The sequence below is a fragment of the Chiloscyllium punctatum genome, chromosome 7, assembly GCF_047496795.1.
Source record: "Chiloscyllium punctatum isolate Juve2018m chromosome 7, sChiPun1.3, whole genome shotgun sequence".
Lineage (NCBI taxonomy): Eukaryota > Metazoa > Chordata > Chondrichthyes > Orectolobiformes > Hemiscylliidae > Chiloscyllium > Chiloscyllium punctatum.
The window spans coordinates 61,988,185-62,197,971 of record NC_092745.1 but is presented as its reverse complement, the minus strand read 5'-3'; the positions used below and the strand labels follow the sequence as shown (position 1 = coordinate 62,197,971).

At 39.9% G+C, this 209,787-nt stretch overlaps 2 protein-coding genes and 1 non-coding gene across 3 annotated transcripts in view; 2 read left to right on the top strand and 1 right to left on the bottom strand.

Annotated features, from left to right (window-relative positions):
• rtca (RNA 3'-terminal phosphate cyclase) overlaps positions 1-10,307 on the top strand; it is a 22,269-nt gene extending 11,962 nt beyond the window's left edge. Inside the window, exons 4-11 of the mRNA XM_072573775.1 lie at positions 127-250; positions 870-928; positions 1,565-1,706; positions 2,310-2,434; positions 6,023-6,081; positions 6,424-6,518; positions 8,868-8,972; positions 9,953-10,307. Coding sequence (XP_072429876.1) covers positions 127-250; positions 870-928; positions 1,565-1,706; positions 2,310-2,434; positions 6,023-6,081; positions 6,424-6,518; positions 8,868-8,972; positions 9,953-10,051 — 808 coding nt within the window. The 3' untranslated portion in view covers positions 10,052-10,307. The remainder of the gene's footprint in view (positions 1-126; positions 251-869; positions 929-1,564; positions 1,707-2,309; positions 2,435-6,022; positions 6,082-6,423; positions 6,519-8,867; positions 8,973-9,952) is intronic.
• A 9,937-nt stretch (positions 10,308-20,244) lies between these two features.
• On the top strand, positions 20,245-199,405 carry LOC140479722 (dual specificity protein phosphatase CDC14A-like). Its single transcript, XM_072573774.1, has 16 exons — positions 20,245-20,608; positions 20,799-20,889; positions 21,197-21,272; positions 41,601-41,693; positions 92,161-92,240; positions 118,348-118,414; positions 119,527-119,589; positions 120,064-120,151; positions 122,093-122,323; positions 141,515-141,653; positions 152,864-153,026; positions 165,902-166,017; positions 182,441-182,488; positions 187,960-188,085; positions 190,944-191,262; positions 197,450-199,405. Exons 1-16 carry the CDS (start codon positions 20,563-20,565, stop codon positions 197,477-197,479), a joined length of 1,776 nt encoding a protein of 591 aa, XP_072429875.1. The 5' UTR covers positions 20,245-20,562; the 3' UTR covers positions 197,480-199,405.
• Positions 148,409-148,532, bottom strand: LOC140480184 (U6atac minor spliceosomal RNA). Its single transcript, XR_011961208.1, has one exon. It is a non-coding gene; the product is annotated as a U6atac minor spliceosomal RNA (small nuclear RNA).
• Positions 199,406-209,787: the final 10,382 nt, after the last annotated feature.

Here is a 209,787-nt window from a genome sequence, read left to right as displayed (position 1 = left end):
TCTCTAGAACTCTTAATTTTTGCGAACTGTCCAAATGCATTGGTTACTTTTTTCCAGAATTATATTTGCTATGCATGTTTATCGCACTTTGATATGCCATTAAGCAGTGTGTGTTTTGCTTTTTAGGAGCATCTGTCTATTAATGCAGGTTGCTACTCCTTGTGTACTCTTTGCTGCTTCACCATCAGAACTGATTTTACGAGGAGGGACAAATGCTGAGATGGCCCCACAAATTGATTATACCTTACAAGTAAGAGCTGATCGATTTGGTGTAGAATCCTTCCCAAACAAACTGTTCTTGGCTTAATTTAAAATAAATAGTTATGCTGAATTTTGATTGTTTTTCTTATATGTCAACATTTTAAAATAATGTTTTCCATTTCACTTTGTTAACTTTGAACCCTCTTTCACTGTAACCATATTACTTTGACAGACAGGATTGTTAATCAACTCAATAGGACCTTCCAAGCTGCTCATGAGCCTGATATTTTGTAACACTAACAATGTCTCTACTTGCACCCAGCTATATTAAAGAGAAATTGACCTGTATCCTATCACTTTTGTAGAATTATCCACATTCAACAATTTTGTTTCAGTTGGTTACTATGATCTTTTCACTGAACAGTTAGTGCATAAAAGTTTGGCTTTTTTTAATCTCACTCTCTATTAAATAATATTCACTGATTTAAGCAGGTTGACTAGATGATCAGTAGAAACCTTTTTAATGAAAAACACCATGCAAATATTTGAATTTTAGCAGCTAATCTTTAATACTGAAGACACTAGTGAGGTTCATCCATCAGTTTAATATTAGATGTAGATAAAAGAGTGGCCCTTTATGTTGAACTAACCAACTTTCTGTATTTTAGGTATTTAAACCAATAAGTGAAAAATTTGGATTTCAGTTCAACTGTGACTTAAAAATGAGGTGTGTATAAAGGACTTGAAGTTAAAAGTTATCTGTGTCAGTTACTTGTACTTAACGCAAATTATTAAGTCTTTATGATTAAAGGAAAAGTCTTTTGGTTCCACTTCATGACTTTTTTAACCTTTTATTCTTTCACAGCTGAATGATTTGTATTTTTAAATTGTGGTTAACTGTGAAATGTCTTGCTCAACTGAAACATTACATGAATAACAGCTCTTAAAATATTATGTAATGAGAAACAGCTCAGTAATTTTCATGTGGTTAATATTGAAGGTGAAGTCGGTTCATCATTTGGCATAAAGTTGATTCTTGCCAAGCATGGTGTGGGAAGTGGAAGTACTAGATTGGTGTAATAGAAAGTAAAGATTTTGTTTTGGGTCACTTGAAGTCAAGGGTAGTCACTCTCATATCTGAAGATGTGCCCTGTTCTTTCCAATTCCTGTTGAAATACAATACACAGGCACTTTTTCATATCTTATTTGAGTGTCAGTTTTTTGTAGATAAAACTAAAGTGATAAACCTTACAGTATTCAACAATAAATGGGCATCTAGATAAACGGGTGGCTCACGTGTGTGTGCTGGAAACTGCATTTATGAGACTGCTGTGTTTCAGTCAATAGTTTTTTGTTTTTACAGAGGTTACTATCCAAAAGGCGGAGGTGAGGTGAGATTAAGGATCTCTCCAGTAAAACAGCTTACTCCGATAAATATGACCGAGAGAGGAACAGTCACAAAGATTCATGGACGAGCTTTTGTTGCTGGAGTTCTGCCATTAAAGGTTATAATCAAATGTTTGCTGCAACTGGCTTTTTTTTTTCCTATTTACAAGTTTTGTTTTAGTTGTTAAAATGTTTTCAAATTCCATTGTTTTTTGTTTTGTTTAGAGCATTATATTAAATAATTAAATGAAGAACCAAATGTAATTTTGTGGATTGTAAGATTGGGTATATAAGCCCTAAGTCAAAGTGTTGCTGGTCATTTAGTATTGATGGGCATGGTATGTGATGGTTGCATTTGCTGCAGTATACCGACCATTCAGAAATGTTCCAATCAAGGAATAATTCACCTGAAAATTTTAAAATGCAAGTTTAAACTATGATTGCACATGATTTGCAGGGAATTTTAAAGGACTTTTTATAAGTCATTACAGAAACATTTGTAGGTAATATACATAACAGCAATTTAAAACTAATGATTTTGGCTGTCTGTCAATCAAATGGATCTCAAATTGCTTCCACAATTGTATGTAACACAATTTTTAACCAAATGTTGCAGAGATGAGCATTAGAAAACAAATTGCTACAACAATCCATTTACCATAAAAGGAGTGAATCACAGAGATTAAAAAGAACTGAAGGTGGGTTTTCTTTTTCATTATTAGCTTGCAAATGAGATGGCATCTGCAGCTGTTCGGTGCATCAGAAAAGAAATGCGTGACATTTATGTGAACATACAGTCTGTGCAGGAGCCCAAGGACAAGGCTTATGGGACCGGAAATGGAATTATGTAAGAAGTAAAATGTGTTATTGTACACTAATGAAGTTTTTTAAATTCTTGTTTAACTGAGATTTTATAGTTGTCAGCTTGCAGCATGAGCCTTTTTAGTATTTGACTTTTTTTCCGAGTATCAGATGGTTTAAGGAAATGAATGCATGTGTTTTGTTTCACAGTGATTCAATGTCATAAGGCTGCTTAAAGATTCTGAAGCCACATGTGTCTTTAAAGTATGTGTTTTTAATGTTATCTGAAGAGGATGCAACCTTGGTTAAATTGTTCACTGCTGAGCCAATGGAATTGTTATCACAGACTCTCCTTTCTCAGTGATGGAATTAATTTAAGAGAGCTTCTCACTTCTTATCCAGCATATTTAACAACCACTGGGGAAGCAATGGCATAGTGCTGTAAATACTGGATTAGTGGTGCTGGAAGAGCACAGCAGTTCAGGCAGCATCCAACAAGCAGCAAAATCGACATTTCGGGCAAAAGCCCTTCATCAGGAATAATGCTTTATTCCTGATGAAGGGCTTTTGCCCGAAACGTCGATTTTGCTGCTCGTTGGATGCTGCCTGAACTGCTGTGCTCTTCCAGCACCACTAATCCAGTATTTGGTTTTCAGAATCTGCAGTCATTGTTTTTACCATAGTGCTGTAAATACCAATTGTCCCAAATTGTTTATTGTGATCTAGGTTTGAATATCACCATGGTAGATAGAATTTGAATTCAACCAAAACTCTGGAAGACTGAGGACTCTTGAGGTGTAGTTTGTATCTCTGACCCAGGAGGCCTGGGTTCAAGTCCCCCCTGCACCAGAAGCCTGTAATAATATTTCTGAATATCAAGTATCTATTTACTGACCATGCCCTATCAATAATCTTGATACCAACTCATAATTTTGATTTTTAGTTGTTGGGTTTTTTTTAAGGATATTCTGATCATTATTCATATGTGTGGGTGTGAACCAAATTCTTTTGCATCTAGGTGACAGTATTCCAAATAAAAGGACTTATTGGTCATTCAGGATTTAACACTTGGTACCCTGGCATATTATTAATAATATGAAATTTCTTTCATCACTTTCATTTTATTTTTATTCACTCATGGGATGTGGGTTTCAGCGGCTGACTTGCACTTATTGCCTGTCCCTGTCTTCCCTTGAGAAGGTTGTCGTGAGATGCTGCCTTTAGTCACTGCAGTCAATGTGTTGTAGGTAGATCCACAATGCCCTTGGGCAGGGTATTCTAGAATCTTGACACTGAGAGTGAAGGATCAGAGATATATTTCCAGGACAATGAATAGCTTGAAGGGAAACTTGCTAGTGGTGGTGTTCCCATATATCTACTGCCCTTGTGTTTCTAGATGGAAATGGTCATGGGTTTGGAAAGTACTGTCTAAGGATCTTTGGTGAAATTCTGCAGTACTGAACTTTGGTACCACATTCACAAGCCATCAAGTGGGCTACTTTGACCTGGATGGTGTCAAGCTTCTTAAGTGTTGTTCGAGCTGCATCCATCCAGGTAAGTGGGAGTAATCCATCACGCTCCTGACTTGTGCCTCGTTAATGGTGGACAGGCTTTGGCGAGTCGGGATGTGAGTTATTCACCACAGTATTCTTAGCTCTGACCTGCTGATGTAACCACTGTGAGGTTTGTGAGGTTGTGTTTCTGGTCAATGGTGACCCCATGATGTTGGCAATGGGGAGATTCAGTGATAATGCCATTGAATGTCAAGGAGTGGTGGTGGTTAGATTTTCTCTTATTGGAAATGGTCATTGCCTGGCATTTGTGTGGCATGAATGTTACTTGCCACTGGTCAGCCCAAGCCTGGATATTGCCCAGATGTTGCTGCATTTGAACATGGATTGCTCCAGTATCTGAGGAGTTACAAATAGTGCTGAATGTTGTGCTATCATTTGCAAACTTCCCCACTTCTGACCTTATGACAGAGGGAAGGTCATTGATGAAGCAGCTGAATATGATTGGGCCTAGGACAATCTCCTGAGGAACACCAGCAGAGATATCCTGGGCCTGAGATGACTGATCTCCAACAACCATCACCATTTTATATGCCAGGTATGACTGCAACCAGCAGAAATTTGCTCCCTGATACCCATTGATTCCAGTTTTGGTAGGGCTCCTTGATACCATACTCGATCGAATGTGCCCTTGATGTCCATGGCTGTCACGTTCACCTCACCTCTGGAATTCAGCTCTTTTGACTATGTTTGAACCAAAGCTGTGATGAGTACAACAGCTGTATAGCCCTGGTGGAACCCAAGCTAGGTGTCGCTGAGCAGATCAGATGCTGCTGATAGCACTTTTGATGACACCTTCGATCACTTTACTGATGAATGAGAGGTGTTTGTGTACAGGATGTACCTGAGCAATTTTCCACATTGTGTTGTAACCGTATTAGAAGAGCGAGGCAAGGAGACTGTTGAGCTCTACCATTCAAGAGGAATTTATTTCTGTATGGTATTTTAGGGAAGGGATAGAATTAGAAAACCAGGGAGGAATTTATTTCTGTATGGTATTTTAGGGAAGGGATAGAACTAGAAAACCAGGAACAGGAATTTAGGAATTTCAGAACTTTCTCAGTCACTTTATGCCCTCCTTCTGAAAATTGTGGGCTTGCAAACTTGGCAATATTTACAACTATACAATGGAAAATCAGAATCTTGGTAAAGCAGAACTAGAGTTTGCTTTCAATTCATGATCTATTTCAAAGAATACTCTTATATTTATGATAGTCGATCATTAATAGAAAGCTATGAAATTAATCTGCATTACTGAAATTGAAGTATTTGCATCTCTTTATAGGAACAAATGTGATGCACACCAACCTTTCCTTTGATCAAAATTCAGAATGCTCATTGAGGAGAAATTTGAATTAAGATCAGCTTTGCCAAATAAATAATTTGTGATATACATTTCCGTTTCCACATGGTAAATTCTTATACCAGCTAGACTGTTCGACACCTCCCTGTTTTTGAAGTAGGTGGGCATTGCCAAGCTCAATTATACCTCTACTTCTGAAGTGGTTTCTGTGTATTGTCATAAGTGCTTTTTCATAAATAACTGATGTTCAGCTGCATTATTTAATGCATTTCAATTCGATAATGAATATTTGTGAGACTTTTACCTGTGATTTTCTGCAGCAAGCTGGGTGCTCAGTGATGTAAGTTTGCTGCTGTAAAATGTTTCTGATTCGAGTCACGCTACTAGCATCAACGAGAAGAGCTCTTTCTAAGAGATAGAATGAATTTCCACGATTAGGAGTTTGATTCATTTGCTATCATTTCTTGGATCCATCACACAATCAGAATATTCTGAGCTGATTACGTGTTCTCCAGTTCTGTAACGTGTGGTACATCAAAATACTTGGGAGATTTTTAAAAAAGCATTAAAGTGGAATCAAGCAGCTTCAGGTGTCTTGTCAAAGTTCTTTCATGATGCTTTTCATACAGATTGTGCTTCATCCAGATTGGGAAGTGTTACAGTAGTTCATGCCACTATTTATAGCAGCAAATTAAGAATAACTTCAATAAGCAGTTTTTTAAAAATCAGTTCTTAGTTTTAATTCTTTCTCCTTTCATAGTATTTTTGCTGAAACATCTACAGGATGTATCATCGCAGGATCTGCTCTTGGTAAAAGAGGTAAGATTGTTTTCAGTGTTAAATATGCAATAGCAGGGAATAAGTAGCAAATGGCTGCACCCATTACTGTTTTCATTAATATAATAAAACGTCCAAAGGCACTTTGCAAGCATTTCCTCAGACCAAGTTTGACATCCAGCTTCTCTGAGGCAATTTCAGCATTAGGATAACGCAAAAGAATAGAGAATAGCAGGAAAATAATTATAATAGTGTTACAGAACCAAGGGTGAAACCATTAAGTGTTAATTGATGCGTGTTGGATTTGTGATCGACATGATTTAATGCTGCTTTTAAAGACTTTGTGAAGAAAAAAACCCATGTCAGACTGTTTGTGCAATGCAGGAGTTGCTGCAGATAAAGTTGGAATCGAAGCTGCAGAGATGCTGCTGAAGAATCTTCGACACGGTGGTTGTGTGGACCAGTACTTGCAGGATCAGGTATTTGGCAGATTATTATGATTAACACCTACATAAGGTTTTTGGTTGATTAATTTTCCTTGCTCAAAACTCACTATTTCTACTGAGTGAACTTTATTGCTTACTACCACAATGGACAGTCCAATATACAATGCTTCCTCTCAACGTTTCATAGATGCTACTGTAATAATTCAATGCAGAATTTCTGAAGTAACTGCCATGTGGAATTTTATATACTTAAAATCCAATTCTTCCATTTTTCACCACAACCAAGTTGCACTGGTTTCCAAAGAGATTATGGTACTGAAGAATTGTGATCCAGAACTGCATCCACAAAACAGAACAAATCCAATCTGACCATTTACCGCCCTTTGTCTATTCTCAATCATCAACAAAATTACAGAAGGGATTGTTGACTATGCTATCAAGTGGCATTTGCAACAGAATAACCTGCTCACTAATACTCAGTTTTAGTTTCCCCATGGTTATTCTGCTCCAGACTCTTAACATCCTTCATCCATGCATGGACAAAACATGGACTCTCTCCACAGGCTGGGTTCATGCCCAGCATAAAAGATTGATGTGCTTGTTGAAGATCGATCATCTTCACTCAGGGCAGCACTGCAAGTGTTCCTCAGGCTAGTATCCCAGACCCAACAACCTTCAGCCTGTTCATTAACTACCATTCTTTTATTAAAAGGCTGAAGTTGGGATGTTCGCTGCTGATTGCAACATGTTCAGTACCTTTTGCCATATCTCCACACTTAGCAGTTGATGTCCATATGACAATATCCAAGCTTGGGCTTATAGGCTAGCAATCATGCTACACATGGCCATATAATGACCATCTCAAACAAGAGACAATCTAACCATTAGCCCGTCACATTCAATGCCATTACCATTGCTGACTTCTCCCCACTATCAACATCCTCGGGGTTACCATTGACCAGAAATTAAACTGGACAAGACATATAAATACTACAAGAGCAGGGCAGAGGCTAATGATTACCTTCCTGTTTCCCCAGTACCTGTTCACTCCATCCAAGGCAGAAATTAAGTGGGCTGGAATACTCTCCACTTGCCTGGATGAGTACAGCTTCAACACTCGTTGAAGTTGACACAATCCAAATCAAGCAGCCCAGTTGATTGTGATCACATCCACCACTTTCAACACTCAATCCATCCATCATTAATCCACAGTAGCAGCAGTGTGTACCATCTACAAAATGCATTCAGGAAAACTAAGGTACTTCTGACAGCACTTCCTTTACCAGTTTACAGGGTAGCAGATACTGGTAAACACAATAGCTGCAGGTACCCTCAAAACCACACACCATGCTTTCTCAGAACTATATTCCCATTCCTTCAACTGTTTGGATTAAAATCATGGAACTCCATTCCTAATAGCACTGTGGGTGTCCCTACACCACCCAGGACTTCACTGGTTTACGAAGGCAGCTCACCACCACCCCCTTCAGGGCAGTTAGGAATTAGCAATAAATGTTGGCCTAATGACTAAATGAATCCTATGAACAAATATTTTTATTAAAAAGACTGGCTTAAATCAATCTGTTTCAGAAAATAGCATTAACTCACATACATGATTGTGTTCATAACTAATTTTCTTTCATCCTTGCTTTTGAAAGCTTTATCTTCTATTAAACCACTGCCTTAATCTGGGTAAGTGTTAGTAGGACACTTTCCCTCTGTTAGTGGGAGCACAAAACCCAGCATCTGGTGGTGCAGCTAAGAAAACAATGCCTTTTTGAGTGACTGTATCTGCAGATGGTTTTCAAATGAATGGGAGAGCGGGAATGTAACTATTTTTAGTCCATTTCACAATGTAAAATGACAATCACGTCAAATGTAACACTTGCTTTAACTAATGTTGAAATCAACGAACAGTCACCTTGCCTTGTGAACACTCAATTGTAAATAAAAGTACTCGATGACACAAGTTTGCTTTAGTTCAGAACTTTGATAGTTTTAGTCATGCATACAAGAGGTTTGATATCAATATACTATCTGAAACTATAAAACAGCAATAAAACTTTCCCTCTACATTACACCTGCTTCATTGTATTGTTTATCTGTATTCCATATATAAATGATAAGGAAATACAGGTGGCATGTAGTTTTGTGTCCATCTTTATTCAATGGAAAATATTGTCACTGTTCTTTTAAATTGGAAAATTTTATTTTAAAAGTAACTGCAGACTGTTGTTCAACAGTATTACCTCAGTTCCTTGCTCCAGAAGAAAATTTCTTTCTTTAGGGCCCAGGTAAAATACAAAGAATGATTTCTGTGATTGTTGATGTGTTATGTCACAAGGCAATTAAACTTTTCAACTGTATTTCTGTTTGGCTCAGATCATTATATTCATGGCCCTAGCAAATGGTATCTCCAGAGTAAGAAGTGGGCCCTTGACACTTCACACCCAGACAGCTATACACTTTGCAGAAATGCTAACTAAGGTCAGTATTCAAGTGTGCAAATAAAATATTAGCCGATGTTACATTAACTCAATTTTCTTTGATATATACATTTATTTTGGTTTTGTTTTGTGCTGTCATTGTTGGTGAATGGGACATTTTGTCACATTTAGACACATTGTTACTGTTAACTATTTCCAGGGTAAAATATGAAGGATTATATGCAGGTTAAATGGGCAGGTTGCCCTCATCATAAATCGCCTCCAAGTCAAATACAGCACATTTACTGTTGCTGTACTCTAACCAGCCCCTCCAAAGAACACCACTGTAAAGTTTGTTTTTTTTTTGAGATTTTCCTAAGGTGGCATAAAATAGATTGTTTTCGGGTTTTGGTGCCTGTCTTGGATATTTTGATACAAAACATCAGATGCATAACTTTGTTGCTGAACAAAACAATTTATTAAAAGACAGAGGAAAAAGCTGACCAATAATAATCACTTAGTTTGATAAATATTATTTTTAGATTGTTTACCTTGGACATGTACAGTAGTCCATGTAAACTAGCAGATGATAACATATAAGGATATTTAGAACTTGTAGCTGTTGTCCTACAGGTATCACATTTCATTATTATCATTAAATGCCGCATGTTTGAGCTGCACCTTAAAACTGGCAAGTACTTCTAATATCCAGAGCTCCTTAAGTTAATAATAAGGATAGTTTAACCAAACAACTCTAGTTTGACTTGGACCTTCTGCCACCTCATGTTGTGCAATTCATTGTAATACTTAATTCCTGAACAAATAACAATTGCTTATGATCAACGGTCAATCCACTGTGTGGCTGTGTAAGTGTGAAATAAAATTCTGTGTGTGAATGATATGCCTTGAATATAACATATAATAATAATAATATAACATAGCATGACAAGTAACTTTGATTCTACATGTAAGTTAATTAATGAAAAAGAAGATTGCATTTACTTTATATTATTGCTCAATTTGTATATTTTTTTCTTTCAGGCTAAGTTTACAGTGAACAAAATAGATGATCAAGAGTCTGGAATAGAAACTAATGTCATAGAGTGTGCAGGAATTGGAATGACGAATCCCCACTTATGAAGCTGGAAACTTCAAAGATGTTAATGGAAACAAAAATGTGCATAATCTTGGCTTTAGTTGAGAATGTTTAACATTAAAAATAGATTCCTAAAATGAATACAGATTAAAAAAAATGTGCATTATGTCTGACTTTGCCGTGTATATTGAAATATTATGGTAGGGAAGCATTAACTGGACAACAGTGAAATGCTAAGTTTAGCAGATGTAGGTACTATAACAGACTAAATAAATCCTGAATGAAGTTGGATAAAAAACATTCTCTGGAATATTTATTCCATAGCTCCTAGAAATGTACTTTGGATCTTTCTTCAGTAATAGTGCAGCAACAAAAAAGTGTAAAGAGAAAAATGCTATCACTTCAATTCCTAACAACAATTAATTGCATTTATATAGGACATGGATTGTAATAAACATCCTAAAGTGCTTTATAAATATTGTCAGACAAAATTTTGACACTCTTCTACATAAGGGAATATTAGGCCACATGACCAAAAACTTCACCATAGAGGTAGTTCTAAAGGATATCTTAAGAGGCAGAGATGTGGTGAAGGACTTCTACAGCATAGGGCATTGATGTCTGAATGTGCAGCTGCCAATGATGGAGTGACTGAAATTGTAAATATTTGTGGCTAGAATTGATACAGCACAAATGCCCAGAAATGTTGTAGGGCTGGAGGAGATCAATGATGGCAAGAGCGGTGTCATAAGGGGGTTTGTAAGCAAGAAAAACTATTTTAAAACACGATATGGGATCCATTGTAACATGGCGAATTCAGAGAGATGGCTGAGTGGTACTGAGTAAGCTCAAACATAGGCAACAGAGTGGATCTAGGACAGCTGTCCAGTTATCTGTTGGAACAGGAGAAAGTGAGGACTGCAGATGCTGGAGATCAGAGCTGAAAATGTGTTGATGGAAAAGCGCAGCAGGTCAGGCAGCATCCAAGGAACAGGAGAATCGACGTTTCGGGCATAAGCCCTTCTTCAGGAATGAGGAAAGTGTGTCCAGCACGCTAAGATAAAAGGTAGGGAGGAGGGACTTGGAGGGGCATTGGAAATGCGATAGGTTGAAGGAGGTAAAGGTGAGGGTGATAGGCCGGAGTGGGGTGGGGGCGGAGAGGTCAGGAAGAAGATTGCAGGTTAGAAAGGCGGTGCTGAGTTCGAGGGATTTGACTGAGACAAGGTAGGGGTAGGGGAAATTCGGAAACTGGAGAAATCTGAGTTCATCCCTTGTGGTTGGAGGGTTCCTAGGCGGAAGATGAGGCGCTCTTCCTCCAACCGTCGTGTTGCTAAGGTCTGGCGATGGAGGAGTCCAAGGACCTGCATGTCCTTGGCGGAGTGGGAGGGGGAGTTGAAGTGTTGAGCCACTGGGTGGTTGGGTTGGTTGGTCCGGGTGTCCCAGAGGTGTTCTCTGAAACGTTCCGCAAGTAGGCGGCCTGTCTCCCCAATATAGAGGAGGCCACATCGGGTGCAGCGGATGCAATAAATGATGTGTGTGGAGGTGGGCCAAATGGACCCCACCACCAGGGATATATTTCCCTCCCCTCCCCTATCAGCGTTCCGAAAAGACCACTCCCTCGTCAGGTCCACACCCCCCACCAACCCAACCTCCACTCCTGGCACCTTCCCCTGCAACCGCAAGAAATGCAAAACTTGTGCCCACACCTCCCCCCTTACTTCCTTCCAAGGCCCCAAGGGATACTTCCATATCCACCACAAATTCACCTGCACCTTCTTTGTTGTCCACTTAACCATCAATCTTGGAGTCATCTGCAAACTTACTAGTGCCTCCTATATTCTCATCAAAATTGCTTGCATAAATGACAAACAAAAGTGGACCCTGTACCAATCCCTATAGAACACTGTTGGTCATCAGTCTCTAATCTGAAAAACAACCCTTCACCACCACCTATCATATGATAGGTCTCCTCCCATAAACCCAATTTTGTCTCCAATTGGCAAGCTTGCCCTGAATCCAATGTGATTTAACTTTACTAATTTGTCTAACATATCTTAATGTCACACTTGTCATCATTGTTTGCAAGGATATTTTGAAGTCAACAAACCTTAACTTCCCTTTTAATCTGGTATCAAATGTATGGCAGACCTAGGAAAGCTGGCAAATGTCCTATCCAAAAGGAAAATAATCAGACAGATTTTAGTTTACAACAATCTAAGAGTTTCATAGTCATCATTACTGATAGAAACTCTTGATTGCATTTAATTAACTGAATTTAAATTCCTAGTTGCAGTGGATTTTTGCATTTGAATCATTAGTCAGTCCTTTCTATTCCTCCAACAGTAACAAATTGTAATTGCAATGCTACAATTGACAACTCGATTGCGCTGCTTTTCAAACTCTACCTTTCAGATGCCTACTTATATAGGATTGCTCTTCGTTGTTATTTGTGTCTCTTGCACAAAGTGTAGTACAGGAGAAATTATTGATGATCCGGTCTATTTCTAAGGAAATGTCATGCTGTGCCTCTTCCTTGTGATTGGTGAGATGCAACATTAGATACTCTACTGACGTTCAGATGAGTGTAATTTACAGCGAGTTTCGATTTCACGAATTGGACCTATACAGTTCTGTTTGTTACGAAGTCACACTTTATTGTGACTGATTCAGCTTTTTACCTGTATCTTTAACAGAGATATTGGAATGCTATTCTGTGACAGGGAATGGTCTTGCCCGATATATTCACAGCTCCGGGGAGGGGCAGGTCAGTCACTACTCATTTGTTAGTTTGAAGGTACGTGGTTGGAGGCGTGGAGACGTCACAAAGCCCCAGCTAATGCTGAAATTCATGTCAACTGCAAGCTGCCAGCTACCCAAACCTGTCCCCTCTTCTACCGGAATCCAAAGCAGCATGTTCACTTGACTTCACCCATACCGAAGCCCGAAAGCCTGCGAAGGGATGTCAAACCCTTCCAATTGGAAGAACCGTCCTGATATGTGGAGTCCCGACCAGTGCAATCGATCTGCATCAGACCGTGTTTGGTTTGTTGATATTGGGGGTAGGTTACTGATGCTGGGAGGCTTTCCCTACCTGGAGGTTTGATGGAAGTTTGAAATCCATTCAATGGGAACATGTACATTTGTGCAAGTTTTAACAGTAAAACCAGCATCTTTGGGAAGTCTAAATTCGAATTTCACAATGCCATGGTTTCTAGGGGTCCACAAAATGTGAGCCCAAATACGTGTCAATACTTGTTTAACACATATCAATCAGAAAAGCACAGGAGTCGAGTATGTCCTTGCAGATAGCCATCACTGTCCCCTTCCAACATGCAGCATCCAGAGTGAAAGACAAGTCTTTCGAGCGTTAGTTCGCAGAGTATAAATGGTGGGCAAACGACATAATTACGGGTACGTTAATGTCCAACATTTCTTGCACGCTAACTGCACAGACTCTTAACATCTGTTTCCTCACACTGTGCAATGGGATTTATGAACCTTCCCCCTTCAAACTGGCGGGGGTTTGGAGGGGGGTGGGGGGGGTGGCGAGAGGAGCTAGCAAGAAGGGGAGAAATACGGGAATTAAACTGAATGACGACAGTTCTAACGTCAATAACATCCATTGATGATTCAAACGTTCTGAATGTAGAATCTATTGTCATGGTAGCACAGAGGTAATTGCAGCATCATAAGCTGATTATTGATGTGTGTGTGAATGGGTCATTCAAATAAGATGGCACCTTATTTATAGTATCTCCTTCCAAGTGGAATTCTTCCTCCCAAGTTAAAAGTAATGTTTATCAAGTAACGTTGAGATAGCATTTAAAGCTAACATTTTAAATCAATCATCCTCCAAAAATCAAGAAATAGGTTCTTTTTAAAAATAACGGAATTGATCTTGCGTTGGGAGCTGGTGATGTTGTGGATGGTGTTTGTTTCTGAATCATCCTGGTCCTGTTGTAAAACACTTTTTCATGTCTTTAACTGTGTATACTTATGGCACGTTCTCAAATTTGGGTATATGGTTTTACTTGGTTTATTAATATTGGGGGCAGGTTGGGAGGCTTTCTCTACTTGTAGGTTTGATGGAAATTTGAAATCCATTCAATGGGAACATGTACATTTTGTGCAATTTAACAGCAATACCAGCATCTTTGGGAAGGCTAAATTAGAATTTCACAATGCTATGGTTTCCAGGGATCCACAAAACTTGAGCCAAAATACATGTCAATACTTGCTTTACATGTTTTGCTATCCACCCATGTAAAACAAATCTCACCAAGATATCTTCAGGGAGGAGATCTTGTGTGTTGTCATTAGTCCTAAGCATTTGATCTCGAAGCTCTGGGTTCAGTCCCACTCCTGGACTTGATATTCATAAATGTGTCCAAGCAGGTTGATTATCAAACTACAAATCCTTCCAATATGCCAGTGATCAGAGCAAGAGAATGTTCTGGTCAATGATGCTTGGTGGAGCATAACACCCCTTAGATTATAGCCTCTGACAAAGACTGGTTCCAGGAAAAAAATTCGATGTAAACAAATATAATGCTATTAGAGTCAAAAAAGCCTCTATAGTCTAAGTTTATCTTCACGGCTTTCCTAGTCAGTCTGAACATTTTCAACTTGCTTTTCAATTCATCATGCTCACGTTCTCATATCCTACCCTCATCTCACCTTCCTATTTTAATTCTCCAACCCATATTCATAACTACTCATTTGACCTTGCCATCTCACATGATGGCACTACTACCATTGCATCAATCACGGTTTGAACCATATCTAACCAATTTCTTGCATTACTCTCCACATCCCAAACTAACTTCATATGTTTATCTTTTAACTCTCATGGGAACATCTCTATAGTTTCTGAATTGCCCTACTGCAACCTCACCAGTACATTACATTCCCTAGACCCCAATGAAATCATGACTTTCCCTCAGCCTTGTTGTTCCCGAATACAGCACTAATTTCTGCTCCCTTAAGTCCAAGGAACACAAACTTAAATGGACAACCAATTTATCCTTTCTCCACCAGATTTGACTGGACTTCATTAAGCACACTTGAATTATACCCTCATATTTGCCCTCTAAAATCACTTTGTCCTCATTCCTTTACCCTCATCTCCAATAATAAGGGGAAGCTGATTACAGTCATAGAGATGTACAGCATGGAAACAGACCTTTCGGTCCAACCCATCCACGCTGACCAGATATCCCAACCCAATTTACACATCCACGCTGACCAGATATCCCAACCCAATTTAGTCCCATCTGCCAGCGCCTGGCCCATATCCCTCTAAACCCTTCCTATTCATATCCAAATGCCTTTAAAATGTTGCAATTGTACCAACCCCCACTACTTCCTCTGGCAGCTCATTCCATACACATACCACCCTCTGTGTGAAAAAGTTGTCCCTTAGGTCTCTTTTATATCTTTCCCCTCTCACTCTAAACCTATGCCCTCTAGTTCTGGACTCTCCAATCCCCAACCCCACAGAAAAGACTTTGTCTATTTACCCTATCCATGCCCCTCATAATTTTGTAAATTTCTATAAGGTCACCCCTCAACCTCCAACGCTCCAGGGAAAACAGCCGCAGCCTGTTCAGCCTCTCCCTATAGCTCAAATCCTCCAATCCTGGCAACATCTTTGTAAATCTTTTCTGAACCCTTTCAAGTTTCACAACATCTTTCCAATAGGAAGGAGAACAGAATTCCATATAATATTCCAACAGTGGCCTCACCAATGTTCTTTACAGCCGCAATATGACCTCCAAACTCCTGTACTTAATACTCTGACTAATAAAAGAAAGCATACTAAACACCTTCTTCATATCCTATCTACCTGCAATTCCACTTTCAAGGAGCTATGAATCTGCACTTCAAGGTCTCTTTGTTCAGCAACACTCCCTAGGACCTTACCATTAAGTGCTAAGATTTGCTTTCCCAAAATGCAGCACCTCTAATTTATCTGAATTAAACTCCAAATGCCACTTCTCAGCCCATTGGCCCATCTGGTCAAGATCCTGTTGTAATCTGAGGTAACCTTCTTCGCTGTCCACTACACCTCCAATTTTGGTGTCATCTGCAAACTTACTAACTATACCTCTTATGCTCACATCCAAATCATATATTTGAATGACAAAAAGCAGAGGACCCAGCACTGATCCTATTAATTCTGTGTCATGAAGATTGAGACTATTTTATCAATTGTTTCTGCCAATTTTCTCCCTCCCTCAGCCTACCGAACCAAAATTTCTCCGTATTTTGCTCTGCTCTGCCCGATTCAAATCTGCATTTGGAATCCCACTATCTCTTCTAAATCCTCCCATGCCTCTCCAAGTTCATCTTGTCCGTGAGACCCATTTCCTACTCCCTTAACCAAAATTATTGACTATCCAATCTTATTTCTCAGACGCCAAGTTAACAATATCAGCCAACTATTATCTCTCTCTTCAGGCATTGTGCTTGTTTACTTTAAATCTGCTGTCATCTCCACTCTTCTAAAAAAAACCTCTCAATTTCAAGGTTTGTTGAAAACCATCACCCACCTCCAAACTTCCTCGCCCATTTAAGCCTTGAACATCATGTTGCATTCCAAACCTGTGCCTATATTTCATGGAATTTCACATCTGAATCCCTTTAATCAGTATTCTGCCCCATCTTACATTAAAACCGTTCTTATCAAAGTCACAAATAACATTTATGTGATTGTGACAGGTGAACATTTCTTCCCATCCTTCTCAATCTATATGCACCCTTTGGCATGGTTAACCATATAATATTCTCCTTCATTGCCATGTAGCCAGGATATGGCTGTACCCATCTGTTTCCACACTTAGCTATCTAGATATAGTCAAAATATTGTTCTCAGTGGCTTTTTTTCTGCATTCAGACCATTACTTCCCGTGACCTTTTGGTTTACTTCTATTTCTCACCAACATGCAGCCCCTCAGCAACATCATCTGATGACAACATTAATTTTCACATGTAGGTTAATGGCATCCAGCTCTATGCTACAAACTATAGTTGCAACTACATTCTTCGACCTAACAGTCTGAGGTGCAGGCACACTTCAGATTGATGTTATGCTTGATCCAAGGTGAGCTTCCAAAGTTATAAAAATTTTTGAAATTCCTGCTTTTTGCCAACAAAATAAATCATATTTTTTACTTCACAGTGTGCTCACCTGACCAGTGTGAATAACCGGAATAAATCTGGGAGAAAATTTATGCAAAACTCACGTTTGTAACAGTAACATACCCTGAAAATTAAAATTAGATATTAAAACAAAATAAACGTACAATAATGTTCATAAACTGAGTGAAATTTTCAAGTAGAGGGAATTAGTGTTCCAGAGTATGTACATGTGATCTGAACTGAAAAATAAGACATCAGTTAAAGGTTGTTAAAATTAGTGCCACGTTGCTGAATAGTTTTCTGCCAAAACTTTTAGAAGGTTGCTGGCTGATCTTTTTGCTGTGTGGACAGAAATGAAGTGATAATTGGCCAGATTGGATTTGTCCTTTTTTTGTGGATATACATACCTGGGCAAATTACCAAATGTTGGGAAGATGCTACTATTTTGTCTGTACTTGAATTACTGGTTCTGGAGAATAAGTCTTCAGGGCAATAGCTAGGATGATATCAGGGGCCATATTCATTGCTATGAGTAGTGTAATCATGTGGAATGAATCATTCCACCTGCAACATTAGGGTTCTTGGGCTGAAGCTGAAATGAATTGTCTATTTGGTACTGTCTGAACCTTGCTGACAATGCTTCAGTTTAAACTTTTGCAGTGATATGCTATGTTCACTCATCATTGAGGAGGGAGATGTTGGTGGAGACCCCTCATGTTAATTGTTTAATTATCTACTAGCATTTATGACTGAACATGGTAACAGTACAGATCTTTGATCTGATCTGTTGGTAGTGGGATGGTCTATCTCTGTCTGCTGTTGCTGTGTTGTAGACATATAGTCTTGTATTATAGGTCCACTAGGTTGGCATCTTAATTTTAGCTATGGCTGAAGTTACTCTTACATGCTGTCTTACACTTCACATGACGAAGCAGCAGCGCACCAAAAGCTTCTGATTTCAAATAAACCTGTTGGACTACAACCTGATGTCATGTGACTTCTGACCTTGTCCATCCAGTCCAACACTTTTACCTCCAAATCATACACCTGCATTATTGCCTTAGTTTAACGTTACTGCTAGATTGAAAATATGCAGGCCATGAGGTTACAGATTGTGGTTGAATATAATTCTGTGACTGTTGATGGTTCACAATGCCTCATGGATGTTCCGTTTTGAGGTACAAGATTTATTCTTGTTTTAACATGATTGTGGTCCCATATAACATAATGGATAGCATACTTTGTGAGAATAAGGCTGAATGGCTACAGTATAATCGACAGGAAGATTGGTGAGACCCAGGTCAAGTAGCTTTTCCACTCTTGTTGGTTCTCCCAGTTCTTGCTGCAGGCCAATATCTCCTTCAGGATCAGACACTAAGGCTCATTCACAGGGTGAGGGTGTCACCGGCTATACCAGCATTTATTGCTCATCCTCAACTGACTGAGGGCAATTAAGAGTCAACCACATTGCTGTGGGTGTGGAGTTGCATGTAGGCCAGATAAGGATGGCAATTTACTTCCCTAAAGGGACATTATGATGCAGATGGGTTTTCCCTGACAATCAACAATATTTTCATGGTCATCATTGGACTCTCAATTCCAGATTTGTATTGAATTCAAATTTCTTCATCTGCAATGGCAGGATTCAAACCACTGTCCCTAGAACATTACTTGGAACATTAACAGTCCAAAGGTAATACCACTTGGCCATCAATTCCCTGACCTGGAATCAATGTTGTGAACTTCCAGAGTCACTACCACCTCATTGTTTATCACTGTCTCACCATCTGGGCAGGGCATACCTGGGAATGGTGATGGAGGACATTGGCTCTAAGATATAAGACAATTAATTCCATAGATTCACCACTCTCTGGATGAAGAAGTTTCTCTTTATCTCCGTTCTAAAAGGTCTTCCCTTTAGGGTGGCACAGTGGTTAGCACTGCTGCTTCACAGCACCAGGGTCCCAGATTCAATTCCAGCCTTGGGCGACTGTCTGTGTGGAGTTTGCACATGTTAGGTACATTTGTCAGAGGGAAACGTATCTGGATCCGTTACTCTTCGGAGGGTCGGTGTGGACTGAAGGGCCTGTTTCCACACTGTGGGAAATCTAATCTTTATTCTATGATTTGTTAAATATGAATTTATCCAATTGTTGCTTAACTTGCCAGATCTTCCACTTTTGCTGAGTCCCCAGATGTTAGTGAAGAATATTTTTTGTGATTAACAAGGCAGGGTGTGCTTTTGTTGTTTCTGATGCTTTTGTCAATATTATTCTTATTCAACTTTTTAATAGCACTTTTATTGAACTGAGTAACTTGCTCGCCCACTTTAGAGAGATCTTAAAAATCAATCACACTATTGTGGGTCTGGACGCACGTGTAGACCACACCGCGGAAAGACAGCAAAATTCTTCCTCTGAAGGACATTAGAGAAGTCTGAGGGGTATATAAGAGGAAATTGTTACCTTTGGTAGATGGGTCAATAACTAGAGTCCACAGTTTTAAGGCAAGGAGATCTGAGGAAATTGTTTTCACTCAGAGTGTTGGGTATCTGAAATGGAGGTAGTGTTGGGAACCGACTAGACATTTTTGAGCTATTTAGAACAAGCACTTGAAACGCTACAAAGCTCGGGCCCAATTCCTGCAAAAGAGATACAGATGTTTTAGAACGGACGCTGATACGATGCGCTTCTTTTCAGGCTGTAGAAGCCCCATTTACAGACCCCAAACACCAACTGAAATCCCTGGTGAATGTATTATCTCCCTCGGCCTCTCGATCTCTTAGCAATGATGAACTGGATAAGCAACTAATCCTGAGAAATTCCTTTATGTTGAGGAGTTAGGTATGACGGGTTTGGGAGCTAGTTTGAGGCTGGTGTGTAACCTTGTCTGTAATCAAAGTGGACTCGCTGTAAACTGCGAGCTGAAGAAAGCCTGCTGCTCTCGCGGCGCTCCCTGCCGGGGTACAGTAGCGCCAGCTCTCGGCGTTGCCGTGCCCATTCTGGGAAGTTCTCCGATGCGACGATTGGCCGAGTGACTGCCATGGTAACGACAGGCAGCTGGCATGTGACTTTGCTGTTGACTTGTGTTTGCGGGCACCGCGATGCGCGGAGTGGCCTGAGCTGACGGCAAGGAGTCGCGGAGGGGTGGCGGCGGGCAGGGTGCCAAGCGTCGGCCACACTGGACAAGCGCAAGGGACTACTTTCTCCTCTGGCTCGCAGGAAGCCTCGGACCACGGGGCAGCACTCCCCTGCCTGAGGTCCGTGGTTCTCGCTCCCGAAAATTTGAATTTGGAACCGTCCCGAGCGCGCGCCCACTGACTCCCCCTTGCATTGCCAAGGCGCGCGCCTTATTGACTTGACCCTCCTCATCCAGTGCACTCGCAGCGCCTCCGTACCACCCCCCCTCCAATAAAATGGCCGAGGAGCAGGAGCTGATCAGCGCCTCTGAGTTTAGTAAAGGTGAGTGTTGGAGTTAAGGTCCTCTCGGGTTGAGGATATATCTATCTATGTATGTTGACCCGTCTGCTCACAGCGCGGAATGCTGTTGACATTGATTTTAATCCTTTTTCTTTCGCCTTCCTCCTCCTTCCTTCCGCCCCCCCCCCCCCCCCCCCCATTCCCGGCTTCAAAATTCGTATTTTCACTCTAGATCGTTTGTACTTCGCAACTCTGAGAAACAAGCCGAAAAGTACAGTCAATACGCATTACTTCTGCATTGACGAGGAGCTGGTTTACGAAAAGTAAGTTTCTGGTTCTACGGTCGGGGGAGCGATAAAGTTTCTGCAAGGAGCTACACTGTACGGTGTGGAGCCGCGGATTTGTTCATGTGCTCATGGTGACACAAGGGAAATCAAGAACACAATTCAAGCTAATCTTACTTTTTATCTTGTTCTTGATTATTCAAAAACGTCAATGGATGTGATTGATTTTTACTGGTTGGCTATAGTAGGCGATAGCCTTCGAAACAGTATTGGACCAGAAACTATCTGGAATTTTTTGCTGTACCGTAACCACACGCCAGTGAATTAATTGCTGATATTTTTTCAGCTTCTATGCAGATTTTGGACCACTCAACTTGGCCCAACTGTATCGATATTGCTGCAAACTCAACAAGAAACTGAAAGTAGGTACCGTGGCAAACGGTTAGTTGTTATATGAAATTAAAATGCTTATCAAATATGGGAAAAAACTGCGGTGAAGTCATAATGCTGCGAGTATTCCAGTGTAAATTTGTCTTGATGTTTTGTGGGAATCTTCAACGATCACCCCCGGGAATTGGGGAAAAAAGTTGCATTTTTTTAAAAGACTTTTAAAATTTTGAGTGAAGGAAGAGGACTACGCCAAATAATTTGCGATGCAGGGAAAAAAGTGAAACCATGATTGGCAATAAACAGTGTAGGTGTGACGTAATGTTAAGTTTTTAGTTTTTTTTGGATACGATATTCTGAAGGAGAACGGTATATTTGAAAGATGTGACTTCTGTTATCAAGTTGAAGTTAGGCACGTGTGCACTTGGAGGAATGATAATTGTGACTGGGATGTAATTCAAGAATATAATCCAAATAAGTTAGTCAAAGATGCTGCAACTGTACAAAACATTGGTGCGGCCGCACTTTGAATAGTGTGTACAGTTCTGGTCGCCATTTTTCAGGAAGGATGTGGAAGCATTGGAAAAGGTGGAAGCATTGGAAAAGGTGCAGAGGAGATTTACCAGGATGATGCCTGGTCTGGAGGGAAGGCTTATGAGGAAAGGCTGAGAGACTTGAACCTGTTCTCATTGGCAAGGAGGCTAAGAGGGGATTTGATAGAGACATACAAGATGGTAAGATTAGATAGGGTCGACGGTGAAAGTCTTTTTCCTCGGATGATGATGTCAGCTTGTACAAGGAGGTATAACTACAAATTGCAGGGTGATAGATTGAAGACAGAGGTCAGAGGCAGGTTCTTTACGTAGAGAGTGGTAAGGGTGTGGAATGCCCTACCTGCTAATGTAGTTAACTCAGCCGCATTAGGGAGACTTAAACAATCCTTAGATAAGCACATGGATGATGATGGGATAGTGTAGGGGACGAGCTGAGAATAGTTCACAGGTCGGCGCAACATTGAGGGCCGAAGGGCCTGTTCTGTGCTGTATTGTTCTATGTTCTATGAGGTTTCAAAGATATGAGGGCTTGGAATGTGTTTTGGGATTTGTCAGATTTTAGATACTATTCTCCTTCCAACCAGTTGCCTTGCTGAACTAATTTGACATCATTTTCAGTAACACTAATTCTATAATAACAGTGACACAATAAATTGTAGCACTTTCTGTCATCTCGCTTGCATGATTGTTCCTCTCCCATCCTACTATATACCAAAAATAGTTTTCAAATGGTGATCATAAAATGTTAATCCCAATCAAATTGGGAGGTCATGTTGATGTTATACAGAACATTGGTGAAGCCTCTTCTGGAGTAGTGTGTGCAGGCAATTCACCCTGTCTTTGAAGAATACTTTTAAATTGAGAGGATTCAAGGAAGATGTACCAGGCTATTGCTGGGAATGAAGGGTTTCAGATATAAAAATAGACTGGAAAAGTTGGGACTCTTCACTGGACTGTAAGAGGTTGAGGGGTGTCCTTATTGAGGTTTATAACATCATGAGGGACATATATAAGGTGAACGACAAGGGTGGGTGAATTGAAATCTGTGGGTCAGGCTTTTTAAGCTGACAGGAGAAAGATTTAAAACAAGGACTTGAGGGTCAACATTTTTGCATAGAGTGTGGCTCTTGTGTAGAATGAACTGCCAGAGAAAGTAGTGGATGCAGGTACAATGTTTTAAAAGACATTTGGATAAGTTCTTGAATAGGAAAGGTCAACCTTAGGCAGATGGGACTACTATAGTTTGTGACCATGTTTATATTGGACTATTAGGACTGAATAGGTCTGTTTCCTTCTTATATGTCCCTAAGTCAACTACTCTATCCTCATCAAAACTCTTTGGAAATATTTCCGTCTCTGCACATTGCAGTTCATCTTTGCAAGACTCTTCGATCAAACTCTCATACTTCTGGGCTATGTAACAATGAAGAATGTCACTAATTGTTGCTGTTAGTTTCTGAGCCAACTGCAAAATCTCACGACCGTTACAACACAGAAGGAGGCCAGTTGACATGTCACGATTGAAGCAGCATTTTGAACGTATGAATTGAGTGCAGGAGCTTGCTATTCAATCCCTTGTGCTTGCTTTGCCATTTAGTAATATTATGGCTGATCTGAATGAGCATTGAATCTTGTTGCTCCCTTACCTACTTTCCATCAGCCTCAATATTGTTTCTTTGCTGAAATAAATGTGGAACCGCATGATTGAGAGACTGAGGTAATACTAGATGACTTTTTTGCGGTCTTCAGTATTGCCCAAATAAAGTCAAGGAAATGTACATTTATTTCAGAAATTCAGTAACTTGGCTATTTTTTAAAAATGATTTGTTTATGGGATATAGGTCTTGCTGGTTAGGTCAGGTATTATTTCCCTTTCGTCTTATGGAGAAGATGGTGAGTGTTTCTTTTTGTTTAGAACTTTTGCAATACTTGGGACTTAGGTGAGTTGAGCACACTGTTAAGATGTGCTGTCTGTGATTTTTGATCCTTCGACAGAAGAGGAATGGAAATATAGTTCCAATCTACTTTGTAGATTGGAGTGACACTAGGGAGGTGGAGTTCAGTTACTTGCACATAGCTCCGTGCCTCTGATCTGCTCTTGTAGAAACCATATTTATATGGCTTGTCCAGTTTCTGGTCAATGATGTTAAACAAAGAACAAAGAAAATTTACAGCCCAGGAACAGGCCCTTGTCCCTCCAAGCCTGAGATGATCCAAATGTACTGTCTAAACCTGTTGGTCAATTCCTAAGCATCTGTATCCCTCTGCTCTCCACCTACTCATGCATCTGTCCAGCTGCATCTTAAATGAATCTACCGTGCCTGCCTCTACCACCTCTGCTGGCAACGTGTTCCAAACGCCCACCACCCTCTGTGTGAAGTACTTACCGCATGTATCCCCCTTAAACTTTCCACCTCTCACTTTGAAAGCATGACCTCTCGTTATTGAAATCTTCACCCTGGAAAAAAGATTGTCTGTATCTACCTTGTCTATACCCTTCATGATTTTGCAAACCTCAATCAGGTCCCTCCTCAATCTCCTTTTTTTTCTAGTGAAAATAAACCTAACCTACTCGACCTCTCTTCATAGCTAGTAATTTCCATACCAGGAAACATCCTCGTAAACCTTCTCTGCACCCTCTCCAAAGTGTCCACATCCTTTTGGTAATGTGGCGCCCAGAACTGTACACAGTATTCTAAATGCAGCCGAACCAATGTCTTGTGCAATTTCAACATGACTTGCCAGCTCTTATGCTCAATACCGTCTGGTGAAGGCAAGCATACTATATGCCTTCTTGACCACTCTATCCACCTGTGCAGCAACCTTCAGGGTACAATGGAACTGCACTCCCAGATCTCTCTGCCCATCAACTTTTCCCAAGGCTCTTCCATTCCCATTGTATAATTCGCTCTAGAATTAGACTTGCCTAAATGCATCACCTCACATTTGTGAGGGATTCAGCAGTGGTGATGCCATTGAATGTCAAGGAATTGGATGTATATTTCCGCCATATCTGCTCCCAGGAGGACCAGTTCCACCATAGAACACACCAGATGGCCTCCTTCTTTAGAGACTGCAATTTCCCTTCCCACGTGGTTAAAGATGCCCTCCAACGCATCTCGTCCACATCCCGCACCTCCGCCCTCAGACCCCACCCCTCCAACCGTAACAAGGACAGAACGCCCCTGGTTCTCACCTTCCACCCTACAAACCTTCGCATAAACCAAATCATCCGCCGACATTTCCGCCACCTCCAAAAAGACCCCACCACCAGGGATATATTTCCCTCCCCACCCCTTTCCGCCTTCCGCAAAGACCGTTCCCTCCGTGACTACCTGGTCAGGTCCACACCCCCCTACGACCCACCCTCCCATTCTGGCACTTTCCCCTGCCACCGCAGGAACTGTAAAACCTGTGCCCACACCTCCTCCCTCACCTCTATCCAAGGCCCTAAAGGAGCTTTCCACATCCATTAAAGTTTTACCTGCACATCCACTAATATCATTTATTGTATCCGTTGCTTCCGATGTGGTCTCCTCTACATTGGGGAGACTGGGCGCCTCCTAGCAGAGCGCTTTAGGGAACATCTCCGAGACACCCGCACCAATCAACCAAACCGCCCCGTGGCCCAACATTTCAACTCCCCCTCCCAATCTGCCGAGGACATGGAGGTCCTGGGCCTCCTTCACCGCCGCTCCCTCACCACCAGACGCCTGGAGGAAGAACGCCTCATCTTCCGCCTCGGAACACTTCAACCCCAGGGCATCAATGTGGACTTCAACACCTTCTTCATTTCCCCTTCCCCCACCTCATCCTAGTTTCAAACTTCCAGCTCAGCACTGTCTCCTTGACTTGCCTGGACTTGTCCGACCTGCCTATCTCCTTTTCCACCTATCCACTCCACCCTCTCCTCCTTGACCTATCACCTTCATCTCCTCCCCCACTCACCCATTGTACTCTATGCTACTCTCTCCCCACCCCCACCCTCCTCTAGCTTATCTCTCCACGCTTCAGGCTCACTGCCTTTATTCCTGATGAAGGGCTTTTGCCCGAAACGTCGATTTCACTACTCGTTGGATGCTGCTTGAATTGCTGTGCTCTTCCAGCACCACTAATCCAGTGGGCTGACAAGTGACAACTAACAATTGTGTTACACAAATGCCACACAGTGATCATGTCCAACAAGACCGGGATCTAACCATTGCCCTTTGACATTTAATGACATTCCTGTGGCTGTATCCCCACTATCAATATCTTGGGAGTTACTATTGACAAGAAACTGATTAGAAATTGATAAGATAAATATATTAGAAATAGTACTTAAGTAGTATTGAACTTGTGTTGCTGAAAAAGTCAAGACTTTATCAAAGCTTTTCATCTAGCACTTGTTAGAACTCTTGTTGATTTTTAAAAAATTTTATTCTTTTATCAATTTTGGTTTGAATCTGAAGGTGACTGTGAAACAGCTTGGGGTAAAGGAAAAGAACAGACTAAATTCACTTCTTTTGAGAGTCAGGCTGGAGGCTACGTGCAGGTTGATTCTTGATTAAAGCATTATAACAGACATACCAATCCTATAGAAGAGCGTTGTATTTAAACAGCTAGCAGAAGTAGGCTATTAGTGAAGTTAGTATCTGGGAATTGGTTTCAGCCAGTCTGGAAATGACTGTGTTCAAGTAGATGGTGTGATGAAGTTGAAGGTGTGCACTGTACCTTTTGAGAGAGTGATTACTGTTTTACCGTGAGAGCTTACAAGCATCTGTTATATGACTAGCAGTCTCAGTGTACTAAAAAATTGAAAACATGTAACTTGAAATGAAAATTGGCTGTGAAATTGATACCTGAGTTGATTGGTTAGATTAGAATTGTTGTCAAAACAGCAATCAGTTTGAATGATGATACAGGATAATAAAACCCAATCAAGTTTGATTTATTGGTTTGAGTTTGGCAAAAACAATGAGACGATCTGATGTTTAGCATATTAAAAAGCAGGCATTCTGAAAGTCAGGAGGAAAGTAATGGTCATTGAGAAAGGCAGAGACTGTCATTCAAAAACACACTCGTGTGAAAAAGGTACCTTTTGATAGAAACATCTTTGCAGTAAAAGACAGAAGACAACCCAAGCACATCTTCAACTGAAAGAAGAACGACACTAGAGATGACAGCCGCTGTGTGGCTTTGAAATAAAGTTTATGTAATTTTTAATACAGGTTTTTATTGGAATAGATTAGATTAGATAAGTGTGGAAACAGGCCCTTCGACCCAACCAGTCCACACCAACCCTCCAAAGAGTAACCCACCTAGACCCATTTCCCTCTGTGTAATGCACCTAGCAATTTAGCATGGCCAATTCACCTAACCTGCACATCTTTAGACTGTGGGAGGAAACCAGAGCACGCAGAATGTGCAAACTCCACACAGACAGTCACCCAAGGCTGGAACCCTGGTGCTGTGAGGCAGCAGTGCTAACCACTGAACCACCGTGCCACCCTAGTTTATTGTTATAGAGTTGGAGGCAGATAGAAAGGGGTGCTTTGAGTTGTGAATAGATATTGCTTAATATTCACTTTTAAGGAATAAATTGACATTATATTCTTTAAATTGTGGAAAATAGGAGTTATTTATATAGGAGTTAATCTATTTTAATAGATTACGAGGTGAGATGAACTTTTCTGGGCATTTGGTTTAATTAACAGAAGGGCTCAGTGCCATGTCATAACAGTTTGGGGACTCAGATCTGTGATTTGGGCAGGTTTAGACCGATCCAGTCTGTGGTAACTTGTGGTTGGTTAAATTTAAAAGTGAGAAAAATCGCTCTTTAAAAGAGGTTCTGGAGTTTGAAGATTATTCCCAAATTTGCCAAGATAGTTTAGAAAGACAGAAAAATGCCGTACTTTTAGAATTAGCAAATAGATTAGAATTGGGTTTAACCAGAGACAAAAGTGAAGATGGAATTATGAGGGAGTTAGTCAAGCATTTAGATGTGTCAGAGAAACAGGCAAGTGCAGTAGAGTTAGAAAAACCTTAATTACAATTGAGGAAAATGGAGTTAGCAGATAAAGAAAGGGAAAGAAAAGCCATGAGAGAGCAAAGAAATAGCAAGAAGGTTCGTAGCTGAGCAAAGAAAGATGAGAAAGGGAAAGAGAATTGAACTTCAGAAGTTGTGAAAAGTCAAGTTAACGGTATGGAGATGAGAAGACGAGATACTGATTATATACAAATATGTTAAAACATTGCCACACTTTGATGAGAAAGATATTGAAGCCGTCTTTATTTCATTTGAAAAATTGGCTAGGCAGATGGAGTAGTCGGAGAACTTGCGAGTAATGCTAGTTCAGACTAAACTGGTAGGCAGAGCTGGTGAGTTATTTGCAACATGGTCAGATGAGGGGTCAGGAGATAACGCTGATGTCAAACAGGCTATTTTGAGTGCTTGTGAATTGGCACCGGAAGTGTAAAGACAGCGGATCGGAAACTTAAAGAAGGAACCAGGTCAGATTTATGTTGAATTTGAAAGAATTAAACATAGTAATTTTGATGGATGGGTGTGGGCCTTAAAAATAGATAAGACCTAAGAGGCTATAAGAGAGATTATTCTGCTGGAGGACTTTAAAAACTCACTTCCAGAGATGATAAGAATTCATGTGAATGAACAGAAAGTTAAATAAGTGAGAAGAGCAGCAGAGATGGCAGATGAATATGCATTGGTGTATAAGGCAAAGTTTAGCTTTTGCAAGAATTTCATCCTGTGAGGGATAAAAATTGGGAGATGAGGAGATCTTACGCTACAAAACAAGGAGTAGAGCACACTGGTAATTGTTTACCATGGGTTAAAAAAGAAGCCCATGAGGGTGGAAAGGAGGTGAAAGGCCTCAGGTGGTTTCACTGTAATGGAGTGGGACACAGAACATTATAGTGCCGACAGTTTAAGAAAGGTACTGGTAAGAGGTGTTTTCACTGCCAGAAGGAGGTGGGACATGTAAAGTCACAGTGCTGGTTGTTAAAGCAAGACACTGTAGGGAAAAATGTGGTAAAAGAGGCTAAGCCAGTGGCATTAATAAAAGTAGTAAAGGAGACCCCAAGAAAAGTTGAGAAGCCGCAGAAGATGCAAAGCCTAGGCAGGGGCTGGGCATGGAGTTAGTGTTTGATCTCTATAAAGACTTTGCCTCTGTGGATAAAGTTTACTCAGAATATGGGGAGAAGGGAAATAAGTTATATTTTTGAGAGGTACAGGATCTAATCAGTCTCTGATAGTAAGAGATGAATGCATTTGCACATTTTCTGACCTGTTACCCGAGAGAATGGTAATTTGTGGGATAGATGGACAGAAATTTAGCGTTCCCTTATATAAGATCAGGTTAGAGAGCCAAATCAAGACTGGAGAGGTAACAGTGGGAGTGATTGACAGAATGTCAGTTCCAGAAATACAGTTTGTTCTTGGGAACGATTTAGCAGGATCCGAGATGGGAGTGACACCCCTTGTTGTGGAGAAACCAAAGGAGAACTAGGAACTGAGGAGTTAAAAGAAAAATACCCTGCAATTTTTCCAGACTGTGTAGTAACAATATCTCACTATCATAAGTTACAGCACGAAACAAAATCTAGAGAGAAAGACAAATGAGTTGAGGTTCAGTTAGCGGACACCCTATTTGACGTAGTTGTGCAGGAAAATCCTGAACAGGCAGAGGGTCAAGCAGAAGTGTTAGTCCTGAAAGGCTAATGAACTTGGAACAGAAAGACGAGACAATAAAAGATGTATAATGATGCATACTCGGTAAAGGAATCAGAATGTATTCCTGAGGGTTATTATCTTAAAAGTAGAATCCTAAGACAAAAATGGAGACCACGACAGGTTAGTGCAGATGAAAAATGGGCAGAGGTGCACCAGATTGTGTTGTTGGTAGCATACAAATAGGAAGTGTTACGAGTAGCACATGAATTACCAGTAGGAAGTCACCTAGGTGTAAGGAAGATTCAGGATAAGGTACATTGGCCAGGCTATTGGCCTGGAATGCACAAGGATGTGGTTAACTTTTGTCGAACATATCATACGTGCCAATTGGTAGGTAAGCCACAAGTTGTAGTAAAACCAGCACCTTTTGTTGCCAATTCCCACATTCGAAGAATCTTGAATTATGATTTTTGATTTGATTGTGTAGGTCCCCTCCCAAAAACTAAAAGTTGGAACCAGTACTTGCTTACCATAATAGATGTGTCAACCAGATTTCTGGAGGCATTTCCATTACAAAGTATTAAGGCAAAAAGTGTGGTAGAAGAGTTAGTAGCTTTTTTCACGGTATGGGTTAACCAGAGAGATTCAGTCAGACCAAGGGTCTAACGTTACTGCTGGGCTGTTTAAGGAAGTCATGGATAGCTCAGGCATACAACACTTTAATTCAAGTGCGTATCATCCTGAATCCCAGGGAGCTTTAGAAAGGTAGTCTTCAGGGTCTGATGCCATGTTAAGAGCGTACTGTCAGGATTACCCAAGTGTTTGGGATAAAGGTGTTCCATTTGTATTGTTTGCCGGTAGAGATGCCCCAAATTAATCTAATCAGTTTACTCCCTTTTTGAGCTAATATTCAGACATGAAGTGAGAGGGCCTTTGAAATTAATTAAAGGAAACATTGACAGGACTGAAGTTGGTGATCTCACACTTGGATTATGTATCTGAGGTGAGGGAGAGATTAAATCAGGTAAGTGAGTTAGCTAAACAACACCTGAAGAGGGTACAGCATAGAATGAAGCAGGTAGCAGATTAGAAACTCTGAAATTTGGACGTTTTCCCAAGGGGATGACTTAATAGTATTGTTACCAGTGGTAGGACATTCCTTCAAAACCAGGTTTAGTGGTCCCTATCAAATTGAGAAAATGTTGAGTCAGGTACACTATCTCGTACAGATGCCAGTTAGAAAAAAAAACTATATTGGGTATGTCATGTGAATTTGTTGAAACCTTATTATAATAGAGAGAGGGAACTGAGAAATAGGTGTTAGTTACTGCTCCACAGAGTGAGGAATCGAATCCAGATGTAGTGGAGTTTGATGTGCCTCAAAATATGTTAAACAATGAGAAAGTCCTTGAGGAATAGGATAGATTAGTGAACTATCTGTCTCAGGAGCAAAGAATCCGTTGAAAGGTTTGTTCCAGCATGAGGACATATGCAGGAATAAGATGGGCAGGACTAATACTATTGTGTATGAGGTGGAGGTAAGGAATGCTGTTTCGCTAAAGCAACACACCTAATCCTTTCAAAGCCACACAAGTCCAGAAGGAAGTGGATGCGATGCTCAACGGAGATATCACTGAACCAAGTCAGAGTGAGTGGAGTTTGCCAATTGTATTAGTTCCCAAACCTGACAGGACTCAACGATTTTGTGTAGACTGTTGGAAGGTCAATGCTATAACAAAATCAGACTCATACCCAATACCAAGATAGGAGGACTGTATTGAGAAAGTTGGACAAGCCAGTTACATAACAAAGTTGGACTTACTGCATGGTTATTGACAGATATCTTTATCTGAGAAAGTGAAAGAAGTTTGTGTTTGTAATTCCAAATGGGCTATATCAGTTCAAAGTGATACCTTTTGGAGTGAAGAACACACCAGCCACATTCTAAATACTCATGAACAGAGTTGGTGCTGGGTTAACAACCTGTGCAGTCTATCTGGATGATGTAGTGATCTTTAGTGGGTCATGGAAAGATCACATGGTACAGTTGGCAGAGCTCTTCAAACAATTAAGAGAAGCAAAACTGGTAATAAACTTAAAGAAAACAGAATTCACGAAGGCAGAGGTGACGTTCTTGGGACGTAACATCGGTCATGGAAGGTTGATCCTGAGGAAAGCGTAGACGATGGCCATCAAGGAATTTCCACAGCCATCCTCACAGAAAGAGGTATTTTGTTTTTAGTGACTAAGTGGATACTATTGGAAGTTTGTTTCAAACTTCAGCAGCATAGTGGCACCGCTAACAAATTTACTGACTATGAACAAAAAAGTTCGATGGACAGAACAATGCCAGGAGGCATTTGACAATTTAAAATCAATATTAACCATCACGCCAGTTTTAGCTACACCAAATGTTTTGAAGCCTTTCAAAATTGCAATTGATGCGAGCGATATAGGAGTTGGAGCTATACTGCTACAGGAAGATGATGATGGAATTGAACAGCCAATTGGCTACTTTCCAAAGATGCTCAACACCCACCAGAGAACATACTCCATTGTCGAAAAGGAATTATTGAGTTTGGTGCTGGTCTTCGAATGTTTATGCGATGAACAATGTGTCAGAGACAGTTGTGCACATCGATCACAGTCCTCTTGCGTTTTTGCAACAGTTTAAAGACCAGACTATTTCGTTGGAGTCTTGCGTTACAGACTTTTAAATTAGAAATTGCACATGTTGCGGGTCATAAAAATGAGATAGCAGATGCGTTATCATGGATGTAAAGGATAAAGTTTAGATAAGATTAAACAGATACCAGTGTTATGTGTGCAAAAATTTAATATGAACTTACAATGAAATACGTAGGACATTAAGCTAATGGCTTCTTTTTTTCTAATTCTTAAACCCATCTTTTCATTATGATGGTTCCTTTTTTTTCTTAAGGAATGAGGTGTTATAAAGTTGAAGGCACATGACCCTCCAGAGAGCATCCCACCCAGAAACTCCTATCCCTGTAACCCTGCATTTCCCATGGCCAATGCACATAACCTATACATCCCTGGACACTATGGGTAGTTTAGCATAGCCAATCCACCTAACCCTCGCATCTTTGGACTGTAGGAGGAATCCCACGCAGAATCCCACGCAGCCCAAGGGTGGAGTCGAACCTGGGTCTGTTTAGCCTTTGTTCATAAGACTTTCCCTTCATACTGGAGATCATCCTAGTGTATCTTCTCTGAATTACCTGCAATGAAATGATATCTTAAATAAGGGAACAGAAATGCTCACGGTACTCCACATGTGGTCTCACCAGCATTTTGTGCAGTTGCAATTAAACGTCTCTACTTTTCCCCTTCATCCTCCATGAACTAAGGGTCAACATTCCATTGGCCTTCCTGATTATCTTATAACAACCTTGTACTCTGCAATCTGATGCAAAGGAATTGACTATGAGCATTTCTATTGTAATTTATTTTGCCAGTCTTGAGGAAGGGAATTGTGAAAATGATGTTTTGAGCTATTATTTCATTTTCCTTCCCATTCTGTTTATTCATTGCAACTTGTCTTGCCTATTGTTTGTTATATCCCAGAATTAATATTGTTTCTGTTTACATCCATGTTTTGTCTCACACTGGGTCAAAAGCCTATTTAATATTCTCTCTTTCTTTGACTTTTTTCAGTGAACTATTCTTTCCTTCCAAACTCTTCCTCCTGTCACCCAATCAAGCATTATTCACTTTTTTTCAAATATTTTTCACCTACCTCACCGCTCAATATCTACCAAATTTATCATTTATACCAATATCTTCCTTCTTTCCAGTCACCATCCAAAACTTCAATCACGTGGAGCAAGTCCTGCTGCTCAATATGCTCCAGTGGATGGGTCATTGATTTTGCTACTGTTTCCTTATAAACAGTAATGATTAGAGACTTATTCTTATGTTTCTCCATCATCCTTTAACCCCTGATACCTGGACAGCACTAACCTCTCTGTTCAATTCACCTCAGTTGTTACTGCCCTTCCCATGCACAGTTGGCTGAAGAACACGTTATTACATTACATATTTTTGGCTGAAGTGTCCACTCACGTACCCAATGTTCTTTTTGTCCATGGTGTATTGTGAATGATTGAAGTGATCTCCTCAAATTCCAGGAGCAGCAATTACTGTTTTCTAGGCTGTTGTGTTGTTTTGGAACTTTGGAGAGAAAAGATCAAAACAATGGAACTTCTAAAAGGAGAAAGATAGATAAAAGGTAGTGAGCACTTAGTCAGTGAAGGAGAGGGAGAAAGAAACCTCCACTGCTAACTGACACAGCAGTGAATCTGTACAGTTACTTCATTTGCTGTTTTAGTTCATATTTCTCTGGACATCGGAGTGCGTCTTGGAAAAATTAACAAACAGTGAAATTTACAGCTGACCTTGGAGGAGCCTGTGTGGGCGATCTCACAGCATAGGAAAAGATAAGTGCATCGTTTTTAACATGTAGCGTTGCTGCAAGTCTACAGTAGTGAGTAGAGTAGGTTCCTTCATGATTATATGTTTTATTGAGATCTGTCTCTTGATTAAATTTTAAAATATAAACCATAAGCACTAAATTAGCCTGGAGCACTTTTTTAGAGCTAAAAGATGGTGCTATTTTCTGGGTCTTTAGATTGTAAAGGAGCAAAGAGCGCCTTTAATAGAGTGATATGCTCTTCCAGTTGGATGTGGGAGTTTAGGGAGAGTTTCCATGTAACTGATGATTATGTCTGCAGGACGTGTCTTTGGTTGTGAATCCTATCCGATCGTGTGGATTGGTTGGAGTGACAGTTAGAGGCATGAGGAATTTCCAAGAGCTAGGGGGTGTGATGGATGGAAGTTACAGGAAGGAGAAAAGCCACAGATACAGTCAGGTAGATGGATTAACTCCAGGAAAGATAGGAGGGGGACGCAGGTAGTGCAGGCGTCTTCTGTGGCTATCCCCATTTCAAACAGGTATGCTGTTTTGGAAAATGTGGTGGATAATGGATTCACGGGAATGTAGCAAGAGCAGCCAGGTTTCTGGTATCGAGACTGGCTCTAATGTAATGATGGGTACGTGGGGGTTCCAAGCAATTGATTATGATAGGGGGCTCTCTAGTTAGAGGCACAGACTGGCGTTTCTGCGGCCAGCAGCAAAAAATCAGAATGGTGTGTTGCCTCCCTGGTGACAGGGTCAAGGATGTCTCAGAGAGGGTGCAGAATATTCTCCAAGGGGAGAGGGACCAGAGTCATAGGAAGGGAAAAGAATGAGATTCTGAAGGAAAAATATAGTAAGTTAGGCAGGAATTTAAAAAGGAGGTCCTTGAGGGTAGTACTATCTGTATTACTAGTACTACGAGCTAGTGAGGATAGGACTAGGATGATAGAGCAGATGAATGTGTGGCTGAGGAGCTGGTGCAGGGGAGAAGTGTTCACATTTTTGGATCATTGGAATGTCTTCTGGGGTAGAAGTGACCTGAGCAAGAAGGATGGATTGCACCTGAATTGGAAGGGGACTAATATACTGGCAGAGAGATTAGCTAGAGCTGCTTGGAAAATTTAAACGAGTAATGTTTGGTGGGGGGAGGACCTAGAGAAATAGTGAGGAAAGAGATCAATCTGAGACTGGTACAGTTGGGAAAGCAAGCGAGTCAAACAGTCAGGGGAGGCAGGAATAAGGTGGGACTGATAAATTACTGCATTTACTTCAATGCAAGAGGCCTAACAGGGAAGGCAGATGAAGTCAGGGCATTGTTAGGAACATGGGACTGGGCTATCATAGCAATTTCAGAGGCGTGGCTTGGGTGTGGACACGACTGGCAGCTAATGTTCCAGGATGCAAATGCTATAGGAAGGATAGAAAGAGAGGGAGTGGTGTTTTTGATAAGGGTTAGCATTACTGCTGTACTTAGGGAGGATATTCCTGGGAATACATCCAGAGACATTATTTGGGTGGAACTGAGAAATAAGAAAGGGATGATCACCTTTTTGGGATTGTATTATAGACCCCCAGTAGTCACTGGGAAATTGAGAAACAAATTTGTAAGGAGATTTCAGTTATCTGTTAGAATAATAAGGTGCTTATGTTAGGGGATTTTAACTTTCCAACCATGCATTGGCAATGCCATAGTGTTAAGGGTTTAGATGGAGAATAATTTGTTAAGTGTATACAAGAATATTTTCTGATTCAGTATGTGGATGTACCTAGTAGAGAAGGTGCAAAACCTCCTCTTGGGAAATAAGCCAGGGCAGATGACTGAGGTGTCAGTAGGGGCGCAGTTTGGTGCGAGCGACCACGATTCTAATCGTTTTATAGTAGTGATGGAAAAGGTTAGATCGGATCTAAACGTTCTAAATTGGAGGGAGGTTAATTTCGACAGCATTGAGCAAGAACTTTCAGAAGCTGATTGGGAGCAGATGTTTGCAGGTAAAGGGATGACCGGAAAATGGGAATCCTTCAATAATGAGAGTCCAGAGACAGTATATTCCTGTTAGGGTGAAAGGCAAGGCTAGTAGGTGTAGGGAATGATGGATGACTAGAGGAATTGAGGTTTTAGTTAAGAAACAGAAGGAAGCATATGTCAGGTATAGACAGGATAGATCGTGAAACCTTAGAGTATAAAGGCAGTAGCAGTATACTTAAGAGGGAAATCAGGAGGGCAAAAAGGGGACATGAGGACCTCGAAGACATGGAATGTGGGGAAATAGATGGTGGCATCTTGAAAAATGTCCGTATTAGAGGCGGTGGTGCTGGATGTCTTGAAACGTATAAAAATGGACCTGATCAGGTGTACCCTAGAAATCTGTGGGAAGCTAGTGAAGCAATTTCTGGGTCCCTTGCTGAGATATTTGTATCATCGATAGTCATAGGTGAGGTGCTGGAAGACTCTAGGTTGGCTAACGTGATGCCACTATTTAAGAAAGATGGTAAGGACAAGCCAGGGAACTATAGACCGGTGAGCCTGGCATCAGTGATGGACAAATTGTTGGAGGGAATCCTGAGGGACAGGATTTATATGCATTTGGAAAGGCAAGGACTGATTTGGGATATTCAACATGGCTCTGTGCGTGGTAAATCATGTCTCACAAACTTGATTGAGTTTTTTGTAGAAGTAACAAAGAAGATTGAGGGAAGAGCGGTAGATGTGATCTTTGTGGTCTTCAGTAAGGCGTTCAAGGAGGTTCCTCATGGGAGACTTGTTAGTAAGGTTAGGTCTCCTGGAATACAGGGAGAACTAACTATTTTGGATACAGAACAGGCTCGAAGTTAGAAGACAGAGGGTGGTGGTGGAGGGTTGCTTTTCAGACTGGAGGCCTGTGACCAGTGGAGTACCACAAAGATCACTACTGGGTCCACTACTTTTTGTCATTTATATAAATTATTTGAATGTGAACATAGAAGGTATAGTTAGTAAGTTTGCAGATGACACCAAAATTGGAGGTGTAGTGGACAGCGAAGAAGGTTACCTCAAAGTACAACGGGATCTTGATCAGATGTACAAATGGTCTGAGGAGTGGCAAATGGAGTTTAATTTAGACATATACGAGGTGCTGCATTTTGGAAAAGCAAATCAAAGCAGGACTTGTACACTTAATGGTAAGGTCCTGGGGAGTGTTACTGAACAGAGACATCTTGGAGTGCAGGTTCATAATTCCTTGAAAGTAGAGTAGCAGTTAGATAGGATGGTGAAGAAGGCATTTGGTATGTTTTCCTTTATTGGTCAGTGCATTGATTATAGCGGTTTGGACGTCATGTTCTGGCTGTACAGGACATTGGTTAGGCCACTGTTGGAATATTGCATGTAATTCTGGTTTTCTTCCTGTCGGAAGGATGTTGTGAAACTTGGAAGGGTTCAGAAAAGTTTACAAGGATGTTGCCAGGCTTGGAGGACTTGAGCAAAAGGGAGAGGTGGAATAGGCTGGGGCGGGTTTCCCTGGAGCATCAGAGGGGTGACCTTATAGAGATTTATAAAATTATGAGGGGCAAGGATAGGATAAATAGACAAGGTCTTTTCCCTGGAGTGGGGGAGTCCGGAACTAGAGGGTGTAGGTTTAGGGTGAGAGGGGAAAGATATAAAAAAGACCTATGGGGCAACTTTTTCACACAGAGGGTGGTACGTGTATGGAATGAGCTGCCAGAGAATGTGGTGGAGGCTGGTACAATTGCAACATTTAAGAGGCATTTGGATGGGTATATGAATAGGAAGGGTTTGGAGGGATATGGGCCGGGTGCTGGCAAGTGGGACTAGATTGGGTTGGGATATCTGGTCGGCATGGACGGGTTGGACCAAAGGGTCTGTTTCCATGCTGTACATTTCTATGATTGTATAAGGCGTGCACTGTACCTTGAAGCGAGGGTGCATGCTGCTTTGCACTGAGAGCTTACAAACACCTGTCATGTGACTAACTAGCAGTCTCAGAGTGTAGTGGAAAATTGAATATATTTTGGCCGTGAAATAGATACCTGAGTTGGTTGCTGTTTTCACAAGTTGGATCTAACCAATCAGTTTAAACAATGCCCCAGGATATTAAAACTCAATTGACTTTGAATTTTTTATTTTTTGCCAACTTCAAACCAATGAGACGATCTGATGTTTAGGTTATTTAAAAAAGCAGGCATTTTGAAAGTCAGATAGAGAGTAACTGCCATCGAGGAAAGATTGCCATTCAAAAACGTTCTCGTGTGAAAGAGGTACCTTTTGATAGAAACATCCTTGCAGTAAAAGACAGAGGACGACCCAGAGAGATCTTCAGCCAAAAGAAGAAGGACATCAGAGATGACTGACGTTGTGTGCTTTTGAAATTAAGTTAATGTAATTTTAAAATGGGTTTTTATTGGAACAGTACATTATAGAGCCATAGTCATAGAGATGTACAGCATGGAAACAGACCCTCGGTCCAACCTGTCCATGCCGACCAGATATCCCAACCCAATCTAGTCCCACCTGCCAGCACCCGGCGCATTTCCCTCCAAACCCTCCCTATTCATATACCTATCCAAATGTCTCTTAAATGTTGCAATTGTACTAGCCTCCACCACATCCTCTGGCAGCTCATTCCATAAATGTACCACCGTCTGCGAGAAAAAGTTGCCCCTTAGGTCTCTTTTATATCTTTCCCCTCTCACCCTAAACCTATGTTCTCTAGTTCTGGATTCCCTGACCCCAGGTAAAAGACTTTGTCTATTTATCCTATCCATGCCCCTCATAATTTTGTAAACCTCTATAAGGTCACCCCTCAGCCTCTGACGCTTCAAAGTTGGAGGCAGATGACAAGCAGTTAAGAGAAAGGGGGACATGGAGTTGTGAATAGTTGTTTTTAATATTCACTTTTAGAGTTAAGGAATAAGTTGATTATTATATTCTTTAAATAGTGGAATATGGGAGTTGTCTATCACTCCTATTTTAACAGATTACGAGGCGAGGTGAGCCTTTCTGGGCATTTGGTTTAATTAACAGAAGGGTTCACCGCCATGTTGTAACAATGGCAGTAATTTAACAGACATTAAAGCTGTTATGACATGGAAGGTTGAACCCCTCTTAATTAAACCAAACACCCAGAAAAGCTCGTCTCGCCTCGTAATCTGTTAAAGCGTGAGTGACAGAGAACTCCCAAATTCCATTATTTGAAGAAAAAAATCAATTTATTTTTGTAACTCTAATGAACATTTAAATAAAAACTATTTACAAATCTAAGCCCTGCTTTCTCTTAACTACTTACAATCTGACTCAAACTCTGTAAAAATATGCTGTTCCAATAAGACTCTTATTAAAATTACATTACAGTCTCTGTCTTCTTCAGTATCTTCACTCTTCCAGCTGCTGATCTCCTTGAGTAGTTGTTTTTTCCTTTACTGCAAGTATGTTTCACATGAAAAGGTACCTTTTTTGATAGAGTGTTTTCTAATTTCTTTTGAGAGCAAGATGTTAGATTGGCAGTTAGCTTTCTGGCTCTACGGCAGTTGCTCTGACCAATTTTCAAAATGTCCACATTCTTATACCCCAACATCGGATCACCTCATTGGTTTGATGTTGACAAAACAATAAATGCAAACTCGATATGGTTTAATATCCTGGGGTATAATTTAAACTGGTTAAATTTGACTGGTTAAATTTGAAATGTTGTCAGAAGAGCAACCAAAACCCATGTAACGTTTGGCTGTGAAATGGATACCTATTTTCAATTTTCCAGTACACTCTGGAACTGCCATCTAGTCATATACACAAGTGCTTGTAATCTCACCGTTCAGAACAACATTCCCTCTCTCTCTTAAAGACACAGTACATGCCTTAAACTTCATAATAAGCCTTGGGAAGAGATGATTAGTCTCTTAGGGTGGAACCAGAATTAAAGCTTTTTTTTCAATCTGTGCTTTCTGAGGCAATGAGCTTGGTTCAGAATGACAGAGTATGAAGCTTTGAAAGCTCTCTACCTAATCTCCCATACCAGCTTCTGAAAACCTGAACAATAGAATGCTGAGTTAGATTTATTACTGCCAATCGCTGAGAAAACCTGAGAAATGACCCTATTTTCAGAAAGGCAACAGAAGAGTTCACATTTATGCCTGTGAAACAATGCATCATGAAAAGCATTTAATAATCTGGCCAATTTTGTTATTTTCTTTTATTAAAACCTTTAACTTTCTGTCTGTCTTTGTCTTTTGTGTGAAATGGTGGCCAAGCACACACATTTGGGGTTGCAAGCATAGAAATTAACTATTACCTTGTTTAATTGTTCCTCTGCTAAAGTTAGTGAATTGAATAATTATGTCTCTTGATTGCGATACAAAACCACTGTCTGGAATTAATCATCGTAAAAGACTGGGATTGGTTCTTCAAAAGTCTGGTTCGGCAACATTGGTGTAATTATTGGGTGTTTTCTGTTTAGTTTTACTGCAGATGCAGAGGTAACAAGGCTGATTTTGGTTAGGCTGTATGTCTTCTTGTCGTTATCCATTCCTCAGGGCAATTTGCTAAAAAAAAACAAAGTAATGGGAAATCAGGAAGCAAACATTTGCAACAGTCAAGGTACTGACTATACCCAGCCAGTCACTATTGCAATGCCTGACGAAGGGCTTTTGCCTGAAATGTCGATTTTTGCTGCTCCTCGGATGCAGCCTGAACTGCTGGGCTTTTCCAGCACCACTCTACTCTAAACACTATTGCAATGCTGTCAACACAATGTCCTGACATTAGGTATGATTCTCCAGTTGGACAACATTTTGCTACATTATCCTGAGTGTATGAGAAATTATACTGACAACCAATTTGGGATTGTAAGTCAGAGTCATCATGGTGTACTTTCATGTACTGGAAACGCTGTATGTTAATATTCACAGGGCCCAGTAGAACATGTACACGTTCCAAGGCAATAGTACAACTGGCAGCCATTCTCTAGTTCACTCCTCTGGGTGATGCCTTGACCAATCAGCCAAACTGCTTGTTTTTAAAATTTATACCAGGTTTGGCAGTTAATGATGACTGACATTGGTGAATTTTCTGTAGCAATGTCTGTACCAATCCAAGTCAATTTGTAAATTAGTCAGACTCTATTCCATACAGTATAAATGTTCCTTTCCTTCGGATATTCCTTGCATATTATCCTGTTGAGTGCAAAACAAAAGTCTTCAACGTGTCTTTTTTTTTCAGCAATACATAATTTAGTGTTACAGGCAAGTCACTAATTCTTTACAACTAAGCCAGGCAAACATGAATTACATGTTGAAATTGTCCAGTTTTGAAAAGTACTAAAGTCAGAGTTTTTTCTAATAGTCATGCATGGAGATTTCTGGGATTAGAACCCCTTGCAAATTTTATCAGTTAACAGAAGCTTTCAAATGTGGGAGAGTTAACTTTGATTCTGCAGAAACCATATCTGTGCAGGCCTCAGTTCTGAGACTTCAATGAATCTCACCATCAGATATAAAATGGGAATTTTCACAAGTTTGTTTTCTAATGCTAATGGATAGCCTATTCAGAGACACAGCAGTGTAATGTATTTGGAACTGTCCGTGGAATGATGAAAAATACAATGGCCAAATTCAAGGCTTGTAATAAAATATTATGAAAATTGTATTCTTGGATGTTTTTGAAAAATTAACTGGATGTTACTTAACATGAAACTGTTTTCCCTTTTAGTCATTTACTTTGTCAAGAAAGAAGATTGTCCACTACACCAGCTTTGATCAACGAAAACGAGCTAATGCAGCATTTCTAATTGGTGCCTATTCAGTAAGTAATGCTTTTATTTATACTTGCAGTTTTATTTATCTCTGTTTTGAAAGAATTGACTATTTAACTATGAAAGCTTTGTCAGTGGGGGAAAAAAAACTCTGTAGATATGGTCTTTAACACGTTCCTAATCTAAACTATTGAAAGCTCCAAAACTTTAGGTTTTTTTATTATTAATAGAAGTTTGCAGAGTGTTAGTCACCTGAGGTCAAGTAAAAATTGGCTCACATGATAAAAAATTTAGCAAAAGATTTAAGCACTACTTTAAATGAGAAGAAGGGGAGGAGGAAATTCCATAACCTAAAACATTATACATTGTTCTCCTGCTATACCTAGTGCCTCATGAGGTAGTCAATTTCTTTCACTGCTGTTTTGATTAGAACAAGATTGATGATTATCTTAAGTGTCACCAGGGCCCTTGTCTGTGCTATGCTTGATTTATTATTGTTTCAGACACAATGTTTCATTCATTACTCTGTCTCTATAAAAATGCGATACAGCTCAACACAACGAGGCTGTGGTGTTAGCTTGTTAGCAAGTAACTAGGCATCAATTGGACTATTGTTCAGAGGTTGTAGTAGCAATTTGCATTTCACTTTCAGCTTTTTAATATTCAACTTTTCTACTTGCTATGAAAAGCAGTTTAAAATGGAATACTGAAATTGTAAATCTAATATTTATTAGTCCTGTTGCTCCTAAAAGTGGAAGCTTACACATGTTTTGTCTTGATGCTTGTATAGCAGTTAATTTACATACTTCTTGAACATCTATGTTCATGGAGTTGACCGTCCTAGAATCAAAATCTACAATATTAATTAAACTTACAGAATATACTATGTTCTTTACTAATGCTCTTTGCTGATGCAGGTAGCAACAGATATTTGGATCATTGATAGTCACAGGTGAGGCGCTGGAAGACTGGAAGTTGACTAATATGGTGCCACTATTTAAGAAAGGTGGTAAGGAAAAACTAGGGTACTATAAACTGATGAACCTGACATTGGTGTAGGCAAGTTGTTGGAGGAAATCCTGAGGGACAGGATTTTGATGTATTTGGATAGGCAAGGACTGATTCGGGTTACTCCACATGGCTTTGTACATGCTATGTACATTGGTTCATAGTTCCTTGAAAGTAGAGTTGCGGGTGGATAGGATAGTGAAGAAGGCCTTCTGGTATGCTTTCCTTTATTGGTCTGTGCATTGAGTGTAAGAGTTGGGACGTCATGTTGCGGCTGTACAAAACATGGGTTAGGACACTTTTGGAATATTGTGTGCAATTCTGGTCTCCCCCTAGTGGAAGGATGATGTGAAACTTGAAAGGGTTCAGCAAAGATTTACAAGGATGTTGCCAGGGTTGGAGGGTTTGAGCTATAGGGACTGGCTGAATAGGCTAGGGCTGTTTTCCCTGGAGCATCAGGGGCCGAGAGATGACCTTGTAGAGATTTATAAAGTCATGAGGGGCATGGATAGATAAATAGACAAGGTATTTTCCCCAGAGTGGCAGAGTCCAGAACTAGAGGGGATAGGTTTAGGTGAGAGGGAAAAATTTAAAAGGGACCTAAGGGCAACTTTTCCACACAGAGGACCGTGTGTTTATGGAATGAGCTGCTAGAGGAATAGGTGGAGGCTGGCAGAATTATGACATTTAAAAGCTTATTGATGAGTATATGAGATGGAAGGGTTTAGAGGGATATGGACCAAATGCTGGCAAATGGGACTAGATTGACTTAGGATATCTGGTTGGCATGGATGATTTGTACTGAAAGGTCTGTTTCTGTGCTATACATCTTTATGACTCCGAGTCTATTTGATTTGCATTTATTAACAACGATTTCTTTGATATGGTCTTGCACGTTGCTGTCTTTCTTTACAAAGTTTTTTCCTGAAATTTGTGCATATTTCAATGTTATTTGTCAGTGCGTGCACTTCAGTATCTGAGTTGCAGATAATACAAACAATGATGTGCAATTAGCCATGAACATCACACTCCTGACCTTTAAAATGGAACAAAAGTAATTCAAAAATGTTTTGAGGTAATTCTGTCTAGGGCACCTATCTAAGGAACTTACTGGAACTGAGCTGATTTGCCTCCAGTGTTCACAACCATCTTTTTTGCCAGTCCATAAGAGTCCAACTAATGGGGATTTTGCATGCTTCTCATTGACTTCAATATTGCTGAAATTCTTTTGATGCCATATTTCATCAAACACTTGGTTTCAAGAGTAGTCACTCTCCTCCTCTCCTGAAATTGAGCTCTTTGGACAAAAGCTGGATGCTCCTGATGGAGCAAGCCCAAATTGGGCATCTGTGAGCAGGTTATCACTGTGTAAATGCCACTTAGAGCTGTTGGTGACATCGTCCATTATTCTGCTGATTTTTGATCATTGTCTGGGATGAAGTTAGCCAGCTGGGAATTGTCCTGCTTTTTGTGAAGACTCCTCGGCAGTTTTCAAGATTTATTCACATAATTTTTTGTAGTTCTTAATTAGGTAGTCCAGGATATTTGTTGCTTTTGAGTGCAGCAATTACCTTCCTCACCTCATTTTCAGCGAATATTTTTACACTTTTTTATTCAATGCTTAATTGAGAACCCGATCAACTTTGGGCTATGTTGACCCAGAGAGAATCTATTGCGGGCTTCCTGGAAGTGTTCTGCCCACTATGATAACTTGACTTCACCCTCCTCTTTTGTGTTTAGTATAGTATCTCTTGCAGTGATTGGTCCCATACTTGCTTAGATGCTGTCTGTAATCATCTTTATGATTTTAAACAGTGATTTAATTGTGGGAAGCTGCATCTTCTGTACTTCCTTGCTGATCACGTTTTTTCATTTTGTCTTTTTTTCTGTTTGAATACTTCTTTTCAACTCTGCATCTTTATTTCAAAAGGGTTTGGTGGAAGACAAAACAAGAAACACTGTTTTTCTGCTGAAGTACTTTTGTTCTTACACTGGAAGATTCTAAGAACAGTTGCTAATTCATACTTCCTTCAAACAAGTTTATGTAATGGTTTCTCTTCCCTTGCACCAATCAAATGTTCCATGCACTATGAACACCTTGGGTCCCCTTACCTAAGGAAAGGTATTGGAGGCAGCCCAGAGTAAGATCAGTTGTCTGATCTCAGACATGGAAGGGCTGTGTTTTATGAGTTGAGTAGGTTGTGCCCCCACTCATTGGAATTTAGAAGAAGCTTTTTATTGAAACATACAAGATTCTTATTAGATTTAGAGTCATACAGTCATAGAGATGTACAGCATGGAAACAGACCCTTCAGTTCAACTCATCTATGCCGACCAGATATCCCAACCCAATCTAGTCCCACCTTCCAGCACTCAGCCCATATCCCTCCAAACCCTTCCTATTCACGTACCCATCCAGATGCCTTTTTAAATGTTGCAGTTGTACCAGCCTCCACCACTTCTTCTGGCAGCTCATTCTGTACACGCACCACCCTCTGTGTGAAAAAGTTGCCCCCAGGTCTCTTTTACATCTTTCCCTTCTCATCCTAAACCCTCTTGTTCTGGACTCTCCCACCCCAGGTAAAAGACTTTGTCTATTTAACCTATCCATGCCCCTCATGGGAGATTTGACAGGGTAGATGCGGAATTGTTGCTTTCCTCTAAAGAGAGTCTAGGACCAGAGGGCACAATTTCAGAATAAGGGGTTACCCATTTAAAACAGATGAGGTGGAATTTCTTCTTTCCTAAGGATAGTGAAACTATGGAATTCATTACCACCGAGAATGTTGAGGCTAGATTGTTAAACTGAGATAGGCGTATTTTTAATCAGTAAGGGAATGAAGGGTTATGGGGAAAGGCAGGAAAGGGGAGTTGAAGATTATCAGATCAGCCATGATCTCATTGAATGGTGGAGCAGATTCAAGGATGAATGGCCTAATTGTGCTCTTGCATCCTGTGGTACATTATTTTGTGTCCTTAAGAGAGAGAAAATGAGAAATGACTGTTGAGTAGCAAATCCTGTTGAATGACTTTTTGACTGTGGAATTTCCCTTTTTTTGGTTCTGGCTTCCACCTGGTCTAGGGAGCCACAGCTCAGCTCCTCCATATTTCACCTGCCACCAAGCTAACTTGCACTTTGAAGATGAAGAGATCAACTTCCAGTTGGTGGCCCTGCTCCCACTTACAGCCTGTAGAGCACCATCCAGTGGTGGGTTGGGTTTTTGGGGTGATGCTGCATTGCTGAAGCAGTGGGGTTAGGGGGAAGGTAGGGCCAGCAGAGGGAAGAATTGTGCCTGGGATGTTGAATAGGAGAGAAGGGAGCAAAAGTGGATAAAGTGGATGAGGCCTGCTGCTAGTGTTCAAAGCCTATGGAGGAGTAGGAGTAAAAATATTCTGACTGAGGCCTGCAGTCTGGGCTCCAGAAATGGATCGGAGTCCAGGGTGGTGGAAAATGGTGCCATTTCTTCACTATATTTGTCAATTTTTTTTTCTCTAGAGAATTGAGTCTCATCCAGGTAGAGTGGTGCTTGGAGAAGACATTTGACGGTTGGGTGGGGAGGTAGTTAAAGAATGTAAGTAGGATCTGATTTCTGATTGGGTGGGGGGGGGTCCCTGGCTTGGGAAGAGGGTGCTTGTGGTTAGGGTTGGAGAGAATTCGGTTATACTGTGGATTGGCAAGGGGGTGTTTGTAGAGAATCCGGTTTCACTGAAATGTCTGTCTCTGTTGAATATGGAGAATTTAGCACAAATCTGTACAAGAACATTTGATGCTGTTTACAAATTGGTATTTTTAAAATACTAATCCTGAATTGAAATCTTATGTTCTATAATAATATGCCATAGACTCATAGGCATTTATAGCGCAGCCAGAGACTATTCAGCTCATTGTGCCCATGCCAGTCAACAAAGATCTGGCGACACTAGTCCCATTTTCCAGCTCTTGGCTCATAGCCCTAGACGCAATGGCAGCACAAATGAAGATCTGCATGCTGTTTAGCTGTTAAGATTTTCTGGCTCGCCCACCTTTTTTACGCAGTAAGTTTCAGGCTTTCTGTTTAATGGTGAGAAAGGTGGGTCAGAAGACCTCTCCTCTTGGTCTCTTATCACTTATCTATGCCCTCTGGTTATTGATTGCTGTACTACTATAAAAAGTGCTAGTCCTCTCCTATTTATGCTCCTCAATTTCTTGAACAAGTCTTTCTTCTATAATGCGCATTTCATCAATGCGATTTAGCTGTAATGCGATTGGTGAATTGGGGAATGGATTTTTTTAAATCGCGAACTCCCAGTGGCTGTTATATGATTCCATCTCCATCAGAACATGAAGAACTGGTCTCCGTGTCGACATCACGTTGTCAGTTGACTCACGCCCTTTCTTATGAAAAGCTTCATGAAAGGCACAGTGCTTAACTCAGTGATATTTAGGTCCTGTTTTTGCAAATTTTGCTGTGTTTTCCATGAATGTGGAAGGACAAAATTGCAAGAATGTTGACAGGAAGCATCCAGATGAAAAAAACCGTGGGTGGTGACCGTAGAACGGCTATAACACATGAACAGAAGCTAGATGTTATAAAGCGTTTTTGAGAGTAATGCAAGAATATGTGATGCTGTTCGTACAACAGGAATAAAGGAGTCTGCGCTAAGCACCATTAGAGACAATGTGAAAAGGATTAAAGCAAGCTGCATTGCTGGAACAAGTCTGAGTGCTCGCAAATCTGAGATCGTAAACAAAGGAACTTGGGGAGTTGGAGAGACTTCTAAGTGTATGGATAGAAGATGAATCGAAAAAGCAATCTGGGACCACCTTTCTCACCATTAAACAGAAAGCCTTGTCAATTTGAGGTCCTAAGGGGGAAAAAAGCTGAAAATCCTGCAGATGTGCCTGCCTTCAGTGCTCTTAGTAGCTGGTTTGCTGGGTTTAAGAACTGTTATGTTTTTCATAATGTAAAGTTACGTAGCAAAGCTGCCGTTGCAGATGAGGAACCTGCGCTATGTTTCTTTCCGAGCTCGAAAAAGAAGGCTGCGCTTTAGATCAAATCTTCAATTTGGACGAGACAGGCTTAGGCTTATACTGGAAGTGATTGGCATCAGAGCCTACATTTCTAAGAGTGAAGCACATGCTACAGATTTTAAGGATAGTATGACTGTGTTGTTGAGAGACTTAAAGCTTAAGCTTGTTCTGGTGTACTACTCTGCCAACTTGTGACCTTGAAAGGTTACCTTAAGTCCACTCTAGGCCTTTACTTCAGGTCAAATGAAAAAGGTTGGATGATCGGGCAGATTCTTTCTACCTTTGTTGTTGATGTTTTCGAGGATGTTTTTAGAAACTATTGAGGATTTCAAGATTCTCCTCATTTTGGACAATGCACCAAGCCATCCTCCCATTATTGATGCTTTCAGAAAGCTCGTCAAAGTGCTATTTCCACTTCTGAACACAACCTCTCTCATTCAACCCATGGACATAGGTACAACAGGAGCTTTTAAAGCTTATTATTTAAGGCGCACATTCAAGAAGCTGGTTGCAGCCACTGAGGAGGATAATGAAGACCATGTTCTTCACTTTTAGAAGAGCTTTAACATTACAATTGCTATTGACATCATTGTGGAGGCCTGGGGTGATGTCAGTATGGACTGTTTGCATACAGTTTGGTGAAAGCTGCTTCCAGATTTTCATGGTTTTAAAGGCATTGAACCATCAGGAGCCACCAGCAATCAAAGAACATTGTGTCGCTCTTGCAAAGCAAGTTGGACTTGAAGAAGTATAAACTGAGGATGTTGGAGCTGCTTGAGCCCCGTTGTAAAAACCTCTCCACAGCGGATCTGTAACAATTTGTTTTTGTGGGGGAAATTGAAGCTCTAGATGAAGGTGAAGTCCAGGATACAGCACCATGAGAATTTTCCACTTCTTTTGTTTTCTATCTTGAGGGAAGTTGAAAAGCAGAGAAAGTGAGGACTGCAGATGCTGGAGATCAGAGCTTAAAAATGTGTTGCTGGAAAAGTGCAGCAGGTCAGGCAGAAGAAGGGTTTATGCCCGAAACGTCGATTCTCCTGCTCCTTTGCTGCCTGACCTGCTGCGCTTTTCCAGCAACACATTTTTAAGCTAAAAAGGTAAGTATCTTATGGCTTCTTAACCGTCTTTATCTACCTTCGCTGTTACCTTCAGGGATGTGTGGATATGCACAGCAAAAATCTTTGATCTTCAGTACTTTCCAAGATTCTACCATTTACAGAGGAAACTCGATTATCCGAATACCAATTATCCAAAAATCAGATTATCCGAAGGAGATCTTGAGATCTCCTATGGAAACATTACATCAAAGACGTGTTTCGAACAGCGATCGTGTCTTTTGTTTACAATGATTGATTAATCAGGCACCGTCTGCAAATGACTGTCTTCTTCTCTCTTCTCTTCTCTTCTCTCTCTTCTCTCTCTTCTCTCCTCTTTTCTCTCTTCTCTCTTCTCTCTCTTCTCCTCCCCCCTACTTTCCCTGGAGTTCGACACAGGGGTATACCCTAACCCCACCCCGCTTCCCCAGATAATCTCTCCAACATGGTCCTGTACAGGGCAGAGGTGGAACCTGTCAAAAAGCTGCAGTAAAAGGTTGTGTGTGTGCGCGCGCGCGTGCTATTTGGAGACTTATCCCACAAAGACTACTGCAGCAGCAGTCTTGTTGGTGTCCAGTCCAGCTGTCCCGGAGAGGGAGCACGTGTCTACAGGGTTGGGGTAGGGGGAGGGTGTTGGTTGGGGGCGGGGGCAATGTTTCACAGGGTCAGGAGCGGGGGGGGGCGGTGTGGCATGAGGTTGGGGGCAAGTTTGCATGGGGTCAGTAGCAGGGGGAGGCAGGGGTGGTGTTGGATGGGGTTGTGGTTGTGGGGGTTGTTGGGGGCATGTTGCACAGGGTCGATGGGGCGGTGTTGGATGGGCTTGGGGCAGGTTGCACGGGAGCAGGGTGGCGGGGTTGGCGTTGGGGGAGGGGCAGTGTTGGACAGGTTTGGGGGTGGGTAGTGTTGGTTGCGGTGGGGTGTTGCTGGGGGCAGGGGCTGGGTGCTGTGCTGCTGTTGCTGCTGCTAGTCTCCTGAATGGGAGACTTCCAAAAACTCCGAGCCCCAGAGGAAAGGCATTTGATCGATTAACCGAATAATCGATTATCCAAACGAAATAGTGCCCGCCCATTAAGTTCGGATAATTGAGGTTCCTCCTGTTTCCTCCCACAATCCAAAGATATGCAGGTCAGGTGAATTGGCCATGCTAAATTGCCCATAGTGTTAGGTGCATTAATCAGGGATAAATATAGGGTAGGGGAATGTGTCTGAGCGGGTTACTCTTCGGAGGGTCGGTGTGGACTTGTTGGGTCGAAGGGCCTGTTTCCATACTGTAGGGAATCTATTCTTTGCTCCCAGCCTCTCAACCAATTTTGGTCTCAAAACTGCACTCTTACTTTCTTGATCAGTCTGCCATGAGGACTTTAGCAAAAGCATTGCTGCATCTTTGTAGACTACATTAATGCGCACTATTTGGTTACCATCTCAAAATTATTAATTTGTCAAACATGAACTTCTCTTAACAAATGCATGCCGAAGTGCGGAAATATCCTGTCGTCAATAATTCTTTCTCATAACTTTCCCACCATCAAGGTTAGACTGACTGTCCTATAATTTCCTCATCCTTTCCTTCCTTTTTATTTAAAGGAATAAATGGATATTGTTATAGGATATAGCTGACTAGTGCATGGCTGGAGATTTGTGCCGACCATGAGCAATCTTCCAGTTCTCTGAACATCTCACCTGTGGCTGGAGAGGATCCAAAAATTGCTGTTGAGCCCACGATATTGCCATTAGCTGTTCTATTTTGTTAATCCTAACCTTTATACCCCTTGATCGCCGGAGTTTTCTAATCTTGACCCCATCCTTTTGTCTTTATGGAAATACCATGAGCACAGGATAAATATATTTCTTCCTTGAATGCTTCCCAGTGCCCTGGAAACTTTTATCTGGAAACAAATGCTGTTAGCCCTCTTGGGTCAAATGGTATCTTATTTTAGTCAAATTAGCCTTTACCCAATCTATTGCTATTCATCCTTTTATCTATAACTGTCCTAAATCTAACAGTTATGGTTACCATCGCCAAAATGCTTTCCAACTGCAATGCCTTCCGCCTGCCTGGCCTCATTTTCCAGTACTAAGTCCAGAACTGTCCCTTTCTTTGGGTGTTCTACAAACTGTCTCAAAAGCCTGTCTTGGAACCAGTTTAAGAATTTTGCTCCATCCTTCTATTACACGCTAAAACCATCCCATTTGATACTCTGGTAGTTTAAATCCCCAACTGTTCCTGCCTTATTATTCTCTCACTTTTCTGAAATGTGATAACATATTTGATCCTCTATCCCTCCATGACTCTTTTTGGGGGATAATTGTATACACCCAACAGTGTATTCCCCTTTTTTTTTGTGTTGTTTATTTCTATGTAAAATGGTCTCCTTTTGGTGATCAATCTAAGATGTTATCAATTCTTTGATCAATATTGTGACTCCACCCCCCCCCAAAATCTATCTTTCTTTCTCATCTTTATTGAATATCCTGTAAGTAGGATTGCTCATCTGTCAATCCTGCCAATTTAATTTTCTGTCATTTCAGCTCATCTCTTTATTCTTCAGGCTCCTTGCATTAAAGTACATTCAATTTAACCTTGCTGAACTCACTTATTTATTATTTGATGTGTTTCCAGCACCCTCCAGGATCTTTGTTACTAGTTTTTACACTCCTAGTTCCATCTGAGCCTCTCTTCCCTCTGAGCTGTTCATCAGGATACCATCCTCCTGTTAATCTACTTTACATGAGTCCCAGCAGAATTTTGGTCCCGTTCCTCTTCAGATGTAACCCATCCAGCTGCATAGGACCAACTTCATGTAGAAACAATCCCAGTGCCTTTGGAATCTAAAGCTTTCACTCTGCACATCTCCAGCCATGCAGTCATCCGCTATGTACAATATGCACAATTGCGTGGCACTGGGAAGAATCCAGAGATTGCTACCTTTTTTTGAGGTGCTGTCTCACTTGTGCTTGCTCATGCTCTCGCTCAGTGTCTTATGCACACTCGCACGCGCACCACACGCGTGTGCACACAGCAGGCACCTGGCTCACAGCTACAGGTCATTCCGAAAGCAGTTCCGCGACCTCTTGACTCTGATATCCTGCAGCCATGGCTGTAAAAGCCTCTCTCCTCCATTCACTTATGAATCTCCTTCTTCCCCCACTGAGTGAGTAGCTGGACCACCACAGTGCCAAGCCCTTGGCCATTTCTAGCCTCCATAAGAGGAACTTCTTACTCTGACTGACTGCTTTCCATGGTTGGTAAACAGTTTGCAGGCAGGACAGACTTTGGGGATTTCCTTACTTCCTACCTATCCGTGGATCTCTTCACCTAACAAATGCACCATAGTGAACCTAATTTCCACCCGGTTTCCAAAATAGCCAGAGTTTGAGTTTCTGCCGTCAAAGGCATCTCCTGCACACAGTTGTCCAGTACACCAGGGATGCCTTGGACTTCCCACATAATGTAGGGCCTGAGTTCCCTTGACATATCTTGGCTAAATAGGATATGGATCCTTGTTTTTATTTGCTTGAACCTAGGTTCATTTTAATTTTCAAATTTTTAGGTATGCTTAATATGTAGGTGTTATTGGGAAAGCTAGTCTTTTACCCTTTCTTAATTTCCCCTCTGAAAGTGATAATGAGTTAAAATGGAGTGAGATTAGAAAATAGTTTGCAAAGCCACTGCCATAGTAATCCTGAAAAGTCGTATTCCTTTTGTAATGTGAGCTTAATTTGTATTGCTTGCACTAACTGCATTGCATGCTGAAAAGCTGAGGTCACTTTGGTGGCTAAATATGAATACATTGATTTATAGTTTTAACGTTAGCAGAACACAAACTAACATTTGTATCCGCTTGAAGTCCTAACAATTCCATCCATATGAAACAGACTAGATGCATTTCCATTTCAGTACAGATCGCAAGTGTTATTGGTATAGTAATTTCTTGTGACAAAATATTTACAAAATATAAGTCTTTGCTTACTCTTGCCCTGGAAGGAGAACCAAGGTTGATCTTGGAGTGAAATGAATCAATGACAGACCACTTAACAAAGTCGGACTTTGCTGATTTTTCTCCTTAACAAAAGTGTTACAGCATTGCAATAGCTCGTCAACAATTTGGACTGAGAGAATGGGACTAGCCATAAATGACAAGTAAAGGGAAATAAAATGTGACCAGACACTACCAACATGTGCAGATGTTCTCTATAAAAACAAAGTTTATGCCATGGACTGTCCACCTATCTGAGTAATTCTTTAATATCCAGAGAACCATAGACAAATAAATCAATACAAGAATAGCTCAAGTATTATCAGCTTTCAGTCAACTGTTTTTAAAAAAATGGAACATTAGAAACCCTTCTATGAAAACAAAACTTGGGTTTGAAGAGTGTAAATTCATGGTTCATTTCCTTTATGTTTATGAAAATTGGAATTGTTTTTTAAAAAATCGGGGAAGGAAACAGGATGTCTTTCATATTGGATGGCATCTGATAGATTTTGAGATTACACCAATGAAATTTGGCATCCCAACACTGAAGTAAGAAAATGCTCAGAACAACCTTCAGATTCAAGCATCATCTATAAAAGAACGCTTAGCTGGCTTGGTTGTGTCTTCTGACTTCGTCATGGCCTGTCTGTTGAGTCATTCAATAGGCTTTTGCTAGAAGTAGTTGATCAATGATTGAAGCTGAATGGCTGCCAGACTGTCTGTAGTGATCAGCAACTGGTCAATGGACAGTGGATGATATGGACTAGAAAGAATAAAATGCTTTGCTTCATGAGTCTCTACTTTAGGAAACTGCTGTGTCCACTCATGTTTAATAAGTCATCACTGGAACTTGTTACTTGTGAATCTCATCAGGTCAGTTTACCTGTAAATCTGAAATTAAAAATTAATGCATAGTATCTTATTCTGAGATTTAAATAATTTGAACTGATTTAGCATTTCAACTATTTTTATTCTTCAATACCAATACTAAAAAGTTTAAGTATTGTTATCTGAAACCTAGCTGTGGCTCAGGTTTTTCAATATTTACATTTGAATGACCATTTTTTGTGCATTAAATGTTTTCAAGTAGTCATAAGACTGTACTTTTTATAACTTGTGGGCCCTTCAGATCCTTAGATAAGAATGAACCCATGCATCCAATAACCTTACAAAGTTTTGATTGTTTTGGGTGACAGTGTTAGTATTTTGGGTTGGGGGAAGAGAGTGAATTAACCTTTTAACCTTTTAGTTTTCCCAAAGTGCTTCAAAGTGATGCTGTTATTGTTCAGTGATTGTATTTTATTTAGGAGAAGCCAAAGTTGACAATTGCCAGTGCTTAAACATTAATCTCAAAATGCAACCAAAACAATGTTACTCCCTGGATAGAAGTGCAATCTCTACGTGACTACATCCAGTCATTGTGTCTAAGACATTGTCATTACATTGACATTTCCATGTAAGTGCCTGACCAAAGCTATGAAAACATAGTGCCTGTGGCATCTAGCTTACCCTTTTTTAAATATAGCACCTTCTAGCGTAATTAAACATTCCAAGGTGTTTCATGAGCCAATGTATATCAAAATATGACATTAAGCTATGATTTGGGATAGGTGAGCATAAGTTTGGTCAAAGAGAGAAAAGGGATTGAAGGATTGTCTTTAAAGAAGGAAAATACAATAGAGATGCAGAGAATTTGAGCAGGGAATTCAATAAATTGAGATCTAGGCAGCTAAAAGCCTGACCAATAATAATGGAATAATTTTAAAATCTCGATGCTCCATGACTGAATTTAGAATACAGTTTTTTTAAAAATTAGATTACCTACAGTGTAGAAACAGGCCACTTGGCCCAACAAGTCCACACCCACCTTCCAAAGAGTAACCCACCCAAACCCATTTCCCTCTGACTAATGCACCTAACACTATAGGCAATTTAGAATGGCCGATTCACCTAACCTTCACATCTTTGTGACTGTGGGAGGAAACTCTCTCAGGCACAAAGGGAATGTGCAAACTCCACACAGTCACCCCCAAGATGGGAATTGAACCTGGCTCCCTGGGGCAGCAGTGCTAATCACTGAGCCACTTTGCCAGCCCAAAGTGTTTGGTGGAGAATGGAGATGGGAAAGGCAAGATTACAGAGGAAACTGAAAAATGGAAGAAAGTCAGGAAACGAGTTAAGTAGTCAATTCATGCCTCCCTTCATCAGTGGCTAGAAAGTGTTTTTATTTTTGTTCTCTTACAAGGCAACCCTAGACAACACAAGTTGTTCACCATTACAATGTAATGTTTAACTATACTATTCCAACAGAGTTGAGTTTGCTTTTAAGTCAGACTTCAAAAGCAAATTGTGAGAAAAGCTAGACAAAAATGAAGATCAGTGTGATGCAGGAAGTGAAGTACTAGTCAAGAAATTATGGTGGTAAACCAAAGTATACATAATCTAGTGAGGACATGATCTGTTAGCATGGACTTCATCCTTTTTATATACATTTACTGTATTGATATATTGAGGTAATTTTGATGAATTAATATATTCACAGAAAAGATTCACATTCTTGATATTAATAGAGGTATTTTTTAAAAGAAAAGGAAAACCAATGTTTCTACTCACTTGAAATCTGTTCAATTCCACCATCTGAGCTGGCCTAGAATCCTTTGCATTTTGGTACAAATAAGTGCTATAACTGCGTAATTTCTTGTCTCAAATTTTGATCATTTTAGTTTTGGCCTTTCTTATTACCTACCTTCTAATTAATACAGTAATAAGTATAGTTCAGAAAAGGAAAACATTTTAAAAAAAGTTAAAGGGACACAAAGTGTACTCTGAGTACATTCACAGATTCTACCAGAAGTATGAACATATGAATTAGGAACAGAAGGAGGACCTGTGGAAGCTTGAGTAAGCTCTGCCTTCAATAAGATCTGTTTGTTTCAAGTTTCCATCTACCCCAGTTCAGCTTTTTGAATCTTTTGTTTATAAAGCATCTATCTACCTCCATCTTTTAAAAAAGGATCAGTGACCCTGCTTCCATCGTCACCCTTCTTAAGCAGAATTCCAAAGCCACACAGCCCTGAGAGAACAATATTTTTTCCTCATCCTTATCCTAAAAGGGCAACCCGTAATTTTTAAGTGATGTCCCCCTGTTCTGGGCTAACTCACAAGGATTTTTTATTCACATTTTTAAAGTATACAAGATCCTGAACAGTATTAACAATCGAGTCACTCTTTGCCTTTCTAAACTCCAGAGGATAGGTCCAGTCTGTCTAACCTTTCCTCATAAGACATTATACATTCCAGGTATAATGTACAGTGTCTGAACTGCCTCTAATGCATTTACATCCTTTTTCAATAAGGAAACATTGTATTCATATAAATGTGGTCTCATCAATGCCTTTCTTTACTTTTATGTTCAATTTCCGCCTTTATTGAAGGATAGCATCCTGCTAACCTTCCTTAATTACTTGATTTACCTGCAAGAATTCTTTGCCACACGACAATGACCATCCAACACAATATTGATGACAGAGCAGACTGTAAGGAAAACGCAACATGCGCATTGAGAGGTAGACAGGACATCAAATAGGCAAAAGTGAGAGCAAAGATTTGCAAGTGAAAAGGAATTTTGACAGCATATGGTGAGACAGCTAGGAGAAGTGAAGTTACAACAGAAATGAGGAACACTGATAAAACTTGTTGGTAGACCTGGTTGGTAACACAATGATGTGTGCGAGATCACTAGAGGCAGTAAGGCTGAAGAAAACAGCTCAGATGAAAACTCAGACCATTAAAGTAAAGGAACTGTCAATTGGCTAATATAAAATAATTGTACAGAAAGGCAAAATGTAATGGAGAGAAAGTGGTTTGCTATAGAAAGATTTCTGGTTGTAGGAGTATTGTATGAAAGTTTGGATATCAATGAGGGACAGAAAAATGGCTGCTAGAAATAAATTAACAAAACATAGTGAAAATACATTTTCATTAAAGATACATGTGTTGTTTAAAGGGAATGCAATCAAAGGTAGATGGGGCCCAGTACTTATGAAATGAAGAAACTCCAAGAGCAGAATGAAGAGGTCTCTGTAAATAGAGGAATGATGACTATATCAGTCTGGAGGCTTATCAATATATCAAGAAATGGAGAGAAAAAACACAAAGCTATAGAACTAGTTGACCTACAGACAGAAGTATGGACTTATTAATGAGGTATTGGGTCCAGAATAAACTACTCAATCTTGTTAACATCCAAAAGAAAATCTTACTGGGCGGCACGGTGGCACAGTGGTTAGCACTGCTGCCTCACAGCGCCAGAGACCCGGGTTCAATTCCCGCCTCAGGCGACTGACTGTGTGCAGTTTGCACGTTCTCCCCGTGTCTGCGTGGGTTTCCTCCGGGTGCTCCGGTTTCCTCCCACAGTCCAAAGATGTGCAGGTCAGGTGAATTGGCCATGCTAAATTGCCCGTAGTGTTAGGTAAGGGGTAGATGTAGATGTAGATGTAGGGGTATGGGTGGGTTACGCTTCGGCGGGGCGGTGTGGACTTGTTGGGCCGAAGGGCCTGTTTCCACACTGTAAGTAATCTAATCTAATCTTATGGGCTTGGAGATGAAGTGTTTTGATACCAGTATTCAAAGAAAAAGAGGTATTCAAGATTGCAAAAATACCAAGGAATTTGAAGGAAAACTGAACTCAGATGTAGGGTATGGCACTAAGCTCCTTTCTTCTTTGATTGTAATGGATGTTAGATTGATTTCTGTACAGTGTGGAAACAGGCCCTTCGGCCCAACAAGTCCACACCGCCCCTCTGAAGAGAAACCCACCCAAACCCATTCCCCTATATGTACTCCTGACTCTCACACATAACACTGTGGGCAATTTAGCATGGCCTTTTCACCTGACCTGCACATCTTTGGATTGTGGGAGGAATCCGGAACAAACCCACGCAGACACAGGGAGAATGTACAAGCTCCACACAGACAGGCAGGAATCAAACCCAGGACCCTGGTGCTGTGAGGCAGCAGCGCTAACCACTAAGCCACTGTGCTGTGTTCTGACGAAGTGAGACAGGAAGTACCATATGTTTAATGATGTTTGTGGACATCCACTGCAGCAACAAGTTCAGTGTTAGGTCTTAGGAAGAGAACTAGAGAGAGGGTAGAAAGCTTACAGGTAGAGACTTGGAGAAAATTAGTTATTTTTGTTATGCGGAGGTCCGTGGTAATCAAAGATGGGAATTAAGAATAGAACACTTCTTTTAAAAAAAAGTAGGCCATTCAACCTTTAATGTCCCATCATTCAGGGCGATCATGACTGATCTTCTACTTCAGTTTTTTCCTGCACTTGCCCCATCTCCCTCAATATTTTCAATACATAAACTATTGACCCTAATCCTGAACATGCTGAATGACTGAGCTGTCACTTTGTAGGGAAGAGAATTGCAAAGATTTGCCCACATGCAAATGAAGAGATTCCTCCCTCTCAAAATAAAGGGCAATTTAAAGCTGTCTCCTGGTTGTAGACTCCCCAACCAGATGGAATATTCTTCCTGAGCCTACATCTTGACCTCTAAGCAGTTTTGAATAAGATTATCCCTCATTCTTCTAAATGAGAGAAATTATGGGTTCAGTCTATTTAATCTTTCCTGATAGAACAGTTCTTTCATTCCAAGAATTACTTTATTGAACTTCTTTGCACACTTTCTATAGCAAGTATACCTCTTGTTTGAGAAGGAGACCAAAACTACACACCATACTACCAAGTGTGATCTTGCCAACACTTCATATATAATTGCAGTAAGACATATTTACTGTGATACTGGAATCTTTTGGAATAAAGACCAACTTACCATTTGCCTTAATTGCTCGCTGTACCTGCATGCTACAAGTGTTGGGTGTTGATTTAGCTCAGTTAGCTGGATGGCTGGTTTGTGATGCAGAATGATGCAAACAGCATGGATTCATTTCCTGCACCAGCTGAGGTTACCATGAGGTTATCTTCTCATCTACTTCCTCCCTTGAGATGTGATGACCCTCTGGTTAAACCAACACCAATCATCTCTCTCTAAGAGCAGCTAAGAGTTCAGTAGTTGGCCCGGGTGTCCTTGGAGAAGGAGCACGTGGGTGTCCACTGACACCCTGGAGTTGTGACTGGCCACTTGAGTGTTTCCTTCCCTTCTGGAAAAAAAAAAAAAAAAAAAAATGAACAGGGGATTCTGGCCCGGGTGTCCTTGGAGAAGGAGCACGTGGGTGTCCACTGACACCCTGGAGTTGTGACTGGCCACTTGAGAAAAAAAAAGAGTTCAGTAGTAGGCCCTGTATAGACTGCTGCTGCACACCGTCCACCTCTTCTCCCTCATCCACCGCCCGGACACACCTTAGCGTGCCAATTTGCCACCGGGCGGTGGAGATCCCCAGTGGAGGGCTCTCTACGCGGGAGTCCTCCCCCTTTCTCTCGGGGATCTGGGGTGGAGGGTGCTGCACGCAGCAGTCCCCTGCAACCGCAGATTGCGGTGGTTCACAGACTCCCAGCCCAACTGCTTGTTCTGTGGCGCTGTGGAGTCCGTGGACCATGTATATATTGGGTGTGGGCGTTTGCACTCCCTTTTTGATTTTCTCAAAAACCTTCTCCTCTGTTTCTGGCTGCACTTCAGTCCCACGCTCCTGATCTTCGGGCACCCGGTACGGAGGAGGGAGGGCAGGTCCGAGGACCTCCTCGTGGGTCTGCTCCTGGGCCTGGCCAAACTGGCCATCAACAGGTCCAGGCAGCGGGCCGTGGAGGGGGTTGTTAGGGCCGACTGCCTGCCCCTCTTCCGGGGTTACGTTAGAGCCCGGGTGTCCTTGGAGAAGGAGCACGCGGTGTCCACCAACACCCTGGAGTCGTTCAGGGAGAGGTGGGCGCCACAGGGAGTGGAGTGCATCATTTCTCCCTCCAACTCTATTTTGATTTAGTCCCTACCCTCCCCTTCACTGTTTTGATCACACAGCATTGCCCTTTTGATGTGAAGGGCAGTGCTTGTCACTGGCCACGCGGGTATTTTTCATATCTTCCTGGTGGTGGAAATTGAATAAAGATTCATGCACTTTGTGTCTTTCACTGTGTCTCACACCTGCACACACACACCATGGGTGCTGGGGAAAAAAATAAGCACTACCGCAGTTAGGCAGTAGTGTGGGGGTTAAATAAAAAAAAGAGTTCAGTAGTAGGCCCTGTATAGACTGCTGCTGCACACCGTCCACCTCTTCTCCCTCATCCACCGCCCGGACACACCTTAGCGTGCCAATTTGCCACCAGGCGGTGGAGATCCCCAGTGGAGGGCTCTCTACGCGGGAATCCTCCCCCTCTCTCTCGGGGATCTGGGGTGGAGGGTGCTGCACGCAGCAGTCCCCTGCAACCGCAGGTTGCGGTGGTTCACGGACTCCCAGCCCAACTGCTTGTTCTGTGGCGCTGTGGAGTCCGTGGACCATGTATATATTGGGTGTGGGCGTTTGCACTCCCTTTTGCACTCCACTCCCGTGGGCGGCACGGTGGTACAGTGGTTAGCACTGCTGCCTCACAGCGCCGGAGACCCGGGTTCAATTCCCGCCTCAGGCGACTGACTGTGTGGAGTTTGCACATTCTCCCCGTGTCTGCGTGGGTTTCCTCCGGGTGCTCCGGTTTCCTCCCACAGTCCAAAGATGTGCAGGTCAGGTGAATTGGCCATGCTAAATTTCCCGTAGTGTTAGGCAAGGGGTAGATGTAGATGTAGATGTAGATGTAGGGGTATGGGTGGGTTACGCTTCGGCGGGGCGGAGTGGTTCACGGACTCCCAGCCCAACTGCTTGTTCAGTGGCGCTGTGGAGTCCGTGGACCACGTGTATATTGGGCGTGGGCGTTTGCACTCCCTTTTTGATTTTCTTAAAAACCTCCTCCTCTGCTTTTGGTTGCACTTCAGTCCCACGCTCCTGATCTTTGGGCACCCAGTACGGAGGAGGGAGGGCAGGTCTGAAGACCTCCTTGTGGGTCTGCTCCTGGGTCTGGCCAAACTGGCTATAAACAGGTCCAGACAGCAGGCCGTGGAGGGGGTCGTTAGGGTTGACTGCCTGCCCCTCTTCCACGGTTACATTAGAGTCTGGGTGTCCTTGGAGAAGGAGCACGCGGTCTCCACTGACACCCTAGAGTTGTTCAGGGAGAGGTGGGCGCCGCAGGGAGTGGAGTGCATTATTTCCCCCTCCAACTCTATTTTGATTTAATCCCTGCCCTCCCTTCACTGTTTGATCATACAGCATTGCCCTTTGTGAAGGGCACTGCTTGTCACTGGCCACTCGGGTGTTTCCTTTCTTCCTGCTGGCGGAAACCGAATAAAGATTTGTGCACCTTGTGTCTTTCACTGTGTCCCACACCTGCACACACACAATTTGGGTGCTATAGAAGAAAAAAAGAAAGAGTTCAGTAGTACTGTGGTGAGTTTACCTTTTACTTTTAGTGACTCAGAACAAGGACAGTCATCCTATTTTGAAGTTTAATGCTTCTTGATTTCTCACCGTTTAAGAAATAAACTGTATTTCTATTTTTCATACAAAGTGGATAATCTCCCATTATTTCACCTCCTATTCCATCTCCCAGTTTTTTGCTCACTCAGTCCCTCCAAAATCCTTCAATGTTTTTGCATTCCCCTCAAACCTTTGTCTCTGTCAGAGAAATTACCCAATTGAATAGAGACCACACAAGCGCGGATGGGATGAAATTGACGAACTGTTTATTGCTGGAAGAGAAATTGACTAGGCTAACACAGAACTGACAGTCTGTACAGGTAGACCACGGGTTCTCTTCCCTGAGCAGAGAGTGTGGGCAGTTGTTTATAGGCAGTACAATGGTGTGAATTACAGACTTATCAAGAGAAGAATGGAATCGATGGGAGAACAATCAGCCATCTGAGAGTAGCCACCAGTCTGTAATCAAAACAGGAGATTTTGGTCCTTTGTGAGAGTAGGTGTGAGTATCTCTCATCCTGGCATCAGTGGGTTTCCATTGTGGCTTGGTCGCGGGTGAGTTACCTTGGTGCCTCTCAGTCTGGGCACCCTTTGTGGAGTTCCAGTATGTGTGAGGAGCGAGGCAGCCTTTAGAGCTTTAGGTGCGGTTGTGCTTATTGAGGGCGAGGAAGCCTATTGTTAGGCTGTCTCGGGAAGTGTATTCCCCAGTCTGGAAGTGGATGAGTCATCTCCTGTTTGCTGCCGAACGTCTTAGTTAGCCTGTTTGGTCAAAGCTGAGGCATTCTGGGTAGTTTCAGTTGTGGCTGAGGCAGACATGGTTCCATAAGTTCTTTTTGGCCATGCTATGGGTGGCAATGTAGCTGGAGCTGGGTGTGGGGTTATCAGATAGGGAGTCTCGGAATTGGAGGGATAGCCATCGGAGTATGACTCTGAAGCAATAGAGTTCGCCCCGGGGCAAGGATATTCTGCCAGCAGACCTGTTGAGTGGTAGGAGGGGGGAGGTGGCAGCAGCATCGAACACAAGCGCAAACAGCACATTCGAATGGCCATGGTCAGCGCTGCAATCATGGCAGTGAAGGCTATCAGTCCCTTCAACAGGGATGTGCCCCATGAACCCAGCCAGGAAGTTGCCCAGCTTCACATTTCCCAGCGTGATCCCTGTCCATGTGGGACGGCTGCAGCCTATCGGATATACTGGGCCAGGCCAGTGATGTTGTCACTGGGGTCAGGAATGTATGTGCAGCAATCAGCACCGATGAGGGTGCAGGTGCCCCCTTTCTATGCCACCAGGTGATCAAAGGCCATTCTGTTGGTGCAGATGGCAACAGCCTGCACATTTAGCTGGGCGAGAGCCTTGGCTGTGGCATTGGTTACCTCCTCTAAAGTGGTGGCAAGCTGCTGGTCTTTATGTCTAACCGCAGGGCTGCATAGGGAGGTGCAAAGATGGAAAGGATTTTATCGAGGGCAGTGAGGGCTCGTTTACTGCAGGTTGTGGGCTTTAGGAAGGGGGAGGACTGGGAGTGATAGAAGAATGGCATCACATACCCAACATAGCAGCTTCCAGTCCGGGTCAACGGCAGCCAAGGCTAGGCCTTGTGGCCACAGGTGAAATATGTGCCATCATAGGTCCACAGATGGCGGATCTGGACTCCCGCCTAGAAGGTAGCATATGTGGTATTAGAGGTGGTCCTGTTGAGGTTTAGTATGCTGCCCTCTGCTGCGGATTGGCGTGCCATGTAAGTGAGGAGTAAGGTGTCGGGTGCACTGACTCCAGCCAGCCTCCCATCTTTATGGCTGGCTGTGTCTGAGGCCCCTGTCTGGTAGTGTCAGTAAGGAGCAGGGCCAGGGGTTTGTAGGACAGGTTGTAAGCCAGGTAGAACTACCCTTTAAATCTATCTAGCTGGTACCCCGCCAACCTCCAGGGGGTGGGCTATTACCCCCATAGCTGGTCATTTGCTGAGTGTGGTGACTTCAGGGGACCTGTCCCATTCCAGCCACCATTCAGCCATGTCTGAGGTGTTAAAGGGAACGGGTTCCAAGGGAATGCCTCCATGGGAGTGGATGAGGTCACGAGTGCAGACTTAGCAGTGGGTCTTGTTGACTCTGTAGGCCTAGACATAGGCCATGTTTAGGAATGTGTTGATCTGCAACCCACGACCAGATAGATGCCTTGCTGCATATATCCTCTCCCCAGTGATCCATGGTGTGATGGTGAACATGAGGGAGATGGTGATGATGGTTGTGGCGAGCAGCTGGATCCTTCCTCGACTGTGAAAGCTGTCATCTGTCGTACTTCTGGGTTGCTGTCCTGTGGGGGTGGAGCTCTCTTGCAGTGTGTTGCATGGGTCCACACGGATCTTCGTTCCAGTTTGACAGCTGTCTGGGTTTTCAAGAGTATCAGGAACAAGCTGTTCCAGCTATAAGAGAGAGAGTCTTTTTCCAGTGATTTTATCATAACATAGGGCCCAGGTTGGAATAGATGAAGTGGCTTTTGCTGTGGTGTGGGGAGCCTCCTGTGTCAGGAGCAGTGCTGTGTCTGTAGACAGTTTCAGGGACTTGGTAGCAGTGGGCATGAGTCACCCCATAATCACCTCAAAAGGGGTGAGCCCCGTGGTGCGGTGCACCTAGCCACTTATGGTGTAGAGAGCCAGTGGCAAGGCATCCATGTCTTGGGTGATTTTGGTGAGGGTAGTTTTGAGCTTGCCATTCATCAGTTCCACCATGCTGGCAACTGGGGCTGGTTGGGATATGGTGCCTCCATGGCATTTCCAGCGCTTCGCCAATGTCAATAGTCAGTTTTTCCATAAAGTGGGTCCACCCTGTCTGTTTCGATGTCACCCGGGACCCTGAATCTGTGAATGCCATCTGATAGGAGATATTTAACCACTGTTCATGCGACATCCTTCTTAGTGGGGAATACTTCCACCCATTTTGAAAACATGTCAGTTTAACCAGGATGTATTTGAACTCTTGTTTTGGGTGCATGTGGGTGAAATCGATCTGCAAGTGGGTGAAAGACCCCTCAAGTGCAGGTGAGTGGTCATACCTAGTCACAAGTTTCCCTGCGTTGTTTTGCAGGTAAATGAGGCACCATGATAGAAGGGCTTGGGCAGCGGCAGCAACTCCTGGCGTGTGCCAAGATTGCTTGACCGCATGTATCATGCCTGTCTTGCCCATGTAGTTGATGCAGTACGCTGCGAGGCCCAGTGCATGCAGGTGGGCTCACGGACAGATAATGCGGCTATCGGGGTGGACAAACAGCCATAACGAAGATGCCTCTTCAGCTCCAAGAAAGGTCCAGCTGTCCTTCTCCTCTCGTGGAGCAGCACCTTGAGCAGCTCGCACTGCTGCCATGGGGTCAGGAGATTCTGGACCTTTTGCCATTTTGGTGGCCTGCAGGACGTATATGGTGGGGTGCAACGCAACTTCCCAGGCTGCTGTGTCAGCGAATGCATTTCTGCGGGTGACAGGGTCACTGGCCACAGTATGGGCAGCGCATTTTATGACAGTTACAGCAGATGGTAGTAGGATTGCCTCCAGGAGGTTGGCAATCAGCACAGCGTGTTGCAGTGGCTTCCCTGCTGGAGAGATTAACCCTTTTTCTGGCCAGATCATTCCAAAGTCGTGAATGACTCCAAAAGCATATCTGGAGTCTGTATAAACGTTGGCTGTGCTGCCCTATGCAATGACACAGGCTCTGGTGAGGGCGAATAGCTCTGCGGCATATGCAGATATCCCATCTAGTAACGCTTCTGATTTGAGGGTTGTGAAGGGGGTGCAGATGGCATAGCCTGCTAGTATGCGTTGGTCCATGAGTCTGAAGGAGGGCCCATCCGTAAAATGTATAAGGTCACAGTTTCTAGTTGTGTCTTGCAAAGGTCAGGGCGCAGGGTGACAACCTGCTGTACGAGGTCTAAACAGTCATGGTTGTCTGCAGGGGCGTTCTGGGTGAGGGGAAGGAGGGTGGCAGTATTCAAAGCAGGGGTGCGCTGTCAGAAAAGATTGCCCTTGGATACAAATGCAACCTTGTATCCAATTGTCTGGGTGGCAGTAAAATGTTGTGTTGCTGCTGAATTAAGCAGCGGGAACATCCAATGGGGGACCAAAATGGTGCATGGGTAATCCAAAACAATGGGGGTGGCCTTTTCCACTAGTAATGCAACGGCCGCCACAGTCCTCAAACATGCCGCCATTCCCCTTACAACTGGTGGCAACTGTACAGAGTAAAAAAGCAGTCAGGTGCCGGAGATCCCCATGAAGTTGAGTCAGTGAACCTTGTTGCATCTCAGATGGCCAGTGCACCTTCATTGCATGCTTAGGTGAGGGTGCCTCACGTAGGGGTGCATCAATAGCATGGTGGTCAGGAATCCAGTGCCTGCAATTGTTAACCATTCCCAGGAAAGCTTGCAGCTGAGTCTTTGTGGCAGGCAGAGGGAGCTGGGTAATGGTTGCCACCCGCTCCTTAGACAATGCTCTAAGGCCATGCAAAAGATCGTACTCTAAGTATTGAACTTTGTCTTGGCAGAGCTGCATTTTCTTAACCGAGATCCTATGTCCATCTTGTTTCAGACAGCAGATTAAGGCAACAATGTCCTGCATACACAAATCAGTGGAGGTGGAAGCCAGTAAAAAATCGTCAATGTATTGGAGGAGGCTGCTGTGGCAGACCTTGGGGAGTCAAGGCCTCTTTACGATGAGGGAGACATTCAGAATCGTTGCTTGGTCACAGCCTGCATTGCACTGGGTTGAACTTCTGCTGCAACCCCCTGAGGTCCTATAAAATAAAGTCCAATGAGTGCCAGCGGGGAGGTGAGGGCGAGGTGAAAGTCTGCAAGTATAGTGTGATTTCAGTTCCTGTGGGCGAGAGGCTGCACAATGAAATTGCTAGACAAAGCAGTCTGCAAAATCACCCAGCGAAGGAAAGATAAAGTGGGGGATGATGGAGCCATCGCCAAGAAAGAAAGGAGGGGTTCAAGAAGGGCTCAGGTAGGTCTGTTCAAGCACGATCAGGCGTAGCTGAAGGTGGCCTGGTTGGAGGTTTCAGGGCTGCGGGAAGTCACTGCCCACAGCATGGAATAGTTTGCGTTCAGAATCTCCAGCATGAGACCCTGAGGGGAGCAGTGGATGCTGAAATTCAGTTTGCACAATGTCTGCCGACCCAGGAGGGCTACTGGGCAGGAGGCAGAAATTATCGCAGCATCAAGGACAGTGGTGAGTCCCACACTGAAATTGACAGGGTTTAGTGCCTCATTTGTGGGTACTCCCGACACACCCATGGTACAGATAGTTTTCAAGCTCAGGGAGAATTCCACAGAAGAAGGTGCAGACGAATGGGTTGCCCTGGGAGTCCAACAAGAATGAAATGAGCCGCCCTCCCACCTCTACTTCCATCATTGGATTTTCAGATGGGGAGTGGGAGAGGCGTATCAAGTCAGCCTGCAGATCCTCCGTCCCACAGCAGCCCGAGTTAGACTCTGAGGCATGGAGGAAGGGGTCAGCCATAATGTGGGTGGTCTGTCAAGGCTGCATCCTTGGAGCAGTTCACTGCTGTTGTGCTTGGGAGGATTGGGGAACGGTGGAAGCACCCAAGTGACATTGGCCAGGGACGGTCCTGCAATCCCTAATCCAATATCCTGTTCTACCACAGGTCCAGCACTGTCCCCTCGGTTGTTCCCGAGCGCGCTGTGCCAGCGTGTTGTTGCCCCAACAGTGATCTGGTTTTGCACACTGAACAACTCGGTCCTGTCCAAGTTATTCAATGTGGTCAGCATATCCCCCTTAGTTTGCCGTCTGTCAAGTCAAATTATGCGCCTTGTGTACCTGAGCATATGCAGGCAGCACACAATTGACCAGGGTTTGCCTGGAGCTTTTTGTTGTCCTGTAACAAAGTGCCCGCTGAGGAGTTCCAGACCTCCTTAAATCAGGTGATAAAATCAGGCAGAGGCTTGTCCGCGCTCTGCAGGCAACGAGAAACATCACCAAAGTCAGTATGTTGTCTCACGCTGGCTTTGATTGCCTCCCTTACGGTGCTGACCAGCAACCTCTCACAATCCCCAGCTGAGTCCTAGGACTGTGTGGGTAAGCCCCCAGTGGGCCCCGTAAGCGAGCGGTAGCAGGGTCTGCATGTCCTGGAGCAGACAATTATAAATGGAGCAGATTTGAAGGAGTTAATTGTAGAATGGGAGTGGTTGCCTTAATGGGTCTGGGGCATCTTGTAACAGTGCCCAAGCCTCCGCATGGATCCAGGGCTTGTCAAGGGGGGGGGTTGAAGCTGATCATGATGCGGGGGCACTGATGTTCAGGCTCCTGGGTCTTCAGGACAGCAGCTCTGCTGTGCATGGGCCGGTGGGTACTAGTGGGGTCGGGCGGCGGGGTCAGATCAGGGCACTGTGCGGCCACAGAGTCCCACCACGACGACTCCTGGGACTGAGTGGTGACAAATGCAGCCACCTCACTCAGTAGGGGTTCTGGCTTATTGAGGGCTAGGAAGCCTATTGTCAGGCGTCTTGAGAAGTGTATTCCCCAGTCTGGAAGTGGCTTAAGTCAAATCCTGTTTGCTGCCTAGTGTCTTGGTTAGCCTGTTTGGTTAATGCTGAGGCACTCTGGGTAGTTTCTGTTGTGGCTTATGCAGACATGGTTCATTATGCTCTTTTTGGCTATGCTGTGCGTGGACAAGGTAGCGGATTTTCTTCCACACTCTCACCTAGTTTTGTGTTATCTTCAAACTTGGATGTGGAGATGAAATGTAATGTTTCTGAATTGTTGTTATAGATTTGTGAATAGCAGGGGTCCAAGCACTAACCCTTTCACTACCATACTAATCACAGCCTGACAACCTGAAAACGACCTGTTTATTTCTAGTCTGTTTTCTGTACAGTAAATAGTTCTTAATCAATGCCAACGTATTACCCCAATCCCGTGTGTTCTATTTTTGTTTACTAATATTTTGTATTAGACCTTTATGAAAACTTGCTGAAAATTTAAGTACACCGTATCTGTTGGCTCTCCCATATCTATTCTGCCAATTGCATTCTCATAGAAACTTAAACAGGTTAGTCAAATGCGATTTACTTTTTGTATGAATGTTGATTCTACTCAGTTTTTGCATTTCTTACTTGGTGTTTTGTTATCACATTCTTTGTTATAGAGTCTAGCATTTCCCTACAACTAACGTTAGGCTAATAGGTTTATAGTTCCCAATTGTCTCACCCTCCTTTCTTGGTGCAGTTACATTTACCACCTTCCAATCTACAAGGATCATTCCAGGTTTTAGAATTTTGGAAGATGACTGCCAATGTAACTGCAACCACATCTTTAAGGACTCTGGGCTGCATTTCACCCAGTCTAGGGGAATTATCTACTGGACGCCCATTATTTTCTCTAGTAACACTAATATCTTGTCTCTTTATTTACAACAACTCCTAGATTTCCTGATAATTTTTGGAAACTTAATAGTATTTTCATCCTCAAGACACATGCAAAAATATTTTTTTCTGGGTTTTTCCTTATTACCAGATATCAAGTTTCCTGATTACTTGTAGTGGCCATGCATTTATTTTTGGTAATCTCCTTGAGATATACCTATGAAAGTCATTTAATTCTTTTGTTTCTTGGTAGTTTACTTTACTCTCATTTTTCCCTTTCCTAACCTTTTTCTTCATTCTCCTGTGCAGAATTCTAAAATGCTCCCAACTCTTAAACTTACAAGTTTTGACAACTTCATAAGCTACTTCCTTTTGATCTAGTACAAACCTTGGCTTCTTTTGAGTGCCACTGTTGATAACACCTTTTTTTCCTGGGTTTTTGTGAATTAAAGAAATTGTTTTTGTAAACTATATATTTCAGTCTATAGAGGGTTCATTGAGAGTCCTCTGAGTTGCTGCATCCCTGCATGGTTCGGGAATTGCACCATCTTGGATCGTAGGACCCTACAACGGACAGTGAGGACAACTGAGAGGATTATTGAGGTCTCTTTTTCCTCCATTACAGACATTTACACCACATACTGCATCTGAAAGGCTGAGAGCATTGTGGAAGACCCCACACATCCCTCACTGCCACCTGGCAGAAGATACCGGAGCATTCGGTCTCTCACGGCCAGATTGTGCAACAGTCTCTTCCCCCAGGCCATCAGGCTCCTTAACACTGTCTGCTTAGACCCTATTCTATCTGAAACTCTTTGCACAACTTCGAATTGCTGCTAGAACAATGTTTTATTAATTATCATTTTTTACACTGTATTTTGTACACCACTGTGCCTATTGTCTTGACGTGTCAGAAATTACTGCTAGCTTGCGTGTTTTGCACTTCTTATGCACTTCATGCTGCTCTGCGTATGATGGTGTAGTTTGTGCTGTCCATGTAGCACCTTGGTCCTGTAGAAATGCTGTCTCATTTTTACTCTATCAGTTGTATATGGTAGAAATTACAAATAAAGCTACTCTTGACTCTTGACAAGTGGAGACAGCGAATAATGATGAGCCAGCATATTGGTGACCTAAGTAAAATGGAGAAGCAGGACGAAAAGGAGTTGGGATTAGGATTTGTGATTCCTGTGAAAGATGACCCAGAGCACTGACTGTCTGGGCTCTGATTCATGTGTCCATGTTGTTTTGAAGTTGCATCTAATTAAATATTGCCCTTCAATAGCTGCAGGTCTGTTGAATATATCTACATAGCCACCCCTGCATGCACACATCCATTTCAGTCTGGAACCTCAATGTTGTACGTGAAATGAGAATGTTCTCAAGACAATATTATATATTTATTCTTGGTTTGTGATGCAAAGGCTGCCAAATCTCTTGATCTTGTATCTATCCAACACCTTTTCTGTTCTTTGGAATTCTTTTTGTTTTTGATTTTTTTTTGCCTGGAATTGTCCAGACATTGCATAATCCTTGTCATCGTTCTTGATCTTTTATCTATTAATACTTCTGAACATTTATGGTCTTCAGCTAAACTAATTTCATCTATATTGATGTAACCTGCTTTCTAAAATCTCTAATTTACCCTCTTTTTATTGACTAACTTTTTCAACTCTATGTTTAAGCTCATTTGAATTTGATAATGTCATTTTCTGATGAACCAGAAGGCAATTAATTCATTTTTAATCGAGGCTGAGCACATAATCCATGCTGACCCTTCATTGCATTACTGAGAGATACAGTTTGCTAAATTGAAGTCTGCATTGTCTGCTTGTAAAGATTCTTGTGCTACAATTAGAAGAGAAGTATTTCTGTTCTGATGGTCAACATTTCTTCCTCAGTCACAACCACTCAAATTTGACTAAATAAGTGATCATTTCAAAGAGGTTAATTGTAGTGCAAGTATTTGTGTCCTTGAAGCTATATAAATGCAAACCCACCTTGTGCCTCAAAAGCAAACCAGCTTGGTAATATATTAAGTTGCAAATTTGTATTTTTCTTGTAAAACTTGTCTTTATTGAACCACTTTTTATGTCAAATAAATTATTGTTTTTACACAATACACTTGCTACCTGAATTCTAACATCTTCTACAAGGCAAGAAAATACATTAAATTTGCTGGATGAATCCAGAACTACAGGACATAAGTTTAAGGGGAAAGATTTAAAAGGGACCTTTTTCACAAAGGGTGGTACATATATGGAATGAGCTGCCAGAGGAAGTGGCGGAGGCTGGTACAAATACAACATTTAAAAGGCATCTGGATGGGTAAATGAATAGAAAGATTTTGAGGGATATGGGCCAAGTACTGGCAAATGGGACTAGCTTCATTTAGGATATCTGGTTGGTATGGACAATTTGGACCGAAGGGTCTATTTCTGTGCTGTACGTTTCTATGACTAACAAGTGCAATTTTTTTAACCTGCTCTGAATATGATATTTGGCTGAAAAAAAAACATTATTTTTAACTGATGTTGACATTGACAAGCTGCCAAATAATTTTCAGGAGCAGTATAATTAACATTACATTATTAGCTATAGAAAACAATTCTAACTTCTAGCCTCTGGTTTGAATGCAACAAATACGTTGGGGCCAAACTTTAATATTTTTCTTTTCTCTTTACCATATTTACTTGCACTATTTGAATAGCCTGCGAGAAGAGCGCTTCTTTAGTTTTCTCATTGCTCGTCAATGCTTCAAAAATCTTGTTATTCATCTATGTAACACTAGCTCATTTACAATGGTACTTGTTTGTTTCTTGTTGCTGTTGATTGCAAATATGGCACTTTACTGTCTGCCTTGAATGTTGCAGGATATTTTGTTCACTGGCTAGGAGCATACATAGCACAAAGCAAATTGGTTGAGTTTGCTGGAAATGAATTACTTCAGTTCCAGGACATTGGCACAGGGGTTTCTTGGTGTAATATATAAGATCCAGCAATTTTCAACAGCTTTCCCTCCATCATAAGATCAGAAGTCGTAGCCCAAGGGTTATCATTTTCAACCCCTTGGATACAGAAGCCGTCAGTACCCATCTGAAACAAGACCTGAACAAATTCGGAGCGTGTAGATAGTTGAGTAACATTTGCACTACATAAGTACCTCACAATGACCAACTCCAACATGAGACAGTTGATCAATAATCTCTTGACATTCAATGGCTTTACTATTGCTGTATCTCACACGCTATCAAAAGTCTGTGGTTGCCATTGACCAGAACTCAACTGGAATGGGCTGCCAAAGGAAATGGTGGAGGCCAGTACAATTGCAGCATTTAAAAGGCATCTGGATGGGTGTATGAATAGGAAGGGTTTGGAGGGATATGGGCCGGTTGTTGGCAGGTGGGACTAGATTGGGTTGAGATAGCTGGTTGGCGTAGACAAGTTGGACTAAAGGGTCTGTTTCCATGCTGTACATCTCTATAACTAATTTGTAAAGGTTCCACAGTATAGGCTGTGGACCTGAAATTGCCTCTGAGGCGCTATTGTTTTTACTCAGCAAATTGAGAATCAGTGGAATCCATATCTGGACTTTTGACTGGGTTGAGACAGCTGGCAGAGGCATGGGACATTGGTTTAACTCTTAATGAGATGTCGAGAGACTGCTTGGTATGTGGGATTAATGATGTAACCATGCAAAAGCTGAAGTCCAGTTGAGCTTCAAACAGGCACTATAACTGGTTTAATCAGTGGAGCATGTGAGTTGCTGGATATTCCAATGGAAGCAGACATCGCCAGTCCAACTGAGCTTGGGGAACACCACTAGAGTGACTGTTACATCGCATTGCCTCACTTGGGATGTATCCTGATCATAAGTCTCTAGGTCAACCCACAGAAAAGCTCCAAAACAAAGCCAAGCCTCAGCCAAATGGTTGAAAGTTTTCTTCAGGATCTGGAAAGGCAAACCATTATAGATGCTGTCGATATGTGGACTCAACACAGCAGAACAATCCCACTTGACCTAAATTGAGTAAGAGAACTCATAGGCCAGTATCCAGGAGAATGCACACTCTGGGAAGTGCACTTCCATCTAGTTTGGAAGTGTTAATTTGCTTAGCAACATCCAAATCAGAACAAATCAAAATAAACATCTGTTTAAATTGTCACCCATTTCTAATGGAGACCAATACTGGGTGCGGCCATTTCAGTGATTGCAGAACAAGTCTTTAACAAAATTCACTCGGGACTCTTAGATTTGCGCAAGACCTCAGCTAGACTGAGAGCCTATATTGTGGAACCTTTACAAATTAGAGTAATAGAGATGTACAGCATGAAAACAGACCCTTCGGTCCAACTTGTCCACGCCGACCAGATATTTCAACCCAATCTAGTCCCATCCTGTCAACAACCGGCCCATATCCCTCCAAACCCTTCCTATTCATATACTCATCCATATGCCTTTTAAATGTTGCAATTGTACTAGCATCCACCACTTCCTTTGGCAGCCCATTCCACATTAAGGGTATAACTTTGGTTCTGGTCTCTTATAAGAAGCATCTGATTCAGTTAGCACTGATTGTGGTAAAAGGCTCAGGGCCAAATTTGATGGGGCGAAATTTGTTGAGAAAGAATCACCAAGAATGGCTTGACATTTTAAATTAGAAGATGGCTGCTTGAGTGAAGTTCTCATTAAATACCTGGAGTTTTTTTAGGAGGGTCTAGGGACTAACAGAGGAGCCAAGACCACCTTGCATGCTGACCAGGAAGCAATTCCACAATCTTGCAAGACGTGTGCTATTTGCCTTATGAGCAGAAATAGAGGCAGAAATCAAAAGACTAGAAAGCTAAGGAATCATCAAACCAGTCCAGTTTGCAAAATGGGCTGCACTGGTATTATTGATTGTGAAGTTCATCAAGTCAGTTTGTTTTTGTAGGTTTCTTAAACAAACGATAAACTGCTTTTCACAGCTGGATAAATACCAATTTCTCGTGTACCTGATTTATATGCAAAGCTGGAGGGGGTCTGTCCTTCACGAAGCTGGACATGAGCCATGCAAACTTAAAATTACAGTTAAAGATTCCAAGAAGTATGCTACAATTAATATCCATAAGGGTTTGTGCCAATATAAGAGACTGCCACTTGGGTATCATCAGCCTGTGGAATTTTTCAGCAGACCACGGAGAACATTTTACAAGGTCTACCACAGGTCCCTATTTATTAGATGATATGCTAATAACAGGGAAGACCAATGAGGACCACTTCGAGAACTTGGACATAGTCCTTAGACCTTCTCCCAGACACGCATACACCTTAGAAGGGAAAAATAAGTGTTCCAGGCACCTGAAGTGACCTATTTGGGCTACAGAGTCAACCAGACTGGATTACACCCATTGTAAAATAAAGTGAGGGTAATCAAAAGTGCCCTGGTTCCCACATCTGTACATGAGCTTAGGTCTTTCCATCGTCTGGTGAACTATTATGGAACGTTTATACATAACTTGTAATATTATGAGAAGTGACGGTGTTGGTTTAACCTGAGGGTTACCAAGCCTTCGGAGTGGGATGATGTTGAAAAAGTGTTACCTTCATGGTAATCTCAGCCGGTGTGGGAATGGAATAAACTCTGTTGGTGACGCTGTTCATCATAAATCAGCCATCCAACTAACTGAGCCTGCTCTGCCATCCATTATGATCATAGCTGATCACCCAGCATAATAACCTGTTCCCATTTTGCCCCATGTCCTTTGATCCCTTTAGCCCCAAGTGTTATATCTAACAACTCCTAGAAAATCATACAATTTATGCCCTCGACTGCTTTCTGTGGTAGGGAATTCTAAAATCTCATCTGTCTCTGGGTGAAGAAATCCTCATCGCAGTCCTAAATGGTTCATTCCATATCCTTAAACTGTGACCTCTGGTTATGGACTCCTTCTTCATCAACCCTGTTTAATCCCATGAGAATTTTATAGATTTCTATGTGATTCTTTCTTCAGCTCCCCCGATCTCACTCTTCCCCACCCCCACCCCCAAGAAGAAAAGCCAATGCTTAATCTGAAAATAGGACTCCTCAGCTGCATGGAATGCCATATGGTTCATTGTGGATGCTTAAGTGGCCAAGACTACCATCCATGGGAAATGTCTTCAGCTGCAAAACCTAGAACTCCAGAACTCTAGTATTGGCTGGAGTCACTGTGGTGCATCCTTTATTTTGGGGAATAAAACAGGGCACAGACTGTTTTGGATGCAGTATTATGCAATGATCAACAGTTAATTCATATTTCTGTAAAAGAACCTTTAGGGAATAGTGACCATAATATGACAGAATTTATCATTACGTTTACAAAACGTAGTTTAATTTGAAACTAGATTCCTGATTCTAGTACATTAATTCCCCCTTATGTGCAAGCAGTCTGATTCTGAGAATCTCGAAGAATGTTGAAATTCATGAGTGTGGAGCTCGTGAAAAATATGGGATTTTGCTCATGGAGGCTGAATTACGTTACTATGAGTTCGCCGGTAGGTGGATCTTGAGGGTACAGATTATTTACTATATGTGAGGAGGTTAGCAATGGTGGGTTAGAAATATATTGAAATGTTTGACAAGTGGATAGGCAATGGCCACTATTAAAGAATTAGTGCTTGCTTTTCAGGAAACGGACCGTCCTTTTTAAGACAAAAATATCCCACAAGAGAAAAGCAATAAATACATGATTAACAAGGGAAGTTAAGGATTGTGTGAAATTAAAGGAGCATGCTTGAAATGTTACCAAAAGGAGGACCAAGAAAGTGATGAAAGAAGGAATAGAATATGAATGTAAAGTAGCACAAAACATAAAAATGACTTCTAAAAGCTTGAGTATGTATATTTATCTAAAACAAAAGTTAGTCCTTTGTGGGTAGAGACAAGGGAATTTCTAATTATGAGTAGAGCAATTGCAAAGAAGCCACACAAGTGCTGTCTATACAGAGAAAGACATGTAGACTCCTTTGACATAATTAGGATTTAAGGCTCTAGTGATCAGATTGGGAACTGAAATAAATGAAAAAGAATATTGAAGAAATTCCTGGACCTTCACCGTCGAGAGTTGAAGAGATGGCCGCAGAGATAATTGTCATTCTCAGGTTGGTAGACTGTAATCAGTGGAGTTCTGCAAGGATCAGTGCTTGGTTCCCCGTTGTTGACTATTTGTATCAGTGATCTTGATGAGAAGGCCTATTTACGCATTTACGGATGACACAAAACTTGATGGGAATGTAAATTGTGAGGAGGATACAAAAATGCTTGAAAGGGATTTAGACAGGTTGAGTGAGAGGGCAAGAACGTGGCAGATGGAATATGGTAAGTGTGAGGTTATCCATTTTGACAGGGAGAATAATGGTGCAGAGTATTTCTGAAATGATCAGAGATTGGAAAATATTGATATTTAATCTGACCTTGATGTCCTTGTTTTTACAACACTGAAAGCAAGCATGCAGGTGTAACAAGAAGTTTGGAAGGGAAGTGTCATGATGGCCTTTATCACAAGAGGATTTGAATACAAAAACAAGTTTTACTTCATTTGTATTGAACTGAGACTGCACGTAATGTGCAGTATAGGTGCCCCTTGCCCAAGAAAGGATACAGTGCCTTCCTATTGAGGGAGTGTAGTAGAGATTCATTATACTGATTGATACCTGAGATGGTGGCACTGCCCAGTGAGGATAATTGAAGAGGCTGGGCATGTATTCTCTGGAGTTGAAGTGAATGAGAAGCGATCTCACAGAAATTTTCAAAATTGTTAAAGGGGTTGGTACAGTAGATGCAGAAAGAATGTTTCTTGTCTCGATTTAGGATAATGGGGTCTCATAATAAAGGGCAAGATTATTTAGTACAGACCTGAGAAGGAATTTCTTTATTCAGAGCGGGTGATGAATCTTTGAAATTCTCTATCTCAGAGTACTGTAGAATCTCTGTCATTAAGTTCAAGACAGAAATTCATAGATTTCTAGTTACTAATGACATCAGGGATGCAGAGTTAATATGGGAATAGGTGTAGAAGTAGATCAGCAATGATCTAAATTGGTGGAGCATGCGTGAGGGGCACAATGCTCCTGCTCTTATGTTAGAACATAGAACAATACAGTGCAGAACAGGCCCCTTGGCCCTCGATGTTGCGCCGACCTGTGAACTATTCTAAGCTCATCCCCCTACACTATCCCATCATCATCCATGTGCTTATCCAAGGATTGTTTAAATCTCCCTAATGTGGCTGCCTGCCAATGTAACTACATTGGCAGGCAGGGCATTCCATGCCCTTAGCACTCTCTGAGTGAAGAACCTGCCTCTGACATCTGTCTTAAATCTATCACCCCTCAATTTGCAGTTATGCCCCCTAGTACAAGCTGACATCACCATCCTAGGAAAAAGACTTTCACTGTCTATCTTATCTAATCCTCTGATCATCTTGTATGTCTCTATCAAATCCCCTATTAGCCTTCTTCTTTCCAATGAGAACAGACCCAAGTCTCTCAGCCTTTCCTCATAAGAACTTCCCTCCAGACCAGGTAAATCTCCTCTGCACCTTTTCCACATCCTTCCTGTAATGGGGCGACCAGAACTGTACACAATATTCCAATATGCGGCCATACTAGCATTTTGTATAGTTGCAGCATGACATTGCGGCTCCGGAACTCAATCCCTCTACTAATGAAACCTAACACATCGTATGCCTTTTTAACAGCACTCAACCTGGATGGCAACTTGCAGGGATCTATGTACATGGACTCCAAGATCCCTCTGCTCATCCACACTACCAAGAATCTTTCCATTGACTCAGTACTCTGCCTTCCTGTTATTCTTGCCAAAGTGAATCACCTCACATATAGCTGCATTGAAGTCCATTTGCCTCCTCGCAGCCCAATTCTGCAGTTTATTCAAGATCCCCTGCAACCTGCAACATTCCTCCACACTGTCCACTACTCCATCGACTTTAGTGTCATCTGCAAACTTACTAACCCATCCACCTATGCCTGTGGATAGGTTATTTATAAAAATTACAAATAGCAGTGGTCCCAAAACAGATCCTTGTGGCGCACCATTAGTAATAGGACTCCATGCTGAATATTTTCCATCAACCATCACTAGCTGCCTTCTTTCGGAAAGCCAGTTTATAATCCAAACTGCTAAATCACCCTCAATCCCATGTCTCTGCATTTTCTCCAACAGCCTACCATGTGGAACCTTATCAAAGGTTTTGCTGAAGTTCATGTATACCACGTCAACTGCCCTACCCTCATCTACATGCTTGGTCACCTTCTCAAAACATTCAATGAGGTTTGTGAGACATGACCTGCCCTTGATGAAACCATGTTGACTATCTGAAATCAAATTGTTGCTTGCTAGATGATTATACATCCTATCTCTTATAATCTTTTCCAAAACCTTTCCTACAACAGAAGTAAGGCTTGCTGAGCTATAATTACCTGGGTCATCTCTGCTGCCCTTCTTGAACAAGGGCACAACATTTGCAATCCTCCAGTCCTGCAGTACTAAACCTGCAGACAATGACAACTCGAATATCAAAGCCAAAGGCTCCGCTATCTTCTTTCTAGCTTCCCAGAGAATCCTCGGATAAATCCCATCCGGCCCAGGGGACTTGTCTACTTTCACTCCTTCTAGAATTGATAGCACCTCTTTGTAACTAACCTCGTCCTTTCTAGTCTAATATCTCAAATCTCAATCTTCTCCTCTACAATATTCTCCTTTTCCTGAGTGAAAACCAATGAGAAATGTTCTTTTAGCACCTCTCCAATCTCCACAGGGTCCACACTCAACTTCCCACTTCTGTCTTTGACTGGCCCTATTCCTACCCTAGTCATCCTTTTATTCCTCACATACCTATAGAAAGCTTTATGATTCTCCTTTATTCTATCTGTTAAAAACTGCTTATGTCCTCTCTTTGCTCTTCTTAACTCTCTCTTTAAATCCTTCCTAGCTAATCTGTAACTCTCCATTGCTTCATCTGAACCATCTTGTCTCATCAACATGTAAGCCTCCTTCTTCTGCTTAACAAAAGATGCAATTTCTGTCGTAAACCACGGTTCCCTTACCTTATCACTTCCTCCCTGCCTGACAGGGACACGCCTATCAAGAACATGCAATGTCTGTTCCTTAAACCAGCTTCACATTTCCATTGTCCGCATCCCCTGCATTTTGATAACCCATTCTCTGCATCCTAATTCTTTCCTAATCGCGTTATAATTGCCCTTGCCCCATCGATAACTCTTGACCTGTGACAGGTACCTATCCCTTTCCATCATTAAACTAAACGTAACTGAATTATGATCACTCTGTCCAAAATGCTCACCTACAACTAAATCAAACACCTGGCCTGGTTCATTACCAAGCACCAAATCCAGTGTGGCCTCCCCTCTTGTCAGCCCTCGACATATTGTGTCAGGAAACCCTCCTGTACACGTTGGACAAAAACTGATCCATCCGATGTACTCGAGTTATAACATTTCCAGTCAATGTTGGGGAAGTTAAAGTCCCCATAGTGACTATCACCCCACCCAGAATCATTTTGCCAATCCTCCACTCCACCCTGGAACTCTGCGGAGGCCTATAAAAAACTCCAAGCAGTGTGACATCTCCTCTCCTGTTTCTAACCTCAGCCCATACTACCTCAGTAGACAAGTCCTCATCAAAAGTTCTTTCATCCACCGTGATTCTATCCTTGACTAACAAGGCCACACCTCCCCCTCTTTTACCACTGCGCCTGTTCTTAATGAATGATCTGAACCCTGGAACCTGCAACATCCATTCTCACCCTGCTCTATCCATGCCTCCGAAATGGCCGCAACATCGAAGTCCCAGGTACCTATCCATGCTGCAAACTCACCTACCTTATTTCGGATACTTCTGGCGTTGAAGTAGACACACTTCAAACCAACTTACTGTCTGCCAGCACGTTCTTGTGACGGTGAAATCCTGTCCCTGTCCTCGCTACTGTCATCCTCCTGTGCACTGCAACTACATCTCAGGTTCCCATCACCCTGCTGAGCTAGTTTAAACCCACCAGAATTGCACCAGCAAATTTCCAACCCAGAATATTAGTACCCCTTTGGTTCAAGTGAAGACCGCCCTGTTTGTACAGGTCCCACCTTCCCCTATTGCACAAAACAAATTTGGGGTGGGCTGGAGACCGTAAAGAAGGGGATGTTTAAATCCTACTAAGAAAATATCCATTGATGTACAATTCAAAATAGAGAATTAGCTAGCTCCCAGAGGATTTTTTTAGAGCTGTAATTATTGTTGGATTAGGAAGCACATTAAAGCCTTGCCTGTTTAAACCTATCTCTTAGCTGTGGTTTGCTAGCACCTAAAGTGGATTCGGATTTCACGTCTTTCTGTGGCTTTTTTTTCCTGTGGGGTAATGAATCCACAGGAAAAAAAGAATTTATTGAGAAGTCCTAATATTCAATGTTTCAGGAATACTCTGCACTCAGTTAGATTAAGCTGATGTACACGTTATAGCAAAGGCTAATATTTTGAGTTACAGTCTTTTAATACAGATGACTAACATTAATCCATCTCTTGGCTTGAAAGCCAATTTTGTTGCTATTGATTAAAAAATGTTTCCTGGATTTGCCCTTGAATGGCCACATTCTAATTGCAATATTTTGTCCACCAGAAAAATGCTTCTCCGTATGTACCCTATAAAATCTTTTTCAGGCTTTATATTCAAAAGGGTCTAAGCTAAATTTATGTCACTTATCTTAATATAATCCCCCTAAAATCAGCATAGTTTTGGCCGTTTTACCTCAGTAATATCATAATGGTCTTGGAGGAGAAACAGAGTGCTCTAGAATCAGTCTGACCAATGTTCTATTGAAGTAAAAAACTGCTTTATTTCTAAAAATAAATTGTAGTCCTCACTTCCTTACATTTAGTTTTTTTTTAATTTTCCCAGCTGTCAGCTTTTAAATTGTGTGTTCAGAAGATAAATCATTTACATCAGAAACATTAAGACCTTGGTTCCAAAAATGTACAGACCTTGGTCTTGAATATTACATCAGTTGATTGTCATCTTGGATAGGGAATTCTAAAGATTGGTTGCTCTGTCTGAGTGAAAATTCTTCTCATTTGTTTGGCTGACCCCTTGTTCAGAGACTGATGCCTAGTGCAATCTTCTCCAGCCAGAGCAAACAGACTTTCAGCACCTACCCTAAGGTTTTCATGTTTCTATGACACTAAATCTGCCTAAAATCCACAGTGTATCTATCTTCAGGATTGTCCTCTCATTCCAGAATAAGTAGAATAAACAATTGAGGTTCACAAACTAAGGGAAGCATATCTTCCAATTATCTGCAAGCTTGAATGAAGGATTGAAACTGTATATTGTATTCAAGTCACTAATGTAATGAAAAGTTGAAGCCCCAGACCAATCCTTGTGGACAGATCAATGTTTTGTCGTTCTGCCAATTGGCACGTGCATCCTTCATCCTCACCCTCTTAGTCCCAACTGTATTCACTGTAACTGAAACCATGAATATTTTTGTGAAAGAATTAATTTATAATGTAAATGCAGTGCATTATCTTTTATGTTTGCACTGTCCTATTTTAATCACATAGACACCTTAGCAAAATTAAAGCCTATTTATGGTACTTTATCCATTCCTGTTGAACTTCCATACATGCATCAAACTTGTGGTCCACAGCAAACATCTTTCTTAATTTATCCAGGAATTTGAATTTAAATCGTGATTTTCCATGTTGGCTTTCCTGTATTCTCCCAAATATTTTTCAACTATGATTTCTAATTTGACTATTTATGATTTTAAATTAACTTGGTGTTCTTGAAACAACAGTGCATTTGAAAGATTGCATAATGGAGATGACTGAAAATTGCTTCCAAATATCAAAAGTGGTTTAATTGGATGACATAAGTATTGCACAATAAAGCCCAACCTAGCAGCATTATTGAGAATTAAGGCTGATCAAGTGTTTGATTTTCAGTTTCTGGTCATAAATCTCACCTGAAAAGACAAGTTTATTCTCAAAGGGGAAGATTTAAAGATTAGATGCAAGATTGTATCTATATAGTACGTAATAGAGTACATTTGTTTATGATTTGGGAGTTCTCCACAATTTCAAAAATGGGAGTTTGTTTGACATGTAAGAAAAGAGGACAGTGCTTCATATTTCACATTCCCATATATGATTGTTTAGTAAATTTGATGAACATACTTTTGTAAAAGGTTTAGGAATATGATCCATGAACCTACTCAATACAGAAAAAGCTTGAGGGACTGAGTGGCCCACTTCTCTTAATTTGAATGAGAACATTCTGAAAACTAATGTATGACTTTGGTTATATAACTCTTCTAAGTGTAAAGTTTAAACTGGATAATATATAGTAATCTCAAAGTCAAATTTGAATGATTAGAAAAGTGTCTGATAATTCATGGAGGAATTTGTTTTATTCTCATTTTGAAATGCTATTATAATGTTTGGACAAAATTATCTTTTTCCACATTTAATTTCATATATGTTGCTGTATTGAAACAAGTAGTATTGCTTCAGAGCTTTGACCATTGTAAGTTTTTTTTTAGCATAAAGATTCCTCTGAAGGAAATCTTTACAGTACACTTTTTTCAGAGCTTTACTTATGTTCAGTAGCTGCAATTGACATTCTTCTGATTGGATTACACTTATGCAAGTACTGGAATCTCATTGATAGCCTGTAATACAAGCTATGCTGCAAGGCCTTTTATAATTTAGTAGCTATAAATAATGTATTTGCAGAATATTAAAAAAACTAACAGCTGTCAAAGATACACTGTCCAGCTATTTTTGTTACATTTCAATTGCCATTAATGTTTCCCTGTAAGTGTGGAGGAGACATTAGTTTTTTATTGAATGAAGTTTGTAGATGATTTGTTTGAACAACAGTTTGTGATTAGCTTTGTATTGAACTGTTTGAGTGTCCTTACTGTTGACTCCAGCTGTTAGTGCAGGCTGATTATATGTAACTCTGCTGTGCATTTGGAAAAAGGCAGAAGGAAACCATTAACGGATGGTGGGGGCTGCAATTTTCTTTCATTGCATTGTTGACTAGGAATCTCTGGTACACCTGCCATTGATATTGGAAGGATTGACAAGTGTTATCAACCAGACCAAATCCCTCAAGATGTAATAAGATGACAGTTTAATCCCTAACTTTTTGTTCTTGTTTTAAAAATAAGTGTAAGGTGTTGTATTCCAGGTGCAATTGGATTGGTCAAACTACTCATCATTAAGCACTTTTTTTAACACTATAGTTAAAATACAGACAAAATAAAAATGAAACAAAAGAAAATAATCAGCTTACCTGTAGTATTATTATTATTATTATTATTATTATTATTATTCTTTGAAAATGCTTAACTAAATAACAGATACATTAACTGCTAATAATTAACTGGTCCAACGTAGTAACATCCTATAAGTGTACCCTTGGCAAAGTCACATTCAGTAAACAGATTGTTTCACATGCAATTCTAGCAACAGGAAAAGAACCGCAGATTTTAGCTGGTAACAGAGAGGAATAAGAGTTTATACATCCTGATTCAAGACTCCAGCAATTACAGAAAGCTAAAGCTAAAAATCTTGATTGTGTGGGAGCTTGACCCCACCCATTCAGGCTGCTTCCCTTGTTCCAACTTTTTTTTAAAACCCAAGGCTTCACATTACTTTAATGGCTTTGAGCAGATTGCTTGGCAGCTCTGTCTCAATCCTTCATTTAAAAAAAAGACAAAATACACCTCTTAAAGCCATGGTATCATCATACAGGTTGACTTTCAACAGGTTTGGCTACATTACGAATGCATGATCCTTGACCATCAAGTCCTAGGGCATGACTTGTCCCCAGAACTTCTAGCTCACAGGTAGGGATTCTACCTCTGCTGCACAAGACCTCTTGAATTTAACAAAGAATGATTGCTCAGTGTGCTATGGCAGTCAGAAATTAACATCTTGTACTAAAGAAGAGAATGTTGAAGGGTAATGTGATTACTTTTTCCCTTTAGAATTCTCTAAAAGAAAATGTAGGAGTAATATAGAAAAAGCTAGTTTGCCATTAAGGTAAGTAGCTTGCATTATGTTGAAGCTATGGAATATAAAACGTGCTGGCAAAATCTAGACTGGGAGCTTCATTTTTTTTTATTATCCCCAGGGGCTGTATATTGTTTTCATGTTTTTGTTTTGTCAGAGCTGACTTTGGTTTTATTAGCACCTTACTTGTTCCTTCTTCACAACCATTACTACTGTCTTTGCCTTTTATTCAATAATACCTTTAATCTCCCTCACCTTTTAACCTTTGTCTGACCTTATCTTCTATTCCACGTGCCCCTCTTTGTTTCAGCAGCATAAAGCCCATCACATTTCCACCTCACTTCAGTTTTGAAGAAAAGTAATTTTGACTAGAAACTTATATCTGTTTTTCTTGCTCGACCTGTTGAGTTTCACCAGCACACTTTTTATTACAAGGTATTTCATTGTTGTTTGAAAATAAATTGGCAGGTGTGTAGGAACAGAAGGCGCTATTAGAGAGGAACAACAAAATGTACAGAAGGTGGGAAGTGACAGTATATAAGAATCAGTAAAGAATTGATTAGATTAGATTGGATTCCATACAGTGTGGAAACAGGTCCTTCGGCCCAACAAGTCCACACCGACCCTCCAAAGAGCAACCAACCCCACCCAGAACCATTCCCCTACATATACCCCTGACTAATGCACCTAACACTACAATTGGCAATTTGGCATGGCCAATTCACCTAACCTGCACATCTTTGGACTATGGGAGGAAATGAGCACCCTGAGGAAACCCACGTAGACACGGGAAGAATGTGCAAACTCCCCACAGACAGTTGCCCAATGCGGGAATTTAACCCAGGTCCCTGGTGCTATGAGGCAGCAGTGCTAACTGAGTTAAAGTAAGAATACAGAATAAGGGTCGTCGGACTTGGAAGGTTTATTCTGTTTTTACTCCACAGATACTCTTAAGACCTACTGAGTTTCTTCAGAAATTTGTTTTTTTGCTTTTGAGTAAGAGTGGCTGTGTAAATCAAAGTTAGCTTCATTGTGCATATATATGGATGATTGGAGTATTATGGATAAGGTTGCTGAACTGCAGGGATCGGGAAATCTGATGTTATATTAACTGAAACTTGGCTTAAAGAAGGACAGGACTGGGTACTAAATATATCTGAGGACAATGTGTCCAGGAAAGAAAAGAGGTGGGTTAGCAGTGTAGATTTAAGGAGAATGTTGTATTGCTGGAGAGAGATGCTCCAGATGGGTTAAGGACACACATCGATTTTGGCTAGGGCATGAAAGAATAGAAGTTCGATTTCATTGTTTGAAATATTCTATAGGCCACCAATTAGTGGATCAATGTAGATAAACAAATTTACAAGGAAATGATAAAATATTCAAACCTAAATGTTTAGATACATATGTGCATCATGGTGAGGGGCAAGAGTTTATTCAGAATAATCTTTTACATTTAGCCTTTTCCCAGTCTAACAAGGAAGGTTCCACACTGTAAGTAATCTAATCTAAAAGTAACATTGCTGAATCTTTGGTAATGTTGTTGATATGGTGTGTACCAACTTAATAGAAGCATTTAATGAAGTATTGCATAACAGACTTGTAAGCAAAGTTAAGACTACTTGAACAAAAGGACAGAACAGCATGAGTATGAATTAGATTGAATCACAGCAGTTATGTAGGATTGTTTTTCACATTGTAGGAAGGTTTATAAGGGATCCCGTGGGATTGTTCTAAGCGCTGCTGCTGTTGTGACACAAAGCTGGGTAGGAGGGTGAGCTTTGAAGAGAATGCAGAAATGACTCACTGTGATTTGCACAATTTAAATGAATGGACAGATGCTTGACAGATGCAGTATAATGTGGATTGATGTGAGGTTATCTACTTTGGGAGCAAAAACAGGGAGGCAGGTAATTATCTGAAATGGCTATAAATTGAGAGAGGGTAATTGCAACGAGACTCAGGTGTTGGTGCAGCAGGCGATCAAGAAGTCAAAAGGTGTGTAAGTCTTCATGGTGGAAGGATTTAAGTACAGGAGCAGCGATGTTGAACTGTTATTAATACAGGGCCTTGATGAGACCATACTTAGAATATTGTGTATGTAGTTTTGGTTATCTTATCTGAAGAAGGATGTTCTTGCTATAGAGGGAATGTAGTGAAGATTTACCAGACTGATTGCATGGATGACAGGACTGATGTATAAGGAGCGATTGAATTGGTTAGGATTGTATTTGCTGGAGTTCAGAAGAATAAGGAAACATCTCATAGAACCTATAGTATACTAACAGGACTTGTCCAGTGTTCCAGATGGCAGGGCAGTCCAGAATCAGGAATCACAGTTTCTGGATATCAGTTAAGTCATTTAGGACTAAGATGAGAATGATTTTCTTGACCTAGAGAGTGGTGAGCCTGTGGAATTTGCTATCACAGAAAATAGTCCAAGCCAAAGATTTTGTGATTTCAAGAAAGAGTTGAATATAGTACTTGAAGCTGAGGGATGAAAGGATTTGGTGGGGTGACAATAGACAATAGACAATAGACAATAGATGCAGGAGTAGGCCATTCTGCCCTTCGAGCCTGCACCGCCATTCAATATGATCATGGCTGATCATTCCTAATTAGTATCCTGTTCCAGCCTTATCTCCATACCCCTTGACTCCACTATCTTTAAGAGCTCTATCCAATTCTTTCTTAAAAGAATCCAGAGACTGGGCCTCCACTGCCCTCTGGGGCAGAGCATTCCACACAGCCACCACTCTCTGTGTGAAGTAGTTTCTCCTCATCTCTGTCCTAAATGGTCTACCCCGTATTTTTAAGTTGTGTCCTCTGGTTCGGCACTCCCCCATCAACGGAAATATGTTCCCTCCTGCCAGAGTGTCCAATCCTTTCATAAGCCTATACGTTTCAATCAGATCCCCTCTCAGTCTTCTAAACTCAAGGGTATACAAGCCCAGTCGCTTCAGTCTTTCCGTGTAAGGCAATCCTGCCATTCCAGGAATTGACCTCGTGAACCTACGCTGCACTCCCTCAATAGCCAGAATGTCTTTCCTCAAATTTGGAGACCAGAACTGTACACAGTACTCCAGGTGTGGTCTCACCAGGGCCCTGTACAGCTGCAGAAGCACCTCTTTGCTTCTATACTCAATCCCTCTTGTTACGAAGGCCAGCATGCTATTAGCCTTCTTCACGACCTGCTGTACCTGCATGCTTGCCTTCATTGACTGGTGTACAAGAACACCCAGATCTCTCTGAACAGCCCCTTTACCTAATTTGATACCATTGAGGTAGTAATCTGCCTTCCTGTTCTTGCCACCAAAGTGGATAACCAGACATTTATCCACATTAAACTGCATCTGCCATGCATCTGCCCACTCACCTAACTTGTCCAGGTCACCCTGTAATCCCCTAACATCCTCATCACATTTCACCCTACCACCTAGCTTTGTGTCATCAGCAAATTTGCTAATGTTATTGCTGATACCATCTTCTATATCATTTACATATATTGTAAAAAGCTGCGGTCCCAGCACGGATCCCTGCGGTACCCCACTGGTCACTGCCTGCCATTTCGAAATGGAGCCGTTAATCACTACCCTTTGTTTCCTATTAGCCAACCAATTCTCTATCCAATCTAGTACTTTGCCCCCAATCCCGTGCGCCCTAATTTTACTCACTAACCTCTTGTGTGGGACTTTATCAAAAGCTTTCTGAAAGGTGAGAGTGAGAATAAGCTATTAAATCAGATGATCCATCATGATTAATGTTGGAGCAGGCTCAAAAGGTGAAAATGGCCTATTCTTATTTTCTACGTTCTGTTTCTTCATGATTTCATTAATAACCTAAACTTTGGTGTGTAAGGTTCAATATCAAATTTGTTGGCAACATGGAGCTCGAAGTCGTGAACTTTGTAGAGGAGAATGTTGAAATTTGAAAGGCATCATCAGCTAGTTGGTGAAATGGGTGGATGGACAAAGAGCAGATTCAATTTATTTCAGAGGAGTATAAATTGATTCATTATATTAGGAAGAACGAGAAGAAACAATATAACATGAGTGTATTAGTGCGTCTCATGGTACAGGGTTAGTGCTCCTACTTGTGATCCAGAAACCCAGGTTTTAAATCCCATCTGCTCCAGAGGTGTATGTATAACATCTTTGAACAGGTAGGTTAGAGTACAAAAAAACAAGATTAAAGGCTGGTTTGGCCTCCTCTGGAGTATTGCATCCAGTTCTGGGTACCACACTTGAAAGATACTAAGGTTTAAATAACTACATTTAAATTCGACCAGCAAGCCATTTTCTGTCATGTTTTAAAACTTTTCTTAACAATTAGTTATAAAACCAAAATTGCAGGAGAAGCTCAGCAGGTTTCGCAGCATCTTTGGAGAGGAAGCAGTTAATGCTTTGGGTCCAATGACCCTTCTGTTCCAAAACTCTGCTTTCTCTCCACAGATGCTACCATACCTGCTGAGTTTCTCCAACAACTTTTGTTTTTGTTTTGAGTTGCAGCTGCTGATCTCCCTTGGTACTTTGGTGCAAAATTATGTTTTTACTTTATGGCTGTGAAATTTACTTATTCAAGAGTCCATTGGGTATTCATTTACAACCATTAAAATTTTTTAGCCTACAGTACAAATAGTGTGAAAATTCTCCTTAAGGTTTTGTTTTGTGGGTAGTGTTTCATTTTATTCTTCAGTTGCCGTGGTTCTGTAACTGAAACCTGCTTTTCCTTACAACAATAATTAGTTCTTGCCCAACCTTTTTTTTTTAGTGCTTTTTCAGCTTGCTTCAAAAGTTCAGTTCAAATTTTTGATTTAAGTCTCTGACAATGTGCTTTCATGATGTAGGGAGTGGCATGCCCCATGTACTGAACTTCCAACTATTGCCTAGTAACTTGAGTATTGTATTGTTTCATTTGTTATTCTGGATATATTTATGAATGCTGTCAAGTAATTGGCATTTTGTGTGATTTGTCCCTAACTGAGAGTTAACCATTCATCTTGAAAGAGTCCTGGCTCTAAGTTATATTACATACCATTGTTACCATTTGCTGTCTTGCCTCATATGTTCTTTTTACATAAAATCATTTTATTGCTCTGGTCATTTTGAAAAGTATCCCTTCTCTGTTTATCAGCCTTTGGATTCGGTTCTCCGTACCACATGTATTTATAATCACATTTATACCCAAACATTTCCAGTCCAAATGAGCCACTATTCAGTGTTACATGTTAATTCACCAATTTTTAGATTAGATTAGATTCCCTTCAGTATGGAAACAAGCCCTTTGCCCCAACAATTCCATACCGACCCTCCGAAGGGAGGCCCACCCAGACCCATTCCCCTACATTTGCCCCTGACTAATGTACTATGGCCAATTTAGCATGGCCAATTAACCTGACCTGCACATCTTTGGATTGTGGGAGGAAACTAGAGCACCTGGAGGAAACCCATACAGACACAGGGATAATGTGTAAACTCCACACAGATAGTCACCCAAGGCAGGAATTGAACCCGGATCCCTGGTATTGTATGGCAGCAGTGCTTGTAGGTGGAAACTTTTGACCTAATTTGAATTTATGACTACTTCTCTTGATCTTTCGATGTAATCTATTTATCAGAAATTTATGTTTCTTTATTCTTTTATTCTTCATTCTTTTCTTTTTTATCAAGTTTTTATAGTGTCATTTCGTGTCTCCCATTGCACCTACGCTGCCCCTTCTCTCTTATGTATGCTTCCCCTTCCTTTTGTTGCACATGCAAACAGTATTTTGCCATGCTCTGTCGTGTGCACATGTTCTTTCCCATATGCCACTCTCTCTTGTGTACACTGCAATAGAAAAATGCAATGCATCAATAATTTTAAAAACTTCTTTATTCAGAGAAAGTATTTTACATTTGTAAATGTGCAGCACGTACAAAAGGTAGAGTGAAAATAATTTATGATTTCCAAAACTACTAGTCTGCATGATACTTTATGGATAAGGTTTGGATTGTTACTGAATATGATGCAGGAAACTTTATCCAAAGGATGTGTGAAAGTTCCTATGTTTCACAAAAGAATATGGTTGTGTTGATTAGATGTACACATTAAGAAATGCCTTAACTCTAATTTCATTTAACTATGTTTGTTCATCTTCAATGTGTTAAACATATGCAAGTATTACTTGTGGCTTTAAACATCTCATATATTAATTGTCTGTTCACAAGTGGAAAAAAAATGCTAAATATTCCTGCATAGTGACCCCCTTAAACTGTGTAGCATGTCTCATCTTCAGTTGATCTGGAAAGAGTTGTTTGGGCCTTTTATGAATTTGTCTGTTATGCATTTTTAATATTTTATTCTGTTCACTTGGAGCATAAACACCTAACATTGCCCAGTTGGATAATATGTTGTAGAATCTGCAATTTCCAAATTGTTGTAAGCTTATTTACAGTTTATAGGAAATAGAATATACTTTTCCCTTTAATTTCAAGGATCATCAATACATAAAGACCTCTCTTTGCACATTAATCTTTTTTTATTCATTTTAAATTTGTATTCTATGATCAAGTTTCATGTTATCATCTGGGGATTTAGATTTTAAAGTAAAGGTAAATTGTTCTTTTCATTTTAGTTTAGAAAATTGCTTTTTAAGAGATCATATATCACTTTCAAGAAAGCATGAGACCTTAGGCTAAATGACTAGATGAAGTACTGGGGGAGTCAATTGATGAAATGTTAACAATGTTGAACTTTTCTGACATTCAGAGGTAGACAGGGCCTACAGTTGGTTTTCATTTGAGAAGAAGAGCTTCATTACAGTAGAACGTATTTTTTAGAGATGGAAAATGTATTGAAACTGTTTTATCAATTGAAGTAGACAGGACTTTTCTTAATGCTAAGCTAGACAAAGTCAAATGTAGTCTGTCTCTGCAAATCTTGGGGAGAGACCATAACAAGGAGAATAACATTTGGTGAATGTGTAGAAACTTGTCGCTGAAAGAAATGCTTGCAACCCAGGCAGTTAAGTATGAAATATAGAGTTCAGATAAGAATAATACTTTACTGAGGTTGAGTATCTGTACAGGATATTGCTGTAAACAGATTATTTTTTTCTTTTGGCTGTTTATCTTAAGATCTTTCTAAATTCTCATATTTTTGTTTTGTGTAATAAATTTGTATGCTTTTTTTAAAAGAACATTGGTACTGAAATGCATTTATTCAGTGACTGATGACCATGGTAATCAAGCCAGATTTTACTGAGACCTGAATTTTTGAGCATTACCATCAACTGGGTTCACAACAATTCAGATATCTAAGTAGTCTTCTGTAAGTTTTATGAATGTTTTGAAAGTAATTCACTTTTAATTTTTTTCATTTAACATTTAAGAAAGAGCTGGATAGAGCTCTCAAGGATAGTGGAATCAAGGGTTATGGAGATAAGGCAGGAACAGGATACTGATTAAGGATGATCAGCCATGATCATATTGAATGGTGCAGGCTCAAAGGGCAGAATGGCCTACTCCTGCACCTATTGTCTATTGTCTATTGTGATCAGTGTTAACTTGTGTAATTATGTGTTCAATTTATTTTAGGTAGTGAACATTAACTGGGAATTTATTTTAGGTAGTGAACATTAACTGGGAATTTATTTTGATTCAAATATATTGAGGCTGACTGAAAATGTGCTTGAATTGCAAGGTGCATATTTTGAATATGCTTTCCTCTGTGAACAAAAGCTGTTTAAGTACATGAACATGTAATCTCTAGTTCTATTCTTTACTGATTAGCTTCCTGGAATAGAACAGTTGGCACTCACTCCTGATCCCAAAGAAAGCTGCTACAAAGACTTGGTGGACTCCATGGTGCATATTTCTCCCTTATGATGTTGATTTAATTCTGGTGTCCAGGAACAGTAAACTCATCAAGCAGGCTGAGAAGAAAATCCTGAAGTATTCTCATAAACAGCAAACTAGGAAGCGAAGTTTGCAGGTCATCATTTTAACTTGCTCTCTGTGGAATGATTAAAGACTGGAATATATAAGTGAAATTAAGGTTGAAGATGAGATATCAAACTTCGGAGAAATAGCTTTTTTTTATCATTCAGTAGAGGGAATGACACTTGACTAAAGTATTTTTCAAAGCCAGCTATAATGAGCAATAGTTTTTGATTTAATACACAATTTGAAAATTCAACAACATCTCATCAACAAGACTTGACCTTTTTCAGTGTTTTTTTGCATGGAAAGATTTTGCATTAAAAAGATAAAGCTCCCAACAGATTTGAATTTGCAAAGACAGCCAGAGGAGCAAAGTATTTCTGACAGTATTTTTGCAGTTCTAACTAGATTTATATGGTCAACAAGTGTTCTGACTGGCTGTGGCTCTACAACGTAGATTTATTTTTATATTTTAATGTTGACACTTCACCTATGCAAAAAATCAAGCTAGGCAAATTTGAAAATATAGCTGCAGTCTGTGCAATAATTTTGAGGACTAGTAGACAAATGTAAATCAGACTTACTGTGTTCTTTCTTCAACAAGGTCATTTATCTTCAAAAAACACCAGAAGAAGCTTACAGATCTCTCGTAGCAGGGAAGAACCCTCCTTATCTGCCATTCAGGTATGATTGCAATGTTGGACACGTAGTTTTCTTGGTCTTTCATTTCTTTGATTGCAACATTTAAAAAGATTGACAGTGCTATTTATTTCCCCCTCCTTCCACCCCCATTCCAAAGTCATCTCAAGATAATAGCTTGGCAAGGAAGGGAGGGTGAAAAGTTCCTACAGTACTGGTTTGTTTTAATTTAAAGCATTGGGAAGGTTCAAATTGATTTTCTTTCCAACATGGAGAGGCTCCTTATACTGAATGTTGACATGACTTTGTATTTATATAGCGCCTTTTAATATTCATAAACATTCTAAAGGACTTTCCATGAGTGTAATCAAGCAAAATTTAACACACAGCCACTTTATTGATTAAAGCTTGGTCAAAAAGTTAAGAACACCTCAAAGAGGGGTATGAGGATTAGAAAGAAAGGACAACCATAGAGGTTCAGGGATGGAATTTTACACCTTGGGGCTTTGTCAATTGAAGGCACATACTTCAATGGTGGTAAGGTTAAATGTGGAGATGTTCAAGAGACCAGAATTAGTGGAGTCACATATTTCAAACAGTCTCAGGATGTACAATGGGTAGAGATTAAAGAAATGGGAAAGATGAGAATTTTAAAATTGAATGCTGATTAACCTGGGAGTCAATGTAACATAATGGAGGACTATTAATGGATAAGTGGGACTTTGTGTGAGTTAAACTGGGGTAGCAGAATTTTAGGTGACCTTAAGTTTATCAAAGATTTAACATAGGAGTCTAACCAGGCATGCGGTTGATAGTGGTACAAAGATAGGACTTGGCAGTCTTAGTGCAGATATGTGGCTGAAGCTCAATAATGTTAAAATGTGGCATCGAAGATTGCTGACAGTTTGTTTAGCCTCAGTTTATTGCAAACAAATGTAATGGAACCAGTGGCTAGAGTTTGTGGACGTAAACCATTTTCTTTAAAACAGAAGTTCTTGCAGATGTGGATGTCGCTGGCTAGACCAGCTTTTGTTTTGCATACCACATTATCCTTGAACTGAGTGGCTTATCAAACCATTTCTGAGATCAGTTGGGTGTCACTTTCATTGTTGTGGATCTAAAATCATATGAAGGCTAGACCGGGTAAAGACAGAGGTTTCCTTCCATAAAGGACAATCGTGGTAATTGATAATTTTATAGTCACTATAACCAAGGGTAACTTTGAATTTCAATTTAATTAATAATTGAATCAGCTACCTTGCTGGGATTGAGCAATTAGCCTGGGACTCTGGATCACTAGTCTGGTGACAATTATCACTATGTCACCTTTCTCCCTCAAGGTTGAAAACAATGACTTCAGATTTTCCAAAATTTAGTTGGAGGAAATTTCTGTGCATCTGATGTTGGACAGGTAGTAAAACAATTTAAAATTTTTAGATGACTCAAGTGTGATGTCACTGAAGTATGTGTGTGAAAATTGATACTGTGTTATTTTGCTCTGGTTAAAAATCAAATCCTCAAGACTGGTAAAATATCATAGATTCAAAACTAAATGCCAGCTTTGTAGCTTATGCTTCAATATGTTGTTCATTTGTCTTTGAAGATTCAATACTGTAAAGTTTGTATTCTTTACTAGTCATGTTGTTGAGTATTGTTTATCCATTTGTATTTTGGAATTAAATTAAATTTTTGCTGAAATTCTGTTTGTCAGTATGCGATGTTGTTCATTATTAAGTGCATGGAAGTAAGTGGATGCTGGAGTATCACTGAAAGCTGCAGCAAATGGATTCTATCCGGCATAATTTCATAATGTGTTGGCAACAACCCATTACTGAAAGCGCTGTTGTAAAATAGTCAGTTAATAATATCACTCTAAAAGAGAATAAAGAAGGAACTTGAATTTACATAAGTGTTTGTTCTCAAGGCATTGTAAAGTAAGTTGCAACCAAATATGTCTGTGTACACAAAAAATTAAAATATAATGTGTTTTTGACAAATTTATTAAATTTCTCATGCACAGTTGTTTTGAAGTGTGAATTGATTTATGAATTAAGCTAAATATTTTAGATTTTAACAGGTGTTTTTCCAAAGCTTTTGGAGTGAGCAAGACATGCAGCCAGTTTTTGTAAACAGTTTGGCGCAAGTGTTTATACAGTTCCACAATGACATTAACATCAAAATCCTCAGTGTATTCTTGTAATGTAAACTTCCAGAGGGGGGAGAAAAGAAATTGGATGCATAGTGGAAATAAACTTGGAAGCAAAAAATTACCTTGAGGTAGTCTCAAGATTTATTTCATAGCTATGCAATAAGAACTTTTGAGCTTCCTGTGCTTGTGAACTGAATGTGCAAAGTTCTCTTCACATGTTACCATGCTTCCACGTATTTTAAATTTATGTTCTTAACATTGTTGTTTAGTCTGACCAGGAAGAGGTTTATAAGTAATAAATGAATGGACATGTTGGAACTTGAGTTTCATAACTGCTTGATGAAAGAAAGGTATTTTGCGTTCTTTGTCTGTGAAGTTTCTAGTATTCCTTTTTCACATTTCACAAACATCTAGTTAAAGGTTTCCCTTGTTAAATCCTTCTTAAGTATCCTTTGTATAAGCAAGAAAGGATCACTGACCAACAAAAGTTACTAGGTGTTGGGGTGTATTTATAAAAACAGACATTCACCTTGATCAAGTCAATGTTATAGAAGTCAACAACTTTATGCTATTGCAATATTTAATTCTTCTAGCGAAATTAGAAAATTATAAGTAATTAGTTATAATTCAGAGTGGAATCTGAAGAAATTCAACAAATTGTACCTGCAACCAATGATTGCATTAATTTAAGAAAGCAACTCACTTTCATACCAGTGGACCAGGAGGCCTGGGTTCAAGTCCCATTTGCCCCAGAGGTATGTCATAACATCTCTGCACAGGTTGATTAGAAAAATATATTTTAAAAAAGGCAACTCCCTATCAATTGAAGGTAATTGGAAATGGGTAAAAAATGCTGGCCTTGCCAGGGACACCCGTATTTTAACAATTGGTTTTATAATTGCATTTTACCACCATAACCTACATTTTCTTGAATACATGTTAACATCACATTCTGTTTGGTCATTTGCAGACTTGTGATTGTTATCATTTCCTAATTCTGTCAAGCTAAAATCTGATTACAGATTATAGGCCACTTTATTGACTTTTCTGAAGAAGTAACAAAGAGGATTGATGAGGGCAGAGCAGTAGACGTGATCTATATGGACTTCAGTAAGGCATTTGACATGGGAGACTGGTTAACAAGGTTAGATCTCATGGAATACAGGGAGAACTGGCCATTTGGATACAGAACTGGCTCAAAGGTAGAAGACAGAGGGTGGAGGGTTGTTTTTCAGACTGGAGGCCTGCGACCGGTGGAATGCCATAAGAATCGATGCTGAGTCCACTACTTTTCATCACTTATATAAATGATTTGGATGTGAGCATAAGAGGTATAGTTAGTAAGTTTGCAGATGACACCAAAGTTGGAGGTGTAGTGGACAGTGATGATTAAGGGGAGACTTAATAGAGACGTACAAGATAATACATGGCTTGGAAAGGGTGGACGCTAGGAAATTGTTTCCATTAGGTGAGGAGACTAGGACCCGTGGACACAGCCTTAAAATTAGAGGGGGTCAATTCAGAACAGAAATGCGGAGACATTTCTTCAGCCAGAGAGTGGTGGGCCTGTGGAATTCATTGCCGCAGAGTGCAGTGAAGGCTGGGACGCTAAATGTCTTCAAGGCAGTGATTGATAGATTCTTGTTGTCTCGAGGAATTAAGGGCTACAGGGAGAATGCGGGTAAGTGGAGTTGAAATGCCCACCAGCCATGATTGAATGGCGGAGTGGACTCGATGGGCGGAATGGCCTTACTTCCACTCCTATGTCTTATGGTCTTACCTCAGATTACAATGGGATCTTGATCAGATAGGCCAATGTACTGAGAAGTGGCAGATGGAATTTAATTTAGGTAAATGTGAGGTGATGCATTTTGGGAAAGCAAATCAGAGCAGGACTTAGACACTTAATGGTAAGGTCCTCGGGAGTGTTGCTGAACAAAGAGACCTTGGAGTGCTTGAAAGTGGAGTTGCAGGTAGATAGGATAGTGAAGAAGGCATTTGGTATGCTTTCTTTTATTGGTCAGAGTATTGAGTACAGGAGTTGGGAGGTCCTGTTGCGGTTGTACAGAACATAGGTTAGGCCATTGTTGGAATATTGTACAATTCTGGTCTCCTTCCTATCGGAAAGATGTTGTGAAGCTTAAAAGGCTTCAGAAAAGATTTAGAATCATAGAGATGTATAGCATGGAAACAGACCCTTCAGTCCAACCCATCCATGCTGACCATTGGAGGATTTGAGCTATTGGGAGAGGTTGAATAGGCTGAGGCTGTTTTCCCTGGAGCATCAGAGGCTGAGGGGTGACCTTATAGAGGTTTATAAAATCATGAGGCGCATGGATAGGATAAATAGACAAAGTCTTTTCCCTGGGGTGGGGGAGTCCAGAACTCGAGGGCATAGGTTTAGGGTGAGAGGGGTAAGATATAAAAGAGACCTAACGGGCAACCTTTTCAAGCCAAGGGTGGTACGTGTATGGAATGAGATGCCAGAGGAAGTGGTGGAGGCTGGTACAATTGCAACATTTAAAAGGCATCTGGTTGAGTGTATGAATAGGAAGGGAGGGATGGATATAGGCCATGTGCTGGCAGATGGGACTAGATTAGGTTGGGATATCTGGTCGGCATGGACGAGTTAGAGCGAAGAGTCTGTTTCTATGCTGTACATCTCTATGACTCTCTCTCATTTTGAAGTTTTATACAGCTATTCTTTCTTTTGGATTTAGTCTTTTAAGTTGTCAAGCCAATAATACATATAAAAATTGGACTTACTTTGTCTAATATGTTTGAAAACATTGATTTTTCTTTTTACTAGCTGTGTTTGGTGTGACTTTGTTGTACAGTTGACCTGATCATTAGTCTCATTGAAGCATAGTTTGTAGTATCCAACCTGTCCTACCTCAGGATCATTGTCTAAGTAATGATGAGAATTACATATTTTTCAGTGCATTGTCTATGAATGTAAAAGAGAAGTCGTGCTAAAGTAGTAGTGAAATGGACATTGTGAAATAACAAGCAAGAGGATGGAGATAAACTAGTGTGTTGGGTTGGCAAATAGGTGGCTATGGAGAGGGGTGCAAATGAAGTGTTTGTAGGTAGATAGCTGTGTATGTATGGATTTGGTGAGACAGTTTGTTTGATTTACTCTGGGTTTTGTACCTTCGTTCCTTTATTCCCCTCTCTTCTACCCATGCCTGTCCACACCCTTGTTTGAACATTTTATAGCAAGTTAGGCTTACAAGTCTGTAGTTCTTGTCTGATCTTTCCCAGTTCAAGCCCCTTAGAAATCCTATATTTTCAATGGATCTACCTCATTCTTCTAAATTCTAATGAATAGAGTTCCAACCTGTTCAACCTTCGCTCATAAAACAGCCCATCATGACGAGGGTCATCCTAGTGAACCTTCTCTGAATTGCCTCAAATTAAATAATATCTTTCCATAAGTCAGGAAAGCAAAACTGCTCACAGTTCTCCAAATGTGGTCTCACCAGCACTTTGTATAGTTGTTGTCTTGTTCCCACCTCAGTTGAAGCAAAATGCTCAGAGACTCCTTCATCCAGGCCCTGGAGGAAGAGAGAGAACAATCGCCCATGTGCACAGAGACATGAGTTCTTGGTCTTCTCTCAAACAGCAAATTCTTAGTGAATTGTACAGATAAGGCAACACACATATTGATTGGGTGACCATTACAATCAGCGAGTGTCAGTAGTAAAGATTAAGCCACCTGCTGTTACACAATGAATGTTCTTAACCTCGTTAACTGGCTTCACATAATGAATACTTTTCACCTTGTTAACTGACTATACATACTGAATGTTTCTTCATCTTGTTAAATGGCTTTACATAATGAATACTTTTCCACCTTGTTAACCCACTACCCTTGCCTCCAGCAAAGTCATGTTAGCTGAGCCTTTTGTCAAGCAACCCAAAACTTAACTCTTTCCCTACCTGCTCATACCTTATACACTTTCTCGCAGTTGCAGTAAGACTTACCTACTCTTGTACTCCAACTCTCTTGAAATAAGGGCCAACCTTTCATTAGCCTTCCTGATTACCTGCACGTGTGTGTTAGTGTTGTGTTTTGTGCACAAGTCTCTGTTGCAGTTTGTGCAGTTCTCTCTATTTAAATAATATTGTTCTTTTGTTCTCCCTTCCAAAATGAAGAACTTCACATATTATATTCCATTTGCCAAATTTTTGTCCATTTACTTAACCTATCATAGAACATAGAACATTACAGCGCAGTACAGGCCCTTCGGCCCTCGATGTTGCGCCGACCTGTCATACCAATCTGAAGCCCATCTAAGCTACACTATTCCATGTACATCCATATGCTTGTCCAATGAGACTTAAATGTATTTAAAGTTGGCGAATCTACTACCGTTGCAGGCAAAGCATTCCATACCCTTACTACTCTCTGAGTAAAGAAACTACCTCTGACATCTGTCCTGTATCTATCACCCCTCAATTTAAAGCTATGCCCCCTCGTGCTCACCGTCACCATTCTTGGAAAAAGGCTCTCCCTGCCCACCCTATCTAACCCTCTGATTATCTTATATGTCTCTATTAAGTCACCTCTCAATCTTCTTCTCTCTAACGAAAACAGCCTCAAGTTCCTCAGCCTTTCCTCGTAAGACCTTCCCTCCATACCAGGCAACATCCAAGTAAATCTCCTTTGCACCCTTTCCAAAGCTTCCACATCCTTCTTATAATGCAGTGACCAGAACTGTACGCAATACTCCAAGTGCGGCCGCACCAGTGTTTTGTACAGCTGTAGCATAACCTCATGGTTCCGGAACTCGATCCCTCTATTGATAAAAGCTAAAACACTGTATGCCTTCTTAAAAACCCTGTCAATCTGGGTGACAACTTTCATGTGTACATGGACATCCAAACTCTCTCTGCTCATCTACACTACCAAGAATCTTACCATTAACCTAGTACTTTGCATTCCGGTTACTCCGACCAAAGTGAATCACCTCACACTTGTCCGCATTAAACTCCATTTGCCACCTTTCAGCCCAGCTCTGCAGCTTATCTGTTTCTCTGTAACCTACAACATCTTTCGTCACTATCCACAACTCCACCGACCTTAGTGTCGTCTGCAAATTTACTAACCCACCCTTCTACGTCCTCATCAGGTCTTTTATAAAAATGACGAACAGCAGTGGACCCAACACCGAACCTTGCGGTACACCACTGGTAACTGGACTCCAGGATGAACATGTCCTATCAACCACCACCCTCTATCTTCTTTCAGCAAGCCAGTTACTGATCCAAACTGCTATATCTCCCACAATCCCATTCCTCCGCATTTTGTACAATAGCCTACAGTGGGGAACCTTATCGTATGCCTTGCTGAAATCCATATACACCACATCAACCGGTTTACTCTCATCTACCTGTTTGGTTACCTTCTCAAAGAACTCAATAAGGTTTGTGAGGCACGACCTACCCTTCACAAAACCGTGCTGACTATCCCTTATCAAATTATGCTTTTCCAGATGATTCTAAATCCTATCTCTTATAACCTTTTCCAACACTTTACCAACAACTGAAGTAAGGCTCACTGGTCTATAATTACCAGGATTATATCTACTCCCCTTCTTGAGCAGGGGAACCACATTTTCTATCCTCCAGTCTTCTGGCACTACTCCTGTAGACAATGATGATTTAAAGATCAATGCCAAAGGCAATCTCCTCCCTGGCTTCCCAGAGGATCCTAGGATAAATCCCATTCGGCCCAGGGGACTTATCTATTTTTAGACTCTGCAGGATTTCTAATACCTCCTCCTTGTGAACCTCAATTTCCTTAGAAAAAGAACTCCTTATTCTCACTTGTTGTTTTCTGCCTATTAGTCAATTGTCTAACCATGCTCATATGCTACCTCCAGTACCATGGGCTCTTATCTTCTGACTTAATAGCTCACAGGTTGGCGCAACATCCGCCAACAACTTCTCATGTCTCCTCCTGGCTCTTCTGAGCGCTCTCTTTAGGTCTTTCCTGGCTACCTTGTAACCCTCATGCGCCCTAACTGAGCCTTCACATCTCATCCTAACATAAGCCTTCTTTCTCTTGACCAGAGTTTCCACTTCCTTCGTAAACCACGGCTCCCGCGCTCTACAGCTTCCTCCCTGCCTGACAGGTACATACTTATCTAGGACACACAGTCGTTTTTCCTTGAATAAGCTCCACATTTCTAATGTGCCTATCCCCTGCAGTTTCCTTCTCCATCCTCATATCAGTATCTCTCTGTACATTGTAACATTTTCTCACTCTGTCTTCCCACTTATTTTTGTTTGAAAATGTGGTTGCAGTACATTTGTTTCCCATCTCCAAGTCATTAATTTATATTGTACACAGTTGTGGTCCCAGCACTAATCTCTGTGGAACCCTATGATTATGGGTCACCAATCTGAAAAAGAACTCCTTATTCTCACTTGTTGCTTTCTGCTTGTTAGTCAATTGTCTATCCATGCTTATATGCTACCTCCAGTACCATGGGCTCTTATCTTCTGACTTAATAGTTCACAGGTTGGCGCAACATCGAGGGCTGTATTGCGCCGGCTGTATTCTGCGCTGTATTGTTCTATGTTCTAACCTTTTGTGGAGTATCTTGTCAAATGCCTTCTGGAAATCTAAATACACCACATTTACTGGTTCCCCTCTATCCACAGTGGCATGGTCAGAAATCACATGATACCTGGTTATAGTCCAATAGGTTTATTTGAAATCACTAAATTGCAGAGCACTGCTCCTTCATTGAGTGACTGTGGCTTCGACTTCCTGGAAAAACTTGCATAAATTAGTCATACATTGTTTCCTTTTTTGTAAAGTCATGCTGATACTGCTTTAATTGATTCCAAAGTTTTTTCAACAATAGATGTTAAGCTGATTGGCCGATAATTCCCAGTTTTTGCCTCCTCCCTTTTTGAATAGTGGTGTCACATTAGTAATTTTCCAATTCTCCAGTACTTGTCCAAAATCTACTATCTGTAGCTACCTCTTTTAGAAACCCAGAATGCAAGCCATCAGGGCCAGGGGACTTACCTGTTTTTTAGCCCCATTAGTTTGTCTGCTGCTACTTTTGTAGTGATGGTGATGGTACTTAATCTTCCTTCCATATTCTTCACAATGAATAGGTAGTTTGAAGTATCTTCCATCACAAGGACTGATGCAAAATATCTGTTTAACTCTCTAGCAATTTCCTTATTCCCTGTAACTATTTTCCCAGATTCATTTTCTAATGGGTCTTTAGTCACTTTGGCCCCTCTGTCCTTTCTTTATATATTTGAAGAAGCTTTTATTGTCAGGTTTTATATTCTTCACCATGTTTGCCCTCGTTTGTTTTCTATCATTTTATCTTTTTAGTCCTCCTTTGCTGGATTCTATATTTTTATCCCAGTCTTTGGAGCTAAGACTTTTGCCTGCTTGCTTTTCTTTCAATTAATATTCTCCTTAACCTTCTTGGGTTAGCTATGGTTGGCCGATCCGTCTCTTAGAATCTTTTCTCCTTCCTGCAATATTTTCTTGCTGAGTGTAATGAATTACCTTCTAAATGACTGACACTACTTGCTTACTGTCTTTTCTGTTTATCTATCTGCCCAATCCAGTTTAGATAACACTAATCTCCTTTCATTGTTCTTTTGCTGAGGAGGCAATGGTATTATTGCGGAACTGTTAATCCAGAGACCCACATAATGTTCTGAGGACCTGGGTTCAATCACAACAGATGGTGGAATTTGAATTCAATACAATGTGGAATTAAGAGCCTAATAATGATCGTGGATCCATTGTAGATTGTCACAAAATCCCATCTGGATCTCTAATGTCCTTGAGGGAAAGAAATCTGTCATCCTTACCTATGCTGGCTACATGTGACTCCAGACCCACAGCAATGTGGTTGATTCTAAACTGCTCTCTAGGCAATTAGGGATGAGCAATAAATGCAGTACTAGCCAGTGATGCCCTTGTCCTGTGAATGAATACAAAAAATTATAATTCCCTTCAAGTTGAACATAATTTGCTTCTGACCCAAGTTTCTCCTTCTCAAACTGTATATTAAATTTCATCATTTCATGATCACTACTTCCTTAGGGACCTTTTACCTTAAGGTCATTTTTATTAATTCTGCCTCATTACTCTTTACCAGATCCAAGATAGCCTGTTCTGTGGTTAGCTCTATGAAGCATTGCTCTAGGAAACTATCCCTAGTGCACTGTGTGAATTCATTGGCATAGCTACCATCTCTAACTTGATTAACTCTGTCAACATGAATGTTAAAGTTGCCCAGAATTATTACTGTATCTTGTTATGTACTCCAATATTTGATTTATACCTTTCTTAAAAGTGGGTATTGTTAGAGGATTTTACACTACACTACCAATGTCTTCCTTCCCTTGCTTTCCCTTTCCCTACTTCTGCTCCCATGTCCTATGGTCTGATTCCATTCCTCTTATCTATTGAGGTTAATATTGGGAAAGTTGAAATTACCTAATATTACCACACTTCTGAGATTTGCCTACGTATCTGTGCTTCTCTATCTCCCTTTCTTTGGAGGGGGTTTATAGTACTCTCCCTCCCAGTACTCTTTGCCCTTATGTTGTTAACTTTTGTTTTTAAGTTTTCCCTGTATGGCCTTGATTGAGGAAAGTATCAGCCTGCCTCATTGCAATGATTCCTTTATCAATATCACATCACCTCTTTTTAATACTCCCGCCAAACCAATTTAAAGTCACCTTGCCATCACCACCTGTCATGTCAAGCTGTCAATTCTGCCTTTCCCTTGACCATGTCTCAATGATACAATAATATCATATTCTCAGCTGTTAATCAACACCCTCAACTCATCTGCTTTATTTTGTCTTCCAGACTGTCTTGGTTTCTCCTCTGTCTATACATCACCAGCTACATTACCTCAGTTCAATGGATAGTGGTCCCATTCTGGTTCAGATGCAATACATCAGACCTGTAATGGCACCACCTTCCCCAGAAACACACCTGCTAATCCAGAAATCCTGGATATCCCTCCTGCACTATATCTTTGAGACCTGTTCATCTACTCTATTTGCCTATTCCAATACTCACTAGCACATAGCACCAGAAGTAGCTCAGAGATGGCAATGTTTAAGTTTCTGCTTTTAATCTATCTACCTCAAATTCTAGGTGTGTATCTGAGGGTAGTGCAATAGATGTAGAATACATAGATTTCAGTAAGGCTTTTGGCAAGATCTCGCATGGAAGACTGGTCAAAACGTGAAAGCCCATGACATCCATGTAAAGTGGCAACTAAGCCACTAATTGGCTTAGTTACAGCAGGCAGATTGTGATGGTCAAAGATTTTTTTGTGACTTGGAAGCTTTCATCGAGTGCATTACCACAGGGTTTGGTGTTGTGTCCCTTTGCGGTTCATAATGTAAATTAATGATCTAGACACTTAATATAGGAAGCATGACACATATAGGTGTGGTAAGTAGCGAGGAGGAAAGCATTACACTACAGTACAATATAGATAAGCTGGTCTGATGGACAGAACAATGAAAATGAAATTTAATCCTGAAAAGTGAGAGGTGATTAAGGTGTTAGTGAAGATCTGTAGTTCGGGTTGTGATTGAAGTTGCTGGTCAGTTTGCCAAGCTGGTTGATTTTCTTGCAAACATTTCATCTCCCTCTTGGGTAACATCTTCAGTGCTGTGTAGGCTCTGAATGAGGCACTGTTGTTGTGATCTGCTTGAATTTATACAGTTTTGTCTATTTTGGTGAGTGGTTCTACTTCTGGTTTTGTACAGTAGTAGTCTGTTGATAAGCATCTATTTCAATGTGTTTGTTTATGGAACCTGTGGATGAATACCAGGCCTCCATAATTCCCAGGCTTGTCTTTGTTTAGCCTGTTCCAGTATTGTAACATTGTCCCAGTTGAATTGGTGTCCTTCATTGTCAGTGTGAATTGATATGAGGGAGGACTGGTCATGTTTTTTTGTTGAAAGCTGATGCTTGTCCATTCTCATTGCAAGTTTCCTGTCCATTTGTCCTATGTAATGTTTCTCATAGTTACTGTGTGGTATTTTATATATCATAAGGTGAGAGTGATGCATGGGCATTTTGAGGACAAAGTAGGCAAAGGAGTCCATGATAAATAGTATGATCTTAGAATTCAGAATGATAGATCAATAGGGTGGTTAAGAAGGCACATGGATACTTGCCTTTGTTAATCAAGGATTGAATGCAAAAACATAGAAATTGCGATTTTAAAATTGAGTTTCTTAACTAGTCTTCCACTGTAGCCTATCTACAGATTACTACTGAACAAAACCAGAAGTAGAACCACTCACCAAAATAGACAAAACTGTATAAATATTGGGAAGACAATGTATTGCAGCTGAGTATGTAGGAGCTGGTGGATGTCAGTGTGATCCAGTTATCAACAGAATCAGTGAGTGGAAGAGGTACCTGAATGCTGTTTCACAAGGTAGTCACACTCCTTAGCGTAATTACATCAAATTTGCTGTGTGGTCAGGAACAAAAGGGTGTGACTGTGAGTGAGGCAAGTATGGGGATCCAGAAGAGTCGTAGCCAGTACCTTATGTCTACTAGACATCTTATTGATGATGTAAAAAATTACCCAAACGAATCATGTGCATAGAAAACAGGATAAATCCAACCTGGGCCAAATATTACTGTAGTTTGGCTTACACCAGAGCCACTCAACTCCTGACCTCATTATAGCCTAGGTTCAAACATCGACACAGAGGTGAGGTTGAGAGTGACCGTCCTTGATAACATGGCTGCATTCGACTAAGTGTGGCATCAAGAAGTCCTAGCAAAACTAAAATCAATGGGGGAAAGCTCTTTGATGATTGGATCAGACCTTACACATAGGAAAGTGGTCGTAGTTGTGGGAGGTCAGCCATTTCAGGTCCAAGACATCTCCGCAGGAGTTCCTTGGGCTAGTGTCCTCAGCCCAATCATCTTCCGCTGCTTCATCAATGGCCTACCGTCCATTATAAGCTCCGAAGTTAGGATGTTTGTTGATGATTGCACAATGTTCAGCACCATTCATGACGACTCCTGGGGTTCAGAAACTTATCAGCCATAATTGAATGGCAGAGCAGACTCAATGAGCTAAATGGCCTACTTTCTGCTCCTATGTCTTATGGTCTTCTGATCTTCTCAAGGGTAACTAGGGTCGGGCAATAAGTGCTGATTACCAGCGATGCCCACATCCCACAAATGAATTAAAAACAACAGACTATTCTGATCATTAGCAAAGTGATGGAAGGGGTTATCAATCGTGCTACCAAGCTATGCTCACTTAACAATAACTTGCCTACTGATTCCGTGGATTTTGACAGGGCCCCTCAGTTCCTAACCTCATTACAGCCATGGTCCATACTGAATTCCAGAGGTGAGATGTGAGAGATTGGCCCTTGACATTAAGGTAGCCTTTAACGAAATATGGCATTGCAAAGCCCAAGCAAAACTGGAGGCAATGGGAATTGGAAATTATTCACTACAAGTTGGAGACCTATCTAGCACAAAGTAAGCTGGTTATGGTTGTCGGAGGTTAATTGTCTCACTCCCAGGACATTACTGCTGGAAATTCTTAGGGTAGATATTTAATATTCAACCTGTTCAGAATTGTTATTATGCACCAATGGAACAGGTGGGTCTTGCACCTGGGCCTCCTGATCCAGAGGTAGGAATGTTAGCACTGCCACAAGAGCCCTTGAGATCCACAAGGTAGTGTCCTATGCTCAACTATCTTCAATTGCTTCATCAATAACCTCTCCTTCAAAAGGATAAAAAAGGATATTTGTTTATAATTGTGCAATGTTCAGCACCATTCATATCTCTTCAGATACTGAAGCAGTCAGTCTCCATATGGAGCAAGACTTGGACAGCATCCAGGTTCGGGTTGATTAATGGCAGGCAACATTCACACTACAAAAACACCAGGCAATGACCAACTCCAGCAAGGGAGAATCTAACCATCACCCTATGACATTCAAAATCATTACTATAAATTAGTTGCCCACTATCAACATCCTGGGGGTTACTATTTGACCAGAAACAGAACTGGACCAGCCATTTTAAATACTGAAGCTTCAAGAGAAAGTTTGAGGCTCGGAATTCTGTCTCAAGGAACTCATAACTTGTCTTCCCAAAGCCTGTTCACCACCTGCAAGGCACAAGTCAGGAGTGGGATGAAATACGTTTCCCTTGCCTGGATGAGTGTACCTCCAATGACACAAGAAGTTTAACTCCAATCAAGGGCAAAGCAGCTCACTTGATTGGCACCCCATCCACCAACTTCAGTATTGACTCCCCATATCACCAAGGCATAGTGGCAACAGTGTGTACAACGAACAAGTTGCATTGCATTTACTTATCAAGGCTTCTTCAACAACATTTTGCAAACCTGTGACTTCAAAGATACCTTCAGATATGAACCACAAAATGGTAGATAGAGTAGATGCATTAAAGAGGAAGCCAGATAAACAAAAGGTAGAAGGATTGGTGGAATATGCTGATCAGGTCAGATAATAGAGAATCAGTGGAAACCTGTGCGGGAGTATAGTGTAAAGACTGCATTTTTGTGTTTTCTTTATTTTTTGATAGTGGACTAAAATGAGAAAAGGGCTGATTTAAAATCAAAGATTGTAGAGGAATTGCTACATTTTTAAAAGCAAATTCCGATAACTCATTGTATTGTGTTTACACTCACTTTGCAAGCAATGGAGAGGTATGATAAGATAGCACAGCACTATGTGTGCAGGGTAAGATTCTCCTGGTGACAGTCTGTAGATTGGTCTGTGCATTTGTAACCAGTTGTTGATCCAAAGATCACCAGCCTAGCAACTACCCTTGTTCCTGTCACTTTGTGTATGCATGATACAGTGGCAGAAAATTGCCAGATTGAACTAAGGAGGGTCTGAGTCTGTATCTTTGTAGCCAAGCCTGGAGCCAGGCAGTTATTCTGCCTCTGAATTTGCTCTGAGCTTTTGTCTCTAACCAGAAACTCTGAAACTGAACAATTAATATTTAAAACTCCTATGACTTCAGCAAAGAATTAAAGGACTGAAAAAAAGGATGTCAGAAAACACCTCATTTTCCCAGTATTTTTTCCTTCCCCTTATTAAACCTATACTCTTTTTGTCTGTGTGTGTGTGTCAGGATTTTAAAGGGAGTTTGTTTTAACTAGTAATGTGTTGATAATTAATAGCTATTTTCCTGTGGTTAGAATTTGCTTACAGTAATAGTGATTCTTGTTAAATACAAGAACCTGGTCAGTACTTCCTGTCAATCTAATTTCATCAGACAGTGAAATTGGGAATCTGCTTACTTTAATTAAATTTTAAACTTGTGGCACAACCAAATAAACGCATAGGTGCTGCATTTGGGTTCCTGGTCCAGGGCTCGTCCATTCCATCTACTTTCTTGGTTTTCTTTTTTGTTCATTTTGTTTTTTGCTTTTTTTTCCCTCATTTTTTTAAGGCCTTTTAAGCAGTGGCAGTAGCAGAGAATATGCCAGTAGTGCAGAGGGGAGCAGGACAGGGCAGCGCGGAGGGGAGAGCAGGCCAGCTAGTCAAAATGATGACACCAGCACGATAGGCCTGTCTGCTTCAGGCCAGCTGCATTCATTTTTTTCCTTCCCTCCCCTTCTCGTCTTTTTTTTTCAACTTTCTTTGTAGAGTTCTAGAGATAGAAGCAGCGGCAGCGGTGGCATCATTGGGAGTGTGGCAGCAGCCGCGAGTCCCAAGCAGTGTCGGCTGGAGATTTAGTGCATGGAGCAGCTGTGGGCCCAGAGCAGTGTCACTGGAGGTCTGGTATGAGGAAGTAGCTGTTGGTCTGAGCCCAGTGTGGTTAGAACGAGCCTGAAGTGTTATGAGGCAGGTTCCCCATCATCCGTGACGTCAAGAGCAGAAAGCCCTAGGTTACCCTGAAAGGAAGCCAGAGCAGAGGCGACCGAGTCCCTGCAGAAAGTACTTAAGGAAGACTACTCAACATTACTTAATTTTTCCACTTAATGCTAGGAAGGACGATAGTGTTAACTTCTTACTTTGTTTCTCTATTTGCTACCTTCGTCCCTAAGATAGGCAGCATGGTGGCACAGTGGTTAGCACTGCTGCCTCACAGCGCCAGAGACCTGGGTTCAATTTCTGCCTCGGGCAACTATCTGTGTGAAGTTTGCACATTCTCCCCACGTCTGCATGGGTTTCCTCCGGTTGCACCGGTTTCCTCCCACAGTCCAAAAATGTGCAGCTTAGGTGAATTGGCCATGCTAAATTGCCCGTAGTGTTAGGTGAGGGGGTAAAGGTAGGGGAATGGGTCTGGGTGGGTTGCTCTTCGGAGGGTCGGTGTACACTTGTTGGGACGAAGGGTCTGTTTCCACACTGTAAGTAATCTAATCTAATTTAATACAATCTAATCTAATAGTGCCATGTCTAGTGACATTGTACACTTTTCACTGTATTCCTATACTTCTGTACTTGAGTACATGTGACAATAAAACCTAATTCAAAATATAAGAGCTCTTTCTCAAGTGGGTGTTCACAATAGAAACAGGAATAGGCCAGTTTTTTTGGATCAAACCTAAAGTGTACCTCACCTTCACTTACTTATCTACCTTTATTCCATATCAAGTGATAGTTTAACCTAACAAAAGTTTATATATCTCAGTTCTGAAAGCTCCAATTAAATAATCATTTTACAGCCTTTTGAGGACAAAAACTCTAAATTTCCAGTATGTTTTTAGTGAAAAGGACCTCCTTCATTCAGGCCTGAATTTTAAAGTGAAAGTGAAAAGTAGTTTTAATTGAAAGATTATGCCAGTTTATTCTGGATTTACCAACTAAGTAATTTTGGGTGTACAGAAACTATCAAACCCTTTAACATTTTGAACACTCTGATTAGATAATAGTTCTAAATTGAAGCAATACAAGTCAAGCTTATGTAACTTATAGTATTTTGGTGCCAATATTAAATAAATGAAATGACTCCTGATGTTGATCAAAATGAATAAATGTAAGTTTATAGTACTGTCAATTTCCATCTGACATATTTTAGCTCTGAGTTTTTGTTTCTGAAGTACTACCCTTGAAATATCCTATACAGATACTTAGACCAGTTTGTTACTCAAAAAGCATTTACCTGGGTGTTCTTGCTGTATGAGACAAACAAAGGACTATGGTTCAAACTTAATTAATTTAAATACTCACAGAAAACTTACAGAAAACAACAACTCCTACACAAATGAAGTTAACTTTTCCCAAACTAAGCTGAGTGACTGGAAAACACATATACTACCTGCTCTGGTGAACTTGATCAGGCTGCTGGATAGAATTCACTGAGCACTATCAAGAGGGCACTGAAAGTTGTCTCACTAAAAAGGTGGTTCTTGCACATAATCTTTGTCAGCCAAGTATTCTCAGAGGCAATGGCAGCCAGGTGTCCCTTCTGAGCCCCCTTTCTGAAACCTCTGACTTCAGCCAATGGGGTCACAGCTCAAATGAGGTGAGGCTAGATTATCCTCAATGTACCCACCCCCTATCCAAGATATGATTATGGTGCTAAGGGGCCTGGTCGAAACTGGGGAATACACAAATATAGTGGTAGGAGGCAGAGGGTGGTGGTGGAGAGCTTTTATTTTCAGTCTGGAGTCCTGTGACCAGCAGTGTTCCATAGGGGTCAGTGCAAAGTCCACTTTTATTTGTCATTTGTATAAATGACCTGAGTAAGAATATAGAAGGCATGGTCAGTAAGTTTACTGAATACAGCAAAATTGGTGGTATAGTGGAAAGTGAAAAAGGTTTTCAAAGATTACAAAGAGAACTTGATCAATTGGGTCAATGGGCTGAGGAGAGGCAAATGGAGTTTAATTTGGATAAATGTGAGGTGTTGCATTTTGGTATTACAAATATGGACAGGACTTATACAATTAATGGTAGGGTCCTGGGTAGTGTTGTGAAGAAAGAGACCTAGGGGTTTAGGTATATAATTCGTTGAAATTTGGATCACAGATAGACAGGGTGGTTACGAAGTCATTTAGCAAGTTGCCTTAATTGCTCAAACTTTTAAGTATTGGAATTGGGACGTCATATTGAGGTTGTACAGGATGTTGTTGAGGCTTGTTCTGCCATTCTGGTTGCCCTGTTGTCGGAAGGATATTATTATGCTGGAGAGGGGTCATAAAAGATTTACCAGGATGTTGCTGGAAATGGAAGATTTGAGATATAAAAATAGACTGGAAAGGCTGAGACTGTTTTCACTGGAGTGTAGGAAGCTGATGGGTGACCTTATTGAGGTTTTTAAAATCACGAGGGGTGTAGATAAGGTGAATGACAATGGTCTTTTCCATTGGGTGGGTGAGTTCAAACCTAGGGGCATATTTTAAGGTGAAGGGAGAAAGATTTTAAAAAGGATGTGAGGGGCAAATATTTTAGAGTGGTTCATGTATGGAATGAACTGCCAGAGAAAGTGGCTGGATGCAGGTAGAGTGACAATGTTTAAAAGATATTTGGATACATTCATTAACAGGAAAGGTTTGGAGGGATATGGGCCAAGCACAGGCAGGTGAGACTAGTTTAGTTTGGGAGCATGGTTGGAGTGGACAAGTTGACCTGTTTCCATGCTGTATGACTGTGACTCTATAATTTCTCTCCTTGTTGTCTGGCTGACTGCCTCTTAATGAGTTTCGAGTCATAATGACTATTTCATTGTTCAATATGGAATACACGTCTGCTCTGATCCTTGCTTTTGACCTGTGGTAACTTTGGCCTCTTTGCATTCTATCAGGATAAATCAAGTGTCATATATCTTCTGCGGTTTCTCAGGGTGGCTTCAGCCTGCCAACTGTTTATAATTGAGGTGCTGAATTGGTGCTGGTGCTCTATAGGCAATCTGGGCCCTGACAAGAGAGTCAGTAACAAGAGGGCACAGATTTAATTTTTTTTAATGGGAGTTTTATTATGTTCAGGAATATGGTGGAAAGAGATTGTACAGTCTCCACCCCTTATGATCTTCCCATTGGTGTGAACTTGTTTTGCTGCAAAGTGTTTCACAGACTTTATGGCAGAGCATGGTGCAAGTCTTGGAAAAGGATTTCTATAACTCTGATCTGTCAGAAATATAACTCACTGTATTAGACTGGAGGATGGAACTGTAGGTTTACCGAGATTTTCCACCATGAGCCACCTAATTAGTGAAAATTGATTTGTTTTCCTTTATGTTAGGAAATCAAAATTGCATTCATGATTTTTCTTGTTAAGCCAAGAGCAGGTTATGGAAGATTCCTCCCGTGCAGTTTATTTATAGTTTTATATCAGCATGTAGAGTATTTTACTTTTGGACAAAGAATTAATATATATGAAAAAATATTTTTTGCTCATCTAACCTTTTCAATACTGCATTATAGCAATTATAATTTTAACATTCCAAGATGTGAACTTACGTAAACATGACTAAGCATCAACTTTGATATCATTGGATAATCGTTATCACTTTTTGGCTGATGGAAGCAACTGACTGTCTGTCTATTTTAAATTTTGAGGTTTTCCTTGCTGGAGACTACTCAAAAATAAAAATAAATTTGAGGTTATTGGGAAAAGAACAAGTAAGTGTTGCTCACTGAAAAGCTCTTTTCAACAAGCTGCCATAAACATGGTTGGCAGAGTGGCCTCCTATAATGAACTATTTATGGATGAATGACAACTGAGCATGTTCCTGTTTTAGTTTGTACATTTTCCAGTTGTGGTCAGATTAACAATGAAAGCAACGGTCCTATCTGATGTATTTTTCCTAACTGATGTATTTTCCTTCCTGTCCAAAGGATACAGATAAATTAAAGTATCTTTTCTTTGCCACAAAAGTTTAGGTTTACTATCTATAGATGGGCCATAGATTTAAACTAAGGCCTTCTAATCTGTCTTTGCTTAATTCAGTATCATAAAACATAGAACATTACAGCGCATTTCGGCCCTCGATGTTGCGCCGACCTGTCGTACCAATTTAAAGCCCATCTAACCTACACTATTCCATGTATGTCCATTTGCTTATCCAATGACGACTTAAGTGTACTTAAAGCTGGTGAATCTACTACCGTTGCAGGCAAAGCATTCCATACCCTTACTACTCTCTGAGTAAAGAAACTACCTCTGACATCTGTCCTGTATCTATCACCCCTCAATTTAAAGCTATGCCCCCTCGTGCTCGCCGTCATCATACTTGGAAAAAGGCTCTCCCTGTCTACCCTATCTAACCCTCATTAGGCTTCCTTTCCCCTCTGGGTTGACTATGGTCAAACCTGTCATCTTCAGTGAACTGTTCGATGCGTGAACTTGATGCCATAATTCTTCATATATCCACTTACTGATTTCTAGCTGATCTTTGTTCTTTTAGTTGGAATCTATCCACCAATTGTGCAACAGTCCACCTTTGGACAAAGCAATTATCCTCAAAGGAATGCCCCTTTGGGAATTGGGTTGTCATATTCAGAATTTTAAGAATGTATTGGTGTGCTGCTTCCGGTTTGAGTAATGGTCCAGTTTAGTAATATCTGACTGGTTCTTCAAAAACTGATATAGGTGCTAAAGATACTGTTTTGATGATATGTTTGTTTTCTGGTGTGACCTGTTTTAATACTACTGCACAATATCTGTATGAAGTTTTGGCTGGATAAAATGCCTGTTTATCGATGCTTGAGTTTTCTGTATTCCTACATGTTGTGCCTTCAGACTTTCAAGTGCTACTCACAATATCACCTTAGGACATCTAAGTGATACCAATATCTGATGAACAGTTGTCCATTCTCCATCTGTACATCTGTGAGTTTGTCTCCACTTCTGCTCATTTCCATTACCATTCTTTTTCTATTCCAGTTCCCCTTCCTGTTTTAAAATTTGTATTGTTCGTTGGATTTCCTTCTACAGGTTTTTCACTTTGCTCCTCATTCTCAAACTCGTTTTTACTCCATATGGCTGTTGCCATTATGTCACTGCATGAGGTATCTAGTCTCTCTAGTATTTGCAAGGTTTGTGAAGGTTTGTAGCTCAGGTTGAGGTTTAGGGTGTAGGTTTGCTCGCAGAGCTGTAGGTTTGATATCCAGACGTTTCATTACCTGGCTAGGTAACATCATCAGTGGCGACCTCCAAGTAAAGCAAAGCTGTTGTCTCCTGCTTTCTATTTATATCTTTCTCCTGGATGGGGTTCCTGCGGTTTGTGGTGATGTCATTTCCTGTTCGTTTTCTGAGGGGTTGATAGATGGCATCTAGATCTATGTGTTTGTTTACAGTGTTGTGGTTGGAGTGCCAGGCCTCTAGGAGTTCTCTGGCATGTCTTTGCTTAGCCTGTCCCAGGATAGATGTGTTGTCCCAGTCGAAATGGTGTTTTTTTTTAAAATCCGTGTGTAGGGCTACGAGGGAGAGGGGGTCGTGTCTTTTTGTGGCTAGCCGGTGTTCGTGTATCCTGGTGACTAACTTTCTTCCTGTTTGTCCTACAGAGTGTTTGTGGCAGTCCTTGCATGGAATTTTGTAGATGACGTTGGTTTTGTCCATGGGTTGTACTGGGTCTTTTAAGTTTGTTAGTTTTTGTTTGAGAGTGTTTGAGATCTAGATGCCATCTATCAACCCCTCAGAAAACGAACAGGAAATGACTTCACCACAAACCGCAGGAACCCCATCCAGGAGGAAGATATGAATAGAAAACAGGAGACAACAGCTTCGCTTCACTTGGAGGTCGCCACTGATGATACCTAGCCAGGTAATGAAACGTCTGGATATCAAACCTACAGCTCAGTGAACAAATCTACACCCTATCTCTCTAGCATCTCTGTTAAGTCCAAATGCTGGCCCTTCAGTTATTTCAGCTACTTTAGTTTAAGGCCCTTTCTACAACTAATTGAGAGGGTTGACTTGAAGAGAAGTTTATATAATCAAACAGGATTAAGAGAGTAAAGTTCAAGGTAGTGAAGACGGAAACAATAACTTGTGTAACAGAAAGGAGTGTAAAATATACACGAGTTGCAGAATCAGAGTAAGCAATGATGTTAAAAGTCAAAGCTTAAGGCTTTTTATATGAATGCACTCATAGTTTATAAAAAAGATGAGAAGTTGACTGGCACAAATATAAGTAAGTGACTATAACCTGATAACAATTACACAGGCGTACTTACAGTTTGACCAAGACTAAGATTTCAATACTTAATTGTATCAGATGTTCTAGAAGAATAGACAAAAAGGAAAAGGAGCTGGGGTAGCTTTGACAATGAAAGTATTAGTGTCATGGTTAATGATGATATGTTAAATAGATTGTAATGTGGAATTCGTTTGGTAGAAGTGAGGAATAGCAATATTAGGGTAAGGCTTTACGCATTAGCATTCAGATAATACTAGTTTCTGAAAGGGCTTGACCGGATAAATGTTGACAAGGTGTTCCACTAGTGGAGTAACCTTGAACTAGGGGGCATAGTTGCAGATTAAGGGAATTTAAAATTGAGATGCAAATTTCTTCCAGAAGTTAGTGAATGTCTGGAATTTTATTCCCTAAAGAATTGTGGACACTAGGTCACTGAAAGTATTTAAAGAGGTATAGTCAGTTTTATTTTAATATGTCGAGTTGAAGGCTACAATGAGCCAGCATGATGAAGAATTGAGTCAGGGTCAAGTCAGGCATGATCTCATTGAATGGCAGGTAGACTGAAGCTTACTTCTTGTAATTCCTGTGTAACGTAAAATATCCAAACCTGTTTTTTAAAATCTCTTTATTTGTGGTTTCTAAATTGATTTCAAACATCAGGGAGAGCTAGATATTGCATAGTTTTCAGAGTCAGACCCAATTTTGCATTGTAACATTGTCTTTAAATTGGCATATGAAACCCACTTTGAAAGAGTAGAACTGTAGGCTCAACCAACTACATGGTTATTGTGTGCTTCAGAATAGCATCAACAGATTTGATCTCCAATTCTGGCTGAAATATACTTTGGCCTATCTCCTTTCTTTGCCCCTGTAGTAAACTCCCGACATATGCAGTCAGTTGGTGACCATTGAAAAATTAAGTAATTGAAGATATGAAGTATGTGACAAGAATACTTTAGTGAGATTGTTTAAAAAAATTATAATTTTTTTTAAAGATTGATTTTGTAACCATTGAAAATTTTATGCTATCCAAAATATTGCTGGAGTACTGAATTGAAAGAACATGTACATACACTACACTTGTTTCAGCATAACAAAATAAGTGACAGCCGTTCTCTGGTTTATTTTTCAGGCAGTGTCTTAACCAGTGCATTGAACAGGAATTGGGAGGTCATGTTGTGGCTGTACAAAGTATTGGTTAGACCACCTTTGGAATCAATTCTGTGTTCAATTCTGGTCTCCCTGCTATAGGAAGGATTTGTGGAACATGAAAGGGTTCCGAAAAGATTTACAATGATGTTGCCAGGGTTAGAAGGCTTGAGCAATAGGGAGAGGCTGAATAGGCTGGACTGTTTTTCCTGGGAGCATCAGAGACTGAAGGGTGACTGCATAGCGGTTTATAAAATCATGAGGGGCATGGATAGGATAAATATACATGGTCTTTGCCCCAGGGTAGGGGAGTCCAAAACTAGAAGTGGTGGAGGCTGGTACAATCACAACATTAAAAAGGCACCTGGATAAGTATATGAATAGGAAGAGTTTAGAGGGATTTGGGCCAAATGCTTGCAAGTGGGACTAAATTAATTTTGGATTTTTTGGTCGGCCTGGACAAGTTGGACCAAAGGGTCTGTTTCCATGCTGTACATCTCTAACACTCAATCAGAGCTCACCTGCCTTGTATAAAATTGAAACAAGGCTTGGCATCTAATTATCAATCAGCATTAACTGTTTACCCATGGGATTACCCATGGCAATGCCTCTATCATTCAGAATCTGACTGCCAAGCAATTGGCACTTGTTCCGTCTTGCATAGCATAAATATTTTACATATTCTTTGATATTTATTATCCTGATGAGTGCAAGATGAAATGCTTTCACAAAATGTTTATTTTCCACAATTTGCTGAAGTTTCTACAATCAAACTACTATCATGCTCCACAGGGCAAAATTCAGCCAAGGCAAAAACTATTTTGTGATAAAATTATTCAATATCCCATCTGTTGTTCATTTAGAGAAGTCCAGAATATGCTCTTGATGTTTGCTTGATAAACTAGGCTGCACTTTAACATGTATTGCTTCAATTTGTCAAAAAGTCTAATGTTAATAATTGTTAACACTTGTTCGTAAATTTCTGAATTGGGTTGACTGCATTGTCTTTAGACCTCAGCTAGAATATTGCTTATAGTTCTGGTTATCTCTGTGTAGGAAGGCTGTGAACCTATTAGAGTAAGTGCAGAAGAGGTTAACAAAATTGGTTCCAGGGATGAGAAACTTCAATTATGAGGATACATTGAAGAGTTTTCTCCTTGGAGAGAAGGCAGTTCAGAAGCAATATGATACAAGTTTTCAAAAACATAAGGGGATTGGGTAGAGTAATTGAAGAAAAACTGTTCCTGCTTGTAAAACAATCAAGAGCAAGAGAACACTGATTTATAGTGATTTGCAAAAGAAGCAAATGAGAGAGAAGCTTTTCACAATGAGTAGTTTGAATTGGGGATGCTTTGTTTGCAGAGGTAGGTGCAATTGAGGCATATGAAGGCATTGGATGATTGTTTTTACTTAAGTAATGTGAAAGAGTATGGGGGAGAATGGCATTCGTATATGATACTCATTTGAAGAGCTGATGCAGACAATGGCTGAGTGCGATGTAATACTTTTCTGATTCTGTGACCTTTTTGAAAACTACTTTGTTTGTAATGGATTGTGTAATATGGAGTGTGTACAAATGTGATTTTAGTTATATTAATAACAAAGTGTTGAAAGTGCTCAGTTAATGTTTCAAAGTTGAATGTGACTTCTTTAGAGTTGTGAAGAAAAGTCAGTGCTTTCTGTCTGCAGATGCTGCCAGATTTGTTGAGTTTCTCCAGCAATGTTTTTGTTTCTGACTTCCTGCATTCAAAGTATTTTTTTATGATTTCTTAAGATTGAAGGGATTTCTTATTTGATTTGAAACATTACCTGTTTCTTAGTCCACAGATGTTTCCAGATTTGCATAGTATTCTCAGCACTTCAGTTTTATTTCAGATTTTCAGTCAGCTACATTTGATTTTGTCTTACTGTTTTAGTTGGAGTGGGTTTATTTTTAAACTTTGCACTTAAGCTGGAATTTCAAATTTGTTTTTTTCCATGTTCCCCTCTCCTGAAGTTAATGAATGTTTCATGGGGAAAAAATATCATACAAACTTGAAGTCTTTTCATAGAATCCCTACAGTGTGGAAGTGGGCCACCCACCCCTCTAGAGAGCATTCCACCCAGATCCACCCCCTTACCATATCCCTGTAACCCTGCATTTCCAATCTGGCTTGCACATCCTTGGACACTACAGGCAATTTAGCATGGGGCTAACCACATAACCTACATATCTTTGGACTGTGGGAGAAAACTCATGCAGACATGGGGAGAATATGCAAACTTCTCACAGACAGTCACGTGAGCGTGGAATCGAACCCTGGGTCCCTGGCGCTGTGAAGCAGCAATGTTTTCAGGATCACACTGGCTAATTTATCATCCTAGCTTCATAGATGCACTGGATAGTGATCAAGGAATCCTAACTACTTATTATTGCATCCAGTAAATCCTACCCATGATTAGCTCACTAAACTGAACTTTTTTGGACTTGAGACATTTCAAATCTGTCTAGAATCCTGTGTTGCATTTGCCTATTGAGTCATTAGGAAAATGTATTGAAGTTTATAATTTATATCAAGCTTTGCTATTAGCTTGTGGTTTTAACAACTGATAATAAATAAGCATAGCCCCAAATCTTTATTTCCTTTCTCAACCATAACTGTGCTAGCAGTTTGAATCCCAATTCTTTCTGCAGTAAATTGATATTTCATTGATAAATTCATTTTGCTAAATTGTTTTTTATTTTATAGAGATGCCTCCTTTGGAAACTCCACATATCACCTAACCATTCTGGACTGTTTGCATGCAATTAATCAGGTATGTGTGGTCTGTCAAATCAGTTACTGGTAGCTTTTAATTACACTTTGTTTTTGTTTCTTATAAATTTCACGATGTAAATAATTTGGGTTCAGAAAAAGGAGCCATTTAGTAAACAACTCAGTTTTATAAGTAAGTGAATACAATGTATCAGGAATTTGAATATCCTTCAGTTTCAAAAGTTCCATGTTCAGAAAAAACAAAGTTTGAATATTTCTCTTTTCCTTGACGAATCCCTCTGTTTTCACTCCAGCTTAATGTGAAACTTGTAACTGGTGTGATTCCTGTCTTGTCTCACGCATGAGTGAGGTAACATGCTACAGGACTATCAGTTCCTATTGTTAAATATGGTAACAAGCACAAGTTGTCATGAAGGATTCTGTTTTCACTACTAAGCTTGTCATGCTCCAACTACAATCGATATTTTCATGTCCTTTTTTTTTACATTTATGCAAATAAATGAAGCCAAGTTGTCAATCCAGATAATAAACAGCCTATGTGCACCATGATTGCATGCCTCCAGCCTCAGCCCCTGTTATTTAAGAACAAATGGGTATAAATCTCCTATCATCCATGAAAGTTTCAGGAAACTGCTCAAGAGATTCTCATTTAAAGTTGTGTCTGTGTTCCAGAGAATCACAATTTTAAGTGACGCATATGAATATGAATCGGTTTTTAAAATGGGTGCTAAATTCTGTACAGTCTTCTTTAGAGAAAAAAAATTATACCCCATAAGTTGAATTATATTACATTGGTATATTCCTTTCTGGTAAATCCAAGAAATGTAAAAATAGTATGTACTAAAACTTTGTATGTTGTGACAGTATGAGAGCAATTACACAAAACCTATCTGAAATTCGATGACATTATTGACATTATTTCCATGCACTCTGTAATGTGTTTTTCCTTTAAACGTGGGATATATTCGCACTATGTTTGAAAGATGCATATTATTCAAAATATTAAGAGCCAACTAGATAGGTAATAGTTATCCTTTCAAATAAGTTTGTTAGAGGCAGAGTGCTTTTAGGTTTTAAAACTGTCTGAATTATTTTTGAATTATACATAGCACTACTTATTGAAAACATTTGATTACATAAACTATTTTTCAGGCCCTCCAACATGGCTTTCTAAATTTTGAAAAATTTGATGTGGATGAATATGAGCACTATGAGGCAAGTTTTCCCTTTCCCCCAATTATTGTGTACTTGGAGTAATTGTAGTTTTATTACTGTGAAAAGTGATTTGTACTTTATATGGAGATAAAATATAGAATTTATGGTGGATGCAACTTACTGTGGCAGGGATAACGTTGTTTCATTCTAGGTGGTCTGCTTCTCGATTTCCCGCAAAGCAACTATTTTGGCCATAAGCTTTATTTGAGTCCACACTTGCCTCCCCATGATGCATTTTCTTTCAACAGTACCTCATCAATCAGAAATTCTTTGGACAATTCTTTGGCTATTCAATTCTGACTGCTGAATGTCGAGCATGTGGGAAATGTTGGGAATGTGCACAGTTCCAATAGTATGTAAATGTGTACCTTATATGTCATTTGTTTTTCTCACATGAAAGACTTGAGAACTTTTTTTAAGTGTCCAAGTGACATCACCTGAGCCTTGTTCGTGATGAGCATTTCTTCTCTGCAGCGTGTAGAAAATGGTGATATTAATTGGATCATCAGAGGCAAGTTTCTGGCTTTCAGTGGACCCCATCCAAAAAGCAAAGTTGAAAATGGTGAGGAAAATATTTTGAACAATCTTTAAGGTTGTATCAGTGTACTGTTTGTATTGTTTCTCTGTAATCCAAAGACAAACAAAATATTAAGACTCTGCAACTAGCAAATACTGTTATAATTGAACAAGTTATTTTTTGAAAAGCAATTTTCAATATTCTTCAGCATTGTTGTGTTGTTTAAAATGAAAGTCACAAATATGTGAAGTGTGGACTTAATCTGCAAAAGGCCAGTTTTTGTTTTGACTGCTAACTCAAATATGATGATCTGATTGTCAAGAGTGAAAAGGTTGCCATGAGTTACTGTTAGTCTCGCATGAAATTTGGGTTATGTCTGATGGCTCTGCAAGTGTTCCAGGTGGTGTGATTAAAATTCAAATCCTCTGTACATTTGAAACCAAAACCAGGTGGTAATTGGACTTGGTGATAATGGTGCTGTGAAATTTCTCTTGTTTCTATTTAGCAATAATTCTCATTAAATATTTCTAGAGATAGTATAACTCTCAAGTTTACATTCTTGCAGAAACTAGTTTAATCAGTCAGTTTTGAATTTAGTTTCAGCTTACTGGCACCAGGTGGCGCTGCTACTTATGCAATTAGGTCCAGTATTCCAAAATAATCAGTTTCTATTGTTATTAAGACATTTAAATCTATTTGTCTTCAAGTGTGCCTCATTAGATAGTTTGTGTATATTTAGGGAGATTTAACACTTGAAGAAGTTCTGTTGTCTTGAAAAATGTACATTTTTCTCAAGCGTAAAGTAATGGTCATCTATTTTCTGTTAATTTAAATACTATTGTGTGGAATTTAGCCACATTATAATTGATGCAAAAATATATTTGAATCATTAAATAAAGTGAAAGTTTCTTTAATTTGCATTCTTCAAAATGACATTCACTGCATGGAATAATTTCCTTAAAAGAAAATGTGATAAGGTTTAATCTGGCCTCCAACATCCTTAACCCCTACCTGATCCTCAAAATATTGACTCTTCATGGTTATGTTGAATGTGGGCTATTAACACTCAGGTGCAAAACTGTAAAATAATTTACATATATGGAACAACCTCGATTATCCGAGCGAGATGAGCAGGGAGTATTTTGTTTGGATAACTGATCTGATCATAGGCAAAGGAAGCCATACTGGGATCTTGAGATCTTGTTTGGAAAATCCGAAAGTCAGACAATTGATTATCAGATAACCGAGGTTGTTCTGTATAAGGTGCATGGCCAATGCTGGCAGTTGAGCATTACTATTCAAGAATGTGGTGGGTCAGTTTTGTTATTTGTGATTTTGTTTTTATAAATGCCTGGCTCAATACTATCTGCAGTAGCCGATCACATGTCATGGAACAAGAATAGCTTGTTGACTGAAGGTGGGAAATCATTTTTCATGAAAGACTATAGGGAACAATTGGGCTGTAATTGACCTGTGATTTTAATGTTTGTTTTTATTTGTTTGTCAACTCATGAACCACCAAGTTTACTGAACTCAATTATTTTGAGATTCAAATTCAATATTAAGACTACTGTGCTATTGAATCCATCAAATTTAATGTGGGTAGATATTGCTGGTAGTATTCCCTTGGGACTTTGTAACTTATTGTGATATATAGAGTGATGATAGTCAAAAGAAAAAATATTCTTTGACTTAAGAGATGGTAACCCTTTCATATAGTGAACTGAGCATCACAAAGTTCATGGTGCTTTCCTTCCTTCTGTTTCTTTTCTCGTAGTAAATCCAATTTGCTAAAAAAACATTCATCTTTACCATTGGCAACTCCACTACAAATCAACTGAATGCTTTAAATAGAAGAAAAGGCATTAGTGCTTTTTAAGGGGTGTGGACAAAGTTACACAATGTTGCACAATGTAATTATTAAGGATTTTAGTAACTTTTTTTTCACATTTGGATTAAGCTGGGTTCTTTTTAACCATTCCTTAGGTTATCCTCTCCATGCACCAGAAGCATATTTTCCATACTTCAGAAAACATGGTGTTACCACAATAATCAGACTTAACAAGAAAATTTATGATGCTAAACGCTTTACAGATGCTGGCTTTCTACACTACGACCTTTTCTTTGTTGATGGAAGCACGCCTAGTGATTCCATAGTGAAAAGGTTTTTAACAATATGTGAAAATGAAGAAGGAGCTATTGCTGTGCATTGCAAAGGTATGAATCCATTAATTTGTTCTTTGACAACAGTCGTTGCGTTAATTACTTCCATGACTCTTTCTTTAGTTGTGGTGATTTGCTAAGTCTGCAGGTTCCTTCCAAGACCCTGGTGATGCTGTTGTGGAAGGGAATATATAACATTGTGCTGCCTCTTGCCCCATTGTGTCAAGTGGATCTTATTCAAATATTTGTGGAATGTAGCTCATGAGTACAAGTATTAACTGATGATTTGACATTGGTGTTTTCATAACATTTGGAGTTTACAAAATATTATATAGCAGGAGAAAGCAAAACAATTTCAAAACTGAGTTATGGAAATAAAAGTAGTATTTCCAGAAGCAAAAAACCTTTGAAGTACTTAACACAGAAATAATCTAATGTTGTTAAATTTGTATTATTAACATCTGCTAAAATGCATTACTAATCTATATTCAAATAATTTGGTTATTAAGATATTGCAAATGGTAAGCCTTTCAGAAACTGCATTGAACTAATGTCACAACTTGAAAATAGCAGAAACCCTGTTTACATCCTGAAAGTGCTAAGATCCAAATAGAGATGCGTAGAACTGATGTCTTTCCTATTGGGAAGCACCATGAAACCAGCATAAACGTATCATGATTAAAGGACAAAAGTAACTTGCACCATAAAATATAGAAGAAGCACTCTGAAAGCTACTTTTTTTATCTGTCTCTTCCCTAAAATTGTTTGTTAGGATTAAGATTCATTGCTCATTACTTATGTTGCACTCTATACCAAGAAACGCCAATTTAAAAAGAAACCTGAATTTACAGTACAGAGTTGTTAAATGAGCAATACTGAATGCTAGAGTATGAGAAGAATCCTTACATCATAGCTGACTATAATTCCAGCTAGTTGGGAAATAGATAGATTGCCCATTTTGAAAACAAAGACACCTGCAAAATGAAAAAGTGATGCTAGTCCTCAATGTTTCTGTATTTACAAGACCTGAGGACATAAGAGCAGAAGTGAGCTATTCATCCCATCCAGTCTGTTTTGCCATTCCCTGAAATTATGGCTGATCTGATAACGCTCAACTTCTTTATCCTGCCATTTCTTCATAACCTTTGATTCCCTCACAGGTTAAAAATCTGCCTATCTCAGCCTTAAATTTACTTAATGGCCCTGTCTTGAAATCGTCTTCAGTCAAAAAATTCTATAGATTCACTGCCCTCAGAGAAAAACATTCTCCTCAACTCCGTCATAAATGGACAATTCCTGAGATTATGCCCTGTGGTTTTAGAACCTCCCACAAGACAAAACTACCTCTAGCATCTTACCTGTCACGCCCATTAAGATTCTAATGAGTTTCAATAAGGTCGCCTCTTGTTCATCTAAATTCCAAAGAGTCTAAGTTCAACCTACTCAATCTCGTCTCATAAGGAAATCCCTCCATGCTGGAACCAATGTAATGCATCTTTCCTGGACTACCTGCAATGCCAGTATATATTTCTTTAAATAAGGAGACCAAGACTGTTCATGGTAGGATGTGGCCTAACAAGTGACTTATGCAGTTTTGCGTATTTTTATATTCCATTCCCTTCTCAAATAAACCCCAACATTCCATTTGCTTTCCCTATTACCTGCTGAACTTGGATGCTAACCTTTTTGTGATTTCACACAAGGACCCCCAGTTCCTCCTCTGCTGTAGTCTTTCTCTTTCTTTTCCTGCCAAAGTGCATTACATGACATTTTCTCACATTATATTGCATCTGCAAAGTTTCTGCTCACTGGCATAACCCATCTGTATCGCTTTGTAGACTGTGTCATTTGCAAATTCTATCCAAACTATTAATAAATGTATTGTAAATAACTATAGTCCCACCACTGATTCCTGCAGCCCTCCAGTAGTTTCAAATTGCCATCCAGAAATTGCTTTTTCTTAAAGCACCTCTGTCTTTGATTAGTTATCCATGCTAATACACTGTTCTCAATACACATGTCAATGTATCCTGTTGAGTAATCTTGTGGACAGTGCCTATTGAATGCCATTTATAAACCCAAATGTATTTCATCTATTGTTTCCCCTTTCATCCTTCTTGTTACCTCCTCAATGAATTCAAACAGATTTGTCAGACATAATTTCTCCATTATGAAATTTGTCAGACATAATTTCTTCTTCATGAAACCATGTGTGATCATATTGTGTATTTCTAAATATTCTGCTATTAGATACATTTTAGTAGACTTCATTTTCCTGATGAAGGGCTTTTGCATGAAACGTCGATGCTCCTCAGATGCTGCCTGACCTGCTGTGCTTTTCCAGCACCACACTCTCAACTCTGATCTCCACATCTTCAGTCCTCACTTTCACCTAGTTCATTTTCACAACGGCAAATGTTAAACTAACTGGCTGAGAGTAGTTTATTTTGTTTCCTTCCCTTTTTGAATAAGTAGTTTTCTAGTCTTGGGCTTTTCCAGAACCTAATGATTCTTAGAAGATTAGTATCTACTTTCTCTGTAGTCACTTCCTTTAATATCCTAAAGATGTAACCAATCAATTCCAGGGACTTTTTGGTCTTTTGTTCCATTGGTTTCCCTAATATTTTTCTACACTTAATGGGTTGCTGAACAAAGACCTTGAAGTCGCAGGTACATAGGATTGAGAATGTGTATAGGGTATAAGCAGGTAGGGAAAGAGTTAAGTTCTGAGTTTTGTGAAACAAGAGGTTCAGCTGAGCGTGACTCAGATCAGATAAGAACTAGCAGTTAACAATGAGGTGCTGGAGGCAAGGGTAATGGATTAATGAGATGAAAAAACATTCATTATGTTGAGCCATTTATCAATATTGGAAGCGTTCAGTGTGTAGGGCCAGCTTAACAAGGTGAAAAATATTCATTATGTGAAGCCATTTAAGATTAAGAACATCCATTGCGTAACAGCAGATGGCTTTATCTTTACTTTGATGCCCGCTGATTGTTACAATCACCCAAACAAAAGGTATATTGCCTTAACTGGATGCTCCTCCCTGTAAATTGACTATATAATTCACTAAGAAACTGCATTCCAGAGAAGATTGAGAACCCATGTCATAGAGTCATAGAGATGTACAACATGGAAAATAGACCCTTTGGTCCAACCCGTCCATGCCGACCAGATATCCCAACCCAATCTAGTCCCACCTGCCAGCACCTGGCCCATATCCCTCCAAACCCTTCCTATTCATATACCCATCCAATGGCTCTTAAATGTTGCAATTGTACCAGCCTCCACCACTTCCTCTGGCAGCTCATTCCATAAACGTACCACCCTCTGCATGAAAAAGCTGCCCTGTAGGTCTCTTTTATATCTTTCCCCTCTCACCCTAAACCTATGCCCTCTAGTTCTGGACTCCCCGACCCCAGGGAGAAGACTTTGTCTATTTATCCTATCCCTGCCCCTCATAATTTTCCCTGTGCAAATGGGCAATCATTCTTTCTCCCTTCAGGGCCCGGAAGAAAGATGAAGGAGGTAAAACTACACTATGTCTCTGAGCATTTTGCTTCGATTTAGGGGGGGATCGGGATAACAATATTGGCATAATTGGCAGGATCCAAACAAATAGTTACGATCAAACGGTGTCAGTGGCCTCCTGGAACATCGGTATCTCGAGACATACAGGCCCATAGATAAGATTTTAAACCTTGGTCCCTCTCGATATTCCTGTGTGCCAGAGGCGGTCCCTTCACTCAATCACTCTCTATTCTATGGGTTCCACAAACATTAATTAGTTCAGTTGAGAGATACATTTTCACAAGCGTGTTGACAAACAGAGGTTCAAGTCCTCTGCGCTACGTTGGGAGAAGGGGGCTATAATTGATGTTCGAAACCTCCGCACGGTACTGGGTTCGAGTCCCCTGGGGTAGGTGTAATTGAGATTCAAGTCCTCTGCGTGGTACTTGGATTTGGGTCCCCTGGGGTGGGGTGTGATTGAGGTTTGAGTCCTCTGTGCGGTACTGGGGTTCAAGTCACCTGGCTTGGGTTTAATTGTGGTTCGAGTCCTCTGCACAGTACTGGGGTTCGAGTGCTCTGGGTGGTTTGATTTGAGGTTCAATTCCTCTGCGCTGTGTTGAGGTTCGAGCCCTCTGTGTTTAATTGGGGTTCAAGTTTTCTGTGTTAATTGGTGTTCAGGTTTTCTTTGTTTAAGTGGGGTTCAAGCCCCCTTGAAGAGTAAAGTGAGAAAGTGGTGAAATTTGAGGCTCTGTGAGTCTTTGTTCTGGGGGAAGAGAGTGGCTTGGACTGCGGCAAGGGCTTTCTCTCTTTCTAAGTGTAATTTCAGTGAAAGGATGCAAAAAAAACGAGAAAAACTGAAATTAAGGTTGTACTAATACTTGGGTCAGGGGGAAGTTTCAATGTAAGTTGTGCCATGTTGAGAGTGTTTGATGTTTAAAAGTTTTAAATTTGTTAAAATACTGGTTCAGAAATCCTTTTAAATAACTGTTTTCCCTTTTTTGAACCAGGATCTCAATTCAGTGTTTTGTAGGCTATGTAATGGGGTAGATTTTGTTTTTACATTGAAATTGTACAACATTATGTCCATTTTAAAATTACTAAACTTGTAACCTTAAAACAAATTGATTGAGTGCCTTGAGCCCCGACTTGTTTGAAATTCTACAATGCCTGTTGTTAAAAAAAACATTTGGGTCAGTGATCATGCTTTAGCCATGAGAATATTGTATTAAAATATCTTTGCTGCTATGTTTTTAATGCAGTGTTCACAAAAAGAAGAGTGCATTTTGAGTTTGACGTTTTGTTAAGATTTTAGAGAATATTAGAACTTGAGACTGAGCTGTTTCAGTTCTGTTAATTATTGTTAAGACTTCATTGACCCCCTTCATATTGCAAATTCAAAGAATGTTGATCTCTACCAAAGTTGCCACTGTAATTCTGACTGTTTTATTTGGGCAGTTTTATTTGGAGAACATACTTTAAAATATTCAGCATTTGTTTCCCGCGAGTATTTGAGATTTAAATCTGAACTGAAACTGCCTCTTTAATTGCTAAAGCACAGGAAACATGTTATTGTCTTCTTGCTGTTACAGACTTTTGAAATACTTTTTCTGACAGCTTTCACATTAGTCAAGTTTCAATTTGTTAAAGGAAAATAATTTTTGAATAACCTGAATGGAGTCCCTCAAGGGCTTAATTTTAGGACCATTAATTATTGTTTATAATTGATTGAATTGTTTTGGCAGTAAAATTTAAAGTTTATGGCTTGTATAATACTTGATGATGCCATAAATAGTGAACAGAGGAACAAACTTCAAGAATTAAAAGAATGTTGAAATAGGCAGACACAATTTAGTACAGTTAAATGTGTGACTGTCTTTGTACTGATACCCACCTTGGCAAGGAAGGAATGAGAGAGGGAATGCAAAGGTACTTTCAGCAGTGAACATCTTCTCTAGAGTTTGTCCATTAACAGGTTAAGCACACCTTTGGACCACTGCCAGCACCTCCACAATCTGATCCAATGGATTCAATTAGCTTCCCAGTCATGAGCATGAAAAGTGAAGAATTAACAACAGTTAGGAGGAGTTTGGTGCGCTTTTGTCAGTGGCCTCCCTATGGACATTAAACTACGTGAGCTTTACCTGTTTTTCAATCATTTAAGGCATATGAAGGTTCACTGACTAAGCTAACATCACAACAGCTAATTGGCTTTGTTGCATTTAACAGCAGAACAGGAGTAGACGCAGCAAAGAATGCTGCGTTCACCTAGCCTGTAACTGCAGCTGCTGCACTGCATGCTCAGATGCACTGGTATCCTCCATCTGAAGCATCTCTGGAAGAATGGAAGTCTTGTCAGTTTTGTGAAGCATTTAACTGCCCTTATCCAAGAATTCAGATTTCTCCATGTTTTCAAGTTGGATTTTGGTTTCAAGTTGGACTATACTGAAAGAGACTTTTTTGGAGAACAAGCTTGTTTCACTTGACTTGGAGGGGATGGAGTGGTCACTAAGGACTGTGAATTTTAAGAACTTTATTGGTGAATTTTTTTTCCACATGGGAGGATTTTTCAAATTATGCTAACTGTAATGGTGTAGTTATTTTTGTTATTCTAATCATTGTATGCTGTGTTTCAGCAACTTGCTTAAATACTGGCTGTCAGAGTCTTGTGAAAGCTGGTAGTGCCATCTCGGTGGAAATGATAAAAGGAGGGAATGAAAATGTGTATAGGGTATAAGCAGGTCGTGAAAAACAAGAGGTTCGGCTGAGTGTTACTCAGCTCAGATAAGAACTTGCAGTTAACCTGAGGTGCTGGAGGCAAGGATAATGGGTTAACAAGGTGAAAAAGTTTTCATTATGTCAAGCCATTTAATAAGATGAGGAAGGATTCAGTATGTAAGGCCAGTTCAACAAGGTGAAAAGTAGTAATTATGTGAAGCCAGTTAAAGTTAAGAACATTTGTGTAACAGCAGATGGCTCAATCTTTACTGTTGATGCTCGCTGATTGTAACAATCACTCAAACAATATGTATATTGCCTTATCTAGATGCTCCTCCCTGTAAAATGACTATATAATTCATTAAGAAACTGCTATTCCAGACAAGATTGAGAACCCATGTCTCTGTGCACATGGGCGATCGTTCTCTCTCCCTCCAGGGCCCGGAATAGGTAAAACTATCTGAGCATTTTGCTTCATTTGGTGGTGGGGTTTGAGGTGAAGAGACGATAGGATAATAAAGAAGGCATTTGATACGCTTTCCTTTATTGGACAGAGCTTTGAAGATAGGAGTTGGGAGGTCACAACATTAGTTAAGCCGCTTTTCAGATATTATGTGCAATTCTGGTCTCCCTCCTATCAGCAGAATGTTGTGAAACTTAAGATGGTTAAGAAGGTATTTACAAGGATGTTGCTGGGGATTTGAGGTCTTGAGCTACAGAAAGAGTTTGAATACGTTGGGGCTGTTTCCCCTGGAGCATTGGAGGCTGAGGGGTGACCTTATAAGGTTATAAGATCATGAGGAGCATGGATAGGGTAAATAGTCAAGGTCTTTTCCCTGGGCTGGGGAGTCCAGAACTAGAGATCATAGGTTTAGGGTGAGAGGGGAAAGATATAAAAGAGACCTAACGGGCAACTTTTCATGCAGAGGATGGTGTGTGCATGGAATAAGCTACCAGAGGAAGTGGTGGAGACTAGTACAATTACAACATTTAAAAGGCATCTGGATGGGTATATGAATAGGAAGGGTTTAGAGGGATATGGGTAAAGTGCTGGCAGGTGGGTCTAAATTAGTTTAGGATATCTGGTCAGAATGGACAAGTTGGACAGAAGTTTGTTTCTGTGTTGTACATATCTATGACTAATTAATTGCTGTATTTATTTCCTCTCCCTTTTTTGCCAGTTGATTATTTAGTATTTTTTGGAACGTTATTAATACCGCCCTATCGTGAACTTTGATGCAAAATATTTATTCAATTCTTCTGGTTCCCCATTATTATTTCCCCAGCCTCATCCTTTAAAGGGCTTTTGTTCACTTTGGCCTCTCTGTTTTTATATTCTTAAAGAAGCTCTCATAGGTACACAGTCCTTTATCACACTTCCAAAATCTGAAAAGCTCCAAAGTCCGAAATTTTTTCATGGAGTGTGGAGCATCATTTTGGTGTGCGAACAAGTGACTCAATTCCACGCTGACTCGAACCATATCACTGAGATGTAACATGGCAGTGTGGCCTAGCACTGGCAGGCATTAATGTGTCTCAGCACACTTATTATTCACACGTGTGTCTGCTGTTAGGGTATTTTTATTTCACCTTGAAAATGTCATCTATTCTGAAATCTGAAAAATTCCGATTCCGAAAAGTAACTGGTCCCAAGAATCTCTGATAAAGGATTGTGTACGTGTATTTGCTAGTTTACCTTCAAAGTTTATTTTCACTGTTTATTATTTTTCTGGTCATCTTTCATTGATTCTTAAGACATACCCCAGTCCTCTGACTTACTACTAATCTTTGTCACATAGTTTTTTTTTCCCTTTCAATTTGATACAGGTAGACAATCCTTTATCCAAAATGCTCGGGACCAGCTGTTTTTCAGAATTCAGAATTTTTCGGTTTTCAGAATGTGACAGTTTAATGGTGAAATTTTTGAAAATCTTACCGGAGCAGCAGACTTCTAGCTAAGGACGTGCCCCCCCACCCATGTCACATCTGAATGACACTTATCGAGTGGTGTCGACTTGGGGTTGTTCATTGAGAAACCCCAGGCCTGTCAGTGCTAGGCCACACCCCCCCATGTCACATCTGAGTGACACGCATCGAGTGGGTGGCGACCTGGGTTAACTGCTCACCAAACAACCTTGTTAATGAGAAAATAACTTGACAAAAAAACCTTCAGATTTCAGGGCTGTTAGGTTTTTGGATGTTTGGATAAAGAATCTTCTTCCTGTACTAGTACTTCTCCTATAACGCTGTAGTTACATTGTACTGAAACTTCACTTAATAGAAAATTGCTTAATAAAAATAATGGGGCCTATGGGAAAAGTGGGGTTAGGGACAGACCAGCCAAAAATATCACACAATATCGCTCAAAATTCACCCAAAAGTCTAACGCAAAGTATAGCACAGCCTGAATGTAGGTTGAAATTATATTTATTAACTAAACAAAAATAAAGTTAACACAGTACATTTTAAAAATGTAAGAAAGCTGCTCTCTGTACAGTAACTCTGTTGGCAGCTGACATTGGCACATGCACAGAACAGCACTAAAACCAGTGCAGAGACTTTGGCACAGACATTGTGCATGCACAGAACAACACAGAGACTTTGGTGCATGCACAGAGAGGCACAAAGAGCTGCACTAATGTCGTGCATGTGCTGACACCGGCATACATGTAGAACAGTAAGAACATCAGCACACATGCAAAATGGCGTGGAGGTATCAGAGCATGCGTAGAACGAAGCACAGTAACCAATCCCCGCTGGAATTTTGCTATTGCCAACGGAGGTAAACGTTCTCCAAAATACCGTTGCCTGATAGCCAAATCACACCGTCAAAACACTGTTATCCCACTACTACCTGTATTACCTTTAACTTCCTTGGTTAACCATAGTTAGTTTATTCCCTTCTGAGAATCCTCCTCCCCTGGGATATCCCTTTTTAGTGTGAGTCATAAACAATTTTCTTAAATATCTGCTATTATCTAGCAATTGTGTCTTCTGCTAAAGTCTTTTTTTTCCCAGTCCACTTTAGTAAATTCTGTCCTCATGCCTTTGTAATTACCCTTATTTAATTTAGCATACTTATTTCCGACCAAAGTTTCTTGTTCTCAAACAGAATGCTAAATTGTGCCATGCTATGGTCACTGTTTTATAAGGGCCCTTTTACTCTGAGATAGTTTATTAAACTTGCTTCATTATTCATTAACTAATTATCCAGATCCTTGATAGAAGCCACAGCATATTTTCCAACTAAACTGTTACATCTACACTGTGAATTCTTATTTTGCTACCTCTGCCAATTTGATTTTTCCCAAATTATACGAAGAATAAAGTTACCCATGATTAATTACTGATTTTCTTATATCTCAATATCTCCTGATTTATTTCCCGTTCGATGCATACTATCAGGGGATCAATACTCTACTCCCACCAGTGTCTTCCTCCCTTTGTTATTTCTTACTTTCGTCCATATGCATTCTGCATATTTCAATCCAAGATAATTTATTGCTGTCATACTTTCCATCTCATGCTAACAAAACTACTCCATCACACTTTCCTTCCTACCTAAAAGTCACACACCCTCAAATATTTAGTTCCCAGATTTGATCTCCTTGTAACCATGTCTCTGTAATGGATATAAGATCTTAACCATTAAAATGTACCCAAAATAAATGTAATTAATTTATTTTGTTCCAAATTCAGCATGCATTAAAGTAACTAGTCTTAGGTCCTGCTCTTGCCAGGCTCCAAAACCCCTTCCTAATCCTTTGTCAGTGATGCATGTGACTTGTCCTGTCTGGCTGTCTGCTGACGCATACACCCATTTTGTGTTTTGTATAATACACTGAATTTGCACAGTGTGATTTTGGATAGTCAGCATATTGATGATTTGCTGAGCAATGAGGACAGTGGAGTAGATGAAAATAAAATACGGTGGATACTGGGAATATGAAATAAAAACAAAGTTCTAGAACAACTCACCAGCATCTGTAGTTAAGATTTGAAGTCTGATATGACTCGCCTTCAGAACATCTTCATGGAAAAATGGGAAATAAGCACAAGAGTAGACCCTCCTGCCCTTTTGAGCCTGACACAGTATTCAGTATGATCATGGCTGATCATCCAACTCAGTACCCTGTCCTGCTTTCTACCTGTACCCTTTGATACCTTTAGTCTTAAGAACTATGAACGTTTTCATGGAAGAATTACAACAATGTTTTGACTCCAACCATTTTCTGCAGTAGAGAATTCTACAGGCTCACCTCTCTAGGTGAAGAAATCTGTTCTCTTCTCAGTCATAAATGGTCAACGCTGCATCTTTATACTGTGACCCCTGGTTACTGACTTCCCGCTCACCAGGAAGATCTTCCTGCCTTTACTCTCTCTAGTCCTTTTAAAAATTTATAGGTTTTTACAAGATCACTGTCACTTAACTGATCCAGTCTCTCTTCATATAGTAGCCCTTCCATCCCAGGAACCAATCTGATTTCCCTCCCTTGCAGTCCCTCCAGAGCTAAAACATCCTTCATCAGATTAGGAAGCCAAATCTGCACGCTACACTCCAGGTGTGGTCTTGCCAAAACCCTGTATAACTGCACTAAGACATCCATGTTCCTGTTCTCTAATCCTCTTGCTAAGAAGACCAACATACCATTTGGTTTCTTTGCCATCTACTGCCCCTGTTAGCCTTCAGTGACTGGTGTACAATGACACCCAGGTTTTATTGCACACTCCCCTTTCACAATCTGTCGTCATTCAGATAATTTTACTTCGTGATTTTGCAACCAAAATGGATAACCTTACAAAATAGCACTGAGCCCTTCCACTAATTACTGCCTGCCAACCAGAGAAAAAATCTGATTACTCCAATTTTGTTTTCTGTTTGCCAACCAGTATGTTTTATCCATGTCGGTACACAACCCCAAATTCCATGTTCTTCAATTTTGCATACTCATCTCTTAGATGCGACCTTAACAAAAACCTTCTGAAAGTCCAGGTAAACCACATCCACTTGGTCATCCTTATGAACTCTACTTGTTACGTCCACTAAATTGTTGTAGATTGGTTAAGTATGATTTCCCTTTTGTAAATCCATGCTGATTCTGTTCAGTCATGTTACTATTTTCCGAGTCCTCTGCTATTAAAGCTTTCACAATGGGATCTATCAGTTCCTCCCCGACTACTGATGGCAGACTAACCTGTGGGTGAATCTCTACTTTTTCATTCCTCTTTTTTTTTAAATGGTGGGGTTGCATTCGTCTCCAATTGCTAGGAACTGTTCCAAAGTTTATAGAATCTTGAAAGATGAGCACTAGTGCATCCATTATTTCTAAGGCCAATTCTTTAACTTATCTGTTTTGTAGATTATCAGCCCCTGAAGATTTATTGACCAGTTTCCCCATCGCTATTTCACTACTAATACTGAATTTTTAATTTCCTCCCTCTTACTAGTCCCTTAGTTCCCCAAGAATTTTGGGACATTATTTGTGTCTTCCTTTGTGAAAACAGAACCATACCATCCATTTAATTGGTATGCATTTGTTCCCCATTATAACTTATCCTATTTCTGACTGTAAGTTCACTTCAATGCTGAAGAAGAGTCATATCGGATTTAAAATGGTAATGCAGTTTTTCTCTCTAAAGGCAAGTATTTTTTTAATTGGGTATGGAAAGCCAAAGATTGGAGTTTTTGGAATCAATATTACCAACTATAGTAACTATATTCAATCTGTTTTCATTAGAATAAATTTGGCTAATTACATCTTATGATATAAGCATTTAAAACATTACATTGTATGTGTGAAGCAGCTGTTATTGAGTACAATAAGTATGTAAAATGTCATTAGGGTTTTCATTTTCTGCACTCCACCTTATTTTTTGGTCTTTGTTTTGCAGAATGTGGAAGTCTTTCTCCACATGCACCTTGATCTCCCCATTGGCCTCATTGTTCCAATAAACCATTCAGTCCTTTTGCCTGCACGCATTGCTTTCTATTGGCCTTGTTGTTCTGAAAACATATGAGTACTTGAAAAGATGATGATCTCAGAAAGAGGCACGTTATTCTAAGAGTCAAACTACACAAGTCCCCCTCCAAGCTTGTCCACAGACAAAGTGAATGGTATCACTCACTTCTCTAAATTGAAAGATTGAGTTTCTCACCCACCAGAGCTCATAACCTAGGTGACTGCTGAAAATGTGCTGCACCATAAGTAACCTCATTTTCATGGAACATTAAAACTGAAGGCCCATCTTGGCTGGTGGTGGACCTAAACTTACACTGACATTACTCAAAGAGTAGAAGAATTTCTTTCTGTCCTAAGGATGGGAGAGATATGGGATAATCATCTCTTCTCCCCACCTCTTGATTGATTGATTGATATATATATTTGGGTACATCTTGAGTGCTTTGACTTCTAAGAACTGACGCAAAACAGGCTTTTTTTGTAAGTTTTAAACAAAAGTAAGGATAAATATTTAACTTCCACAATACCCGAAATGTAATTGATACAAACACTCCCCATCTACACAAGACACAGACAAAAAGATGATTTCTGAAGATGTGACATTCACGTTTTTTTTAAAAAAAACATTTAAAAGGCATTATTATGTTGACTGTTCAAAATGGCAGTTGGGAATGTTATAGGTTTCGGAATGTGAAAATTATCATTCAGTGGAGAATGTTTGATACCATCAACATTCCAAAAATTAATAGCCTCCTTAATGTTTTATTTGGATGTCCATCCTCATGAGGCTGACAAACCATTGTATCTTTGTCTCCTCATTTGGAATAGAGAATGGAGGGGGGGTCATCAATGTATGGGTTAATAGTTTGCACTTTAACTGACTCCCCAGAGAGCGGCTAAGACATGTCTGTCCCAATGCACCTGTTAACTAGTCCCACAAGTTTCTCTGTGGTTATTTGGTCATAAATATTAATTCCTATTTATGCTGAGAGATGAGCTACTTTATTTTGAAAATGCAGGCATTCACCTACAGAACCTTTTACCTTTTTTGCAATTGCTGAAGCACTTCTAAGTTAATATGTTCTTTCCTGTTCTGTTACACCCTGGTCTATTTACTCAATGTTTCTCTTTGCTTTATCACATTTCATGTCTGTCATGATCCGTTGCCCCTGCTATTGAATTTTTGAGTCCTCCTCACAGCAGTAATTGTATCACTCACCAGAATGATTGTTCCCAACCCCATTCAGAATGAAGATGATTCCATCATTACAGCTCCCACATGATCCTGCATTTTTACACAAGTGTGTTTGCATCATATAGTTCTGAATCTGGCACTAAATGCTATGTTCCACCAGCATTCTTTGGTCAGAACACGAAGTTGAGGAGAAAATGTTCTGTCAGGCTTTTCTAATTGCCTGCAGTAACTTAGAGTCATAGAGATGTACAGCATGGAAACAGACCCTTCGGTCCAACTTGTCCATGCCAACCAGATATCCCAACCCAATCTAGTCCCACCTGCCAGCACCTGGCCCATATCCCTCCAAACCCTTCCTATTCATATATCCATTCAAATGTCTCTTAAATGTTGCAACTTCTTCTGGCAGCTTATTCCATTCACGTGCCACCTTCTGTATGAAAAGGTTGCCCCTTAGGTCACTTTTATATCTTTCCCCTCTCACCCTCTAGTTCTGGACTCCCCGACCCCAGGGAAAAGACTTTACCTATTTACCCTGTCCATGCCCCTCATAACTTTGTAAACCTCTATAAGGTCACCCATCAGCCTCCAACTCTTCAGGGAAAACAGCCTCAGCCTGTTCAGCCTCTCCCTCTAGCTCAAATCCTCCAACCCTGGCAACATCCTTGTAAATCTTTTCTGAACCCTTTCAAGTTTCACAACATCTTTCCGATAGGAAGCAGACCAGAATTGCACGCAGTATTCCAACAGTGGCCTAACCAATGTCCTGGGAAAATGGCATAAAGGAGAAATGTATCTGCCATGTTTGAGCTGGTGAAACCTGGGAAAATACAAGACTTTTGGAGAAAAAAAAGTCAAAACAACAACACTTTTAAAAGAGAGAGGAACAGACAAAAGAAGCACATGGTGAGGTCAGTGCAGGAGAGAGAGAAAGAAACCCACATTGCTAACTGACAGAGCAGTGAACCTGTGCAGTTACTGCCTTTGCTGTTTGAATTCATGCATCACTGGACATTGGAGTGTGTCTGGGAAAATTAACAAACAGTAAAATTCACAACTGATCTTGGAGGAGCCTGTTTGGGAGAGGTGACAGCACAGAAACAAATAAGTGGATATTTTAAGCGTGGCATTACAGTAAGTCTGCAGTAGTGAGTAGAGTGGGTTCTTTCTTGATTATATGTTTTATTGAGATATGTCTCTTGATTAAACTTAAAATATAATCCATAAGTATTAATTTAACCTGGAGCAATGTTTGTAGAGGAATAAGACAATGCTATTTTCTGGGTCTGTAGATAGAAAGAAGCAAAAATGGCCTTTAGTAGAGTGATATGCTCTTCTTGTCAGATGGAGTTTAGGGAGAGTTTACAGGTTACTAAGGATTATATCTGCAATAAATGTCATTGGTTGCGAATACTATCAGATTGAATGCATCGGTTGGAGAGACAGTTAGAGGCAATGAGGAATTTACAAGAGCGAGGGGATGTGATGGATGGCCATTATAGGAAGGGGGAAAACTAGCTATCCCCATTTCAAGCAAGAATGCTGGTTTGGAAAATATAGGGGATGATGGATACTAAGGGGAACACAGCACGAACAGCCAAGTTTCTGGTATCGAGACTGGCCCTAATGCAATGAGGGGTACATCGTGTTCCTAGAGATCGATTGTGTTAGGGGACTCTCTAGTCCAAAGTCCAAACAGATGTTTCTGTGGCCAGCAGCACAAAATCAGAATGGTGTGTTGCTTCCGTGGTGCCAGGATGAAGGATTTCTCAGAGAAGGTGCAGAATGTTCTCAAGGGGGAGAGGGGCTAGCTGGAGGTCATTGTACATATTGGAACCAATGACATAGGAAGGAAAAAGATTGAGATTCTGAAAGGAGCTTACAGAGAGTTAGGCAGGAATTTTAAAAGGAGGTCCTGGAGAGTAGTAATTACTCCCAGTGCTACGAGCTAGTGAGGGCAGGAAAAGGAGGAGAGAGCAGATGAATGCACGGCTGAGGAGCTGGTGTATGGCAGAAGGATTCACATTTTTGGATCATTGGAAGCTCTCTGGGGGTAGACGTGACCTGTACAAGAAGGACAGATTGCACCTAAATTGGAAGGGGACTAATATACTGGCAGGGAGATTTGCTAGAGCAGCTTGGGAGGATTTAAACTATTAAGGTGGGGGTGGGACCCAGGGAGATAGTGAGGAGAGACCGATCTGAGACCGGGACAGTTGAGAACAAAGGCGAGTCAAACAGTCAGGGCAGGCAAGGACAAAGCAGACAACAAGGTAGGACTGATAAATTAAACTGAATTTATTTCAATGCAAGAGAACTAAAACGGAAGGCAGATGAACTCAGGGCATGGTTAGGAACATGGGAGTGGGATATCATAGCAATTACAGAACCATGGTTCAAGGATGGACAGGACTGGCAGCTTAATGTTTCAGGATACAAATGCTACAGGAAGGACAGAAAGGGAGGCAAGAGAGGAGGGTGAGTAGTGTTTCTGATAAGGGATAGCATTACAGCTGTACTGGGGGAGGATATTCGTGGAAATACATCCAGGGAAGTTATTTGGGTGGAACTGAAATAAGAAAGGGATGATTACCTTATTGGGATTGTATTATATCGTCAGGGAAATTGAGAAACAAAGTTGTAAGGATAATAGGGTGGTTATCGTAGGGGATTCTAACTTTCCAAACATAGACTGGGACTGCCATAGTGTTAAGGGTTTAGATGGAGATGAATTTAAGTGTGTACAAGAAAATTTTCTGATTCAAAACGTGGATGTACCTACAAGGGAAGGTGCAAAAATAAGGCAGGGCAGGTGACTGAGGTGTCAGTGGGGGAGCACTTTGGGGCGAGCAACCATAATTCTATTAGTTTTAAAATAGAGATGGAAAAGGATAGACCAGATCTAAAAGTTGAAGTTCTAAATTGGAGAAAGGCCAATTTTGACGGTATTAGGCAAGGACTTTCAAAAGCTGATTGGGGGCAGATGTTTGCAGGTAAAGAGATAGCTGAAAAATGGAAAGCCTTCAGAAATGAGATAACAAGAGTCCAGAGAAAGTATATTCCTATTATGGTGAAAGGAAAGGTTGGTAGGTGTCAGGAATGCTGAATGACTAAAGAAATTGATGGTTTGGTTAAGAAAAAGAAGGAAGCATATGTCAGATATAGACAGAATAGATTGAGTGAATCCTTAAAAGAGTATAAAGGCAGTAAGAGTATACTTAAGAGAGAAGTCGGAAGGGCAAAAAGGGGACATGAGATAGCTTTGATAAATAGAACTAAGGAGAATCCAAAGGGTTTTTAAAATACATTAAGGGCAAAAGGGTAACTAGGGAGAGAATAGGGTTCCTCAAAGATCAGAAAGGCAGCCTTTGTGTGGAACCGCAGGAAATGGGGGCGATACTAAACAAGTATTTTGCATCAGTATTTACTGTGGAAAAGGGCATGGAAGATATAGAATGTAGGGAAACAGATGGTGACATCTTGAAAAATGTCCATATTACAGAGGAGGAAGTGCTGAATGTCTTGCAATGCATAAAAGTGGATAAATCCCCAGGACCTGATCTGGTGTACCATAGAACTCTGTGGGAAGCTAGGGAAGTGATTGCTGGGTATCTTACTGAGATATTTGTATCATCAATAGTCACAGGTAAGGTGCCAGAAGAATGGAGGTTGGCTAACGTGGTGCCACTTCTTAAGAAAGGTAGTAAGGATAAGCCAGGGAGCTATAGACCAGTGAGGCTGACGTCGTGATGGGCATGTTGTTGGAGGGTATTGTGAGGGACAGGATGTACATGTATTTGGAAAGATAAGGACTGATTAGGGATAGGAGAAAGTGAGGACTGCAGATGCTGGAGATCAGAGCAGAAAATGTGTTGCTGGAAAAGCGCAGCAGGTCAGGCAGCATCCAGGGAACAGGAGAATCGACGTTTCGGGCATAAGCCCTTCTTCAGGAAGAAGGGCTTATGCCCGAAACATCGATTCTCCTGTTCCTTGGATGCTGCCTGACCTGCGCTTTTCCAGCAACACATTTTCTGCACTGATTAGGGATAGTCAGCATGGCTTTTTGTGTGGGAAATCATGTTTCACAAACTTGATTGAGATTTTTGAAGAAGTAACAAAGAGGTTTGATAAGGGCAGAGCAGTAGATGTGATCTATATGGACTTCAGGAAGGCGTTCAACAGGGTTCCCCATGGGAGACTGGTTAGCAAGGTTTGATCTCATGGAATACAGGGAGAACTAGCCATTTGGATACAGAACTGGCTCAAAGATAGAAGACAGAAGGTGGTGGTAGAGGGTTGTTTTTCAGACTGGAGGCCTGTGACTGGTGGAGTGCCACAAGGATCAGGCTGGGTTCACTATTTTTCATCATTTTATATAAGTGATTTGGATGCGAGCATAAGTAACTTTGCAGATAACACCAAAATTGGAAGTGTAGTGGACAGCGAAGAAGATTGCCTCAGATTACAATGGGATCTTGATCAGATGGGCCAATGGGCTGAGAAGTGGCAGATGGAGATTAATTTAGATAAATGTGAAGTGCTGCATTTTGGGAAAGCAAATCTTAGCAGGACTTACACTTAATGGTAATATCCTAGGGAGTGCTACTGAACAAAGAGACCCTAGAGTGTAGTTTCATAGCTCCTTGAAAGTGGGATCGCAGGTAGATAGGATAGTGAAGAAGACATTTGATACGCTTTCCTTTATTGGTTAGAGTATTGAGTACAGGGGTTGGGAGGCTATGTTGCGGCTGTACAGGACATTGGTTAGTCCACTGTTGGAATATTGCTTGCAATTCTGGTCTCCTTCCTATCAGAATGATGTTGTGAAACTTGAAAGGGTTCAGAAAAAATTTACAAGGATGTTGCTCGGGTTAGAGGGTTTGAGCTACAGGGACAGATTGAATAGGCTGAGGCTGTTTTCCCTGGAGCGTCGGAGGCCTTACAGGAGTTTATAAAATTATAAAGGGCATGGATAGGATAAACAGACGAAGTCCTTTCCCTGGGGTGGGGGAGTCCAGAACTAGAGGAGAATGAGTGAGGAAATATATAAAAGAGATCTAAGGGGCAACTTTTTCACACAGAGGGTGGTACTTGTATAGAATGAGCAGCCAGAGGAAGTGGTGGAGGCTAGTTTAATTGCAACATTTAAAAGGCATTTGGATGGGTATATGAATAGGAAGGGTTTGGAGGGATATGACAGGTGCTGACAGGTGGGACTAGATTGGACTGGGATATCTGGTTGGCATGGATGAGTTGGACCGAAGGGTCTGTTTCTGTGCTGTACATCTCTATGACTCTAATTTGCCTGAGGGGGTGAACTGCACAGCAATGAGGATTGGACCACTCAGGAAACAAATGAGCCCTACACAATCAGTGTGCCTTTTTAAGAATCAGGTGTTCCCATGAACTAAGAGAGATAGACAGCACGAAGCAATGTGAGGGAGTGTTGTTTCTGACATAAAATGTTTGGTCAGGCAGTTGAAAGTGCCCTTTCTAATGATTAGGAAGTCATTATTAATTCCAAGAATGCAGTACCAAAACATCAAATACACTTGAGTCCAAGTAGTCCACTAAATTGCTCCCAATCTTGATTGGGAAAAATGTTCCTTTCTTATTTTTTAGAAATTTCATTTAATAATAGTTAGCTATTACTTGGGTGAATGGATTGTTGCCATGATAAATGATGGTGTTCTTCTTCGCTAGGTTTAGATTTAAGTTTTTGTTGTAAGGTGCATTAAATCAGAATCATATTTTGTCTAATTTGATTTCAATCAATCCTAGTTTAATAGTTATAAATTAGATTTTATTTAAGCTACCAATTTGAGAAATTATGTAACCATATAATCAATTTTCTTTCATTTCAGCTGGTTTAGGACGAACAGGTACATTAATAGCCTGTTACATAATGAAACACTACAGATTTACTGCAGCAGAAGCCATAGGATGGATTAGGATATGTCGACCAGGGTCTATAATAGGCCCACAGCAGCACTTCTTGGAGGAGTAAGTGACTAATTTATCTTGTTTTTGAAAATATTTAATGTAGTAATTCAGAAAGGATTGTTGTATAGGTTGACAGCACTTTTTCTTATTGCTCTAAAAAGACAATCAGGCCAGAAACATTACTAAGTTTTGATTTTGTTTTAAACAGTGTATGTTAGAACTTTAAAGAATGTAAATGTAATTTCTGTTTGGTGCTGAAATGCATTTTTACGTAGAATAGATTTATTCTATCGCTTTATTGCAAATAGATAATTTGGATTATCGTCGAGAATTTTGTGTTTCAGGCCACCGTTGTATAGATTTGTTCAAAATCGATAATAAACTCTGTCGCAGTTGGCACGGTGGCTCCGTGGTAAGCACTGCTGCCATACAGTGCCAGGGACCTGGTTCAGTTCCAGCCTCGGGAGACTGTCTGTGTTGAGTTTCACCTTCTCCCCATGTCTGCGTGGGTTTCCTCTGGGTGCTGCAGTTTCCTCCCACAGTCCAAAGATGTGTAGGTTAAGGTGGATTAGCCATGGGAAATGCAGGGTTACAGGGATAGAGTGGGGTATGAGTTTGGGTGGAATTCTCTTCAGAGAATTGGTGTGAACATGTTGGGCCAAATGGTCTGTTTCCATGCTGTAGGGATTCTCAGGATTCTAAACAGTTTGTAGGGTATTGAAATGCCTGCTTTATATTGCTCTGCTTGTTGCAGAACAGGAACTTGCTATTCAGCTTCCGAAAACTGCTAATGTCCGTGACCACACCAAACTTTAGGTATCCATGGAGCCTTATCTTTCTACAAAGGTTGAGGTTGAAGTTGAAATTTGGCTGCAGCTGAGTGGTTTTCACAGAGCTATTCAGTCAGGTAGATGACAATCCACATTGATTTTGAATGAGGAAGGTAAATCTTAGTTCTCCTGCATGTTGAAATGATCATCTTTATTAAAAATAATCAATCCTGTCACTTTTTATATACTTGCTCTTTTATGGGCATCGTAAATTGTTTAAAATCAATGGCATTCATGTTTATTAAAATGTCTTGATTTAGCTCAACTTTTATCCTAATTTGACTGACTAGCAAGTTGATGACCAATGCTCTGACAGAACAATGAGTGTTAGAAAGAATATATTACAAGGAATGGTAATCACAGTCAAATTGCCACTTTTGCTCTTTTTTTTAGTGATTTTATTTCTTAATTCACCACATTTCTAGCTGTTAGTTCCAATACAATATCCTACAGAATGCTGAGCATAGTTGATATCAACACCGTTACCCTGGACTGCAGGACAATTGGGGAAAGTCAAACCATAATCCCTTTTACAGCAGTCAATATGTTACGTTCTGGGATTTAAATGTCAAGAAGCACAGCTGGACACTTTGATAGCTGCTGTGAAATGGTAACTGTGGGCTTAGGGCAGCAGTCAATTAAGAAGTTAGGGTGCCACCAGGTGGGCAGAGGTGGGTCTTGCAGCAGGTTCCAGGGCGTTCAGGTCTGGTGACAGGGTGAGAAATTGTGTTGTTTGGTAGGGTCTGATTGGTGAATGTGGTTGCCAGGGGTCTCAAAGGTATACTGTTAAGTTGGGAAGGTTAGCTTAATTACCCAGGAGTTAGACTAGGTTTTTACATTTCTAACTTTTCCTGGGTAGCTCTAAGCTTAAGTATAGTGAAACTCCCTGAATTCTCTGTTTTGAGTTTCTTTTTCAGACATGGGGGAATTGCCACTGAAATCTTCAGATTTCCAGGCCATTCCCATGGAGTTTGCTACATCTGAGAATCCACTGGATGTGCAACGCCAGTTGGCGATACAAAAAGGACTGTTTAGATATTCCAATAGCCAGTGTCTTGATGTCAGTAGAGAAAAAAATACTACTAATGGCTTTATGTAAATTGCACTGTTTATATTTGTGAAGGGCAAAGCTAATTTTATTTACCAAGCAATCACGGTAGCCTACAGTATCTAAGGTATTAAAGAAGTAATGGGTGTTCTTAAAAAAACACTTGCTAATCTTTCCTGTGTTCTTCTCTCCTAACATTACTCAGGGAGTTATTCACCTGAGCAACAAGGATGAACATTATATCAGTCAGAAGCTAATATTTTATGGCTGTCTTTACCCTTTGGTCTTTGTATGGCTTCCTAGCACATTTTGGAGGGAGGGAAACTGAGAAATCAGAGAATTAGCCTTGGAGGTAGTAAGGACTGCAGATGCTAGAAGTCAGAGTCAATAGATGTGGAGCTGGGAAAATACAGCAGGTCAGACAGGATCCGAAGAGTAGGAAAGTCAGTGTTTCAGGCTGAATTATGATGAAGGGTTTCAGCCTGAAACATTGACTTTCCTACTCCTTGAATGCTGACAGTGACCTGCTGTGTTTTCTCAGCTCACATCGATTGACAGAGAATTAGCCTTGACAAGGAAATGGTTGTTTCTAGTCATTGTTTGAGCATGACCCAACTCTTCAGTAGCAGAAAACTGAAGAGTCTTGTATTCTGGGAATGCCAGAATGAACTGGTGATCGGTCTCCCTATTAGTGTTTCATTAGGACTTTGAAGATACCATTAATCCAACAATGAAATCCTATTTAACATACTTTTCTTTATCAACACTACCAAAATCCATACTTTTTGTTAATACTCTTATTGCCTGCTTGTCAGTAGGATTAGTGTAGAAAGGCTGCAATTTTCAGAGTTTTTCTGAAACATTTTAATGACATTATTGTAAGTGCAATAATGTCATCAGAGTCAATGAAGTTTTAATGACATTTTCTGGCACAGTCATTTGGCACCATGAAATATACATGCTAAATTCACCAAAACAATCTTGAGTTGTTGCAAGGTTTATTGTACAGAGATGGAATCATTTTAAAAATTGCATTTGGTGTGACTCTTTGCAGCAGAAATTACAGCCTAAAATCATTTCGTGTGAACCCATGCGTTTTATTATTGTCATTGGACTGTGCATGCGACCATTTATAATCAGAATCCTAAGCTATGCAGGTAAGTTAATGACTTGTTGGTTCTGCATTCTAATTCAGTTTTTAAAACTCAGCAGCAAGTGAACCTTTTAAGTGCCAAGTATACTCACGCCTCTAAATCTTTTTCAACTCCATCCCTATTTTACCACCATTTATTGAACAAGTGTTACTCTACTGTTGTATTAAATTGCACTGCCCACTGTTCTGCCGACTAAGTATTTTATTTAACTAATTAGGTAATGGACAATTTTTTTAGACCTGAATTCAGGTTTTTGTATCACAACATGGTGAGTAATTTTGTGGACGACACCAAAGTTGGTGGCATTGTTGACAATGAAGAAGAATTTCGAAGATCCCAAAAGGATCTTGATCAAATGGGTCAATGAGGTGAAAAATGGCAGATGGAGTTCAATCTGGATAATTGCAAGGTACTGTACTGCATTTTGGTACAACAGACAAGGATAGGGCTTATACAATTAATGGTAGGGCCTTGGTAGTGTTGGTAGTTCAGAGGGACCTAGGGGTGCAGATACATTATTCTTTGAGGTTTGCATCACATATAGACAGGATGGTTAAAAAGACATTTAGCATGCTTGCCTTCATTGCTCAGACCTTTGAGTATAGGAGTTGGGAAGTCATGTTGAAGTTGTACAGGACATTGGTGAGGCCTCTTCTGGAGTAATGTGTCCAGTTTTGGTTGCATAGCTACAGGAAGGATATTATCAAGCTGCAGAGGATTCAGGATGTTGTCTGGTATGGAAGATTTGAGGTATAAAGAAAGGCTGGATAGGCAGGAGCATAGGAGGTTGAGAGGTGATCTGATAGGAATTTATAAAATAATGAGAGATTTCAACAGAGTTTATGGTCATTGTCTTTTCCCTAGGATGGGGGATTTCAAGACAAGGGTGCATATTTTTAAGGAGAGAGATTTTTAAAAAGACACGAGGCAAATTTTTTACACCAAGAGTAATTCATGTGTGGAATTAACTTGGTGGATGCGGGTACAATTACAATGTTTAAAGGACATTTAAATAGATACATGAATAGGAAAGGTTTGGAGGGATATGGGCCAGGAGCAGGCAGATGGGGCTAGTTCAGTTTGGAATTATGTTCAGTATGGACTCGTTAGACTGAAGGGTCTATTTCAGTGTATGACTCAATAACTCTATAACATTAATTGAGGGCATCACGGTGGCTCAGTAGTTAGCACTGCTGCCTCACAGCGCCAGGAACCCAGGTTCAGTTCCCACCTTGGGTGACTGTGTGGAGTTTGCACATTCTACCTGTGTCTGCATGGGTTTCCTCCAGGTGCTCAAGTTTCCTCCCACAATCACAAAGATGTGCAAGTCCGGTGAATTGGTCATGCTAAATTGTCCGTAGCATCAGGTGCGTTAGTCAGGGGTAAATATCGAGTAGGGTAATGGGTCTGGGTGGGTTACTGTTCGGAGGGTTGGTGCAGACATGTTGGACCGAAGGGCCTGTTTCCACATTGTAGGAATCTAATCTAATATTGCATGTCGTTTCCAACACTTCGTAGGAAGACCAGATCATGATTCAGCAAAACAATATAGGTAAACATGCTGCTTAGGTTTGCTCTGATATGTCATTTATATTGAATTTTAGTCATGTATCTCAAGCTCAAGAGAGCTATAGTGGATTTGAGTGTATGGGTTCTATATAAAATGACTGTGACACTTTATTTGGAAACATACATTTTATCAAAGTTTTTTTAAGGGTTTTATTGTTTGAAATAAACTGTAATTTTTATATTAGTGTAATGATGTTATCTTCACTGGCATCTCCTGTATTTTCGCTTTTTAGTATTGGTAATGTTAACAAATCTACACACACTCTGGTATCACATATTCCACAAAATATAAAAGCATTGGTCAAATATAACTTGTGATACTAGTTGTGAAAAACCATTGTAAAGATTTGCTCAATTTGTTTGAAACTCAGCTTATTGTGAATCACGTTGTCTAGGGATGTTCTGTGAAAACTTTTATTGATATTTGCTACATTACTGCATGGAATGGACGTAAAAGAAAAGTGATATCCAGATTGGTTTAAAGGTCTTTTCAAGTTAATTTTCCACCTGAATGTTTAGTTATATCATGTGGCATTATACTGACAAACAATACATCTTGCAATGTGTTCTCCTTGGACTGTGTAACTGTATTAAAATAGGGAATCTTGTCAAAAGATTTGTCAAATTCCAAATGAAAAGACTTTGACCTTGTGCATCATGCTTTCTGTCTGTTTAATGAGACAGTAACATTGGTGCACATATATTTATTTTGGCTTCAATATTCACTTGAGTCAACTTGATCGATTTCTGAACTCTGTCAATTTTAATCATTACATTTAAATATTGTGCAGTTTCTCATTTTAGTACATTACATTAACTATTTAACCTTATGATAAATTGTGCATTCTTCTTTTGCTATTAGTTTCCTGAATTGCTATGCCCTCAGTGATTGTCCAAAATACCAGAATTGAGGTTTAAATATTGCAGTGCTAGTACCTAATCTTTGTCTCCAGGTACAGTTTAAGCAGGTTTCTTCGAAAATTGCAGTCAGCAATTTGCATTTCTTTGTTGTGTATGTCATGTCTAAACATGACAGCTTTAAGATTGGACACCTGGTGGTTAGCCACTGTTTCGTAGTGCCATATTCTGGATTTTTCCATTAGTATTTCAGACCTTGTCCTGACTGTGACCCTTACATTAGTAGTAAATTGGTTGGAAAGAACTTGGAAATATTCTAAAGAAGGGTCACTGGACTCAAAACATTAATTCTGCTTTTTCTCCACACATGCTGCCAGACCTGCTGAGTTTCTCCAACAATTTCTGTTTTTGTTTCAGATCCTCAGTATCTGCAGTTCTTTGATCTGTGTTGGAAATGTTCACGCTTGACTTGATTTTATTTACCACTTTGCTTATTTGAGCTGTGTGGGAAATTTAAATATTACAATTATACTGTAACAAATACATGTTTTATCTCTTTACTCTCAACTCTGTCTCATCCTGCTTTCTTGCATTTTAGAAGATAATCACAACCTCTAGTTGTACTTTGTATAAGTAGTTTGGATTCATTATTTTAGAACTTAAAAATATTGAGTTGTTTATTTAATATGAGCTATACTTTGTAATTAGAGATTACTTTGCTTAGCATTACTTTGAGTGCAGACTTACTCAATACCATGGCATGTTGAATAAAAAAAACTGATTTATTTCTATTACAAATTATATAGAAGAGATACTAGTGTGGTGGTAATGTCTTTAGACTAATAAGCCAAATATATTTAGCTATGTTGAGGATATTTGATGCAAATCCTACCATTACAGATGCTAGATTTTAAATTTCATTAATAATCTAGAATATAAAGCCAGTCTAATACAAAGCTAACTATTGGTAATTGCTAAACTCATCAGGATCACTAAATCCTTTAGGAAAGGAAATCTTCCATTCTTTGGTCTGGCCTATGTGTGACTCCATATCCAGAGCAATATTGTTGACTTTTAACTGGCCTCTGATATGGCTTAACAAGCCACTCATTCAAAGGCACGAATGGATGGGCAACAAGTGCTGGCCTTGTCAATGGTACCTGCATCCTACCTAGGAATAAAGAAAATAAAATTCTCAAGAGAACATGAATTGCCACATTTTAAAAAAAGTTTAACCTATTTTTCTAATCAACCTGTCCAGAGTTGTAATTACATACTTCTGGAGCAGTTGGGACTTGAACCTGAGCCTCCTGGTTCAAGGGTAGGGACTCTACCACTATGCCACAAGAGGACCCCAAAACATGGTGAGTTGCCACTGAGTAAATGGCAATGCCTTAACCATTTGTGTGTTGTAAGTCCACTAGGATCCCTTCCATCTGTATCAAAGGGAGTGCTAACATATTCTCCTTTCATAATGTTTCCAAATATACAAATATACATTTCTAACTTTCCTTCAACATTTATATAGTTTGAATAATACAGGTGATGTTCATGTGCATTACTTTTCCCTTTTAAATCAAAGCTATCAACTTGGAAAACACATAGGTGGCACATAAAAGCGGAAGTATTTTAAGAGATTTATTGCATCTTTTGATTTTATATTCAAGATTTGTTATGTTCCATTGTTTTGTGATTTTACTCATTTGTTTCAGACTCTTTCCATCTGCACTGATACATTCAAGGCCCCTCCCAAGGCTTTCTCCTCCTGATGAATTTCAGTTTGTTTGACGATATATGCTCTCTACTTTGGTACTGAGGCTTTCAGATATTGGAGTAACTCTTCCCCTAGATTGTTAAACCAGTTGAACACCCCTAAAATTAATAACTGTTTGTACAAGACTTACCTCCATGTAGAGGTCCATATGTACAATATATATAATTGTTTTATATAGTGCTAGAGTGAAATAAAATAGGTGTGTATTTTCCTGAATTGTTGAGGAGATGAGAGATGATGGCCTGCTGATTGAGAAATTGCCAAATCCATCATTAAGTTTTCTCATGGAAATCAACTGATCCTGACCTGGATGTTGAGATCTCTTTCACTGTAGGTTAAAATAGCTATCGAAATATCGTATCATGTTTTGTGACTTCATTGTCATTTTACTTTATCCTTTCTCCTGCTTTCATTTACCAGGTATGAATGTTACACATCATCCCTGTTTAACATTACTTCCATCCTTTATGTGGTTGTAAATCTGTTTTTTCCCCTCCTATTCTCAGTGGTGTCTACACCTCATCTCACACACATCCTATCTGAGTGTTCCTTTCCCTAAAGAGTAAAGAATGGATGAACATGCAATAGGAACAGACTGCAGAAAGTATGAGAATTAGGAGGGAGAGAATTAATTTCAGATACCTGATCCTAATTGATTTGAGGGTTTTTGAGGACAGAGAAGGAGAGATGTAGCTGGTAAACCAGAGATTCAAGTAATTACTTAATATTATCATCCATATGTTTAGTTTGTGCTGAACATGTCAATTTGGCAGGAATGTGCATGTGCAGTGTTGGGGAGGAGGCCAGATTTCTTTCAAAAAAATAAGTATTTGCTTCAGAATTAAGCACTAGTATGCTTTGTTCGTGATTTCAACATTCATTGCCTAATTACATTTCTTGTACCAATCCTATCGCTCATCTTCCATCTGATATCTTGGCTGCAGCTATCTTTTCTGAAGAGTCTGAATATTTTCTGAAGGAAACTCACAGTAAAAATGTTTAATGCAAGAGAAGTATTGACTGATTTTTAATTTCAGAAACCTACCACTATGCTGATCATCTCAAACCTGGAAATAAATTCATAAAAAAGTAGTAGATGAAGATGGCTGTTAATTGCTTACTTTGATTCACTGGTGAGAAATAGAGTTGGTTCTCTTTAAATAATGCTTCCCAAACATTTTCCAAGTGTGACACTATTTTGGGACTTGAAAACCTTTGTGAGCAGGGGCAAGTGGGAGGGGAAAGATGTTTGAAAGCAGGTTGATGGGATTGGTTATTGCTGCCTTGGACCTAATGACCCCATTTAGAGTTCTGACCCCATTTTGGGAAGCTCTGTCTTAAAACAAATGAGAAAAGTTTGAATTGTGTTCTCCTCTCCCCTACTCCCCCACTCCTAACCACAGCCACACTCCTCCACTCCCAAAGCATGTTAAAAATATATAAACTGTTGAACACATTTCTTGTCATTCAGTTAAACAAAAAGACATTCACAAAATACCAGATAAGGAAATTAAACGCAGAGTAGTAAAAAATAACTAATAATTAAGGAGAATTATATCCTAAGTTAACAAATGTAGCTGTGTATACAAACCATCAAGCATTCAACAATGAAGCACTCAACTTGGATGAAATGAAGAAACAAATATGAATGGCTAGCCTACCATTATAAGGATAATCTGGGCAAGAGATTGCAGTTAATCAATGTCACTAAAATATTCCCCAAGAGAAATGAACTATTTTGCGTCAGAATTACACTGATACAAAAATATCAACATTTAACTTCATCCAAAAAAACCTTCTTTGTTAAAGAAAAAGCAATACTACAAAACTTAAACCATTAACATCCATATAAATGTGCAAAAGGCCTAAGGGTAACTTATTTCCAAGTTCTCTTCCAACAGACTCTACCAGTTTGGCAGACTCTACCAGTTTGGCACATAATCGCCAATTGAAGACTACAACAAGAATCTGAAAAATACCAGTTCCAGAATATGAAGAGCACAGTATTCCGAAGCTTGAGGCTTGCTGCGAGTTTGCTGACTGCAGTTTTCACAGGCAAATGAACTCACCAATCTGAGTCTCCAAAATACTGCAAGGAATATAGTTAAATTATTAGAAATAAAGATTACAAAGTAAATCAAGTTCAAAATCTCAATTCTGCTGAATTACTGTGGATATCCTGGAAAAGTACTGGTGTCTCCACTAAAATACATGATTTGAAGGCTAATTTTTCAGTGTGATATTGGTGTTAGCTAATATTTATCATCTGTAATGTAGAAAAGAGTAAGATTGAACTTTCTTGAATGCTGGTACAATATCTCTTAATTTCTTGAGGGAAGTGTACCTCGTCTGCTTGTTGTAACCATGCCCAGATTGTACTGTGCACACATTATTTTAATTCCAGTTACATAGCTACACAGAATTGATCCAGCTACTTCCCACTAACTGTGTGCAAGATGTTTTCTATGAACAAAGGTAAATGTGTCAAATATTTGTACAAACCTCTATTAGTTTACCACAGACTCTGACAAAAGGCAAGGAAACTCCAGTGGTGAAAATCTTTAGAAACCATGGGTTTACAGTCACCTGTGCCTTGCGGCGCTCCACTTGCCATCTGTCAAGTTTAATTGCTCATGTGCTCCAAACTATGATTGTAATTAGGTAATAAAATGAATCACATTGCAAGACTTTGTAATGTAATTTCTAATGATAGAGTGATTCTGTGCTTAAACTGTACTTGTTGAATAATCCCAGATCTGTTGGGCATTAAACTTAATGACAATTTCAGTTATCAGTCACGTCACAATTTAGCTCACTTGCACTCCCTAGAATCTGCTATATATATATATATATATATATACAAGGCCCAAATATGTCCATGTTTTGCAACTTTTTGTATGACATAGAACTGTCCCATTGTGCATTGTCCATGTCAGCCCCTAAACAAATTAGTTGAGACACCAGCCAGTCAGTACCATTTTCTTTGTAAGATAAATTGTTGATTCCTTTTGCAGTTTGGTACTCTTGCATCTGTCCTGGTGATTGCAAAATGAACACCCTTGACAACATGCTTTTTTTTTGCGAAAAAGGAAGTTGGAAGTTACACCTGTCTAATGAGGGAATAGTGAAGTTTAAGAAAATGATGAAGTTTCCAATAATGTTGCTGTTTGTTTTGAGTATACTGGAATTCAAGCAGAGTTCCCTAGACATTAATGCACACTTCTACTGCTTAGCATTCCGTCTAATTTTCTTTCCAGGTGCATGGGACTCTGAGGCCTGCACATAACTGCGACTTTGGAACATAAGTCAATGCTGTGATTGGCACCTTGGACCCCACAGCTTAGACAGGACAGTGCTGCTGAACCTAATTTTATTAGCTGAATTTTAGATCTTGACAACTAAATCTATAAATCATTATTCAAATTTTTGAACTTTCGTGTTAGATGCATTCTTTCTTACTTTTGAGTTTGAATGCGTTATGTTTTTGAGATATAGGATCCTGCCTGATTTTGAATGGAGGCTGAAAATAGTTCAAAGTAATTGTCATTGTGACTTCCAGCAGCATTTGATCTTTATTTCTTCGCACCTTCTTCTTGAAGGTGGAGGCTAATTGGAATTTAGGCATTGCAGCCAAGTTACTGATCTTAACGTTCTACTCTATCATGCAAACATAGTTGCACTTTGTTGAGAATGCAAAGACCTGGTAAGCTGTACCTTAGATCTGGTACTAAGAAAAGTCTCTAATTCTGCTGAAGTGAGATTATTAACAAAGTGAGCCAAGGTTCTAGTTAAATGATAGCTGTGCATGCACATGAATACTCAAAAAACTTGGCTATTAACCAATGGTCAAAAAATGAAAGTGTCCGTGGAATTTGTTGTAGGCTTCTGCCTATGTGAATTTAATCACTTTAGGATACTGAGGGACAGCACAAAGCTCTTTTAAACTGTACATATATATTCATTTCCAAAGTTTTTTTAAAATATAAAGATCAGAAGAATAATGAGATTCAATTTTGACCTCTTGAATTTGTCTACAGGAAGCAAGGCCACATGTGGCTTGAAGGTGATATTTATAGGTCCTTGAAAAAACGGCAGAGTACCGATAAAGAATGCACTGGATTATCCCGGATCATTTCTGGCATTGATAGTCTTTCACTTGGTGGAAGCATGAAAATGCATTCCATAGATAAGACAATAGAGGTAAGGCTGTTCCTTTCATGACCACAATCATGACAAATGTTTACTCTCTTCTCATCAATAACAATGCAATGAAACTGACCTTCTGGTTCTTTTTAAGAAAAGTCTGTAATTTGGAAACTGGTAGACAAAATGTCTGCTTAAAAATTTGCAATTCTCATTTTGTATGGTACTGCAACTGCAGCATTCCTTTACGTGTCGTTCTTGAGATATGTGAATTATAGCAAAGCCAGTGGATTGTCACCATGATTGCATCAGTTCTTTTTAAAAAGATTACTGGTTTGCTACACATGAAGGTGAGTTCAACGCCTTCTGCTGTGGCAGATTTGCTGGAGAGCTTTTAATAAGATGCATGATGGGTAGGAACCTCGCCACTTTCCCATCTCCTCCCCAATTAATTCTGTAAGGGAAGATCAGACTATGTAGGAGTGATGATTTATTTGTGTGTCAAGGTCTATTGCATTTTGTACTCTAATATTTTATTAAAGATGTATAGTCATTGCAATATATATTACACTGTAAACTCTCCAGGCTTGAATGCTTGCGTCCAAGTCACATCTTATCAAACCTGGAACTAAATTCATAAATAAGTATTTTCTGGAATTCTTCACTAGATGAGGGCATCGCTGGCTAGGCCACCAGCATTCATTGCACATCCCTAATGCCCAGAAGGCAGTTAAAAGTGAACCACATTGCTGTGGCTCTGTAGACACATATGGGCCAGATTAGGTAAGGACGCTGGTTTCCTTCCCTATGGGATTAAGAAATAATGTAGTTAACAAGTGTGTCGATCAGATAAAAATATCTACCTCAGACATAAAACAATGACAACTAGAAAGCCCTAAACAAGGCACACATATACACGCAATGTCTACGGCATTTTGTACTCGAATATCTTAGGACGTGTAGTCATTGCAACATGTATTACACTGTCACCTCTTCAGACTTGAATGCTTGCATCCAAGTCGCATCTTATCAAAAGTACAATTCCAAAAGAATGGAAGGCAGAAAAAGGCAGAAGATGGAGCTTCACAATGTCAGTTTCTGCCAGAAAATGCAGCACAAGGTCATGTTTAAACACAAACTAGAATTAGCACAACCAAAAGGGAAGAGTAGGGTAACAATAAACATTTAGTATTAAAAGCTGAGTATGTCCCCGTTTCCAGAAGTTTGGCAAAGCATTACCAGTTTCGAAAACTTTTGATTTTTAATTTTATTTGATACTTAGTTCAGCTAACCTCTCTTCCTCGGTCAACCATCTTGTCACCATCTCTCCTATCATACAAATTGTTGCAATGCTGTGAGTGATAAGTGAATTATGGGCCATGCTGAAACAAAAATCAGATCAATGGTATTTCACATTTCTGGACTGGAGAGATTAAAGTGCACTTCATTCCTCTATATTGAATTGGAGCAATGTAGTTAATGTTAGACCTTCTGCAGTCTCTTGCAATCCTTGACACAATTTTTGTCACTTCTATGTGAGCAGAAAATTTCAGGATTATTCTCCCATTTCTAAGTACAGAAAATTAATGACTGGTAGGAGATTGGGTGAAGTCGTAAAGGAAATCTTTTAAGAATGCTGGGAATTGACAAATGATGTTGCACTGAACCTGTGTCCTTAACTTTAATGCCATCTTTAAAAATGACTTAGATGAAAAAATAGGCATTCTTTGTCCAGATTTGTAGATTACCCTAAACTGAGGGCAGAGTTCCATAACTGAAGCCTTAGGTTATGGATGGACCAAGTTGAGTGGGTAGAATTGACAATTGGCTCTGAGAAAGGAAAATTAAATTTTTTCTTGTGGACGCAAGTTGGTGCTGTGGAGGAGCAAGGAAATCTTCATCTGTATACATGTCACACAAATCTAATGCACCATTACAACAAAAGCTAATTGAATGTTGACATCTTACCTTAAAATAGTTATAAAAATTGCCAATTCCCAGCTAGAGTACTATATTTAATATCAGGCACCAAATCTCATAAATATATTTCCATTTTGAAAGAGGTACAGTACAGGATCACCAGTACATTTAATACCAGTGCTTCATCTGTTGTGTTGTAAGGGCAGGTTAAATAACTTCGTTTTCATGTATTCAAAGTTTTTGAAATGTTGAAAGCATTCTATAAGATGGCGTGCAGAAGCTAACATCTCAGTTGTGTTCAAAGAGAACAAAATATTGAAATTAAAGCCAGACTATTTCAAAGTGAAATCAGGACCCACTTTTTCATGAGCAAATGGAACAGTGAAACAGCCCCTTTCCCACAAAGGCTGTGTATGTAGTTCAATTTAAATTTTCAAAGCTAGGGCATAGGGAAAAGGCATGCAAATTGTGTTTAGGATACCAATTAGTTATAATGTAATAGCAGCTAGTCTCGAGGAATTCCATGGTATGCTGTAGTTCCTGTATTTGTGTATGTGCATTATGCATCATTCAATGCATCTTTCATTTCAGGAAATTCTCCTTTTCCTTTCTGTTCTCTAACCATCTCAATACATTATAGTCGTCTTAATTCTGTATGCCTTTATTTTGTTATCTTTGTTACAGTAGCTGTCTTGATCTGATGATGTATCTTTGTGAACACATCTTTATTTGCACCAGTATTTCCTCACTTAAGAGCAATAAGCTGTATGCACAGTTTTTGAATGTTCTTTTGTGAGCAGTATGAAGTGAATGTAATTTGCACACTATACATTTGTGATGTTTATTGGTCTGTATTTCATTTATGGGATAAAGCTGGGTTTTTCAAAGTAGAATGCATTTGATTTATGTGTCTCAATGGTACATTTTTTTGGAACTTCAAATGCAAATATTGTGCATCTATATATTTTTGAAATGTACCTGCAACATTTGCTTAGCATTCTTTTTGTGTAATCTGACTGACATTGGTTATCAGTTGTACAGGATTCAATAATGAAAAGAATGCATATTAGTCTTTACAATTAACTCGTAGAAATGTTGCATGTACTTATTATTAGAACCAAGTCATATAGATTTTGTCATTAGGAAAGGAGTTTTGTGGTGAAATAAATTTGAGCATATAACTGATTATTAGGACATTAATCTTATATCACAGCAGTCAAACATGTAACTATCATTGCCACGTTGTTTTTGAATGGCACTCTACAGCATTCAGAAGCAGCAATGGTGAGGAGGTTGCAATGGTTTCAGTTTGTTCTTACATAGAACATAGATAGAACATAGAAAAATACAGCGCAGTACAGGCTCTTGGCCCTCGATGTTGCGCCAATCCAAGCCCACCTAACCTACACTAGCCCACTATCCTCCATATGCCTATCCAATGTCCGTTTAAATGCCCATAAAGAGGGAGAGTCCACCACTGCTACTGGCAGGGCATTCCATGAACTCACGACTCGCTGAGTAAAGAATCTACCCCTAACATCTGTCCTATACCTACCACCCCTTAATTTAAAGCTATGCCCCCTCATAATAGCTGACTCCATACATGGAAAAAGGTTCTCATGGTCAACCCTATCTAAACCCCTAATCATCTTGTACACCCCAAGTGCCTCAGCCTTTCCTCATACGATCTTCCTACCATACCAGGCAACATCCTGGTAAACCTCCTCTGCACTCGTTCCAGTGCCTCCACATCCTTCCTATAGTATGGCGACCAAAACTGCACACAATACTCCAGATGCGGCCACACCAGAGTCTTATACAACTGCAACATGACCTCAGGACTCCGGAACTCAATTTCTCTACCAATAAAAGCCAGTACGCCATATGCCTTCTTCACTGCACTATTTACCTGGGTGGCAACTTTCAGAGATGTGTGTACATGGACATCAAGATCCCTCTGCTCATCTACACTACCAAGTATCCGACCATTAGCCCAGTACCCCATCTTTTTGTTACTCTTACCAAAGTGAATCACCTCACACTTACCCATATTGAACTCCATTTGCCACCTTTCTGCCCAGCTCTGCAGCTTATCTATATCCCGCTGTAACCTGACACATCCTTCCTCACTGTCAACAACTCCACCGACTTACTTATCATCCGCAAACTTGCTCACCCAACCTTCTAGCCCCTCCTCCAGGTCATTTATAAAAATGACAAACAGCAATGGTCCCAAAACAGATCCTTGCTGATTGTGAGAGTGTGAACAACTGCTTTATTATAATAAACACAGATGGTGGCTAATAGCAATATAATTTTGATCGAACAGATCAAATTACATCTTTTTGCTGTTTTATAAAGCTAATTAAATTTCGTCAAATGTACATTTAAATATTTTGTGCTAGTAGATATTGCCATGTTGGTGTCCTACTTGGAATACTTTTGTGAATTAATTAGTTGCACATTCCTATTTCTGCATTTAATATTTAGAAGTTATTCAGTTTTACCCTCACATATTTTCAGAAGTTGCTGAGCAGCACACACAGATAAGGAAAAGGAGGGGTGGAGGATAAAAACTTGTAGGACTTCAGCAATGTTGGGATTTTTTTTAAAGAGGTGGGTAAAGTTAGCATCTTTAAAGGAGAGATCTTTAAAGGACTGTACCTGATGAGAAGTTACTGTTAACAGTATCTGCTAAGAGGTAAAAACAATGACTGCAGATGCTGGAAACCAGATTCTGGATTGGTGGTGCTGGAAGAGCTCAGCAGTTCAGGCAGCATCCAAGGAGCTTCGAAATCGACGTTTCGGGCAAAATCCCTTCATCAGGAATAAAGGCAGTGAGCCTGAAGCGTGGAGAGATAAGCTAGAGGAGGGTGGGGGTGGGGAGAAAGTAGCATAGAGTACAATGGGTGAGTGGGGGAGGGGATGAAGATGATAGGTCAGGGAGGAGAGGTTGGAGTGGATAGGTGGAAAAGGAGATAGGTAGGTAGGACAAGTCCGGACCCACCTTCCTCTAGCTTATCTCTCCAGGCTTCAGGCTCATTGCTTTTATTCCTGATGAAGGGCTTTTGCCCAAAACGTCGATTTCGAAGCTCCTTGGATGCTGCCTGAACTGCTGTGCTCTTCCAGCACCACTACTCCAGTATCTGCTAAGATGAGAACAGGGAAGGAAAGTTAGATTGTCAACAGTTTTGGTGGGAATAAGGTTAAGGGATTAGGAGTTAGATCTTGTTGGCAAAATGAGCTTGGTGACCATTTGTAGAGAGTTAAGAGGGAAGAAAGAGAAAGATGTCGGTTCAGAATCAGGCCATTAGGTACCCTTATGGGGAATTTCTACTTTTGGACTAGAGGGAGTGAATCCGCTGTGCAGATAGCCTCAATTCAAGAATAAAAACAAATCCGTTGGTTCCTTGAATTTGTAATTAGAGCTAAGAGTAGAAGGAAGGAACAGGGCAAAGATGTTTATAGTAAAGAAGAGATGCTAGACATTATCTTTACATTTCCAGGAAGACCCTAAAATAATAAGCAGTTTTGGCAATGATCCAGCCAGACCTGGTAGTTGTATAAATTTTTTTAAGCTTTTGATTAAGAATTATTTAGAGTGTATTTCATTAGTATAAATAGGCTTGTAGTATTAATTATTGCAAGTCAGAAACTGCGTTACAGTCTAATAGAAAATAAGTCCACAGCTGGCAAGATGTGCACACTCTGTAATTTCTAATGTTAGTTAAATAAAGGGATTCTTATTTTTATCATAACAGATTTGTTACTGCCAGTGTAACTTAAATTCCCAGTTGGTCTCAAGATCTTTATAAAAATCATTTTAATGAGAAAATTTATTTTCCACCCAGATGAGGTAGCATGTAGCACATATGCTACTTTGAGCACCACATTTGGTATAAATAGAGCATGTGTCATTGTGATAAGACTGTTAAAGAATTAAAGGCAGCATAATTTATGCACTTAATATTTAAACTCAGTGGCTTTATTTTCTCCCCTATCTGATAGTGATTCAGATTAAACTTACAAAATGTTTTTGTAAGTTTAAATTGCATCAGCTCAGATAATATGTTTACACTTTGAATTGGAAGGGATGTAAATTTACAAAAGTAGTTTTATCTACATTCTTTCTTCAGTTGTGTTCAGAATTTGATTTTTAGAGGTCACAAGAATCTTTTATAGTAAGAAGTTATTGATAAGTGTCATTTTGATCAATATCCAACTACAAAAGATTTTGATATGTCATGATGGTACTGCGCAGAAAGGGGATTTTGGGAAGACCACTGACGATGTTGGCAGACATCTTGAGTTTTTTTGAAATTAAGAAGAGGGTAATTGGGTCGGTGGTTGAGGAAGAGTTTCATTAATTAGAGAAAGTTGAATATTTTTGTATTGAGAGAGGAGGACTTTGTAGAAAGCTAACAATGGAAAATGAGAGGATAGGATGCAACCGGAGGATGCATAACTAGTCTGAAGTTCATGGAGCAGTGTGAAAACCATGAGGGTCATACAAATTTCAAAGTATTGCCTGATGAGTGTGTGAACATTTGTCTTGGTGAGTTATGAAAAGGTGAAATGGTGCAGATAAAGATGTGAATTGCAGATCTTGGGCAGTTTTCGTGTTACTCTTAGGAGGGAATTGATCAGAACATTGATAAAATGGATCTGGAGAACACCAACATGTTTTGGCTGTAGTGGGGATGACATAAGGATAGAGATTGATGCACAAACACGAACATCTCTGTTCTAAAGTCTAGGATAGAACAAGATTCAAAATTTGCAGCCATCTGCTTCAAACAGAGCAAACGGCTGAGTAAGAATCTTGAGTAAGAACATACTGGAAACTTAAAAAGGAACACTTTTAGTTTTGTCAGTTGAACATGATATCTGTGATATGGGCTGGTGGTAAGATAAAACTCACCATCCTATACCGATGTTAATGTTGACGCTAGATCTATGGAAAATAATATAATTTGAAGACCAAGAATGGGAATGAGTCAGATTGGGAGTCTTTTAGATGGTTATACATAGTGAAGGAATAATTGTAAATGATTTAGTTAGTGTTGTGATACATAGAGAATGCATCCATGTGAGCCTGGAAAAAGAATTCCTGAAGGAGCATCATCAATTAATACTATGTAATCAAAGTTTGGGAGAAGATTTGTAGCTCAGGTGCTCGTTGTTGTGATTCTGTTCGCCGAGCTGGGAATTTGTCTTGCAAACATTTCGTCCCCTGTCTAGGTGACATCCTCAGTGCTTGGGAGCCTCCTGTGAAGCGCTTCTGTGCTGTTTCTTCCGGCATTTATAGTGGCCTGTCTCTGCCGCTTCCGGTTGTCAGTTCGAGCTGTCCGCTGTAGTAGCCGGTATATTGGGTCCAGGTCGATGTGTTTGTTGATAGTCTGTGGATGAGTGGAATTCTGATATGCAAATTAATTTACAGTTTTAGACTAAGGGAGTTGCACCTAATCTGTGCCATTGGCATAGTTAATATTGTCTTCATCCTTATTGTTTTATGTGACCATTTGGAACTCGGTTAACAATTTATTTAAATATACAGGAGAGGTGCCTGTTTTCAGACAACCCTTCAGCAAAGGATGATGTGGAGCTTGTGCTCTGAGATTCATTTGTTAGCCTGTTCTCAGTCTCTCACCAAAGACCTCTCCAAAATTCCAGCCTGTCTAATCTCCACTTGTAACCATGCAATTTCTGACCTCATCTTATTTTCTTCCCCCAAGAAACCACCATGTCCTGATCTCTTCATGTGGGTGCCAATTTGTTGATTGGAGCTGGGGGTTGGCATCCTGACTTGGAGTGGTCACTCTGTGGCACGTAATGCAAAATGTGATTCTGCCATATTATTACATGTAAACACAGGAACAGGAGTAGCCCACTTAGCCAGTCAGTCCTGCTCCTCCATTTCAGTTAGGTCATGGCCAATACCATTTCTCTATTTCCCCTGTTGTCGTTAGTCTCTAGAAGTCTATGACCAAGGAGTGGCAGATGGAGTTTAATGTAGAAAAATGTGAGGCACTGCATTTTGAAAAAGCAAATCAGGGCAGAACTTGGACACTTAATGGTAAGGTCTTGGGGAGTGTTGCTGAATAAAGAGAACTTGGGGTGCAATAATTTCTATGATTCTATGATAGAGACCTTTGGGTGCAGGTTCATAGTTCCTTGAAAGATAGATAGAATAGTGAAGAAGGTGTTTAGTATGCTTTCCTTTATTGGTCAAAGCATTGATTTTAAGAGTTGGGAGGTCATGTTGCAGCTGTAAAAAACATTGATTAGGTTACTTTTGGAATACTGTGTACAATTCAGGTCTTCGTGAAGGATGTTGTGAAACTTGAAAGGGTTCAGAGAAGATTTACAAGGATGTTGCAAGGTTGAAGGGTTTGATCTTTAGGGAGAGGCTGAATCGGCTCGGGCTGTTTTCCCTGGAGTGTCGAAGGCTGAGGGGTTGACCTTTTATAGAGGTTTATAAAATCATGAGGGGTATAGATAGTGTAAATAGACAAGCTCTTTTCCCTGGATTAGGGGAGTCCAGAACTAGAGGGGATAATTTTAGGGTGAGAGGGAAAAGATTTAAAAGGGACCTGAGGGGCACCTTTTTCACGCAGAGGGTGGTGCATGTATGGAATGAACTGCCAGAGGAAGTGGTGGATGCTGATACAATTACAGCATTTGAAAGGCATCTGGATGACTAAATGAATAGGAAGGATTTTGATTAGATTAGATTACTTACAGTGTGGAAACAGGCTCTTCGGCCCAACAAGTCCACATTGACCCTCAGAAGAGCAACCCATCCAGATCCATTCTCCTACATTTACCCTTCACCTAACACTACAAGCAATTTAACATGGCCAATTCACCTAACCAGCACTTTTTTTTTGGACTATGGGTGGAAACCGGAGCACCCGGAGGAAACCCACGCAGACACGGGGAGAATGTGCAAACTCCACACAGACAGTTGCCTGAGGCGGGAATTGAACCCGGATCTCTGGCGCTGTGAGGCAGCAGTGCTAACCACTGTGCCACGGTTTAGAGGGATATGTGCCAAGTGCAGTCAAATGGGACTAGCTTAGGTTAGGATATCTGGTCGACATGGATGAGTTGGACTGAAGGGTCTCTTTCTGTGCTGTGCATCTCTATGTTTCTATATTGATTTGCCTTGAATATGCTGCATAGATTTGAAATTGTAAAGCCAATAGGGTAGAAAATTTGAAAAATACACCACTACCTGAGTGAAGAAATTTCTCTTCATTTCTGTATTGTATGGCAAACTCATGTCCAGAGATTATGTCCCCTGGTTTTAGGCCTAAAGGTAAAGTCGCCATAGTCTGACTGGACCATAGAGTTGCTTATCCATTGAAGAGAGGGATGACTAATGATGGCTTAATGTTAGGGTCACTATCCCTTGGGTGAGGGGGCAAGGTTGAGAAGGGGGCGCCTTCATGTTAACCTCAGTCAGTGCAGAAATTGAACCCACACTGTTGGCATCACTCTGCATTGCAAGTGAACAATCCAGCCAACTGAGGTTTTGTCTACAACCCCTTAAGTTCCCTCTCCCTATATGATGTAAGATGCACTGAAGATGTAGCTTGCAACAGTAAATTATGACTTGTTTTATAAGTCTTCAGTGTTGTGGTTTGATATGTACCTCAAAAACATTTAAACACACAACCTAATTTTCAAATGGACTATGAAAAAAGTGCTATTTGCAATTTTTAGCTTTCTGGATGTAGGTTGGTTTTCAGACGTTTCATCACAATACTAGGTAACATCTTCAGTGAGCCTCCGAATATAGACTGCTTTCTATTTGTGTTTGAGTTTCCTAGGGTTGGTGATGTCATTTCCTGCGGTGACATCATTTCCTATTACTTTTCTCAGGTGGTAAATGGGATCCAAGTCAATGTATTTGTTGATAGAGTTCTGTTTGGAATGCCATGTTTCCAGGCATTCCAACCGGAACTCAGTCAACAAGCACATTGACTTGGATCCCATTTACCATCCCCTGAGAAAAAGAATAGGAAATGATATCACCGCAGGAAATTACATCACCAACCCAAGGAAATTCAAATATAAATAGAAAGCGGTCTGCACCATTCGGAAGCTCATTGAAGATGTTATTCAGTATGGTGACGAAACATCCGAAAATGAAGCTTCCAGCTCAGCAAGCAAACCTACATCCAGAACATCAACCTGAGCTACAAATCTTCTCAAAACTCGCTTCTAGCTTTCTGTTTAGAGATTTGAGAAAAGAGGGATACCATTCTCAGTGTTACCATTTATAGTTGGAATTTACTGGAGCTTTTTTTCACCATATTTGTTAATAATTTAGATAAAGAAATCTAAATTTGCACTCCAAGTTTATGAATGACCTAAGTGCCTGACAAAGCAGTAAACTGTGTAGATGGGAATAGAAAGGTAGAAGGACATAGTGGTGAAACTGGTAGATGCAGTTCACCTCCTTTGGATGTGAGAATGATGAATTGGATTATTTTCTTTATGATGAGAGACTAGAAGCTATGGAGCAATCAAGTGATTTGATCCAGATACATATCACTACATGCACAGGAGCAAAAGAAATAGTCTAAAGAACAATTAGAATGTTAGCCCTGGCATTGGGATACAAAAGTGAAGAAATGATGCTTTCATTAAGCAGATTGTATTTTACCACACCTCAGTCCATTTTTGAGCTCCTTTCTACTAAGCCTGTCATCCTCTAAAGCTGTGCTAGATCCTTGCTTCTTCCACCTTATATAAGCTGCCTTCTTCCTTTTGACGAGATGCTCCTCTGTTCTCGTCATCCAAGACTCCTAAATCTTATCCCTTCTTGCCTGTCTCAGAGGAACAAATTTATGCATCACTTGCAACAACTGCTCTTTAAACAGTTTCCACACATCTGTGGTGCCCTTTCTGTACAACAATTGCTCCCAATCTGTACTTCCCAAAGCCTGTCTGATAGCGTCATAATTCCCTTTTCCCTAATTAAATATCTTCCCATGGCTATGGTATATGTGAGACAGTTGTGGTCACTTTCACCAAAGTATTCTCCCACCATGAGATCTGACGCCTGTCCTGGCTCATTGCAGAGACCAAATTTAAAATAGCCTCTCCCCTTGTCGGCCTGTCTACATACTGAGTAAGGAAACCTTCCTGAACACACCTGACAAAAACAGCTCCATCCAAACCATCTGCACTAAGGAGGTTCCAGGCAATATTGGGAAAGTTGAAGTCTCTCATAACAACAACCCTGCTACGTCTGCATTTTTCCAAAATCTGCTGGCCTGAGTTCTTTGATTTCCCTACTGCTATTAAGGGGTCTGTAGAAAACCCCCAATGAGGTGACTGCTCCCTTGCTGTTCCTAACTTTCACTTATACTGACTCAGTAGACAAAACTACCTCGACAACCTTCATTTCTCTTTTATTATTGTCATTGGAGTGTGCATGTGACTAATTTTAATCAGAATCCTAAACTATGCAGATAAGTTAATGACTTATGCTTTTGTGTATTGGTTCTGCATTCTAATTCAGTTTTTAAAACTCAGCAGCAAGTGAACCTTTTAAGTGACACGTATACTCATGCCTCTAAATCTTTTTCAACTCCATCCCTATTTTACCACCGTTTATTGAACAAGTGTTATTTTCTTGTTGTATTAAATTACACTGCCCACTGTTCTACCGACTAGGTATTTTATTTTACTAATTAGGTAATGGACAATTGTTTTAGAGCTGAATTCAGGTTTTTGTATCGCAAAATGGTGAGTAATTTTGTAGACAACACCAAAACTGGTGGCATTGTTGACAGTGAAGAAGAATTTCTAAGATTCCAAAGGGATCTTGATCAAATGGGTCAACGAGGTGAAAAATGGCAGATGGAGTTCAATCTGGATAATTGCAAGGTACTGTACCGCATTTTGGTACAACAGACAAGGATAGGGCTTATACAATTAATGGTAGGGCCTTGGTAGTGTTGTAGTTCAGAGGGACCTAGGAATACAGATACATAATACTTTTGAAGTTTGCGTCACACACAGACAGGATGGTTAAAAAGGCATTTGGAATGCTTGCCTTCATTGCTCAGACCTTTGAGTATAGGAGTTGGGAAGTCATGTGAAGTTATACAGGACATTGGTGAGGCCTCTTCTGGAGTAGTGTGTCCAGTTCTGGTTGCCCAGTTACAGGAAGGATATTATCAAGCTGCAGAGGGTTCAGGATGTTGCCTGGTGTGGAAGGTCTGAGGTATAAAGAAAGGCTGGATTGGCAATTTATAAAATAATGAGAGATTTCAACAGAGTTAATGGTCATTGTCTTTTCCCTAGGATGGGAGATTTCAAGACTAGAGTGCACATTTTTAAGGTGAGAGGAGAGAGATTTTAAAAAAAGACGAGGTACATCTTTTACACCCAGAGTAGTTGTGTGTGGAATGATCTTCCTGAGAATGTGGTGGATGTGGGTATAATTACAATGTTTAAAAGACATTTAGATAGATACATGAATAGGAAAGGTTTGGAGGGATATGGGCCAGGAGCAGGCAGGTGAGACTAGTTTGGAATTATGTTCAGCATGGCCTGGTTAGACTGATGGGCCTGTTTCTATGCTGTATGAGTCTGTGACAACTGGATTGAGGGGCTGACTGGAATATTTATGTTTCAAGTTTAGCCCCTTCTATCAAGGTCTTTTGTTCTGCTATCTTTACTCTATTCCCTCATTCCACATTTCAGTGCCTGGTGTTGCTCTTTATCATAACTGCAATCTTAAATCCGTGAATATTGCTGTAAATGATCGGCTAGTGCAAGAAAAGGACTAAAATATTTGTCTGCAATTATTCAGTTATCTGCTTTCTGTATAGTTTTATTTCTCCCTCTATTGCACCCCAACCTCACCCCCAAATGTCTTCAACACTGTTCAGTCACTTCTTCGTAAGTTTTAATAAGTGGTATGTTTTCTTTGCATTTAAAAATCTCTCTCCAAATGTATGGAACATTTAATTCCATTTTTTCCTTTAAAGAACAATTATACAGAAGATGGAAGTCCAGCAACAACAAATTATATGACTCAGGGAGATAAACTTCGTGCCTTAAAAAGTAGGAGGCAACCACGATCAGCAACAACAGGAACACTAAGGTAACATTACAATTTGTACATTACAAAATTATGTGGAATAAAAGAACTTGAATGGAAATTAAATAATTAATGTCCCTAATTTTTCCCAAATAGACTTTTACCTGAAGAATTCTGAATTTCTTATTGGCATTTGTAATTATTTTGTATCAAGCTTCAGAGCAGCTCTTTTTAGAGCTGTCAAAAATACAATTTTGGTATTAGTTATGAAATGCTCTTATCTTGCTATAAAAAAACAAATACTGGAATGCAAAACAGTTCCTTTAATCAAACTAATAGTCTGTAGAATCTAATACAAACTAAATTTAAGTGCAACCGTTTCAATATTTTATGGAGTTACATCAGTGGGCAACAGAGAAACAAGCCATTTGACTGAACTGGTCTATGCTCCATTCAAGGTTTCTGTCACCCTACTTCAGTTAGCCCTATCAGCAGATCCTGCAATAGACTTGTCTACCAGTTAAATGCTTCAATGCTTTTTACATCATCTAATCCCCTACAGTGGATTAGATGATGTAAAAGAAGGGGAGTAGGGATAACCCTAGTAACTATAGGCCGGTGAGTCTCACTTCTGTTGTGGGCAAAGTCTTAGAGAGAATTGTAAGGGATAGGATTTATGAACATCTGGATAGGAATAATGTGATCAAGGATAGTCAGCATGGTTTTGTGAAGGGCAGGTCGTGCCTCACAAACCTTATTGAATTCTTTGAGAAGGTGACTACAGAGGTGGACGAGGGGAAAGCGGTAGATGTGGTGTATATGGATTTTAGTAAGGCGTTTGATAAGGTTCCCCATGGTAGGCTACTGTAAAAAATACGGAGGTATGGCATTGAGGGTGAGTTGGAGGTTTGGATTAGGAATTGGCTGGCTGGAAGAAGACGGAGGGTGGTAGTTGATGTTAAAGGCTCATCTTGGAGTGCCGTTACTAGTGGTGTTCCGCAAGGATCTGTTTTTGGGACCATTGCTGTTTGTCATTTTTTTATAAATGACCTGGAGGAGGGATTAGAAGGTTGGGTGAGCAAGTTTGCGGATGATACAAAAGTCTGAGGAGTTGTTGACAGTGAGGAAGGATGTGTCAGGTTACAGCGGGATATAGATAAGCTGCAGAGCTGGGCAGAAAGGTGGCAAATGGAGTTCAATATGGGTAAGTGGGTAAGTGTGAGGTGATTCACTTTGGTATGAGTAACAAAAAGATGGGGTACTGGGCTAATGGTCGGATACTTGGTAGTGTAGATGAGCAGAGGGATCTTGATGTCCATGTACACACATCTCTGAAAGTTGCCACCCAGGTAAATAGTGCGGTGAAGAAGGCATATGGCGTACTGGCTTTTATTGGTAGAGAAATTGAGTTCCGGAGTCCTGAGGTCATGTTGCAGTTGTATAAGACTCTGGTGTGGCAGCATCTGGAGTATTGTGTGCAGTTTTGGTCGCCATACTATCGGAAGGATGTGGAGGCACTGGAACGAGTGCAGAGGAGGTTTACCAGGATGTTGCCTGGTATGGTAGGAAGATCGTATGAGGAAAGGCTGAGGCACTTGAGGTTGTTTTCATTGGAGAAAAGAAGGTTTTAGGGGTGACTTGATAGAGGTGTACAAGATGATTAGGGGTTTAGATAGGGTTGACCGTGAGAATCTTTTTCCACGTATGGAGTCAGCTATTACGAGGGGGCATAGGCTTTAAATTAAGGGGTAGTAGGTATAGGACAGATGTTAGGGGTTGGTTCTTTACTCAGCGAGTTGAGAGTTCATGGAATGCCCTGCCAGTAGCAGTGGTGGACTCTCCCTCTTTATGGGCATTTAAGCGGGCATTGGATAGGCATATGGAGGATAGTGGGCTAGTGTAGGTTAGGTGGGCTTGGATCGGCGCAACATCGAGGGCCAAAGGGCCTGTACTGCGCTGTATTCTTCTATGTTCTAGTGGAACATTAGCATTGTTGAATGAGGAAATTTCTCTTGGATTCTCAATTGGATCAATTAGAGACTGTGTCTTACATTTATGTCCTCTGAGTTTAAGAGATCCCCTTAATTAGAACCTTTGCTGTACATTTTTTGTCAAAACCTTTCATAATCTTACAGATCTCTATCCTAGTTTTGAAACTACCTTTCCAATTCTCTTGAGTCCAAATCATTAATGAACGATTCCTATGGAACACCACTTCCTACCTCTTGCCAATCTGAGTAATTACCGTTAGCCCTGACGTTGGTTTGTAGTCAGCTTGCTATCAGTTGTGCTACTTTGGCCGCTAACAACTCATGATGTACCCTAGCCATGAATTACTATGTAGTATAGGTTTATAGTTCCTTGAAAGTGGAGTTGCAGGTAAGAAGGGTAGTGAAGAAGGTTTTTGGGATACTGCTTTATTGGACAGTGCATTGCATATGAGAGTTGGAAGGTCATGTTGCGGTTGTACAGGACATTGGTCAGGCCAGTTTTAGAATACTGCATTCAATTCTGGTCTCCCTGCCATAGGAAAGTTGTTGTGAAACTTGAAATGGTTCAGAAAAGATTGACAAGGATGGTACCAAGCTGTGGAGGGTTTGAGCTATGGGGAGAGGCTGAAGAGACTGGGACTGTTTTCCCTGGAGCTTCAGAGGCTAAGGGGTGATCTTATGGAGGTTTATAAAATCATGAGTGGCAAGGGAACTACAGTTCAGTTAGCTGAACAATAGCAGTAGGAAAGGTAATGTTATCTTCTCTCTAAAATGTAATTTAAAAAAGAGGAAGCTGAAAAATATAAAAACAGCATGGATTTCAAAAGAAAAGGTCAGACTTGACTAACCTGATAAAATTCTTTGAGGGTGAAAAGACAAGGTCTTTTCCCTAGGGTAGAGGAGATCAACATTAGAGGGCATTGATATAAGGTGAGAGGGGAAATATTTGAAAGGGACATAGGGGCACTTTTTTCACACAGAGGGTAGTGTGTGTATGGAGTGAACTGCCAGGGAGGTGGTGGAGGCTGGTACAATTGCAACATTTAAAAAGCATCTGGATGGGTAGATGGGTTTCGAGGGATATGGCCCAAATGTTGGCAAATGGGACTAGATTAATTTAGGGTATCTGGCATGGACAAGTTGAACTATGCAGTTGATTTCCGTGCTGTACATCTCTGACTCTGTGCCTTGTTAAGAGCCTTTTGAAAATTCACACTGTCTAATCTGTGTTGGTTCCTCAAAGAATTTAGTAAGGTTAGTCAAGCCTGACCTCTCCTTTTGCAATCCATGCTATTTTGATATTTTTCAGCTTCCTCTTTTTTAAATTACATTTTAGGGTGAAGACAACATTACCTTTCCTACTGCTATTGTTCAGCTAACTGAACTGTAGTTCCTTAGACTTGTTCCATCTTCCTTTTTAAATATAAGAATACTAGAAGTTGAATCTGCATATTCATCCTGTGAACCATGCCTTTGTAACTTTTCTCTCCTATGTAATTCATATTCATTTAAATCACTGATATAAATGAGTATTAGTCACTGGGATGTTCTTGAAATACAGTTTGTCAGCATTTTTGTGTTTCTTCTCATTGTGCTGTATCCATTCTATGATCTTAAACTAAGAAGCCATTTCATCCATGATGTCCATGCCAGCACTCTACAAAAACCACAGGAATAGCTTTTCTCCATCTAGTGTGTCCAGGCTCTCAATAATTTGAATATTTTTATCACACCTCCTCCTAATGTTTCTGTAAGAAGAACAGCCTAATCTTTTCTAACCTGTCTATCTAGTTGAAGCTCTTCATACCTGGAGTCATTCTTGTGAATCGTTTCTGCATCGTTTGTAATGCTTTCACATTAGTCTCCCCGCCTAACGTAAACAAATTCCAGTGTCCACCCTTTCTAAGCCATGCATTATCTTGCAAATTTCTATTATAGAACATAGAAAAATACAGCGCAGTACAGGCCCTTCGGCCCTCGATGTTGCGCCGACCGAAGCCTACCTAACCTACACTAGCCCAATAACCTCCATATGCTTGTCCAATGCCCGCTTAAATGACCATAAAGAGGAAGAGACCACCACTGCTACTGGCAGGGCATTCCATGAACTCACGACTCACTGAGTAAAGAATCTACCCCTAACATCAGTCCTATACCTACCACCCCTTAATTTAAAGCTGTGTCCCCTAGTAACAGCTGACCCCATACGCGGAAAAAGGTTCTCACTGTAAACCCTATCTAAATCCCTAATCATCTTATACACCTCTATCAAATCTCCCCTAAACCTTCTTTTCTCCAATGAAAAAAGCCCCAAGTGCCTCAGCCTTTCCTCATACGATCTTCCTACCATGCCAGGCAACATCCTAGTAAACCTCCTCTGCACTCGTTCCAATGCCTCCACATCCTTCCTGTAATATGGTGACCAAAACTGCACACAATACTCCAGATGAGGCCGCACCAGAGTCTTATACAACTGCAACATGACCTCAGGACTCCGGAACCCAATTCCTCTACCAATAAAGCCCAGTACACCATATGCCTTCTTCACAGCACTATTTACCTGGGTGGCAACTTTCAAAGCTCTGTGTACATGGACACCAAGATCCCTCTGCTCATCCACACTACCAAGTAGTCTACCATTAGCCCAGTAATCCATCTTCTTGTTACACCTACCAAAGTGAATGACTTCACACTTAGCTACATTGAATTCCATTTGCCACCTTACTGCCCAGCTCTGCAACTTATCTATATCCCGCTGTCCACAACTCCACCGACTTTCGTGTCATCCGCAAACTTGCTCACCCAGCCTTCAAGCCCCTCCTCCAGGTCATTTATAAAAATGACAAACAGCAATGGTCCCAAAACAGATCCTTGTGGAAAACCGCTAGTAACTGTGCTCCAAGATGAACCTATACCATCAACTACTACCCTCTGTCTCCTTCCAGCCAGCCAATTCCTAATCCAAACCTCTAATGCACCCTCAATGCCATACCTCCGTAGTTTTTGCATTAGCCTGCCATGGGGTGCCTTATCGAACGCCTTGCTAAAATCCATATACACCACATCTACTGCTTTACCCTCGTCCACTTCCTTGGTCACCTTCTCAAAGAATTCAATAAGGTTTGTGAGGCACGACCTGCCCTTCACAAAACCATGCTGACTATCCTTGATCACATTATTCCTATCCAGATGTTCATAAATCCTATCCCTTACAATTCTCTCTAAGACTTTGCCCACAACAGAAGTGAGACTCACTGGCCTATAGTTACTCGGGCTATCCCTGCTCCCCTTCTTGAACAAGGGGACCACATTCGCTATCCTCCAGTCTTCTGGCACTATTCCCGTAGACAACGACAACATAAAAATCAAGGCCAATGGCTCTGCTATCTCCTCCCTAGCTTCCCAGAGGATCCTAGGATAAATGCCATCAGGCCCAGGGGACCTATCTATTTTCATCCTTTCCAGAATTTCCAACACCTCTTCCCTACATACCTCAAAGCCATCCATTCTAATTAATTGTGACACAGTATTCACATCGGCAACAATGTCCTGTTCCTGAGTGAATACTGTCGAAAAGTATTGATTTAGTGTCTCACCGATCTCCTCCACCTCCACACCCAACTTTCCACAACTATCCTTGACTGGACCGATACCTACCCTAGTCATCCTTTTCTTCCTGACATACCTATAGAAAGCCTTTGGGTTTTCCCTAATCCTACCAACTAAGGACTTTTCATGTCCACTTCTCGCTGCTCTTAGCTCTCTCTTTAGATCCTTCCTGGCTACCTTATAACTCTCAATCACCCCAACTGAACCTTCACGCCTCATCTTTACATAGGCCGCCCTCTTCCCTTTCACAAGGGATTCCAATTCCTTGTTAAACCATGGCTCCCTCACAAGACCCTTTACTCCCTGCCTGACTGGTACATACTTATCAAGGACACCCATTAGCTGTTCCTTGAACAATCTCCACATATCATTTGTGTTCTTCCCTTGAAGCCTATTTTTCCAATCCACGCATCCTAAGTCATGCCTCACCACGTCATAATTTCCCTGCCCCCAGCTATAACTGTTGCCCTGCAGTGCACACTTATCCCTCTCTATCACTAGAGTAAAAGTCACCGAGTTGTGGTCACTGCCCCCAAAGTGCTCACCTACCTCCAAGTCTATCACCTGGCCTGGTTCATTACCTAGAACCAAATCCAGTATAGCCTCACCTCTTGTTGGCCTGTCTACATATTGTGTCAGGAAACCCTCCTGCACACATTGGACAAACACCGACCCATCTAACGAACTTGAGCTATAGCTTTCCCAGTCAATATCTGGGAAGTTTAAAATCCCCCATAACAACCATTATATCTTCCCTCAACCTTCTAAACTCTAATGAATACAATACCAGGATTCTCAGCCATTCATCGTATGTTAGGCCTACCATTCCAGGGATCATCTGTGTGAATCTCCGCTGGACATGCTCCATTCTCAGTATGTCCTTCCTGAGGTGTGGGGTCCAAAATTGGTCACAGTATTCTAAATGGGGCCTAACTAGAGCTTTATTAAGTCTCAGTAGCACATCACTGCTTTTATATTTCAACCCTCTTGAGATAAATGACAATATTACATTTGCTTTCTTAACCATGGACTCAACCTGCAAGTCAGCCTTTTAAGAATTCTGGACTAGCACTCCCAGATCCCTTTGTACTTTGAATTTAGGAATTTTCTCATAAAGTAAAATAAAGAAAATAGGCCATGCCTGTATTCTTTTTTCCAAAGTGTAAGACCTCGCATTTGCAATGTAAACATGTAAATTTTACGTTCGTTTTGTACGCAGAAATGAATAGCATAATTTTGGTTTCCTCTGCTCTGGCTTAAAATAATACTTCAATTTAAATCAAAGTTTTGTATCTCAACTCATAGTTGAGAGCATGGTCATGACTTTATTTTTGGAAATTTGCCTGTATCAGAGAGGCCTGCAAAAAGCACATAGAATTCTGGATCAGAATTTGGCATCTGCCATTTAGAAAGTTAATGGATGACCTGGTTGTGGTCACAACTCTATTTACCTGTCTGTCCCACATAGTCCTTGACTCCCTTGTCAATAGGAACATTGACATGGATAGTGTGTTTCTCTTCTTTTTCCATTTGGATGTACAAACTCACTGAATTAATTGAACTTTGTGTTTGAGTTTTGTAAAATCTTTGTTCCTTGGACACAATATTTAAGCTTTCCTAAGGTTTTTTTCATTTTGGATTAATTAACAGGTATTGTTTATCTGCAAATATTGGTACTAAAAGGTCTCATTGATTCTTCTCTTAAAAAGAAAACAGAAACAAAAACTTGGTTTAATAGAAGAAATTTTATTATAAAGCGTTTTTGAAAATATAAAATAAAGGTAAAGTCAACATAATCATACCAGATGATAGAGCTGCTGCCTCATTAGAAAGAGACAACTGGTGGTAGTTTAATCTGAAGGTCACCACACGTCACACTAGAGGAGAAGTGGAGAAGAAGAGTCTTTCATGATGTTCTAAGCCAGGGTGGGAATTGAACCCATTGCAAACCAGCTGGTTGACTGACCCCCTCCTTTAGAACGGTCCCAATTAAGTAATGGTCCCGAAGAAAATAAATTTATGTTTGACACTATTTCCTGTACGTTTGTACCAGTTAGACTGAACACTGATTTTGATAACAACGTTTTGCCTGATTGGTGTGAAAATAATGCTGTTGCAATTGCTGACTATACTGGTGTTTATGATAGATTTCAGATTTCACCCGAGAAAGGGGTTAGACCTAGAAGGAATTTAGAATTAAGTACAAGTTATAGGTCAGGCCTGGGTACCAAAAACGCCAGTGTTCAAAGTAGCCCACATATCTTCTTTCTCAACTTTTTATCAAAAGTACATTTGAAGAACATTTGCCAGCACCATATTTATCAAAGTACTGCTTTCTGCCTGCTACACATTATAAGTACGAAATGGGCATTCCAGCTGTACTTAAAAGCAGGGGTACACTTATTTTTTCAGACTTACGTGGAGGATTGTACAATAGAACAGAATAATTGGGAATATCAGTAAAAGTACAAAGCTCATTCACCCAACTGATAATTTAAAGCAATATTAGAACTGGGGAAATTACCAGTATGATGACCATGGCTTCACTTTTTTTGTAAATATATTTATTATTAGCAAAAAAAATCTTTTTTGACTTTACAAACATATAAAGTTATTGAAAAATACAACCAACAACAAATACCAGTATAATAAAGGGAAAAAAGAAAAACACGAATTACAATACAACTACTGTCCACTAACTACTAACCTACCCTACAATACAAAACAAACTCTAACACTGTGTAAAACAACACTAATAAATAAGTAAATGACTAATAGATCAAAAAAAAAGAAAAGCAAAAGAAAACACAAAAAAACCCACAAAATACAAAATAGCTATGCTCGGCGCAAAGCTCCCAAACAAAAGAACGGGAGCGTTGTATATACACCCATATTAACTCAGGAGTCCTCCCTCCAGGGTTCAGGGCTCAACAAACCTACCATCCTGGTTAAACAAATGCCCTAGTTAAGATAGCCGACAAATCTATATCCAAATAACTCAAGTAGGGCTGCCTTGTCTTATAAAAATGGTTTGTTGTGTGGTGCACCATGTTTGTAAAAAAAAAATCCAAGGGAATGTGCTCCATAATTAATTTCCACCATCCCAGCAAGCCCAGGGGGGTTCTCTGACACCCAGTTTATCAGAATGTTCTTCCATGCACAGTATGCAAGAATATTAAATAGTTTCTTCCCATGCCCGTCTAAAGATGGTAAATTCGGTAGACCTAAGAGGAGAGATAGCGGGTCTGCTTTAACTTCAGTCCTCAATACCCTCCCTATCTCTCCCGTCCACAGCACAGCAATAAACGCAGAGCCTGTGGCATGTCCAGAAGCAATGGATAAGAGTACCTACACTTATTTTACGTTTGGGGCACAGTGAAGATGCCTCTTTTTTAAACATCGCCAGATGGTCCAGTGCCAGATGAACCCTGTGCAGAACCTTTAATTGAGTAGCACACGTCCTTTACAGATTGAGATCCTTCCTGTGTTCTCCCATGTTTCAGAAGCTCTTGCTCCCAGACTCACATAACCAATTAATGTCCTACCAGGCTCTGCCACCCAGCACGCGATTAAGGGCACTAACCAACAGGGTGCTTGTGGAATGTAGCACAACCTCTCCATATTGGGCTTGTTGAGAAGTGTAGTCTTCTTCTGTATGAAATCCCTAACCTGAAAAAATATGGAAAAGACCTCTGCTGGGGGCAACCCGTATTTGCGGCTCAGTTGCTCGATAAACATCATAACCTCCCCCTCAAACAAGCATCACAAACTGGAAACCCCTCTTACTGCCCATAGTTTGAACCCTGAGTCCATCATCCCTGGTCAGAACCCTGGCATACCAGCTATGGGGGTGAGTGGTGAAGTCTTGGATAAGCAACCCTCACTCTGATGCATCACCCTCCATGCCTTGACCATACTTGACAATGGTGTTCCGGCTGTGGTCCGTAACTGTCCTCATCTTATCCGTGAACAACAGGTTAATAAGCGGGCACTTTGCCTGGGAAGCCTCGATATCCAGAGTTCGGATCGTTACCTACCCAATCGCAGACAAAGGACAGTAAGGAACTAAATTGATACCTCCTGATGTCAGGGAAATCAACTCTTCCCCCTCCTTGAGGCAACTGCAATTTAGTAAGTTTGATGAGGGGCCGCCCATGATGCCAGACAAAGGAACCAAACCAACCCATGAGTCTCTGCAGTGTTAATCTGGGAAATATGAGAGGGAGCATACGCATGGGATAAAGCAAACAAGGAAGAAAATTCATCTTTATGAGAGATATTCGTCCCAACCATGAAATTGGAAGAGCTTCCCATCTCTGGAGGTCCTGCCTAATATTGTCGAGCAAGTGAGCAAAGTTAGTCTGAAATAATCGATCAAACGTGAGGTTAATAAAAATGCCTAAGTATTGGTACCCCGCCTGTGACCACCTAAAAAGGAACCTAGGGCTACCTTCAACCACTAGCACATCCATGAGTTTCCCCAAGGGCATAGCTTCCGATTTTGCATAGTTGATCTTATATCCTGAAATAGCCCCAAATGAATTGATACATTGTATCAGATGAGATATGGAGGTCATCAGGTTTGATAAAAACAGGAGAACATCATCCGTATACAGTGTAATCTTGTGTACCCTCGATCCCACTTCCAGAACGGTTATGCTGACGTTCTGACATATGGCCTCTTACAGCAGTTCTATGGCCAACGTAAACAACCATGGTAAAAGGGAGGCAGCCTTGACAACTACCCCTACCAATCCTAAAATTCTGGACTTCACCCTGTTGGTGATGACCGCAGCCAGAGGATGGTATATAAACCTCCACCTACCTAGCAAAGACCCCACCCAATCCAAGCCACCCTAAGACATAAAAAAGATATGGCCATTCCACCCGGTCAAATGCTTTCTCTGCATCCAAGGAAATCACCAACCCCTGAATCAATTGTTGCTCACAAATTTGGACCATATTCAGCAACCTTTTAAGATTATTGGAGGACCTTCAGCCCCTTATAAAACCTGTTTGGTCCTCTTTAACAAATTGGGCAACACCTTTTCCAATCACAGTGCCAAGTTCTTAGACAATCTTGAAATCTGAATTTAATCGAGAGATGGGCCTGTATGAGGCACAATCCTCAGGAACTTTCCCCTTCTTAAGAATTAAGGAAATATTAGCTTCTCTCAAAGATGGTGGTAAGCATTCATGCATATAGGAGTGATTGTACATCTCCAACATCAGCCCTGACAGAATCCCTATAAACTCCTTATAAAACTCATCTGGGAGACCATCAGAGCCAGGCACTTTCCCACTCTGACGTTGCCCAGCTGCCTCTGTATTTCCTGAACTGTCAAGGAGGCATTAAGGAGAGAGGCCTGTTCTAGGTTACCCCTGGAAGGTCCAGGTTCTTAAAAAAAGGCCTCCATTTTAGCCCTCCTGTCCTCGCAACCTTCAGAATGATACAATTCAGAGTAAAGGCTCCGAAAAGTCTCATTAATCATTTTGGCATCGTATGTAAGGACCCCAGCGCTGTCTCTGATTGCAGTAATGGATTGGGGAGCATGCTTTTTCCTAGTCAGGTGCGCTAAATACTTCCCTAGCCTACCCCCATACTCGAACAGCCTTTGTCTAGCAAAAGCAAGTTCTTTCTTCGCGGTTTGTTAAGTATTATTGAATTCAAGGCAGCTGGGAGGGCATTGATCCGCTGTAGCTTAGTCACTGAAGGCCATGCAAAATGTGCCGCCTTGGCGGCTTTCAACCGCATCTCAAGTAGACGCTGCTGTTCCCCTTTCTGTCATTTCCGGCTAGCTGAATAAGAAATAGCTAATCCCCTAGCAAAGACCTTAGCGGTCTCCCATAGCATAGATGCACTACTAGTGCCTGAGCTAATAGTCAAGAATTCCTGAAACTCCTTCAAAAAGTATTTCACAAATTTGGAATCCTTAAGGAGAAAAGGGTCCAAACACCAGTGCCGCAAACCTAACCCCTCAATCTTGGCCTTAACCTCCAAATATACCGCCGTGTGATCAGACATAGCTATATTCCAAATTTTACAACCCGTAATCGAATCCAGAAGGGCCGAGGGAGCCAGAAAAAGATCAATCCCCATGTGACATTTATGTGTTTTGGAAAAAAGGTAAAGTTCCTGGCAGTAGAGTGAAGACATCTCCAAATGTCCACCAGCCCCAACTCCTCACATAAGTCAGTCACCTACTTGGCCTGCGAAGAAATAGTTGGGGGCCCACAAGGCATCCTATACACTGTTGGATCCAAAAGACAATTAAAATCTGCCCCATAATAATGTGCCGTGTTCCAGGAGCACTCAGCTTAGAGAAGGCACTAATCAAAAATTTGAGGGGATGTGCTGGAGGACAGTAGAAATTTAAAATGCCATATTCCTCCCCATGTATCAGGACTTTAAATATCACAAACCGTCCCTGCTCATCTTTCACCTGTTCAAATAATGTGAATGGAAGATTTTTCTGGATAAGTACTGCCATTCCCCTACTTCCAGTGGTAAAGAATGCAAAGAATACCCAGTCAAACCCCTCTGTTGTAGCTTTAGGTGTTTCCCATCATCAAGATGGGTTTCCTGCAACAAAGCAATATCAACTCTTTCCCTCTTAAGGCTAGAAAGCACTTTTTTTCCTTTTAACAGGCAAATTACTTCCCTTGATTTTCCAGGTGCACCATTTAACAAGACACTTATCCATATCCCCTTTCAGAGACCTTTGAACCCCTGGGAGGGAGAACCCTGTTGACAAAGCGCCAAGCACAAGCAAATAAAGACTCATAGAGTGAAAAATTGTGTATATAAAAACTACCTATCATAACTACAAACAACTATTACTACCAAAAAAACTACAAAGAAAACCAACTATAAAACCTTGAACAGAAGACTCTTCCCCCCTGCCCAAAGGGGGCACTCACCATACCCATCCCCTCCTTCACAGCTCCTTCAAGCCCAGACTGTACTCCAGCCTTAGATGAGGAAAAAACAAGGAGAGCATGCTTAATTCAAGAGAAAAAAGACAAAGTCAGGATGAGCACTCCAACCATCCCCGGCTTCATGTCACCCCTACTTGTGACTAAAAGAGAAAGAGAACAAACAAAAAGAAGTGGGGTTGGGGGAGACAACAAAGAACATCCACAAGATTTCCCATTATAAAATTCAGTTCTTAAAAAAAGGAACAACATATTCCAAGTGTTTTTTTTTAAAACAAAATTATTAGGGAGAACGGGAAAAAAAGGAAGGGAAAACATGGGGAAAGAAGGAAAAGGGGACAAACATTAGCCATATTCTTCAGACCAGTCCATCTATTTTAAAGTGTCCACAAAGATTTTAGCTTTATCAACTGAGTCAAATGTATAAATTGAGTCCTCGTGGCTAAAACGGAGCACTGTGCGGTACCTCTGGAGTTTTGGATACCTAGGTTCCTCAGCCTCTTTTTAACTTCATCAAAGGACTTCCTCTTTTGAATTAAAACTGCTGAGAAATCCTGGAAAACATGATTTTTGACTCCTTGCACAGCAGAGCCTGTGGATGTTTTCCCATAATCTGGAGGCTTCCATTACTTTTTGCTTGTCCTTAAATGAATGGAAGTGCACTAGCACCGGGCAGGAACGCTGTACCGGCCCTGACCTGTGCACTGTAACCTGATAAGCCCTTTAAATCTGCAGCCTGCTGGATTCAATCTGAAGGCCCAGGAACTCAGCCAGCCAGCTTTCAAAGAAGCTGGCTGGCTGCTCACCCTCCGGGAATCCGACGGTTCAAAGATTCTTCCTCCGACCTCGGCTTTCGAGGTCGTCAACATGGTCTCGCAAGGCCCACACCTCTCGCTCCAGCACCAGGATCCGACTGGATGAGGACTCCTTCGCTGCTTGCGAGGCCTTGGTTCGACCCTCCACCTCCTCCAGCCACTCCCCGAGGCCCTGGATCTCCCACTCGTGCTTCTGCAGCATGGACGTGATGGGTTGGACCTGAGCATGAATCTCCCCACGGATCTCCTCAATCACAGCCCCACCCTTCGAGGTAAGTCTCATCATTGCAGCCAATACCTGTGAGTCTGTCGGGTTCCCAGGAGTTCGGGAGAGGCTGCTGCTGCTGCGGTCTCTGGTGTGCCTAGTGCTGCAGGGGAGTGTTCTCCCTGCTGCTGATTGCTCAGTCCCATTCCCTTTAGCATTCTTCCCACCCCCAAATATTAACAAATATGTGTTCTGCAAGGTTTAAAACTAATAATTCCTCCATATAAGCTGTCCAGAGATAACAAAAAAACACAAGTATGCCTAGCCTGTTAGGCAGAGCCATCCACGGCAGTTCTACAGAATCACCGCCATCTTGCCAAGTCCCTGGCTTCACTTCTTTTAATCTCTATCTTATTTGGTTGCAACAGTTTTTTGTTAAATTGAAGCATGTGATTTCTACATTTCAACTCGATTTAGATAACTAGATAAAAAACAGAGAGTCAATTCCAACATTTTCTTGAGTGGAGTTTTAGTTATCATTTACCCCAAGAAATATAAAATGCAACAACAAATGTGTGCACACATGCAGGTAATGAACTTATGAAGAAGTGGGTATGTGGGGTGTCTATTTCGGATGGGAAGGTGAAGGAAAGTACAGTTACAGATCTTTGGAATCCCTTACGCTGTGAGAATGCAAAGACCAGAGTCCATCAGTTTTTAGCTGCTCTCTTTTTTTCCTTTTGCACTTGCAAACTTTGCAAATACTAAGTTCTTGGTGAACATTGATTGTTATTGAAATGCTTTTTCGCTGAATCTTTCATTGAGATAGAACAGTTTGCAGTGTCTTTGTTGCTATCAGTATGTGTTTCTTCCCCCATTTTGCTCTAAGGCTGTTGTTGATTTATGGATCTGCAGCCTTTGTCATTGTTTCATTTTAAGCTGGGTAGTTGTATGCAATCTTTTATCTCTCAATATGTGCACTTACCATATACCCTTACTGACTTTCAGGACCTCTTGAATAGAAAGGTAATTCTGAGGCAGCTAATTTCCTACATTCCAATGTTGCTTGTCAAGTGATCACCAGTCTTTTAAGTTAGCAACAAACTTCCTTTTTAAAGACCATTTTTAGACCATGAAGATCTCAAATGATGGAAGTTGAATACTGGTTGTTCACTTCCACTATGATCATAATCTTTGTATTTGTCTCTCAGATGTTTTCTGCACAAAATATGGGAACAAGATTTTCTCTGCAAACATCATTTGTAGCAGTTGGGTTCTTTTAAATTATTGTTCAAAGGATACATCCATTGCTCCTTTCCCTACCTAGAAAATAATTAATAGTTTTGAATATTTTAGATGGTTTTGCAATTTGTACACATGAAATTAAACTTCATATAGATTTGCACTTATAATTCCCCTCTAAATAGTACCAGAAGAAATCCATTATCTTTCAAATGTAGGTGTAACATCTATGAATAGCTTCCTTTATTCACTTAACTAAAAGCATGTCCTATATTTTGTAGTATAATATTAGAACAAAATTTCCATAGCTTAGATACATGAAATAATCAGCACAATGATACTTATTTATGATCCAAAATAAATAAACACCAGTGTAAAATCACCAAAACATAAGTAAGATACAGTGCTCAATCTCTTTCAGGCTAAGTGATACTGGACCATACAGAATAAAATATTTTGGGTTCAGACTGTGGTGAGTTAGTTGATTTCAACCAGTAACATTTTGGGATTCTTCCCTTGATCCAAGGGAAGTACCTAGTTCTGTTTTTCTACTGCCCATTCCTGGAAAGAGCAAAGCATAACAATCATGTGCAATGTGGCCAGATAAGTTGCAGATGCCCTGTATCTAAAATTACACATGCAGGATTGCCATTTGAGTCAAGGCCATCACTATCAGTACATCAAACCATGCTAGACATGACAGCAGTTTGGCCATAATAAAGGAGGATTGTTATTGTACATGTATGAAGACTCCAATCGATGTGATGCAGATGAGAATAATGGTGATGGGTGGAACTTGCTATTTATCAGATCCATCGTGCTGTTTACTCAATATTAAAAATGAATACTAATTGAGCCTAATTGACTAATTCAGGTGTTTTTACTATAAGAATAACCAAAATAAAATATGATTTAAGATAACATGAATAACCTGACCACTTTAGGATGTTTTCCAAGTGCTTTGATACCTTTTAATGCTTAATTAAAAGCTTTAGTACCTCCTGGCTAAAACATGTTTGCGATTTTTTTTCATGCTATTTACCTATACTATTTAGCAGTCTATTTCTTAAATATACAGTTACTTAAATATCATCTATTTCAAGGAAGTAATATGTGCACACATATAGATTAATTTAGGATGTCTGGTCAGCATGGATGAGTTGGACCGAAGGGTTTGTTTTCATGCTATACACCTCTATGACTCCGTGACTATTGAATGTTATTAGCTTTGTTAAAGTGCAGCTCCTGTGTAAAGAAATGAATACCTTGTTATATTAAAAAAAGCTTTAGTTGGTTTTTCCTGACCTTTGATGTTGTTCCCTGAAATAGGTTTGCACTTTTTTGTGGAAATAATTGTTAAGATCTGCATAAAGAAGCACAAACAAAGTTGAAAAGATTATATAATTAGCTATCCTAATATGTTTGTTAATGTTTCTTCAAAGGTCACTACTGTGTGCATTACGTGATCGAAGAAATCAATTAGTCTATTTTTAAAACAGTTAAACTCATATAGCTGTGAATTGCCAGAGATGAATGACGAGTAGCTGTCATTTTCTTGATTGCAATAACAATGCTAATTAAATATGAATCTGAATTTTAAATTGTTTATTATTCTAAATTGTAATAAAACATTAAGATTATTTTTAATGATATGCATTATATTTATTAATATAATTGTTACTTTAAAGGTTAGATGATATGAAAATTCATTCAAGATCTCCATCACAGCCATTCAGGTAAGCAAACGTATTTTATTTTTGAAAATTTTCCAGATTTAGCTGTTTTTAAATGACGGTATAGGTAAATATGGAATTGGCTGGTTTTGGATATCACTGAAAGATTAAAGATAGGTTTGAAAATACACAACTAGTTGAACATTCGATTTGTTAAAAGAAAAACTAGCATCCCTATAACTAGACATGGGCAACAAAAGAAATTCAATATCTTTTTTCCAAATATTTGCAAATTACATTTCAGGAAACATGCATAAGTTGTTGGTTCAGTGTTGTCCACATATACTCTTGTTTTCTCTCTCTTTCTTTCTTTCTCCCAGTCACACACAGACTCACATGCACAGATTAAAAGGACATGATACGGGATCGTGTTACTGACATAGAATTGAATTTATAAAGTGTCTTCCAGGATGCTGGAAAGGAGCACAATGAGCTAAAAACTGGCAGAGTCAAAGAAGGAAATACAGGGCGAAGTGACTATTAGCTTGGTCAAGGAGATACAGAAAAGCAGAGATTTAGAAAGCTATTCCTATTATTTGGACTGTAGGATCTGAAAGCATGGCAACTGTAGTATGGGAGGAAGATCCTGGGAGTGCACAAGATGGCAGGGTTGGAGGAACACAGTAGTTGGAGAGCTGGGGGCATTGTAACAATGGAGAAGAGTGAAACCATGAAGAGATCAAGGCATCAAGAGACTGGCAACCGTTGCAAATGATGCATGAGTAGAACTGGTTTGGGTTAGAGTAAGGGCAGTAGATGAGGTCGAGTTTGGGTGGGTTTAAGTTTACAGAAAATGAAGACTGGCCAGGACAATGTATCTCTGTTCTACAAGATGTAAACTATGTGTTATCCTGGCAGTTTTATTGAGAGACTATCTTGAATATTTTTAATTTTGTTTCATACCTGTTGGAACTGTTGGCATCTAGATTTTGCTTGCTAGATACCTGCAAATACTGACACTTCCTTTAGCTTAATTATGTACTGGATTTGTATCAGAATCCATAATAAAAGCTTCTAGTTTTTTAAAAAACAGGTTAGATTTATTTACTTTGTAGCAAAATCTATGTTTTGGCTTGGATTGTATCTAAATGATTATCAATACTTTGTCAGCGCCTCTGGAAACAATGATTGAGCTCCCATCAAGCACTGTGTGTTAGGTGAAATTTTCCCTTTCCAATGGGATACACTCTCATTCTAATATAGCAATACGAAAAAAAAATGTTTTATATAATACTTTTCACAACTACTGGATATCTCTTTGAAATGCAGACACTACTATAATGTAGGATTGGCGCAAGGAAACTCTGTTGAACACAATCAGTGCAATCTCCTAACCCTCGAATGATTTGAACGTTGGTGAAAATGTTGGGGAAATCAAGTGAGATTGACAGTAATGCGATTCTTATTGTCAATAACAAAAAAAGCACAGTCTTCTTCTATGTGTGTTGAATGGCAAGTCAAGAATTTCTTTAGTGAGCGATGAGAGGCTTATTTGCATGCTTAACATTTCATTATTAGTTAATCTTACTTTGTTGATTAGCACTTTCCTATTCTCCCACTTGGTGGAAAGTGAAGTGTGGGTATGTACAATTAAATAAACTGATTAATTGACAATGTGGAGAAGGTCATGTCCTAATGGTCGTGATATGACATGCAACCAACATAATTTGGGGGATTACTTAAATTGAGAGGCTGACTATATGACTCACTGAGTGCATCTGCTATTTCCTTCCATCACAATCCAAAAAGCAGTGTGCAATGGCGATGAAAATGGCTGTACCATACATGAGGTTGATGGGATAAGTGTTTCATTGTGGGTTGTGGGGTGGGTTTCACTTTTTATGCAGTACATTATCTTTCAAAGGGCAATAGCATTAAGTAGTCACCCACACAGTGTGAAGACAAACATTTGTTATCACAAAATGCTTTATGTGGAGCATTTTTCTTCCTCGATCAGTTGTGAAAATGTGGCAGTGATGTGTTTACCAGAATGTTCACATGGAGTGCATCTAATCTAGCTAGTCAGCTGAGCTGAACAGTGGCAAATGGAATTAATCCTGAAAAATGTGAGGCGATCCATTTTTGGGAGGACTAGCATAGAAAATAAGAGAAGTCAGCTTTTGGCCCTCCAAGCCTGCTGGGCCATTTGGTATGATCATAGATGCTTATCCTATTCAGTTCCCTGTTTCTGTTTTGACCCCTACCCTTTTTATCCCTTTAACCCTAAGAACTATATTTCATCCAAGACCTTCACTGTTTTGGCTTCAACTGCTTTTTATAGCGAAGAATTCCACAGGTTCACCACTCTCTAGGTGAAAAATTTCCCCTCCTCTTAGTCATAAATGGCCTATCCTATATCCTTTAGACTGTAACCCCTGTTACTGGACTCTTGGTCATCAGGAACTTACTTCCTATTAGAATTTTGTAGGTTTCTGAGATCACCCCTCATTTTTCTAAACTTCAGTCTCTGTTACACTTGCCATCCCAGAAATCATTCTGCTAAACCTTTTGTTGCACTCCAAAACATCCTTTCCTGCATAAGGAGATCATTACTGCACACAATACTCCCAGCTGTGGTCCGACCAAGACCCTATACAACTGCAGCAAAAAATCTGTTCCCACACTCAAATCCTCTTGCTATTAAGGCTAACATACCATTTGACCTCTCATCACCCGCTGCGCCCAAAAAGTGAGAGATTCCTGCTAGTAGCTACTTCTGGTCCTTAAAAATCAGTCATCACCCAATTAAGAAACTTTTTTTATTTTCAGTCCATCTTTGTCCTGATCCATAATTGCCTTGAATCTCATTTTCCCCAAAATGCTGTCCCACTGCCACACCTCCCATTTGACTAGCTTCATTCCCCAAAATTATATCCAACAGCACCCCCTCTCTTGTAGGACTCTGAATGTGCTGGCTTAAAAAGCTCTCAAGGGCATGTTTTAAGAACTCCTCCCTTTCTAAAGACATTTTGTCACATTTTGTCTTGCTTATTGTCAGTGCCAGTTAATACTGGGAGCTTTGAAATCCTATCCTATTATTTCCCTACTAATTTTACACACCTGAATTTTGTCTGCATGTGTCTTTCTCTTGCTCCCTGTTTGGGGAGTTCATTTTACACACATAACAAATAGATTGCTTCTTTTTTATCCCACCTCTTTTATAATACCTCCCACCTACCATGCCTAAAGATTCTATACTGCAGAATATTGAGCTGCCAGTCCTCTCCTTCTCTCAACCAGATCTCTGATAGCAATTATATCACATGCCTATGCACTCATCAACACCCCTCAATTCATCTGCCTATTTGCAAGGCTCCTTGCATTAAAAAATGCCATCCAGCCCTGCCATGCTCAGTTGTTCTCTAACCTGGCTGTATTTGCTCTGCTTCCTCGAATGATTTGGTTCCTTTTTCTGCACTTGTCTATGCATCATATATCCTACTGCATCTCCATTCCATTAGTTAGTTTAAACCTCCACCAACTGCAGCATCAAATTTCTTGCCAATGGGGATTAGGCCTGTTCCAGTTCAGGTGCAATCCGTTGGACTTGTACTGGTCCCATCTTCCCAGAAGCTGACCCAGTGATTCAGGAGTCTGAAGCCCTCCCTCCAATCTAACTCTTTTAGCCATGCATTCATCCAGTCTACTCATCTATTCCTGTAATCACTATCGCATAGCACCCTTTGCTTTTTAATCTACCTCATTTCCTCAATTCTTGATATAGAACCTCCTCCCTCATTCTACCTCTGTTATTGGTCCCAGTGTGAACCATGATCTCAGGCTGTTTGCCCTGCAGCCAGTGATATCCTTGACCCTAGAGCCAGGGAGGAAGTACGACATCCTAGAGTCATGACTGTGGCCACAGAAACACTTGTCTGTACCTCTCACTATAGAATCCCCTGCTGCTATTGTTTTCCTTCTCTTTCTGCTCCCCTTTGTGCAACTAGGCTCTATTTGCACTCCCAGACAAGTTGTCATTCTCCATTTTCCAACACACAATCTGTACTTGAGTGAGATGTACTCTGGGGCTTTCCTGCCTATCTGCCTGCCACCCTCCTGACTGATCACCCATGCCTTCTCTGCATGGCCTTGAGCTACATCTAAAAATGTGCTATTGATGTAACTTTCAGCCTCACGGATGCACTGTTGTGCCTCCCACCACCACTCAAGCTCCAAAATCCAGCACTCAAGCTGATCAAATCATTGACATTTCTGCAGATGTGGTCATCCTGGCTGCCAGAAATGTTCAGAGGTGATTTGTAAACCCATTGATGATTTCTTTTTTTTAAGGTCTATTTTATTGGGATGAGTGCAGCTGGCAAGGTTGTATTAGTTGTCTATATGTAACTATCCTGAGAAGGTGTTGATTGGCTGCGTTGGACCATTGCTGAGAGATTTGTGTGACTTATAAATGTGCTTGTTGCAGGGTCTTGTTTTGACTAATTTACATATATACATATATAGCAAACTTTGTTTTAACTGGCACCTTATGAACTGGCCCTCTTGAAAGACCAGCAAAAATTATACACCTCAAATACCGTTAGGTTTATTTTATTATTCTGTCCAGTTATTATAGTTTTGATTTATTTACCTCATGTAAATATACTTGTTGTTCAATCGAATGACCACATGAAATAACAGTTGATTCAATTTTGAGTCTATTTCTCCTTAAATACCTACCATGATACCCCTAGTAGGCAGTGAGTGTGCAAGTGAGAAGACTCTCTGCCTGTAAGTTTTATTTAAGGCAAGTTGAATTATTATTTAAGTGATTTATGCTGTAAATAAAGCATAACAGTGATGTGTGTACCTCTGCATTATGTTTCCATTACTTAGTGTATGTTTTTACATTAACCATGTGGACCTCTTGATTATCTGGAATATTTGATCAGCTGGCACACTCCTGGTCCCATAGGTGGCAGTTAATAAAATGTTTATTGTATATTGATATAATACCCCAGACATTATAAAGAAAGGACTTCCATTTATTTAAAAGCCGTTCACACCTCAGGATGTCCCAAAGTGCTGTACTCACTGATCTAATGTTGGAAAGTTGACAGCCGATTTAGACATTGCAGAATACTATAAAAAGCAAGGTGATAATAACCAGATAATCAATGTATATTTTCTGATTTTTATAGTTTGCAAATTTAAAATAAACCATATCATAAGCTATTAGCTCAACTCTGCCTCAAGCACAATTTAGAAGTTTGAAATTCCATGAGTTGTTCAAAAGATTGACTTTTATTACTGTATTGTTAGAAAATTTGAAAATAATGAACTAATATAACAATCTCACTCAAAAAAACATTGTTTTTGTTCGTGTAATAGTTACTTAACATAAAGATCATGTGAATCGTCCTGAAGTTTAGTTTTAGACAATAAATGTATTGAATCACACAGTAAACGTTTTCCACTCTGTACTTAAATATAGTGTTTTGAGGTTATTTAATTTTGTGGCTATGTTTTAACAGAATCAATTCTTCAAGTACTAGCCAAGGATCAATGTCACCTCTCAAATCCTCAAAGATCTCAATGAATTATCCAAGTGCAAGAAGAATTAGCAGAAGTCCTATACCTATGAACAGTAATATGAAAAGGTGACATTTTGTTCATAGATTATTATTACATTTTTAAAAAATACTGCTCAAATATTAGAGAAACTAAAACCATAATTTCTTCCCATAAGTTAAATCTAATTACATTTTCTATCTGTCCAAGATTTTTGACCTGAAAAATTAATATTTGATTTCTAACATTCAGCTCTGCTCGAGTACACTTTAAAAATATTTTAATACTGTGGAATATTGTTGATGCATTAAATGCAAATGAGACAAGTTAATCAGATTCAATGCCCCGTATTTTGTTGTCTACCTAATCATGGCTGTAGTGGTGGGGTGTAACCTTGTACCTACTCGGGGTTTGAGTGGAAAGTGAGAGAAATGAATTCACAAGCCAGAATTACTGCTCCCTAAACTGTCCAGTCACTCTATACTCAAGTTACAGTCATCCAAGTGGCAAACTGACATCAATGTTCATTAAGTAGTGAGACTACATCAATGTCATACCTGAAGACTAGATGTTCTGTGTGACTAGATTTCAGCTGAGAATTAAAATGGATGAAAATTCCAGCTACTTTGGCCAGCATATTTTACAGTGCAGTTTAAATTAACCCTACCTATTAGTTTGTTATTGTCTAAACCTAATTTTGAAGTCTGCTTTATATTGGCAGCTTATCTTTGCTTCTCATCATCTGAGCACTTATAAAATGATATATGGTTACTATCATTGTGCTGCAAGATTTGTATATATTCCAATACAAATCTCTGCAGAAATAAGGTTAAATTTGTAAAACTTCTTTCATGGGAAACATTTTCTTCTTTTTGCAAGAGAATTGGCCAGATAAAATAGGGAAGATCACTTATTGGCACTATCCCTGCAGAAACCTTCAGTAATTTGACTGTCCTTTCTCAGTGATCCCCTGCCCTCTTGCCACTTACTGAAAAATACTTTCCAGAATTAGTCATATTGTTAGTCATTTACCCCTATCATTCTCAGTAGCAGATTCATTGTGAATATATGAACCTGCATCTTCAAAAAAATTTTGTGAAGCTTAGATGTCTTCTGCCTTTTAAGAGCTTTCATGTTTACAAAGGTACCTAATGTCTACTTAGAGTCATAGAGATGTACAGCATGGAAACACACCCTTCGGTCCAACCTGTCCACGCCAACCAGATATCCCAACCCAATCTAGTCCCACCTGCCAGCACCCAGCCCATATACCTCCAAATTCTTCCTATTCAGATACCCATCCAAACGCCTCTTAAATGTTGCAATTGTACCAGCTTCCACCACATTCTCTGGCAGCTCATTCCATAAATGTACCACCCTCTGCGTGAAAAAGTTGCCCCTTAGGTCTCTTTTATATCTTTCCCCTCTCACCCTAAAACTATGCCCTCTAGTTCTGGACTCCCCGATCTCAGGGAAAAGGCTTTGTCTATTTATCCTATTCATGCCCCTCATAATTTTGTAAACCTCCATAAGGTCACCCCTCAGCCTCCGGCGCTCCAGGGAAAACCGTCCCAGCCTGTTCAGCCTCTCCCTATAGCTCAAATCCTCAAACCCTGGCAACATCCTTATAAATCTTTTCTGAACCCTTTCAAGTTTCACAACATCTTTCCGATAGGAAGGAGACCAGAATTGCATGCAATATTCCAACAGTGGCCTAACCAATGTCCTGTACAGCCGCAACATGACCTCCCAACTCCTGTACTCAATACTCTGACCAATAAAGGAAAGCATACCAAACGCCTTTTTCACTATCCTATCTACCTGCGACTCCACTTTCAAGGAGCTATGAACCTGCACTCCAAGGTCTCTTTGTTAAGCAACACTCCGTAGGACCTTACCATTAAGTGTATAAGTCCTGCTAAGATTTGCCTTCCCAAAATGCAGCACCTCGTATTTATCTGAATTAAACTCCATCTGCCACTTCTCAGCCCATTGGCCCATCTGGTCCAGATCCTGTTGTAATCTGAAGTAATCCTCTTCGCTGTCCACTACACCTCCAATTTTGGTGTCATCTGCAAACTTACTAACTGTACCTCTTATGCTCGCATCCAAATCATTATGTAAATGACAAAAAGTAGAGAGCCCAGCACCGATCCTTGTGGCACTCCACTGGTCACAGGCCTCCAGTCTGAAAAACAACCCTCCACCACCACCCTCTGTCTTCTACCTTTGAGCCAGTTCTGTATCCAAATAGCTAGTTCCCCCTGTATTCCATGAGATCTTACCTTGCTACTCAGTCTCCCATGGGGAACCTTGTCGAACGCCTTCCTCAGTTTTTAAATTTTGTTTTGTTTAAATTGTTTTGAGTAAGATTAATGTTACTTTATTCAGTTGTTTGCTCCAGGCGACTTGATTTTGTCTACTTAATTTAATCAACTCCTTATTGTGCCCTGGGTTTTTCCAGGACCATTAGCAGCATTTGAGTTGTTTATCAACTCACAATATATATAGACTGTTGCTGTACTAAACTCAGGAATGAACGCATCGTTTTGGTGAGTATTGAGGAAAATTGCAAGAAATAAACCCAAATTACTTTTAGGGTATGTTTTTGAATTTCCTGATTCTGTTTTTCCTTTTGCTCATAAAAATTTCATGTATGACTACTAATTCCTTTCTCTAGAAACCATATTTCTAGTTTTGTCATGTGACATTTTAAATGGTAAGATTTAATATCAAAAAATGTACATAAGTAAGCTGCGTATGTAGTTATTGAACTTAATTATTACGAGAGTCTAAAGAGTAGTAAATAGATTTAATGAAGCCACTTTTAACATGCAAAGAATATTGACATTTTTTCCATATGTACAGCATTTTTATTTCTTCGAAATTTCATGTTTTTTCCCCATGTGCATTATGTTGTGTTTCCCCATTGTCTGTTTCCATTTAGCTTCTCCATAAACTCCAGGCTAGGCAGTTCACTAGGAAATCTTTATGCTGCCCCTGACGAAACTGAGAACGCTATGACATCACCTCCTAGGACAAGTTTTACATCTGGTTATCCCTCCAACCAGCTGTATAGCAGCTCACAGCTTTCTGCGAGATATTATCATGAACTGAACAACAACTACCATGGCAAAAGCAACAGTGGCACTATCTGCAATATCCCCATCAATAACAGTACCAGCCTGAAAGATGATTACAACGGTAGATCCACCTGCAGTGGTGTTGGTCCTGCCACCATACGATACCTAAGTCGTTCACATCCCGTAAGTTTACATGCTGTTATTAAAGAAAATGTTCATAATTTTACTATTTATTGAGATAGAATAAGATCTTGTACATGAAACAGCAATATCAGCACTCCTTTTATCAAATGTAATTGTGTTAAGGGTAAAACGTTGCTTACATCAGAATTTATTAAGCAACATGGTTGTCACAATTCTTCGACATGTTATGGGTTAACTGATCTCAGTCAAAGCAGCAGAGAAATTCTGCAGAACTCCAAGTCTGAACAATTTTTAAGAAGTCGGATCAGACTTGAAACTTTAACTCTGTTTCTCCACAAGTGCTGCCAGACCTGCTGAGCTTTTCCAACACTTGTTTTTATTTCAGTTAGGACTGAATTGGACTCCCCTCTAATGTCTGTGAAGGTAAATAGCCAGCTAAGACTCATCATTCAGCATAGAACTCCTAAAATCCATCTAAATTCTCCTCAGTCAAGAGTTTGTTCCTTTGAAAACATGGACAGAATTAATGAGAGGAATGTTTAGTTTGCTTTGAGTATTTCTATCTCACCATTACAGTTTTAACTTTATAAAACAGTACTTCAAATTTTATTTTTTTAGTAAGAAGGAAATTAAATTATGCTTCTCTTTTTAAACATAGATAGCAGTGGGCAGCCAGGCAGTATGCTTAAAATTTGAGACTTTGTGTTGTACAGGTACACAATCCTTTATCAAAACCCTTAGGGCCAGCTGGTTTTCAGAATTTTGACTTTTTCGGATTTCAGAATAAATGACAATTTCAGGGTGAATTTTTAAAAAATCTTACTGTACAGCAGACACACCTGTGAGTACTATGAGGGCTGAGACAGAATTGATGCCTGTCAGTGCTGGGCCACAAAGCCACGTCACATCTGAGTGACGTGGATCGAGTTGGTGTGGTGTTGGGTTAACTGCACACAAACCTTGTTATGAAGAGAAAAAAACTTGACGAAAATCTTTGGTTTTCGGATGAAGGATTATGTACCTGTACTTCTGCTTTGAGAAGCTGCTTTACATGGTTACTTTTGCAGATTCAAGACTCTATGAACCACAAAAGTTTTTGCAGAGATCCTGCACAGTTTAAGGAGAGAGATATCTTACATTTTAATTTGCTGAGTTATCTTCTGCAAATGTAGTTCTGATTGAGAGAAAATAGGTTTTCAGTGATTTATGGTTCCCACAGGCAATAATTAGATCTTGGATTGTCAATTCAAACTGCGACTATTTTTACAATCTTAAATTCCCAAAGTATTTGATCATTTTCAAATCACTTCCTGTGTATACACTGCAAGTATATGGAGTGGTCAGTATGTGATGCTATCTGTACAATGGAGGACTATTCCTGAGTAATTAATTGTTGATTGTGTGCTAAAAAGTCATATAGATGTTTGAAATAACTTTCACATGTTCTGAATCAGATTTATTTATTATTCTTATTCCAAAAAAAACCAAGCATTATTTGTATATTTTAAACCTTCAACCTCATGGTAGTTATCTGTTCAATGTTCACTGTGTACAAGGCTTACGATTTGGCATTTAGTTTTCTTCTACCACCATTATGAGCAGTAGAATATGTTTCACTAGAAACAGAATTTCACTTATCGCAATTTATCATGCGTTTTCAAGAAAGTATTAACTGGGCTTTCAAAGATTTTATTTATTACTTGTACTTCACTTTTCATGCATTACAAACATCATTCATGTAGAAGTTGGAACAACTTAGAGAGTTGATTGGAAGTGCTGTTGCTATTCAAGGGTTGATTCTGGGACAACTACTATTTTAACTAATTCAAAAAGGACAGAAAAGTAAATTTCCAGTTGTAACTTTTGTCTGTTCATGGGATACATAAGATTTTGGATAAGTACCTATAGTTACATGAAATCATCAGTAACCTTGACCTACAGTGACTAACAGTCAATTGAAACCATTGACCAAGATTTGTTTCACCTGCTGCTGTAGTTAGTTTTCATTCTGACATTTATCTGACATTGCCAGAAGGGGAACATGCAGATTCTTGTGTATATCAATGCATTGATTAGGTATCCTGATGGAAAGCTGTTAAACTGCAAATTGACAATACATTAAAAACTACAGGTGAAAATTAAATGTCAGTAAGTAAAATTATACATTTTGGTAATTTGAAGTAGGCTTGGTACAGTGAAAGAGCATAGAGATCTTGGGGTACAGGTTTGCACAACAGTAAAGACAGCACAGTGATTTTGTAGGCTGCTTTTTTAAAAAAATGCTAATTGCATTCAGGGGATTTTTAACTAAATATAGGACATTACACCCATGAGGTACTGATCAGCCTAATATAAAAGAATATTATCTTAGGATCCACTGAGGGGGAGCAATGCTGATTCACAGTGAGGAAATTGAATATGAATATAATTTGCTGGAACAGAGCAGATGTACTATAATGGAAGATTTTTAAATTATTAATGTATGAGACATGAACAGAATCATAATGATAGAGATTTTTAGTTTGTGTAAAGCTCTAGCCCAACCAAAGATCTAACCACTGCTAGACCGATATTAGAAAAGAAAATGGAGCAGATAATGAAAGTAAAATTGGGATAATATCAAGGGAGTTGTTATCAGAGTTTTTCCATATTTCGGCATTGGTACTAAAGACGTGTGCTGCAGAACTTGCCACAACCCTAGCCAAGTTAGTGCCAATATAACTACAACACTGGCAGCTATGCACCTGCTCACTGACACTTAGTCAGGGTTCCACCAGAGCCACTCAGCTCATGATCTCATTACAAACTTTGTCATCAAGGTTGCATTTGACTGAATGCTGCACAGAGGAGACCTAGCAAAACTGGAGTCAATGGGAATCAGAGAAACTGTCCACTGGTTGGAGTCATACCTGGCACAAAGGAAAATAGTTGTTGTTGGAAGTCAGCCATGTCATCTCCAGGCATCTCTGCAGGAGTTCCTCAGGGTATCTCCAAAATGTAAATAACAATTGCAAACAACCCAATAAATTGAAACCAGAAAATATTCCTAAGTGTCTGCTATCTCCAGAATTTCCACGAAAATGCCTTCAGGTTAATTATCCCTATTGTACAATCATTTTTTTTGATCTGATTAAATAAATGGATTTTATAACTCCTCAGGGTTTACTATATGCTTTTAAACTAATTTAGCTCTACTTCTGCGAAAAACCATTTTTGGTCTGCCATTACTGCAAGAATTGCAGACTTCATATCTCCAGTTCTATAGCAAACTAAGCCCACCTGCTGTCTATGATCTTGCCTTTCTCTATGTTTTACCTGTTAAGTCAGTTTGACCCAACTTTTTAAAATGTAGTAAACTTCAATCTTCCTTTTGTGTTAATTCCATTCTCTACAGTTAAATTGTCATTCTTAAAATGAAAACTTATATGCTAATACACACAAACCTGGAGCCATGTATTTGCAATGATGGTTTGCTTTTACCTATACCTACCCTGTAGGATGCTGTACCTTACTGTTGAACCTGCTTCGTGCTCATGACCTAAAGCAATTATTCCAACTGATTAAATTGCCTACAATTAAGCTCCAATTTCCGTGTAATGCGATTGGTATTTCTATGATGATAAAGCCTGTGGTAGCCACTATTTTATCAAAAATGAAGAAAGTAAAGCCCACACAATGGAGAAAAAAAACAATAGTCTTAAAAATATTGAACAGCACATTTGTATACATACCTTGTGTGAATGAATTTGTGATCATGCTGCAGAATGTCTACCATTATTTATTAATCAGAAGTGCAATGTTGATTTATCATGTGGACAGGACTACTTCATACATTAAACTTATTAAAATGACATGAAATCATTCACTGCACGAATGTTTACTTGACACTTCAGCATTTTCAGAATTTGTGATTTTGCATTTCCTCACTTTCAAAATATCTGTCATATCATTAAAAGCTTCACCTCCAGTGTTATGCCATTCAGAACAGTTTTATTCTAACTTACCACTGGACTATATTCAGAGGCTATTTTTTCCTGTATGCTTTATAAAAGGACCTATTTGATTTGTGGAATCCTTCTAACTGTATTGTTTACTTGAGGTATTGTTGCTGATTGTCTGACTGGTGACTAGAAGAATAGCCACTGCATGACTTTATTTTGGATATAAAGTTAGACTGATTTCATTGAAAAGAAGAAAGGAGAGACTTGCATTTATACAAACACTTTTAGTAATTTAAGGTTTTTGCAAAGATGTGTAATTCAGTTTGCGGATGAATTAGTTGTTTAGTTTGCTGAGCTGCTGGGTTATTGTGCAAACGTTTCATCACCATGCTGGCTAACATTGTCAGTGCGACTTCTGTGAAGCACTATTGTCTGACAAACGTGAAGAAAGCTAGCCATCTGACTTCACAAATACCAACTGGGAACTAAACAACATGATCCACTCTCCCTCATCTCTGTACACACAGACCAAGAGGGCCATCAGTTCAACTATGACAAAATAACCATTCTTGGACAAGCTAACCAGAAACATGCCAGAGAATTCTTGGAAGCCTGGTTTTCAACCAAAAAGGCCATCTACAAATATGTAGAGATAGACCCAGTGTACAAACCACGGCAGAGAAGATCCAAAAGTGACACTCACCCCAACAGACCAGACCACATAAAAACCAAGCAGGACATAACAACAGCACTTCACGGAATTCACACTGATGATCTTACCCGGCATGGTTAACGAAACATTTGCATGATAACCCAGTAGCTTGGCGAGTTAACCAACTACTTCACTTTTCATGATTAACAGCTTTCTAGGAAACCAATCACTGTTTAGCCTGTGATTGTAGAATATTAACTCCTGTGAAGATGGCTGTCTGGAATGCTGCTGGGCACTCATGCTAATCTGCTGAACAGTAATAGCATACTTAACTCAGGTGATTTCTGAAGGAAAGGCTTTTAACTCAGTGCATTGTGTGTTAAGCTACGATATTATTTATACTCTGTGTAGATTTTAATTGAGAAAGGAAGAAATAATCTTTATAGACTGGACAAAAAAGTTTTTTTTGTCAGACTTTAAGTTCATTATGTCAAGTAATAGTTGATCGTATGTAAAAACTCAAACCTAAATATTGACCCAAAAAAAACTTATTTTTTAATATCTTTTGTACGTTATTTAATCACTGTATTTATACTTACTACCCATTTGTCATTGAATTCAAACTTGTCCTGGTACAAACAAACTTCATAGAATTATAAAATAGCCCACCAAAGGCAGCTGTGCAGCTCCTTTGTCTGTGTATGAGCACTTGTACTGTTTTTGGAAGTTGGGTTGGTGAAAACTGCAATAGTGAGGTAGTGGGAGACAGTAGATTTCAACCTCTAAACTATTACTTGTGTAAAAGTCAGTCCCATCCCTACTTTTGATTTAAAAACTTCATCTTAGATTCTTAACTTCTAACTCAAGTATATATTATAATTTATTTCCTTGTGCTCCAAATATTAACCACATCAAATAATTGAGGAAAAATAGACTAAAGTGAGGCAAAACATGTGCCTGTTTGAGGATATGCAGTTTCAATCATTAAGTATGGCATTATATATTTCAGAAGCACTAAAATGCAGTGAGTTGTTGTTGCTCATATTTAAATGTAGTTATAAAGCATGTTACTAGCTAGTAAATACAACAAAATAAACTAGATCCACTTAATTAGTGTTCTGTTTCTCTCCCCTTCCTCTTGTATTATGTTATTTTTATTTCCTTTCTGGAATATGGTTTCATAAATGTTAGGTACTGTCAGAGTACTCCAGAAAGCTCAGACTGGATGTCAAGTAGTAATTTGGACTTCTTGGGGAAATCAAAGCTAAATCCCAACTTTCTTTTTCTATTTGCCCAACATTTATGAGACAGGTGCTCTGTTGTGATTTCTCAATGACTCAAAAACAGTAATATTTTTCCCTTGTCTTTAATTCCCCCAACTCACCCACCAAGATAATGTGACTGATTAGTATGCTATGCACCTTCCACTTAACTTGGATGAGAGTTAACACTGGAATTGCTACTGAACAATTGGAAGAGCTGACAGCATTCTTGATGTTTGTTTGCTAAGAGTTTACAAGTTCTTTTTAAGAATACAGTTCATTGGTGTTATTCAATCACTCACTTTTTTACAACACTTTCTGTAACAATATAAATTTAAATATTCTTAGCTGAAGTTATTTTTCTTTTGCAGTCACTTCAATCTGAATATGTTCAGTACTAAAGCATCACTACTTCGCTGAAAATGGAAAGTATTGTGGCTGAAAAAGCAAAGAAACTGAAGTGAAGATTAATCTTCCTGGGCTAGAAACTAGGCAACCTTAATGTTTAAAGATTTGTAAATGGCTAGTAATTGCTGTATTGCATTGGCAGTACTTTCAGAAGGACTTTTCTGCTTTCATGACTGCAGTCTGCATCAAGTATTGGGAGCTGATAAATCAAAAGAAATGCAAAACTTTGATTCCAGTTGACGACTAGTTCTATTCTTTTTGCACTGTTATTTATGGGAATTTAAATTAACATTTAAAAACATCTAAATTTTAATTGTTAAGTGATCCAGCTGAATTGCTGCAAATAAGGCAAAACTTTATAATTTTGGGTTCTTAAAAAGAACCCTGCAACATCCTAAATAAAAGTTAAACTTTTGAATATAATAACCCTCTACAATGAGCCATTTAAAAGGTTTATTAAAGCAAGAGGCATTTGCAAAGAGATACTATAGTACCTGTTTCATAGCTGTAAGTTGTAACCTAGTAGCTGTAACAGTGCAAGTTTAGTGACTCGACTTCAGTACTTAGAAGTTTGAGTTCTAGTTTCAGCTGTCACCTGTACTTTCCTGCACTCACTGATTGTCACTGGTCTTAACAGAGTTGCAAAATGGATGATCTTGTGCCAGGAGAAGCACTGTGATCAGTTTGCACGAACATTGATATTGGCTGTGAGGAAGTCGACTGGTCAAAATATTTCATGCCATGTAAAGCAAACCCACTAATTAGCCATTGGAATGGAAGAAAGAATGGGGTTTAGACTGGAAAATAAAATTGATCTGGGTGATCGTAAACTATATTCCCAAATAAGATGGCTAGAAATTAATGAATGTTTGTTTGTTCTGTCCTATATTTTTAGGAGAGCACCACACTAAGAGTATAAAATACTACATTAAAAGGATTACTGATGAAGCTGCATTTTAATTGCAAAGGATAGTTATTTACAACTATTTTTAAAGGCAGATTTTACAACTCTGATTTAAACGCAAGACTTGGCACTATATTGAACTATTAGTTAATATATTAAAAAAATTCAAGAATAATGTAAATGTACAACTATGGTTTAATATAAAGTGATGTGTAAAATTTGATGCCTATGTACACAGTCAATTTAGATTTATTTTTGGTTCCAAGTCCAGCTTTATATATATTTTTTAAATTATTTCCACTTTGATAGATGTATATTTGGTATCCTAAATGAAAGTATTGTGCTTTTCTTATTCATTCCAAGAATTCTGTGCACTAACATTTGTGAGTTTGACGAAAAGTACCATTCAGGTAATGGTGATAAAATTCAGAGGTGACTTTCTTTAATTTGCCCTTTTAGAACTCTGTATAATTGAGAAGAAAATTTTAGTGGCATTATATATTTTTCATTCATACTGTACAAATAAAATGGCCATTTTCTGAAATAAATAACATCACTTGATAAAAGTGACAACTATTTGTGAAGATACTTAAGAAAAATCCACTCACTGGTGTTTTAAACCTACCAGATGGCAGTTGGAATGTGTAAGGCAAAGCCTTTGATTTTTACAATATTGGTATTAAATAAATATTTTGTAAATAAATGAGAAAAATCTTGTTTGTAGTGTTATCAATATATTAAAACTATTTTAATATAATTGCAGCTGTCCAAGGAATCATTGTGAAAAGTTTGCTATAGTATACTTTATAATGTTTGCTGTTTGAAATGATGGTTGTACATTTTAACAGTACATTAGGCAGCTGAAATGTATTGTCAAGATTCTACCTCTTAAAGTTATGTCTGGAAGATATACAGCTTAAAAGCGCATATATTTTTCATGCTATGTATAAAGGGGTTTTTAAATGTTTATACTTAACTTTCTAACTATAGGCCAGTATTCCTTTTTTAAATTGTATCCAAATAATTAAAAGTTTAATTTCAGTTATTCATATAAATGTGTCCTGTGTTTGCTTTTACTGCTTCTTTAACATTGTGTATAATATAGACAGTCATGTAAATGTCAGTCTGTGTGCAGTTGCATGGAGGTCAATTTCACTATTAATGTGTAATATATAATTTAATGAATTACAGTACACCACATTGTTTCTAGCTGCTTGGCTATTAGAAACTGGAGTTGGTCAATTAACCTTCCAGCTTGTTCTGCCATTGAATGAATTCATTGTTGATCTACTAAACTAAATGCTCTTTTTTAAAAAAATCTTACAGTAAAACCTCCATATTTACAGAAATGCAGACTGTTTTCCATCAGACTCCTTAGAGCAGGATTGACAGGAAGATGACAAGCCATATTCTAGAATTCATTTTAAAATGAACATTCTGAAATAGAATGGAACATTTTAAATAGTGTATCAGTGTGAATGAGATACATGAGTAAGGTGACAAGGTCACAGCTATATAGGGTAATGATGTTGTGACAGAGGTCCAGGGAAGGAAGATGATGGGGATGAGGCAGTTGCACTGTTACCCAGAAGTTCAAACTGGCTGTCATCAGTCTATCATTTACAGGGTAACTATCCATGTTAAGTAAGTTGGAAGTCTCTGACTCTTATCTCAACCCCACCTAACCATCATGTTCCCATAACCCTCAATACCTTTGCCTAATACTTCAATTCCGCTTTTGAAATTTTCACCTGATTTATCCTCTCCTGTTTTGTTTGGGAATATGGGTAAGAGTTCCAGATTTCTACAAACCTTTGTGTCCACAAATTCTTTGAAATCACTTTAATTCTATCTGTACTTTTAATCCATACTTGCCCAATAGAAGAAATAATGTCTCCATTGAACTATTCAATGATCAAACATCTACATTAGCTTATCCTTTTGTTTCCAATTTCCTGTTTAAAGAGAAGCAAGTTAAAATGGCATGGGTGCTTACGGGATCATTTGGTTAACCTTAAGATTGAACTGAAAATTTGTCACTTTAAGGATTTCCAGATAAAATGTTAAAACAGTTTACATTTTTGAACTTTTATGCTGAAAGTGAAGATATTGGTGCTGGAAATTGGGAACACACTTTTCATTACATTGAACTGGAGCACTTATCATTTCAGATATTCAGTCTCCACATCAACTGCATCCAAATCCAGATTACGCAATTAGCTGCATGTTAAGGCCTTTATACTTTGGCCACCAATATGTATTTATGCCAAACGAGTAAAAGGAAATCTTTGATTTTTAACCTCAATCTGTTTAATTTTTGACTTCAATAACCTAATTGAGTCTGTTCCTGTTCCTTCCACTGACTTCAGCCTTAAACTAGAAGAGGTTAAGTAATTGCTGTATCAAAAAATGTGGACATAAACATTGGGGTGCATTCCTGATAAAGGGCTTTTGCCCGAAACGTCGATTTCGCTGCTCGTTGGATGCTGCCTGAACTGCTGTGCTCTTCCAGCACCACTAATCCAGTATTTGCTTTTCAGCATCTGCAGTCATTGTTTTTACCCTGCATTGTAAAGATACCATTCTTACATTTGATTGTTAGTGCCAGCTGGCTAAATCACTAAATTAGTCTTGAAAGTACCAAGGGCTTCAAGTGTAGAAAAAGTTATAGTGGACTCGTACATTGGCAGATCTTCCATGCTATTGTTGATGGTTCAAAAAATGCTTACCATATGTGACCTTTTAATAAGAAATGAAGTAATTCACAACAGCATGTGAAATTAAAGGCAAAACTGTTAAATTCATATAGATTGGGCCTGTTAAAGGAATTTTTTTTAAAATGTGAGAGGCATTAACTGGAAGTTTCATAAATTTGACTTGAGAAAAGAAAATCCTGTTGGGATATGTGATTAAGTTACAAATTGTAGATATGGGAACGTAGAAGCCTAGAACTCACAGAATCTCCATCTAGCAGAGCCTTAAAATTCCTTACTTTTTATAGGTTTCCTGACTATCAAAAATTAACCAGTCTGCTTGAAATCATTACATTTGAACATCTGTCTTCTGAAACTATTCAGGGCCTCCTGGTCACGGTTCAGGTATGGTCAACCTTTCTATAGTATTCAATGTGTCAGTACTTTGAATACCTCCATTAAATCTCCTGAGTTCCTCTCCTGTATCTCACTTTTGGAATTCAGATATCTGATAACCTGGTGTCAATTTGTTTCCTGTATTATATGACCAGTATTGTATACCACTCTGAATGTGATGTCACATCACCTTGTAAATGCAGTATCTAGACCTGTAAGAAGGTTCACTAGGCAGATGGCAGGTATAGAGGGACTTCTTGAGAGGTTGGGCCTATATTTGTTGGACTTGAGAAGAATAAGAGGCAACTTTAATGTGACATAGTAGATTCTTGGGAAAACTTTACAGGATTGATGTGGAAAAGTTATTTGGCCTTGTGGAAAAGTCAAGAACCAGAGGGCATAATTCAGAATAAGGGTCACATATTTAAGACAGAGATGAGGATTTTTTTTTTGAGGGTAGTGAATCTATGGAATTGTGTACTGCAGAGGGCTGTTGTGGCCAGGCCATTAGGTTTTTTTCAATATCTAATATTTTTAGTCAATAATGGAATCAAGAGTAACGGAAAAATACAGGCACGTGGAGTTGAGGATTATCATCAGATCAGTCATGATCTTGTTGAACTCAAACTGAATAGCTTACCTCTGCTCCCACATTTTATGGTCTTTCCATTCTATTTTCTACATAATCCAATGTCTGATTCACCACTTTAAAATAACTAGTGACCTGTCCACTTATTTCCAAAAATCCTTTTCCTTTATTCTCAATTGGGATAGCTGTCAACAACTAGCTGATTCTTATTTCCAAGCCTATATTTATGTCTATTAACTGAAGCAGGGGTTTGTCAGTCACATCTGTGACATCTCCTCCTTTAGACTACTCATTATTATTGCTCCAAAGTCCCTGCTTTTAAATGCTTAGCTAGTTTGGTTGTGAAAAAATATTTTTAATTAACCTGTTCAGATATGTTATGACACACTTGTGGAGCAGGTCGGACTTGAACACAGACATCCTAAACTAAAGGTGGGGACATTACACTGCACCACAAGACAACTGTAGGCTGCCTATTAAAATTACCTTTAACATCCTGCATTCATATAGCACCTCTAATGCAATAAAATGCTCCAAGACATTTCACAGTAGCATTATCAATCAAATATTGAGAGCCACATTGGAGAGATTAAAACAGGTGAACTTTTTTTAAGAAACCTCTTGGGAGAAGAAGGGGAATATTTAGGGAGGAAATTGCCTATGGTTATCTTGTGATCCAAACTCTGCAATGTAACCGTTGTAAGAAGCTAGAAATGGAAGAAAGAAACTATGGAGGAAAATGAGAAGATTTGTAGGATTCTGAACACCAGGCTAAGACTGACCAAAATTCATGATTGAATTGCTTATGGATCAGAGGAACCTAAGTATATTTTGGATTCTACATCTTCTAATAGCAATGGATTGGATTTCTCATCTGTGCAGCCTCTCTTTTTTTTTGGAACTAATCTTCAGTGTTCCAAAATACAACCATTGCTATGAACAGCATAATTCTATCCATTTGTGTTTGTTGCCTAATTCCATAATCACAGTTGTATTCCATTCTATTCCCAACCTTACTATCCTTTTGCATACATTGTAACACCACTTCCTCCAAAAGCTCTCCATTCTTGATTATCTCATCATAGCAAGAAAATCACCCATAATAGTTTATTTTACTATGTCCAATCACAAACTGTCAGCTTTAAAATCCAGTGGGAATCTACCTTGAACTTTCTCCTGGTTCACAACTATCTACTGCCCCTTGATGATGTAACTAGGAAAACATAATAGCAAGTTCAACATATTTGCTTGCAATACCCAGCTCTATATAACCACTGATGCTCTTAACCTCTCCATTCAAGGATTTGTTACATTCCTTATGGATATGCACAAAATTCCTGCAGCTATGTATTAAGAGCTAACATTGTCTTTAATCCCTACTGCAAAGTTTGTTGTCTAGCGACACAGACTTTAAAGTTAAAAATCACACAACACCAAGTTATAGTCCAACAGGTTTAATTGGAAGCACACTAGCTTTCGGAGCGACGCTCCTTCATCAGGTGATTGTGGAGGGCTCGATCGTAACACAGAATTTATAGCAAAAATTTGCAGTGTGATGTAACTGAAATTATACATTGAAGAATTGATTGTCTGTTAAGCCTTTCATCTGTTAGAATACAGTGATAGTTTCACTTCTTTCATGTGTAAATCACAAAACCCTTTTTTTTACAGTTGTATTCTCGGGTTAGCTGTTAACAATGGTGATAGCTAGACAATATGTTGAAGGTGTTAGCCCCCTCTGTTCTCTGTCTATGACCTGATGTTTAGATTGATTCCAATCTAACAGAGTTTTACATAAGTTCATGCAGTTTTTGAGCTCAGAGTTCTACATGAATGTATGTAGTTTTTGAGCAAAGTGCAACGTAACTCTGCAAGTACAAAAAAATTCACCCCACAAAATACATGTGTGCATGTGGGTCTTTGTCTGTGTGTGTGTCTGTCTGGGGTGGGGGTTGTGAGTATGAGAAAGTGTGTGTGTGTGTGTGTGTAGTGAGTGCAGAGTGTCTTAAGTCTGTGAGGGGGTGCATGTGTGGGAGTGTGTGTGTCTATAAGGGTGTGTGGGTGTCTGTGTGCGCGTCTGTGTGTACCTGTGTCCGTGTGTATGTGAGAGTGTGTGTGTGTGTGTGTGTGTGGTGCAATGGTGATCACCTGTAATGTGACATGAAGCCAAGGTCCCGTTTGAGGCCCTCCCTATGGGTACCGAACTTAGCTATCAGCCTCTGCTCGGCCACTTTCCTCTGCTGCCTGTCCTGAAGTCCACCTTGGAGGATGGTCACCCGAAGGTCCGAGGCTGAATGTCCTGGACCACTGAAGTGTTCCCCAACTGGGAGGGAACCCTCCTGTCTGTTGATTGTTGAGCAGGGGCCCATTCATCCATTGTCGTAGCCTTTGCTCAGTTTCCCCAATGTACCATGCCGCCGGGCATCCTTGCCTGCAACGTATAAGATAGACAATGTTGGCTGAGTCACATGAGTACCTGCCATGTACATGGTGGGAGGTGTTCCCACGCATAATGGTGGTATCTATGTCCACAATGTCTTGCAGCGTCCACCGTGACAGGGTTGTATGGAGTTGTCCTGAGAGCCGGGCAGTTTGCTACGGACAATGATCTGTTTGAGGTTCGGTGGTTGTTTAAAGGCAAGTAGTGGAGGTGTGGGGAAGGTCTTGGTGAGGTGCTCATCCTCATTGATAATGTGTTACAGGTCACGAAGAACATGGCGTAATTTTTCAGCCCCTGGGAAGTACTGAACAACGAAGGGTACCCTGTCAGTTGCAGCACGTGTCTGTCTCCTGAGGAGGTCATTACGGTTCCTTGCTGTGGCATCGTCGGAACTGGCGGTCGATGAGTTGAGCATCATTCCCCATTCTTGTGAGGGCATCCTTGAGTACTTCCAGGTGTCCGTCACGTTCCTCCTCATCTGAGCAGATCCGGTGTATGCGTAGGGCTTGTCCATAGGGAATGGCTGTTTTAATATGTTTTGAGTGGAAGCTGGAGAAGTGTAGCATTGTGAGGTTGACTGTGGGTTTGTGGTAAGAGTGTGGTGCTGAGGTGTCCATCCTTGATGGAGACTCACGTGTCCAAGAATGAGACAGACAGTTGAGAATAGTCCATGGTGAGTTTGATGGTGGGATGAAACTTGTTGATGTCACTGTGTAGTTTTATCAGTGACTCCTCACCATGGGTCTAGAGGAAGAAAATGTCATCAATGTACCTGGTGTACAATGTCGGTTGGAGATCCTGCATAGAGAAGAAATCCCACACATGCACCCCCTCACAGACTTCAGACACTCTGCACTCACTACACACACACACACACACACACAACTTTCTCACACTCACGACCCCCACCCCAGACAGACAGACACACACACAGACAAAGACCAACATGCACACATATATTTTGTGTGGTGAATTTTTTTGGACTTGCAGAGTTACATTGCACTTTGTTCAAAAACTACATACATTCATGTAGAACTCTGAGCTCAAAAACTGCATGAATTTATGTAAAACTCTGTTATCTCACTTTTTAGATTGGAATCGATCTAAACATCAGGTCATAGACAGAGAACAGAGGGGGCTAACACCTTCAACATATTGTCTAGCTATCACCATTGTTAACAGCTAACCCGAGAATGCAACTTTTAAAAAAAGGGTTTTGTGATTTACACATGAAAGAAGTGAAACTATCACTGTATTCTAACAGATGAAAGGCTTAACAGACAATCAATTCTTCAATGTATAATTTCAGTTACATCACACTGCAAATTTTTGCTATAAATTCTGTGTTACGATCGAGTCCTCCACAATCACCTGATGAAGGAGCGTCGCTCCGAAAGCTAGTGTGCTTCCAATTAAACCTGTTGGACTATAACCTGGTGTTGTGTGATTTTTAACTTTGTACACCCCAGTCCAACACCGGCATCTCCGAATCATACACAGACTTTGTCTTTGATCCCTGACAGCAGATGAGATTGAACCAGACTTTGGGATCAAATAGGACATCAATGATTCAATGAACTTACAATCATATTATCCGCTCAGGTTTAAGGTGAGTATGGAAAGATCTAAAAAGGACCTAACGAGCAACTTTTTCATGCAGAGGGTGGTGCATGTGTGGAATAAGCTGCCAGATGAAGTGGTGGAGGCTGGTACGATTACAATATTTAAAAGGCATCTGGATGTGTATATGAATAGGAAGGGTTTAGAGGGATATGGGCCAAATGGGACTAGATTAATTTAGGATATCTGGTCAGCATGGACAAGTTGGACCGAAGGATCTGTTTCCATGCTGTCCATCTCTATGGCTCTAAATCAGTAAAATCATCAATTTCCATCTCAGTAGTATTGTTTATTTGCTCCTCATTTCAGCTCATGTGCTGATGAATCCCTCAACTACACCTTATTCCATCAAGTCTTCACATTTCTAATATTTCCCACAACTATCCATAAATCTGAGTTCATCCAAATTTGCTGTCTGTATGATAACAAAGACTCAAATTCCATTCACCCGTCACCTCTGTGTTTGCTGGCTTACATTAGCAAACATTAGTTCAGCAACATCTTTTGATTTCAAAATGCTAATTTTTACATTCAAATTCCTCTGTCTTCATCTCTCCTATCTGTGTAACATCCTGTGACTCCCTTGAGATCTCTACACCTCTAGTTGACCTCTTGCACAGCCCCAATATCAATTGCAAGACTACAGGCAGCATTGACTTCAGCTGCCCAGCCCCTAATCTCTAGAATGTTCACCCTAAACATCACTTTTCCTCTCTTTCTGTGAAAAAGCTTTTTAAAACCTTCCCATTTGACAAAGCTTTCAGTCAACAATACCCATGTAAAACACTTTGGAACATATACCTATCTTAAAAGATGCTATTCATATTTGCAAGTTATTATTTCTAGGTATATAACCCCACATAACAATTGCCCTTATTGTCATCATTGCAATTTTTAGGGTCTATTCTGTACTTTGACAGGAAGAATAGAAGAGCTGAATATTATTTAATTGGTAAAAGACTGCAGAAAGCTGCAGCATTGAGGGGTTTGGATGTCCTTGTGCATGATTTTTCTCTCCTACATCTGGTAGTTTTATTCACTGGATATGCCTTTTTCATATATTTTCAATGTGCCGATCAAAACTACCTTCCTTCCCCTCCAAAGGTGATCATTTGCTGCTCACGTTTATCAAAATTATGTGTCTGTTCTCCAGTTCCAGCAACGTAGGTTTTCTTGGTCCATGCAGGTTGTGCCTTTTTGCTGCTGCCTCTTATTGGTAAACACATTTCTGCCCTCTTCCCAAAATTGACACTATGTATTATCCACAGTAACAATCCCTGGACTCTGCAATGCAGAATTTCTTTGTTTTACTTCATATTGAATCTGCAAAGTACTGGTGTTTGAATCACCCAACGTTCTGTTCAATATACTTACACATTTTGGCAACTGATTTAGAAGACAGCCTCAGGATTTCTTTTAAAGGCTCAATGTATCCTCTATGTCTATTTTGAGCTTGTCCCCATTTAAGTTAGATGCACTCCTCCTGTCCAAATATTGAGAAATTATTTGTTGAGGACAACGCAATTAAAATTAGCTTTCGAATATCTGACTATGCAAATATTACAATTTATATTCCATCTCCAACAGAGTAAAGAATAAATCCTTTGAAGCTGAATATTTAACTTGGAGAATAGATGATTTGATTATTATTAACACAGTTGAATTCAGTGAATAGATTCCTGATTCTAACAGCATTCAGATGCTACACTATGGTAGATTCTGCACAAGACTCAGTTATGTGGCAAACTAGACTAGTTGAATCACCTTTTGTTCCTAAATTATTTTCTAAAGATTAGCTGAAAATATATTGTTTGAAATATGAAGTTTGTAAGGTTATGTTTTGGGACTGTGTCTTTAATTTAGATCAAAATGAAAGAATGAAAAGAGTCTGAATTCTTCTGAAAGTAAGCTTGGCCCTCTTCTGACCCATTCCTAATGGGTCAGAAGAGGGCCCAGGTCATTTTAGTTAGACCATAAGAAGTAGGAACAAAAGTCAGGGAGGGAGGTTATGGCAATGTAATGGTAACATCACTATTATTAATAATAAAGAATCCTCAGGCTTATGTTCCAGGGACATCAGTTCAAATCCTACCATAGGCTGATGGTGATATTTGAATGCCGTAACATCTGGAATTAAAAGGTAGCCTAATAGTGACCATGCACTGTCAATTATAAAATTCTTGAGTTGCAGAGGTATGTCCTTACCTTTGGGTCAGGACGCTTGGATTCAGTCCCACATATCTAAACAGGTTGTGCCTGTTAGAAAATATCTCGGGGCAGAGCAGACTACTCTCCCATCCAACCTGCTATGTCATTCAGTTACGTCGTGCCTTTTGATTCCTTTAATGAGAAGTTGTAAAATATTCACACCTGTAAACAATGAGCAGAGGAGCTGTGTTGATAGTGGATAGATTGAGAGTCTCCAAATCCTAGGAAGTTATAGAATTTTACAGCACAGAGGAGGCCATTTGACCCATCATGTCTGCACTGGCTTCCAAAAGAGCTACCCAGCTAGTTCCATTCTCCAGCCCTATGAAATTGAGAAAAATATAAATTGCAGCTTTTGTCGATGGTTATACTTTAATTTGTCAATTTAATTTCATGATGGAATGGAGTTGGTTTCAGAGGATACTTAATTAGAATTTCCACCAAGATATAGGTCCATGTGATTCACATTGCTATGGAGATGGGTTTCAAAACGTGTAGAATCCTTGGGATGTTGTAGTTGGATAGGGTTCCAACTTTTCCTAAAAGTATAATTCAACCACACACCAATCTGCCAGGAACCAACGGAAATAAGGAGGTTAAAAGCGGAAAGACTTCGTTTTTTCTATTTAGTTACGGGATGAGGGTGGCACTGGCTTTGCTAGAATTTATTACCATCCCTAATTGCCCAGAGGGCAGGTGAGTCAACTACATTACCATGGGTCTGAAGTCACATGTAGACCAGACCAAGTAAGGATTGCAGATTTCTTCCCGAAAGGATACTGAACCAGATAGGTTTTTCCTTATAATAATGGTCATTAGTAGTTAATTCCAGGTTTTTATTGAACTCGAAGTTCCACCACCTGCCCTGGCGGGTTTCAACCCTGGCTCCACAGAACATTACTTAGGTCTCTGGATTAACAGTCTGCATTAATACCAGTAAGCCATCACCTCCCCTATTGTTATTGTTCTCACCCAAGATGAGGATGAAGCTTGCACTTAAATTAGAAACATACAAATGATACAGCAGAGAAGGGGGCCATTTGGTCCATCATGTCCATACCAACTTAAAGGTACCCAGATGCCCTTTCTAATCCCATTTTCTGCAACCTCACAAACTTGATTGAGTTTTTTGAAGAAGTAACAAAGAGGATTGATGAGGGCAGAGCAGTAGATGTGATCTATATGGACTTCAGTAAGACATTCGACAAGGTTCCCCATGGGAGACTGATTAGCAAGGTTAGATCTCATGGAATACAGGGAGAACTAGCTATTTGGATACAGAACTGGCTCAAAGGTAGAAGACAGAGGGTGGTGGTGGAGGGTTGTTTTTCAGACTGGACGCCTGTGACCAGTGGAGTGCCACAAGGATCGGTGTTGGGTCCTCTACTTTTTGTCACTTACATAAATGATTTGGATGCGAGCATAAGAGGTACAGTTAGTAAGTTTGCAGA

Bases quoted from the DNA above. Each gene is read 5' to 3' on its own strand.
- LOC140479722 (XM_072573774.1), top strand. From the start codon at position 20,563: ATGGCCGAGGAGCAGGAGCTGATCAGCGCCTCTGAGTTTAGTAAAG. The intron at 119,590-120,063 runs GCAAGTTTTCCC...TCTTCTCTGCAG, and splicing joins ATGAATATGAGCACTATGAG to CGTGTAGAAAATGGTGATAT. The intron at 153,027-165,901 runs GTAAGGCTGTTC...TTTCCTTTAAAG, and splicing joins CCATAGATAAGACAATAGAG to AACAATTATACAGAAGATGG.